General features: G+C 47.3%; 1 long non-coding RNA gene across 1 annotated transcript; it reads left to right on the top strand.

The window, feature by feature from the left end:
- The first annotated feature begins 86,064 nt into the window (after positions 1-86,064).
- Positions 86,065-214,123, top strand: LOC139259716 (uncharacterized). The gene is made up of 3 exons (XR_011592638.1): positions 86,065-86,353; positions 87,299-87,358; positions 214,002-214,123. It is a non-coding gene; the product is annotated as an uncharacterized lncRNA (long non-coding RNA).
- The last annotated feature ends 74,235 nt before the right edge of the window (positions 214,124-288,358 follow it).

Below are 288,358 nucleotides of genomic sequence, written 5' to 3'. Positions count from 1 at the left end.
TCATGCAGCACACCACTGTGAACTGAGCAATCTGCTCAGGATGGTATTGCAGCCTGCCTTCCAAATGGTCCAAGCATCAAAAGCGCTGCTTCAGCACTCCAATTATCTTTTCGATAATATTACGTGTGGCTATATGGCTCTTATTATATCGTTGCTCGGCTTCTGTCTGGGTTTCCGCAGCGGGATCAAGAGCCAGGTGATGAGGCTGTACCCTTTGTCCCCTAGCATCCAGCATTTACCTTGTAGCTCAGACTTCAACAGGTCAGACACCGTGCTCTCATGCAAGATGTGTGCATCATGGATGCTCCCTGGAAAGTAGGCATTCACTGCCATTATGCGCTGCGTATGTTGAGGAAGTGTAATCCTTTACGGTTTCAGTACACCTCCGCCTCTTGTAATGGTGCTCGCAGGGCAATATGGGTGCAGTCAACAGCACCCTGCACCTTGGGTAAGCCGGCAATGCATGCAAAATACAAAGCCCTCTCAGTCTGTGCCTCCCTGGTCATTGGGAAATTTATAAATTCCATCTGGCATGCATACAGTGCTTCGGTTACCTGTCGAAGGCAGTGATGAGTAGCGTGCTGAGAAATACAGCAAATGTCCCCAGCTGATGCCTGAAAAGAGCCGCATGCATAAAAGGAAAGTGCTGTAGTCACCTTCATCTCGACAGAGAGTGCAGTAATGTTGGTGGTACTCGACTGCAGGTCTGCTATAATGAATTGGCAAATCTCATTGATCACCTCTTTTTGGAAGCGCAGACTTCGAACACACTGTCGATCGGTCGGGTCCAAGTATGAGCACTTTGGGGGTAAGGCCTCCTCCTCCTCATCAGTCTGCGACCTCCATCATTACTGTTATGTCTTTAATACTCTTATGAATGACTCCACGAGGTCTAGTATTGTACTTGAACTGTTGTGACCTTAGTCCCATTTATTGTAACTCCAGAGTGAGACACAAGTATGGTGGGCAGCTTTTTATACTGGGGCCTGCACATCTATGCAGGTGACCCTCAGGTCTCTCACCGCAGTGCCCTCTGGTGGCTCACCTTATGTGACTATACAGTTAGTATACATAGTCTACATACATGACATCACTTCCCCCCCCAAGTCTTCAATGCAAATTGACTCATACATTGATGGTGACCTGGGCTTTGCTCTTCCTGGTTGACCATTGGAAGGTCGCTTCTAGCTTGGGTGGGTTGGTAGTGAAATTTGTTGCCAGTGGAGGTCCCAGTGGTTTTTGGTTGTGACTACTCCATTCTCCCCCCCACACAGAGATCAGGCTAATGGCCCGTTACATGCAAGTTGCATTCAAGTTCATCACATGGGTTTTACATTTACATCTTGGTACATTTGTTGGGTGGATTACAGTTGCGTTTATTTTTGTGTGTTACATTTACATAATCAGTACAGGTCTATCAGTAGAGGTACACAAGAACAGTCTAGTTCCAGCACGACCGGATGAGATCCGGATCGACTGGTGGAGGCGCGGCGCCCCATGCTAGTGGGTCTGTGGGTGAGGTGAGCTCATTTTGCTCGAGTTGCCGGAGGTCAGGGCTCTTGCTGTCACTCCTAGTGTCGGGCAGGCCCAAAGACAGCAAATGTGTCTGACCTCCCTGTCCTTTTCGTTTGCACAGTGTCGCTACTGCTCCCTGGGAAGTGGTCTGAGCGAGTGAGCGTTTCGTCTAAGCGACTGTGGGGCTGCCTCGTCTTATCTAGCAGTTCGCAGGGGACTGCTGACTCGCTTTCCTTGAGGGCACTGTTATGGGCACTCTCTAGTTTGGGATCCTGGATGGTCCAGGTCCCGTTCAGAGGAGCCGCTGCGGGTGACCCTTCGCTCTTGGGCATTGCCGTGGTGGCAACTGGGATTGTGGGCTGTGCCTTTTCCACCCGGATGCTGGGCAATGGTAGCCGACTGCGAGCATAGGCGCAGTTTACAGTTTCTGGCCAGTGGCGGTTCATGCCATCGGGTGCTTGCAATGTTAAACCGACCTGAGGCAGGATATCGCTACCGGTACCTCTGCTCTCTGGGGATCATTTACTCTGCGGCTTGTCTACTTCTGTCAGCTGTGGGGACACTTTATGATACATCGTTCTGGTCCCGGGGACACAGGCTACAGCATTGGGTAGGTCGCTGGACCTGTACACGACCGTTAGGTGTTCACCCGCTAAATTGGCTGATTGCAATTTGCACCCGACATCGCTCAACAACATTTTGCTTATTACAGCTGGACTTTTACATTGGTTACCAATTTCAAGCAGTTCATTCAGAAATGATGGGTTGCTGGCCTCTTTAAAATGGCCTTACTACTTTTACCCCAATCGTCTTCCTTGCGTGGAACAAGGTTTCGTTGCTCCATTAGCGCTGCACCTCGTGGTTTGGATGCCATCTTTTCCCTGTCCATGATGTCGACTGCTGCGATCTTCTTTCCCAGAGATTCTGCCACTGAAGCTGGGAAGGCGCCCTCAGATCCAATCTTCTTCCCCAGGAGTCCTGTCACTGAAATCGGGAAGATGCGTTCGGGTCGTCTCGGCCGGATCATCGCCACTGATTGCGATTTGCACCCGACATCGCTCAACAACATTTTTCTCATTACAGCTGGACTTTTACATTGGTTACCAATTTCAAGCAGTTCATTCAGAAATGACGGGTTGTTGGCCTCCTTTAAAATGACCTTATTACTTTTACCTCAATAGTCTTCCTTGCGTGTCTTGGGGGCTGTGCGGATCTGCTCTCCAGTGCCTGGTCCAACCGAAGGTGGGGGCTTGCTCTGCCTCTGAGCACGGGGGACATCGATCACTGGAGGGATGAAGTCTTCCCAGTTCCAATGAATCTTTCCCATCCATCTTCTTCCAAGTAACATAGAAATATAGAAAATAGGTGCAGGAGTAGGCCATTTGGCCTTTCGAGCCTGAACCACCATTCAATAAGATCATGGCTGATCTTTCACCTCAGTACCCCTTTCCTGCTGTCTCGCCATGCCCCTTGATCCCTTGAGCCATAAGGGCCATATCTAACTCTCTCTTGAATATATCTAACGAACAGGCCTCAACAACTTTCTGCGGTAGAAAATTCCACAGGTTTACAATTCTCTGAGTGAAGAAGTTTCTCCTCATCTTGGTCCTAATGGCTTACCCCTTATCCTTAGACTGTGACCCCTGGTTCTGGACGTCCTCAGTATCAGGAAGATTCTTCCTGCCTCTAACCTGTCCAATCCTGTCATAATTTTATATGTTTCTATGAGATCCCCTCTCATTCTTCTAAACTCCAGTGAATACAGGCCCAGTCGATCCAGTCTCTCCTCATATGGCAGTCCTGCCATCCTGGGATTCAGTCTGGTGAAACTTCGCTGCACTCCCTCAATAGCAAGCATGCTTCCTCAGATTAGGAGATCAAAACTGAACACAATATTCCAGGTGAGGTCTCACCAAGGCCCTGTACAACTGTAGTAAGACCTCCCTGCTCCTATACTCAAATCCCTTAGCTATGAAGGTCAACATGCCATTTGCCTGCTATACCTGCATGCCAACTTTCAATGACTGATGTACCATGACACCCAGGTCTCGTTGCACCTCCCCTTTTCCTAATCTGTCGCCATTCAGATAATATTCTGCCTTCCTGTGTTTGCCACCAAAGTGGATAACCTCACATTTATCCACATTATACTGCATCTGCCATGCACTTGCCCACTCACCTAACCTGACCAAGTCACCCTGCAGCCTCTTAACATCCTCCTCACAGCTCACACTGCCACCCAGTTTAGTATCATCTGCAAACATGGAGATATTACAATCAATTCCTTCATCTAAATCATTGATGTAGTAAATAGCTGGGGTCCCAGCACTGAACCTTGCGTCACCCCACTATTCACTGCCATTCTGAATAGGACCCATTTATCCCGACTCTCTGCTTCCTATCTTCCAACCAGTTTTTTATCCACATCAATACATTACCCCCAACACCATGTACTTTAATTTTGCACACTAATCTCTTGTGTGGGACCTTGTCAAAAGCCTTTTGAAAGTCCAAATATACCACATCCACTGATTCTCCCTTGTCCACTCTACTAGTTACATCCTCAAAAAATTCTAGAAGATTTGTCAAGCATGATTTCCCTTTCATAAATCCATGCTGACTTGGACCGATCCTGTCACTGCTTTCCAAATGCGCTGCTATTTCATCTGTAATAATTGATTTCAACATTTTCCCCACTACCGATGTCAGGCTAACCGGTCTATAATTACCCGTTTTCTCTCTCCCTCCTTTTTAAAAAAGTGGTGTTACATTAGCTACCCTCCAGTCCATAGGAACTGATCCAGAGTTGATAGACTGTTGGAAAATGATCACCAATGCATCCACTATTTCTAGGGCCACTTCCTTAAGTACTCTGGGATGCAGACTATCAGGCCCTGGGGATTTATCGGCCTTCAATTCCATCAATTTCCCCAACACAATTTCCTGACTAATAAGGATTTCCTTCAGTTTCTCCTTCTCGCTCGACCCTCAGTCCCTTAGTATTTCCAGAAGGTTATTAATGTCTACCTTCGTGAAGACAGAACCAAAGTATTTGTTCAATTGGTCTGCCATTTCTTTGTTCCCCATTATAAATTCACCTGATTCTAACTGCAGGGGCCTACGTTGTTTTCACTAATCTTTTTCTCTTCACATATCTATAGAAGCTTTTGCAGTCAGTTTTTATGTTCCCAGCAAGCTTCCTCTCATACTCTATTTTCCCCCTCCTAATTAAACCCTTTGTCATCCTGTGCTGAATTCTAAATTTCTCCCAGTCCTCAAATTTGCTGCTTTTTCTGGCCAATTTATATGCCTCTTCCTTGGATTTAACACTATCCCAAATCCCTAATTTCCCTTGTTAGCCATGGTTGAGCCATCTTCCCTGTTTTATTTTTACTCCAGACAGGGATATACGATTGTTGAAGTTCATCCATATGATCTTTAAATGTCTGCATTGCCTATCCACCGTCAACGATTTAAGTATCATTTGCCAGTCTATTCTAGCCAATTCACGTCTCATACCATCGAAGTTACCTTTCCTTAAGTTCAGGACCCTCGTCTCTTAATTAACTGTCTCACTCTCCATTTTAAAAAGAATGCTACCATATTATGGTCACTCTTCCCCAAGGAGCCTCTCACAACAAGATTGCTAATTAGTCCTTTCTCATTATACATCACCCAGTCTAGAATGGCCAGCTCCCTGGTTGGTTCCTCAACATATTGGTCTAGAAAACCATCCCTAATACACTCCAGGAAATCCTCCTCCACCGTATTGCTACCAGTTTGGTTAGCCCAATCCATATGTAGATTAAAGTCGCCCATGATAACTGCTGTACCTTTATTGCACGCATCCCTAATTTCTTGTTTGATGCTGTCCCCAACCTCACTACTACTGTTTGGTGGTCTGTACACAACTCCCACTAGCATTTTCTGCCCTTGATTTTCCGCAGCTCTACGCATACAGATTCCACATCATCCAAGCTAATGTCCTTCGTTACTATTGCGTTAATTTCCTCTTTAACCAGCAACGTTACCTCACCTCATTTTCCTTTCTGTCTATTGTTCCTGAATGTTGAATACCCCTGGATGTTGAGTTCCCAGCCTTGGTCACCCTGGAGCCATGACTCCGTAATGCCAATGATATCATATTCGTTAATAGCTGCCTTCGCAGTTAATTCGTCAACCTTATTACGAATACTCCTCACATTGAGGCACAGAGCCTTCAGCTTGTCTTTTTAACACACTTTGTCCCTTTAGAATTTTGCTGTAATGTGGCCCTTTTTGATTTTTGCCTTGGGTTTCTCTGATCTCCACTTTTACTTTTCTTCTTTCTATCTTTTGCTTCTGTCCCCATTTTACTTCCCTCTATCTCCCTGCATAGGTTCCCATCACCCTGCCACATTAGTTTAACCTCTCCCCAACAGCACTAGCAAATACTCCCCCAAGGACAATCCCCCCAAGTGCAGACCGTCCGGTTTGTAGTGGTCCCACTTCCCCCAGAACCGGTTCCTGTGTTCCAGGAATTTGAATCCCTCCCTCCTGCACCACTTCTCAAGCCACGTATTCATCTTAGCTATCCTGCTATTTCTACTCTGACTAGCACGTGACACTGGCAGCAATTCTGAGATTACTACCTTTGAGGTCCTACTTTTTAATTTAACTCCTAGCTCCCTAAATTCAGCTTGTAGGACCTCATCCCATTTTTTTACCTATATCATTGGTACCTATATGCAAGTAGCATTGGTCCATCACCTGAAACAATCCACAATGGTAAATTGTGCACCACGCCATCATGGGATCCACTTACATCTGCACTACCAACAACTGATATCAGTTCCTTGGTGTAGGTGCGCAGCTTTGTCTGAACCGGGACCAGCTTGGGTCATTCAGCTTGATCGTTCCATAGCCTGTCAAAGGCTTCCTGGCTCATTACTGACTGACTCGGCCCCGTGTTCACTTCCATGAAGACTGGAACGCCACTTATCTTGACTTATCACTGGACGCCAATCTGTGGTGCAGATATATACTCCATACACTTCGTCCTGGGACTGAGCTGCCTCTCTAGCCATCGCCTCGTAATCCGTGCTGGATTCACTGCCATCTGCTGACTCCTCTTCCATGTGGTGAACCACAGCTCTTTTGCACATTCGCTGGAGGTGGCCCTTTGTGTGCAGACTTTGCACACATCGTCTCTGAACCGACACTGATGAGCCCTGTGATTACCTCCGCAATGCCAGCATGGTGCTACTCAACTTACGTTTGCATCCCTCGGCTGACTCTGAGTTAAAGGACTTGGGAGCCTGTACGCTCTGCCCTAGGAAGATTCCAGGGCAGAGCGTTCTGCCTGTGAAAGGCACCATTCTATTTACAGTACTTGCCGGGTTTGAGTCCTGAGAATGACTCATCATCTGCTTGGAGCTGCAGTTTGAGGTCATGAACGTCTGGCTGATGCTGATGGCCTTCTGCAGAGTGACGGTAGCTTCGGCAGTCAGTAGTCTGTGAAGAAGGGCCTCATGACTGATGCCAATTATGAAGATGTCCTGTAACGCATCGGCAAGGGATGCGTCGAATTCACACAGTCCTGCCAGCCTCCTGAGGTCGGCAGCACACTTCGCGATTTCCTGGCACTCAGGGTGGCGGTGTGTATAAAATCGATGGCTGGCTGTGAGGATGTTCTCTTTCGGTTTGAGTTTGTCCTGAATTAACACTTTCAGCACCTCATATGACTTGGTCATTATTTTCTCTGGTGCAAGCAAGTTCCTGATGAGGCCGTAGACCGCGGGCCCACAACTGGTCAACAGGATAGCTCTGCGCTTATCTGCCAGCGTGGCTGGATCATCGCCTACCAGGTCGTTTGCTACAAAATATTGGTCGAGCCCCTCCGTAAAAGCTTCCCAATCTTCACCCTCTGAGAACTTTTCTAATGCACCAGTCATTTTTGCGTGAAAGTTTGTAACCTCGTCACCAGTTGTTATGTCTTTAATACTCTTATGAATAACTCCACGAGGTCTAGTATTGTACTTGAGCTGTTGTGACCTTAGTCCCATTTATTGTAGCTCCAGAGTGAGGCACAAGCACGATAGACAGCCTTTTATACTTGGCCCTGCACACCTATGCAGGTGACCCTCAGGTCTCCCACCGCAGTGCCCTCTGGTGGCACACCTTAAGTGACTATACAGTTAGTATACATGGTCTATATACATGACAATTACCCTGATAATTCTGCTCAATAAACCTTCTCCCATCTGGATCCTGCATTAGACAAGTAGTCAGCAACATAGGCTGAGATAGTACAGGTCCCATTCTTTTTAAATCTCCAGAATCTCCTCAAAGATCCTGAGATAAAGTCAAATGATTTTTCAATGAAAAAAATATTAACTCAAATGCCTTCTATCTTAATAATGTACTCAGTACCAATAAAAATATCTTTCCCACTGTAAATTGCACTGTAAAGTCACTGAGTACCTCTGAAATACTGAGGTGCTGCTTTTGCTGACTGTTCCCAATTTCACAGCCGCCCATTCCCGACCACTTAAGATGGTATGTCCGGTGGTATGTTGGCGGTATGTCATGAAACTTGCACTTTTTGGGCGGTATGCGGGCAGTTCTACATGGCGGACGGTGTGCATACCGCTTGGCGGTATGTCAATGATAAATCTTCTGCCGAGCGATACGTCGGCGGAATATTCCTGTTTTTTTGACGAAATTTGTATTTTTGGGCGGTAGGCGGACGGTTTGTCAATGAATTTCGTGCCCTATGTGTGTGCATGCACGTGAGAGAACGTGAGAAAAAGTTTGCCCATTTGTTACAACTTTTGTTTTATGTTCTATAAACTTCAGGTTAGAAACATCTTCACCACTTAATCTTAGCGCAATTTATAAATACAAATGTGTTTTGAAGCAAATAGAAAGCATCTAAGCATCTCCCATGTCATTGACACAAAATGTAAACATTTTAATCATAATGTGTGTGAGAGAGAAAGATAAACAAGCAGTGCTTGTCCTCATTCTAATTCAACTTTTTTATGCAAGAAAAGTTGGATTTGAAAGCAAAGTTAGCCTCTGAAGGAAAGGACTAAGCAGGGAGGGACCAAGCAAGGGATGGAAGAGGAAATAGGATAAGGGCGAGAGTGGTCTCTGTACTTTCATCACATGCCCTTCGTGGGGTGTGAGGGTGATTGAGTGGAGTGGTTGAAGGGTTAAGGGTGAGATAAGTGACAACAGATAATACAAGGATTGAGCGATTAGTTCATAGGGTTGGGGGTAATGTATTAGCATGGATAGAGGATTGGTTAACAGAGAGAAAACAGAGAGTAGGAGTAAACGAGTTATTTTCAGATTGGCAGGCTCTAACTAGTGGGGTGCTGCAAGGATCAGTGCTTGGGCCTCAGCCATTTACAATCTATATTCATGTCGTGGATGAAGGGAGTGAGTGCAACATTTGCTGATAATACAAAGCTAGGTGGGAAAGTAAGCTGTGAGGAGGATGCAAAGAGCCTGCAAAGATAGGTTAAGTGAGTGGGCAATAAATAACATGGCAGATGGCATATAATGTGGGGAAATGTGAGGTTATTCACTTTGGTAGGAAGAATAGAAAAACAGACTATCTTTTAAATGGTGAGAAATTATTAAATGTTGGTGATCAGAGAGATTTAGGTGTCCTCATACAGGAAACACAGAAAGTTAGCATGCAGGTACAGCAAAGCAAATGGCATGTTGGGCTTTATTTGCAAGGAGGTTGGAGTACAAGAGTAATGAAGTCTTACTACAATTGTACGGGGCTTTGCTGACATCACATCTGGAAGACTGTGCACAGTTTTGGTCTCCTTATCTGCAAAAGGACATATATGCCTTAGAGGCAATGCAACAAAGGTTCACTAGATTGATCCCCGCTTGTCCTATGAGGAGAGATTGAGTAGATTGGGACTATGCTGTCTGGAGTTTAGAAGTATGAAGGGTGATCTCATTGTAATATAAGATTGACACAGTAGATGCTGAGAGGTTGTTCCCCTGACTGCAGAGTTTAGAACTATGGGGCATAGTCTCAGGATACGGAGTCATAGGATTACATAGTATATACAACACAGAAACAGGCTATTCGGCACAACCAGTCCATGCCGCCGTTTATGTTCCATTCGAGCCTCCTGCACTCTTTCCTCATTTAAATCTATTAGCATCACCCTTTAATCCTTTCCTCCTCATATGCTTGTCTAGCCTCCCCTTAAATACATCTATACTATTCGTTTCAACCATTCCCAATAGTAGTGACTTCCACATTCTCACCGCTCTTTGGGTAAAGAAAATTCTCTGAATTCCCTATTGGATTTCTTGGTGACTATCTTATATTGATGGCCTCTAGTTATGCTCTTCCCCACGTGGAAACATTCTCTCTGTATCCACTCTATTAAAACCTTTCATAATTTTAAAGTCCTCTATTAGGTCGCCCCCTCAACCTTCTTGTTGCAAGAGAAAAGAGACCCAGCCTGTTCATCCTTTCTTCATATGTATACCCTCGCATTTCTGGTATCATCCTTGTAAATCTGGTCTGCGCCCTCTCCAGTGCCTCTATATCCTTTTTATAATATGGTGACCAAAACTGAACGCAGTACTCTAAGTTTGGTCCAACCAAGGTTCGATACAGGTTTAGCATAACTTCTCTTCTTTTCAATTCAGTACCTCTAGAAATAAACCCTAGTGCTTGGTTTGCTTTTTTTATGGTCTTGCTAATCTGTGTCGCAACTTTTAGTGATTTGTGTATTTGTACTCCGAGATCCCTTTGTTCCTCTGCCCCATCTAGACTTCCACCCTCCAAATAATAAGTGACCTCCTTATTCTTCCTACTAAAATGTAATACATCACATTTATCAGTGTTGAATTTCATTTGCCAATTATATGCCCATTCTGCATGTTTATTAATGTCCTCCTGTAATTTGTTAGTCGTCCTCAGTATTGACTATACTCCACCGCTCCCCCCCGCCCCCAATTTGGTGTCATCCTCAAATTTAGAAATTGTGTTTTTGATTCCAAAGTCTAAATCGCTAATATCGAATATAAATTGTGAACAACAGTGGTCCCACCACTGATCCTTGTGGAACAATACTATCCACCTGCTGCCACTGTGAACAGCTGCCTTTTACGACTACTCTCTGCTTTCTGTCTTCAAACCAGCTAGCTATCCATTCTGCTACTTGTCCCCTGACTCCGCATTCTCTTAACTTGTTCATCAGTCTATTATGGGGTATCTTATCAAAGGCCTTTTGAAAATCTAGATACATTACATTTACTGCATTACCATTGACAGAGGGAAGTAAAATGGGGTCAGAAGCAAAAGGTATAAAGGAGAAAAGTAAAAGTGGAGGACAGAAAAATCAAAGGCAAAAATCAAAAAGGGCCACATTACAACATAATTCTAAAAGGACAAAGAGTGTTAAAAAAAACAAGCCTGAAGGCTCTGTGTCTCAATGCGAGGAGCATTTGTAATAAGGTGGATGAATTAACTGCGCAGATAGCTGTAAACGGATATGATGTAATTGGGATTACAGAGACATGGCTCCAGGGTGACCAAGGCTGGGAACTCAACATCCAGGGGTATTCAATATTCAGGAAAGATAGATTGACAGGAAAAGGAGGTGGGGTAGCATTGCTGGTTAAAGAGGAGATTAACGCAATAGTATGGAAGGACAGTAGTGTGGATGAAGTGGAATCTGTATGGGTAGAGCTGCGGAACACCAAAGGGCAGAAAATGCTAGTGGGAATTGTGTACAGACCACCAGTCATAATGAGGTTGGGGTTGGCATCAAACAAGAAATTAGGGATGCATGCAATAAAGGTACAGCAGTTATCATGGGTGACTTTAATCTACATATAGATTGGGCTAACCAAACTGGTAGCAATACGGTGGGGGAGGATTTCCTGGAGTGTAAAAGGGATGGTCTTCTCGACCAATATGTTGAGGAACCAACTAGAGAGCTGGCCATCCAAGACTGGGTGGTGTGTAAAGAGAGAGAATTAGCAATATTGTTGAGCGAGGCCCCTTGGGGAAGAGTGACCATAATATGGTAGAATTCTTCATTAGGCTGGAGAGTGACACAGTTAATTCAGAGACTAGGGTCCTGAACTTAAAGAAAGGTAACTTCGATGGTATGAGACGTGAATGGGCAAGGATAGACTGGCGAATGATACTTAAAGGGTTTACGGTGGATAGACAATGGCAGACATTTAAAGATCACATGGATGAACTTCAACAATTCTACATCACTGTCTGGCGTAAAAATAAAACGGGGAAGGTGGCTCAACCGTGACTTACAAGGGAAATTAGGGATAGTGTTAAATCCAAGGAAGAAGCATATAAAGTGGCCAGAAAAAGCAGCAAACCTGAGGACTGGGAGAAACTTAGAATTCAGCAGAGGAGGACAAAGAGTTTAATTAGGAGGGGGAAATAAAATTTGAGTAAGCTTGCAGGGAACATAAAAAGTGACTGCAAAAGCTTCTACAGATACGTGAAGAGAAAAAGATTAGCGAAGACAAATGTGGGTCCCTTACAATCAGAATCAGGCGAATTTATAATACGGAACAAAGAAATGGCAGACCAATTGAACAAATACTTTGGTTCTGTCTTCACTAAGGAAGACACAAATAACCTTCCGGAAATACTAGGGTACTGAGGGTCCAGCGAGAAAGAGGAACTAAAGGAAATCCTTATTAGTCAGCAAATTGTGTTAGAAAAATTGATAGGAATTAAGACTGATAAATCACCAGGGCCTGATATTCTGCATCCCAAAGTACTTAAGGAAGTGGCCCTAGAAATAATGGATGCATTGGTGTTCATTTTCCAACACAAAGCAAGTTCGTCGAGAGGCGGCCGGGAGCAGCACGAGTTCGGCGAGAGGCGGGAGTTCCGGGGATTGGAGAGGCCTACAAAAGGCCAGTGAGACCAGGAGCAGCGCGAGTTCAGCGAGAGGCGGGAGTTCCGGGGATCGGAGAGGCCTACAAAAGGCCAGTGAGACCAGGAGCAGCGCGAGTTCTGCGAGAGGCGGCCGGGAGCAGCACGAGTTCGGTGAGAGGCTGGAGTTCCGGGGATCGGAGAGGCCGACAAAAGGCCAGTGAGACCAGGAGCAGCGCGAGTTCGGCGAGAGGCGGGAGTTCCGGGGATCGGTGAGGCCTACAAAAGGCCAGTGAGACTGGGAGCAGCGCGAGTTCGGCGAGAGGCGGCTGGGAGCAGCACGAGTTCGGCGAGAGGCAGGAGTTCCGGGGATCGGAGAGGCCTACAAAAGGCCAGTGAGACCAGGGGCAGCGCGAGTTCTGCGAGAGGCGGCCGGGAGCAGCACGAGTTCGGTGAGAGGCGGGAGTTCCGGGAATCGGAGAGGCCGACAAAAGGCCAGTGAGACCAGGAGCAGCGCGAGTTCGGCGAGAGGTGGGAGTTCCGAGGATCGGAGAGGCCTACAAAAGGCCAGTGAGACCAGGAGCAGCGCGAGTTCGGCGAGAGGCGGGAGTTCCGGGGATCGGAGAGGCCTACAAAAGGCCAGTGAGACTCGGAGCAGCGCGAGTTCGGCGAGAGGCGGGAGTTCCGGGGATCGGAGAGGCCTACAAAAGGCCAGTGAGATTCGGAGCAGCGCGAGTTCGGCGAGAGGCGGGAGTTCCGGGGATTGGAGAGGCCTATAAAAGGCCAGTGAGACCAGGAGCAGCGCGAGTTCGGCGAGAGGCGGGAGTTCCGAGGATCGGAGAGGCCTACAAAAGGCCAGCGAGACCGGGAGCAGCGCGAGTTCGGCGAGAGGCGGGAGTTCCGAGGATCGGAGAGGCCTACAAAAGGCCAGTGAGACCGGGAGCAGCGCGAGTTTGGCGAGAGGCGGGAGTTCCTGGGATTGGAGAGGCCTATAAAAGGCCAGTGAGACCAGGAGCAGCGCGAGTTCGGCGAGAGGCGGGAGTTCCGAGGATCGGAGAGGCCTACAAAAGGCCAGCGAGACCGGGAGCAGCGCGAGTTCGGCGAGAGGCGGGAGTTCCGGGGATCGGAGAGGCCTACAAAAGGCCAGCGAGACCGGGAGCAATGCGAGTTAGGCGAGAGTTCCGGGGATCGGAGAGGCCTACAAAAGGCCAGTGAGACCGGGAGCAGCGCGAGTTTGGCGAGAGGCGGGAGTTCCGGGGATCGGAGAGGCCTACAAAAGGCCAGTGAGACCAGGAGCAGCGCGAGTTCGGCGAGAGGTGGGAGTTCCGGGGATCGGAGAGGCCTACAAAAGGCCAGCGAGACCAGGAGCAGCGCGAGTTCGGCGAGAGGCGGGAGTTCCGGGGATCGGAGAGGCCTACAAAAGGCCAGTGAGACCAGGAGCAGCACGAGTTCGGCGAGAAGCGGGATTTCCGGAGATCGGAGAGGCCTACAAAAGGCCAGTGAGACCAGGAGCAGCGCGAGTTCGGCGAGAGTTCCGGGGATCGGAGAGGCCTACAAAAGGCCAGTGAGACCGGGAGCAGTGTGAGTTCAGCGAGGGCGTGGCTTGTGCAGCAACAGGGGGAAGGCAAAAAAGAAGTAGAAAGAAACAGAAAGGTGGCGTCACAGCCAAGGGGGTAAGTGATTGGCTGGTGATTGGTGAGTAGTTTTTATTTTTCTCTTCTATAACAGTGAGTAAACTTTAGCATTGTTGTTGCCAATTTAAGTGTATCTAAGGGTTAAGTCATGGCAGGAGAGCTCGGTCACGTGATATGCTCCTCCTGTACCATGTGGGAACTCAGGGACACTTCCAGACTACGTGTGCGGGAAGTGTATCCGCCTCCAGCTCCTGACGGTCCGCATTGTGGAATTGGAGCTGAGGGTGGATTCACTCTGGAGCATCCACGATGCTGAGAATGACGTGAGTAGCACTTGTAGCGAGTTGGTCTTACCGCAGGTGAAGGGTCCACAGGCAGCTAGGGAATGGAAGACCAGCAGGAAGAGCAGTGCAAGGAAGGTAGTGCAGGGGTCCCCTGCGGTCATCCCCCTGCAAAACAGATACACCATTTTAAGTACTGTTGAGGGGAATGACTCATCAGGGGAGGTCAGCAGCAGCCAAGTTCATGGCACCGTGGCTGGCTCTGCTGCACAGAAGGGCAGGAAAAAGAGTGGGAGAGCGATAGTGATAGGGGATTCGATTGTAAGGGGAATAGATAGGCGTTTCTGCGGCCGCAACCGAGACTCCAGGATGGTATGTTGCCTCCCTGGTGCAAGGGTCAAGGATGTCACGGAGCGGGTGCAGGACATTCTGAAAAGGGAGGGTGAACAGCCAGTTGTCGTGGTGCACATTGGTACTAACGATATAGGTAAAAAAAAGGGATGAGGTCCTACGAGACGAATTTAAGGAGCTAGGAGCTAAATTGAAATGTAGGACCTCAAAAGTAGTAATCTTGGGGTTGCTACCAGTGCCATGAGCTAGTCAGAGTAGGAATCGCAGGATAGCTCAGATGAATACCTGGCTTGAGCAGTGGTGCAGCAGGGAGGGATTCAAATTCCTGGGGCATTGGAATCGGTTCTGGGGGAGGTGGGACCAGTACAAACTGGACGGTCTGCACCTAGGCAGGACTGGAACCAATGTCCGAGGGGGAGTGTTTGCTAGTGCTGTTGGGGAGGAGTTAAATTAATATGGCAGGGGGATGGGAACCAATGCAGGGAGACAGAGGGAAACAAAAAGGAGACAAAAGCAAAAGACAGAAAGGAGATGAGTAAAAGTGGAGGGCAGAGAAACCCAAGGTATAAAACAAAAAGGGCCACTGAATATAAAGGGGCTGCAGGAGGGGTCAAAACTAAAAATCATGGTTTAAAAACGAGTATTAACACACTCTACCTAAACACACGCAGCATTCGAAATAAAGTAAATGAGTTGACGGCACAAATCATTACAAATGGGTATGATTTGGTGGCCATTACAGAAACGTGGTTGCAGGGTGGCCAAGACTGGGAATTAAACATACAAGGGTATCTGACAATTCGGAAAGATAGACAAGAAGGGAAAGGTAGCTCTGTTAATAAAGGAAGATATCAGGGCAGTTGTGAGAGACGATATTGGCTCTAATGAACAAAATGTTGAATCATTGTGGGTGGAGATTAGAGATGGTAAGGGGAAAAAGTCACTGGTGGGCGTAGTTTATAGGCCCCCAAATAATAACTTCACGGTGGGGCTGGCAATAATCAAGGGAATAATGGAGGCATGTGAAAAAGGAACGGCAGTAATCATGGGGGATTTTAACCTACATATTGATTGGTCAAATCAAATCGCACGGGGTAGCCTTGCGGAGAAATTCATAGAATGCAAACAGGATTGTTTCTGAGAACAGTATGTTACAGAACCTACAAGGGAGCAAGCGATCTTAGATCTGGTCCTGTGAAATGAGACAGGAAAAATAAACGATCTCCGAGTAAAAGATCCTCTCGGAATGAGTGATCACAGTATGGTTGAATTCGTAATACACATTGAGGGTGAGGAAGTAGTGTCTCAAACGATCGTACTATGCTTAAACAAAGGGAACTACAGTGGTATGAGGGCAGAGTTGGCTAAAGTAGACTGGAAACACAGACTAAACAGTGGCACAATTGAGGAACAGTGGAGAACTTTTAAGGAGCTCTTTCAGAGTGCTCAACAAAAATATATTCCAGTGAAAAAGAAGGGCGGTAAGAGAAGGGATAACCAGCCATGGATAACCAAGGAAATAAAGGAGAGTATCAAATTAAAAACCAATGCGTATAAGGTGGCCAAGGTTAGTGAGAAACTAGAAGATTGGGAAAATTTTAAACGACAGCAAAGAATGACGAAGAAAGCAATAAAGAAAGGAAAGATAGATTACGAAAGTAAACTTGCGCAAAACATAAAAACAGATAGTAAAAGCTTTTACAGATATATAAAACGGAAAAGAGTGACTAAAGTAAATGTTGGTCCCTTCGAAGATGAGAAGGGGAAATTAATAATGGGAAATGTGGAAAGGGCTGAGACCTTAAACAATTATTTTGCTTCGGTCTTCACAGTGGAAGACACAAAAACCATGCCAAAAATTGCTGGTCACAGGAATGTGGGAAGGGAAGACCTTGAGACAATCACTATCACTAAGGGGGGTACTGCTGGACAGGCTAATGGGACTCAAGGTAGACAAGTCCCCTGGTCCTGATGAATTGCATCCCAGGGTATTAAAAGAGATGGCGGAAGTTACAGCAGATGCATTCGTTATAATCTACCAAAATTCTCTGGACTCTGGGAAGGTACCAGCGGATTGAAAAGCAGCTAATGTAATGCCTCTGTTTAAAAAAGGGGTCAGACAAAAGGCAGGTAACTGTATGCCGGTTAGTTTAACATCTGTAGTGGGGAAAATGCTTGAAGCTTTCATTAAGGAAGAAATAGCGGGACATCTAGATTGGAATAGTGCAATCAAGCAGATGCAACATGGATTCATGAAGGGGAAATCATGTTTAACTAATTTACTGGAATAATTTGAGGATATAACGAGCATGGTGGATAGAGGTGTACCGATGGATGTGGTGTATTTAGATTTCCAAAAGGCATTCGATAAGGAGCCACACAAAAGGTTACTGCAGAAGATAAAGATACGCGGAGTCAGAGGAAATGTATTAGCATGGATCGAGAATTGGCTGGCTAACAGAAAGCTGAGAGTCGGGATAAATGGGTCCTTTTCGGGTTGGAAATCCGTTGTTAGTGGTGTGCCACAGGGATCGGTGCTGGGACCACAACTGTTTACAATATACATAGATGGTCTGGAAGAGGGAACAGAGCGTAGTGTAACAAAATTTGCAAATGACACAAAGATTAGTGGGAAAGCGGGTTGTGTAGAGGACACAGAGAGGCTGCAAAAAGATAGGTTAAGCCAATGGGCTAAGGTTTGGCAGATGGAATACAATGTCGGAAAGTGTGAGGTCATCCACCTTGGGGAAAAAAAACAGTAAAAGGGAATATTATTTGAATGGGGAGAAATTACAACATGCAGTGGTGCAGAGGGACCTGGGGGTCCTTGTGCATGAAACTCTTTTGAGTTTACCTGCAAAAACAAAAACATTGAAACCATGCCACCCGCCTGGGTGACACAGCAGACATTTACAAGGCCCTTTTTTTTTTTTTTTTTTTGGGCACTAAAATCAAATTTTCCTTTTTTCCAGTGCCCCCTATAAAAGGAGAGGGGGACACTAAAAGCACCGGCAATTAAAACAAAATAAACTTTAAAACGTAAAATCAAATTAAAATTTGGTTGCCGGGCGTGATGATGCACTCCAGTCCCTCCGGTGCCCACCTCTCGCGGAAGGCCGCGAGCGTACCGGTGGACACCGCGTGCTCCATCTCCAAGGACACCCTGGACCGGATGTAAGAGCGGAAGAGAGGCAGGCAGTCAGGTTGAACGACCCCCTCGACCGCCCGCTGCCTGGACCGGCTGATGGCACCCTTGGCCGTGCCCAGGAGCAGTCCTACGAGGAGGCCTTCGGACCTACCCGCTCCCCTCCACACAGGGTGCCCAAAGATCAGGAGAGTGGGACTGAAGTGCAGCCAGAATTTCAGGAGCAGCCCCTTCAAATAATAAAACAGGGGCTGCAACCTTGTGCATTCCATAAAAACATGGAACACGGACTCTTCCAGACCGCAGAAATTGCAGGCGGCCTGGGAGTCCGTGAACCGGCTTAAAAATTTGTTGCACGGCACTGCTCCATGCACCACCCTCCAGGCCAAGTCCCCGATGAATAGTGGGAGGACCCCTGCGTAGAGTGCCCTCCATCGGGGACCCACGCCTCCTCCGGACGGCAAGATGGTACGCCATGGCGTGTCCGGACGGCCGGCGATGATGGCAAAGTTGAGGGTGTGCAGGAGCAGCCCGTACAGGAAACCCCTCCGCGCGGAACTGAAAGGCACGGAGGGGATTTCCCCGAGGCGGCTCAAGTTGTGAGGCGCCGGCCCCCGAGGGAGGTTCCGGGGTTTGGCGCCGATGAGGAATTCCGTCCGGACGGGGGTCAGTTCGGACGGGATCTCCCCACATGCTTGAGCCTCCTCGATGCACCTAACGGAGTCAGGGCCCAGAGCTGTTTTCAGCGACTCGATGGCATCGGCCGCGTGGCGGACGTTGGCAGAGTTTAGGCGCCGCGCCAGTGTGTCTGGCGCCATCCAGCCCGCTCCTCCGCCATCGAGCAGGTCCCTGACCCTGGTCACCTCACCAGCCACAGCCCTCTCTTCCGACCGCCACATGAAACCTCGGCCGTGGAGGTACGGATTCCCGAGCAGCGGCTCCTGCAGGACGGCCGCCACTCCAGCCGGCGGAGAGCTGCGCTTGGTGGAGACTTTGTTCCAGACCCTGATGAGTTCCCTGTAAAAGACAGGCAGCTCCCGGAGGGCGGTCCTGGCACCCCCCAAGTTCACAAACAGGAGCTGCGTGTCATAATTGAGGTCGAGCTGCTGGCGGAAGAAATACCTCGCCAGAGCGCACCACCTAGGAGGGGGCTCGACGTAAAGGTATCTCTGCAGGGTCTGAAGACGGAAAGTCGCGAGCTGGGCGCTGACGCACACCAACGACTGACCGCCCTCCTCAAGCGGGAGACTCAGGACCGCGGCAGAGACCCAGTGCTTCCTGTTGTTCCAGAAGAAGTCCACCAGCTTCTTCTGTATCTTGGCGACAAACGCAGGGGGAGGGGTCAAAGTGACCAGCCGGTACCACAACATTGCGGCCACCAGCTGGTTTATGACTAGCGCTCGACCCCTGTAGGACAGCACTCGGAGCAGTCCTGTCCAGCGCCCTAGGCGAGCGGCGACCTTGGCCTCCAGCTCCTGCCAGTTCGCCGGCCAGGCTCCCTCGTCGGGGCTAAGGTAGACTCCCAGATAGAGGAGATGGGTCGTGCTCCAGGCAAAAGGCCTGAGCTCCTCCGGCAGGGAGTCCACCCGCCACTGACCCACCAGGAGTCCGGAACATTTCTCCCAGTTGATCCTGGCGGAGTAAATCTCCTGGCACTCACGCATCCTCCGCAGGTCAGCGGGATCCTCTACCGCGAGGAGCACGTCATCGGCGTAAGCCGAGAGGACGACCTCCACGCCCGGCCCTTGCAGAGCCAGTCCCGTCAACCTCGTCCGCAAGAGGCGCAGGAAAGGCTCCACGCAAACGGCGTATAACTGGCCGGACATGGGGCATCCCTGGCGCACCCCTCTCCTAAAGCGAAGGGGCGCCGTCAAGGACCCGTTAACCTTAATCAGACACTCCGCGGCGGCGTACAAAAGTCGGATCCGGGCGACGAAATGCGTCCCGAACCCGAAAGCGCGCAGAGTTCCGAGCAGATAGTCGTGATCCACCCTGTCGAACGCCTTCTCTTGGTCGAGGGATAGGAAGGCGACCGACAGACCAGCCTCCTGGGAAAAATGGATGAGGTCCCGGACCAGATGGATGTTATCGTGGATTGTCCGGCCCGGGACCGTGTAGGACTGGTCGGGGTGGATCATGTGGTCCAGCACGGCACCAAGGCGAGCAGACATCGCCCTGGCGAAGATTTTGTAGTCCGTGCTGAGGAGGGAGACCGGGCGCCAGTTCTTAAGGAGGCGGAGATCGCCCTTCTTAGGCAGCAGGACGATGACTGCCCTGCGCCAAGAGAGGGGCATCTCCCCGGTCGCCAGACTTTCCCCCAGGACCCGCGCGTAGTCGCCCCCCAGGACGTCCCAGAACGCCCTGTGGAACTCCACGGTCAGCCCGTCCAGCCCCGGGGATTTTCCCCTCGAGAGCCGGGCGAGGGCACCGGTCAGCTCCGCCAGGCTTAGCGGAGCTTCCAGATTTTCGGCGCCCTCCGGGCTGACCTTCGGCAGGTCCTCCCACAAAACTCTACGCGCTTCCTCGCTGGACGGATCCGGAGAGAACAGAGCCCCGTAATATTCACGGACCCTGTTGTTGACGCCCTCCGGATCCGAGACGAGAGAGCCGTCGTCGGCCAGCAGCGTCAAGAGCTGCTTACGGACACTCTGCCTTTTTTCCAGCGAGTAGAAGAAGGGTGAGCCGCGGTCCAGATCCCGCAGGAACCGGATCCGCGACCTCACGAACGCGCCTCGGGACCCGACGAGCTGCAGGTCCTTCAGCGCGGCCTTCTTCGCTTCGTACACCGTCCGCAGGGCCGGGTCCTGGACGACTTGACCGAGACGGGCTTCCAGGTCGAGCACCTCTTTTTCTAGGCGCCCGACTCTGGCCGCCCGCCTCTTGGTCGACCCCCTCGCGTACTCTTGACAGAAGACGCGGACGTGAGCCTTGCCCACGTCCCACCATAGCCTCAAGGAGGGGAAGCCCCCCTGCTTCCTTCTCCAGTCGGACCAGAATCGACGGAACGAGTCCTGGAACCGCACGTCCTCCAGCAGCCGGTTGTTAAAGTGCCAGTACGCGGACCCCGTCCTCGCGCGGAGCGAAGCGAGCTCCGCCCACACCAGGTGGTGGTCCGAACACGGCACCGGCCGCATGGAGGCCGCCGGGACGCAGGAAACGTACGCCCGAGACACGTAAAGGCGGTCGACTCTAGACCATCCAACTCCAGGCCTCACCCAAGTAAAGGCGCTGGAGTCGGGGTGGAGATTTCGCCAGACGTCCACCAAGTCGAAGGACCCGACCAGGTCCCTCAACTTCTCCATCGCCGTCATGCACTGCGGGGCACCGGAGCGGTCCCGCGCCTCGAGGGTGCAGTTAAAATCCCCCCCGAGGACAATGCAGTCGCCGACGTCGACGGAGCCAAGAAGAGCGGACACCTCTTCAAAGAAGCGCGTCTGCTGCGGGCCGGGCTGAGGGGCGTACACGCTCACGAGATGGAGCGGCACGTCCCCCAGGCGAACCGTTACGTGCAGCAAGCGGCCTGGCATGGGCTCCTCGACCCCCAAGATCTCCGGCTGAAAATGCGGGCCCAGCAAGATGGCTACCCCACTAGAAATGGCGGTGAGGTGGCTCATGCGGACCTCTCCTTGCCATTCCAGGAGCCACGTGGCTTCGTCTCCCGGAACGGTGTGGGTTTCTTGCAGGAATCACACCGCATATTTCCCCTCCCGCAGGAGCGAAAAATTGTCAAATCTACGGCGTGCCCCTCTGCCGCCGTTGATGTTGAGGCTGGCTATGGTTATCTTCATGGCAAAAGCATAGTGCAACCTCTACCTTAACCTATTGTGGGGGAGGGAGCGGAGTCTTTTGTTGAACTCCGCTCCCTCCGCAGCCCAGCGAGGAGTCCCTCGAGCTCGCGCAGCTCAAGGTGTTGCGCCTTTGTCAAGGGCCCGCCCGCGGCCAAGGTTTTGACGGCGGCGCGGACGGACCCCTTGATCAGCTCTGGCTCGGACCATTTTTCCAGGGCCAGTCGGGCTTGGTTGCAGCGACCCCGGCTCTGGGCCAAAAAGTCCCGGAGTTCCCTTGCAGGAATGAGGATGGTCTCGGCGGCGGCCGCGAGCAGATCCACCGCCTCGCTGGCGGTGGTCTCTAGGTCTTCACCCGCGTCCCCCACCGAGTCCCCGTCCTCCTCCGGGAGGTGGCCGCCAGCAGCCGGCCCATCGACCGCACAAGGTACGGCAAATGAACCGGCCGCTCCAACCGGCCCTGGCTCTGCCCCGATCCCACCCCCAGGATCGTCGGCAGAGGAGTCCCCACTGGCCTCTTTTAAAAATGGTGCTGGGTCGGGAAATGACAGCGGAAGGGGTTCCCCCTCCGCCCCAGGAACCGGGGAACAAGGAGAGACCCGGCCATAGGAAATCCCCAGGCTCCCCAAGTGCTCCAGCTCCAAAGTAAGAGGCGAGGGTGGGTGTTCCTCCCCCTCCCTGCTGCCAACCCCCGGCCCAGCATTTACAGTTTCATTAAAAACCTGAATTTCAGTTTCTGCCGGGTCGAGCGACTCCCGGGGGAAGTTGGGTATTGGCTGGGCGGGCTCAGGTTCGGCCTTTTCGGCCCCGCCCGCCTCAGTCCCCGGGACGCCCGGCCCGGCGGCAATGCATTCTTCCGCTGGCCCCACGCCCCCCACGACAGGCAGATCTTCCACTCCATCCCCAGGAGGCAGCGGCTGGGCAGCCTCGACTGCCTCACCCTCCCCGGAGACAGACTCTTCGCGCCTGCAGCGCAATTTGGGAGCGCTGGTGGGGGACGCGGGACACGCGGCGGGCACCGACTCCTCCGCGGAGGGATGTTGTTCCCCCTCCGCCTCATCGGAGCCGCGCCTCCTTTTGTTCCTGGGGGCGCGCGGAGGCAGGGAGACCCCCATGTCTGCCGAGGCCTCCCGCTCCGCCCCCCCCTTTTCCTTTCCTTTCCCGTGCCCGGGCCCCTCTGTGGTGTTATTCAAGGGCTCGGGCACGGGCTCGGGGCACCACGCGCTCGCCGGTGACTGGGTTGGGCTGAGCGCGGTGGTCAAACTTTCCGGCGCACTGAGGGGACCCGCCTCTAGATGTCTCGTTTTCTTCCGCGCCTTCCTTCCGTTCGGACGCTCTCCCTCCCCCCGCCGGAGGCCCTGAAAACAAAGGCCCCCGACGATGCCCGCGCACCCATGGCTCCCGGCACGCGGACGCAACTAGGGGGAGGGGTGGCGGCGGCGCCAGCCTTGGCCGCCTTCGGTGGTTTGGCGGCCTTGGAGGCGGGGCAGTTCTTGCGAACGTGCCCCACCTCCTTGCAGGCATGGCACCGCACGCCGTCCGACGTCCAGAAGACGCGGTAGGCAGTCCCCTCGTGCACCACATTAAAACTTCCCTCCGTCGTGTCCTCCCGCGCCAGCCGGACAAAGAGCTGGCGGCGGAAGGAGAACACGTTGCGCAGGCTGTTCTCCCTGAGGCCGAGCGGTATGGGGTTGATCCCTGACCTTACCTCCCCCAGTTGTTGTAGGTGAGGGAGGAGGAGCTCAGCGGAAACAAAGGGCGGGACATTTGACACGATGACCCTCTGCGCGGTGGCCTCGAGAGGGTCCACCGGCAGGAACGTCCCGCCCACCGTGAGCCCCTTTTCAAGGGCCAGGGACACCGCCCGCTCCGACCCCAGGAAGAACACGGCCTTCCCAGACATCTTGGAGGCTGCGACAATGGCCGAGGGGCCGACTACCCCAGCCATCGCCCGCACGCACTCCTCGATGCTCATTGTGGGGTGAGTGTAGCTCTTGACCCCGTGTTTCCTGGTTATAAGTGTAAAAGGTGGCAGGGCAGCGGGTGGCGCAGGAGGTGCCGTGGATGTGGACACCGCCTGCGCATACGTCCTTGCTGGCCCTGCCACCGGCGTGGATGGGGTCGCCATCACGGGGTCCCTTTAAGGGCTACACCCACCCCAAAGTCACAGGCCTTAATGGTCTTTAATGGCCTCGTATATTAACTGAGCAGAGGAGCCCTTAACGAGGCACCTCTCCCCTAGTTGGTAATTGGGGAGGGGCCTTGCTCCCTCTGCTCAGTTGTCTTAATTGGTTTTTTTTTAAATTAATTTGGAAGAAAGAGGCCTCAGAGAGAGAGGGGAGAAACAGAGTAACAGAGAAAGAGAGAGGGAGGTGGGAAGGGGGGGGGAACTGCGAGGGCAGGTCTCCCCTTGCAGCTGTGTGTGGGTGCACTCCCCAGATGGCAAAACACACTAGCACAGTCTTTGGGTTGGTCTTCAGGTGGGGGGAGAAGACGTCTTCACCTGGGGTAGCTAGAGCCACCAGGCACACACTCCTAACGATGTTAATTGGTGATTTAAACAATCTTCAGCCTGGTAGCTCCAGCTATCCCAGGCTAGGCAAATGTGGGGGGGTGGGGGGGGTTCCAATTTTGGGGGGGTGCCTAGTTGTAAGCACGGCCCCCACGCACACTACCACATACACACATACACCCCGCGATGTTCCGGCCCTCAGTGGTCTTCTTTCCTCCCCCCACCGATACAACAAAGTCTTTTTGGGAAATGCACCCACACCCACCTGTAGAAGATGTAGAGTCTCCCTCCTTCCACACTGGATGTTGTTGGTCTTTTCCCCCTCTCTCCAACTCCTTGCAGAATGGTAAAAAAGTTGAAATGTTTTCTGTTCTCCTCCTCTCCCTCTGGGTAAAGTTGGTGGTGAAGCCCCTTCCTTCCTTCTCTTCCTGGGCTGGTCTCAGGGCTCTCCAGGCAGGAGCAAAAGTTGGTGGCTGCTCTCCTCACTGCTCACAGCTCCAACTGAGCAGGACATGCCTCCACTGCTCCACGATTGGTCCCTTGTGCATGAAACTCTTTTGGAGTCTACCTGCAAAACATAAAACATGTATCCGTGCCACCCGACCTGGATGACACACACAAGACATTTACAAGGCCCTTTTTTGTTTTTTTTTTGTTTTTTTTGTGGGGTTTTTTTTGTGGTTTTTTTTTTTGTGCACTAAAATCAAATTTTATCTTTTTCCAGTGCCCCCTATAAAAGTAGAGGGGGACACTAAAAGCACCGGCAATTAAAACAAATTAAACTTTAAAACGTAAAATCAAATTAAAATTTGGTTGCCGGGCGTGATGATGCACTCCAGTCCCTCCGGTGCCCACCTCTCGCGGAAGGCCGCGAGCGTACCGGTGGACACCGCGTGCTCCATCTCCAAGGACACCCTGGACCGGATGTAAGAGCGGAAGAGAGGCAGGCAGTCAGGTTGAACGACCCCCTCGACCGCCCGCTGCCTGGACCGGCTGATGGCACCCTTGGCCGTGCCCAGGAGCAGTCCTACGAGGAGGCCTTCGGACCTACCCGCTCCCCTCCGCACAGGGTGCCCAAAGATCAGGAGAGTGGGACTGAAGTGCAGCCAGAATTTCAGGAGCAGCCCCTTCAAATAATAAAACAGGGGCTGCAACCTTGTGCATTCCATAAAAACATGGAACACGGACTCTTCCAGACCGCAGAAATTGCAGGCGGCCTGGGAGTCCGTGAACCGGCTTAAAAATTTGTTGCACGGCACTGCTCCGTGCACCACCCTCCAGGCCAAGTCCCCGATGAATAGTGGGAGGACCCCTGCGTAGAGGGCCCTCCATCGGGGACCCCCGCCTCCTCCGGACGGCAAGATGGTACGCCATGGCGTGTCCGGACGGCCGGCGAGGATGGCAAAGTTGAGGGTGTGCAGGAGCAGCCCGTACAGGAAACCCCTCCGCGCGGAACTGAAAGGCACGGAGGGGATTTCCCCGAGGCGGCTCAAGTTGTGAGGCGCCGGCCCCCGAGGGAGGTTCCGGGGTTTGGCGCCGATGAGGAATTCCGTCCGGACGGGGGTCAGTTCGGACGGGATCTCCCCACGTGCTTGAGCCTCCTCGATGCACCTAACGGAGTCAGGGCCCAGAGCTGTTTTTAGCGACTCGATGGCATCGGCCGCGTGGCGGACGTTGGCAGAATTTAGGCGCCGCGCCAGCGTGTCTGGCGCCATCCAGCCCGCTCCTCCGCCATCGAGCAGGTCCCTGACCCTGGTCACCTCACCAGCCACAGCCCTCTCTTCCGACCGCCACATGAAACCTCGGCCGTGGAGGTACGGATTCCCGAGCAGCGGTTCCTGCAGGACGGCCGCCACTCCAGCCGGCGGAGAGCTGCGCTTGGTGGAGACTTTGTTCCAGACCCTGATGAGTTCCCTGTAAAAGACAGGCAGCTCCCGGAGGGCGGTCCTGGCACCCCCCAAGTTCACAAACAGGAGCTGCGTGTCATAATTGAGGTCGAGCTGCTGGCGGAAGAAATACCTCGCCAGAGCGCACCACCTAGGAGGGGGCTCGACGTAAAGGTATCTCTGCAGGGTCTGAAGACGGAAAGTCGCGAGCTGGGCGCTGACGCACACCAACGACTGACCGCCCTCCTCAAGCGGGAGACTCAGGACCGCGGCAGAGACCCAGTGCTTCCTGTTGTTCCAGAAGAAGTCCACCAGCTTCTTCTGTATCTTGGCGACAAACGCAGGGGGAGGGGTCAAAGTGACCAGCCGGTACCACAACATTGCGGCCACCAGCTGGTTTATGACTAGCGCTCGACCCCTGTAGGACAGCACTCGGAGCAGTCCTGTCCAGCGCCCTAGGCGAGCGGCGACCTTGGCCTCCAGCTCCTGCCAGTTCGCCGGCCAGGCTCCCTCGTCGGGGCTAAGGTAGACTCCCAGATAGAGGAGATGGGTCGTGCTCCAGGCAAAAGGCCTGAGCTCCTCCGGCAGGGAGTCCACCCGCCACTGACCCACCAGGAGTCCGGAACATTTCTCCCAGTTGATCCTGGCGGAGGATGCGGCCGAGTAAATCTCCTGGCACTCACGCATCCTCCGCAGGTCAGCGGGATCCTCTACCGCGAGGAGCACGTCATCGGCGTAAGCCGAGAGGACGACCTCCACGCCCGGCCCTTGCAGAGCCAGTCCCGTCAACCTCGTCCGCAAGAGGCGCAGGAAAGGCTCCACGCAAACGGCATATAACTGGCCGGACATGGGGCATCCCTGGCGCACCCCTCTCCTAAAGCGAAGGGGCGCCGTCAAGGACCCGTTAACCTTAATCAGACACTCCGCGGCGGCGTACAAAAGTCGGATCCGGGCGACGAAATGCGTCCCGAACCCGAAAGCGCGCAGAGTTCCGAGCAGATAGTCGTGATCCACCCTGTCGAACGCCTTCTCTTGGTCGAGGGATAGGAAGGCGACCGACAGACCAGCCTCCTGGGAACAATGGATGAGGTCCCGGACCAGATGGACGTTATCGTGGATTGTCCGGCCCGGGACCGTGTAGGACTGGTCGGGGTGGATCATGTGGTCCAGCACGGCACCAAGGCGAGCAGACATCGCCCTGGCGAAGATTTTGTAGTCCGTGCTGAGGAGGGAGACCGGGCGCCAGTTCTTAAGGAGGCGGAGATCGCCCTTCTTAGGCAGCAGGACGATGACTGCCCTGCGCCAAGAGAGGGGCATCTCCCCGGTCGCCAGACTTTCCCCCAGGACCCGCGCGTAGTCGCTCCCCAGGACGTCCCAGAACGCCCTGTGGAACTCCACGGTCAGCCCGTCCAGCCCCGGGGATTTTCCCCTCGAGAGCCGGGCGAGGGCACCGGTCAGCTCCGCCAGGCTTAGCGGAGCTTCCAGATTTTCGGCGCCCTCCGGGCTGACCTTCGGCAGGTCCTCCCACAAAACTCTACGCGCTTCCTCGCTGGACGGATCCGGACAGAACAGAGCCCCGTAATATTCACGGACCCTGTTGTTGACGTCCTCCGGATCCGAGACGAGAGAGCCGTCGTCGGCCAGCAGCGTCAAGAGCTGCTTACGGACACTCTGCCTTTTTTCCAGCGAGTAGAAGAAGGGTGAGCCGCGGTCCAGATCCCGCAGGAACCGGATCCGCGACCTCACGAACGCGCCTCGGGACCCGACGAGCTGCAGGTCCTTCAGCGCGGCCTTCTTCGCTTCGTACACCGTCCGCAGGGCCGGGTCCTGGACGACTTGACCGAGACGGGCTTCCAGGTCGAGCACCTCTTTTTCTAGGCGCCCGACTCTGGCCGCCCGCCTCTTGGTCGACCCCCTCGCGTACTCTTGACAGAAGACGCGGACGTGAGCCTTGCCCACGTCCCACCATAGCCTCAAGGAGGGGAAGCCCCCCTGCTTCCTTCTCCAGTCGGACCAGAATCGACGGAACGAGTCCTGGAACCGCACGTCCTCCAGCAGCCGGTTGTTAAAGTGCCAGTACGCGGACCCCATCCTCGCGCGGAGCGAAGCGAGCTCCGCCCACACCAGATGGTGGTCCGAACACGGCACCGGCCGCATGGAGGCCGCCGGGACGCAGGAAACGTACGCCCGAGACACGTAAAGGCGGTCGACTCTAGACCATCCTACTCCAGGCCTCACCCAAGTAAAGGCGCTGGAGTCGGGGTGGAGATTTCGCCAGACGTCCACCAAGTCGAAGGACCCGACCAGGTCCCTCAACTTCTCCATCGCCGTCATGCACTGCGGGGCACCGGAGCGGTCCCTCGCCTCGAGGGTGCAGTTAAAATCCCCCCCGAGGACAATGCAGTCGCCGACGTCGACGGAGCCAAGAAGAGCGGACACCTCTTCAAAGAAGCGCGTTTGCTGCGGGCCGGGCTGAGGGGCGTACACGTTCACGAGATGGAGCGGCACGTCCCCCAGGCGAACCGTTACGTGCAGCAAGCGGCCTGGCACGGGCTCCTCGACCCCCAAGATCTCCGGCTGAAAATGCGGGCCCAGCAAGATGGCCACCCCACTAGAAATGGCGGTGAGGTGGCTCATGCGGACCTCTCCTTGCCATTCCAGGAGCCACGTGGCTTCGTCTCCCAGAACGGTGTGGGTTTCTTGCAGGAAGCACACCGCATATTTCCCCTCCCGCAGGAGCGAAAAATTGTCAAATCTACGGCGTGCCCCTCTGCCGCCGTTGATGTTGAGGCTGGCTATGGTTATCTTCATGGCAAAAGCATAGTGCAACCTCTACCTTAACCTATTGTGGGGGAGGGAGCGGAGTCTTTTGTTGAACTCCGCTCCCTCCGCAGCCCAGCGAGGAGTCCCTCGAGCTCGCGCAGCTCAAGGTGCTGCTCCTTTGTCAAGGGCCCGCCCGCGGCCAAGGTTTTAACGGCGGCGCGGACGGACCCCTTGATCAGCTCCGGCTCGGACCATTTTTCCAGGGCCAGTCGGGCTTGGTCGCGGCGACCCCGGCTCTGGGCCAAAAAGTCCCGGAGTTCCTTTGCAGGAATGAGGAGGGCCTCAGCGGCGGCCGCGAGCAGATCCACCGCCTCCCTGGCGGTGGTCTCTAGTTCTTCTCCCGCGTCCCCCACCGAGTCCCCGTCCTCCTCCGGGAGGTGGCCGCCAGCAGCCGGCCCATCGACCGCACAAGGTACGGCAAATGAACCGGCCGCTCCAACCGGCCCTGGCTCTGCCCCGATCCCACCCCCAGGATCATCGGCAGAGGAGTCCCCACTGGGCTCTTTTAAAAATGGTGCTGGGCCGGGAAATGACAGCGGAAGGGGTTCCCCCTCCGCCCCAGGAACCGGAGAACAAGGAGAGACCCGGCCATAGGAAATCCCCAGGCTCCCCAAGTGCTCCAGCTCCAAAGTAAGAGGCGAGGGTGGGTGTTCCTCCCCCTCCCCGCTGCCACCCCCCGGCCTAGCATTTACAGTTTCATTAAAAACCTGAATTTCAGTTTCTGCCGGGTCGAGCGACTCCCGGGGGAAGTTGGGTATTGGCTGGGCGGGCTCAGGTTCGGCCTTTTCGGCCCCGCCCGCCTCAGTCCCCGGGACGCCCGGCCCGGCGGCAATGCATTCTTCCGCTGGCCCCACGCCCCCCACGACAGGCAGATCTTCCACTCCATCCCCAGGAGGCAGCGGCTGGGCAGCCTCGACTGCCTCACCCTCCCCGAGGACAGACTCTTCGCGCCTGCAGCGCAATTTGGGAGCGCTGGTGGGGGACGCGGGACACGCGGCGGGCACCGACTCCTCCGCTGAGGGATGTTGTTCCCCCTCCGCCTCATCGGAGCCGCGCCTCCTTTTGTTCCTGGGGGCGCGCGGAGGCAGGGAGACCCCCATGTCTGCCGAGACCTCCCGCTCCGCCCCCCCCTTTTCCTTTCCTTTCCCGTGCCCGGGCCCCTCTGTGGTGTTATTCAAGGGCTCGGGCACGGGCTCGGGGCACCACGCGCTCGCCGGTGACTGGGTTGGGCTGAGCGCGGTGGTCAAACTTTCCGGCGCACTGAGGGGAGCCGCCTCTAGATGTCTCGTCTTCTTCCGCGCCTTCCTTCCGTTCGGACGCTCTCCCTCCCCCCCGCCGGAGGCCCTGAAAACAAAGGCCCCCGACGATGCCCGCGCACCCATTGCTCCCGGCACGCGGACGCAACTAGGGGGAGGGCTGGCGGCGGCGCCAGCCTTGGCCGCCTTCGGTGGTTTGGCGGCCTTGGAGGCGGGGCAGTTCTTGCGAACGTGCCCCACCTCCTTGCAGGCATGGCACCGCACGCCGTCCGACGTCCAGAAGACGCGGTAGGCAGTCCCCTCGTGCACCACATTAAAACTTCCCTCCGTCGTGTCCTCCCGCGCCAGCCGGACAAAGAGCTGGCGGCGGAAGGAGAACACGTGGCGCAGGCTGTTCTCCCTGAGGCCGAGCGGTATGGGGTTGATCCCTGACCTTACCTCCCCCAGTTGTTGTAGGTGAGGGAGGAGGAGCCCAGCGGAAACAAAGGGCGGGACGTTTGACACGATGACCCTCTGCGCGGTGGCCTCGAGAGGGTCCACCGGCAGGAACGTCCCGCCCACCGTGAGCCCCTTTTCAAGGGCCAGGGACACCGCCCGCTCCGACCCCAGGAAGAACACGGCCTTCCCAGACATCTTGGAGGCTGCGACAATGGCCGAGGGGCCGACTTCCCCAGCCATCGCCCGCACGCACTCCTCGATGCTCATTGTGGGGTGAGTGTAGCTCTTGACCCCGTGTTTCCTGGTTATAAGTGTAAAAGGTGGCAGGGCAGCGGGTGGCGCAGGAGGTGCCGTGGATGTGGACACCGCCTGCGCATACGTCCTTGCTGGCCCTGCCACCGGCGTGGATGGGGTCGCCATCACGGGGTCCCTTTAAGGGCTACACCCACCCCAAAGTCACAGGCCTTAATGGTCTTAATTAGGCCTCGTATATTAACTGAGCAGAGGAGCCCTTAACGAGGCACCTCTCCCCTAGTTGGTAATTGGGGAGGGGCCTTGCTCCCTCTGCTCAGTTGTCTTAATTGTTTTTTTTTAATTAATTTGGAAGAAAGAGGCCTCAGAGAGAGAGGGGAGAAACAGAGTAGCAGAGAAAGAGAGAGGGGGGTGGGAAGGGGGGGGGGAACTGCGAGGGCAGGTCTCCCCTCGCAGCTGTGGGTGAGTGCACTCCCCAGATGGCAAAACACACAAGCACAGTCTTTGGGTTGGTCTTCAGGTGGGGGGAGAAGATGTCTTCACCTGGGGTAGCTAGAGCCACCAGGCACACACTCCTAACGATGTTAATTGGTGATTTAAACAATCTTCAGCCTGGTAGCTCCAGCTATCCCAGGCTAGGCAAATGTGGGGGGGTGGGGGGGGTTCCAATTGTGGGGGGGGCCTAGTTGTAAGCACGGCCCCCACGCACACTACCACACACAAACACACACCCCGCGATGTTCCGGCCCTCAGTGGTCTTCTTTCCTCCCCCCACCGATACAACAAAGTCTTTTTGGGAAATGCACCCACACCCACCTGTAGAAGATGTAGAGTCTCTCTCCTTCCACACTGGATGTTGTTGGTCTTTTCCCCCTCTCTCCAACTCCTTGCAGAATGGTAAAAAAGTTGAAATGTTTTCTGTTCTCCTCCTCTCCCTCTGGGTAAAGTTGGTGGTGAAGCCCCTTCCTTCCTTCTCTTCCTGGGCTGGTCTCAGGGCTCTCCAGGCAGGAGCAAAAGTTGGTGGCTGCTCTCCTCACTGCTCACAGCTCCAACTGAGCAGGACACGCCTCCACTGCTCCACGATTGGTCCCTTGTGCATGAATGACAGAAGGATAGTTTGCAGGTGCAGCAGGTAATCAGGAAGGTGAATGGAATGTTGGCCTTCATTGCGAGAGGGATGGAGTACAAAAGCAGGGAGGTCCTTCTGCAACTGTAGAGGGTATTGGTGAGACCGCACCTGGAGTATTGCGTGCAGTTTTGGTCACCTTGCTTAAGGAAGGATATAGTAGCTTTCGAGGGGGTACAGAGACGATTCACTAGGCTGATTCCGGAGATGAGGGGGTTACCTTATGATGATAGATTGAGTAGGCTGGGTCTTTACTCATTGGAGTTCAGAAGGATGAGGGGTGATCTTATAGAAACATTTAAAATAATGAAAGGGATAGACAAGATAGAGGCAGAGAGGTTGTTTCCACTGGTCGGGGAGACTAGAACTAGGGGGCACAGCTTCAAAATACGGGGGAGCCAATTTAAAACCGAGTTGAGAAATACATTTTTCTCCCTGAGGGTTGTGAATCTGTGGAATTCTCTGCTCAAGGAAGCAGTTGAGGCTAGCTCATTGAATGTATTCAAATCTCAGATAGATAGATTTTTAACCAATAAGGGAATTAAGGGTTACGGGGAGCGGGCGGGTAAGTGGAGCTGAGTCCACGGCCAGATCAGCCATGATCTTGTTGAATGGCGGAGCAGGCTCGAGGGGCTAGATGGCCTAGTCCTGTTCATAATTCTTAAGTTCTTATGTTCTTATGACTCATCAGGGGAGGGCAGCAGCAGCCAGGTTCACGGCACCGTGGGTGGTTCTGCTGCACAGGAGGTCAGGAAAAAGTGTGGGAGAGCTATCGTAGTGGGGGATTCCATTGTAAGGGGAATAGATAGGCGTTTCTGCGGCCGCAATCGAGACTCCAGGATGGTACGTTGCCTCCCTGGTGCAAGGGTCAAGCATGTCATGGAGTGGCTGCAGGACATTTTGGAGGGGGAGGGTGAACAGCCAGTTGTCGTGGTGCATATAGGTACCAATGATATAGGTAAAAAACAGGATGAGGTCCTACAAACTGAATTTAGGGAGCTAGGAGTTAAATTTAAAAGTAGGACCTCAAAGGTAGTAATCTCAAGATTGCTACCAGTGCCACGTGCTAGTCAGAGTAGGATTGACAGGATAGCTCAGATGAATACATGGCTTGAGGAGTGGTGCAGAAGGGAGGAATTCAAATTCCTGGGACATTGGAACCGGTTCTGGGGGAGGTGGGACCATTACAAAATGAACAGTCTGCACCTGGGCAGGAGCGGAACCAATGTCCTAGGGAGAGTGTTTGCTAGTGCTGTTGGGGAGGGGTTAAACTAATATGGCAAGGGGATGGGAACCTATGCAGAGAGACAGAGGGAAGTAGAATGGGGGCAGAAGCAAAAGATAGAAAGAAGAAAAGTAAAAGTAGAGGGCAGAGAAACCCAAGAAAAAAAATCAAAAAGGGCCACATAACAGCAAAACTCTAAAGGGGCAAAGGATGTTAAAAAGACAAGCCTGAAGACTCTGTGCCTCAATGCGAGGAGTATTCGTAATAAGATGGACGAATTAACTGCGCAGGCAGCAATTAACGAATATGATATAATTGGCATCACAGAGACATGGCTCCAGGGTGACCAAGGCAGGGAGCTCAACATCCATGGGTATTAAACATTCAGGAAGGATAGACAGAAAGGAAAAGGAGATGGGGTAGCGTTGCTGGTTAAAGAGGAAATTAATGCAATAGTTACGAAGGACATTAGCTTGGATGATGTGGAATCTGTATGGGTGGAGCTGCGGAATACCAAAGGGCAGAAAAGGCTAGTGGGAGTTGTGTACAGACCACCAAACAGTAGTAGTGTGGTTGAGGACAGCATCAAACAAGAAATTAGGGATGCGTGCTATAAAGGTGTAGCAGTTATCATGGGTGACTTTAATCTATATAAAGATTGGGCTAACCAAACTGATAGCAATACGGTGGAGGGGGATCTCCTGGAGTATATTAGGGATGGTTTTCTCGACCAATATGTTGAGGAACCAACTAGCGGGCTGGCCATCCTAGACTGGGTGATGTGTAATGAGAAAGGACTAATTAATCTTGTTGTGCGAGGCCCCTTGGGGAAGAGCGACCATAATATGGTAGAATTCTTTATTAAGCTGGAGAGTGACACAGTTAATTCAGAGACTCGGGTCCTGAACTTAAGGAAACGTAACTTCGCTGGTATGAGACGTGAATTGGCTAGATTTAGACTGGCGAATTATACTTAAACGGTTGACGGTGGCTAGGCAATGGCAAACATTTAAAGATCACATGGATGAACTTCAACAATTGTACATCACTGTCTGGAGTAAAAATAAAACTGGGAAGGTGGCTAACAAGGGAAATTAAGGATAGTGTTAAATCCAAGGAAGAGGCATATAAATTGGCCAGAAAAAGCAGCAAACCTGAGGACGGGGAGAAATTTAGAATTCAGCAGAGGAGGACAAAGGGTTTAATTAGGAGGGGGAAAATAGAGTATAAGAGGAAGCTTGCTGGGAACATAAAAACTGACTGCAAAAGCTTCTATAGATATGTGAAGAGAAAAAGATTAGTGAAGACAAATGTAGGTCCCTTGCAGTCAGATTCAGGTGAATTTACATTGGGGAACAAAGAAATGGCAGTTAAACCAATACTTTGGTTCTGTCTTCACGAAGGAAGACAGAAATAACCTTCTGGAAATACTAGGGGACCGCTGGTCTCGAGAGAAGGAGGAACTGAAGGATATCCTTATTAGGCGGGAAATTTTGTTAAGGAAATTGATGGGATTGAAGGCCGATAAATCCCCGGGGCCTGATAGTTTGCATCCCAGAGTATTTAAGGAAGTGGCCCTAGAAATAGTGGATGCATTGGTGATCATTTTCCAATTGTCTATCGACTCTGGATCAGTTCCTATGGACTGGAGGATAGCTAATGTAACACCACTTTTAAAAAAAGGAGGGACGGAGAAAATGGGTAATTATAGACCAATTAGCGTGACATCAGTAGTGGGGAAAATGTTGGAATCAATTATTAAAGATGAAATAGCAGCGCATTTGGAAAGCAGTGATAGGATCGGTCCAAGTCAGCATGGATTTATGAAAGGGAAATCATGCTTGACAAATCTTCTAGAATTTTTTGAGGATGTAACGAGTAGAGTGGACAAGGGAGAATCAGTGGATGTGGTGTATTTGGACTTTCAAAAGGCTTTTGACAAGGTCCCACACCAAGAGATTGGTGTGCAAAATTAAAGCACAGGGTATTGGGGGTAATGTACTGACGTGGATAGAGTACTGGTTGGCAGACAGAAAGCAGAGAGTCGGGATAAACGGGTCCTTTTCAGAATGGCAGGCAGTGACTAATAGGGTGCCGCAGGGCTCAATGCTGGGACCCCAGCAATTTACAATATACATCAATGATTTAGATGAAGGAATTGAGTGTAATATCTCCAAGTTTGCAGATGACACTAAGCTGGGTGGCAGTGTGAGCCGTGAGGAGGACGCTAAGAGGCTGCAGGGTGACTTGGACAGGTTAGTGGGCAAATGCATGGCAGATGCAGTATAATGTAGATAAATGTGAGGTTATCCAGTTTGGTGGCAAAAAGATGAAGGCGGAATATTATCTGTGTTACAAATGGAGAAAGAGTCAGACTGAACACTGTGAGCTCAAAGTAAAGTGTGACATTAGTCTTTTATTGCAGGTTTCCAGAGTGCCTCTCCAACCTGTGAGGCCTCCCTAAATACATGTGCTTGGACTTCAGGGGATGAACCCTATGGTAGCTGTACAGTGTAAATACAAGTTTACATATATAACAACACTCCCTCCCCCACAAAGATCAATAGTGTAACTATTTACAATGTGAGTCAATCTGGGGCCCTTCTCGCCCTGGTTGATCATCTCGGTGTGAAAGCTGGTATTGTTGAATCATTTGTTGTGCCTTCACTGGGCTGCTGTGCAGCTGGCCTTGCTGGGCTACCAGGTGTGTTTGGCCCTGCTAGGCTGCTGTGGATGATGGGTTCTGCTTCGTGGTCAACTGTGGTGCCGGTTGCCACTGGAGTGCATGTTGGGGGATCAAAAAAGGTAGGGTCCAAGGTGGGTTGCTCAGGGTAGTCCGTGAATCTGAGTTTGATTTGGTCCAAGTGTTTCCGGTGAATGAGTCCATTTGAAAGTTTGACCCGAAACACCCTGCTCCCCTCTTTGGCCACGACGTTGTCAGGAAGCAACTTGGGACCTTGTCCATAATTCAGTACAAATACAGGATCATTGATTTCAATCTCGCGTGACACATTTGTGCTATCATGGTATGCACTTTGTTGAAGCCGCTTGCTCTCTACCTGTTCATGTAGATCAGGGTGAACTAACGAGAGCCTTGTCTTAAGTGCTCTTTTCATGAGCAGTTCAGCAGATGGGATCCCAGTGAGTGAGTGTGGTCTCGTGCGGTAGCTAAGCAGGACTCGGGATAGGCGAGTCTGCAGTGAGCCTTTAGTTACCCTCTTCAAGCCTTGCTTGATGGTTTGGACTGCTCTCTCTGCCTGACCATTGGATGCTGGTTTAAATGGGGCAGATGTGACATGTTTGATCCCTTTACAGGTCATGAATTCTTTGAACTCAGCACCGGTAAAACATGGCCCATTGTTGCTCACCAGGACATCGAGTAAGCCGTGAGTGGCAAACATGGCCCGCAGGCTTTCAGTAGTGGCAGCGGACGTGCTAGCCGACATTATCTCACATTCAATCCACTTGGAGTACGTGTCTACAACCACAAGGAACATTTTACCCAAGAATGGGCCTTAATAGTCGACGTATACCCTCGACCACGGTTTGGAGGACCAAGACCATAAACTTTGCGGCGCCTCCCTGGGTACATTGCTTAACTGCGAGCATGTGTTACATCTGTGAATGCAGGATTCTAAGTCCGCATTGATACCGGGCCACCACACATGGGATCTGGCTATCGCTTTCATCATTACGATGCCTGGGTGGGTACTGTGGAGGTCATTGATGAAGGTGTCTCTGCCCTTCTTGGGGACCACTACTCGATTGCCCCACAGAAGGCAGTCTGCTTGTATAGACATTTCATCCTTGCACCGCTGGAATGGCTTTATCTCTTCCTACATTTCCACTGGGACACTGGACCAGCTCCCGTGAAGCACACAGGATAATAAGGTGTCCTGGCTTGTCCAGGTTTTGATCTGCCAGGCAGTGGCGGGTAATTGCTCACTCTCAAATGCATCTATAACCATGGCTAGATCTGCGGGCTGTGCCATTTCCACCCCCGTGGTGGGCAATGGCAGCCTACTGAGAGCATCGGCGTAGTTTTCTGTGGTGGATAGCATAGTTGTATGTGGACAATGTGAGCGCCCATCTCTGGATGCGGGCCGATCATTGATATTTATCCGTTACTCTCGGGGAATAGGGATATAAGTGGCTTATGGTCAGTTTCCAATTGGAATTTTAGCCCAAACAGGTATAGATACATTTTCTTTACCCCATAAATACACGCTAACGCTTCTTTCTCAATCATGCTGTAGGCTCGCTCAGCCTTAGACAGACTCCTGGATGCATAAGCAACCGGTTGCAGTTTCCCGAAATCATTAGCTTGTTGCAATACACACCCAACGCCATATGACGACGCATCACATGCTAGTACCAAACGCTTACATGGATCATACAACACAAGCAAGTTGTTCGAGCATAACAATTTTCTTGCTTTTACAGAGGCATTTTCTTGGCTTTTTCCCCAAGCCTATTCATCCCCTTTTCGTAGTAAAATATGCAGTGGTTCTAACAGTGTGCTGAGACCTGGTAAGAAGTTACCAAAGTAGTTCAGGAGTTCCAGAAACGACCGCAGCTCCGTCACGTTCTGTGGCCTTGGTGCGTTTTCGATTGCCTCCGTCTTCTAGTTGGTGGGCCTGATGCCGTCCGCCACAATCCTCCTTCCCAAGAACTCCACTTCAGGTGCCAGGAAAACGCACTTTGAGCATTTTAAACTGAGCCCCAAGCGGTTGAGTCGACTAAGAACCTTCTCCAGATTCTACAGATGCTCGACTGTGTTCCGTCCTGTGACCAAGATGTCGTCCTGGAAGACCACGGTGTGGGGGACCAACTTCAGTAAGCTTTCCATGTTTCTTTGGAATATCGCTGCCACTGATCGGATTCCAAACGGGCATCTGTTATAAACAAAAAGACCTTTGTGCGTGTTGATGCAGGTGAGGGCCTTTGATGATTTCTCCAGTTCCTGCGTCATGTAGGCTGAAGTCAGATCCAGCTTCGTGAATGTCTTTCCTCCCGCCAGCGTTGCAAAGAGGTCATCAGCCTTTGGTAGTGGATATTGATCCTGCAGGGAGAAACGATTGATAGTTACTTTGTAATCGCCACAGATTCTGACAGTGCCTTCTCCCTTGAGGACTGTAATGATCAGACTGGTCCACTCGATGAACTCGATCGATGAAATGATGCCCTCTCTTTGCAGCCGGTCTAGCTCGATCTCTACCCTTTCTCTCATCATGTACAGTACTGCTCTCGCCTTGTGATGGATGGGTCGCGCCCCTGGAATTAGGTGGATCTGCACTTTTGCTCCTTGGGATTTCCCGGTGCCTGGTTCGAACAGCGACGGAAATTTGTTTAAAACCTGGGCACACGAAGTGTCGTCAGTGGGCGATAGTGCTCGGACGTCATCCCAGTTCCAGCTTATCTTTCCCAGCCAGCTCCTGCCGAACAGCGTGGGACCATCACCCGGTACCCCCCCGAGTGGTAGCTTGTGCACCGCTCCATCATAGGAGACCTTTATGGTAGCACTGACGATTACGGGAATCAGTTCTTTCATGTAAGTTCTTAGTTTCATGCGAACTGGAGTTAAGACTGTCCTTGAAGCCTTGTTGCACCACAATCTTTCTAAAGTCTTTTTGCCCATGATGGACTGGCTCGCACCCGTGTCCAGCTCCATTGACACCGGGAGTCCATTTAGTTCAACCTTCAGCATTATCGGGGGACAATTCGTGGTGAATGTGTGCACCCCATGTACCTCTGCCTCCTCGGTTTGAGGCTCTGGTTCGTCGTGATCCTCCGTGGATCTGTACTTCTCTGCAACATGGTGGATTGCAGGTTTAACAGGATTAGCAGCTCACTTGCACACTCGTTGGGAGGTGTCCCATTGTTCCACACACAGCCCTTGCAAACGTACCCCTTTATTCGGCATGAATGGAAATGATGATCACCCCCGCAGCGCCAACAAGGTGTTAATGGCCTTGCATTCATCATCCTTGATGGTGAACTCTGAGACATCTGCGGACATTCAGCTGCAGGTATGTGTGACATGCCCTGTTCGTTACGATTCGAAAACATCACAGTATTTGTAGCAGCACTTGTGTGCTGAGAGATTTGCTTCATATTGTCACTGGTGGCAATGAAGACCTGGGCTATCGCTATGGCCTTACTCAAGATTGGGGTCTCTACAGTCAAAAGTTTGTGAAGTATGGTTTCATGGCCAATGCCAAGTACGAAAAAGTCTCTGAGCATGTGCTCCAAATGTCCTTCAAAGGCGTCTTAGCTCGGCGACATAACTCGCCACTTCCTGGCCTTCAGACCTTTTGTCGGTGTTGAACCAGTACCTCACCATCAGAACGCTTTCCTTCGGGTTCAAATGCTCTCAGACCAGTTTGCACAAATCGTCGTATGATTTCTCTGTGGGTTTCACTGGAGTGAGCAGATTCTTCATGAGGCTATACATTGGTGCCCCACAGACGGTGAGGAGGATCACCCTTCGTTTGGCAGCGTTCTCTTTCCCATCTAATTCGTTGGCTACGAAGTATTGGTTGAGTTGCTCCACAAAAGTTTCCCAATCATCTCCCTCCGATAATTTCTCCAGGATGCCCACTGTTCTCTGCATCTTTGGGATCGCTATCTGTATCTCGTCGCCAGTTGTTATGTATGGAGAAAGAGTCAGACTGAACAATGTGAGCTCAAGGTAAAGTGTGACCATTGTCTTTTATTGCAGGTCTCCAGAATGCCTCTCCAACCTGTGAGGCCTCCTTAAATACCTGTGCTCCCAAGGGATTATGGGATCCCTTGGGACTCCAGGGAATGAGCCCTCTGGTGGCTGTACAGAGTAAATACAAGTTTGCATATATAATAATCTGATTGGCGGCAGATTAGGAAAAGGGGAGGTGCAACAAGACCTGGGTGTCATGGTAAATCAGTCATTGAAAGTTGGCATGCAGGTACAGCAGGCGGTGAAGAAGGCAAATGGTATATTGGCCTTCATAGCTAAGGGATTTGAGTATAGGAGCAAGGACGTCTTACTGTAGTTGTGTAGGGCCTTGGTGAGGCCTCACCTGGAATATTGTGCTCAGTTTTGGTCTCCTAATCTGAGGAAGGATGTTCTTGCTATTGAGGGAGTGCAGCGAAGGTTCACCAGACTGATTCCCGGGATGGCAGGATTGACATATGAGACTGGATTGACTGGGCCTGTATTCACTGGAGTTTAGAAGGATGAGAGGGGATCTCATAGAAACATAAAATTCTGATGGGACTGGACAGGTTAGATGCAGGAAGAATGTTCCCGATGTTGGGGAAGTCCAGAACCAGGGGACACAGTCTAAAGATAAGGGGGTAAGCCATTTAAGACTGAGATGAGGAGAAACTTCTTCACTCATAGAGTTGTTAACCTGTGGAATTCTCTACCGCAGAGAGTTGTTGAGGCCAGTTCATTGGATATATTCAAAAGCGAGTTAGATATGGTCCTTACTGCTAAAGGGATCAAGGGGTATGGACAGAAAGCAGGAAAGGGGTACTGAGGTGAATGATCAGCCATGATCTTATTGAATGGTGGTGCAAGCTCGAAGGGCTGAATGGCCTACTCCTGCACCTATTTTCTATGTTTCTATGTGTATTCCCTTGCCTTGTCAGCCCTCCCCCAATCCATTACCTCACACTTCTCAGCTCTCAGCATGGAAACAAAGGTCACCATAGCACTGAACTTCTACGCAACAAGCTGTTTCTAGTCTGCAACTGCAGACATTTCGAATATTTCAGTTTTCTGCCCATCGTTCCATCCGGCAAATGACTGATGCTCTCTTTGAGAGAAGAGTCCAATACATATCAGTTCCGATGACCAGGGAGAAACAGGTGGAGCGGCAGGCCAGATTTTTCTACATTGCAGGGTTCCTCAGGGTGCAGGGGCCATCGGACTAAGGGCGCCACAAACTCATCCAGAGATTTTCATGAACAGAAAGGGATTCCACTCCCTGAAGGTGCAGCTGTTGTGCGACCACCAGCGCAGGATCATGGCAGTTGATGCCAGCCATTCAGGCAGCAGCCATGATTCCTTCGTCCTGCGCCAGTGCGCCCATCATCTTCTTGGGCCCAAACCAGGATTGTGGATGGCTGCTTGGGGACAAGAGATATCCCCTGTCCACTTGGTTGCTGACTCCACTTCAGAACCCCAGGTCTGCTGGAGAACCCTTCAGCGTCACTTTTCCATGGCCAGCCCAATGAAGCCCTTGATACATCATTGCCCACCTTCAAATGATACACCTGCTCAGATATAGGAATACAAAATAAAGATTTATTACATCATAAAAAAACGGTGCAGAAAAATAACATCATTTCTCACCCTTGTGCATTTCGTATTAACCCCCATACCTATCCTAATACTTCCCGGGATGGCAGCACTGACATATGAGGAGAGACTGGATCGACTGGGCCTGTATTCACTGGAATTTAGAAGAATGAGAGGGGATCTCATAGAAACATATAAAATTCTGACAGGACTGGACAGGTTAGATGCAGGAAGAATGTTCCCGATGTTGGGGAAGTCCAGAACCAGGGGTCACAGTCTAAGGATAAGGGATAAGCCATTTAGGACCGAGATGAGGAGAAACTTCTTCACTCAGAGGGCTCAAGTTTTGACCTGAGTTGCTTGTATTTTTTTGGAGCAACTAGTTTAGAATGGAGCATCTTAGAAATTGCAATTTTCAGCATTTAGTTTGCTCCAGTTCTAGTGAGTTCGAATAGTTTCATTGAAGAACAGATTTTTTTTTTCAAAAGGGGGCGTGTCCAGTCATTTATTCCTGTTTTGCAAGTTTAGGCAGTGAAAACTTACTCCAAACTAACTTAGAATGGAGTAAGTGTAGATTTTTGTACGCTCAGAAAAATCTTGCCTAAACTTATAAATCAGGCAAGAGAACGAAACATAGGGGGGGTGGGGAGGGGGGGGTTTACGAGCATTAAACACCTCATTTTTACAAATAAACAGCCATCATCAATAATAAATGAAAAATAAATCAATAAATCAACCAATAAATCAATCAAAATAAATAAATAAATAAATCAATAATTAAAAAATTAACTTTCCACTCACCTACTGCAGCCCCTGGAGCCCTCCAACAGCATGCTGGAATGGGGCCGCCCTCAGTGTCTCTCTCTGTGTCTCTGTCAGTGTGTCTCTCTCTCTCTGTTTCTGTCAGTGTCTCTCTCTCTGTTTCTGTCAGTGTCTCTGTGTGTTTCTGACAGCGAGGGGTAGGGGCTTAGGGGGTGAAAGGGAGGGAGGGAGGAGGGAGGAGGGGAGATGGGAGGGAGAGGAGAGAGGGAGAGGGGGGAGTGAGGGGAGGGGAGGAGGAAAGGGGAGGTGGGGAGAGGGGAAGGGGGGGAGAGGAGGGAGGGATGCCGGGGGAGAGGAGGGAGGGGGGAGAGGAGTGGGGGAGAGGGTGAGAGAAGGGGGGAGAGGATGGCTGAACAGGCCCCGCCGCCGCCGCCGCAGACTCCGACACCGGCTCCCACGAAGGAATTCGGGCGGGGCCCGCCCCCATCGAGAGGCTAGGTGGGCTGGCACCACCGCCGTCGACGACGCTGACGCCGGCTCCCACGAAAGACTTCGGACGAGGCCTGCCCCAGCGAGAGGCCGGGCGGGCGGGCTCCGCCGATGACGAGGTAAGATGTGTCAGGCCACTTCAGCCAGAGATAGGGTCGTCACCCAGAGACAGGACGTACTAGGAGGACCAGGAACTACTGCGCATGCGTGCAGCCTCCACTACGCACGCGCGCAGCTGCCGGCACTGTTTTTGGCGCAGAGCTGCAGCTCCGCCCCCAGCAGCTCCTGCTGCGCTGTGCCGAGCTGGAAAGGGGCCGACAGCTTCCGGAGAATCGCGAGGTAAGTATTCGGCGCAATTTTTGTTTTACAAATTAGGCGGGCCTCTCCAATGTGTGCCATTCTAGCGGGAGTCCGAAACTTGAGCCCAGAGAGTTAACCTGTGGAATTCTCTACCGCAGAGAGTTGGTGATGCCAGTTCGTTAGATATATTCAAGAGAGAGTTAGATATGGCCCTTATGGCTGAAGGGATCAAGGGGTATGGAGAGAAAGCAGGAAAGGGGTATTAAGGTGAATGATCAGCCATGATCTTATTGAATGGTGGTGCAGGCTCGAAGGGCTGAATAGCCTAGTCCTGCACCTATTTTCTATGTTTCTATGCCGCAGTGTCTCCCTTGTGGCTGCCTCCTTGGTCTGGGAATGCTGCTGCAGTTCCTGTGTGGAAGCTACAGAACACCCTCGACCGGCTCTGGCCCTGGAAGGGCCGGTTGAAGACTGGTCAGCACCCTCCTGGGAGGGTTCAGTCGGCCTTGGCCCGGGCGGCTCCATGCTTAGAGGCAATGGCGGAGTGACAGGTCTGGGGTCAGGAATGTTGTGATCCTGAGAGAGCAGATCATCAGGGTCCTGGTCCAAGGAGCCTGCGTCACTCCACGATACGACCACCACCAATCTGAGGGAGGTCAGGTCGATGCTGTGGCGCCACACCAGAAGGTCTCCTGTGGCCCGTGGTGGACCCAGCCATGAAGGCAATACTGAGATGTCAGGTGGCATTCAGCTGAGACTGCATGAAAGCAGCCACAATCTCACAGCAACCAGAGATAACAGCAGTAAGACGCTCCGTGGCCTGTTGCCCAGAGTGCATAAAAGCATTCTGAGCTTCCAGGGCCGTAGCCATCCCATTCAAAGCAGCCCCGATACGCTCGTTCTCTTGCACCTCTGCTGCAATGGCAGCTGCCACAACACCTATGAGTTCCGGCATCACAGCTGGATCCGCACAGTCTCTCTGGGAGAACATAAGAATTTGGAACAGGAGCAGGCCATCTAGCCCCTCGAGTCTGCTCCGCCATTCAACAAGATCATGGCTGATCTGGCCGTGGACTCAGCTCCACTTACCCGCCCGCTCCCTGTAACCCTTAATTCCCTTATTGGTTAAAAATCTATCTATCTGTGACTTGAATACATTCAATGAGCTAGCCTCAACTGCTTCCTTGGGCAGAGAATTCCACAGATTCACAACCCTCTGGGAGAAGAAATTCCTTCTCAACTCGGTTTTAAATTGGCTCCCCCGTATTTTGAGGCAGTGCCCCCTAGTTCTAGTCTCCCTGATCAGTGGAAACAACCTCTCCGCCTCTATTTTGTCTATCACTTTCATGATTTTAAATGTTTCTATAAGATCACCCCTCATCCTTCTGAACTCCAACGAGTAAAGACCCAGTCTACTCAATCTATCATCGTAAGGCAACCCCCTCATCTACGGAATCAGCCTAGTGAATCGTCTCTGTAGCCACTCCAAAGCCAGTATATCCTTCCTTAAGTAAGGTGACCAAAACTGCATGCAGTACTCCAGGTGCAGCCTTACCAATACCCTATACAGTTGCAGCAGGACCTCCCTGCTTTTGTACTCCATCCCTCTCGCAATGAAGGCCAACAATTCATTCGCCTTCCTGATTACCTGCTGCACCTGCAAACTAACTTTTTGGGATATCCAAAAAGAGTTTCATGCACAAGGACCCCTAGGTCCCTCTGCACCGCAGCATGTTGTAATTTCTCCCCATTCAAATAATATTCCCTTTTACTGTTTTTTTTCCCCCAAGGTGGATGACCTCACACTTTCTGACATTGTATTCCATCTGCCAAACCTTAGCCCATTCGCTTAACCTATCTAAATCTCTTTGCAGCCTCTCTGTGTCCTCTACATAACCCGCTTTCCCACTAATCTTTGTGTCATCTGCAAATTTTGTTACACTACACTCTGTCCCCTCTTCCAGGTCATCTATGTATATTGTAAACATACATAGGTCCCAGCACCGATCCCTGTGGCACACCACTAACCACCGATTTCCAACCCGAAAAGGCCCCATTTATCCAGACTCTCAGCTTTCTGTTCGCCAGCCAATTCTCTATCCATGCTAATACATTTCCTCTGACTCCGCGTACCTTTATCTTCTGCAGTAACCTTTTGTGTGGCACCTTATCAAATGCTTTTTGGAAATCTAAATACACCACATCCATCGGTACACCTCTATCCACCATGCTCGTTATATCCTCAAAGAATTCCAGTAAATTAGTTAAACATGATTTCCCCTTCATGAATCCATGCTGCGTCTGCTTGATTGCACTATTCCTATCTAGATGTCCCGCTATTTCTTCCTTAATGATAGTTTCAAGCATTTTCCCCACTACAGATGTTAAACTAACTGGCCTATAGTTGTCTGCCTTTTGTCTGCCCCTCTTTTTAAACTGAGGCGTTACATTAGCTGCTTTCCAATCCGCTGGTACCTCCCCAGAGTCCAGAGAATTTTGGTAGATTATAACGAATGCATCTGCTATAACTTCCGCCATCTCTTTTAATACCCTGGGATGCATTTCATCAGGACCAGGGGACTTGTCTACCTTGAGTCCCATTAGCCTGTCCAGCACTACCCCCCTAGTGATAGTGATTGTCTCAAGGTCCTCCCTTCCCACATTCCTATGACCAGCAATTTTTGGCATGGTTTTTGTGTCTTCCACTGTGAAGACCGAAGCAAAATAATTGTTTAAGGTCTCAGCCATTTCCACATTTCCCATTATTAAATCCCCCTTCTCATCTTCGAAGGGACCAACATTTACTTTAGTCACTCTTTTCCATTTTATATATCTGTAAAAGCTTTTACTATCTGTTTTTATGTTTTGCGCAAGTTTATCTTCGTAATCTATCTTTCCTTTCTTTATTGCTTTCTTAGTCATTCTTTGCTGTTGTTTAAAATTTTCCCAATCTTCTAGTTTCCCACTAACCTTGGTCACCTTATACACATTGGTTTTTAATTTGATACTCTCCTTTATTTCCTTGGTTATCCACGGCTGGTTATCCCTTCTCTTACCGCTCTTCTTTTTCACTGGAATATATTTTTATTGAGCACTATGAAAGAGCTCCTTAAAAGTCCTCCACTGTTCCTCAATTGTGCCACCGTTTAGTCTGTGTTTCCAGTCTACTTTAGCCAACTCTGCCCTCATCCCACTGTAGTCCCATTTGTTTAAGCATAGTACGCTCGTTTGAGACACTACTTCCTCACCCTCAATCTGTATTACAAATTCAACCATACTGTGATCACTCATTCTGAGAGGATCTTTTACTAGGAGATCGTTTATTATTTCTGTCTCATTACACAGGACCAGATCTAAGATAACTTGCTCCCTTGTAGGTTCTGTAACATACTGTTCTAAGAAACAATCCCGTATGCATTCTATGAATTCCTCCTCCAGGCTACCCCGTGCGATTTGATTTGATCAATCGATATGTAGGTAAAAATCCCCCATGACTACTGCCGTTCCTTTTTCACATGCCTCCATTATTCCCTTAATTATTGCCCGTCCCACCATGAAGTTATTATTTGGGGGCCTATAAACTACGCCCACCAGTGACTTTTTCCCCTTACTATCTCTAATCTCCACCCACAATGATTCAACATTTTGTTCATTGGAGCCAATATCATCTCTCACAACTGCCCTGATATCATCCTTTATTAACAGAGCTACCCCACCTCCTTTCCCTTCTTGTCTATCTTTCTGAATCGTCAGATACCCCTGTATGTTTAATTCCCAGTCTTGGCCACCCTGCAACCACGTTTCTGTAATGGCCACCAAATCATACCCATTTGTAATGATTTGTGCCGTCAATTCATTTACTTTATTTCGAATGCTGCGTGCGTTTAGGTAGAGTGTTTTAATACTAGTTTTTAAACCATGATTTTCTCTGACCATCGTCCTCCACGTGGTGTGTTGCAGCACGCTTGCTCATCTGCGGACACTTGCGCTGGAGATGCCCCACTCTCAGACAGCCTTTGCAGCTATATTGCTTAAATCGGCACTGTTGGTGCTGGCGATTTCCCCCACAATGGTAACAGAGAAATTGGATGCATTCCCACTGGCGGACTTTGGGCAGCCACAGGTTTCGCGTACGCTGTTGGGTAGGCCCTGCCATGTGCCGCTGTGCTGAACGCCGAATCAATCATATTTACAGTACTCGCCGCATTCAATTTTTCACTGATACCTGCTTTAGACTTCTATCCGCCGTCATGCATGACTGAACGATTGTGATGGCCCTGTTCAAGTCCAACGTCTCCACTGCCAGTAGTTTACGCAGGATCACCTCGTGGTTGATGCCGATTACAAAGAAGTCCCACAGCATGTCTGCCAACACAGCCCTGAATTTACATGGTCCCGCTAAACGTCTCAGGTCGGCAATGAATTCCGCCGCATTCTGGCTCTTTGAGCGAACGTGCGTGTAAAATCTGTATCTCGAGATGATGATGCCTTCGTCTGGCTTAAGGTGGTCCTGTACCAGTGTACACAATTCTTCATTCATCTTCTCTGTTGGACTCACAGGCAGGAGTAGATTCTTTATCAGACCATACATTTTTGGACCACAAACCGTGAACACCGATCTGCGTCGCCAACCTCCATATTTTGTTGGCCACAAAGAACTGGCTCAAAATGGCTCACAAAGTGTGCCCAATCTTCTCCTTCCACGAATCGCTCCAACAATCCAATTGTGCTCAATTTTGCATGAAAAGGTTCTTGTTGCCTCTTCGCCTAATGTTGTGTATACAATCAACTGTTAGACTGAGTACTGTTTAACGCCAAGAGGTGTGACCTTGGTTCTGCTTTATTAAGTCCCAAAGTGACTAATATACAAAATGGCTGGCCTTTTATACTTGGGTTGCACACATGTGCATGCAGCCCAATGGCCTCCAACAGTGACACCATCTAGTGGCTAATGATCCCAAAAGTACATACATGACACCGACAATCTCAGGAGAGTATTGCAAGTAGCCTTCCGAAGGGTCCAGGCATCGGAAATGCTGTTTCAAGATGCCAGTCGTCCTCTCTATTATGCTGTGCATTGCAATGTGCGACATGTTGTATTCCTGGTCAGCTTCTGTCCAGTTTATGCGTAGGGGCATCATGAGCCACGTGGCGAGGCTGTACCCTTTATGTCTCTCAGTAGCCAGCTGTGCCCTTCTGGCTGCTGCTGAAATATAGCAGATATAACGCTCTCGCGTAGGATCAACGCATCATAGTTGCTCCCAGGGTATCTTGCATCAACTGACATGATGCGTTGCATGTCGTCACACACGAGCTGCACATTAATGGAGTGGAAGTGTTTTCTGTTCCTGTACATCTCGGAATCCTACAATGATGCTCACGATGTGGGTACAATCGATGCAGCCCTGCAGCTTTGGAAAGCCAGCAATCCTGGAGAAGCTGCATCATCATCATCTCGCAAGGCGATGTGGGTACAATCAATGCAGCCCTGTACCTTGGAAAAGCCAGCCATCCTGGAGAAGCCACAGTCCTTTCACGTATTGCCTGGGCGGTCATGGGGAACTTTAGTCATTCCCCCAGGCATATAGTGTAGCAGTCACCTGCCGAATGTAGATATGTGTTGCATGTTGAGGATCAATTTTCTCCTCCGCAGCACCATCATGCAGAAGGCTTGCACAAGGTATGGCATTGTCAGTATTGCCCCCATGATTAAATTGTGCCTTTGCAAGAAGCTGAAAATGGCAGAACAAGTCTCCCCAAGGTCGACGCCCTAGTATGTACCGCATAATGAGCAGGTGCAATGACCGGGAACCCCCACCCGGCTTCTTTTGATGTGTACTGTATGCTTCTCATGCCTTTCGTTCGCCTTCCACAGTCCCCCACCGGGCTTCTTTCTTAGCCAAGCCCCGAGCCCACGTCCAGGGAAGGGAACGATTCTGCCGGCCGACGCTCCAATCCTCGAGCCCGCTTTGGAGACGTTCGGTGGTGGCGTGTCAGTTTAAAAAAAATGAAAACTTAAAGAATTCCAATAAACTTCCATTTCCTGTGTTTTAAGTTTTAAAAATTTAAGCTTGATTATGGATATTGATGTGTTCTTAATTCCCTCCAAAACTTTGCATAAAAACAATGGCGTCTTTCTGCACCGATTTTTTAATGTGCGCTGGTTTTCCTTAAGTGCCCAGAAGGTTTTTCAGGAGTGGTCAAATATGGCGTCCTAGGAGAAATTTAAATTGGCGAAACGTGCATAATTGTGAAAAACTGGCGCAGACATCAGGTTACACCCCTTTGATGCAAAAAAAAAACCTAACAAAATCTTAATTGAGTTACACTGGTGCACAAAGATTGGGGAAACTTGGATTTTTTAATTTCGGTCAAAAAAAGTGCCGCATGCCAAAAAAATGGTGCAAATCACCGGGGAAAATTGAGCTCAAAGTTTCTGGCACTGAAAATTAATTTTTACATGAGGAGTCTCATTTCTTCAGCTTTTAACTATTGCTGGAAATTTTAATAAAATTTTATTCATTTTCTTACTTTTTCTTTCGGTCTCTTTTATCTCTCTGTCTCAATCCCCTCTTTCTTTCCCTCTTTTAATTTTGCTTTCTTTACATGATTTGACATTGAATTAAGTATTCCAACTGACACTTCCTGACTCTGCACTGCTTATTAATGATTCTTCAATCTAATTGGGTAAGGAGATACACAGTTGCTTGACCTGGTCACACAGGTCCCAGATGAACTTTAGAGGGCGGTGTGCTTGGATGATTGCCTGACAGGAACTTGCCATGCAAAAGTCAACTGGTAAGTGCACTGTTCGTTCGTCGCTCAGAGCAAAATCTAGTCCAATATCCACTCCCTCCAACACCAGCGTACCATGGATGCAACACGATGCAATTCATCCTGTACATCTGTACATCAATAGGATGTACTGCAGCAACTCACCAAACTTGCTTCAACAGCACCTCCAGCCCTGTGGCCTCTATAAGAGCAGCAAAATCATGGGACCACCATCACCCCCAAGTTTCCTTCCAAGTCATACACCATTCTGACTTGGGTCAAAATCCTCAAATCCCTGAATGAACAAAATTGTGGGAACACATGCAACAGAAGGACTGCAGTGATTCAAGGTAAGTTCCACAAGGGGCATGCAATAAAATGGGCTTTGTAGCGTCATCCACATCCTGAGAACAGATATATTTAAAAGATAATTGAAGAGAAGGATCATTTCAATGCATTTTTAATCTTTAACTTCTCAGAATGAACCCTGTACATTGAACAATGTTGCCTAAAATATGTTGCTATACACATGGTGCTCCAGCTTCCTCCAAAATAAAGCAGCACTACACATCCATGTCATGTGTCAAGTTCATACTACAGCATATGTCACATATGTGCTGTTCCATACTTATGCAGGTAATGATGCATCAAGTTTCAGAGGACCCACAGTTTAATCAGATTCTGTGTAACCAGTTTAGCCAATCAAGAATCAGATTAAGCCTAATGGTTATGGTACCGAACGAGCAACCCAGAGGGCAGGAGCTCATAATCCCATGAATTCAACACATCTGCTAATTTGTGGGCTAGCACCAGAAAAATGACCATGGATTGCTGTAAAAACACAACGGGTTCACTAATTTCCTTCAGCCTGCCATCCTTACCTATGTGTCAGTTCTACCTACAACCCTCGACTAAATATTAAAATAAATAAACATCTACCTCCTGCCACACCCACTGACCTGGAGGAGTATTATTACGTAGATGTAATTAGGGCTCCTACACAATGATGTGCATCAATTTATAGGTTATGTATTAGCTCCAGATATATTTTCCCAATGCCAGACCATCATCTGGGCTGGGATCTGGTGGAGGTACTGGATGGAGCAGCTGCATTCTGCACATATCGATGCCATACATGGCCACAAGATGCTAATAGAACAATAGCATAAGAGTGAAAACTTAAACTGAATCCGTTGTATCTATTTCAACATAAAGAATTTCAACATAAACCGAAAGAAATATTCAATTACTAAAATAATCGTTTGGTGCAAGAATTTAAATCAGATTGAGAAGAGCATATAAAACGGGTCTTTAAAATGCTGAGAAGCAGTGGATAATATTGATGTAAGGAGGACATTCAGCACAGGCTGCAGGACACAAGTGGATTCATATTCCAATTATATGCTCCCCCATGGAGTCTCACCCAAAATGTGCCGCACACCTGCGATTTGCCAATATGGACTCTCTGCAGGTAAGGTTCTGCACCAGGAACGCACAATCAGAAAAAATTACTCCAATTACAAAATTAACAAGCTTTAAGGAGGAAAGTAATTAGAAGAATCTGTTTTTCCCTTTGAAAAGTTACTATTCAATCTGCTTCTACCACTTTTTCAAGCAGTACATTCCAGAATCTAATAACTCACTGCATAAAAAGAATCTCCTCATTTCCCCCCTGAATTTTTTTGCCAGTTATCTTAAATATGTGTTCTTTGGTTATTGTCATTTATCTTACATTATTATCTATAACTGTATCCTAACATGCTATACATGACTGTAATAAGATATGACCTGTAACCACCAGCATACCTTACCATCAGGGGTGCACTTGCAAGAGACAGGTATATAAGGACAGGTCTCAGGCAAGTGCAGCATTCCAGAGCTGTGAAATAAAGATGCAGGTCCAGAGTGACCTTGACTTCACTACATGCTTCGTGTGAATCTGTACTGAGGGGACAGGACTTTACAGTGGCGACGAGTTACGGGATTACAGAATCTACAGAATGGCGAACAACGGATCAGATGAAAAGCACAATGCAAGAGACAATTGGGAGGACTTTATAGAAAGGCTCCAGCAAAGCTTTGTAACCAAAGACTGGTTAGGCGATGATAAGGCAGACAAGAGAAGAGCCCATCTCTTGACCAGCTGTGGCTCGAAAACATACGCTTTAATGAAGGATCTGTTGGCACCCGAGAAACCAGCAAGCAAGTCGTTTGAAGAATTGAGCACACTGGTAAGAGACCACCTGAAGCCAGCGAGCAGCCTACACATGGCCAGACACAGGTTCTACAACTACAGACGCTATGTGGGCCAGAGCATACCCGACTTCGTGGCGGAACTTCGGAGGTTGGCTAGTTTATGTGAGTTCTCCGATGAACTGAGGAGAGAAATGCTGAGAGACTTTTTCATTGAAGGAATAGGCCACGCAGGCCTATTCCGAAAGCTCATAGAGACCAAGAACCTGACCTTAGAGGCAGCAGCACTGGTTGCACAGACATTCTTGGAAGAAGAAACGAGGTTGATTTACAAAGCAGGTACGACAACTAACGAAATATCGGAACAGAAGTTCACAGCAATAAACAAGCTGCTATCCCCACACACAGACAAAACCGGGAGAACAAGCTCTCAACAGCAGGCAGAAGCCATCAAGGGCCACAGGAACGGCCGTTCACACCTCATCAACCCACAATGCGAGCAATCAACCACAAACTGAGAGAAGCTCAAGAGAGATCAGCCAGACGCAGCTCATTCTTTGGGAACACTTTGAACAATGGAACAGGTCTGTGCTGGAGGTGTGGGGGTGGGCACTCGTCAAGGGGATGTCGATTTCAGCAGGCTGTTTGCAGACATTGTGAAAATACAGGGCATTTGGCCCGCATGTGAAAAAAAATGGCAGCTCGGCTGGTATACGAATCGGATGGGTCAGAAAGCGGACCAGAAGATGGTGGGGACAGTACCCGGGACACCAATATACAGCGTGTCAACAGGATCAATAGCCGCTGCTCCTACAACAGGACGCCTTCTATAATGATGAGGGTCCTACTCAATGGGATATCTGTCAACATGGAGCTGGATACGGAAGCGAGTCAATCTCTCATGGGCGCTCAACAATTTGAACAACTGTGGCCGCATAAAAGAGACAGACCAAAACTCACAAGGGTCGACACCAAACTAAGGACCTATACCAAAGAAATCATACCAGTCCTCGGCAGCGCCATGCTCTCCATCACACACAAAGGGACAGTGAACCGACTTCCCTGTGAATTGTCCCCGGAGACCCCCCAGCACTGCTGGGGAGAAGCTGGCTGGCAAAACTAAACTGGAAATGGGATGATGTCCATGCCATGTCATTAGAGGAATGGACCTCCTGCTCAACAGTTATAAAGCGATTTGAACATCTCTTTCAGCCAGGTGTGGGCACTTTCAAAGGGGCCAAAGTCAAAATCTACATCACAAGGCCAGAGCTGTACACTATGTGATGAGGGAAAAGATTGAACACGAACTAGACAGACTTCTGCGGGAGGGCATTATATCATCTGTGGAATTTAGCGACTGGGCAAGTCCCATCGTCCCAGTCATGAAGCCTGATGGATCCGTACGAATCTGTGGGGACTACAAATCTACCATAAACAGAGTCTCCCTACAGGACCAGTACCCGCTGCTCAGAGCGGAGGACTTATTTGCCACATTGGCTGGAGGTAAACTTTTCTCAAAATTAGACCTCACATCTGCGTATATGACGCAAGAATTGACCGAGGAATCCAAGCTACTCACCACCATCAACACACATCGAGGTCTTTTCATGTACAATCGATGCCCATTCGGCATCAGGCCAGCAGCTGCTATATTCCAGCGCAACATGGAGAGTCTGCTCAAGTCCATCCCGGGGATGGTTGTATTTCAAGACGACATACTTATCATGGGCAGGGACATTTTTGGGCAGAAGGATTGCCGCTGATGGAATCCGCCCAACAGAGTCCAAAGCAGAAGCAATTCGCCTGGCACCCAGGGCCCGGAAAGTCTCAGAACTGTGCGCCTTTCTCGGGCTACTCAATTACTTTGGGAATTTTATGCAGAACTTAAGCACGCTGCTGGAGCCTCTCCATGTGCTACTCAGGAAGGGGTGCGATTGGTTTTGGGGAGACGCCCAGGAACGCGCCTTCAATAAGGCACGCAACCTTCTGTGTTCCAACAGTGTTTGACTTTCTTTGATCCAGGTAAAAAGCTAGTTCTCACATGCGATGTGTCACCGTATGGGGTCGGGTACGTTTTGCATCATGTTAATAGTGCGGGCAAATTACAACCCATAGCTTATGCCTCCAGGTCACTTTTGCGGGCGGAGCGCAGGTACGGAATGGTAGAGAAGGAGGTGCTCACATGCGTGTATGGTGTCAAAAAGATGCACCAATACCTTTTTGGGGCCAAGTTCGCATTAGAAACTGACCACAGGCCCCTCACGTCCCTCCTATCCGAGAGCAATGCAATAAACGCCAACGCCTCGGCGCGAATTCAACGGTGGGCACTCATGTTGGCGTCCTACGACTATACCATAAGGCACAGACTAGGCACAGACAACTGTGCCGACGCGCTCAGCAGGCTACCCCTGTCGACCACGGAAGGGTCTGACGAACAGAACTGTGAGATAGTCATGGCAATCAATGCCTTTGAGTCCACAGGTTCGCCCATGACGGCTCGCCAAATCAGAGCCTGGACGGCCAGCGACCCCATGTTATCCTTAGTAAAAAGATGTGTCCTAACCGGTGACTGGGCAGAGGCTCGCGATGCCTGCCGTGAGGAATTAAAACCCTTTCACAGGTGCATGCATGAGCTATCACTACAAGCAGACTGCCTGATGTGGGGCAGCCGAGTAGTCATGCCTCTGCGAGGCAGAGAGGCATTTGTCCGGGAGATGCACCGCGGGCACCCGGGGATCGTTCTCATGAAGGCCATAGCCAGATCCCACGTCTGGTGGCCTGGTATTGACGCGGACTTGGAGCTCTGCGTCCGAAGGTGCACTATTTGTGCCCAACTCAGCAATGCCCCCAGGGAGGCTCCACTGAGCCCCTGGCCCACCAAACCGTGGTCCCGGGTGCACCTAGACTATGCGGGCCCATTCATGGGCAAAATGTACCTCGTAGTTGTAGATGCATTTTCAAAGTGGATTGAATGCACCATTTTAAACTCGAACACCACCTCCACCACTGTGGAGAGCCTCGCAACCATGTTTGCAACGCACGGAATCCCTGACATATTGGTCAGTGACAATGGTCCGTGCTTCACCAGCGCAGAATTCCAAGACTTTATAATTGACCACGGCATAAATCACGTCAAGACGGCACCATTCAAGCCGGCCTCCAATGGTCAGGTGGAGCGAGCAGTGCAAATCATTAAACAAGGCATGCTTAAAATCCAAGGTCCCACGCTGCAATTCGCCTGTCGCGACTGCTGCTGGCATACAGATCTCGTCCGCACTCACTGACTGGGATCCCCCCCACGCAACTGTTGATGAAAAGGACTTTAAAAATAAGGCTCTCATTAATCCTCCCAGACATGCACGAAATCGTTGAGGCAAAGTGCCGTAAGCTGACTGAGTACCATGACAGAAATTCGAAGGGGAGATGGAATGAGATAGGGGACAAAGTGTTTGTACGAAACTATGGCAGGGGTCCCAAATGGCTTGCAGGGACAGTAACGGGCAAGGAAGGAAACAGGCTACTGGTAGTACAAATGGACAATGGCAAAACCTGCAGGAGGCATGTAGACCAAATCAAAAGCAGATTTACCAACAACACTGCAGAACCAGAGGCAGACCACAATGTGGAACTCGCAGCACACCTGGTGGACAGACAGAGGGAACAACCTGAGGAAAGGGCAATCCCAATAGACAGCCCAGGCGAGTCAACAACAATCACACCAACTCGAAACAGACAGCCCAGGCGAGATACCAACAACCACACCCAAAGAAAAACAGACACCAAGGCAAACAACTGAACCACAACTCAGACGCTCCACGTGAGAGTGTAGACCACCTGAGAGACTGAACCTATAAAGACAATAAGACCTTGGGGGAGGATGATGTCATGTATCTTACATTATTATATATAATTGTATCCTAACATGCTATACATGACTGTAATAAGATATGACCTGTAACCACCAGCATACCTTACCACCAGGGGTGCACTTGCAAGAGACAGGTATATAAGGACAGGTCTCAGGCAAGTGCAGCATTCCAGAGCTGTGAAATAAAGGTGCAGGTCCAGAGTGACCTTGACTTCACTACATGCCTCGTGTGAATCTGTACTGAGGGGACAGGACTTTATAGTTATCGACCCACGCGCCAGTAGAAACAGTTTCTATCAAAACTGTAATGGATTGTGGAACAGATTATCAACAATAACTTGCATCTCTATTTACGATTGCATCATTTAAAAAGAGCTGGATAACCATCTGGTCATGAATGGGATTGTAAAATATAAATAGAGATGATCAATACCTTTGGAACACAACTTAAACTGGGTATTTACTGGGGGAATTTTGCAAAATTGCAAACACTTCCCTCCCTGGTTCTAACCATGTAAAAATAAGTTTGAATACATCAGTGGCATTGTAAATTTTCAGCTAGGGTCTGCTCCTGAAACAGCCAGATGCACTTTGCTCTTAATGCAGCACTATAGCATTGTCATACTGCTCACTGTTTTACAGCATATGTTCAGAAGTCAATGATGATTACCAAATTCAACTCTGTGCACGTCTTTGGATGTAATTATAATGGCCCTGAAATTCCGGCTTCCCCGGGTCCGTACAGAGTATGTACAGACCCGGGAAGGCATCGGAAAAGTCGTTTTTTGGCGCGCAATGCTCATCCGCTGAAAACTGGCTTTTCCGATCTGTCAAGTTTCTGGCTTGACAGATGGCAGCATCTCGGGAGCGAGGACATTCCCATGGCAGAGATTGGGCTATTTGCCCCTCTCTTGCCCTGCAAATGTCCTCAAAACTCTTGCGCTCGGTAAAAGCAGGCGCATAGCCTATTTTTACCAGCGTAAGCATTTAAAAACATAAAAACATATTAAAATAAAATTTAAAAATATATATTTATGTTAAAAACCCTGCCCACTCAGGTAATTTTATTTTAAACCATAATTAAAACTTTTTTCAAAAATCGGCAAATTTTTTTTTCCAAAAACATTTCTAGCAACTTTAATTTCTATAATGTATTTATGTGAGGTGTTTTTTAAATGTTTTATGTAGTGTTTGGGTGTGTTTCTCATTCATAGTAATAGGAGTTTCGGACTTACTAAACACCTATTACTATGAATGAGAAACTACTTTACCATGATTCGGTGTCCAGGCCCACGTGACTCCTACAGACGTCCCAACGTGAACGCGCTCCGTTACGCAAGAAGAGGAGGCCTCGAGTCTGGGATCTCTGGCAAGCGTTCGACAAAAAGGTAAATGCACATCTCTTTTCTCCTATTTTTTAGTCGAACGCCCGTGGGAAGAAGAAATCGGGATTTTAGGGCCAATGGTGCAGAAATTGCAGTTGGAGGCTAACCACAGCCGGAAGCCTCCGACCTGAAATAAATCGAACTTACCTGGTGGCCCGGGAGGTTCGACGACTTGGGTCCTGGGCCTCTATGCAAAGGCCTGCGTAGATGCCCACATATCCCAGGGGCACACGTGGTTCGCTAGCGCCCCTGGGATCACATGAACCAGCCGAACCAATGAGAGGGGTATTCCCATTCATACTTGTGGTGAGTTTCTCACCACAAGTATGAATGGGAATACTCCCCAAAACATACGTACACTTAAAATAATTTTTTTTAAAACATCACATATTTATAATGGAACAAAATGAATTAAATATTTAAGACAAAATTTTAATTTTTTGAAAAATAAATGTACATATTTTAAAGGCTCTAAAAATAAACTTTCCTTATTTCACAGGTTTTTAAATGTATAAATTATTGAAAACAAAATATTTTTCTGTCCTTTGAAAGTCTTACGCTGATAAAAGCAGGCCTTACCAGGCGTAAGAATTTCATGGGCATTTGCTGGGCAAATGGCCCAACTCTCTGACAGTGAATGCCCAATTCCTTCATATTCATACGTTCTGGATTTCGACGCATGCGCAGTAGTACATGTCTGAACCCGGAACTTGCGGGGCACCTCGTACGCGCCGGTAGGGACCGCAAATTCAGCCCCAATAAAGTGTCTTGCAGTAAATGACTTGAATGTTGAAACCAAGGGGTAGATTTTAAGTTTCACCACCGATACACCCCACCCAAATTGAATTCAATGGAAAGGAAATTTAGGCACGGTGTATTATGGGCGGCCAGTCCGCTACCGTCTGTTTTCCACCCAGCATTGAAAATGAAAATCTACCACAAAATGTCAGTTTTGCTGACAAACCTAAATTAGAGAATGCTGTAGGGAAGTATTGAAACATCTGCAAAATGATTGAGGTCAATTGCACAACTGGGCAGAAAAAATACAAATAACATTAATGCTGTGAAATGCAAAGTAGTGCGTACTGGACAGAAAGGGGCCAATATTGCCTTCCGCCCAAAACGGGTCGCACCTATCACTTTTCAAGTGTTCTGTTCGCCGCACAATCTGGAGAAATTCAGCTCTTTGGCTTTTGTTTCCAGTCGGAGCAGTGTTGGTGTGGGGAGAGGGGCGGAAGTGCGGTCGGGTCGGAGTAGCCGACGCTCCAAGTCATCAGTGCCGCGCTGATGACGTCATCACGCTGGTGTGTCACAATGTCCCTCCCCTTCAGTTAAAGGAGAGGGCCGCTGCGAACTCTGCAGCCATTTTAGTGGCAAACACTGGGCCACCAGGAAGGGTTTCGGCCGGGCCAGTGGCCTGGCACCCAAGAGGGGATGCCGAGCTGCCGATTGGTAGCCGGCCGAACTCGCGGGCATAATTGTTGGCGTGACCTGGCAGTTGGCTGATAATAAAAAATAAAATGGAGTTGCCAGCAGTGCCGACAGAAAAAGCAATTTCGGAAAGGAGTCGCCGCGGGTCGGTAAGGGTTCGGTGTGTGCACGGCGTGGAGGGAAACCGGGCGGGGCAGTTCCCTACACTGCTTCAAAACTTAAGGAGAGCAATATCCAAAATGGCGGCCCCTCCACAGCAACCAGTCCGCACCGACTCGTGGCCACCGCTTTTAGGCGGCCACGGGCCTTAAAGTGTGATGTATGTAGCACACAAATTACTGACTCCACACGGTCTGGTGTTGATCTAACTGCTGTGACCGTAGTCTTTTATTGAACAGCTCCAGAGTGCCCCACAGGTGTGGTGGGCAGCCTTTTATACTGCCTCATGCAGGTACTTTCAGGTCTCCCACCACAGCGCCCTCTGTGGTGCACCATTGTACTTATCATACATTTAATGTACCAGAGCAATACACAACATCACTGCCCACCCCAGTTCAAAAAGCCATTGCTAGAATCCCCTAAATCGAGAAATGCATTAAGCCCATTGTAATGTTGGTCACGGATCCACGTCCCTGAATTTAAACACAGTGACCATTTAGCACTGAAATATTAACTCTTGTCGTAATTCGCAATTCATGTCCATTATTTTAAAAAGTGACCACCCAGCATTAAAATACTATTTCTTATCATAAATCCATCATCCTACATTCACATGGCACACTTAGGCTCGCTCTAGCCTTGCTAAAGTCCAAAAGTCTTTATGTGGGGTGTGAGGCCCTTTTAAGATACTCGGGAGCACTTCCCTTTTAAGACGCCATCTTGTGGCTCCCACGAGGCTTCCGTTGGGCGCCGCCATCTTAGGTGTCCAGCTGGCCTAGAAAGAAGAAGAAACACGGAAGGAGGGAAAGGGAAAGACAGAAGGTGGGGAGAGGGAATTTTGGGGAAAGTTTCAGGTATTTGTCCACGATCCTCTTCCTCTGGCGCTGGTGCTGGACTTAATCGATGCTGGCGCTCTCAAACTCGGCTGCCGCCGCCCGCTTGTTCCACTACGTGGGTCCCCCGGCCACCGATGGACCGCAGCGCCCCGCCGGCCCACACCCCAGCAATGGGTCCGAACCTGTAGCCTTGTGTGGCGGCTGAGGCTGCAGGATTGCTTGGGGCCAGGAGTTCTGGGCTGCTGCTGCAGCTCCAGCTCGGTTGCCGCTGCCCTTTGGAAACCCGGGGAGCAGCAGTCTGTGGGGGAGTGAAGAAGTCTTCCCAGCTCCCACGGATCTTTCCCATCCATCTTCTGCCAAGGAGCGTTGGCCCATCGCCTGCAATGACCCATAAAGGTAAACCGTGCGTCTCGCCCCCCTGGGATACCTGTACATCCGTCCTGCCGAGAACAGGTATCAGTTCCCTGGTGTAAGTACGCAGCTTTGCCGTGACCGGGACCAGCTTGGATCGTGCAGCCGGGTTACCCAACAGTTTATCAAAAGTTCTCTGACTCATCAACAATGGACCCGATCCCGTATCCACTGCCATACTCACTAGGACTCCGTCAATTTTTACTTCCATTATCACTGGGGGCGAATCGTCGGTGCACGTATACAGTCCCAACACCTCATCTTCTTCTGCCTGCTCCTCACTGAACAATGGATCATCCCCCATCTCCTCAGCCACATGGTGAGTCCGATTTCTTTTGCACATGCGCTGAAGGTGGCCTTTAATGTGGCAGGTATTGCACGTATACGCCGCAAACCTGCACCGGTGAGCCCCATGGCTCCCTCCGCAGCGCCAGCATGGTGCTGCTTGATTGGCCCCCCCCTCAGCGGACGCTGAGTTCCAGGACCCCGAGGCCCGTGCTCTCTGCCCCGGGCAGAGCCCGTTCTGCAGTTTTGTCCGTGGTGGGCGCTATCCTGTGGACAGTGCCTGCCGGGTTCGAGACTGTGTGGATCATTTGCTTGGTGCTGCACGTCGAGGTCATATATGCCCGGCTGATGGCGATGGCCTTTGTCAAGGTGACTGTGGGTTCCATGGCTAGCAGCTTGTGAAGGAGGCCCTCGTGGCCGATCCCAATGACGAAAACGTCCCGCAGCGCCTTGTCAAGGTGTGCCCCAAAATCACACGCCGCCGCGAGTCTCCTGAGATCCGCAGCATATTTGGTGACATCCTGGCCCTCGGGTCTGCAGTGATGGTAAAATTTGTATCTGGCCGTGAGGATGCTCTCCTTCGGTTTCAACTGGTCACGAATGAGTTCAATCAGCTCCTCATATGACTTGTCCCTGGCACTCCCGGGTGCCAGCAAATCCCTGACGAGACAGTAAACATCATCGCCACAACTGGAAAGCAATATCGCCTTACGCTTCTCTCTCAGTGCGTTCGTGTCCTCCATCAGATCGTTTGCTGCGAAGTAGCACCTGCGAACACAAAGTTCCAGATCTGCGTCTATCCCTGGCCACCAAATGTGTGACCTGGCAATTGCCTTCATCGTGACAATGCCCGGGTGCCCATTGTGGAGTTCTCTGATGAACACCTCTCTGCCCATCTGGGGCATGACTACGCGGTTTCCCCACAGTAGGCAATCGGCCTGAATCGAGAGTTCATCCTTGCGCCTGTGAAATGGTTTAAATTTCTCAGGGCATGCCCTGTACGTGGCTGCCCAGTCCCCATTCAGGACACATTTCTTGACTAGAGACAATAGCGGGTCTCTATTTGTCCAGACTTTAATCTGACGGGCTGTCACGGGTGAGCCTTCGCTTCCGAAAGCTTCAACAGCCATGACCATCTCAGCACCATGCTCGGTAGCCCCCTCAGTGGTGGCTACTGGGAGCCTGCTGAGTGCATCGGCGCAGTTTTCGGTGCCCGGTCTGTGCCGAATTGTGTAGTCATAGGCAGCTAATGTGAGTGCCCACCTCTGCATGCGGGCCGATGCGTTTGCATTTATGGCCTTGTTGTCGGCCAAAAGGGACGTTAGGGGTTTGTGATCTGTCTCCAGCTCAAATTTCCTGCCAAACAGCTACTGGTGCATTTTCTTTACCGCAAATACACATGCGAGCGCCTCCTTTTCTACCATCCCGTAGCCCCTTTCTGCCTGGGACAGACTCCTGGAGGCATAAGCTACCGGCTGTAACTGACCCTTGGCATTGACATGCTGCAACACACACCCGACACCATAGGACGACGCATCGCACATTAATACAAGTTTCTTACATGGGTCATATAGCGTTAACAGATTGTTGGAACATAACAAATTGCGTGCTCTATTAAAAGCCCTTTCCTGGCTGTCCCCCCAGACCCATTCGCGACCTTTGCGTAGGAGCACGTGTAGCGGCTCTAGCAGCGTGCTCAATTTGGGAAGGAAGTTACCAAAATAGTTCAGGAGCCCCAGGAACGAACGCAGCTCCATCGTGTTACGGGGTCTGGGTGCTCTCTGGATCCTTCCGTCTTGGATGCAGTAGGACTGATCCTGTCTGCTGCTACCCTCATCCCCAGGAATTCTACCTCTGGAGCTAGGAAGACGCACTTCGCCTTTTTCAGTCGCAGACCTACCCGGTCCAGTCTGCGTAGCACCTCCTCCAGGTTGTGGAGGTGTTCTTCAGTATCGTAACCCGTAATGAGGATGTAGTCCTGAAAAACCACCGTCCCTGGAATCGACTTGAGGAGGCTTTCCATATTTCGTTGGAAGATCGCGGCGGCCGAGCGAATCCCGAACGGACATCTGTTGTACTCAAAACAACCCCTTGTGTGTCGTGATGGTGGTCAACTTCTTCGACTCACTCGCCAGCTCCTGGGTCATGTAAGCTGAGGTCAGGTCCAATTTTGAAAAAAATTTGCCATCGGATAGCGTCGCAAAGAGGTCCTCCGCTCTCGGTAGCGGGTACTGGTCTTGGAGTGACACCCGATTGATGGTGGCCTTGTAATCGCCACATATCCTGACCGACCCATCTGCCTTGAGCAACGGCACAATCGGGCTCACCCAGTCACTGAATTCGACTGGCGAGATGATGCCTTCCCTCAACAGGCGGTCCAATTCGCCTTCTATCTTTTCCCGCATCACCTACAGCACCGCTCTGGCCTTGTGGTGTACTGGTCTGGCGTCCGGGTTTATGTGAATCACTACCTTGGACCCCATGAAAGTGCCAATGCCGGGTTGAAATAATGAGTCAAATTTGTCCAGGACCTGTGAGCATGATACTCGCTCCACAGAGGAAATTGCATTGACATCGCCCCATTTCCAGTTCATGACAGCAAGCCAACTCTTCCCCAGTAGTGCGGGACCGTCCCCTGGGACAATCCAGAGTGGCAACCTGTTCTCCGAATCTTTGTGGGTCACGACTACCGTGGCGCTGCCTAGCACCGGAATGATCTGCTTTGTGTAAGTCCGTAGCTGTACATCAATCGGCGATAATTTTGGCCTCCTGGCCTTGGATGCCCACAACTTTTCGAACTGTTTGATACCCATCAGGGACTGGCTGGCACCCGTGTCTAACTCCATTGATACTGGGATGCCATTGAGGAGCACTTTCATCATTATCAGTGGCGTCCTGATGTATAAACTGTATACGTGCTCCACATGAACTCGCTGAACTTTAGCTTCCAGCGATTTCCCCCAGTGTCCATTTCTGCAATTTCTGCAGATATTTTGCTCATCTCTGCAAACTCCAGCTGAATGTATGCCTCCACGCCTCCAGCATGAGTTGCGGTTTGAAACAAAAGGTCCCTTGCCAGTCGATCGTCCCTGACTGCCCCTGTTATTGTACTTGAGTGCACCATTAACAGGTGTTGATGGCCCCATTACTGGCCGCATTGTCCCTTGCAATGGCGTGAATCGCTGTTCAGCTTGCCATTGTCTCTGTCGAACTCCCCCTCTGGGTTCGACTACATGTTGGGGCATGCCTGACTGCCCTTGTCTGTCTGGAGAACTGTGTGCTGCTTTAACAATGTTGAATCTATGTCCCAACCATTCCTTAACACAGTACCTCTCGTCTGTTCTGCTAGTGGCCATGCTCGCGTGGTTTAAATCCCAGTTTCTTGTCGCCATTGATACGTTCTTACTACACAGTATAAATGCACAAGAGGCCCATGCTTGAGAGAAGGTCAGTCTGTGACCTGTCCTTTATTCCTTAGCACTCAAGTGATGAAGGTGGGTGGAGCTTCCCCTTTTATACCTGAAGGTCCAGGTTAGGAGTGTCTCCCACCTAGTGGTCAGTGTTCTCACGGTGTACAACTTAGGTCAGTTTATACATGGGTTACAATGCTGGTTGAATACATGACAATTACCATTACCAAATCCCTCACCATCAGCATCCTGGGTGTCACCATTGACCAGAAAGTTAACTGGACAAGCCACATAAATACTTTGGCTACAAGAGCTGGTGAGAGGCTGGGTATTCTGTGACAAATGTCTCACTTGCTGACTCCTCAAGGCCTTTCCATCATTAACAAGGCACAAATCAGAGTGCAGCGGAATGCTCTCCACTTGCCCCTCCAGCCTGTTCAATTTGATCATGGCTGTGTAGGGGAGGACGAAAACCCCCTCATTTTACCCAGAAGGAAAGGGGCTGTGGGATCAGTCTGTGCTGTGAATTGAAACCGATGGAAGGAAAACTTTGGGACACAAATGGAGACCCCCCCCGTGTTTGGACTCATAGGAAAGGGAATTTAATTTGGAACTATCTACCAGAAAGTTTGAAATCCTAAAGTGCACATGGAAGAAACTATGAACTTTAATCGAATTTGGGATTTTTTTAAAGGTCTGCAAGAAAAGGGGTGGAGTCAATATCAAAAGGGCCAGTTTGGACATTGGAACTAATCAAATTGTCTGGGAACTGTATACCCTCGAAACTTGCCCCTTGAAAACATTAGCATTTAAACAATGCCACATACATATTCCAACACCTTTTTCATCAGGCATAGAAATATCTGGCTCAGGCCAGACTAGCACAATGGCTACAGGAGGCCAATGCAATCAACACCTACTCAAACCTTGAGTAGGTTAAGATCAGTGGGGAAAAAAACCTAAAAACCTCAAACTGTTGCATTTTTCAAAATCAAAAGTCCACCAATGAGAAGAATCGACTTCAGCAGGAGAGGCGGACTGGATAATCTGGCTATAAAAAAAGGGGTTTCTGACGTAGTGAGAGAGAGGAGTGATGATTTTCCCTGCCCTGGTGATTCAACAACCACAACCACAGGCCTCTCGACACGGAAGGAAAACCAGCGTCCGAAGACACCAAAGATAGAAGAAACAAACCACCAGACTGCGGAAGGCACAGTAGTGAGTATAACCTCTGGTCCCCAGAACTCCCAACTCAGTTAGGCCAGGAAAGGTGGGAGGTTGGGCATTGTACTGCTAAACTGGTGTAAAGATTTTCGTTGTGTCCGTTTAGTGGGATTTAGGGGGATTGTTTTGTTGGTGTATTGCTGTTTGTTGAGTTACACCTTGCCAAATAAATTGGAAGCCTAAAGTTCCTCTTGGAATCACCTTGTCTCAGTTCTATTGTATTACATCTCCTGATCGTGAGTCTTATGTCAGAACCGTGTAAGGGAAGCTAGGAGCGCCTCGAAAACGCTCAACTGTGTGTCACAGGCTAGGGAAGAAGGGGTTAGGAGTGTTTGACACTCACAGGTGCCTCACAGGCTAGGCATAAGCTGTGGGGACGCACGAGTCTCAAAACCCCCTTCATAAGCTGTGGACACAGTCTCTCCAGGAGTGCTCTTGCAGCACTCAGGGTACCTCACAGGCCAGGCATAAGCTGTGAGGGCAGAAGCCCAGAGAGAGACACCCAAGGCACAACAACAACCCTGTGAAAACCCCTTACAGAACATGGCGACCCAGATGGGACATAAGCAAACAGGAGATGTTAATATAACAGATGAGGTGGTAAGAGAGGAAACTAAAATGGAGGAGAGAATTTCCTCATACATTTTTGGCAAGGTGAACCTCACCAAACCTTGGGTGCAAGCCCTCACTCGGACAGAGCGCCCAGTGGATGCTGCTGCTCAGTGGACAGCAGGGAAGGACCACAACCACAGGGTGGAAAAGGCCATCTGGCTTACCTGCCTCACCCGCCAAGTCCGAAAGCTCGACCAGCAGGTGAAGGACTTGGAACAGAGTCTTCAGAAATCAGAGGAGCTCTCTGCTATCCGGGCTGCGGTTGGGGACAACCTGCTGGCCAAATTAGCTGAGGAGCAGCAAAGGAACCGGCAGTTGGAGGAGACCTTCCGAAATAGCCGGGACTATCTTCAGTGTCAGGTCACTGAGGCCAAGGGTAGTGAGGGGTCCCTCCGGGAACAGAATTCTCGGCACACCCAGAAAATTTGGGAACTGGAGAATAAATTAAAAGACTTACAGGCAGCCTATAAAGTGGCCAGTAGCAGTGAGTTTGCAGATCACGGTCCCTGCCAGGAGAGGATTAAAACTCTCACCCACGCTCTATCCCAGGCAAAGGGGATGGTCGCCCTGATAGGACCTGGATGGTCCACAGGGGACAAAGGAGAGTATTGGGGGGTAGAGGAGAATCCAAAGGCAAGAGACGCCCGACCACCTCCTGAGGCACCGGTGGTTTGTCCGGTGGGGTACCAGGAGGGGCGGGGCACGCAGGTAGTAGCATTCCCAGGGCTGGGGACAGGACCAATGTGTCCCGCTCGGCAGCAGGGATGTGAGGCTCCAGCCGAGGGTCAGTTAAAGGCTGGATCAGGCGACCAGGCACTGTCTGCTGTACCGGGTATGGTGGGACAGCCGGAGGTAGAGGGACCAGCGCAGAAAGATCCTGAACCAGGGCGGATGTGCCCGGTCAGGCAGCGCAAGTACGGTCCTCCACAGGGAGGTGGCCAAGGTCGGGGAGCGCTGGAGAGCGACTTTATTATTCCCCATGGAGTTCAATCACTCAGGGCCATGGTGGCCCATTTGGCCAAACTCACTCGCAGCGGGGACCCGTCTATCCACTTCATGGAGGTGATGCAGGCAGGGGAAATTAATGGGTGCGACGAGGAAGAGACAGCCAAGCTGCTGCTCTTCTCTCTGGACAGCAAATTGTACCAGGCCCTACCGGCAGAATGCCGGAGGGGACAGCGTACATTTACTGAGGTCCAGAGGGCCGTCCTTGAGGCTATGGGCTTCGATGACGGCAGTCCTTTCGAACGGGTCGAAAGGACAAGGCAGCTCGTAGGGGAAACCCCGCAGGCGTTTGCGGACAGGCTGTGGGTGGTATACCATGCAGCCTGTGGGGAGCTCCTCGACCGGGCGAATCTTTCCGCGGTACAGACTGGCCGCTGGCTGAGGATGCTGGTGGCAAACTGCTTGCCCCGGCTCAAGGCCAGGGCAGAACTGTGGTTCGATTCCCGGGACCCCAACCTCACCGAGGAAGCAGTGGTCAGGCAACTGGCACTGGTCCAACGGAATGGAGGAGGGGAGGAGGAGAAAACCTCCAAAGGTCGGGTGAATGAAGTAAAGCCCAACTCGATTCCCAAAAGGGAATAGCACCAGGAGGGTGGCCGCTCGATTGATAAGGAGGGTGTGTGCTACGGGTGCGGGAAAGCTGGGCATTTTAAAAGGGATTGCAGGAGCCCAGTAAAGAGATATGGGGGGAGAAGTCCTTCAGGAGCCGCCCAGAGTGGGGGAAGTGGAGTGAGCTCCTCACTATCCCTTGACCAGATAGTAGCTGCAGTGAGGACAGCGCTGGAGGGGACTGGGAAGGTAGCCACGGCAACAGGCAGGGAAGCACCAGCAACCCTGCCAGTACAGAGGCCGTGACTAGCCCAGACCCAGCCTGCATACCTGTGCCCACTAGAATATGACCCCTGGGGACGACCCTGGGTCAAGATGGAGGTTGAGGGTGTATTGGGTACCTACCTTTTGGACACTGGTGCTTCCAGCACGATAGTCCATTCGGAGGACCCCGCAACCTCACCTCTATCAAACGGGGTGCCGTATCAACTAGTTGGGTTCACAGGTAATGAGAAGGCTGGGTTTTTCTCAGTCCCGCTCGCGGTTCGTTTAGGAGCACTCCAAACACAATGGAAGTGCGTCCTGATGAACTGGGAGCAGGTGGGAAAAGGGATTTTGGGGGCTGATTTTATCATCGCTCGCCAGATCCTAGTAGACTTGAGGAATCACTGTCTATGGGGCACAGTGGGCATGGGAGCAGAGGGAGAAGTCATGGTTATTGATAAGAAACAGGGAAAAGGGACTCTGTGTACAATGAAGCCAAAAGGGGGTTACGACCTGAAGGTTCTGGTCGGTAACACCCCGGCCGAGTACCGGGCCTATGTGCAAGCAAATCTTGCAGCATTTGCCACCCATAAACACGACTGTGGGAGAGTCACAGGAGTGGAGGTTAGAATAGATGGGGATCCCATGCCGCGCCCGCAAAAGCAATATGGCTTTCCCCGAGAGGCAGAAGCAGACTTGGAGACAGCTTTAAGCTCGCTTGTCGAGCAGGGTGTTTTGAGACCCATAGCCACCCATGTCAACTCCCCGCTTTGGCCGGTTAGGAAACCGGACAATTCTTGGAGGGCTACGGTGGATTATAGGGTGCTCAATAAAAACATCCCAGCTTGTGCCCCCACAGTAGCGGCGGTTGCGGATCTGATCGGGGAAATCCCTGCATCCGCAACCACGTTCACAGTGTTGGACATATCCAACGGGTTCTGGTCTATCCCTGTACGGAGGGAAGACCAGTACAAGTTTGCCTTCTCCTTCCGGGAACAGCAGTATACATGGAGCTGCCTCCCACAGGGCTTTCATAATAGTCCCAGCATCTTTCACCAATGCATGGCGAACTGTTTAACAGGCTTCAGCCAGCCACACCAGCTGGTCCAGTATGTGGATGACCTGTTGTTGTTCACAGACAGCAGTGAGGAACACGGTCCACTGTTGGCCGAACTACTGGTCTTACTGAAGGAAGGGGGTTTTAAAGTTAACCCCAAGAAAGCCCAGATAGGTCTAGGGGAGGTAAAATTCCTGGGCCTGACGATAAGGGCAGGAGAAAGGGCCATTGATGAGGCTAGAAGAAAGGCAGTGCAGGAACTCCCTGTCCCTAGGGATGTGTCGGGGGTAAGGTCTTTCCTGGGAATCACCGGCTACTGTAGGGACTTCATCGAGGACTATGCAGCCACTGCCGCCCCTCTGCTCAGACTCCTACATAAGGGGGTCGAGTGGGAATGGGACGAGGGCTGTGAGGCAGCATTTGTCCGTCTTAAGAAAGACCTGCAGGTAGCACCAGCCCTAGGGGCAATTGATCGGGGGGAGGAATTCTTCCTGGAGGTGGCAGCCAGTGGCGACAGCTTAAGTGCAGTGTTGCTCCAGGGGCGAAACGGTCAGCTGAGACCAGTGGTGTACTCCTCCAGGGTCCTCACGGAGGTAGAAAAGGGATACTCCAATTGTGAGAGGCACTTGCTTGCCACCCACTGGGCAGTAAAGAGAGCTCAGATCTTTACCGGAATATCGGCCATTACACTCCTCACCCATCATACCCCGACGCAGATGCTGTTGGACGGGAGGATTAAGGACGGGACAGTGAGCAGTGCTAGAATCACTCGCTGGACCCTCCTCCTCTCCCAAATGACTTTAAAGGTCAAGGGCCTCTGCGAGCCCAGGCTCGCAGCAAATTTAACCTATCCAGGGCAGCCGCATCGATGCTCTGTGGAGGGAGTATGGGACATTAACTTTGGATTTCGGGCAGGGATACACCCCACAGGCCGCGAGATCTATGTTGATGGCTCCAGTTCAGTGTCCGTGGGTACAAGACTCACGGGCTGCGGAGTTTGGGATCCCAAGGCAGGAATTGCCTTGGCTCTTAAACTCCCATGCACCCTGAGCGCCCAGCAGGCGGAACTCTCGGCGGTGATGTATGTGGTCACACACCCCGAGGAATTCCCTACCCCATACACGATTTGCTCGGACAGCATGTTCACTTGCAATTCATGTACAGAGTATCTGGCGATTTGGTCACGCCGGGGGTACACCTCTGCGGATGGGAAGCCCCTTGTGACCAAACTCCTGCTAGAAAAGATCGTGGCTGCAGTGGGAGAAACCGGGGATGTATATATCCATAAGGTAAAGGCCCACTCCAAAACTGAGCCACGGGGGGAAGGTAACCAGCAGGCAGACCTGCTGGCAAGGGAAGGTGCTCGTACAGGTCGCCCATGGGACTCATATGAGGCAGGCAGGATAGCAGCAGCAAGAAGCAAGCCAGGGACACAAGGGAGCGTAGGGGCGGCTGCGGCCCCGGACCTTAAAGTAGTCCAGATGCAGGATCCGATCCTGAAGGCTGCCTTGGCTGCTATCAAAAGGGGGGAAAAGGCAGAGGGCCCATACAGTGCTGTAGATATTGCTGTGCGGGAAGGCATGTTGCTTAAAGGGGACAAATGGGTAGTGCCGCCACACCACCGGAGGGAATTCCTTCAGCTGGCCCATGAGGGTCCAGGTGCGGGACACCCTGGGCCAGAATCTACCTGGCAACGGGTAGAAAAGGCAGGGTGGTGGCCAGACCTCCGGGAAGACGTCCGCAACTTCTGTGCGGGCTGTCTGGTTTGCGCTGCAAACAATCCAGACCCTCAGAAAAGGAAGGCGTCTATGGGACACATCAGGCGGGTAGAGGGACCATGGCAGTCGATCCAGATCGACTACATCGGACCCCTACCGGCCGCCCAGGGAGGTTATAAATACTGCCTTGTCCTGGTGGATGTGTTTTCCAAGTGGGTGGAAGCCTTCCCTTGCCGAACAGCTACCGCGGTGGGGACTGCAAAAATCCTGGTGAGGGAGGTGTTCTCTCGGTGGGGTCTACCTCAAATCGTGGAGTCCGACCGAGGAAGCCAGTTCACCGGCCAGGTGATGCAGGCCACCCTAAAGGTGCTGGGGATAAGAGCCAAATGGCATGTCGCCTACAACCCTCAGTCCTCAGGCCCCGTAGAACGCCTGAACCGGACCCTAAAGGAAAGGCTGCGCAAGGAGACGGGAGACTCACCGAACAAGTGGGTGGAGGTCTTACCGTTGGTCCTCATGGGAATCCGGGCCAGTCAGTCAAAGAGCACAGGGTACTCACCCCATGAGCTGATGACGGGCCGGATCATGAGAACCCCAGTGCATGTGTTGGCGCCGGTTCTCACCGAAGGGCAGCTCCGAGAGGTGAACCGGGACCGGTTTGTCAGGAACCTGTTTGAACACCTGAAACAGATTCACTGGCAGGCTGCTAGTAACATGGGCAGACAACATCAGAGTAACCGATTGCTGCTAGAACCCAGCAAACACCACGAATGGGAGATAGGGGACCAGGTGATGGTGAGGAACTATGCTCGGGTCGGGGTATTTGAACCACTGTATATGGGACCATACAGCATAGTCGACAAGGCTAGCCCTATGGTCTATGCGGTTCGACTGCCTCGCCGGGTGAAGTGGTATCACATTAATCAATGTAAGCTGTTTGACCCCAAAAGAGGTAAAAAACAGAGGGGACGAGCAAGGGAAGGGAATCAGGCACTGGGGGAAGAACAGGCCCCGTTGGATTTGGAGGCTCCGAAGGAGGCAGCGGGCCCCGAAGCTCTACAGCCGGGGCTGGTTCATTGCTCCTGTAAGGCTATCCCACCACTGGGTAGAGGTTCCCAGCCCACTAACAGAAGTAGGGAGAAAGGCTCTACCATTAGCAAGGTTCAAGGGGAAGCTGAACCTCCCATGGTGGATCAGCTGGGGCTAGCCCAAGAGGTGGAGGAGATGGCACTGCAGCCCATAACGTGGGACTCTGCACCGACAGTAAGGAGGAGTAACAGAGTGCCACAGCCCAGGGTGCCGTAGTCCCCTGTTTACTTAGCCTCCCGCCCCAGACTGATACGGCGAAAGACAACAGGGAGGGTGCTCTGTTGCGCTAGCAAGGGTCTCCCACCGATTATCCGGGGCTCGGGACAGCCTTGGAGGGCAGCACAAGACTCATTAAGGGGGACCATACGAGCCCCTCAGCGGAGGACATCCTGGTCCCCAGGGTACGGTCAGCCAAGTGGTCGACGACACCTGTACAGTGACAGGATATAGCCTGGCCACCCAGGGACGGGTGGTGGTGTGTATATTTTCACTTCCTGTTTTGTTACTTTGTGTTGTGAGTATATGTGTTTAGGTAAGGCAGTGACGGTTGGGTACAGCATTTTTGTGTTTGGAACATGTTAAGTGGGCCGAGCCTGGAGAGGTCTCTCAAGGCAAGGCCATGTTCTTCTTGCCTTTCAGATGTCAACACCTCCCGACTGGACATTAGTGATGCTGGTATCGCTAAGGATCTGCACCGGGCACCGAGGGGACACCGAGGACTCCCTGGTTTTCGGATGCTCCGGGGGCAGAGCGCCGACAGTGACCACAGGAGAAGGGACTCCGGTGTCGGATGGCCGGGTCACCTACTCCCACGAGGGGAGATGGCCTGGGTGGTTGGGATCGAACTCCACCAAGTACTCCAACCATAAGAACTTTACCTACAGAGAGGCCTCCATCCCCTGCCCGGAGATCACTGTGGCCACTTCCAGAGTGAAAGTGACAGAAGGCAGGAAGGTATGCCTAACTTGCCAAGGGGACATACCTCTGGGACGGTGGTGGTGGCTCAGAAAGCTCAAGAGGGACATGGGAGACCGACACTCGGACTGGGAACGTCTGGATAATGATACCTACCGAACCATCATGGGGTCATCCGGCGGGGTAACGGTGTGCTGGGAGAAATGGTGGGCGTACGACCAAGGAATTTATTTGTGTATGTGGGGATCCACTCGCGTGTGTTCAGAGGGGGTCTCCATTGCTTTTTATAGGTGGTGGCAGGATGTCGGGGATGGGGTGGTATGGGATCGCAGCGGGGAGGCGTATGTGATCCCTAATCCCCGGGTACCAGTAAATGCCACTGAACTTGTAGTTCGGGAAAGAAAACCCCCACCCACGGCCAAGCCCACCGTCCCACACTGGTGCCCGACAACAATCAGGGGGCCGGGGAATGGTTTAGTGTTGGTCCCTACCGAGAAACTATTTTATCAGGGGGTACACTACGCAGTGGCATCAGTGGTGCTAAATCTGACAGAAGTCCGCCTACCTACGTGGTGTCCCCGGGAAACCGAGCTGTTATACCAGGCTCTGCTGCGGGAGATGTTCCGGAAGTTCTATGAACTGGACTTCGGGGATGTCAAAGTGACAGACTTGTATAAACAGTGGGATAGGGCCGAACCGGGCAGGCAGAAGCGTGGCACTTTAAATGACATTCTTACGGGGTTTAACACCGGGGCGTCCGCCATAAACAGTTTGGATAACATGCAGCTGGCCCTCCAGATAAATGGGTTAAAGAATCAGCTGCGCAAAGTCCTGGGGGACGAGAATACCGTAGTGGGATCCGCGCTCCACGAAGAGGTGGCAATGACAGTTCACTTAAAGGAGATTATCTCTCAATTGGAGGCACAGGCCAGGGCTGTAAACGCCTTGATTCGGGAGGGTAGAAACGCCTCCGATCAAGCCGCCCAAAATGAGGTGTGCGTGCTCTATGGGGCCTGGTTGCTGGGAGAGGGACGGAGTAACCTCGAGGATCTGAGACAGGGACAGGTCCCCTCCTGGATCAGCAACCAGCACTTAGCAGCACTGCACCCTTACGATAATGTTTTGAGTCCTTGCCAACTTCGTGTAGCATCGGAAGCCTACCCGGTACCGGTGGACTGTGGAAAGTCAAATCATACCATCATGGGTGTGGTAGTCAGGATGCCCGTGATGGGGGCGTCCCCACGACCAGCACCCCTGTACCGAGTGGAGAATGTGGGAGTCATTCGTGGAGGGATGCATGTTCGATTCCAAGAGGTCCCACCTTATGTCACAATGTGGGAGCACACTGTGACAGGTACAGACCTCTCGTGTTGTCGGAGCAGGGGAGCACAGGTAATCCTGTGCCCCCAGCACTTGAAAGCTTTTGCAAGGCCACAATGCGGGTTCAGCACTGCTGGGGCAGAGCCTATCAATTGCACAATGGAGGTAATGGCCCCTAACCACATGCCTCCACAGGTAGCGTATGTAGGCGGTGGGACATATTGTGTCACCACAAGTGCCCAACGGTATGAACACGGACCGGGAAGGTGGTGTCCAATTCCGTACAGCAGCTTTTGCTTTAAACCCAGGGCAGAGGTTCAAGTGGCACACACCAGAATCACACCCAATTCCTGAACCTTCCACGATTCACCTCACGGTACAAAACAACCTCAGCCATCTACAACAATATGTCGCCCAGTTTGGCTATCCCATTGCCCCACTACCTGAGAAACTTACAGCCCTCCTCCAGGCAGTGGATTTGTCTCAAAAACATTTTTACACCATGGAGCAGAAAACTGAAATTCTAGCAGGGGAGATTGCCCAGATTAAACCCCCAGCATGGTGGGATTTGGGAATACGGGCAGACATACCTGCATGGATCCGGGTGGGATCGCATGCCTTAGTAATCGGCCAACTCCTGATTGTAGCTTATCTGCTAGTTACAAGCTGTAAGCTCAGGAGAAAAAGAAAAAGAACGCAGTTCCTCAGGCTACTACACAGCCAGGAGAGCCGTTGCTAAACACTCAAGGTGTGTAAACAAAGTGACCGCGACACTTAGGCGGTTTTGTTATTTCCAGGGATGACTGCGTTTTCATACATGGCTCCTGGGGAGTTTGCAGGGCAGGTTTCTTTGTTTTACGTTTGAGACCGAAATGAGACTCAATGTACAATTACTGCTGTAACCTTAAGTACATATATGTATGTTGCTGTTGTGTATTGTAACCTGTTGGATTTCTGTGTTTAGTACCGCGTTAAAAGGAATTACGATATATATTGACGGGATCAGTTTAGAGTTAAACTGGGGAAAGTTGGGCAATTTGGGAGACCTAGGGTTTTCTCACCACCCTGAACTTTGACACACTCGAGTGGTGTCTGACTGTGTCAGATGGGGGATTATGTAGGGGAGGACGAAAACCCCCTCATTTTACCCAGAAGGAAAGGGGCTGTGGGATCAGTCTGTGCTGTGAATTGAAACCGATGGAAGGAAAACTTTGGGACACAAATGGAGACCCCCCCCCCGTGTTTGGACTCATAGGAAAGGGAATTTAATTTGGAACTATCTACCAGAAAGTTTGAAATCCTAAAGTGCACATGGAAGAAACTATGAACTTTAATCGAATTTGGGATTTTTTTAAAGGTCTGCAAGAAAAGGGGTGGAGTCAATATCAAAAGGGCCAGTTTGGACATTGGAACTAATCAAATTGTCTGGGAACTGTATACCCTCGAAACTTGCCCCTTGAAAACATTAGCATTTAAACAATGCCACATACATATTCCAACACCTTTTTCATCAGGCATAGAAATATCTGGCTCAGGCCAGACTAGCACAATGGCTACAGGAGGCCAATGCAATCAACACCTACTCAAACCTTGAGTAGGTTAAGATCAGTGGGGAAAAAAACCTAAAAACCTCAAACTGTTGCATTTTTCAAAATCAAAAGTCCACCAATGAGAAGAATCGACTTCAGCAGGAGAGGCGGACTGGATAATCTGGCTATAAAAAAAGGGGTTTCTGACGTAGTGAGAGAGAGGAGTGATGATTTTCCCTGCCCTGGTGATTCAACAACCACAACCACAGGCCTCTCGACACGGAAGGAAAACCAGCGTCCGAAGACACCAAAGATAGAAGAAACAAACCACCAGACTGCGGAAGGCACAGTAGTGAGTATAACCTCTGGTCCCCAGAACTCCCAACTCAGTTAGGCCAGGAAAGGTGGGAGGTTGGGCATTGTACTGCTAAACTGGTGTAAAGATTTTCGTTGTGTCCGTTTAGTGGGATTTAGGGGGATTGTTTTGTTGGTGTATTGCTGTTTGTTGAGTTACACCTTGCCAAATAAATTGGAAGCCTAAAGTTCCTCTTGGAATCACCTTGTCTCAGTTCTATTGTATTACATCTCCTGATCGTGAGTCTTATGTCAGAACCGTGTAAGGGAAGCTAGGAGCGCCTCGAAAACGCTCAACTGTGTGTCACAGGCTAGGGAAGAAGGGGTTAGGAGTGTTTGACACTCACAGGTGCCTCACAGGCTAGGCATAAGCTGTGGGGACGCACGAGTCTCAAAACCCCCTTCATAAGCTGTGGACACAGTCTCTCCAGGAGTGCTCTTGCAGCACTCAGGGTACCTCACAGGCCAGGCATAAGCTGTGAGGGCAGAAGCCCAGAGAGAGACACCCAAGGCACAACAACAACCCTGTGAAAACCCCTTACAGCTGCTCTGTATTTCAGCCCTCTTTATCCACCTTTGCTCCTTATTTCTTGATACATTTTCCTAACAAAAATCCAGCAATCTCGGTCTTAAAATCTTCAATTGACCTAGCATCCACAGGCTTTTGGGAGAGAGAGTTACAGATTTCTACTATCCTTTGTGTGAGGGAGTGCTGCCTGGTTTCACTCCTGGATGGATTGGTTGTCATTTTAAGATCATGCCCTCTTGTTCTGGATTCCCCTACCAGAGGAAATAGTCACTTAATCTTCGTCCATTTGTAACCGCCTGCTTTCATTCCTCTACTACATTAATAGGACAGTCAAACAGAGAAAATCATAAAAGATACAAAAAGAGCCAAAACATTGGATGGACACAAACATCCTGAAGGATTACTCACACAGTGAGCAGACTTGCACTGCTTTCAAGTGTAAATTCCCACTGGGAGCCTGGGATCAATGCAATTATTCCTCGATGTACGTGGATGGTTGAAATTAAATATTCCAGCAGCGGTGGTGATGATGATTGGTTTCAGTGGATGCATGAGAACATTTACACTGAATATAACATTAAAGGATAAATTCCCATATCATGCGCTCCCAGCGGAGAGTTGGGCTCGAAGCGAGCTATTGAACTGCAGCGCCAATTCATTCAGTGTTGGATCGGGGCCATTTGACCTCAAAATCAAGGCAGTGATGTTCTAATGGTGTCTAATTGAATTGCTGAAAGGAACGGTTAATAATGATACTCTCCAGATATCAAAAGTTGCCTTAACGTGTGCTCTCAGACCAGTAGCGCAACATTAAATTGCACTCAAAAGATTTCAATCTAATCACAAGTTTATCGAGTGACCAAGAGTTTATTGCTGGAAAAGAGTGTGTCTATATTTTATACACCAGTACAAACCCGATACGAGTCCAAATGTCTTCATCACGATCAATTCTTACGTTGTTCATTTTTAAAATACACCAGGAATTTCCTCTGATCCTGGTGTGTTTTAATCTCACACTCTCCTCCGCCAGATTTCCTTTTGCTTTGAAAGTAAATAGCTAGTTTACTTTTGACAGAGTCCAGGTCGACCAGCGGCCCTTCGACTAACACGGGAAATCCAGCCAGCCCTTGGCTTTCCTCATCGGAGAAACAAGTTTCAGCCTTGATTCCTGTCGCTCCTCGGAATGAAGTCAGGTTTCTGGGTGTTTCCACTTGTGCTTTCAAGAGTGTGACGTTGATCTTTAAAAAAAAATCAGATTCAGAAGCCGCCCTCTCTTTAAGGGAGCTCGAAAATAAACTTCCTTATGCACTGAAATAAAAAGTGAAAGATTAGAATCAGAGGGCTGCATTTTCTGTTCTAGTCATTTCGGGGCGGTAATGCCGGTGGAGCAGTAAAGTTCGCGCCGGGAAATGGTTTGCAGCTGAAGCCACAACATTTGCCATCTGGGCCCTGAGTGTGAGCGGAGCACTAAGGGAGGCACAAGGCCAGCTGAGCAACTGAAAATCTGGTGCTAAAGAGCCGGCCTCGGAGTGCTCTAAGAGAGGTTTCCGTGGGAACCATCTCCCCCCCACCATCCCACAAAACACTTGTTCACTTTCCCAATACCTTGCCCACCCCACATTAGGATAAATTGCAAAGATAAAAATAAACAAAACAATCAAACTTACCTCATTCATTACTTACTTCACTCACTACGCCAGGAGAGCTCTGACCGCCTGGTTTTCCAGGCAGTCCCACCACACACCACAGGTGTGTGGGGCGTTAGAGGGTCGGCGTCAATCAAAAATCGATGCGCTGTCGAAAACGGTGGTGCTCTACACCGCTCGCGCTCCCAGGCGGTGCTGCTCAGTGCCCCCGCAAAACCAGAAACGAATTTCCCGGCGGGGTGTTGGGAGCTGGCCGCCCGCCCGCCCAGAAACCATCCTCGCCGCCATTACCGCCCCTCTGGGGTGCAAACAGAGGTGGCAACGTAGGGAAAATCCAGCCCATCATCTACCTTTGGAAACTTCCTGTCAGAGTTATTGATCTATTGCAAAATAATCTATGATTTCCATCCTGGGCAGTTCAACATGGAGGATTACTGATTCATCAGCTGAAGGTGGTCATCAGCAGGAGGTTTTCTTGCTTATGCTTGATCTGAAGCCATGAGATATAGGGTCGAAATCAATTTTGAGTACGCCAAGGGCTACTCCCTCCTGACTGTATACCACTGTGCTGCCACCTCTGGTGGGTGTGTCCTCCAAAATTCTAGGTCTCCTCTATCAGCACATGTGCGATAAAGCAGAACTCCCACATGCTCAACTCCAAGCTGGAGAACCCATCCCAAATCCCAAGAATGCCATCATTTGCATGGCTGGCACGTGCACATCACGCCTATAATAGCACATCACCGGTGCCCGCACTGAACCGACAACTGAAATGTCGAAGCAGTACCGTGCCAGTCCGACAGCAGAGAGGAGCCCTGGGGAGGTCCAAAAGAAACTCCTAGGGCTAGAAATTAATTTGCTTGGTGCCACCCTTAAGCGCTTACCGCCCGAGCGAAGTTCCTCCCGTGAACTTCAGCGGAGGTTTAGCGGTGGCACTAACAGTTAGCGCTGCGCACTCTAGTGCCACCTACTTGGTGATGTAAAGAGTAGCGCCGCGGTCGCGAACTTGACTACTTTTGCCTGCCATAGCGCCTGGCGCTATTTCCGACAGAGAAAACAGGCGTCACGGAGAAGCTACCGGAGCGATAAGTCCTATGGGGAGCAGGTGGGCAGTTAAAATGATTTTTTCCCCCCATTAATGCATCTCTCCTTGAAGCTGGATACTGTTGTTTAGCTGCCTTGGCTTTTCTTTAACTTTTCGGGTGGTCCAGCAGACCTCCCCTTTAGGTGCTATGAAGCTGGTTTCCTAGTGTTGTGTATGCATACCTGTTTACTGTGTGATATCTGTAACACTGTTATGCAACACTGAATGTACCTTTACACTGTACACACCTTGCCTGTACACCAGAGGGTTCTACTGCTGGAGACCCAAGGGTTACCTGCACACTGCAGGTAACCCAGTATAAAAAGGAACACACAGCTTGTTGTTGGCACTCAGGAGCTGAAAATAAAGGACGACAGGTCTGCACAGTTTAAGTATCATACCCTGCCTCGTGGAGTCATTACTAAAGGTGCCTACATACACTACAACTGGCAACGGAAATACGAGGTCATGAACTACACGCTCAACATGTCTAACCTCAGCAACTTTCAGCAATTTACAGAGGGGGAAGATTGGGAGGCTTTCGTGGAAAGATTGGAACACTTCTTTATAGCCAACGACCTGGACGGGGACATCCCGGCTACACTACCGAACAAACGCAAGACCATCCTGCTTAGCAGTTGTGGGCCCACCATCTACGGTCTCGTCAGGGACTTACTAGCCCCGGAGAAGACAACCACCAAGAGCTATGAGCAACTTGTAACAATCATATAGGAACAACTAAAACCAAAAGAAAGGATCCTCACAGCCAGGCACCGGTTCTACACTTACCGGTGACCTGAGGGCCAAGAAATTGCCAAGTATGCTGCACATTTAAGAAGACTAGCTGCACCGTGTGATTTTGGAGACCACCTTAATGAAGCACTAAGGGACATATTTGTCATTGGAATCGGCCACGAAGGCCTCCGACACAAATTGCTCTCAGCTGACATCATGGTCACCTGCAGAAAGCAATTCAAGTGAGCCAGGCCTACATGGTTTCGGCCAGCGACTCCAGGCGAATACTGACCCAGGACTCTAAACCAGCGAGCGCAGTGCATCGCATGGACACTTCTAAAGGCAGAAATGCTGCCCCGAGTCCCGCAACCCTGAGTCCGCCACATGGGACAAACTGGATGGCCCCGTGCTGGCGCTGTGGAGGAAACCACAGGGCCCACCAGTGCCGCTACAAAGACTATACATGCAAAGACTGCAAAGAGAAAGGGCACCTTCAGAAAATGTGCAGAAAAGGCTGTACTCACCATGTCCCTGATTAGTTGGCTGATCACCGGGGCTCCGACACAGATGAAGCTGAAGCTGCTCAAACCCTGGAAGAAGAGTATGGAATCTTTACCCGCTCCACCGAAAGTTCTCCGTGGATGATGGAAGTGGACATCGACGGGGTCCCAGTTTCCATGGAGATCGACACAGGGGCAAGCCAGTCTGTGATGAGCCAAATGACCTTTAGAAAATTTTTTATGAATCCTGCCACTCGACCAAAACTGTCTCCCTGTCGAGGCAAAGCTGCTCACCTATACCAAAGGTAAAATCCAAATCATTGGCAGTGTCGACGTCCAGGTTTCCCAGGGCGGTGTGTTGAACAAACTCCCCTGTGGATTGTAGCCGGTGACGGTCCCACGCTGCTGGGCAGGAATTGGATGAACCGGGTCCACATCAGGCGAAGTGGCACTGTGGAAATCCACCACAGCCCTCCTGCAGGAAATGACTGTAGCACCAGCAGCACAAGGAGAAACACTTAATCAAAATGGCCACCGCCATGCCACCGGTGAGCATGGAGGAGCATCACATGACACCGAGCGGCCAATTGGACTTGAAAGCTCCCTTAAAGGAGACAGATAACCAAAAAAAAAAATAAAGGGAGGGTTTCAAATAATTGAGTACATGGACTTTAAAGCTAAAGATGCAATTAAAGGGTGCAAGTATGAAAATGTATGCAATGTAACAATGAATTGTGATGCTGGTTGAACTAATAGAATCATAGAAACATAGAAAATAGGTGCAGGAGTAGGCCATTCGGCCCTTCGAGCCTGCACCGCCATTCAACAAGATCATGGCTGATCACCCACCCCAGCAGCCACCCCCCCCCGCCATACCCTCTCCACACCCCCCGACCCCCCCCAGCCACAAGGACCACATCCAACTCCCTCCCGAACACATCCATTGAACCGGCATCAACAACTCTCCGCGGCAGGGAAACCCACAGGCCAACAACTCCCCAAGTGAAGAAGTCTCTCCCGATCCCAGCCCCAAACAGCCCACCCCCCATGCCAAGACCGTGCCCGCCCCCCGCCTCCGGACCCACCCAACACCGGGAACACTCCCCCCACACCCAAGCCGCACCTTCCCATCAGAATCCTTCCCAAATGCCGAACACCCCCGGATGTCGAGCGTCCAGCCCCGGAGCCATGCCCGTGTGACGCCAACCACACCACATCCACCAACCGCCATCTGCGCAGTCAACCCGTCCACCCCACTCCAAACACTCCCCGCACCGAGGCACAGAGCCCCCAGGCCCGCCCCTCCAACACACTTCGCCACCCCCCCCCCCCCAGTAATGTGGCCCTCCCGTCCCTCGCCCTGGGTTTCTCCACCTCCCACCTCCACCACTCTCCCCTTCATCCCCCGCCCCCATCTCCCCTCTGCCTCCCCGCAAGGCTCCCATCTTGGGGGCGGTAACCTTCTGGGGCCGGGAATTTTAGCCCCCAGCGTGGAAATCCTGCTCCCGCCGCAGAATTGGCCTTACCACCCCTCAATTGAAGCGGAGCGCAATTTCCCACTCCACTTCCTTTGATATGACTAATTATATGAATGCAGGTGTCAGTAAGATTAAGAACAAGTTTATTATGCTTAACAGTAATGATAGAGGTTGTGAAATGCCTAATGTAACCATGTCTGTTGAAACCAGGACACCCAAAAGTGATGCAAATGCTAGAATGTATAATGCAGGCTCGACTATGTGTGATCAGAGCCAAGGTGTCATGTATAGCGGTAGGACACCGCCATAGGACATTGGGTCCTACAGGGACCATGCTGATGCCAATGGAGTACCCCTGTGGGAGACCATGTAGCCTGGATCTTTGGAACGAATGTGATGCCCCTTGCAGGACACACACAGGCAGTGGGAGCAGACCCACCACAGCGACAGTGGTCAATGGGCAGCCCAGCCACCACCAATGGCAACCTGCACCAGACCAGCCCTACAACCCCTGGCCACCAGGGCCAACACCAAGAGCATGAGGCCAATACCCTCCAGCTTCCCTGGGATGACCTGACCCTCATCCCAATTGGTGGACAAGGAGCTCACCCAGTTTTGTGGCCCTGCCCACCATCCCACAACAGTGGATAAGGAGCCCACCCAGTCTTGGGGCCCTGCCCACAACTACCCACTTCAGTGTATACACACCACCCATTGCTGTAGTGGCTACCCCCCCTGCCCACTGAGGGATCCCACAACAGTAACACCCATATGGTCTGCGTGTGAGGGAGGGGAAACGTATGAGGTCAGCCTCAAGCACAGGGGTCACACCTGGCAACCACACAACCCTCACCACAACCTCCCATAGCCCACCACCCTGGGGCATGACAACAAAGATATGAAAAATGCTTAGGGGCGGGGGGGGGGGGGATGTGTTGTTGTGTATGCATGCCCGTTTACTGTGTGATGTCTGTAACACTGTTATGCAACACTGAATGTACCTTTACACTGTACACACCTTGCCTGTACACCAGAGGGTGTTGCTGCTGGAGACCTAAGGGTTACCTGCACCCAGTATAAAAAGGAACACACAGCTTGTTGTCGGCATGCAGGAGCTGCAAATAAAGGACTCCAGCTCTGCAGAGTTTAAATATCATACCATGTCTCGTCTCGTGGAGTCATTACTAAAGGTGCCTAACATACACTACACCTAGCACCAACTTCAGCAGCGCTCCCGCGATAGCACCCCAGGAATCAGGGTTAGCACCCTAAGGGGGGGTGTGGAACGCTTCCCTTAACGCTCCACTCCCCTCTTGGGGTGCTAGAAGTGAATAACCCAGTTGGAGGCGGTAAACTTTGCCCGGCGCCAAAGTTGAGTCACTGCCTCAAATCGGGCTATACTGAATTTGTAGCCCCTATTCTTCACCTCTTCTGCTCCCAATGGATCTATCGGACCTCATGGGGAAGGAAATTGATCCTCCTGGATCGATTACCTTTGCCTAGTAAAGGATTGGAGACTTTTTACGGGTCTCAGCAGGACTTGCGTCAGCTCTCACCTAATGTGGAATTTTCTGAAACTCCCTCGACACGCCTGCTTGAATTGGGGGGAGGGGGGGTCAGACAGAGATCTGTTCACACCCACCCTGAAATTTAAAGGGCCAGTGTAAACTCGCTCCTTCCATCCCATGTGGAAATAGGGCTTTTTGCCCTCTCTGACCTGAAAAATTTTGCGTTCTGTTTCTCTCGGCTGCTTTGAAATGTTGCTTTCATCAGTTTTTCTGTGGTAGCTCAACAAACCATCACAAGTTGTTGTATGCAGTCTTGAACTGCAGAAATTTAGAATGTATCTTTATAGAATAGTGCAGCAAAGAAGGAGGCCATTCAACCCATCGAGTCCACTTCAACTGTTCAAAGAGTAATCCAGTTAGTCCCACTCCCCTGCTCCTTCCCCATAATCCCTGCAACTTTTTTCTCCCTCAAGTATTTATCCAATTCCCTTTTTAAGGATACTATTGAATCAGTATCCAGTGGTTCAGTGGGTAGCACACTCACCTCTGAGTCTAGAAGGTTGTGGGTTCATGTTCCACTCTAGGGAATGCATAAATCTATGCTGACATTCCTGGGGAGTGCTTAACTGTCGGAGGCTGTTTTTCAGATTAGACGTTAAACCGAGGCTCCGTCTGCGCTCTTAGGTGGGTATAAAAGATCCCATGGCACTATTTCGAAGAAGAGCAGGGGAATTATCTCCGGTATGCTGGCCAATATATATCCCTCAATCAACATAACAAAAACAGACTGTTGCTTGTGGGTGCTAATTGGCTATAGCATTTCCTACATTACAACAGTGACTACACTCCAAAAAAGTACTTAATTGGCTGTAAAGCGCTTTGAGACGTCCGGTGATCGTGAAAGGCACTATATAAATGCAAGTCTTTCTTTCCACCACCCTATCAGGCAGCCCTAACTGCATTGTTTAAAAAATGCACTGATGCTAAAATCTATCTGAAATATTAACATTTTTCCTATAAGTTGGAGAAAGGGGAGAAAAAAAGTGGGGAGAAAGGGGTGAATATTATCCAGTGTATATAATATTCAACAATTTATGGCAAATATTCCATTTGTATCTTGTGTGTGGGATCCTCTAAACTCATCTTGGTGCTGCATAAAAATTAATACATCAAAAGATATAAAATGTATTTTGTGATGGCACAATAATGGTATTTCTGCCCATACCGCAAAAACCTTGTGGAGTTAAACTTTAGATATTGCTGTGAGTCATTTTTTAAAAAGCGGTACCCATGTGTCGGGTGGGGGAGGGGGATGGGGGAGTGATTTTCCAGCATATGCTGCTGAAGAGACTTGGTGAAGAGAGGATTGAAAAATCATGGGTGCGCTGCCCATAAGTTCCCAAACCGCACTGTCGAGGGGTAAGGTTCCCCATCACCAGGGCTTCCTCAGAAAATTGCTGCTCAAGTTAATTTATGTTTGGTAGATCATGAGGTAAAAATAAGTCTTGGCTTCGGACTTCATGTCAACAAATTGGTTGAGCTACCGGCAGCTGTCTTGCCTCCACAGGCTGTTTGTCCATCTCTGCCCACAGATAATGCCTGGGGCAGGGGGCAGCGGATGTGGAGAGGGGGGGAATTCGCGGCTGGCAGTGGATGTCAGGAGTGCTATAGAACTGGCGAAGCACTCCTGTTCCTCCTGGTTCCACAGGAATTAAAAAAATACCTCCTTGATACCAGCCTTTGCTAGGCCACATCCACGTCTGGGAAATTTGAGTGGAGTAAGCCCGACGCTTTCTCCACTCAGAACAGCCCAGTTTCTCTGATGGGCCTAAAGCCTCTTTGGAGTGGATGCCTGCAAAAAAATCCAAACCAATTTTGGGTTGGATGCATTTCAGGTGTTCCTGGAATGGTAGGGTGCACGACATTGGTCCCTGAAGATATGATCCATGGCGCCCGTATTATGCCTGTAAAACCAATACAACAAAGTCCAATTTCTACCCATATATCTCTCTCAAGTTGTGGATGTAAATATTACTGTTTTTTAATACATATAGCAAAAATTATTTGAGCTTAGAAATGCTGGTGAAACTAATTTTTTTTAAACCATTTAGGATTTTCACTTTTGAAGCTAGTCTTTGTTGTATACAGATTAAGGCAGTTACCTGAGAAGAATATTAGGTTTACCAAGTCTGAAGGAAGACTATACTATCCTTCCTAAAGTTTCACTGCTCCTTCAGAATGGACAGACTTTAATCATTTTTGAAGAAGAATAACAAAGTAATACAGCTTTTGCTTTAGATAAAAACAGGAAATTTTGGAATTCAGCAATTGAAGCGTCACTATTTCAGGCAAAATGGCAACCATGTTGAATTTGTTCCCAGTAGTTACGTCAAGATCCTGCCTGCTCGATGCCCTTCAGCGCTGCCCTCGTCAGAATATGTTGGATAAGAGAGAAGGCACTTTATTTTCATGGGGCTGGCAGGAGCCAATGCTACATCTTGGACACCCGCTGTTCCACACAGGCAAAAACCTCCACCACCTCTTGTCATCTCCCCCTCTCAAGGGGGGTCACATTTATGCCTTTTAGGATGCTGGTACATCTCATATTACTGGGCGTTCTGGTCTCCACACTTCGAGATCGATGAAGCGGGAAGTCCTGCTGCATGTCGGTCATGAATATTGGGTATTTCCACACACCAGGCCAGGAATTTCCAATTTTTAATTGTAACGGTATGTAAATCGCAGGCTGCAGATGTGGAATTTCCTGGCCTTTGCTTCCAGCGATTGACAGAGTGCTAAAAGGAAAAATGTCAGCCTGTGGTTCGTGGTTCCGCGTTCCGCCTTCCGCCTTCCGCCTCCCTCTCTGCTCAGTCCTGACCTCCTGACTGCTGCTTGAAGCTGTTCGGCTGACACCTTCTCATTTAACTCCGTATTTATGTATTTTTTTCTTGACGTCACTAATAAGTTTCTGGAAATATCCAAACATCAGGTAAACCTGGATCCTGGGAAAGCAGACGTGAATGTTCAACCTGTCAGACGGGATACAGCGAGACAGTTTGAGGAAGGAGGTAGGTGAAATATATCCCCTTTCTCTGTTGCTGGCAGTTAAACACACTAAAGGGAGGGACCGCAGGAGTTTAACATAAGTCAAGCCGGTCTCAGACATGCGCAGCTTGGGCTGCCGAGCTGCCGCTCGGGGTGTGGCGGGTCTCAGTGCGCATGACCGTCACTGCCAGCCCGAAGCCAAGCCAAGCCAAGCGCGAGGGCGGCAGTTTGAGCCTCGCGTGCGCACAGCGGCAGAGCAGTTTGAACTGAGTTTGGGCGGTTTGGGACCGAGGGTGAGCGCGGCGGGCACGTGTCCGGCCGTTGAGCAGGTCAAAAAGTAAAGAAGAAATTTCTGAAGGAACGCAACCCACAAAGAGAATCAAAACTAAAAATATAAAGGAAAGTGATACAGAAGAAGCCAACAAGAGTGATGGGTAAAACTGCAACAACTGGTGGACAAAGTGGAGACAGCCTTCCCAACTCACTTTTGAATGAAGGTGATGTAGGAATAATTGAAACATTGTATGTGCCATGCTTGCCTTTGACGATTTAAGTTTGGACCCAATGTAAACTTTCGAGCCTTTGACACGGTTGACCACTCAATCCTCCTCCAACGTCTCTCCACTATCATCCAGCTGAGTGTGACTACACTCCCTGGTTCCGTTCTTAACTATCTAATCGTAGCCAGAAAATTTCCTGCAATAGCTTCTCTTCCCACTCCCACATCGGTACCTCTGGTGTCACCCAAGAATCTATCCTTGGCCCACTCCTATTTTTCATTGATATGCTGCCCCTTGGCGATATTGTCCGAAAACACTTGAGTCAGTTTCCACATGTAAGCTGACGACACCCTCTCCACCACGTCTCTCGACCCTTTCAGGATCTCTAACTTGTCTGACTGATTGTCTGACATCCAGTACTGGATGAGCAGAAATTTTCTCCAAATATTGGGGAGAACAAAGCCATTCTTTGGTCTCTGCCACAAATTGTATTCCCTGATTCCATCCCTCTCCCTAGCATTTAACTGAGGCTAAACCAGACTGTTCACAGCCTAGGTGTCATATTTGACCCTGAAATGAGCTGTGGATGTAAATATTACTGTCTTTTAATATATACCAAAAATTATTTGAGCTTAGAAGTGCTGGTGAAACTAATTTTTTTAAATCAGTTATGATTTTCACTTTTCAAGCTAGACTTTGTTGTGTACAGATTAAGGCAGTTACGTGAGAAGAATATTAGGTTTACCAAGTCTGAAGGAAGGCTATACCATCCTTCCTAAAGTTTCACTGCTCCTTCAGAATGGACAGACTTTAATCATTTTTGAAGAATAACAAAGTAATACAGCTTTTGCTTTAGCTAAAAACAGGACATTTTGGAATTCAGCAATTGAAGTGTCACTATTTCAGGCAAAATGGCAACCATGTTGAATTTGTTCCCAGCAGTTACGTCAAGATCCTGCCTGCTCGATGCCCTTCAGCGCTGACCTCATCAGATTATGTTAGGTAAGAGAGAAGGCTCTTTATTTTCATGGGACTGGCAGGGGCCAATGCAACTACATCTTGGACACCCGCTGTTGCACACAGGCAGAAACCTCCACCACCTCTTGTCATCTCCCCCTCCCAAGGGGGTCACATTTATGCCTTTTAAGATGCTGGTACGTCTCATGTTACTGAGTGTTCTGGCCTCCACACTTCGAAACCGATGCAGTGGGAAGTCCTGGAGCATGTTGGTCACGAATATTGGGTATTTCCACACACCAGGCCAGGAATTTCCAATTTTTAATTGTAACGGTATGTAAATTGTAGGCTGCAGATGTGGAATTTCATGGTCTCTAAATTGCCTGACTGATTGTCCAACATCCAGTACTGGATGAGCAGAAATTTTCTCCAATTAAATATTGGGAAGACCAAATCCATTGACTTTTGTCCCTGCCACAAATTGTGTTCCCTGACTCCATCCCTCTCCCTAGCATCTAACTGAGGCTAAACCAGACTGTTCACAATGTAGGCGTCATTTTTGACCCTAAAAGATGCTTCCGGCCACATGCCTGCGACATAACTAAAACCGTCAATTTCCATCTCTAACATTGCCCGCCCCTGCTTCAGCTCTTCTGCTGCAGAAACCCTCATCCATGACTTTGTTACTCTAGACTTGACTACTCCAACACACTCCTGGCTGGCCTCCCACATTCTATACTACATAAACTTGAGGTTATCCAAAACTTGGCAGCCCGTGTCCTAACTCGCATTAAGTCATGATCACCCATCACCCTGTACTCGCTGACCTACGTTGGCTCCTGGTTTAAGCAACACCACGATTTCAAAATTCTCATCTGTGTTTACAAATCCCTCCATGGCCTCGCCCCTCCCGATCTCAAATCTCTTTCAGCTTCACAACCCCACGAGATGTCTGTGCTCCTCAAATTCTGCCCTGTTGAGCATCCCTGATTATAACTGCTCCACCATCGGTGGCCGTGCCTTCAGCTGCTTGGGCCCTAAGCACTGGAACTCCCTCTCTAAACGTCTCCACCTCTCTAGCTCTCTTTCCTCCTTTAAGATGCTTCTTAAAACCTACCTCTTTATCCAAGCTTTTGGTCATCTGTCGTAATTTCTTCCTTTGTGGCTCGGTGTCAAATTTATCTGGCTAACTGCTGTGAAGTGCCTTGGGACGTTTTACTATGTTAAAGGCCCTATATAAATAAAAGTTGTTGTTGGAAACAATGGAAGCGGAAAGAGTGCTGTACTGACGGCCCTCATTGTAGGGCTTGATGGGAAAGCTACTGCCACCAATAGAGGCTACTTTATAAAAGGATTTGTAAAAAATGGTCAAAATTCTGCAGATATTTCAATAACCTTGAGAAACTGAGGACCTGATGCTTTTAAACCTGCTAAATATGGGAAGGCTGTCACCGTGAAACATCACATTTCTGGGGATGGAATAAAACAGAACAGATTGAAAAGTCAATCGGGGCATCTGGTTTCCACAAAGAAAGAGGAACTCAATACAATATTGGACCAATTCAATATTCAGTCAGTACACATCATCTCCAGCCCTTTGGGGAAGCTATGGTGTACAAAATATAAAACTGAATGTGCAAGTTTGTATACTTGTTTCTGGCCTCAAACTCAGCACGGGTGTAATGGTGGCCATGGAAATCACCGCTCCCTCTCCCGGTCCCCGGGATTATTTTCACCGTTTCCTCCCACGCCGGTTGTAAAATATCGCCAATTCTCACAGCCCCTGATGCTGTTTTTTTTACCGGCTTGCTCGCCGCCTGATGCCATCGGATTAAGACACTGAGCCGAATCACTGAGTTGGAGAGGCCAGCAACAAGGTCAGGACCCAGGGAAGGTACGGCACGGACCAGCAACGAGGTCGGGACCCAGGGAAGGTACGGCACGGACCAGCAACGAGGTTAGGACCCAGATAAGGTACAGCATGGGCCAACAGCGAGGTCGGGAGGCCGAGGCCAACAGTGAGGTTGGGACCCAGGGAAGGTACAGCATGGTCAAGCAGGGAGGTCGGGACACGAGACCAGAATACGCGTGGTCATTAGTAAAGAACAAACAACCAAAGCGTGAGTTGCTGGAGAGAGAACGGAAAAAGCGCAACAGAGCCTGCACATGGAGAGCAGCATGCTGGAGTCGTGGGGCCCGGGGTACAATGTCAGTATTTTATAGACAAATTCGCAAGCTGCTCCAAGAATAATGCACTCACCTACGCTATGATCCCTGAAAACCAGGAAGAGAGGACCTGAGTGAGGGGTGGAGGGAGGCAGTCAGTAGGATTTTGTGTGTGTGGGTGTGCTTGGCCCATGCAACAGAGCTTGGTCTCCAATTGTTTTGGATCCCCTTGTCATTGGACAAAGACCTTGCTCTGTCAAGTTCGTGTGGTATGCAACGGCCACTCCATATTAAAAGAATTCACACACAAGGCATCTTCCAACCCTTAAAATGAAGTTCGGTACCTGGAACATCAGGACCCTCATGGACAACCCCAACAGCGACAGATCGGAACGTCATACTGTTATCATTGCCCAGGAACTCGGACACTTCGACATCGACATCGCTGCCCTAAACGAGACACGGTGGGCAGGAGGTCAGCTCAAGGAACAAGGTAATGGATATACCTCCTGGAAAGCAAACCAGAAGAAGAACAGCATCTCCATGGGGTTGGCTTCAAATGAGCTAGTTTGGCATCTTAGAAATTCCCCTTACGGGATAAACGAATGCCTCATGATCCTTCGGCTGACTCTAACCCAGAACCAATATGCTACAGTCATCAGTGCGTACACAACCCTGATAGCTACGGATGAGGCCAAAGAGGAATTCTACTCCAGCCTTGAATAATCCCTGTCCCCAGTCTCAACGAACGACAAACTGATTCTTCTCTGCGACTTTGTTGCCAGAGTTGGAAAGAACTCGGACCTCTGGAGAGGTGTGACTGGCAGGGAAGGGGTAGGAAAAAACAACATCAATGGTATCCTCCTCCTAATGGAATGCTTAGAACATGGTCTTGTTGTTATGTATGCATGCTTGTATTGTTATATGATGTCTGTAACACTGAATGTACCTTTACAGTGTACACACCTTACCTGTACACCAGAGGGTGCTGCTGCTGGAGACCTAAGGGTTACCTGCACACTGCAGGTAACCCAGTATAAAAGGGAGCTCACCTCTAGGTATACTCACTTGAGGAGCTGCAAATAAAGGACTACAGTCTACACAGTTTAAGTATCATATCCTTGCCTGGTGGAGTCATTAACAAGTGCCTACATACATAATAACTGCCAACGAGGTCACGAACTACACGCACAGCATGTCGAATCTCAGCAACTTTCAACAATTCACCGATAGGGAAGATTGGGACGCTTTTGTAGAAAGATTGGAATATTTCTTCATAGCCAACAACCTGGATGGGGACACACCGACTGGCTACACTACCGAACAAGCGCTGGGCCATCTTGCTTAGCAGTTGTGGGCCCACCATCCACTGTCTCATCAGGAACTTACTAGCCCCGGAGAAGACAACATCCAAGAGCTATGAGGAACTTGTAACACAGGAGCAAATAAAACCAAAAGAAAGCATCCTCACAGCCAGGCACCGGTTCTGCACTTACCGGCGACCCGAAGGCCAAGAAATTGCTAAGTATGCTGCACATTAAAGAAGATTGGCTGGAACGTGTGATTTTGGCGACCACCTTAATGAAGCACTAAGGGACATATTTGTCATAGGAATCGGCCACGAGGGCCTCCTCCACAAATTGCTCTCTGCGGACATCACAGTCCCCCTGCAGAAAGCAATTAAAGTGAGCCAGGCCGACATGATTCTAAAAGGACAAAGGGTGTTAAAAGAACAAGCCTGAAGGCTTTGTGTCTTAATGCAAGGAGTATCCGCAATAAAGTGGATGAATTAACTGTGCAAATAGATGTTAACAAATATGATGTGATTGGGATTACGGAGACGTGGCTCCAGGATGATCAGGGCTGGGAACTCAACATCCAGGGGTATTCAACATTCAGGAAAGATAGAATAAAAGGAAAAGGAGGTGGGGTAGCATTGCTGGTTAAGGAGCAAATTAAGGCAATAGTTCGGAAGGACATTAGCTTGGATGATGTGGAATCTATATGGGTAGAGCTGCAGAATACCAAAGGACAAAAAACGTTAGTGGGAGTTGTGTACAGACCTCCAAACAGTAGTAGTGATGTTGGGGAGGGCATCAAACATGAAATTAGGGGTGCGTGCAATAAAGGTGCAGCAGTTATAATGGGTGACTTTAATATGCACATAGATTGGGTTAACCAAACTGGAAGCAATACGGTAGAGGAGGATTTCCTGGAGTGCATAAGGGATGGTTTTTTAGACCAATATGTCGAGGAACCAACTAGGGGGAAGGCCATCTTAGACTGGGTGTTGTGTAATGAGAGAGGATTAATTAGCAATCTCGTTGTGCGAGGCCCCTTGGGGAAGAGTGACCATAATATGGTGGAATTCTGCATTAGGATGGAGAATGAAACAGTTAATTCAGAGACCATGGTCCAGAACTTAAAGAAGGGTAACTTTGAAGGTATGAGGCGTGAATTGGCTAGGATAGATTGGCGAATGATACTGAAGGGGTTGACTGTGGATGGGCAATGGCAGACATTTAGAGACCGCATGGATGAACTACAACAATTGTACATTCCTGTCTGTCGTAAAAATAAAAAAGGGAAGGTGGCTCAACCGTGGCTATCAAGGGAAATCAGGGATAGCATTAAAGCCAAGGAAGTGGCATACAAATTGGCCAGAAATAGCAGAGAACCCGGGGACTGGGAGAAATTTAGAACTCAGCAGAGGAGGACAAAGGGTTTGATTAGGGCAGGGAAAATGGAGTACGAGAAGAAGCTTGCAGGGAACATTAAGACGGATTGCAAAAGTTTCTATAGATATGTAAAGAGAAAAAGGTTAGTAAAGACAAACGTAGGTCCCCTGCAGTCAGAAGCAGGGGAAGTCATAACGGGGAACAAAGAAATGGCGGACCAATTGAACAAGTACTTTGGTTCGGTATTCACTGAGGAGGACACAAACAACCTTCCGGATATAAAAGGGGTCGGAGGGTCTAGTAAGGAGGAGGAACTGAGGGAAATCCTTATTAGTCGGGAAATTGTGTTGGGGAAATTGATGGGATTGAAGGCCGATAAATCCCCAGGGCCTGATGGACTGCATCCCAGAGTACTTAAGGAGGTGGCCTTGGAAATAGTGGATGCATTGACAGTCATTTTCCAACATTCCATTGACTCTGGATCAGTTCCTATGGAGTGGAGGGTAGCCAATGTAACCCCACTTTTTAAAAAAGGAGGGAGAGAGAAAACAGGGAATTACAGACCGGTCAGCCTGACATCGGTAGTGGATAAAATGATGGAATCAATTATTAAAGATGTCATCGCAGTGCATTTGGAAAGAGGTAATATGATAGGTCCAAGTCAGCATGGATTTGTGAAAGGGAAATCATGCTTGACAAATCTTCTGGAATTTTTTGAGGATGTTTCCAGTAGAGTGGACAAGGGAGAACCAGTCGATGTGGTATATTTGGACTTTCAGAAGGCTTTCGACAAGGTCCCACACAAGAGATTAATGTGCAAAGTTAAAGCACATGGGATTGGGGGTAGTGTGCTGACATGGATTGAGAACTGGTTGTCAGACAGGAAGCAAAGAGTAGGAGTAAATGGGGACTTTTCAGAATGGCAGGCAGTGACTAGTGGGGTACCGCAAGGTTCTGTGCTGGGGCCCCAGCTGTTTACACTGTACATTAATGATTTAGACGAGGGGATTAAATGTAGTATCTCCAAATTTGCGGATGACACTAAGTTGGGTGGCAGTGTGAGCTGCAAGGAGGATTCTATGAGGCTGCAGAGCGACTTGGATAGGTTAGGCGAGTGGGCAAATGCATGGCAGATGAAGTATAATGTGGATAAATGTGAGGTTATCCACTTTGGTGGTAAAAACAGAGAGACAGACTATTATCTGAATGGTGACAGATTAGGAAAAGGAGAGGTGCAACGAGACCTGGGTGTCATGGTACATCAGTCATTGAAGGTTGGCATGCAGGTACAGCAGGCGGTTAAGAAAGCAAATGGCATGTTGGCCTGCATAGCGAGGGGATTTGAGTACAAGGGCAGGGAGGTGTTGCTACAATTGTACAGGGCCTTGGTGAGGCCACACCTGGAGTATTGTGTACAGTTTTGGTCTCCTAACCTGAGGAAGGACATTCTTGCTATTGAGGGAGTGCAGCGAAGGTTCACCAGACTGATTCCCGGGATGGCGGGACTGACCTATCAAGAAAGACTGGATCAACTGGGCTTGTATTCACTGGAGTTCAGAAGAATGAGAGGGGACCTCATAGAAACGTTTAAAATTCTGACGGGGTTAGACAGGTTAGATGCAGGAAGAATGTTCCCAATGTTGGGGAAGTCCAGAACCAGGGGACACAGTCTAAGGATAAGGGGGAAGCCATTTAGGACTGAGATGAGGAGGAATTTCTTCACCCAGAGAGTGGTGAACCTGTGGAATTCTCTACCACAGAAAGTTGTTGAGGCCAATTCACTAAATATATTCAAAAAGGAGTTAGATGACGTCCTTACTACTAGGGGAATCAAGGGGTATGGTGAGAAAGCAGGAATGGGGTACTGAAGTTGCATGTTCAGCCATGAACTCATTGAATGGCGGTGCAGGCTAGAAGGGCCGAATGGCCTACTCCTGAACCTATTTTCTATGTTTCTATGTCTATGTTTCTATGATTTCGGTCGGCGACTCCAGGCAAATACTGACACAGGACTCCAAACCGACAAACGCAGTGCACCGAATGGCTACTTCTAAAGGCAGAAATGCTGCCCCGAGTCCCGCAACCCTGAGTCCGCCACATGGGGCAAACCTGCTGGCCCCGTGCTGACGCTGTGGAGGAAACCACCAGTGCTGCTACAAAGACTATACATGCAAAGGCTGCAAAGAGAAAGGGCACCTTCAGAGAATGTGCAGAAAAGGCTTTACTCACTGCGTCACTGAAGAGTTGGCTGATCACCGGGGCTCCGACACAAATGAAGATGAAGCTGCTCAACCTCTGGAAGAAGAGTATGGAATTTATACCGGCTCCACCGAAAGATCTCCGTGGAAGATGGAAGTAGACATCGACGGAATTCCAGTTTCAATGGAGATCGACACGGGGCAAGCCAGTCTTTGATGTGCCAAACGACCTTTGAAAAAATATGGATAAATCCCGCCAATCGACCAAAACTGTCTCCTGTCCAAGCGAAGCTGCTCACCTATACCGAAGGTAAAATCCCAGTCGTTGGCAGCATGGATGTCCAAGTCTCCCAGGGCAGCGTGATGAAAAAACTCTTCCTGTGGATCGTTGCCGGTGATGGTCCCACGGTGCTGGGAACAAATTGGATGAAACCGGGCCAAGTCGGTCGAAGTGGCAATGGCCTCCGGGCTCCAGCAATCGACATCCCACACAGGCCCGAACACGGATCCATCGCTGCATCTAGAGATCCCACCGTCCAGCTCGACTGCGCGGCGACGACTTCACAACACCTTGGCGAGATATCCAGGACCGAAAGTCCAAATTTCACCTTTTGGGCCTGGGCAGGACTCCAAGAGACGAATATCGTCGAGAAAAGTGGATTCCCGACGTCCATGGCAGAACCTGAGGAAGAAAAGATCACCACAGCCTATCTGAAGGAGAGCCAGAAGATGGCGGCTGCACCATGAGGAGGAGAACCTACAATCAAAATGGCTGCGACCAGACCACGAGCGGCAGCATTGGAGGAGTGACACGAGGCACTGAGCGGCGAATCGTCTTGGAAGGCTCTCTTAAAGGAGACCGGTAACCAAAAAAATTTAAAGGGACAGTTTCAACTGAAAGATGACAAGGAGTTTAACGCTAAAAATGCAGATAACGGGTGCAGGTATGATAATGTATCGAGGAATTGTGGTGCCGGAGTAACTGACGTGAAAAATGAAAGGAATGCTTGTGTAAGTAAGGTTAAGAACAAGCTTCTAATGTCTGATGATTATGATTGAAAGTTCAAAATGACTAATGTAACCATGTATGGTGAGACCATGATACAAAAAAGTGATGCAAATGCTGTAATAGAAACATAGAAAATAGGTGCAGGAGTAGGCCATTCCGCCCTTCGAGCCTGCACCACCATTCAATAAGGTCATGGCTGATCATTCACCTCAGTACCCCTTTCCTGCTTTCTCTCCATACCCTTTGATCCCTTTAGTCATAAGGGCCTTATCTAACTACCTCTTGAATATATCCAATGAACTAGCATCAACAACTCTCTGCGGTAGGGAATTCCACAGGTTAACAAGTCTGAGTGAAGAAGTTTCTCCTCATCTCAGTCCTAAATGGCTTTCCCCTTATCCTTAGACTATGTCCCCTGGTTCTGGACTTCCCCAACATCAGGAACATTCTTCCAGCATCTAACTTGTCCAGTCCCATCAGAATTTTATATGTTTCGATGAGATTCCCCTCTCATCCTTCTAAACTCCAATGAATACAGGCCCAGTCGATCCAGTCTCTCCTCATATGTCAGTCCTGCCATCCCGGGAATCAGTCTGGTGAACCTTCGCTGCACTCCCTCAATAGCAAGTTTTGGTCTCCTCAGATTAGGAGACCAAAACTGAACACAATATTCCAGGTGAGGCCCCACCAAGGCCCTGTGCAATTAAAGTAAGACCTCCCTGCTCCTATACTCGAATCCCCTAGCTATGAAGGCCAACATGCCATTTGACTTCTTCACCACCTGTTGTACCTGCATGCCAACTTTCAATGACTGATGTACCATGACATCCAGGTCTCGTTGCACCTCCCCTTTTCTTAATCTGCCGCCATTCAGATAATATTCTGCCTTCGTGTTTTTGCCACCAAAGTGGATAACCTCACACTTATCCACACTATACTGCATCTGCCATACGTTTGCCCACTCACCTAACTTGTCCAAGTCCCCCTGCAGCCTTTTAGAGTCCTCCTCACAGCTCACACCGCCACCCAGCTTAGTGTCATCTGCAAACTTGGAGATATTACACTCAATTCCCTCATCCAAATCATTAATGTATATTGTAAATAGCTGGGGTCCCAGCACTGAGCCCTGCGGCACCCCACTAGCCACTACCTGCCATTCTGAAAAATACCCGTTTATCTGTGCTTCCTGTCTGCCAACCAGTTCGCGATCCACGTCAGTACATTATCCCCAATACCATGTGCTTTAATTTTGCACACCAATCTCTTGTGTGGGACCTTGTCAAAAGCCTTTTGAAAGTCCAAATACACCACATCAACTGGTTCTCCCTTGTTCACTCTACCAGTTACATCCTCAAAAAATTCCAGAAGATCTGTCAAGCAGGATTTCCCTTTCATAAATCCATGCTGACTTGGACCGATCCCATCACTGCTTTCCAAATGTGCTGCTATTTCATCTTTAATAATTGATTCCAACATTTTCCCCACTATGATGTCAGGCTAACCGGTCTATAATTACCCGTTTTCTCTCTCCCTCCTTTCTTAAAAAGAGTTACATTGGCTACCCTACAGTCCATAGGAACCGATACAGAGTCGATAGACTGTTGGAAAATGATCACCAATGCATCCACTATTTCTAGGGCTACTTCCTTAAGTACTCTGTGATGCAAACTATCAGGCCCCGGGGATTTGTCGGCCTTCAATACCGTCAATTTCCCTAACACAATTTCCCGCCCAATAAGGATTTCCTTCAATTCCTCCTTCTCACTAGACTCTCGGTCCCCTAGTATTTCCGGAAGGTTATTTGTGTCTTCCTTGGTGAAGACAGAACCAAAGTATTTGTTTAACTGGTATGCCATTTCTTTGTTCCCCATTATAAATTCACCTGAATCTGACTGCAAGGGACCAACGTTTGTTTTCACTAATCTTTTTCTCTTTACATATCTATAGAAGCTTTTACAGTCAGTTTTTATGTTCCCAGCAAGTTTCCTCTCATATTCTATTTTCCCCCTCCTAATTAAACCCTTTGTCCTACTCTGCTGTATTATAAAATTCTCCCAGTCCTCAGGTTTGCTGCTTTTTTTGGCCAATTTATATGCCTCTTCCTTGGATTTAACATTATCCTTAATTTCCCTTGTTAGGCATGGTTGAGCCACCTTCCCTGTTTTATTTTTACTCAAGACAGGGATGTACAATTGTTGAAGTTCATCCATGTGATCTTTAAATGTTTTCCATTGCCTATCCACCGTCAACCTTTAAGTATAATTTGCCAGTCCATTCTAGCCAATTCACGTCTCATACCATCGAAGTTACCTTTCCTTAAGTTCAGGACCCTCGTCTCTGAATTAACTGTGTCACTCTCCATCTTAATAAAGAATTCTACCATATTATGGTCACTCTTCCCCAAGCGGCCTCGCACAACAAGATTGCTAATTAGTCCTTTCTCATTACACATCACCCAGTCTAGGATGGCCAGCCCTCTAGTTGGTTCCTCGACAAATCGGTCGAGAAAACCATCCCGAATACACTCCAGGAAATCCTCCTCCAATGCATTGCTACCAGTTTGGTTTGCCCAATCAATATGTAGATGAAAGTCGCCCATGATAACTGCTGTACCTTTATTGCACGCATCCCTAATTTCTTGTTTGCTGTGGTCCCCAACTTCACTGCTACTGTTTGGTGGTCTGTACACAACTCCCACTAGCGTTTTCTGCCCTTTGGTATTCCGTAGCTTCACCCATACCGATTCCACATCATCCAAGCTAATGTCCTTCCTTACTGTTGCGTTAATTTGCTCTTTAACCAGCATCACCACCCCACCTCCTTTTCCTTTCTGTCTATCCTTCCTAAATGTTGAATACCCCTGGATGTTGAGTTCCCAGCCTTGGTCACCCTGGAGCCATGTCTCCGTGATGCCAATTACATCATATCCGTTAACTGCTATCTGCGCAGTTAATTTGTCCACCTTATTATGAATACTTCTCGCATTGAGGCACAGAGCCTGCAGGCTTGTCTTTTTAACACTTTGCCCCTTTAGAATTTGGCTGTAATGTGGCCCTTTTTGCTTTTTGCCTTGGGTTTCTCTGCCCTCCACTTTTACTTTTCTTCTTTCTATCTTTTGCTTCTGCCCCCATTCTACTTCCCTCTGTCTCCCTGCATAGATTCCCATCCCCTACCATATTAGTTTAACCCCTCCCCAACAGCACTAGCAAACACTCCCCCTAGGACATTGGTTCCGGTCCTGCCCAGGTGCAGACCGTGCAGTTTGTACTGGTCCAACCTCTCCCAGAACCAGTTCCAATGTCCCAGGAATTTGAATCCCTCCCTTGTGCACCACTCCTCAAGCCACGTATTCATCTGAGCTATCCTGCGATTCCTACTCTGACTAGCACGTGGCACTGGTAGCAATCCTGAGATTACTACTTTTGAGGTCCTACTTTTTAATTTAACTCTTAGTTCCCTAAATTCGTTTTGTAGGACCTCATCCATTTTTTTACCTATATTGTTGGTACCTATATGTACCACGACAACTGGCTGTTCACCCTTCCCCTTCAAAATGCCCTGTACCCGCTCCGAGACATCTTTGACCCTTGCACCAGGGAGGCAACGTACCATCCGGAGTCTCGGTTGCTGCTGTAGAAACGTCTATCTATTCTCCTTACAATAGAATCCCCTACCACTACAGCTCTCCCACTCTTTTTCCTGCCCTGCTGTGCAGCAGAGCCACCCAAGAACTTGGCTGCTGCTGCTCTCCCCTGATGAGTCATCACCCTCAACAGTACCCAAAGCGGTGTATCTGCTTTGCAGGGGGTTAATCGCAGGGGACCCCTCCACTATCTTCCTTCCACTGATATTCCTGTTGGTCACCCACCCCCTATCTGTCTCTGTACCCTTCACCTGCCGTGTGGCCAACTCAATAAACATGCTAACAATATAAAGGTAGTAAATAATGTAGACTCGACTATGTATGATCAGAGCCAATGTGTCATAGAAACATAGAAAATAGGTGCAGGAGTAGGCCATTTGGCACTTCGAGCCTGCACCGCCATTCAATGAGTTTATGGCTGAACATGCAACATCAGTACCCCATTCCTGCTTTCTCGCCATACCCCTTGATCCCCCTAGTAGTAAGGACTACATCTAACTCCTTTTTGAATTTATTTAGTGAATTGGCCTCAACAACTTTCTGTGGTAGAGAATTACACAGGTTCACCACTCTCTGGGTGAAGAAGTTTCTCCTCATCTCGGTCCTAAATGGCTTACCCCTTATCCTTACCTGCATCTAACCTGTCTAAACCCATCAGAATTTTAAACGTTTCTATGAGATCCCCTCTCATTCTTCTGAACTCCAGTGAATACAAGCCCAATTGATCCAGTCTTTCTTGATATGCAGTCCTGCCATCCCGGGAATCAGTCTGGTGAACCTTCGCTGCACTCCCTCAATAGCAAGAATGTTAGGAGACCAAAACTGTACACAATACTCCAGGTGTGGCCTCACCAAGGCCCTGTACAACTATAGTAACACCTCCCTGTCCCTGAACTCAAATCCCCTCGCGATGAAGGCCAACATGCCATTTGCTTTCTTAACCGCCTGCTGTACCTGCATGCCAACCTTCAATGACTGATGTACCATGATACCCAGGTCTCGTTGCACCCCCCCTTTTCCTAATCTGTCACCATTCAGATAATAGTCTGTCTCTTTGCTTTTACCACCAAAGTGGATAACCTCACATTTATCCACATTATACTTCATCTGCCATGCATTTGCCCACTCACCTAACCTATCCAAGTCACTCTGCAGCCTCATAGCATCCTCCTCGCAGCTCACACTGCCACCCAACTTAGTGTCACCCGCAAATTTGGAGATACTACATTTAATCCCCTCGTCTAAATCATTAATGTACAATGTAAACAGCTGGGGCCCCAGCACAGAACCTTGTGGTACCCCACTAGTCACTGCCTGCCATTCTGAAAAGTACCCATTTACTCCTACTCTTTGCTTCCTGTCTGCCAACCAGTTCTCAATCCACGTCAGCACACTACCTCCAATCCCATGTGCTTTAACTTTGCACATTAATCTCTTGTGTGGGACCTTGTCGAAAGCCTTCTGAAAGTCCAAATACACCACATCAACTGGTTCTCCCTTGTCCATTCTACTGGAAACATCCTCAAAAAATTCCAGAAGATTTGTCATGCATGATTTCCCTTTCACAAATCCATGCTGACTTGGACCTATCATGTCACCTGTTTCCAAATGCGCTGCTATGACATCCTTAATAATTGATTCCATCATTTTACCCACTACCGATGTGTACTTGTAGGACTCTGTTAAAGGACACTGGGTTCTACAGGGACAATGTAAGAGCTAGAGGAATCCCCCCGTGGGAGACCTCCTGGTCCAGCGGGCTACCAGACCATGTCGCCTAGACCTTTGGAACTACAGTCTACACAGTTTAAGTACCATACCCGTGCATCGTGGAGTCATTAACAAGGTGCCTACAAACATAATACTTGTCATAACCAACACCTTGTTTCGTCAGAAAGACAAGTGCAAGGCCTCATGGCAACACCTTCGTTCCAGGCACTGGCATCTGCTAGACCACGTCATCTTCCAAGTAAGGGACCACAAGGGACAGGAGCTGACGACTGCTGGATTGACCACCGCCTAATTCGCTCTGTTATCTCATCAACGTAACCTCAAAACGGCATCAGCAACAGAAGTGCTGCCACAGAAAAATCAACGTTGCAGCACTCAAAGACCCTGCAACAAATGCCCTATCCAGCCACTGCCTCACAGCTAACCTGACGACTTCCAATGAACCAGAGCTGCAGAGTGTCCATTGTGCCTGATCTGCCCTCCAGTCCACCCCCTGTGAAGAGACTCTTGGTTACTCTACGAGAAAACATCAAGACTGGTTCAGTGAGAACGACCAGGAGATCCAGGAGCTAATAAACTGCAAATGCAAGGCATTTTTGAATTGGAGGTAACACCACAATTCTAGTGAAAGAAAACAGACTTACAGACAACTGAAGGCCGAGGTCCAGCAAAAACCTCGTTACCTAAAGAACAGATGGTGGGTGGAAAAAGTGCTGGAGAGCCAGCAACTAGCCGACAATCACATCGTGCATGGTTCTTTTTAGCTCAGTCAAGAACACCTACTGCCCAAACACTCAAGGCTCTATTCCACCGAGAGCTAAGAATGGAGAGGTGCTCATTAACATCCGAGAGGTAGTCAGAGCCCGCTGGAAGGAACACTTCGAAGATCTTAACCAAGACTCTGTCTTTGATGTGAGGGTCCTTGACTCCATCCCACAATATGCTACCCGTCACCACCTCGGCACAATCCCAGCCTGACATGAGGTTGAAAAGGTCACCTAACAACTGAAAAACAACAAGGCCTCGGAAGCAGATGGATTCCCCGCCAAAGTACTAAAGCATGGCGGAGAAGTACACTTGGTGCGAATCCATGACCTCATCTCTCATCTGGAAGGAGGAGAGCATGCCAGGGGATTTCAGAGATGCTGTAATCGTAATCATCTTCAAGAAAGGTGACCAGTCCTATTGCGGTAATTACAGAGGAGTTTCCCTACTGTCTGCCGCATGGAAAATCATCAAGAATCCTCCTCAACCATCTCCTCCCAGTGGCTGAAGAGTTCCTCCCAAAGTCTCAATACGGATTCTGCCCACTAAGGGGCACAACGGACATGATCTTCACCGCGTGGCAAATCCAAGAAAAGTGTAGGGAGCAGCATCAACCTCGGTACATGGCTTTCTTAGCTCACAAAGACCTTCAACTCTGTCAACCATGAGGGATTATGGAATGTCCTCCTCAAATTTGGCTGTCCTCAAAAATTTGTCAGCATCCTCCGCCTGCTTCACAATGACATGCAAGCAGTGATTCTTACCAACGGATCAACCACAGACCCAAAAAGGGAAAACTGGGATCAAGCAAGGCTGTGTCAAGCAAGCAGGGTAGTTAAGGGGGAACCAGTGGGTGTGGTGTATTTGGATTTCCAGAAGGAATTCGATAAGATGCCACATAAAAGATTAATGCACAAGGTAAGATCTCACTGGGTTCACTAGAAGAATGAGAGGTGATCATATTGAAATGTGTAAGATTCTGAGGGGGCTTGACAGGGTAGATGCAGAGAAGATGTTTCACCTCGTGAGGGAATCTAGAATTGGGGGCATAGTTTCAGAATAAGGGGTCACCCATTTAAAACTGAGTTGTGGATGAATTTCTTCTCTGAGGGTCGTGAATTGTGGAATTTTCTCCCCCGTTGGGTCATTGAATATATTTAAGGCGGAGATAGACAGATTTTTGGACGATAAGGGAGTGAAGGGTTATGGGGAGCGGGCAGGGAAGTGGAGTTGAGGCCAAGATCAGATCAGCCACGATCTTATTGAATGGCGGAGCAGGCTGAAGGGGCCAAATGGCCTACTCCTCCTATTTATGTTCTTATGGTCGCTAACTTTAACACTTTTTTGGCCTGTGCAGACACGATGAGCTGAAATGGCCTCCTTCCATACATTTCTATGATTCTATGATTTACGGGGAACGGTAGCATAATGGTTCTGTTACTGGACTAGTCATTCAGAGGCCTGGACTGATGATCTGGGGACATGAGTTCAAATTCCATCCATAATGCGACTCCAGGCTATAGTAATGTGGTTGACTCATAAATGCCCTCTGAAATGCCACTTATCATTGAATCATAGAAATTTACAGCACGGAAGTAGGCCATCTCGGCCAAGTATGTCTAGTTTCCTAATCCTAAATTATCTTCCAAGAGGTTAATTGTTAAATTGACAGCAAAAAGTTGTTCCCAAAAAAACCCATGGCTGTAAACTGAGCCCTGATTTTAACTCAGGATGGGAATCGGATGTGCTGAGGGCCTAAGCAGGTGGCGATTGGCCTGTCCCTCTGAAACATGAGGCCCAGGTGTTTCCCACCCAAAGCCAGTAGGAATAACATCACCACCACAGCAACAGAATCAATCAGAAAAAGAAAATTCAGCCAAAGGCATCATAAAAAAACAACAGAAATGCCATGGTAAGGAGTTAATCCAGCTGTACTCAGGAAAACTACTGACAGCAGACCTCAATATAATGTTGTCCAGCCCACATTGTAGATAGTGCCCTATGTAAATGAAGGTATGTTTTTATTAACTGACAGGAGCAAGGCTACTTGGTCTGCTCCAATAAAGTGTCTTCAATAATCCCTTAGTTTATTCACCTACCTGGTATACAAGTTTGAATTAATGTCTGGTTCCCACACAAGCTAACTTTATGGTCTGTTTTTGGAAATAAATGTTGAGTAAATGAGACCCAGTTCCAATGAAAAATTTTGCCAATACAAAAACCATAAATCATGCACAATAATAAACTGCTTGAAAACATAATCACTGCAGACTTGGTTTGAGATAGTTCATCCAGTACTGGATGAGCAGTTTCCCTCAACTGAATATTGGGAAGACCGAAGCCATTGTTTTCGGTCCCCGCTACAAACTCTGTTTTCTAGCCACCAAATCCATTCCTCTTCCTGGCAATTGTCTGAGGCTGAACCAGACCCTTCCCAACTTTGGTGTTATATTTGACTCCGAGATGAGCTTCTGACCACATATTTGCGCCATCACTAATTTCCAGCTTTGTAACATCGCCTGACTCTGCCGCTGCTTCGGCTCATCTGCTGCTGAAACCCTCATCCATGCCTTTGTTACCTTTAGACTTGACTATTCCAATGCACTCCTGGATGGCCTCCCACGTTCTACCCTCCGTAAACTTGAGATCCTTCAAAACTCTGCTGCCCGTGTCCTAACTCGCACCAAGTCCTGTTTACACTGGCTGACCTGCATTGGCTTCGGGTTAATTCTCATCCTTGTTTTCAAATCCCTCGATGGGCTCGCCAGGGATAGGTGCGGGGACCGGGAGGGAGGAGGCCATTTGGCCAGGGATACGTGCTGGGACCGGCACCGGGAGGCCCTTTGGCCTGGGATAGGAGCGGGCACCAGCATGTGGTGGGGTGGGAGGACTTTAATAATTTAATGGAGGTAAGTTGCTGCAATGTTTAATGTGCTTGTGCTTGATAAGTTGCTGTAATGTGCTTGTGCTTGATTGCTGTAAGTGTCACTTTCCAGCCTCAGCCCCCATGGCAAACCGATCTTTTTGGCGCAGATCAAGGCTCCACCCCCAAAACTAAACGACAGGCTAGGCGGCGCCAAAATGAAGAAATCAAACGGGGGAAGATTTTTTTTTGGCATACTTGGACCCCCAAATAATGGGTATAACTCTTCAAGTACGCCAAAAAACAGCTTTGGGGAAAATTGAGCTCTATATCTGTAATCTCCTATAGCCCTACATTATATCTGGGCTCTTATAATTCTGGCCTATGGAGCATCCCTGATTTTAATCGCTCTACCATTGGAGGTCATGCCTTCATCTGCCAATGCCCTCAGTTCTGGAATTCTCTTCCTTACCCGCTCTGCCTTTTTTCCTCTTTTAAGATGCAATTAAAACCTATTGCTCATCTGCCCAAGATCTCCTGATATGGCTCAGTGTCAAATTTTGTTTCTAACGTTCCTGTGAAGTGTCTTGGGATGTTTTACTATATTAAAGATGCTATGCAAGTTCAAGTTGTTGTTATGAAATATGTGGATATGTAATATTTATAAACACGGCTGAATTAAAATAAATATGATTTAGTAAGCCTCTGCCATGGACAGCTGCAGCTGATTATAACACTTAATGCTGTTTAGTGTTTTTCATTCATTCTGATAATGCACTATCATATTGATGAAATATTTAAACCTGTATAGCACAGTGAATGCAAACTTTGTGATATAGTGAGTGCAAATGCATTAACGACCAATAACATAAAGTGCACTTCTTAACATACTCCAGAAAAGTGTCCTTAGCTGCCCAAATCAAAATGAGAACTTGCCATGAGCATGGAGGACAATATCATTGATTACACTTGAGCCATCATTGCCTGCTGAACCGCAAGTTTTAAACATAGTAACAAGTACACTAATATGCTCACTGATATTCTCACTACACACGATTCAATGCGACTTTCTAAAGGATTTGTTTCCAACTATTTTCTTGAAATCTGGATTGTGCCTAGCTGTGGATGAACGTAGGAGCTCTGAAATGTGAACATCAATCAGAACTGATCAATATTATGATTTCATGTACTGAAAAAAACAACTTTGTATACATAGTGGAACCAAACATAAAGAAAAACAAGACTTGCATTCACATAGTGCATTTCACGACCTCACGATGTCCCAAAGCACGTTTCCAACCAATGAAGTAATAAGAACACAAGAACAAAAGAATTAGGAGCAGGCTATATGGCCCCTCGCGCCTGCTCCGCCATTCAATGGGATCATGACTGAATTTCTACATTAACTTGACCTTCCTGCACTGTCCCCATATCCCTTAGTGCCAAAAAACCTATTGATCCCAATCTTGAATACACTCATCGACTGAGCATCCACAGCCCTCCAGGGTAGAGAATTCCAAAGATTTACTACCCTCTGAATGAAGAAATTTCACCTCATCTAAGTCCTAAATGGCCGACCCCTTATCCTAACACGATGCCCCTAGTTCTAGACTCTCCACCCAGGGGAAACAGCATCCCACCATTTATCCTGTCAAACCCTCTAAGACTTTTTTACTTCATCTCTCCTCATGGTACAGGTGCATGCCTAAAATCCGGAACGCTCGGGACTGATGCCGTTCCGGATTCCGGGCTTTTCCGAATTTTCGATTTGTTTTCTGACGTTACGACTCCGGAAACAACCGAGCCCAGGTTCGGGTATTTCCGGATTTCGGAACGTCAGATGGTGGGCGGGGGGGGGGGATTCCCACCGAAGAGCTGTTCGGGCTGTCTGGCCCCGCCGAGGAGGATGTCGTCGGGCGGGCGGGCCCCGCCAAGAATGTGGGGTGGCTGGCCCCACCAAGGATGTAATTGGGCGGGCAGGTCCCGCCAAGGAGGTTGTCGAGCCGGACCCGCCGAGAATGTTGTCTGGCAAGGCCCCACCAAGGAGGTTGCCAGCGGGCCCTGCCGAAGTTGTTGTCGGGCGTCGGGGGGCTCCCGCCGAGGAGGTCGCGGGGCGGCCCCAAGGTAAGGACAGCGGCGACAAAACGAGGGGCGGGGGGGCGCGGCGAGGCCCGAAGTCGGGCTGCAGTGAGGCTCCGAGGTCGGCAGGGTCATCGGGTCCAGATTCTGGAACAATTACCGGATTCCGGACGACCCTGCCACCAATCGATACGGATTCCAGAATTCCGGATTCTCAAAGCTGCACCTGTACGATGCTCTCATCCCAGGAATCAATCTAGTGAACCTTCGGTGCACCACCTCTAAGGCAAGTATATCCTTCCTTTGGTAAGACCAAAACTGTGCACAGTACTCCAAGTATGATCTTGCTTTATATAATTGCAGCAAGACTTCCTTACTCTTGTACTCCACTTCCCTTGCAATAAAGGCTTGCAAAACATTTGTCTTCCTAATTGCTTGCCGTACCTTCATGTTAACTTTCTGTGATTTGTGTACAAGGACCCTCAAATCCCTCTGAATACCAACATTTACTAGTCTCTCACCTTTTAATAATATTCTGCTTTTCAATTCTTCTTACCAAAGTGGATAATTTCACTCTGCCCCACATTGTACTCCATCTGCCACCTTCTTGCCCAATCACATAACTGGTCTATATCCGTTTGAAGCCTCTTTATGTCCTCCTCACAGTTTACTTTCCCCTAGCTAATGTAGGAAACACGGTAACCAATTTGCACACAGCAAGGTCCCTCAATCAGCAATGTGAAAATGGCCAGACGATCTGTTTTTGTAATGATGGTTGAGGGATAAACATTAGCCAGAATGCCAGGGAGAACTCCCCAGCTCTTCTTTGAATACTGTCATGGGATTGTTTTCAAATACCTGAGGGATGACAGGACTTCGGTTTAATTTCTCATCGAAAAGGTGGATCAGACAATGAGTTTTAGCTACTTCTCACATGGAATAGCCCTCAAGAATTCAAGCACTTTCTCTTTTAGAATTGGCTTCAGTCTTCTCCTCCGTTATCCAGCACGCTGCGACTGCCCTTACATGCTGTCACTCCTGCATATTCAGTCATAGCCAGAGAATCTCTTGCAATGCCTTCCTTTCTCACCCCAGAAGTCCCCGAAGGATCTATCCTTGAACAACTTCATTCCCTGCCACCGATCTCATGACCTTCACTGCAGCAAAACACAAAGGCTGAAAATAGAAGGAGCTGAGAAAAAGATCAAAAGCCAGTTGAGTGAAACATAGAAAATAGGTGCAGGAGTAGGCCATTCAGCCCTTCAGGACTGCACCACCATTCAATATGATCATGGCTGATCATGCAACTTCAGTACCCGACTCCTGCCTTCTCTCCATACCCGCTGATCCCTTTAGCCGTAAGGGCCACATCTAACTTCCTTTTGAATATCTCCAACAAACTGGAATCAACAATTTTCTGAGGTAGAGAATTCCATAGGTTCACAATTCTCTGGGTGAAAAAGTTTCTCCTCATCTCAGTCGTATACGGCAGGGGAATGGGAACCTATGCAGGGAGACAGAGGGAAATAGGATGGGGGCAGAACAGAAGCAAAAGATAGAAAGAAGAAAAGTAAAAGTGGAGGTAAAAAGCAAAAAGGGCCACATTACAGCAAAATTCTAAAGGAGCAAAGTGTGTTAGAAAGACAAGCCTGAAGGCTCTGTGCCTCAATGCGAGGAGTATTCGGAATAAGGTGGATGAATTAACTGCGCAGGTAGCAGTTAACGGGTATGATGTAATCGGCATCACAGAAACATGGCTCCAAGGTGCCCAAGGCTGGGAACTCAACATCCAGGGGTATTCAACATTTAGGAAGGATAGACAGAAAGGAAAAGGAGGTGGGGTGGCATTGCTGGTTAAAGAGGAAATTAATGCAATAGTAAGAAAGGACATTAGCTTGGATGATGTGGAATCGGTATGGGTGGAGCTGCGGAATACCAAGGGGCAGAAAATGCTCGTGGTAGTTGTGTACAGACCACCAAACAGTAGTGGTAAGGTTGGGGACAGCATCAAACAAGAAATAAGGGATGCATGCAATAAAGGTACAGCAGTTATCATGGGTGACTTTAATCTACATATTGATTGGGCTAACCAAACTGGTAGCAATGTGGTGGAGGAGGATTTCCTGGAGTGTATTAGGGATGGTTTTCTAGACCTATGTCGAGGAACCAACCAGGGAGCTAACTATCCTAGACTGGGTGATGTGTAATGAGAAAGGACTAATTAGCAAGTTTGTTGTACGAGACCCTTTGGGGAAGAGTGACCATAACATGGGAGAATTCTTTATTAGGATGGAGAGTGACACAGTTAATTCAGAAACTAGGGTCCTGAACGTAAGGAAAGGTAACTTCGATGGTTTGAGGCGTGAATTGGCTAGAATGGACTGGCAAATGATACTTAAAGGGTTGACGGTGGATAGGCAATGGCAAACATTTAAAGATCACATGGATGAACTTTAGCAATTGTACATCCCTGTCTGGAGTAAAAATAAAACGGGGAAGGTGGCTCAACCGTGGCTAACAAGGGAAATTAAGGATTGTGTTAAATCCAAGGAAGAGGCATATAAATTGGCCAGAAAAAGCAGCAAACCTGAGGACTGGAAGAAATTTAGAATTCAGCAGAGGAGGACAAAGGGTTTAATTAAGAGGGGGAAAATAGAGTACGAGAAGAAGCTTGCCAGGAACATAAAAACTGACTGCAAAAGCTTCTATAGATATTTGAAGAGAAAAAGATCAGTGAAGACAAATGTAGGTCTCTTACAGTCAGATTCAGGTGAATTTATAATGGGGAACAAAGAAATGGCAGACCAATTGAACAAATACTTTGGTTCTATCTTCACGAAGGAAGACACAAATAACCTTCCGAAAGTACTAGGGTACCGAGGGTTGAGTGAGAAGGAGGAACTGAAGGATATCCTTATTAGGCGGGAAATTGTGTTAGGGAAATTGATGGGATTGAAGGCCGATAAATCCCCGGGGCCTGATAGTCTACATCCCAGAGTACTTAAGGAAGTGGCACTAGAAATAGTGGATGCACTGGTGATCATTTTCCAACAGTCTATCGACTCAGGATCAGTTCCTATAGACTGGAGGGTAGCTAATGTAACACCACTTTTTAGAAAGGGAGGGCGAGAGAAAGCAGGTAATTATAGACCGGTTAGCCTGACATCAGTGGTGGGGAAATGTTGGAATCAATTATTAAGGGTGAAATAGTAGCGCATTTCGAAAGCAATGACAGGATCGGTCCAAGTCAGCATGGATTTATGAAGGGGAAATCATGCTTGACAAATCTTCTAGAATTTTTTGAGGATGTAACTAGTAGAGTGGACAAGGGAGAGCCAGTGGATGTGGTGTATTTGGACTTGCAAAAGCCTTTTGACAAGGTCCCACACACGAGATTGGTGTGCAAAATCAAAGCACATGGGATTGGGGGTAATATACTGATGTGGATAGAGAACTGGTTGGCAGACAGGAAGCAGAGAGTCGAGATAAACGGGTCCTTTTCAGAATGGCAGGCAGTGACTAGTGGAGTGCGGCAGGGCTCAGTGCTGGGACAGCTCTTTGCAATATACATCAATGATTTGGATGAAGGAATTGAGTGTAATATCTCCAAGTATGCAGATGACACTAAGCTGGGTGGCGGTGTGAGCTGTGAGGGGGACGCTAAGAGGCTGCAGGGTGACTTAGACAGGTTGGGTGAGTGGGCAAATACATGGCAGATGCAGTATAACGTGGATAAATGTGAGTTTATCCACTTTGGGGGCAAAAACGCAAAGACAGAATATTATCTGAACTTTGGCAGATTAGGAAAAGGGGAGGTGCAACGAGATGTTCGTGTCATAGTTAGCAGTCATTGAAAGTTGGCATACAGGTGCAGCAGGCGTTAAAGAAGGCAAATGGTTTGTTGGCCTTCATAGCTAGGGGATTTGAGTATAGGAGCAGGGAGGTCTTACTGCAGATGTACAGGGCCTTGGTGAGGCCTCACCTGGAATATTGTGTTCAGTTTTGGTCTCCTAATCTGAGGAAGGACATTCTTGCTATTCAGGGAGTGCAGCGAAGGTTCACCAGACTGATTCCCGGGACGGCCGTACTGACATATGAGGAGAGACTGGATCAACTGGGCCTTTATACATTGGTGTTTAGAAGGCTGATGGGGATCTCATAGAAATATACAAGATTCTGACGGGACGGGACAGGTTAGATGAGGGTAGATTGTTCCCGATGTTGGGGAAGTCCATAATCTTCGCTGCACTCCCTCAATAGCAAGAATGTCCTTCCTCAGATTACGAGACCAAAATTGAACACAATATTCCAGGTGAGGCCTCACCAAGGCCCTGTACATCTGCAGTAAGACCTCCCTGCTCCTCTACTCAAATCCCCTAGCTATGAAGGCCAACACACCATTTGCCTTCTTTAACGCCTGCTAGTCTTAGGATATGGGGTAGGCAATTTAGTACTGAGATGAGGAGAAACTTCTTCACTCAGAGAGTTGTTAACCTGTTGAATTCCCTGCCGCAGAGAGTTGTTGATGCCAGTTCATTGGATATATTCAGGAGGGAGTTAGATATGGCCCTTACGGCTAAAGGGATCAAGGGGTATGGAGAGAAAGCAGGAAAGAGGTACTGAGGGAATGATCAGCCATGATCTTGTTGAATGGTGGTGCAGGCTCGAAGGGCCGAATGGCCTATTCCTGCACCTATTTTCTATGTTTCTATGTATATGGCTTACCCCTTATCCTTAGACTGTGACCCCTGGTTTTGGACTTCCCCAACATTGGGAACATTCTTCCTGCATCTAACCTGTCCAATCCCGCCAGAATTTTATATGCTTCTAAGAGATCCCTTCTCATTCTTCTCAATTCCAGTGAATATAAGCCTGGTTGATCCAGTCTTTCTTCATGTCAGTCCTCCCATCCCAGGAATCAGTCTGGTAAACCTTCGTTGCACTCCCTCAATAGCAAGAATGTCCTTCCTCAGATTAGGAGACCAAAACTGCACACAGTACTCAAGGTGTGGTCTCACCAAGGCCCTATACAACTGCAACAAGACCTCCCTGCTCCTATACTCAAATCGTCTTGCTATGAAGGCCAACATGCCATTTGCTTTCTTAACTGCCTGCAGTATCTGCATGCCTACTTTCAATGACTGATGTACCATGACACCCAGGTCTCATTGCATCTCCCCTTTTACTAATCTGTCATCATTCAGATAATAACCTGCCTTCCTGTTTTTGCCACCAAAGTGGATAACCTCACACTTATCCACATTATACTGCATCTGCCATATATTTGCCCATTCACCTAACCTGTCCAAGTCACCCTGCAGCCTCTTAGCATCCTCCTCACAGCTCACACTGCCACCCAGCTTAGTGTCATCTGCAAACTTGGAGATATTACACTCAATTCCTTCATCCAAATCATTAATGTATATTGTAAATAGCTGGGGGCCCAGCACTGAACCTTGCGGTACCCCACTAGTTACTGCCTGCCATTCTGTAAAGGACCGGTTTATTCCTACTCTTTGCTTCCTGTCTGCCAACCAGTTCTCTATCCACGTCAATACATTACCCCCAATCCCATGTGCTTTAATTTTGCACACTAATCTCTTGTGTGGGACCTTGTCAAAAGCCTTTTGCAAGTCCAAATACACCACATCTACTGGTTCTCCCTTGTCCACCCTACTAGTTCCATCCTCAAAAAATTCTCGGAAGATTTGTCAAGCATGATTTCCCTTTCATAAATCCATGCTGACTTGGACTGATCCTGTCACTGCTTTCCAAATGCACTGCTATTACATCTTTAATAATTGATTCTAGCATTTTCCCCACTACCAATGTCAGACTAACTGGTCTATAATTGCCTGTTTTCTCTCTACCTCCTTTTTTAAAAAGTGGGGTTACATTAGCAACCATTCAATCCATAGGAACTGATCCAGAGTCCATGGAATGTTGGAAAATGATCACCAATGCATCCACTATTTCTAGGGCCACTTCCTTAAGTACTCTGGGATGCAGACTATCAGGCCCTGGGGATTTATCGGCCTTCAGTCCCATCAATTTCCCTAACACCATTTCCAGACTAATAAGGATATCCTCAGTTCCCCCTTCTCGCTAGACCCTCGGTGTTATGTCTGGGAAAGAGTCGGACTTAACACTATGAGCTCAAAGTAAAGTGTGACCTTAGTCTTTTCTTGCAGGTCTCCAGAGTGCCTCTCCAAACTGTGAGGCCTCCTTGAATACTTGTGCTCCCTAGGGATTATGGGATCCCTTGGGACTCCAGGGGATGAGCCCTCTGGTTGCTGTACAGAATATATACAAGTTTACATATATAACAATACTCCCTGCACCCCCTCACCCCCCAAAGTCAATAGTGTAACTATTTGCAATGTGAGTCGATCTGGAGCCCTTCTTGCCCTGGTTGATCATCTCGGTGTGAAAGCTGGTGTAGGTGAGTCAATTGTTGGTCCCTCGCTGCACTGTTGTGCAGCTGACCTTGCTGGGCTACCTGGTGTGGTGGGTCCTGCTGGGCTGCTGTGGATGATGGGTTCTGCTTCGTGGTCAACTATGGTGCCAGTTGCCACTGGTGTGTATGTTGGGGAGTCAAAGAAGGTAGGATCCAAAGTGGGTTGCTCAGGATCGCCTGTGAATCTGAGTTTGATTTGGTCCAAGTGCTTCCGGTGAATGAGTCCATTTGAAAGTTTGACCCGAAACACCCTGCTCCCCTCTTTGGCCACGTCAGTGCCAGGAAGCCACTTGGGACCTTGCCCATAATTCAATACAAATACAGGATCATTGATTTCAATCTCACATGATACATTCGCGCTATCATGGTATGTTCTTTGTTGAAGCCTCCTGCTTTCTACCTGTTCATGTAGATCAGGGTGAACTAACGAGAGCTCTGTCTTAAGTGCTCTTTTCATGAGCAGTTCAGCAGGTGGGATTCCCGTGAGCGAATGGGGTCTCGTGCGGTAGCTAAGCAGGACTTGGGATAGGCGAGTCTGCAGTGAGCCTCTTCAAGCCCTGCTTGATGGTTTGCACTGTCTCTCTGCCTGACCATTGGACGCTGGTTTAAACGAGCAGATGTGACATGTTAGATCCCATTGTGGGATCCATTTGAACTCGGCACAGATAAAACATTGTCACTCACCGGGACCTCGGGTAGGTTGTGTGTGGCAAACATGGCCCGCAGGCTTTCAATAGTGGCAGCGGACGTGCTAACCGACATTATATCACATTCAGTCCGTTTGAAACGCATCTGCAACCACAAGAAACATTTTTCCCAACAACGGGCCTGCATAGTCAACATGTAACCACGGTTTTGAGGGCCAAGACCATAAACTTAGCGGCGCCTCCCTGGGTGCATTGCTTAACTGCGAGCATGTATTACATCTGTGCACGCAGGACTCTAAGTCCGCATCGATAACGGGCCACCACACACGAGATGTGGCTATCGCTTTCATCATTATGATGCCTGGGTGGGTACTGTGGAGATCACTGCTGAAGGTATTTCTGCCCTTCTTGGGAACCACTACACGATTTCCCCACAGAAGGCAATCTGCCTGTATAGACATTTCATCTTTGCGCCGCTGGAACGGCTTTATCTCTTGCTGCATTTCCACTGGGTCACTGGACCAGCTCCCGTAAAGCACACAGTTTTTGACAAGGGATAATAAGGGGTCCTGGCTCATCCAGGTTTTGATCTGCCGGGCAATGACGGGTGATTGCTCACTCAAATGCTTCCATAGCCATGGCTAAATCTACGGGCTGTGCCATTTCTACCCCCGTGGTGGGAAATGGCAGCCTACTGAGAGCTTCGGTGCAGTTTTCTGTGCCTGGCCTGTGGCGGATGGCATAGTTGTATGCGGACAACGTGAGCGCCCATCTCTGGATGCGGGCCGATGCATTAGTATTTATCCCCTTACTTTCGGAAAACAGGGATATAAATGGCTTATGGTCAGTTTCCAAATCGAATTTTAGCCCAAACAGATATTGATGCATTTTCTTTATCCCATAGACACACACTAACGCTTCTTTTTCAATCATGCTGTAGGCCCTCTCAGCCTTGGACAGACTCCTGGATGCATAAGCAACCGGTTGCAATTTCCCAAAATCATTAGCTTGTTGCAATACACACCCGACGCCATATGACGATGCATCACATTGTAGTACCAAACGCATACATGAATCATACAACACAAGCAATTTGTTTGAGCATAACAATTTTCTCGCTTTTACAAAGGCATTTTCTTGGCTTTTGCCCCATAGCCATTCGTCCCCTTTATGCAATAAGACATGCAGTGGTTCTAACAGTGTGCTGACACCCGGTAAGAAGTTACCAAAGTAGTTCAGGAGTCTTAGAAACGACTGCAGCTCTGTCACATTCTGTGGCCTCGGTGTGTTCTCGATTGCCTCCATCTTCGAATTGGTGGGCCTGATGCCGTCCACCGCGATCCTCCTTCCCAAGAACTCCACTTCAGGCACCAGGAAAATACAGTTCAAGCATTTTAACCTGAGCTCCATGCGTTTGAGTCGACTAAGGACCTCCTCCAGGTTCTGCAGATGCTCGACTTTGTCCCGACCTGTGACCAAGATGTCGTCCTGGAAGACCACGGTGCGCGGGACTGACCTTAGTAAGCTTTCCATGTTTCTCTGGAATATCGCCGCCGCTGATCGAATTCCAAACGGGCACCTGTTATAAATGAAAAGACCTTTGTGCGTGTTGATGCAGGTGAGGCTTTTCGATGATTCCTCCACTTCCTGCATCATGTATGCTGAAGTCAAATCCAGCTTCGCGAACGGCCTTCCTCCCGCCAGCGTTTCAAAGAGGTTGTCGGCTTTTGGTAGTGGGTATTGGTCCTGCAGGGAGAAACGATTGATAGTTACTTTCTAATCGCCACAGATTCTGACGGTGCCGTCTCCCTTGAGGACAGGAACGATCAAGCTCGCCCACTCGTTGAACCCGATCGGTGAAATGATGCCCTTTCTTTGCAGCTGGTCTAGCTCGATCTCTACCCTTTCTCTCATCATGTACGGTACTGCTCTCGCCTTGTGATGGATGGGTCGCGCCCCCGGAATTAGATGGATCTGCACTTTTGCCCCTTGGAATTTACCGATGCCTGGTTCGAACAGTAAAGGGAGCTTGTTTAAGACCTGGGCACATGACGTGTCATCAGCGGGCGATAGCATTCGGACGTCGTCCCATTTCCAGCGTATCTTTCAGCCAGCTCCTGCCGAGCAGCGTGGGACCATCGCCCGGTACCACCCAGAGTGGTAGCTTGTGCACTGCTCCATCGTAGGAGACCTTTACAGTAGCACTGCCGATTACGGGAATCAGTTCCTTTGTATAGGTTCTTAGTTTCGTGTGAATGGGAGTTAAGACTGGCCTTGAGGCCTTGCTGCACCACAATTTCTCGAAAGTCTTTTTGCCCATGATGGACTGGCTCGTGCCCGTGTCCAGCTCCATTGACACGGGGAGTCCATTTAGTTCAACATTCAGCATTATCGGGGGACAATTTCTGGTGAATGTGTGCACCCCATGTACCTCTGCCTCCTCGGTCTGAGGCTCTGGTTCGTCGTGATCCTCCCTGGATCTGTCCTGCACTGCAACATGGTGGTTTGACAGTTTAGCAGGATTTGAAGCTCGCCTGCACATACATTGGAGGTGTCCATTGTTCCACAGCCTTTGCAAATGTACCCTTTGAAGTGGCATGAATGGAAACGATGATCAACCTCGCAGCACCAACAAGGTGTTAATGGTCTTGCATTCATAACCCTTGATGGTGGACTCTGTGACATCTGCAGACGTGCAGCTGCAGCCATGTGTGACCTGCCCTGTACGTTGCGATTTGAAAACAACATCACTTTGTTCATAGTCATCATAGGCAATCCCTCCGACTTGCTTCCACTCTTAGCATGAGTTCTTAGGTGGCTGTACAGTCCAATACGAGAACCACAGTCTCTGTTAAAGGTGGGACAGATAGCCATTGAGGGAAAGGGTGGGCAGGGAGCCTGGTTTGCCGCACGCTGCTTCCGCTGCCTGCGCTTGATTTCTGCATGCTCTCGGCGACGATACTTGAGGAGCTCAGCGCCTTCCTGGATGCACTTCCTCCACTTAGGGCGGTCTGTGGCCAGGGACTCCCAGGTGTCAGTGGGGATGTCGCACTTTATCAGGGAGACTTTGAGGGTACTGGTAGCAGCACTTGCATGCTGAGAGATTTGCTTAGTATTGTCACTGGTGGCCATGAATGCCTGGGCTATCGCTATGGCTTTACTCAGGATTAGGGTCTCTACAGTCAAAAGTTTGCGAAGTATGGTTTCGTGGCCAATGCCAAGTACGAAAAAGTCTCTGAGCATGTGCTCCAAATGTCTTTCAAATTCGCATTGTCCTGCAAGGCGTCTTAGCTCGGCGACATAACTCGCCACTTCCTGGCCTTCAGACCTCTTGTAGGTGTAGAACCGGTACCTCGCCATCAGAACGTTTTCCTTCTGGTTCAAATGCTCCCGGACCAGTGTACACAAATCATCGTACGATTTCTCCATGGGTTTCACTGGAGTAAGCAGATTTTTCATGAGGCCATACGTTGGATACCCCACAGACAGTGAGGAGGATCGCCCTTTGTTTGGCAGCATTCTCTTCTCCATCCAGCTCGTTGGCTACGAAGTATTGGTCGAGTCTCTCCACAAAGGTTTCCCAATCATCTCCCTCCGAGAATTTCTCCAGGATGCCCACTGTTCTCTGCATCTTTGGGTTCGTTATCTGTATCTCGTCGTCAATTGTTATGTGTGGAGAACGAGTCAGACTGAACACTGTGAGCTCAAAGTAAAGTGACCGTAGTCTTTTCTTGCAGGTCCAGAGTGCCTCTTCAACCTGTGAGGCCTCCTTAAATACCTGTGCTCCCAAGGGATTATGGGATTCCTTGTGACTCCAGGGGATGAGCCCTCTGGAGTATATGCAAGTTTACATATATAACACTCGGTCCCCTTGTATTTTCGGGAGGTTATTTGTGTCTTCCTTAGTGAAGACAGAACCAAAGTATTTGTCCAATAGGTCTGCCCTTTCCTTGTTCCCCATTATGAATTGATCTGATTCTGACTGCAAGGGACCTACATTAGTCTTCACTAATGTTTTTCTCTTCACATATCTATAGAAGCTTTTGCGGTCAGTTTTTATTTTCCCTGCAAGCATACTCTCATTCTCTATTTTCCCCCTCCTAATTGAACCCTTAGTCCTTCTCTGCTGAATTCTAAATTTCTCCCAGTCCTCAGGTTTGCTGCTTTTTCTGGCCAATTTATATGCCTCTTTCTTGGATTTAACACTATCCCTAATTTCCCTTGTTCGCCGCGGTTGAGCCACTTTCCCCGTTTTATTTTTACGCCAGACAGGGATGTACAATTGTTGTGATCTTTAAATGTCTACCATTGCCTATCCACCGTCAACTCTTTAAGTATCATTTGCCAGTCTATCCTAGCCAATTCACATCTCATACCATTGAAGTTACCTTTCTTTAAGTTCAGGACCCTAGTCTCTGATTAACTGTGTCACTCTCCATCTTAATGAAGAATTCTACAATATTATGGTCACTCTTCCCCAAGGGGCCTCGCACGACAAGATTGCTAATTAATCCTCTCTCATTACACAAGACCCATTCTAGGATGGCCTGCTCTCTAGTTGGTTCCTCGACATACTGGTCTAGAAAACCATCCCTTATACACTTCAGGAAATCCTCCTCCACAGTATTGCTACCAGTTGGGTTAGCCCCATCTATATGTTGTTTAAACTCGCCCATGATAACTGCTGTACCTTTATTGCACGCATCCCTAATTTCCTGTTTGATGCCATCCCCAACTTCACTACTACTGTTTAGTGGTCTGTACACAACTCCCACTAGCGTTTTCTGCCCTTTGGTGTTTCGCAGCTCTACCCAAATAGATTCCACATCATCCAAGCTAATGTCCTTCCTTACTATTGCGTTAATCTCTTTAACCAGTAACGCTACCCCACCTCTTTTTCCTTTCTGTCTATCCTTCCTGAAATGAATTGGGTGACAGCGAGCTTCCTCTCTGAAACCAAGTCCAGGGATCATTTACACAAGCTATAAAATGGGAATCAGAGTCCCTCAGTACGGGGAATTTAATGGTGGCGAAACCACCTCTAATGAAGGCAAAAGACAGGAAATGGATGAAGATATCATGGTGAGTTCAGATGTCAATTGGTGAGATGTTATTGTCAGAAGCAGTTTGCAGGCAGGTCTGTGATTGGCTGTAACCAATGCAGCATCACTATTCACCGGTACTTGTGCCAAAATGTATTGTCCCTGATGTCTTTTTCTGCAAATAATGTAGAGATGTAAGAGAAAGAAGGAACTTGGGCTCAGGCCAGAAAGAAGGTTGCTTGGATTAGCAATTCATGAGAATGTTTTGTTACTCGTCTGCGTGAGGTTTAAAAAAAAAAGCATGAAATGAAAATGGATGTATCTAGTGACAGTGGCTTTATTAAAAGAACACTACCCTAATCCTAACCACTAACCCTAAACCTTGACCCTAATCACAGATAATAAATTGTGTCTTGTCGATAGCACGATGCACGGCCGTAATGTGGTATCAACAGTCATTGCAATGTCACTGATGATGCATTTTGGCCGCATTCGCAATAGTCACTCCAACTGGGGAAAAAGGGTGGGATTATCCAAAGAAACCATTTTAAAAAAGCCAGAAGGGAGGTACTTTATTTGAATAGTAAAAGTCAAGGTGTAAAATCCACAGATTGCCATGAGAAGTGTATGTGGTTTTGCCCTTGGTGGTTTTGAATCATCCCCCCTTACAACAGTATTAGACACCGGAATTATCGTAGTGAACAGAAATACAGTTATAGCCAGATCTTTCGGTCTCAATCATCACAATGCTTTTATTCAAGTTAAAGCACACACCTGCACCCAATAAAACACACCCTGCTGGTGTAAAACAAACAAACACAGTACAGCACACAACCCTGGCCCGTCTGAATAGGCCCCTAAGGCGAAGAACTCACGACTAAAACACCTCTGCTTGGTTCGATAGGGCACCACCAAATCTGTCCAACAGAATGTGCGTACGCCTATGATCCATGCAGAAAACCTCCCTACTAAACCCCTAAGGCTTGGTTGGGACACGAGGTACCCCTTCACACTATGCAGTGGTCTTAAAGATGTGTGGGCTGGGATAAATGCTCACCAATTATCCCTCTGGCTTACTCGCTGCTTCTCCCGATGAGCGTATCTTCTGGTTCTGTACCAATCTGTGGTTTTCAAGTCCAGTCTCAAGGTCAGTTTCCCAGACGAAGTAGCAAGGCTCTCTTTGCTTGTAGATGGTGGTTTCTTTTCTCCGTCCCAGACGGAGTGCTCGGTCTTTGAGTACGTTGAATGAAGCAAGCAAGCGTAGAACAGGAGAGAGAGCGAGCGAGCGAGATGGCAGCCAAAACTGCCTCTCTTATACCTGCAAAAATGCTTCTTCTCGCACCAAAAATTAGTCCTTTGCCTGAGGCAGTACAACTAAAAAGCAAATTGTTACTGGGCTCTTCTGGGGATAAGGCTCCAATAAATCTGGGTGGCCGAAAAGCTTCCTTCGTGTCTTGAGCACCGACCGATCTTCTTGATCTCTCACTGATGGGTTCCCATTACATGAAAAAGGGCCCCCTATCAACCAGCTTCCTGCGATGCTTTCCTGCATTCAGCCATCGGCCCATTCCTGCCCACCTGATGTGTATTCCTGTGGAACATGTTTGAACCTGTCCCAAGTCATGCTGTTCTGCTCTTCTGCAGTAACAGAAAATTAAAAGCATTGTCCAAAACTTAAAGTCCAAAAATTTATGCTTTTGCTGTTGATGTTTTCGCCGAATCCTTAAAGAAAGAAGCAAATCTCTTTTCCCATCTTGCAGTTATCCTCCCCACTGTGGAGAACCCAGAGATAATGCGGCAGCTGAGTGTATTGTGCTTATGGTTTATAGTTAATAAGACTGGTGCATTCCTGACCAGAATGGAAGTGGCTCAGTCTCGGTCCCTTTCTGATCTTGTGCCCTGTCTGTTCTCATTCTTCTCATGTTCAACACGTTTTCCAGGGTGATGTAGTAGAAATGTTCAAAATGAAGAAAGATGGGATGGGTAGATAGAAGTAGGCTGTAGCCAGTGGTTGAGCGGTCAAAATGAGGAGCCAGAGATACAGGATTAAATGTTATCATAGGCAGTCCCTCGGAATCGAAGAAGACTTGTTTCCACTCTTAACATGAGTTCTTAGATGGCTGTACAGTCCAATATGAGAAACACAGTCTCTGTCACGGGTGGGACAGATAGTCGTTTAGGGAAAGGGTGGGTGGGACTGTTTGCCACACGCTCTTTCTGCTGCCTGCGCTTGATTTCTGCATGCTCTTGACGACGGGACTCAAAGTGCTCAGCGCCCTCCCGGATGCACTTCCTCCACTTAGGGCAGTCTTTGGCCAGGAACTCCCAGGTTTCAGTGAGGATGCTGCACTTTATCAGGAAGGCTTTAAGGGTGTCATTGTAACATTTTCGCTGCCCATCTTTGGCTCGTTTGCCGTGAAGGAGTTCCAAGTAGAACGCTGGCTTTGGGAGTTTCATGTCTGGCATGCAAAATATGTGGCCTGTCCAGCGGAGCTGGTCAGTGCTTCGATGCTGGGGATGTTGGTCTGGACAAGACGCTAATGTTGGTGCGTCTGTCCTCCCAGGGGATTTGTAGGATCTTGCGGGGACATCGCAGGTGGTATTTCTCCAGCGACTTGAGGTGTCTACTGTACATGGTAAATGTTTCTGAGCCATACAGGACGGTGGGTATTACTACAGCCCTATAGACCATGAGCTTGGTGGCAGTTTTGAGGCCCTGATCTTGAAACACTCTTTTCCTCAGGCGACCGAAGGCTGCACTGGCGCACTGGAGGCGGTGTTGGATGTCGTCGACAATGCCTGCTCTTGTTGATAGGAGCTCCTGAGATAAGGGAAGTGGTCTGGCATCCCCAGGGCCTGATAGTCTGCATCCCAGTGTACTTAAGAAAGTGGCCCTAGAAAGAGTGGATGCATTGGTGGTCATTTTCCAACATTCTATAGACTCTGGTTCAGTTCCTATGGATTGGAGGGAGCTAATGTAACGCTACTTTTTAAAAAAGGAGGGAGAGAGAAAACGGAATTATAGACCGGTAGTGGGGAAATGTTGGAATCAATTATTAAAGATGTAATAGCAGTGCATTTGGAAAGCAGTGACAGGATCGGTCCAAGTCAGCATGGATTTTTGAAAGGGAAATCATGCTTGACAAATCTTCTAGAATTTTTTGAGGATGTATCAAGTAGGGTGGACAAGGGAGAACCAGTGGATGTGGTATATTTGGACTTTCAAAAGGCTTTTGACAGGGTCCCACACAAGAGATTAGTGTGCAAAATTAAAACACATGGTATTGGGGGTAATGTATTAACGTGGATAGAGAACTGGTTGGCAGACAGGAAGCAAAGAGTAGGAATAAACGGGTCCTTTTCGGAATGGCAGGCAGTGACTAGTGGGGTACCGCAAGGTTCAGTGCTGGGACCCCAGCTATTTACAATATACATTAATGATTTAGATGAAGGAATTGAATGTAATATCTCCAAGTTTGCAGATGACACTAACCTGGGTGGCAGTGTGAGCTGTGAGGAGGATGCTAAGAGGCTGTCGAGTGACTTGGATAGGTTAGGTGAGTGGGAAATGCATGGCAGATGCCGTATAATGTAGATAAATGTGAGGTTATCCATTTTGGTGGCAAAAACCGGAAGGCAGAATATTATCTGAATAGTGACAGATTAGGCAAAGGGGAGGTGCAACGAGACCTGGGTGTCCTGGTGCATCAGTCATTGAAAGTTGACATGCAGGTACAGCAAGCGGTGAAGAAGGCAAATGGCATGTTGGCCTTCATAGCGAGAGGATTTGAGTATAGGAGCAGGGAGGTCTTACTGCAGTTGTACAGGACCTTAGTGAGGCCACACCTTGAATATTGTGTACAGTTTTGGTCTCTTAATCTGAGGAAGGACATTTTTGCTATTGAGGGAGTGCAACGAAGGTTCACCAGACTGATTCCCGGAATGGCAGGACTGACATATGAAGAAGGACTGGATTGACTAGGCTTATATTCATTGGTGTTTAGATGAATGAGAGGGGATCTCATAGGAACATATAAAATTCTGACGGGATTGGACAGGTTAGATGCAGGAAGAATGTCCCCGATGTTGGGGAAGTCCAGAAGTAAGCCATTTAGGACCGAGATGAGGAGAAACTTCTTTTACTCAGAGAATTGTGAACCTGTGAAATTCTCGACCACAAAAAGTAGTTGAGACCAGTTTGTTAGATATATTCAAAAGGGAGTTGGATGTGGCCCTTATGGCTAAAGGGATCAAGGGATATGGAGAGAAAGCAGGAAATGGGTACTAAAGTTGCAAAAAATGATTAGTCACGATCATATCGAATGGTGGTGCAGGCGCGAAGGGCTGAATGGCCTACTCCTGCACCTATTGTCCATGTTTCTATATCCACATTGTCCAGGGTTGCGCCGCGGACCTTGATGGCTGGGGGGCAGTGCTGTGCGGCGAGGACAGGCCGGTGGAGGACCTTTGTCTTTCTGATGTTTAGCGTAAGACCCATGCTTTCATATGCCTCAGTAAATATGTCGACTATGTCCTGGAGTTCAGCCTCTGTATGTGCGCAGGCGCAGGCGTCTTCCGCGTACTGTAGCTCGACAACAGAGGTTGGGGTGGTCTTGGATCTGGCCTGGAGACGGCGAAGGTTGAACAGGTTCCCACTGGTTCTGTAGTTTAGTTCCACTTCAGCGGGGGGCTTGTCAACTGTGAGGAGGAGAATGGCAGTTTGGAAGATTGAGAAGAGGGTTGGGGCAATGACGCAGCCGTGCTTGATCCTGGTCCGGACATGGATTGGGTCTGTGATGGATCCGTTAGTAAGGATCACACCCTGCATTTCGTCGTGGAGCAGGCGGAGGATGGTGACGATCTTTTGGGGGCATCCGGAACGAAGGAGAACGCTCCATAGAGCCTCGCATTTGACAGTGTCAAAGGCCTTTGTAAGGTCGAAGAAGGCCATGTATCAGGGCTGGCACTGTTCCCTACATTTTTCCTGCTGCGAAAATCATGTTTGTTGCGCACCATACTCTGGGAGGAGCTGTTCGGCCACAGGAAGAAGATGGTTGAGGAGGACACAAGCGACGACTTTCCCAGTGGCTGATAGCAGGGAGATTCCTCTGTAGTTGCCGCAGTCGGACTTGTCCCCTTTTTTAAAGATGGTCACGATCACTACGCCTCTGAGATCTCCCGGCATGCTCTCCTTCCTAGAAATAGTGGATGCATTGATGATCATTTTCTCTGGATCAGTTCCTATGGACTGGAGGGTAGCTAATGTAACACCACTTTTTAAGAAAGGAGGGAGAGAGAAAACGGGGAATTATAGACCGGTTAGCCTGACATCAGTGGTAGTGAAAATGTTGGAATCAATTATTAAAGCTGAAATAGCAGCGCATTTGGAAAGCAGTGACAGGATCGGTCCAAGTCAGCATAGATTTATGAAAGGGAAATCATGCTTGACAAATCTCCAAGAATTTTTTGAGGATGGACAAGGAAGAACCAGTGGATGTGGTGTATTTGGACTTTCAAAAGGCTTTTGACAAGGTCCCACACAAGAGATTGGTGTGCAAAATTAAAGCACATGGTATTGGAGGTAATGTATTGATGTGGATAGAGAACTGGTTGGCGTACAGGAAGCAGAGAGTCGAGATAAACAGGTCCTTTTCAGAATGGCAGGCAGTGACTATTGGGGTGCCGCAGGGCTCAGTGCTGGGACCCCAGCTATTTACAATATACATCAATGATTTAGATGAAGTAATTGAGTTTAATATCTCCAATTTTGCAGATGACACTAAGCTGGGTGGCAGTATGAGCTGTGAGGAGGATGCTGAGAGACTGCAGAGTGACTTGGACAGGTTAGTTGAGTGGGCAAATGCATGGCAGATGCAGTATAATGTGGATAAATGTGAGGTTATCCACTTTGGTGGCACAAACATGAAGGCAGAATATTTTCTGAATGGCGGCAGATTAGGAAAAGGGGAGGTGCAACGAGTCCTGGGTGTCATGGTACATCAGTCATTGAAAGTTGGCATGCAGGTACAGCAGGCGGTGAAGAAGGCAAATGGCATGTTGGCCTTCGTAGCTAAGGGATTTGAGTATAGGAGCAGGGAGGTCTTACTGCAGTTGTACAGAGCCTTGGTGAGGTCTCACCTGGAATATTGTGTTCAGTTTTGGTCTCCTAATCTGAGCAAGGACGTTCTTGCTATTGAGGGAGTGCACCGAAGGTTCAGCAGACTGATTCCTGGGATGGCAGGACTGACATATGAGGAGAGATGGATCGACTGGGCCTATATTCACTGAAGTTTAGGAGAATGAGAGGAGATCTCATAGAAACATATAAAATACTGACAGGACGGGACAGGTTAGATGCAGGAGGAATGTTCCCGATGTTGGGAAAGTCCAGAACCAGTGGACACGGTCTAAGGATAAGGGGTAAGCCATTTAGAAGATGAGAAGAAGCTTCTTCATTTAGAGAGTTTTTAACCTGTGGAATTGATGCCAATTCATTGGATATATTCAAGAGGGAGTTAGATATGGCCCTTACGGCTAAAAGGATCAAAGGGGTATGGAGATAAAGCAGGAAAGGGGTACTGAGGTAATGATCAGTCGTGATCTTATTGAATGGTGGTGTAGGCTTGAAGGGCCGAACGGCTTACTCCTGCACCTATTTTTTTTGTTTCTATGTTTCCTCTCTCCAGATGTATTCGCGGCAACAGTGCCTCTCCGCCATACTTCAGTGCCTCAGCAGGGATTTCATCCGTTCCCGTAGCCTTGTTTTTTAGCTGTCTTATGGCTTTTTCTACCTCGTGCTGTGTTGGGGTCTTACTGAGGTGGTTGCGGGTAGCATACTGCGGGATGGAGTCGAGAACACTCGATTCAAAGGCAGAGTCTCGACTGAGGAGATTTTTGAAGTGTTCCTTCCAGCGGGCCCTGACTGCCTCGATGTCCTTGATGAATGTTTCCCCGTTCTTGGCCAGCAGTGGGTTGGGGCCTTGGGTGTTTGGACTGTAGGTAGCCTTGACTGCAATGAAGAATCCTCGCACATCATGGCTGTCTGCCAGCTGCTGTATCTCCTGTGCTTTCTCCATCCACCATCTGTTCTTCAGATCCCGGGTTTTTTGTTGGACCTCAGCCTTGAGCCATCTGTAATGCTGCTTTGCTGCTCCCGAGTTGAGTTGTTGTTTAAGGCTCAGAAATGTCCTGCGCTTGCGATCTATTAGCTCTTGGATCCCCTGATCATTCGCACAAACCAGTCCTGATGTTTCCTGGTTGAGTGACCGAGCGTCTCTTTGCCGGCACTGGTTATGGAGGCCTGGAGGGCAGACCAAGCGCTGTGGGCATTCTGCGTCTCGGGGTCATCAATGCACGCCAGGTTAGCTGTGAGGCGCTGACTGTTTAGTATATAATGACTCAAAAGACTTGTTACTGTAAACTCACTCAGGTGTAAACCTGGTCCACTTTATTCGCGCCCAAAGTGACTACAAGACATGGTACCAGCACTTATATACCAAGGCCCGCATATGCACGCGTACAGCACGATGACCTCCGACAGTGGCGCCCCCTGGAGTCGAGTGACCCCAAGCATCACTACGTGACAACATCCCCCTTCAAGATCTTAATATCAGTCTCTTTACAAATTAACACAGTCTGGGGCTTTCCGCTCACGAGTTGATCGCCTCAGTTCAACTCCAGTTCTGGGCGAGTGTTCTGAGTCAGTTATGACTGGAGGCTGAGTAGCCGATTTGATGGGAGTGATAATGACCATGTCAGAGACTGAAAGTCCAGGTTCGGTAATTACAGCAAAGCCCTCTGACGATTGGTTGGTTGGTCACTGACGGCATCTTCCTCAAGCGGACCCAGTTCATCTGTGTGCCGCAGTTTCACTTGATCAACGTGTTTCCTGCATTCTTGAGCACGACAATAAACAATTTGTTGCCCTCCTTGGCTGTGACAGTACCGGCGATCCATTTTGGACCTTGACCATAGTTCAATACATAAATCGGATCATTGACCGAAATATCACAAGACACAGCAGCAAGATCAAGATACATTGCTGACTTTGACGTCTGTTTTCAACACAATCATTCAAATCGGGATAAACAAGAGAGAGCTTGGTCTTGAGACTTCTCTTCATCAGTAGTTCAGCAGGGGAGACCCCGGTAAGCATGTGAGATCTTGTCCTGCAACTAAGCAATATGCGTGACAAACGAGTCTGCAGTGAACCCTGAGTTACACGTTTCATGTTCTGCTTGATCATTTGAACAGCACGCTCTGCTTGACCATCAGAAGCAGGTGTGAATGGGGCTGACCTCACCATTGAGTTTCATGAACTCTTGAAACTCCAGACTTGTGAAGCAAGATCCGTTGTCGCTCACAACAATGTCTGGCAAACCATGAGTAGCAAACATGACACAAGGGCGCTCAGTGGTAGCTGTGGATGTACTGAATGACATAATAATACACTTCATCCACTTTGAATATGCATCCACCACAACAAAAAATATCTTTCCCAGGAAAGGGCCCGCAAAATTGATGTGTATCTTCGACCATGGTTTAGCTGGCCATGATCAAAGACTCAGCGGAGATTCCGCTGATACTTTACTTAGCTGCATGCAAGTATTGCACTGATGCACACCTGATTCCAGATCAGAGTCAATTCCAAACATGAGTCCTGGCAATGGCTTTCATCATGACAATGCCAGGATGCGTGCTATGTAGTTCACATACAAATTTTTCTCTGCCTTTCTTGGGCATGACAACACGATTGCCCCACAGTAGACAATGTGACTGAATGGACAGTTCATCTTTGCGACAGTTGTAAGATTTGGTCTCATCACACATTTCCATAGGTATTGCAGACTGGTCCAGATTTTAACTTGTTGAGCAGTGACAGGGGTATCTTCACTCTCAAAAGCCTCCATTACGAACAGTAGATCTGCAGGTTGAGGCGTCGCCATATCTGGTGTGGGCAAAGGCAGACGACTCAGTGCATCGGCACAATTCTCAATGCCTGGTCTGTGACGAATAACATAATCATAGGCAGACAGCGTCAACATCCACCTCTGAATGCGGGACGATGCATTGATATTAATACCTTTGTTTTCCGAAAGCATTGAAATAAGTGGCTTGTGATCCGTTTCAAGTTCAAAGCGAAGACCAAACAGGTACTGATGCATTTTTTTTTACCCCATACACACAGGCCAAAGCTTCTTTTTCTACCATGCTGTAAGCTCTTTCTGCTTTTAACAAACTTCTCGAAGCATACGCAACAGGTTGTAGTTTACCCGACTCATTTGCTTGTTGGAGTACACAGCCAACCCCATATGATAAAGCATCACAGGCCAATACAAGACGCTCACATGGATCATAGTGAACCAGCAGCTTGTTTGAACAGAGCGGATTTTTAGCTTTCTTAGAAGATCTATCTTGAGATACATCCCAGATCCAATTGTCGCCTTTTCTGAGCAGCATGTGCAGTCGCTCTCGTAAAGTGTTTAATCCGGGTAAAAAATGACCGAAGTAGTTGAGTAGCCCAAAGAATGAATGCAGCTCCATCACATTCTGAGGCCTGGATGCATTTTTGATGGCCTTGGTTTTCGAATCCGTAGGCCTGATACCATCAGCAGCAATCTTCCTCCCTAGGAATTCAACTTCAGGTGCCATGAAGACACAATTTGAATGTTTCAGCCTGAGTCCCATTTTGTCCAGTTGATGTAGAACTTCCTCAAGGTTGTTCAGATGTTCAGCAGTGTCGCGACCTGTGACCAGAATGTCATCTTGAAACACGACAGTTCTAGGAACGGACTTTAGTAGACTTTCCATATTCCTCTGAAATATGGCTGCAGCCAAACGAATTCCAAAAGGACACCAGTTGTAGACAGACAGTCCTTTATGGGTGTTGATGCAGGTAAGTTTCTTCGAAGTGTCGACAAGCTCCTGTGTCATATAGGCCGACATCAGATTCAGTTTAGTGAACGACTTTCCACCAGCTAGCATGGCGAACAGGGCATCAGCTCTCAGTAATGGATACTGATCCTGTTTCGAAAATCGGTTAATCGTAACCTTATAGTCTCCACAAATCCTGACAGTGCCATCACTCTTCAACACAGGAACAATAGGACTGACCCATTTGTTAAACTTGACCGGTGATATGATCCCTTCACGTTGGAGTCTGTCAAGCTCAATTTTAACCTTCTCCCCTATCATATAGGGAACAGACCGAGCTTTATGATAGATAGGCCTTGCATCAGAATCCAGATGAATCTGCACCTTGGCTCCCCTAAAATTTCCAATGCCCGGTTCAAACAAAGAAGGAAACTTCTTCAACACTTGAGCACACGAAATGTCATTCCAATTCCACTTGATTTTCTCGAGCCAATTCCTGCCGAACAGCGTTGGACCATTACTTGGGACGATCCATAATAGAAGATCGTGAACCGCACCACCGTATCATCATCATTATAGGCAGTCCCTTGGAATCGAGGAAGACTTGCTTCTACTCTTAGCATGAGTTCTGAGGTGGCTGTACAGTCCAATATGAAAACCACAGTCTCTGTCACAGGTGGGACAGACAGGGTTGAAGGGAAGGGGAGGAGGGGAGCCTGGTTTGCTGCACGCTCCTTCCGCTGCTTGTGCTTGATTTCTGTAAGCTCTCGGCAACGATACTCGAGGAGCTCAGCGCTCTCTCGGATGCACTTCCTCCACTTAGGGCGGTCTTTGGCCAGGGACTCCCAGGTGTCAGTGGGGATGTCGCACTTTATCAGGAAGGCTTTGAGGGTGTCCTTGTAACGTTTCCTCTGCCCACCTTTGGCTCGTTTCCCATGGATGAGTTCCGAGTAGAGCGCTTGCTTTGGGCGTCTCGTGTCTGGCATGCAAACTATGTGGCCTGCCTAGCGGAGCTGATAAAGTGTGGTCAGTACTTCAATGCTGGGGATGTTGGCCTGGACGAGGACGCTAATGTTGGTGCGTCTGTCCTCCCAGGAGATTTGTAGGATCTTGCGGAGACATCGTTGGTGGTATTTCTCCAGCAACTTGAGGTGTCTCCTGTACATGGTCCATGTCTCTGAGCCATACAGGAGGGCGGGTATTACTACGGCCCTGTAGACCATGAGCTTGGTGACAGTTTTGAGAGCCTGGTCTTCAAACACTCTTTTCCTCAGGCGGACGAAGGCTGCACTGGCGCACTGGAGGGGGTGTTGGATCTCGTCGTCAATGCCTGGTCTTGTTGATAGGAGGCTCCCGAGATAAGGGAAGTGGTCCACGTTGTCCAGGGCCATGCCATGGATCTTGATGTCTGGGAGGCAGTGCAGTGCGACGAGGACAGGCTGGTGCAGGACCTTTGTCTTACTGATGTTTAGTGTAAGGCCCATGCTTTCATACACCTCGGTAAATAAGTTGACTATGTCCTGGAGTTCAGCCTCTGTGTGTGCACAGACGCAGGTGTTGTCCGCTTACTGTAGCTCGTCGACAGAGGTTGGAATGGTCTTGCACCTGGCCTGGACACAGTGAAGGTTAAACAGCTTCCCACTGGTCCACTCCAGCGGGGAGCTTGTCAACTGTGAGGTGGAGCATGGCAGCGAGGAAGTTTGAGAAGAGGGTTGGAGCGATGACGCAATCCTGCTTGACCCCATCCGGATTGGGTCTGTGATGGATCCGTTGGTAAGGATCACGGCCTGCATGTCATCGTGGAGCAGGCAGAGGATGGTGACGTACTTTTGGGGGCATCCGAAATGGAGGCTCCATAGACTCCCGTGGTTGACAGTGTCAGAGGCTTTTGTAAGGTCAAAGAAGGCCATGTATAATGGCAGGCGCTGTTACCTGCATTTGTCCTGCAGCTGTCGCGCTGCAAAAATCATGTCCGTTGTGCTCTGGAAGGGACGGAATCCGCTCTGCGACTCCGGGAGTAGCTCCTCGGCCACGGGGAGAAGACGGTTGAGGACGACTCTAGCGACCACTTTCCCAGTGGCTGATAACAGGGAGATTACTCTGTAGTTGCCAGACTTGTCCCCTTTTTTAAAGATGGTCACGATCACTGCATCTCTGAGATCTCCTGTCACGATCTCCTCCTCCAGATGAGAGAGATGAGGTCATGTATTCGCGCCTACAGTGCCGCTCTGCTATACTTCAGTGCCTCAGCAGGGATTCCATCCGCTCCTGCAGCTTTGTTTTTTTTAGCTGTCTTATGGCTTTTTCTACCTCATGCAGTGTTGGGATCTCACTGAGGTGGTGGCGAGTAGCATGCTGCGGAATGTAGTCGAGAACACTCGAGTCAAAGGCAGAGTCTCGATTGAGGAGATCTTCGAAGTGCTCCTTCCAGCGGGCCTTGACTGCCTCGGTGTCCTTGATGAGTGTTTCCCGTTCTTGGCCAGCAGCGGGGTGGGGCCTTGGGTGTTTGGACCGTAGGTGGCCTTGACTGCGATGAAGAAGCCTCGCACATCATTGCATGACACCTTGACGACTGCATTGCTGATCAGCGATATGAGTTCCTTAGTGTAAGTATGCAACTTGGCATTGACTGGACTCAGCTTAGGCTTCACCGTCTCAGTGTCCCACAGCTTGTCGAATGTCCTTTGGTTCATTATCAACTGATTCGCACCTGTGTCCAGCTCCATCGATACTGGCACGCCATTCAGTTTCACATTAACCATTATCGGCTGGCTCTTTACCAAGAATGAATACAGACCATACACTTCCTCCTCAGGTTGTGCATCCAGGCCAGCACTAGACTGGTCATCATCACCAATGTGATGAGCGGCAGCACGCTTGCTCAGTTGTGGGCACATTCTCTGAAGATGCCCCACTTTGGAACAGCCATTACAGATGTACTGCCTAAATCGACACTGATGAGGCTGATGATTGCCCCCACAACGCCAACAGGGTGAAATAGGATTCGTACCAGTTGGCAGACTTTGAGCAAGGTTTCACGTAAGCAGTCGAGTAGGCCCTGTCATAAGCAGGTCTGTCAGACGACGACACAATCTTGTTTACAGTACTTGCTGTGGAGTTCCGACTTTTCAATGATATCTGCCTCAAATTATTATCAGTCATGAATGCCTGGGCAGTCGTGATCGCATTGCTCAAATCCAGTGTCTCTGCAGCCAATAACTTCCGGAGAATCACATCATGGTTGATGCCTATCACGAAGAAATCACAGCATGTCTTCCAACATGGTCCTGAACTTACACGGCTCAGCAAGACATCGCAGGTCGGCAACGAATCCCCTCACATCCTGGCCCTCAGCATGAACATGTGTGTAGAAGCGATAGCATGATATGATGATCCCTTTGTTTGGCTTGAGATGGTCACGTACCAAAGCACACAAATCCTTGTATTCTTTGTCCGTTGCATGTGCTGGCGAGAGCAGATTCTTCATGAGGCCATATATTCTTGAACCACAAACAGTGAGGAAAACCGCCCAGCGCCTAACTGCGTCATCGTCTCCCGCCATGTTGTTGGCCATAAAATACTGATCCAGGCGGATGTTAAAATCCGCCCAATCCTCGCCATCCACGAATCTCTCCAGAATTCCAATAATGTCCATTGTGCATGCGAAGGTTCTTAAGTTACCTCGTCGCCAAATGTTATGTATATAATGACTCAAAAGACTTGTTACTGTAAACTCACTCAGTGGGAGGCATTTAAGGAGGAGATCCGGAAGGCTCAGGCCAAACATGTGCCCTTAAAGAAAAAGGCTGGGAAAAATAATTCTAGAACCCCTTGGATGTCTAGGGACTTACGGGGAGGATTAAGAAAAAAAGGGACGCTTATGTCATATATCAACGGCTAAATACTATAGAATCTTTAGAGAAATATAGAAAGTTAAGAGTCAAAATTAAAAAGGGTATTAGGAATGCTAAGAGAGAGCATGAGAAATTCTTGGCCAGTTAAATTAAGGAAAACCCTAAGATGTTCTTCAAATATATTAAGAGTAAGAGGGTAACTAAAGAAAAGGTACGGCCTATTAGAGACCACGAGAGTAATCTTTGTGTGGAGGCAGAAGATGTTGAGTGGGTTCTTAATGAATACTTTGCATCTGTTTTCACAAAGGAAAGGGGCAATGTAGATACTGCTATCGAGGAAGAGTGTGATATTCTGGATGAAATAAATATAGTGAGAGAGGAAGTATTAAGGGGTTTAGCAGCTTTGAAAGTAGATAAATCCCCAGGCCTGGATGAAATGTATCCCAGGCTGTTGAGCGAAGTAAAAGAGGAAATAGCAGAGGCCTTGACCATCATTTTCCAGTCCTCTTTGGATCTGGGCATGGTGCCGGAGGATTGGAGGACTGCTAATGTAGTACCCTTGTTTAAGAAGGGAGAAAGGAATCGGCCGAGTAATTACAGGCCTGTCAGCCTAACCTCAATTGTGGGAAAATTATTGGAAAAATTCCTGAAAGACAGGATAAATCTGCATTTGGAAAGGCAAGGATTAATTAGGGATAGTCAGCATGGATTTGTTAAGGGAAGATCGTGTCTGACTAACCTGATTGAATTTTTTGAGGAGCTAACCAAGAGGGTCGATGAGGGTAGTGCATACAATGTAGTATATATGGACTTTAGCAAAGCTTTTGATAAGGTCCCACATAGTAGACTGGTCATGAAGGTTAAAGCCCATGGGATCCAGGGCAAAGTAGCAAGTTGGATCCAAACTTGGCTTGGAGTTAGGAAGCAAAGGGTAATGATTGATGGATGTTTTTGTGACTGGAAGGATGTTTCCAGTGCAGTGCTCAGTACTGGGACCCTTGCTTTCTGTGGTATATATCAATGAGTTAAATTTGAATATAAAGAGTATGATTAAGAAGTTTGCAGACGACACTAAAATTGATTGTGCAGTTAATAATGAAGAGGAAAGTCATGGGCTGCAGGAAGATATCAATCTACTGGTCAGGTGGGCAGAGCAGTGGCAAATGGAATTTAATTAAGAGAAGTGTGAGGTGATGCTAATTGGGAGGGCTAATAAGGAAAGGGTATACACATTAAGCTGTAGGCCACTTAATAATGTAGATGAACAAAGGGACCTTGGAGTGCTTGTGCACAGATCCTTGAAAGTAGCAGGCCAGGTGGATAAGGTGGTTAAGAAGGCATTCGGAATAGAAACATAGAAAATAGGTGCAGGAGTAGGCCATTCGGCCCTTCAAACCTGCACCTCCATTCAATGAGTTCATGGCTGAACAAGAATGCTTGCCTTTATTGGCCGAGGCATAGAATATAAAAGCAGGGAGGTTATGCTTAAATAGTATAATACTTTGGTTAGGCCGCAACTGGAGTATTGCGTGCAGTTCTGGTCGCAGTATTATAGGAAGGACGTGATTGCACTAGAGAGGGTGTAGAGGAGATTTACAAGGATGCTGCCTGGAATGGAGAATCTTAGTTATGAGAACAGATTGGATATAGTGGATAGTAAGGGTCTATTTCCATTGCTGGAAGGTCTATTACTAGTGGGCATAGTTTTAAGACGGTTGAAGGAAGGTTTAGAGGGGATTTGAGGGGGGGGGGCTTCTTTACGCAGAGGGTTGTGGGGATCTGGAACTCGCTGCCTGGAAGAGTGGTGGATGCAGAAACCCTCACCACTTTTAAGAGATGGTTGGATGAGCACTTAAAGTGCAGCAGCCTGCAAGGTTACGGAACTAGAGCTGATAATTGGAATTAGACTGGATGACCTTTTGTTGGAAGGAGCAATATAATGGTAAGTACTGCAGGGAGTAGAATACGGCCAGGGTGATCTCCTGGACTAGTTTCGATCGTCAGGATGGGTCGGAGAGGAATTTTCCCAGATTTTTTCTCCCTAAATTGGCCTGGGTTTTAATCTGGTTTTTGCCTCTCCCAGGAGATTACATGGCTCTGGTTGGGGTGGAGTGTAGAATGTTTTAGTATAAGGGGTGTCGCAGTTGTGATGAGTTGGATTGGTTGGGCTGGGTGCTCTTTGCCTTTCCGTCATTGTTCATAGGTTTATATGTAACCTTTAGGGCTGCTGACCAAGGGCCGTGTGGCTCTTTGTCGGCCGGTGCAGGCACGATGGGCCGGAATGGCCTCCTTCTGTGCTATAAATTTCTATGTTTCAATGTTTCTGTGTAAACCTGGTCCACTTTATTCGCGCTCAAAGTGACTACAAGACATGGTCCCAACACTTATATACCAGGGCCCGCGCACATGCGCGTACAGCCTGATGACCTCTGACAGTGGCGCCCCCTGGTGTCTAGTGACCGCAAGCATCAGTACATGACACTGTCTGTATAAGGCTCTCTTAGCTGGGTCCTAAAGTGCACCGGCATTGACTTTTTTGCGGCACTGCTTCTGCTGCCCCCTCCGCTTTGGGGCTATGTTGATGTCAATGATGGATTGGTGGTCCGTCCAGCAGTCATCAGTTCCTGTCATGGTGCGTGTGATGCACACATCCTTGCGATCCCTGACTTGGAAGAGATTTAGAACAGAGGGCAGGACAGTGTTGTGAGCTGTGGAATAAGTGCTATGTGGTCCTGACGTCATTATCCAAGGCAGGTCTCAGCCTAGTCATCTGCAAGTGTTGATGTAATGATTTAAGCTAAGAGGTGGCAGGTATCGAGGTGCAGCAGTCACAGTAAATCAAATCTATATGTATGTACCAACATAGTTTATCTTCATCTATTTCTATTTTTATTTTAATAACTTTTGTTAATGTGGATGATGCCAAGTACGAGGATATTGAATAAGGCCCACCATAGAAAATGAGATGCTCCTGTTCCAGCATTAATTTGGCCAAGTAGCAACTCTCTTGTCTCTGAATCAGAAGGACATGGGTTCATTTCCTAATCTAGCCAGATACTTCAGTGCAGTACAGCATTTTCAAAGGTGCTGTCTTTCAGTTCAGATGTTAAACTGAAGTCCTGTCTCGCTGTTTAGGTGGATGTAAAAATCCTTTAGCACTATTCAAAAAAGCAGGGGATTTATCCCGGCTAACATTTATCCCTCAATCAACACCTCCAAAAACAGATTAGTTAGTCATTTATCTCATTGCAGGCTGTGGGATCTTGCTATGTGTACATTGACTTCAGTTTGTTCGTACTAAACAATTGTGATTAGACTTCAAAAGCATTTAATTGGATGTGAAGCATTTTGGGATAAATGGAGGATGTGAAAAGTGCTACATAAATGCATCTTCTTTCTTAACAGGCCGATAGGACTAAAGCTCTAAAGTATCTGTCAAAGGCCAATATCTCTGATAATTCAGCACTCCCTCAGTACAGTGCTGGAATGTCATATTATAAACTCAATTATATTATAGACTCAATTCCTATGTGATGCTTGATTCTGTACTATTATGACTGAGAGGCAAAAGGTACTAATTGAGGCAAACTGACCCACTAAATTACTAATGTAGACCAACGATAATTAGAATTATGCAAGAAAGCCTGTGGAACAGTATTTTGCAAATATACTCTTGGAAGTGATCACTTTAATAATTGCCCCCAAAAATCACTTTATGTAAGATTAACTGAATACTCAAAACAGTGGCAAATATACTCTCAAGTATAATGTGTATGTTTCTTATAATTCTCTGTTTGTTAATGTGTTGATGTGAAACAGGACACTATATGGTAGAAGACTGTGCTTGGATCTGTGTTGTATTGGTGACATACCTTTCAACGAAGCAACAAAATATCTGTCCTGAACATAGTGTTGCTAACTCTGGTTTGACAATTCCTGCAGCTTTGATCATGCAGCATTCGATCAGGTGACAGTGGTCATATGATGCTTAATCACATGACATTTGACCACGTGACATTTTCCCACAGTTTATAAATGTTATTGCCTTTATCACAGTTGAGTGCCTCATTATCACCAAGCCCCGAATAAAATATTTAGGGGGTGAAATTCGGTGGGTTAGCGCCACCCGTTAGTGCCCCAGAGGGGTGCTAACGGAGCACTAAGCATCTTGCGTGCGAGTGCTGCGCTGTTGGCGCCTGCTGTGAACTTCGTGATGTTTTTGCGGCGGTGCTGACAGTTTGTGCACCACTCGCTGGCACCGTCCACTTGGTGACATCACCAAGTGTGCAACGCCCCCATATCGTCGTGTTCACAAGCTTCACTCTTTCGCCTGCCATAGTGCCTGGCACTGAGACCGGCAGGGGAAACCAGTCGGTAAATCGATGATCCCGGGCCGGTATTGTCCGGAGTGCAAGGTAATGAAATTGAATTCTTTAAACTTCTAGTTCTTTGTGGCAGCAGTGGGAAAGTATGGGTGTAGGTCATTGAAATTTTCCACAAGATTTCTTTTTCCTACTTCATTGATTTTTTTTTTCCTCCTTCAAATTGAGTAGGCCTCCTGCACTATCGCTCCATTAGTACCCGAAGAGGAGTGTGGAATATCGTACTTTGAGGCAGTAGACATCGCCTGGTGCTAAAGTTAGCGACCAAGTGGTGTCACCACCTCAATGCCGGAATTTTAGCTCCTTAAATCTTTGTGAGCGAGATGAATAAATATTTGTAAATCAAAGGTTCGCAAAGAAATTAAAATATTTAAGGATAAGGAATCTATAATAATAATACTCAGTTTTTGAACTGGGGCGGGACTGGGAACACGTGGTCCGGACTGAATGACAGTTGCACCGACCGATGGGCGATCAGGACCCGCCCAGCCTCACAACCAATTATGGCGGGAAGCAAAAGTGCGAATTTTAAAAGTTTGATTGATGCTGGATCTGCTCCAGTGAGGAGGCGGCAGTGGATGCGGCAGGGCCGATGGGCATGGGCACTGGGAGCAGAGCCTCCTCAGGCGTTGCTGTGGAGCTGAGAGGAAGGAGCAGCGGGGGCGGGGGGGAGGGGTGAGGAAGGGCAAGAGTGAGAGAGGGATGGAGAGTGAGGCAGAGAGGGAAAGGGACGGAGGGGTGTGAGAGAGGGGGGAGGAAGGGGCGGGGAGAGAGAGAAGGAGGGATGGAGGGGGAGGGAGGGAGGGACAGAGTGGGTGGGAGGGAGAGACGGAGTGGGTGGAAAGGTGAATGTGAAAGGGAGGGAGCAGGTGGGTGGGAGAAAGGGAGGGAGGACATCAACATTGATTCTATAGACGAAGAAGATGATAAGTCTAAACAAGTGTTGCATTAAAGATACCAATATGACCGCAAATGTTTTGCGGTTCTCTGCTAATGTTTAAGTAAAAATTACTTCTCTGTTGTTTCCACAGTTTTGACTTCAGTGAAAAGCATTGAGTAAATACAACTGATACGACAAAAACATCATCGATATAAGTAACTTCTAATTAAAGTTTTCCTGCAATTTTATGACTTTTTAGCAATACACAGCAAGTTATAAATAATAAATAAAACCAAATCCGAACCTAATTCAATTCACTGACTCCCACACCCCACCATGGAAACTCAGTTTGTGTTTCTCTCTCTCCCCCAGTTTGTGTATCTCTCGTTCTCCCCCAGTTTGTGTTTCACTCTCTCTCTCCCCCAGTTTGTGTTTCTCTCTCTCACTCCCCCAGTTTGTGTTTCCCTCTCTCTCTCCCCCAGTTTGTGATTCTCTCTATCTCTCCCCCAGTATGTGTTTCACTCTCTCTCTCCCCCAGTTTGTGTTTCCCTCTCTCTCTCTCTCCCCTAGTTTGTGTTTTCCTCTCTCTCTCTCCCCCAGTTTGTGTTTCCCTCTCACTCCCCAGTTTGTGTTTCCCTCTCTCTCTCTCCCCCAGTTTGTGTTTCTCTCTCACTCCCCAGTTTGTGTTTCCCTCTCTCTCCCCCAGTTTGTGTTTCCCTCTCTCTCCCCCAGTTTGTGTTTCTCTCTCTCTCTCCACCAGTTTGTGTTTCTCTCTCTCTCTCCCCCAGTTTGTGTTTCTCTCTCTCTCCCCCAGTTTGTGATTCTCTCTCTCTCTCCCCCAGCTTTTGTTTTTCTCTCTCCCCGCACCCCCATCCCCGATTGTGTTTGTGATTCTCTCTTTCCCCAGTTTGCGTTGCTCTCTCTCTCTCTCTCTCCCCAAGGACCCACGGAGTTGCCAGGCGATTTTCGTTGGCCCCGATGCCGCCATCCTCACACCCGGCAATGAAGCAGTGTATTGCAAATAATGGGGAGACCAGCAGAGCTCAGACAACAACCAAGGTACTGCGCAACACCAAACAGAGACCATGGCTGCGATTTCCCTTACCTCGGCAGGTCTGTGGCGGGCGAAGTCAGTGGCGGGTCCCCACCTCGCTGTTGGCTCCAGCCTGCTGTCAAAAATGATTTTACAATGATTGGGCTTGTTAAACCCGCCTAGCACGTTTCCTGGTCAATTGAAGGAAGCGGGTCTGATGACATCATTCGATGACCCATCATCAGCCAGTTTCCTTAAAGGGACCATGCACAAATTTATTTTGACATTTGTGCTATTGGTGTTCTGCAGTATTGAGGTGCTGCAAACACTGACAGAGGTTCACGGCGGCACCCAGGCCCTCCCATGACTTCCTCCATCTGCTTATTGAGGGAGTCACAGCACACAGGGACATTCTCTTTCCTTCCCATGGGCGGAAGAAACCTCCTCAGGAAACCAACGTAGTCTGGTTTCACATTGCACAGGAGGGCACAAGTAGGGATGTCGCCAGGAGGACCATGTTACTGCAAAGCCACACTCAACCTCATCCTGCTGTGACTTTCCTGCACATCCTTAATCACACCAACTTACCTTGCACCTCCACCCATACCTCTCTATCTACATTATCACTTCCCCATCTCACTAGCCACCCCGCATACTCAACCTCATACTGTAAATGTGGATTCTTTTCTCTCAATCTGGTTCAGTAAAATTACTGAGTCGAATACCTCTTGTGCTTTGAACAAAGCAGTCTTTATTTTACCGGCCGGAAAGACGTATCAGACAGGGGATATACATTCTCGATCGAGCGTACACACTCCCTACGGATAAGTGAAGTTACATCGTAAAGCGACAACAGTTATACATTCTCGGCAAAAGATAACAAGATAGGGCTAGAGTGACATCCTAGTTCAACCTATCTCTTTTGGTCCCTCTTTCCCTTTGTCCACTCATAAGCCGACCTAAGTATGGTCTGATTTTAAACAAAGACCTTCTGTTAATGTTTCAGGTTAATAACATGATTTAATAAGACCTTGAGGTTTTTCTGCAAGCTGTGGGTTTTGTTTCAATATGTGTTAGTGTTGTAACATTTCGCAGTCTCGAGTCTGAGATGTCATGGCTATTCCTCCATGAATTCTTTGTTAGCTTATACTGTCCCTATACAGTTCCCACGTTCTCAACTTCAATGTCTCTATACATTTTAAACATTCACATTCCCCCCTTTTATCATTCCATGATAACACTTAGGATCATTCTAGGAGTGAAATGTATAGGGAATGTGAACACACCTAATATCCAGAAAAGTTCCCATTTTGCGCATAAACATAAGACATGTAGCTCTCGTCTCTGTCTCCCCTCCCATGCGCCGAAACTGTCATATATCAACACTATTATACAGACTGTGGCATACAGACAGCTTCATCTTATGGCTCAGGATTCAGATAAATAGTCCAATTATTTTGCTGATTAAAAGAGTTCAGTTTTCCCATCTCTCTTCTCAGGTCACCGTCGGTGTAGCTGGCTGTCTATCACTACGGGTAAAAGTTCAAACTGGTCCACGTTCCAATTAGGATGCCAACGGCCTTGTTCAGCTATGGAGAAGAGGAAGTCTGGAACAGAAACAGGAGTTAGAATAACCAGTAAAATAGGTTCGTTAGAGGGTGGTGAGCTTGCAGTGGTGCAGGTGAACCCAGGCACTTTTCCCCTCAACCTTGGCTGCAGTGGGGGTAGTGAGTAACACCTGAAAAGGCCCCTCCCATTGTGGCTCTAATCCCTTCCGAATCCATACTTCCCTGGTGCCACGAGGGACAATTCGGGTAAAACTGGGAGGTCGAGGTGAGCATCTTGAACCTAGTTGTGAACTAGTCGCAGAGCCTGAGTCAGAGAAAGAACATAGGTGGTCATCAGTCGAGCTGAGATCTCATATCTAGGAACAACTTCCCTCATTAACACCTTAACAACAGTTTGAGCCTTATTGTCCAGGTTAGGGTAGGCTTCAATCCATCTGCTAAACACATCTACTATTACTAACACATATTTGTAACTCTGAACTTTTTGCAACTCAATGTAGTCCAACTGAAATGTCTCAAAGGGACCTTTGGGTAGGGGCGTTTTACCCCAATCACAGGGGACTCCCTTCCCTGGATTATGTTGCTGGCCAACCAGGCAACGACTACTGATGTTCTGGGTGAGCGCCTGGAGTCTAGGGTGCCACCAAGTAGCCAAAAGTGTGTCACTCGTGGTCCTTGCTCCACATTGAGTAGCAAAATGCATACATTCAATAACCCATAGAGCCAACTTGTCAGACATGCAAGTCTGTTCCACGGGAGTGGTCCAGAGTTTAGAAACATTGTCATAAGTACATGCATAATATTTCCACAACAGTTTATCTTTTTCAGGAGCGTCCTCCTGTGCTTTTATAACATCTTGGATGGTTGGCATTGGTTTTTCCGAGGCTAACTTATCCTTTGCAGGATTTTTAGTCTGACTCATAATTTTGGGCACTACCATCTGTTGGTCACGAGAGGCCTGTTTGGCGTCTTGGTCAGCACAACGATTCCCTATATCAACCAGAGAATTTCCGGTGATGTGGGCGGTACATTTAACAACGGCAATGCATTTGGGGAACATGAGGGCTTGCAACAAATCAGATACTAGCTGTTTATGAGATATCTCATTCCCCTGTGAGGTTAAGAATCCCCTATTTTTCCATAATTGTCCGAAATCATGGACCACCCCAAAGGCATACCTAGAGTCGGTATAGATATTGACTTTGAGATCTTTGGCCAAGATACAGGCTCGGGTGAGGGCGAATAGTTCAGCTTGTTGAGCAGAATAGGCGGTTTCAAAAGCGGCAGATTCCAAGACCTGATTCTCCTGGTTTACTATGGCGTATCCTGAGATTCGTGTATCTTCTGGATTAATAGAAGTACTTCCGTCAACATACATAAACAATCATGACTGGGTTCTTCCTCATCTTGGGGTGGCTCAGTAAGAATACAGTCTGGATCTTCCATTGGTACATCAACTAAATCTTCCCTGACTGATGTGGCCTCTTAAATTAAAGATAAGCAATCATGACTGGGTTCTTCCTCATCTTGGGGTGGCTCAGTAAGAAAACAGGCCGGATTGCAGTACAGTGCCGAAAGGTCAGTTTAGGATTGCCTGTGATTTCAGTGGGTTCTGTCGGATAGAGGGCGAGTCCACATTGCCCTGCACTGGGATCTCAATCGGATCAATGGGAGTATAACCCATTTGGGAGGGGTCCTCTGCCTTACACACATGAGGATCCACATAGTCAGGTATGTCCGAGCCAGTATGATGCTGTAGAGTCGTTAAGACCTTCTCGAGGTCCCCATGAAATTGGACTGTTCGGCCATGTTTTACGATTTGCACATCCCGGCTGGTAGGGTCAGCCTCATCTATGGCCTTGCGTACCATAACTCCCAAATCTTTAGCATGGTGAGGGGCTAATACTTCACGAGCAATATGCGGTGCCATTGTTAGGGGCTGTTGCCACAGATTCTTATCCACTTCCACAAAATCTGCCTCTTTCCAGTCCAGTCACTCTAGCCCTTAATAGAATTCCCTTCACTTCCCCTTCGTGATCCTGATAAAAGTTCTGCAGGTCCTGATTCTTTCCACTGAGATCGTATGCTAGGGTTACGTGATAGGGTGCCTGCGGCAGGTCCAGAGACCACCACTGAGGGGTTCTAGTGGTATAATACTGCCGCTTAAGGGTTCCCTGTTTTACAATAATCCCATCATCTCCACACTCCAAATGCAACTGGAATTTGCAGAGGAGGTCTCTAGCCATCAAGTTACAGTCCAGATTGGTTGTGATCTATGTCTTTCACAACTTGGACTGGTAGAGTGACTAGAAGATTTACGGGACTGTCTGTGAGTGAGATATAGTTCTGCCCTTTCGAGTGTGAGATCTGGTCCTTTCGGCTATATTGCTTGTGAAGTGGGGATCCGAATCGCTATCAGAGGATGAGGAGTCAGTTTGGGTTTGTTGCTTTGGTGGTATGGGGTTATTTTTAACTCCTCTTGCCAGAGTGTAAGGTGGAGGATGTTGGGAAGAGGACTGGAGCAAGGGGCCAGGGGGTGCGGGAGGTGCCGTTGGGCGCTGAGTCAGTGTCCACTCATCAATTTCACCATCAGCCTCGGTTAACACAAAGCCAGCCATTTTACTACATAGTCGGTCAATACCTTTCTCAGAGGTCCCAGAGGATCTCTTAGTAAGTTTCTCGTGCGCGCATTCTTTTTTTTAAGACGTCTACAGTTTTAACATGTGTTCCCTCTGTCAATGAAAGTCCTAATTTAATAGCATTTGTTTGCCAACTTGACAGCAGTGATTCATCTTTTAATTTTTTTTGGACAATCCCTGTGCTTTTTTTTTTACTACCTCTACGCTTCTAGTGCCACCTAGAGGCCATTGATCATCTCCCAATAATTTGTTCAGGGCTCCTGATAATTTTCTAAAGTCTTCAGCTCTCTCAGGGAATTCTTCACATAACTTTTCTAACGGACTACCCGCATCCGTTGTTTTATCCAATTGATTACCCATTATCGTGTCGTTACGCGTTCACGTAGTCGTGCGATTTAAACAAACTTAAAACGAACAGACTTTACTTAAAAACAGACTTTACTGAAAAACAGACTTTCTAATCTAACACACAGCCGCGTCGCCCCGCGGCTTGCGTCTCCACGCGATTCCACCGAAACACGCTTGACAAACTCAACACACAGCCGCGTCGCCCCGCGGCTCGCGTCTCCACACGATTCCATCGAAACACGCTTGACAAACTCAACACACAGCCGTGTCGCCCCGCGGCTCGCTTCTCCACGCGATTCCACCAAAACACGCTTGACAAACTCAACACACAGCCGCGTCTCCCCGCGGCTCGCGTCTCCACGCGATTCCACCAAAACACGCTTGACAAACTCAACACACAGCCGCGTCTCCACGCGATTCCATCGAAACACGCTTGACAAACTCAACACACAGCCGCGGCTCACGTCTCCACGCGATTCCATCGAAACATGCTTGACAAACTCAACACAAAACGACTTACAGAAATCAGCACAGACTTTTGAGGTTCGCGTTGCTGCGCGTTCGCGTCGGCCCACGTTTACTCGCTCGCGCCGCCGCACGTCTCGCGTCACCACGCGTTCCACGCTGCTGCGCGTCTGCGTCAGCCCTCCTTCACTCGGCCGCATGCTCGCGCCGCTGCGCGTCTCGCGTCGTTGCGCGTCAGCGCCGCTGCGCGTTCGCGTCGGCCCTCCTCCTCTCGGCCGCACGCTTGCGCCGCTGTGCGTCTCGCGTCGTTTAAGCGTCAGCGCCGCTGCGCGTTCGTGTCGGCCCTACCTTCCGAGTTGCTGCGGGATTTAAATTCATTCATGGCCTAGACGGGCCAAGTGATATACAAGGTCGACGTCGTACCTGAATTGAACACCTATCCTCTATTTAATTCTCCATAAGCCTTATTTTATTCCCTGTGAGCCTAATTTTCTAAATTTGATTTCTTATGAGCCTTATTTAATTTCTTTTAGTCTCCAAATTTCCCTATCCTTTCGCGTCACTGCGCAGTTTAAATTCAATCAGTCAATGAAAGCCCTAATTTAATGGAGTTTTTCTGCCAACTGGACAGGAGTGATTTATTATTTTTTTTACTGCAGTGGAATTTTTCTCATAATTTAAAATCTCAGAACATTTTTTTTTTAGCACCTATTTAGCACGTTACTTTTTTTTGTCTTTTCCATAACTAGAGAGAAGTCTGGCACGTAGGCTGTGGACTGCTTTTCGTTATCTCAATTCTTCCAGCCTCAAGGTCGTGTTATTTAATATATATTTTTTTGAATCCTTTTGAATCCATCTCAGTTGTTTTGCTGTGCCTTCTCTGAATGTTTTCTTTCAACAAGTTTTTCTTTTTTTTTAACCACCGGGACCATGTAATTTTTTCTTTTTTTTTTCAACAAACCTATCCTTTGTGCATTTCCTGGCTCCGTAACTTATCATCCGAATATACGTAACTTCCCACATACAGGACAACACTACGAAGGGTTAAAACAAACTTTCATTCTCTTTGAGATAAAACAAACCACAACTCCCCGGCTTTTTTTTACAGTAAAAATCACAGAAGCATTTCTCATTTAAACAGACATTCACAAGAGTCTCTTTTCTTTCCTATTAATTTCTGGATCCATAATTGATCATCTATCCCTATCTAGCTCTAATTATAACCTATCTTTCCAAGTCGCCGCTTGGTTTGCGTCATCGCGCAATTTCCCTATCTTTTTCAGGAGTCTCCTATGGAGGCGTGGGTTCGAATCCCACTTCTGACACCAAATGTAAATGTGGATTCTTTTCTCTCAATCTGGTTCAGTAAAATTACTGGGTCGAATACCTCTTGTGCTTTGAACAAAGCAGTCTTTATTTTACCGGCCGGAAAGACGTATCAGACAGGGGGATATACATTCTCGATCGAGCGTACACACTCCCTACGGATAAGTGAAGTTACATCGTAAAGCGACAACAGTTATACATTCTCGGCAAAAGATAACAAGATAGGGCTAGAGTGACATCCTAGTTCAACCTATCTCTTTTGGTCCCTCTTTCCCTTTGTCCACTCATAAGCCGACCTAAGTATGGTCTGATTTTAAACAAAGACCTTCTGTTAATGTTTCAGGTTAATAACATGATTTAATAAGATCTTAAAGTTTTTCTGCAAGCTGTGGGTTTTGTTTCAATATTTGTTAGTGTTGTAACATTTCGCAGTCTCGAGTCCGAGATGTCATGGCTATTCCTCCATGAATTCTTTGTTAGCTTATACTGTCCCTATACAATTCCCACGTTCTCAACTTCAATGTCTCTATACATTTTAAACATTCACATTACCAACTAACAACACACAAGCGTAGGTGTCATGTATTCAACCAGCATTGTAACCCATGTATAATCTGACCTAAGTTGTACACTGTGAGAACAATGACCACTAGGTGGTTAACTTGTGGGAGATACTCCTAACCTGGACCTTCAGGTATAAAAGGGGAAGCTCCACCCACTTTCATCACTTGAGTGCTAAGGAATAAAGGACAGGTCACAGACTGACCTTCTCTCAAGCATGGGCCTCATGTGCATTTATACTGTATAGTAAGGACGTATCAGTAGGCACTTATGCAATGTTCCTGTAAGGTGTCTGTTAATGTGGTGTCAAACATTGAAAACTTTTTTTTCCACACTTTGCCTTCATGGACATATTTGTGTGCAACTTTGGAAGTGGCTTAGTAAGTTGCAGTGAATAGTGAGACACAGTGGTGATGAGGGTGAAAGCAATTGCTTGGACATTGTAGGGATACTTTATGTTGTTGGTGTGGGGTGGTGCCAACCTGGTGCATCATGTGGCAGCCAGGGTGTATCGTATCAAGTGAAGTAAATCTGACCATGGTGAGGCCATCCTTGGCAGCAAAATGGTCGGGTGCTGCTTCCCTATGTCCTGTGAAGCATCAATTGATTGCGGAGAAGGTTGGTGTTGTTGGTGCTGCTGGTGTGCCTGGTGATGCTGGTGTTGGGGTTCATCATGGTCATATTCTGAGGGCCAAGGTGATAGTGTAAATGGTTCCCGTCCTTATGGAGTCCTGTTGGAGTTGAGATGACAGAAGCAATCTATCAAATGTGAGAGAGGTTGCTGCAATGGCCTGGCTGGAGAGTTTGCTACAAAGACTTGCAGCCTGCATAATGCACAATCTCTCTTCCAAGGGGAGAAACCAAAGACTTTCTGGATTTGGAAATTGTAAATTGTGAGGTTCATACAAGTTTTAACGCTGTCACCAGTCATCTGCTTCATTGGCCACTCAACCTCCGCCTCAGATGAACAGGTGGAGTCCAGGAGCAGCGTGAAATTCGTGGGCGGCCTAGTAAAGTTAAAATGTGAGTAAAATATCACTGTTCGGGGCTTCTGAACAAGCCAGTAATTGGCTTAATTGCCTCCCCCGTCGCTGCGTGTCGGGTCTGTTCAGCGCTGCCAGACCCGCCCCGCCCGTTGATTCCCAAAAAACTCTCTCTTCCCCCGCTCCACCTCCCCCTCCCCCCTCCCATTTCTTCAGATTGGCCAGCAGCAGCATTCGGGAGACCAATCCAGGAGACTCTCACCCAAGGGACAGGAACCCTACCAGAACGCCATGAAATAGTACTGAGATTTATTACTAGACCTTAGTAGATGGTATTCTGCAAGGTAAGTCAGAGTCTCTTTCCTACTTGTCTCTGTTGTCCTCATTTTGCGTTTTGTCTCCCTGCTCTTTTCTACTTCTCTCTCTCATTCCCCCAATTCTATTCAAGTCTAGGCCTCCAGGTAAAATCTGCCACGCAACATTAAAAGACACAAAAGATAATTCACACAATACATTTATTACATGTTATTGCAAAATAAGTTTTTATACCTTGTTTTTGTGTTTAAATCCTTATGTTGGATATTAAAAATTTCAGTGGTGAAGAAAAATATAGCAACGAGAATTTATTAGAAAGCACTTTGAGTGATTTGTGGAGAAAAGATACAAGAGTGCCACTTAGTGGCCCAGAGCCTGAAATTACATAGTGACGTAGATAAATCGAATGGGAAATGTGGAGCTCGGAACTTGCAATGACAGACGTCACAAAAGTGTGAACAAAAATGTGACAACAGGAAATAAGTTTTGTAAAGAGGAAATGTGTGCAGATGTCAGATATTTACGAAGACCTGGTGCGAGCTAGTATATGGGCAGCAGAGATTTGGATGAGCTCAAGTTTATGGAGGATGGGAGGCTGGTCCGGAAAGCATTGGAATACTCGAGTCTCGAGGTAAGCAAAGCATGGGTGAGGCTTTTAGCAACAGATGGACTGATACAGTGTTGGAGACGGGCAATGGTATGGAGGTGGAATAGGCGGTCTTTGTGATGGAGAAGATATGGGGTTGGAAGCTAAGATCAGGGTCCAATTCAATTGGATGGGAAGAGATGCCACTGCAGGAGATTCTCTGGCTGTGACTGGATAGGTAAGTGTGGCAGCAGGTGGGGCAGTATAATGAAGGATAAGATTGAAGCCAATTCTAAAAGAGAAAATACTTGAATTTTCGAGGACTATGCTATGTGCAAAGTATCCAAGAATCAAAATTGCTGCTCTTTGGCTGGTGCATTTATCAGGTGGGCACAAAGGATCCCATGTCAGTGTTCAAAAGAAGAGCAGGGGAGTTATCCCGGTATCCTGGATAACAAAGGCGTGGGTGAGGTTTTCAGCAGCAGATGAGCTGAGGCAGGAGCGGAGTTGAGCAATGTTATGGAAGTGGAAATAGTCTAAGTGATGGTGCAGATATGTGTTCGGAAGCTCATTTCAGTGTCAAATATGTCACCAAGGTTATGAACAGCATCAAACTCAGACAGTTGCCATGAAGAGAGATGGAGTCAGTGGCTCGGGAACAGAGTTTATGGCGGGTACTAAAGACAATGGCTTCAGTCTTCCCAATATTTAGTAGAGGAAATTTCTGTTTATCCACTACTGGATGTTGGACAATTTGGAGTTGGAGGCCTCGAGAGAGAGAGAGAGGTGGCGAGGTAGAGCTGGGTGTCGTCAGTATATGTGTGGAAATTTACACAGTGTTTTTGGATGATTTCACTGAGGAGCAGTATGTAGATGAGAAATCAGAGGGGGACAAGGATAGATCCTTGGGGGACACCCCACATAAAGGTGTGGGAACAGGAAGAGAAAGCCTGTGATTCTCTGGCTATGATTAGATATATAAGAGTGGAACCAGGCGAGTGCAGTCCCACCCAGCTGGACCACCAACTGGGCAAGTTGCTTCTGACTTACGCTGTTTTAAAGGTGATTAAGTATTCTGTATATACCCCATCATCGCAAAAAATAACAAAAATAGTAGGATGAGATAAGTTGTTCACTGCACAGTCGCAAAGGTCTGCTAAATCTGTCTGTGGATTTACTGCTGTTGGTTCCAGCATATTTTGTGTTCCCAAGCATTTCTTCCCAGTAATCACTTGTGCCTAATAGATGTATTTGCATCCATCAGAGTCAGGGTTGGAGTATTTTGTGTCACATGAATATGAGGCATTCAAGGCAAAGTATGTTCCTTTTCCGTAGGCAATGGCTAAGAAGAATGAAAAGTAGATTATTAGATAATAGTTGAAGTCTTTGCTCAAATTAATAATCTGCTGCAATGCGCCACTACTAAAAACACGTGAAAACTCACAGGGACTATGAGAAATAGGAAACCCCAACTTCCAAAGTATCCAATTTAAGCTATTTTTATGCTGGTCCTGTTTTAGTTTGGATTCCAGGACATCAACACCCATGAGCCAGCTCCCAGTGTTATTGAGACTCCCTTATCCCCTCAGCAGCTCTAGTACCCAGGTTTTCAGGAATATGCGAGTCTGCCCTGGGATAATGAAACTGGATTTAGCAGTGTGAGCAAGGTGGAGGCAGGGGGGAGGATGGATGTTAATCGCTCTGAATCTGAATTAAAATGGGGTCAGCATTAAAGAGGCTGAAGTCACAAAGGGAAAGCACATAATTAATACAATGTAGTCACAGAATTGTTAACATATAAATAAACAGTGACTACTGCCAACACATTCGGCACATAAATGTTCACTTTCATAACTTTCACAAAGCCAATAGAAAAAACAATTCAAATTTTAATTTTAATTTCTTTTCGGCTCAGTTCAGCAGTGCATAAATGTTAACGTTCTCTCGCGGCTCAGTTTAGCAGCAGCAATCTCTTTGCCTCACCCCCCTCCCTATTGTTGGTAATATTTAACATTAAACCATCATCAGCCATGTCTATTGTTACTGAAATTTCAAACTCAGTGGATGCTGACTGTTGACAAACTCCAGGAGTTTTCACTTCTCAAGCACATCAGCTACACGTGAGGAACCCGGAGCCAAGCCAGACCCGACCATCAAATCACCATATCAGCGACCGGAAACGCGTTAGAAATTACTGGAAACCGCGAGTATCTTTACTTCTCATAATTACTAAGGTGAGTTATTTGACGAACAAACCTTATTAATATACTTGAGTGAATGCTGCCAACGAAGTCAGGTGAGAACAACCAAGAAACCATTGGAACTGCGCATGCGCAGCTATTTTATTTTGTTGCCATCGGTCGCATCACTAAATAAATAATTCATTTGGATATGAAGTACAATTTCCCAGTCTGTTAACTGTTAAACTAAAAAGACAGTGTTTCACCAGTCCTCCATCACTTTATACCATACATGACGATACAACAGCTCTGAATTTCCAGCTCTGAAACATCACCCGACTTTCGCCCTGCCTCAGCTCATCTGCTGCTGAAACCCTCATCCATGCCTTTGTTACCTCTCGACTTGACGATTCCAAAGCACTCCTGGCGATCTCCCACGTTCTACCCTCCGCAAATTGGAGGTCATCTAAAACTCAACCACCTGTGTCCTAACTCGCACCAATTCCCATTCACCCATCACACCTGTGCTCGCTGACCTACATTGGCTCCTGGTTAAGCAACGCATCGATTTTAAAATTCTCATCCTTGGTTTCAAATCTCTCCATGGTCTAGCCTCTCCTTATCTGTGTAATCTCCTCCAGCCCCACAACCCTCTGAGATATCGGCGCTCCTCTAATTCTGCTCTCTTGAGCATCCCTGATTATAATCGCTCTGTCATTGGCGGCTGTGCCTTCTGTTGCCTTGGTCCTAAGCTCTGGAATTCCCTCCCTAAACCTCTCCGCCTCTCTACCTCTCTCTCCTTTAAGATGCTCATTTGACCAAGCATTTGGGAGAAAGGGATAGACTGAGTAATTACAGGCCAGTCAGCCTAACCTCGTTGGTAGGAAAATTATTGGAAAAAATTCTGAAAGACCGGATAAATCTTCATTTAGAAAGACACGGATTAATCAAGGACAGTCAGCACGGATTTGTTAAGGGAAGGTCATGTTTGACTAATTTGATTGAATTTTTTGAGGAGGTAACAATGAAGGTCGATGAGGGCAGTGCATTTGATGTAGTGTATATGGATTTCAGCAAGGCTTTTGATAAGGTCCCACATGGCAGACTGATCACGAAAATAAAAGCCTATGGGGTCCAGAGCAAAGTGGCAAGTTGGATCCAAAATTGGCTCAAATGCAGGAAGCAGAGGGTAATGGTTGATGGGTGTTTTTGTGACTAGAAGGCTGTTTCCAGTGGAGTTCCGCAGGGCTCAGTACTAGGTCCCTTGCTTTTTGTGGTATACATCAATGATTATGGGCTAGAACCTCCACTTTTTTTGCTTGCTTAATGCTCATTTTACCGCTGAAATGACGTATAACGCCCATATATTGTCCGTTTTGGCACAAAGTGGAAACTGACGGGCATTTTTTGGAAACTTATTGTCGAACGTTACTTTCCCCATGTAATTAACAACGGAAAAAAAAATTACCACCCGCCCACTTTTTTTGGGCGGAATCAGCAGGATGGGCGAATTCAACGCCCATAATATTGCCCAGCGTTACTTTCTGCACGGAATTAATGCCAAGATTCAACATTAGCGCCCGGCGACTGTTTTTTGTCGTAAAGAGCATATTTACCCAAACTAGCAGCCATGGAGATCGCCCATCGTCAATTTCACCACCTCGCACACATTTCGCCCACAATATCGCTCGCTCAAAAAACCACCCACAAAAGATGGAACTAACCGGGACGAATCACAGCGTTATGGTCGCTATGTTGTAGATCACATGTCGCGTCCTTTAAAAGGCTGCTGTGCTTCAACCTCGGCGGAGTTCGGATGTACTCTGCAGATCATTGGAGTTGATGTGAACACCTCTAAAAACATCTTGATCACACTGTGATTGATTGGAATTGAAGAGGTGTGTTCGTCGGGACATTCCTTGTTTGTGTGCAATCGATGGAAAACAGAGAACTACTGCAATGGGGCCTGTCCTTTCTCACCCTGTCTTGGTGACCAAATATATGCAGCAGACTCAACATCGCCGAACGAACGCTGCACTGCATTATGTGCCCAATGAACGAAGTGACAGACAGATGAGGAGGACTAGACGTTACACCCACTGCAAGTACAAGGAGAAGCATTCTTACTTCGACTTGCCCGACACCACCTGCCTTCGGAGACTGCGCTTCCACAAAGAGGTGATCACTGAGGTATGCCAGCTGATAAGGGCAGATCTGTAGCCTGTCAGCACCATCAGAACTGTACTGTCTGTTGAGGTCAAAGTCATTGCGGCACTGTCGTTCTATGCCTCGGGTTCTTTTCTGCTTGGACGGAGATGGGAGAGGACGGTCCCAAGGTGGGAGCATGCTCCGAGCCATAAGCATGATGTTGCTGCTGGCTTTCATATGTGGTTGGCAATTGGGGTGCGTCACCTTAGGGTGCAGTGCGGTGCTCCGGGACCACTGTGAGCCCTCTGCCACCAGTGTTCCTGGCTACCAGCTCCAGGGCCTCCTCCATCCCTTCCATTTTATGTTATTTGTTGGACAAAAACTCGGTGTGCACTATGTTCTTGGTGCTTAGTGGGCTTTTTGCTGCTGGTGAATCTCCATCGTTCTACAACAGCCAAACAATTACACACCACAGCCACACACGCTTTCAGTCCCTCTGAGCTCCCTCTCTCTCTGTCTCCTCTTCTGAGAATGTCAGAGTGACCCTTGACCTCCAGAATCGCGGGAATCGAGCATTGCCATGCCGTTGCTAAGGACGGCCACACTTTACGGCAGAAGGTCAGAAAAATGTAATGCTACCGCCCATTTGATATCGCTTGCGGTAACGTCCCTTTTCAAAAATATAAACTAGGTGTTTTGAGAATGGGCGAGAAGCCAGTGATCTGAAAACCCTTTTTTAATGCCCACGCCGGAAATACTGCCCATTTTTGGGCGCTAAGCTCAAAAATGGAGGATCTAGCCCCAAGACTTGAATGTAGGAGCTATGATTAAGAAGTTAGCAGATGATGCTAGATTGTGGTTGATAATGAAGAAGAATGCTGTAGACTGCAAGAAGACATCAATGAACTGGTCAGGTGGGCAGAACAGTGGCAAATGGAATTCAATACGGAGAAGTGTGAGGTAATGCAATTGGGGAGGTCTAAAAAAGAAAAGGGAACACACATTAAATGGTAAGACACTGAGAAGTGTAGAGGAGCAAAGGGATCTTGGAGTGCATGTCCACAGATCCCTGAAGGTAGCAGGTCAGGTAGATAAGGTGGTTAAGAAGGCATACGGAATGCTTGCCTTTTGTTAGCCGAGGCATAGAATACAAGAGCGGGGGGGGGTTATGCTGTCAATGCATTCCAGAGGCTCACTACTCCCTGGGAAAAGAGAAACTGCCTGACATCTAGCCTATTCCTACTCTTGCATAATTTAAATGCACATTCTCTGCTTATCAGGAATGGGGTACTAAAGTTGCATCATCAACCATGATCATATTGAATGGTGGTGCAGGCTCGAAGGGCCGAATGGCCGACTCCTGCACCTATTTTCTATGGGCCCAAGTTTCCACAAGAAAAAAACGGGCGCCTCTCCGAGCTGGGCGCCCGTTTTTCGCGCCTAAAATGGCGCCTAAAAAAATCCTCGGTATTCTCCACCTACTTACAGGTCCTCTGGCCCTCAGCGCAGCCAGCACGAGCTGTGGGGGGGGCGGAGCCAGGTCCCTGCGCCGAAAACAGTGCCGGGACCTCTGCACATGCGCGCTACAGTCGGCACGCAAGTGCAGTAGCTCCAGGCGCCGAACTGTGTGGGAGGGGTCCGAAGCACGCAGCCCCTAGCCCTGGCTGAATGGCCTCACTGGGGCTGCGTGAATAAGGCTCCTCCCACAGCCAGCTCCTGCTCCCCGCCCCCGACAAGACCTGACACCCGCCCCCCCCTCCCTCCCCCTCTCTCTCTCTCCCTCCCCCTCCCTCTCTCTCCCTCCCTCCCCCTCTCTCTCTCTCCCTCCCTCCCCCTCTCTCTCTCTCCCTCCCTCCCCTTCTCTCTCTCCCTCCCTCCCTCTCTCTCTCTCTCTCCCCCTCCCTCCCGCTCAGCGACACGAACGGCTTTCTCCCCCCCCCCCTCCCCTCCCGCTCAGCGGCACGAATGGCTGCAGAATTCTCCCTGGCTGAAGCACTTTCACACAGGTAGGAAGATGGTTTATTTAATCTTTTCTTGACTTATAAATGTTTATTCAGGTTGGATTTATTTGTATAATATTTGTAGAAGTATAAATAAGGATTTATTGTAGAATTTCATGAGTTCCCTTCCCCCCTCCTCCCCCCCACCTCGTTCTGGACGCCTAATTTGTAACCTGCGCCTGATTTTTTAATGTGTAGAACTGGTTTTTTCAATTCTACAAAAATCTTCACTGGCTCCATTCTACTTTAGTTTGGAGTACATTTTCACTGTGGAAACTTTCAAATCAGGCGTCAGTGGCCGGACACGCCCCCTTTTGAAGAAAAAATTCTGTTCTAAAGTAGAACTGTTCTACCTGACTAGAACTGCAGAAAAAAAATGTGGAGAATTGCGATTTCTAAAATAGTCCGTTCTCCACCAGTTGCTCCTACAAATCAGGCGCGAATCATGTGGAAACTTGGGCCCTCAGTTTCTATGTTTCTATTACCAATCTGTCAAACTCAAATAATCTATCACTAGGCACACAATCCAGCCCTTGCATTATTTTATATACCTCTATCAGGTCACCTCCAAGTCTATGCTGCTCTAAAGTAAGTAGACTCAGCTCTTTAAGGCTATCTGAGTAACTAAGGTTCATTAGTGTCAGCTCAGTGGGTAGCACACTCGCCAGTGAGTCAGAAGATTGTGGGTTCAAATTCCACTCCAGTGCAGTGCTGAGGGAGTGCTGCATTGTCAGAGTTGCCGTCTTGCCAATAAGATGTTAAACCAAGGCCCCGTCTGCCCTCCCAGGTGGATGTGAACGATCCCAGAGCAGGGGAGTTATCTCTAGTGTCCTGGCCAATATTTATCCCTCAATCAATACAACAAAAAACAGATTATCTGGTCATTATTACATTGCTTTTTGTGGGAGCTTGCTTGAGCACAAATTGGCTGCCGCAATTCCCACATTACAAAAGTGACTATACCCCAAATGTACTTCATTGGCTGTAAAGTGCTTTGAGACATCCAGTGGTCATGAAAGGTGCTGTATAAATCCAAGTCTTTTTTTCATTAAGTCAGGAATCATTGTCATAGCTCTCCTCAGAATGCTGTCCTTTGACTTGTACTGAATAGTTTTATTAATACAATCCTGTTTGCTTTGACTTGCTGCATAGGAAGAGGCCACTCAGCCAATCATAACTGTGCCAACTCTTTGCAAGAGCAATCCAGAACTAATCCCACTGCCCTCCTCTTTCCCTACCTTTTTCAGCTTCAAATGTTTATCTACTCTACCATTTAAAGATTCCTGAACTTCTCCATGGCAAAGGATTCCATGTTCTAACAACTCTGCATAAAAAAATGTCTTCTAGTCTGTCTCCGCACTATCTTGGTGACGATGTTAAATTGGTGTCCCTTGTAGCGTATGTAGGCACCTTTAGTAATGATTCCATGAGGCAGGGTATGAATCTTAAACTGTGTAGACCTGTAGTCCTTTATTTGCAGCTCCTGAGTGACGACAACAAGCTGTGAGATCCTTTTTATACTGGGCGACCCGCAGTGTGCAGGCAACCCTTGGGTCTCCAGCAGCAGCACCCTCTGGTGTACAGATAAGGTGTGTGCAATATAAGGGTACATTCAGTGTTGCGTAACAGTGTCTCAGATACCACATACTAAACAGGCATGCATACACAACAACACTCCACCCTGAGCATTTTTCATATCCTTATTGTCATGACCAGGGGAGGTGATCAGTGGTGGGCAATGGGAGGTTGTGGTGAGGGTTGTGTGGTTGCCAGGTGTGACCTCTGTGCATGAGGCTGGCCTCGTACGCTTCCCCTCTCTCACACACAAACCAAGTGGGTGTCACTGTTGTGGGATCCCTCGGGGGGTAGCCATGGCAGCAGTGGGTGGTGTGTATACACTGTGATGTGGATAGTTGTGGGGTGGTGGGCAGGGCCACACTCTGGGTGGGCTCCTTGTCCACCAATTGGGATGAGGATCAGGTCATCCCAGGGTTTGCCAGGGAAGCTGGAGGGTATTGGCCTCATGTTCCTGGTGTTGGCCCTGGTGGCCAGGGGTTGTAGGGCTGGTCTGGTGCAGGTTGCCATTGGTGGTGGCTGGGCTGCCCATTGACCACTGTCCCTGTAGTGGATCTGCCCCCACTGGCTGTGTGTGTTTCCTGCAAGGGGCATCACATTCGTTCCAAAGGTCCAGGCTACATGGTCAGGTAGCCTACTGGACCTGGGGGTCTCCCACCGGGGGATTTCATGGCATCAGCATGGTCCCTGTAGGACCCAATGTCTGTTGGCAGTGTCCTACCGGTATACATGACACTTTGGTGCTGTGGAGTCGTCGCCGGGCCGCATGGTCCCTGTAGGACCCAATGTCCTTTGGCAGTGTCCTACCGGTATACAAGACACCTTGGCTCTGATCACACATAGTCAAGCCTGCATTATACATTATAGCATTTGCATCGCTTTTGGGTGTCCTGGTTTCAACAGACATGGTTACATTAGGCATTTCACATTCTCTATCATTATTGTTAAGCATAATAAACTTGTTCTTAACCTTACTGACACCTGCATTCATCTCATTAGTCACATTAGTTAAACCAGCATCATAATTCATTGTTACATTGCATATATTTTCATACTTGCACCCTTTAATCGCATCTTTAGCTTTAAAGTCCGTGTACTCAAATAGTTGAAACTTCCCCTTTATTTTTCTTTGGTTACCGGTCTCCTTTAACACGTGCCGCTCGGTGTCACGTGTTGCTCCTCCATGCTCACTTTTGGTATGGCCGCGGCCATTTTGATTACAAGTTTTCTCTGTGCTGCGGCAGCCATTTTCTGGTCTTGCTGCAGGTAGGCTGTGGTGCTCTTTTCTTCCACAGGTTCGATCCTGGACGTCGGGAATCCATTTCTTTCGATGCCATTCACCTTTTGGAGTGCTGCCTCGCCCCGGAAAGTGGAGTTTGGATCCTCAATCGCGGAGATTTTGCCAGGGTGCTATGGGCAGTCGAGCTGGACAGTGGAACCTCCGGATGCAGCGATGGATCCATGTTTGAGGTCGATTGCCGGAGCTCGGAGGCCTGGGAGTAGCTTCGCTTGAACAGGCTGCCGTTGTGGTCGATTGGCGGGATTCATCCAAAGTTCGTCAAAGGTCACTTGGCTCATCACAGACTGGCTTGCCCCTGTGTCGATCTCCATAGAAACTGGGACCCCGTCGATGTCTACTTCCATCGTCCACGGAGAACTTTCGGTGGAGCAGGTATGAGCTCCATACTCTTCTTCCAGAGGTTGAGCAACTTCACCTTCATCTGTGTCGGAGCCTCGGTGATCAGCCAACTCATCAGAGACGCGGTGAGTAAAGCTTTTTCTGCACATCCTTTGAAGGTGCCTTTTCTCATTGCATGCATAGTCTTTGTAGCGGCACTGGTGGGCCCTGTGGTTTCCTCCACAACGGCAGCACGGGGCTAGCCGGTTTGCGCCATGTGGCGGACTCAGGGTTGCGGGACTCGGGGCAGCGTTTTTGCCCTTAGAAGTATCAATGTGGTTCACTGCTCTCGCGGTTTAGAGTCCCTGAGTGCTTCATTTACGTGGTCGCCAAAGTCGCACGGTGCAGCCAGTCGCCTTAAGTGTTCCAATCTTTCTACAAAAGTGTCCCAATCTTCCCCATCGGTAAATTGCTGAAAGATGCTGAGATTCGACATGCTGAGCGTGTGGTTCGTGACCTCGTATCCCATCCTCGTCACCAGTTGTAGCGTATGTAGGCACCTTTAGTAATGACTCCACGAGGCAGGGTATGATACTTAAACTGTGTAGACCTGTAGTCCTTTATTAGCAATTCCTGAGTGACGACAACAAGCTGTGAGATCCTTTTTATACTGGGCTACCCGCAGTGTGCAGGCAAACCTTAGGTCTCCAGCAGCAGCACCCTCTGGTGTACAGATAAGGTGTGTCCAGTGTAAGGGTACATTCAGTGTTGCGTAACAATGTCTCAGGCATCACACAGTAAACAGGCATGCATACACAACACCCCTCATTATAGACTCCCCAACCCGAGGAAATAACCTTTCCCTATTCAGTGTATCAAAACCCTTCATAATTTAAAATTTTTTCACTAAATCTCCTCCTAGTTTCCTCTTCTGGTATAAACGGTCCCAGTATCTCGTCTATCCTCATACATTCATTTGCACATCCCCGTTGCTATCTGCTGAACCTATGCTGTACATTCTCTATGGCCTTATTGCCCTGTCTTTCAGATAGGGCATTAAATCAAGGTCTTGCCTGCCTGGTCTGGTGGTCTAGGTGGGTGTAAACGATCTCATGGCACTATTTGAAGAAGCACAGTGCGATCACCTGGTATCCTGGTCAACATGCCTCCCTAAATCAACACCAATAAAAACAGTTTAACTAGTCATTCATTTAATTTTTAGTTTGTGAGACCTTGTTGTGAACAACTTGGTTGCCATTTTGTCGAGGGGACAACAGTGATTGCACTTCAAGTGTAGTAATTGATTGTAAAGCAAGTGTAATAATTGACTGGGTGTCTAGAGAGAATGATAAAGCAATATATATATGCAAGTCTTTCTTTTAACAGTTGCAACTTAAAATCTTACGTAGAACCATAGAGATTTACAGCACAGGAAGCCATTCAGCCCATCATGTCTGTGGTAACTCTCTGCTAGAGCAATCCAAAACGAGTTCCAGTGCCCCACTCTTTCCTCATAGCTCTGTACCTTCCTCTGCTTCAAAGAGTTAGCCAATTTTACCATAAAAGATGCAACGGGCTTATGGAAATAGTTCCAGTATCTCAAGTCTCCCCTGATATTTACAGTTTCCAATCCCTGGAATCATCGTTTTGAAGCTAGGCTCTGGGATATCTCCAATGCAGATCCAGTGATCTCCTGGACTAGTTTCGATCTGCTGGATTGGAGAGGAATTTTCCCAAATTTTTTATCTGGTTTTTGCCTCTCCCAGGAGCTCACATGGCTCTGGTTGGGGTGGAGTGTAGAATGTTTCAGTGTAAGATGTGTCGCAGTTGTGTGGGGTGGACTGGTTGGGCTGGGTGCTCTTTTAACTTTCTGCCATTGTTCATTGTTCATATGTTTATATGTTAACCTTCAGGACTGCTGACCGAGAGCCATACGGCTCTTTGTCGGCCAGTGTGGACACGTTGGGCCAAAATGGCCTCCTTCTGCGCTGTAAATTTCTATGTTTCTATATGTGCCTGTACATCATATTCGTGGGCCATATGGCATTAGCCACTCAAGGCTAACCATGGGTAGTTGTTGATGCTATTTTAGCCATTCCATTGGCATCAGAATTTGTCATCTTAAGAATTTGTAACAACAACTCAGAGCAGGCAGCTACTAAGTTCCTTTATCTGAAAATGTGCCCCTCAAACACTGTTCACTATGTCAGACTATTTTCTGCCTGAATCTTCCAGCAGTATTTTGATCCTTCTAGTCTCGTATTTTCTTAGGTTCTTACCATTTCTCCCACAAAAACTTCTGTTGAAGACAGTTTTGTTCACTTTTTGGGAAATTGCCTTTGTAGTCCCATGATAAAGGATCTGCTCAATATTTAGCCCAGGATTCTTTCTTTGTACTGTTTCTTTTCCGACGGAATAACTTTGCCAAAGCTTACGATTCTGGATCCTTTTGATGCAGATGAGACATTTATACGTTAGTTTGTGAAGTAGAAATTTATATTATTTATATTAAAAGTTACAATTAACATTTTTCAGTTATTTTAGTAATATACATTACTGAATCTCACTGGACATTAAAAAAAACAATTTTGGGCCTGAAATTCTGAATAGAGTTGAATCGATTGATTAGAATGGGGTCGGACAATGGGGTAGAACCGAATTTCATTGGGATTCAATCCCCTTACTTTCCAGTGAAGCAACTTTCCAGTAGAGGGGAAGAGGTGTTCTTGGGTTTGGGCAAAATGTTTGATGAAATGCCATGGGAAACCATACATGAGAAAGGGAAGTATCTGCACTGGTGCAACTTTTTTAGGTTGTCGTTGTAGCTATCGGCAATACCAGCCCATTTTACATGTTTTAGTGGCCCAACACCACCTGAAAGTAGTGGTAAAAAGAAGGAAAATCTAGCCAAAGGATTTGAAGAAGATACTAGTCGATCGTGCTGGACACTGGACATGCACAGTCAAGACATAGAAACATAGAAAATAGGTGCAGGAGTAGACCATTCGGCCCTTCGAGCCTGTACCACCATTCAATAAGATCATGGCTGATCATTCACCTCAGTACCACTTTCCTGCTTTCTTTCCATACTTCTTGATCCCTTTAGCCATAAGGGCCATATCTAACTCCCTCTTGAATATATCTAATGAACTGGTATCAACAACTCTCTGCGGTAGGTAATTCCACAGGTTAACACCTCTCTGAGTGAAGAAGTTTCTCCTCATCTCAGTCCTAAATGGCTTATCCCTTATCCTCAGACTATGTCCCCTGGTTCTGGACTTCTCCAACATCGGGAACATTCTTCCTCCATCTAACCTGTCCAGTCCCATCAGAATTTTATATGTTTCTATGAGATCCCCTCTCATCCTTCTAAACTCCAGTGAATACAGGCCCAGTCGATCCAGCCTCCCCTCCTATGTCAGTCCTGCCATCCTGGGAATCAGTCTGGTGAACCTTCGTGCACTCCCTCAATAGCAAGAATGTCCATCCTCAGATTAGGAGACCAAAACTGAACACAATATTCCAGGTGAGGCCTCACTAAGGCCCTGTACAACTGCAGTAAGACCTCCCTGCTCCTATATTCAAATCCCCTAGCTATGAAGGCCAACATACCATTTGCCTTCTTCACCACCTGCTGTACCTGCATGCCAACTTTCAATGACTGATGTACCATGACACCCAGATCTCGTTGCGCCTCCCCTTTTCCTAATCTGCCACCATTCAGATAATATTCTGCCTTCATGTTTTTACCACCAAAGTGGATAACCTCACATTTATCCACATTATAATGCATCTGCCACTTGTTTGCCCACTCATCTAACCTGTCCAAGTCACCCTGCAGCCTTTTAGCGTACTCCTCACAGCTCACCCAGCTTAATGTCATCTGCAAACTTGGAGATATTACACTCAATTCCCTAATCCAAATCATTAATGTATATTGTAAATAGCTGGGGTCCCAGCACTGAGCCCTGCGGCACCCCACTAATCATTGCCTGCCATTCTGAAAAGACCCGTTTATCCCGACACTCTGCTTCCTGTCTGCCAACCAGTTCTCTATCAGTCCGTTACCCCCAATACCATGTGCTTTAATTTTGCATACCAATCTCTTGTATGGGACCTTGTCAAAAGCCTTTTGAAAGTCCAAATACACCACATCCACTGGTTCTCCCTTGTTCACTCCACCAGTTACATCCTCAAAAAATTCTAGAAAATTTGTCAAGCAGGATTTCCCTTTCATAAATCCATGCTGACTTGGACCGATCCCGTCACTTCCAAATGTGCTGCTATTTCATCTTTAATAATTGATTCCAAAATTTTCCCCACTACTGATGTCAGGTTAAGTTGTCTATAATTACCCGCCTTCTCTCTCCCTCCCTTCTTAGAAAGTGGTGTTACATTAGCTAACCTCCAGTCCACAGGAACTGATCCAGCGTCAATTGACTGTTGAAAAATGATCACCAATGCATCTACTATTTCTCGGGCTACTTTCTTAAGTACTCTGGGATGCAAACTATCAGGCCCCGGCGATTTATCGGCCTTCAATCCCATCAATTTCCCCAACACAATTTCCCGCTTAATAAGGATTTCCTTCAGTTCCTCCTTCTCACTAGACCCTCGTACCCTGAGTATTTCCGGAAGGTTATTTGTGTCTTCCTTCGTGAAGACAGAATCAAAGTATTTGTTTAACTGGTCCGCCATTTCTTTGTTCCGCATTATAAATTCACCTGAATTTGACTGCAAGGGACCTACGTTTGTCTTCACTAATCTTTTTCTCTTCACATATCGATAGAAGTTTTTGCAGGCAGTTTTTATGTTCCCAGCAAGCTTCCTCTCATACTCTATTTTCCCCCTCCTAATTAAACACTTAGTCCTCCTCTGCTGTATTATAAAATTCTCCCAGTCCTCAGGTTTGCTGCTTTTTCTGGCCAATTTATATGCCTCTTCAGATGAAGATAAACCCCGTCTTCTATTCTCCACTGCTAACCATCTTTTTAAACCCCTCTCCCCAGTCTCCACCCACACCTCTGATAATAATTGAGGAGCTCATGGACTTCTTTGTCTGTAAGATTGAGACCATCCATTCAGCTGCCTCTGCATCTTCCCTTCCTTCCTCTAGCCCACTGGACCATACTTCCTCGAAAGAAGCCCCCTGCCCTAGCCCTGACCTCACATCTTTCTCCAGTTTCTCTCCAATCTCCCCTCATGACATTTCCGAGCACATATTGTCAATGAGACCCACTTCTTGCTCCCTTGAACCTATTCCCATCAAACTGCTGACCACCCAACTTCCTTTTCTGGCTCCCATGTTAGCGGACATTGTTAACGGTTCGCTCTCTTCAGGTACTGTCCCCCTCTCCCTCAAATCTGCCATCAACACCCCTCTCCTCAAAAAAACAAGCTTCGATCCCTCCTCCCTTGCAAACTACCGCCCCATCTCTAACCTCCTGTTTCTCTCCAAAGTCATTGAACGTGTTGTCGTCTTCCAAATCCGTGCCCATCTTTCCCGCAATTCCATGTTTGAATCCGTCCAATCTTGTTTCTGCTCCTGCCATAATACCACAACAGCTCTCATCATAGTCACAAATGACATCCTTTGTGACTGTGACAAAGGCAAACTATCCCCCCTCGTCCTTCTTGACTTCTCTTCAGCCTTTGACACGGTTGACCACTCTATTCTTCTCCAACGCCTCTGCACTGTTGTCCAACGGGTGGGACTGCACTTGCCTGGCTGGTTCCATTCTTATCTATTTAATCGTAGCCAGAGAATCACCTGCAACGGCTTCTCTTCCAACCCCGCATCGTTACCTCTGGTGTCCCCCTAGGATCTATCCTTGGCCCCCTCTTATTTCTCATATACATGTTGCCCCTTGGCGACATCATCCGGAAACACAGCATCAGTTTCCACATATAAGCTGATGACACCCAACTCTACCTCACTACCACTTCTCTTGATTCCTCCATAGTCTCTAAATTGTCAGACTGCTTGTCCGACATCCAGTTCTGAATGAGCAGAAATTTTCTCCAATTGAACATTGGTAAGACCAAAGCCATTGTTTTCAGTCCACGCCATAAACGCCGTTCCTTAGATACTGACTCCATCCCTCTCCCCAACTCCTGTCTGAGGCTGAACCAGACTGTTCGCAACCTTGGTGTCATATTTGACCCCAAAATGAGCTTTCAACCACATATCTGCAGCATAACTAAGACCTTTTATTTCCATCTCCATAACATCACCCGTCTTCACCCTTGTTACCTCTAGACTTGACTATTCCAACGCATTCCAGGCTGGCCCTCCCACATTCAACCCGAAGTAAAATAGAGGTGATCTGAAACCTGGTTGCTCGTGTCTTAACTCGCACCAAGTCCCATTTACCAGTCACCCCTCGGCTTGCTAACCTATGTTAGCTTCCGGTTAAGCAATGCCTTGATTTCAAAATTCTCACCCTTATTTTCAAATCCATCCATGGCCTCGCCCCTCCCTATCTCTGTAGTCTCCTCCAGCCCCACATGCCTTCTTTTGCTTCGGTCCCAAGCTTTGGAACTCACTGCCTAAACCACTCTCCGCTTCTCTACCTCTCTCTCTTCCTTCAAGACGCTCCTTAAAACATATGTCATTCATCCTGCGCTAATTTCTACTTATGCTGCTCTGTATCAAAATGTTATTGCACATTACTCATGTGAAGCATCTTGGGTTGTTTCACTACATTAAAGCCGCTATGTAAATACAAGTTGGTAGTGTTGTTGTTGAAGCATGGATGGAGGGCAGGGGATAACTGGACCAGAGCATGAGGATGTAACTCAGTCTCTATTTTAAAGTCAAACATTCTGGCTGGAATTTTGCCTCCCTCGGCTGATCCGGTGCGGGTGGTCGGCGTAGCGGATGTAACTAGTAGAGTGTAAAAGGGAGAACCAGTGGAGGTGGTGTATTTGGACTTTCAAAAGGCTTTTGACAAAGTCCCACACAAGAGATTAGTGTGCAAAATTAAAGCACATGTCATTGGGGGTAATGTATTGACGTGGATAGAGAACTGAGTGGCAGACAGGAAGCAAAGAGTAGGAATAAATGGTCCTTTTCAGAATGGCATGCACTGATTAGTGGGGTACCGCAAGGTTCTGTGCTGGGACCCCAGCTATTTACAATATACATTAATGATTTGAACGAAGGAATTGAATGTAATATCTCCAAGTTAGCAGATGACACTAAGCTGGGTGAAAGTGTGAGCTGTGAGGAGGATGCTAAGAGGCTGCAGGGTGACTTGGACAGGTTAGGTGAGTAGGCAAATGCATGGCAGATGCATTATAATGTAGATAAATGTGAGGTTATCCACTTTGGTGGCAAAAACAGGAAGGCAGAACATTATCTGAATGGTGACAGATTAGGAAAAGGGGAGGTGCAATGAGACCTGGGTGTCATGGTACATCAGTCATTGAAAGTTGGCATGCAGGTACATAGAAACATAGAAAATAGGTGCAGGAGTAGGCCATTCGGTCCTTCGAGCCTGCACCGCCATTCAATGAGTTCATGGCTGAACATGCAACTTCAGTATCCCATTCCTGCTTTCTCGCCATACCCCTTGATCCCCCTAGTAGTAAGGACTACATCTAACTCCTTTTTGAATATATTTAGTGAATTGGCCTCAACAACTTTCTGTGGCAGAGAATTCCGCAGGTTCACCACTCTCTGGGCCCAAGTTTCGGGCCACGCCTAGAACGGCACAGCCCCGGCCTGGACGCCCGTTTTTCGCGCCACAAAGTGCGCCTAAAAAAAAACGTACCTATTCTCCGGCTCCCTGCAGATCCTCGGGAGCTGGGCACGGCGCAGCACGAGCTGTGGGGGGGCGGACTAGGTACCTGCGCTGAAAACAGTGTCGGGACCGACCTCTGCACATGTGCGCTACAGTGGACACGCATGTGCAGTAGCTCCAGGCGCCCAAAACTGTGTGGGAGGGGCCCGAAGCACGCAGCCCCTAGCCCTGACCGAATGGCCTCACTGGGGCTGTGTGCATAAGGCTGCCTCCCACGCCCAGCTCCTGCTTCCTCCCTACCGGACCCGACCCCCCCCCTGGACCAGACCCGACCTCCCCCACCCCCCTGACCCGACTTCCCCCCGACCCGACCTCCCGACCTGACCCGCGCTCCGCCCACCAGACCGGACCCGAACCCGACTCGCCCCACGCTACCCGACCTCCGCTCTCCCCGGCCCCCGCTTCCTCCCCCCGACCCGACCTCCGCTCTCCCCCCCCGACCCGACCTCCGCTCCCCCCACCCCCCTGAACTCCTTCCCACCACCCCCCCGACCCGACCTCCGCTCTCCCCCCCGACTCGACCTCCGCTCTCCCCCCACCGAACTCCGCTCACCCCCCCGACCTCCGCTCCCCCCCGCCCCCCGAACCGACCTCCGCTCCCCCCCCACCTCCGCGACCCCCCCCCACCTCCGCGACCCCGGCCTCTGCGACCCCCGACCTCCGCGACCCCCCCCCCCGACCCGCGCTCCCGACCCTCCTCCGGACCCGGGACCCGATGCCACCTACCTGTAAATCCGGTGCTGGGGACGGGCCCAGCCCGAAGTCTTGGGCCCGGCCCATTCAGCCTCCTTCTCCCTTCTCTCCCTCCCTCCCACCCCTCTCCTTCTCATCCCTCCCTCCCCTCTCCTCCCTCCCTCTCCTCTCCTTCTCCTCCCTCCCTCCCCTCTCCTCCTTGCCCCTCTTCTTCTCCTCCCCCCCTCCCCTCTCTCACCCCCCCTCCATCCCCCTCCTATCCTTCCCCCTCCTCTCCTCTACCCCCCTCCACCCCCTCTTCCCCTCCACCCCCTCCTCTCCTTCCCTCCACTCCACCCCCTCCTCTCCTCCCCCTGCTCCACCCCCTCCTCTCCTCCCCCCCCTTCCACCCCCTCCTCTCCTCCCCCCCATCTCTCCTCCCCCCCTCCATCTCCCCCTCCTCCTCCCCCTCCCCTCGCTGTCAGAAACACAGACACTGACAGACAGAGAGTGAGAGACACACATAGACAGAGAGTGAGAGACACACACAGACAGACAGAGAGATAGAGACACTGACAGAGACATACTTGGGGGGGGGGGCGTCCCAGCATGCTGTTGGAGGACTCCCGGTGCTGCAGTCGGTAAGTAGAAAATGTTTTATTTATTGATTTTTTAATTTTTTATTAATTTTTTTTGATTGATTTATTGGTTGATTTATTGATATATTTATCATTTATTATTGATGATGGCTCTTTATTTGTAAAACTGAAGTGTTTAATATTTGTAAACTTCCCTTTAAACGCCGCCCCCCCATTCCTTACGCCTGATTTTCTAAGTGTAGACAAGGTTTTTCTGAGCGTACAAAAATCTACACTTACTCCAATTTAAATTAGTTTGGAGTATGTTTTCACTGCCTAAACTTTCAAAAGGGGTGTAAGTGGCCGGACACGCCCCCTTTTGAAAATAAAATCTGTTCCTAACCGAAACTGTTCGAACTGACTAGAACTGAGCAAACTAAATGCCGAGAATTGCAATTTCGAAGATAGTCCATTCTTAAACAATGAGAATCTGTATCACTGTAGCTACCAACTTTATATGTATTATCTGTACTAATTTCAAATGTATTAATTCTTTCTAAAATGGCCGCTCATGGTTATTGCTGACTATTCAGATTTCACTATAGGTGAAAATAATGAGTGACTGTTTTTGTAAAACAACCTTGAGGAACCGTCTGATCATGGGAATGTAGCAACAGATGTAGGAGCTAAACTGTGGGAATACCCAGAGAAGCAGAACTGTGTCTTCCTTGCCTGCAAAACAAAGATAAGCTGGAGATGACTTAATCTTCTCTCATGATTAGGGGCATTGCTTAATTAACTGTGTAAATGACTAATTTAGCTTGTATCTATGCCACGGTAGCTGATGTGATAGGACAATGAAAAGGGGTTGTACCATTCACGAACTGTATAAATGTATTGATTTTGTAATGATTTTTGCTTGCTCTGATGGATTCGACAGATTCATTAAGTCGGTGCCCCTTTATCAGAGCAAGACCCTTCATCGATGAAGCCTGAATAAAGTTAGTCTGAACTAAACTTTAAAGTGTTCGAATCAGTGTATTCGCTGAAACAGATTGAGGGAAAAGAATCCGTATCAACAATTGGTGTCAGAAGTGGGATCTCAACGGACGACTGCCGAAAGCTTGCGAATTAAGAGCCGAACTAGCCTTGGACGAGACGGGAGGAAAATGGCCACTGGAGTGAGTATTTATTAAATACCACTTCGGATTCCTCCAGTCCAAAAGTCTGAGGAAAGTTTGGCCACTCGCTGGTTCTCAGGTAGTGTCTGAACGAGATCCAGGTCAATCTGTCGAATACCTTTTAAACTTAGAAAATAAGTGTCCAAGTCAGGTACGACGTCGACCTTGTATATCCCTTGGCCCGTCTAGGCGCTGATTGGACTTACAGACTAACTGGGATACGATTACCGCGGGGCGACACGAGGGGGATTGTGTAAATTTGACTTGTATTTATGCCAGGTACGGTGTCGACCTTATATATCACTTGGCCCGCCTTAGCTCTGGATAAGATAAACTACCTTTACCGCGGGGCGACGCGAGAGGGATTGTGTAAAGTTAACTTGTACTTATGCCGGGTACTGTGTCGACCTTGTATATCACTTGGCTCGCCTTGGCTCGGGATAAGATAAACTACCTTTTTACCGCGGGGCGACGCGAGGAATTGTGTCAAACTAAATCGCGGGGCGACGCGAGGAATTGTGTAAAACTAAATCGCGGGGCGACGCGAGGAATTGTGTAAAACTAAATCACGGGCGACGTGAGGAATTGTGTAAGGATAAAAGGAATTGTGTAAGGATAAAATATTTCTTTACCGCGGGGCGACGTGGGAATGGGCAATCATGGATCCAAAAATAGAGCCGGCCAAAGAAAAAAATTAATTAATAAGCTTTGTTGAATGAAGAGAGACTTTTGTGAATGTCTGTCATTGAGTGAGAGTTCTTGTGTGATTTTTTGACTGCGGAATGAATTTTTATCTTTTCATGTTTTTTAAAAGCCTGTTTGGAAAAGTGGTGCAGCTGTCTATTAATTTAGGCTCCTCCCACTTCTCCAAACAGAGTGAAAGTTTTTTTCAACCCTTTGTAGTGTTGTCCTGTATGTGGGAAGTTTTAAGACATTTTAAGTTCGGAACGCAGGTGTGGATATACTCGGATGATAAGTTACGGAGCTAGGAATGCACAAATGATAGGTTTGTTGAGTAAAAGATAAAAAATACATGGTCCCGGTGGTTGAAAAAAAAAAGAATTTATTTGACATGCTCACTTACTTGTCGAAAGAAAACATGCAATGATTGATTGCATTGGGTTGAAAGACATAAATTTAGTCTAGGAATGAGATAAAGAATGCCTTTTTAAAAAAAAAAGCTTCTAGCTCAAAAAAAAAGTTTTAAATAAAGATTGAAATTACAAAATTTGAATTGGGATTTTGAGATATTAAGAGAAGGCACAACAAATTACTGATGTGGATTCATACAAAAATAAATTATGATATTAAATCTGATCTCTTAAAGAAAATAGGAGATATAAAACTAAAAGGTTTGGAAACAATCTAGAAATACCTTCAGGGATCAGGCCAAACTCCCGGGTGAGTGGCGAGCTATCTGCGAAGGTGTAAAAGAGACTTTTGAAAAATGTTAAAAACAGCAAGCTTTAGCAGTTTAGAAGAGACATTTTAATGACTTTGAAACTGGAGCATTTTGAGATAATGAAAAGCAGCCCTCAAAGCCTACGTTGCGATGGAAAAAGACATACTAGTTGATATCGGCTTTGAAAAAGATATTGGTTTAATTGGAAAAAAAAAAAGAATTTGAAGTAGTAAAAGACACTCTCCATTGATAATGATTTTAAATTACGAGAAAGCTTCACTGCAGTTTGAAAGATTTCCAAAATGGACGTTGTTTATCAAGAAAAGTCCCGAACAGTCTAAACAAGCAGGAGGGTTTTGAAAATAACGAAGAAAAAAGATCTAAGCTATGCGAACTCAGCACAGAAAAAAAATCTGGGAATTAGAGAATCTTACTGAATTTTTAAATTCTTATAGAAAATGGAACTGGCACGGATGTTTAGATTTTGTGCTGAGAGAGAAAAAAACCCCACAAGATTTGCCTAGTGAACGGGACCGTAAAATAAAACGAAATGTTAGAATGTACACAGCGTGTGTGAAAATTGGATTTCAGTAAACAAAATAGCTATTAAAAATGTGTGGTCTTGTTTTAAATCAATCAAAAAAAAATCTTTGGCAATTAGAAGAAAACATTGGAGTTTACTCTAAAATGCCGTCTTTCCTGATGAGCAGACTTTTATTATGACGGCTTTACTAATGATTTCTGCTGTTTTAACCGATTCCTAATTTCTAATCAAGTTTTGAAGGCACAAAGACTTTAAAAAAAAAATTTCGGATGATGACGCGAAGTCACGTAATGACATCAGCTCTTCTTACAAACCTGTAAAGGAGTTAACCCTTTCCATTGACAGCTGTTTTATACTGGACATTATTAATTTGGATTTCTTAATAGAATAAAAAAGACTCACCTGATAGATAGAGGAAATAGTGGGATAGTCAGAATAAAAATAAAACAGAACTAGCCTATGTAATAATACTCGCCTGATACAAATAAAAGAAAGATATTCAAACAAAACAAATTCAAAAGTTAAAAGCTAAGATAAATAAGCTGGAAGAGATTTTTTTTTTAAATGGGACCAGACGGATAGTGCAGTGCGCAGCCATAGCACCATCACCTATGGCAATAGAGCCAATGTACCCCACGGTGGGTAAGTGTAGTCTATAAACCCAACCTAACTTTACCTCCGATTTCACAGAGTGACCACAACATGCATGGATAAAAGATGAGTAGACCAGAACCTAACACCTGGTGACGACCAGGCTATCTGTTTAAAATTTGCAGATAAAACACTCACTGAGATGGGACCGCAGCGGCTACTTCGACTCTGGAGACTCAGGATACTGGGAACCTTAAGGCCCACTCAAGCACTGGATACTACAGATGGACTACGAGAGATAGCACATGCAGGAAAGACACAACTACATGAACTAGCTTTGTTTAATTTGACTGCCGAAATATGCATCCCAGCAGCCAAGGACTGGAGCAAGGACAGAACTTATTTTAACGCATGGCTATGTATAGTGTATTAAATAAGGTTGTAATGCAGCAGGCTGCCGATGCCATGGGCGGCAGTAGATTCCGAGGACAGGAGCAAGTTCATAGGACCAAAAGGGGAAGGGCACAGAAATCCAACTGGATGGAATTTCAGTTCTAGAAGCTCATGCCTGGGCGGACGAAGCTGCAAAACAAGCAGCCAAATCCACCTGCAAGAACAGAAGGGTGGGAAGAGAACGGAGCAAAGGGGGGGGCTAGTAATAAAAGAATCTAAAGAAAGGATATAATTTGGGGTGCGTCAGCGACTACTTATCCTAAACCTAATGGATATCATTTTTCCTAGCTTCTGTGGGAATGAAACTATAAGTCTATACCAGAACCTGGCACAATGGATCCTCGAAGACCCGGAACCCACTACCCTGAGATTTAATGTCAGAAATGGAACAGGGCAAGGTCGAACAAAAAGGGGAATACTGGAAACACTAGGCACGGGTTATGTGGCAGGGGTTACGACGATGAATTCCATAGGTCTGTATGCAATATACGACCGGGTTAACCACTTAATGGCGTAGTCTTGAGGGGTTTACTGGGGAGGGACTTGGATAAACAAGCCCTACAAGCGCGGTTGGGAGATGGCGTGGAAGGGGAACTGTTACAGGTGGCCCATACATTATAGAAGCATGCCAAGACAATAAATTTGATCCAGGCAATGGGGAACGATATAAGTAAACGATTACAGGCTGAGATAGTTTGCTCTGGGTATAGGGCCTGGATATTAAGTGAGGTACAACATAATTTGGAGCAACTCCAGAATGGAGACATACCAGATTGGATTCCGAACAGCATACTTAACAATTGGACTCGAGATAAAAAAATTAATAACACATGCGAGGTACGAAGGAATAGTCATGCATGGGTGCCAGAATTCAGATGTATTACTGGGTGGGTGAATATGATCGGATTTATGTTATCCATACCACAGTATGATGTAACAAAGGGAGACCCCTTATATCAGATCGATAATAGTGGTGAAGTGAGAAACCAAACTCGGTTACGTTACCATCAGCCTGCCAGACGGGTGGTTAAAATTAACAATAGTACCAAAGGCATTGACATAACTGATTGCTATAAAAATAATCAAGTGATTTTATGTCGAGGTACGCCACGAATGACGAATGATGATTGCAGATTCCACCAAACAAACGGATGCATGCTGAGTATCACTCCTCTCGAACACGATCTTGAGACCATCGCTACCCCGTAAGGGAACGGAGAGTGATGCGTGAGCACGGGGGCAGCCAACTTAACCATTAAGACCAGGGAGGAGTGACCCCCTGTGTCCTCATCACTCCTAACTTCTGCTTCAGACCCAAGGGAGAAATAGACATAGAGGGATATCATATACATCCCGAGACAACGGAAATCATCGGCAGAACAATCACGGATACCCTCCGAGAGGGGTACGAAGAGGCAGTATGGGAACCGCAAGGCAAACAGATACCGGAATTAAATGAGAAACAATTACGTCTGGTGCAAGGAATCCAGAATCAAAGACGACAGTATGTCCGACTGATGGAAGAAATAGACAACTTACAGAGAGACACTAACGCAATGCTGGCTAATCAGCCCTGGTACTCAAAGCTGTGAGACATTGGACTTAATATTCAAATTCACCCATGGATAAGAATAATATCACATGTACTTATAGTAATACAGGGTCTGGTTCTGATGGTCATGATGGGATTAACATGTGCACGAATTAAACAGGCCAAACGATAAGTCAGGGCACGCACTATGATTAAGGCCATAAGGGATGAAAATTTAAGCAGTCCTACAGGAAGGACTTACCTTATATAGCTCTGTGGGAAGGTTTCAGGAGGTACGAGGCTTGGGAGATGAATGTTGATTTCTGGATTCTTTTACCTCAATCTGGTTCAGCAAAATTACTGAAACGAATACCGTTTGTGCTTTAAACAAAGCAAGCTTTTATTTAAAAAGCAAATCCCGATCGGGGACCTTATCAGACAGAAGGAATGCAACTCTGATAGAACGCACCCACTTCCTACGGACAAAGTGATGTTACATTGTAAAGGGTCGACAGTTATACATTTTCGGCAAAAGATAACAAGATAGGGCTAGAGGGACATCCTAGTCCAGCTTATCCCTTTTGATCCCTCTTTCCCTTTGTCCACTCATAAGCCGACCTAAGTATGGTCTGATTTTAAACAAAGACCTTCTGTTACTGTTTCAGGTTAATAACATGATTTAATAAGACCTTAAGGTTTTTCTGCAAGCTGTGGGTTTTGTTTCAATATGTGTTAGTGTTGTAACATTTCGCAGTCTCGAGTCTGAGATGTCATGGCTATTCCTCCATGAATTCTTTGTTAGCTTATAATGTCCCTATACAATTCCCACGTTCTCAACTTCAATGTCTCTATACATTTATAAACATTCACATTCCCCCCTTTTATCATTCCATGATAACCCTGGTGACTATTCCAGGAGTATCGCATTCAGCCATTCGCACTCTCTTTCCTGATCCATATTGTTGTTATTGTCGAGTAGTTCTTTACTTCATTGGATCATAACTCGGGAGCCCTTGACCACAAGAGGGTTTGCTAACCTTGCCATCATTACTTTACAACAAAGGTTAAGGCAACCAACAATTAGATAGGATCTCCAAGATCCATCTGATAGCCAATCAAACCAGCTAGATCCTTCTGCTGGTGTGGATAACTTCTTCACCTCCCTTCTTATGTGATCAGCGAGATTGGTTATGTTTTCTGAACTATCAGGAATGTAAGTGCAACATTCAGACCCTATCAGGGCACACGTTCCCCCTTTCTGAGCTAACAGGTAATCGAGGGCCATTCGGTTTTGTAATGCTACGGTCCTTATTGCTACCATTTCAGCTGTGATGCCCTCCAGAGCTTCAGCAGTATTGTATTGGCCCCCCTCCTCTCATGATAAATTGGCTCTGAATCCATCTGACAGTCTCAGTTAGGGTTAGTGGAACGGGGCGCAAAGGAATTCCCCCTTTGGAATGTATAGGGAATGTATAGGGAATGTGAACACACCCAACATCTAGAAAAGTTCCCATTTTGCGCATAAACATAAGACATGTACAAAAAGGTGTTTACATGGAGCTCTCTTCTCTGTCTCCCCTCCCATGCGCCGAAACTGTCATATATCAACACTATTATACGGACTGTGGCATACAGACACAGTTTCATCTTATGGCACAGGATTCAGATAAATAGTCCAATTATTTTGCTGAGTTCAGTTTTCCCGTCTCTCTTCTGAGGTCACCGTCGGTGTAGCTGGCTGTCTATCACTACGGGTAAAAGTTCAAACTGGTCCACGTTCCAATTAGGATGCCAACGGCCTTGTTCAGCTATGGAGAAGAGGAAGTCTGGAACAGAAACAGGAGTTAGAATAACCAGTAAAATAGGTTCGTTAGAGGGTGGTGAGCTTGCAGTGGTGCAGGTGAACCCAGACACTTTTCCCCTCAACCTTGGCTGCAGTGGGGGTAGTGAGTAACACCTGAAAAGGCCCCTCCCATTGTGGCTCTAATCCCTTCCGAATCCATACTTCCCTGGTGCCACGAGGGACAATTCGGGTAAAACTGGGAGGTCGAGGTGAGCATCTTGAACGTGGTGTGAGCTAGTCGCAGAGCCTGAGTCAGAGAAAGAACATAGGTGGTCATCAGTCGAGCTGAGATACCATTAATAGGAACAATTTCCCTCATTAACACCTTAACAACAGTTTGAGCCTTATTGTCCAGGGTAGGGTAGGCTTCAATCCATCTGCTAAACACATCTACTATTACTAACACATATTTGTAACACTGAACTTTTTGCAACTCAATGTAGTCTAACTGAAATGTCTCAAAGGGACCTTTGGGTAGGGGCGTTTTACCCCAATCACAGGGGACTCCCTTCCCTGGATTATGTTGCTGGCAAACCAGGCAATGACTACTGAAGTTCTGGGCGAGCGCCTGGAGTCTAGGGTGCCACCAAGTAACCAAAAGTGTATCACTCGTGGTCCTTGCTCCACAATGAATAGCAAAATGCATACATTCAATAACCCATAGAGCCAACTCGTCAGACATGCAAGTCTGTTCCGCGGGAGTGGTCCAGAGTTTAGAAACATTGTCATAAGTACAAGCATAATATTTCCACAACAGTTTATCTTTTTCAGGGGCGTCCTCCTGTGCTTTTATAACATCTTGGATGGTTGGCATTGGTTTTTCCGAGGCTAACTTATCCTTTGCAGGATTTTTTAGTCTGACTCATCATTTTGGGCACTACCATCTGTTGGTCACGAGAGGCCTGTTTAGCCTCTTTGTCAGCACAGTGGTTCCCTATATCAACCAGGGATTTTCCGGTGGTGTGGGCGGTACATTTAACAACGGTAATGTGCTTGGGGAGCATGAGGGCTTGCAACAAATCAGATACTAGTTGCTTATGGGATATCTCATTCCCCTGTGAGGTTAGGAATCCCCTATTTTTCCATAATTGTCCGAAACCATGGGCCACCCCAAAGGCATACCTAGAGTCGGTATAGATATTGACTTTGAGATCTTTGGCCAAGATACAGGCTCGGGTGAGGGCGAATGGTTCAGCTTGTTGGGCAGAATAGGCAGTTTCAAAAGCGGCAGATTCCAAGACCTGATTCTCCTGGTTTACTATGGCGTATCCTGAGATTCGTGTACCTTCTGGATTAATTCCGTCAACATACATAATACAGTCTGGATCTTCAATTGGTACATCAACTAAATCCTCCCTGACTGAGTTAGCTTCTTGAATTAAAGATAAACAGTCATGACTCGGTTCTTCCTCATCTTGGGGCGGCTCAGTAAGAAAACAGGCCGGATTAATGGCAGTACAGTGCTGAAAGGTCAGCCTTGGATTATTTAGTAGGTAGATCTCATATCTACTTTGCCTGGCCATGGTAAGGTGTTGAGTCTGCAGTTGGCTCAGGAGGGCAGCTACGGAGTTAAGACAACGGTAGCACAGTCTTTCAGGATTGTACAGTACAGTTGAAAGGGCTGGTCATAGAGGGGCCGGCCCAAAGCCGGAGCTTGCAGCAGGGCTGGCCTTAATTCCTTAAAGGCTTGGATGTCTGCGGTTTCTATTTCAAAGCTGCCTTACTTATTTGTATACGGGGTGAGGTGCTTAGTCATCAGGGCAACATTAGGGATCCAGGATCTGCAGTAATTGATCATTCCCAACCACTGTCGCATTTGTTTAGCCGTGCTAGGGACTGGAAACTGGCAAATCGGTTCGTCATCCGGGGAGGTTCTCTGTACAATCAAGCTACGTAGTCAATACGAATAATCGGGGGACGGTTGGCCAAAGGGGTTGTTCTGGGAGAAGTTAGTGTAAGATCCCCGTCCTCTCCCCCCTTGCCCCCCTCCTCTTCCTCCTCTTCCTTTTTCGTGCTGACGGGAGGGAAAATTTCTATTCCAATGTCCTTCTTGCCCATAAATAAAGCATCCATCTCGTCTTTCCCAGCCCCGACCTCTTGCCATACCAGGTTGGGGACAGTAGGGCGGTCCGTAATTAGCAGGGCCCGGGCCATTTGGGTGTTTGATATAACCGTATCCCTGTTTATCCACCCAACCCTGCACGCAATACTGCGGTTCCATCTGGTATCCCCTTGGGTCGGGTTTTGGTCCTTCCACCCGAGGCGGCTCTTCCTTTCTAGTCACGTATTCAGTCTTGACCCGGGTTGGGGGCGCACCTCCCCCCTCTCCTTTCTTTTCCTGCCAATAATATTTAACCGCCCTTTCCATCTGGGCTTTACTGTTATCTGCCCAATTATTTGTCCGGATAGCGTGAGCAACCGAATAGGGCAGGCACTGAAGTAGGATAGTGCAGAATTGAGGAGAATCCTCTCCTGCCCTGAAGGCATTATCTCCTGATTGACTTCCGTATATTTCAATAAATCTTTCCATGAATTCATCGGCAGTTTCTTCTCGTTTGGGTTTAGTTTCTTATACTGCGGCCATACTGATGGGCTTCTGAAGGCTCGTGGTGAGAGCATTAAAGATAGCGTTTAGGCGATCCTGGACATCGTTAGGGTGAGCAACCACCAATGCATCATGAGTAGCACGTCCTAGGTGAGTTAGAAATCGGGCATGCTCAGTTGGGCTCAGGGCTTGCTTTACCAGGGCCCACAGGTCCCTTGATTCTGCATTATATCCATGCATGTCGAGGTCACTCCGTGAAATCGGAGGTCAGGGTTAAGTTGGGTTTGTGGATCCCTTTCAGCTTATTTATCTTAGCCTTTTAACTCTTCAATTTGTTTTGTTTGAGTATCTTTCTTTATTGTATCAGGCAAGTATTATTACATAAGCTAGTTCTGTTTTTATTTTTATTTTGACTATCGCACCATTCCTCTGTTAGGTGAGTCTTTTTTCTATTAAGAAATCCAAATTGATAATGTTCAGTATGAAACGGCTGTCAATGGAAAGGGTTAACTCCTTTACAGGTTTGTAAGAAGACCTGATGTCATTACGTGACTTCACGTAACCATCTGAAAAAAAAAAAATCTTTTCATCAGGAAAGGCAGTATTTTTTAACTTCTTATTCAAGTACTTGCCAAAGATATTTTTTTAATTGATTTAAAACGAGACCACACATTTGTTTACTGAAATTCAATTTCGTCATCAGCCTCGGTCAATGCAAAGCCAACCATTTTAACTAGTAGTCTATCGATACCTTTCTCAGAGGTCCCAATGGAACTCTTAGTACATTTCTCGTGCGCGCAATCTTTCTTTAAGACGTCTACGGTTTTTAATATGTCCTCCTTCTGTCAATGAAAGCCCTAATTTAATGGAGTTTTTCTGCCAACTCGACAGGAGTGATGCATTTTTTTAGACTGCAGTGGAATTTAAAATCTCAGAACACATTTTTTTTTCAGCACCTATTTAGTACGTTACGTCTTTTTTTTCGTCTTTTCCATAACTGGAGGGAAGTCTGGCACGTAGGCTGTGGACCGCTTTTCGTTATCTCAATTGTTCCAGCCTCAAGGTCGTGTTATTTAATATAATATTTTTTTTGAATCCTTTTGAATCCATCTCAGTTGTTTTGCTGTGCCTTCTCTGAATGTTTTCTTTCGACAAGTAAGTGAGCATGTCAAATCCTTTTTTAACCACCGGGACCATGTATTTTTTTCTTTTTTTTTACTCAACAAACCTATCCTTTGTGCATTTCCTGGCTCCGTAACTTATAATCCGAATATACGTAATTCAATAAGGTTCACACTCTTAAACTTCCCACATACAGGACAACACTACGAAGGGTTAAAAAAAACTTTCATTCTGTTTGAAAAAGTGGGTGGAGCTAAAACAAACCACAACTCCCTGGCTTTTTTTTTACACAGTAAAAATCACACAAGCATTTCTCATTTAAAACAAACGTTCACAAGAGTCTCTTTTCTTTCCTATTAATTTTTGGATCCATGATTGATCATCTATCCCTATCTAGCTCTAACTATCCCTACTTTTCGTGTCGCCGCACGGATCTACTTGGGCCTCGAACCCACACAGACACTGGGCCTCGAACCCAGGCAGGCTCTGGGCCTCGAACCCAGGCAGACTTACCTATTCTAACCTATCTTTCCAAGTCGCCGCTTGGTTTGCGTCACCGCGCAAGACTTACCTATTCTAACCTATCTTTCCAAGTCGCCGCTTGGTTTGCGTCACCGCGCAATTTCCCTATCTCTATCCCTATTCTAAGTTTGAAAGGTATTCACCAGATTGTCCTGGATCTCGTTCAGACACTACCTGAGAACCAGCGAGTGGCTAAACTTTCCTCAGACTTTTGAAATCGGGGGAAACTGGAGCAGTATTGAAATCATACTCCAGTAGCCACTTTCCCCTCGTCTCGTCCAAGGCTAGTCTGGCTCTTAATTCGCAAGTTTTCGGCAGTCGTCCATTGAGATCCCACTTCTGACACCAAATGTTGATTTCTGGATTCTTTTCCTTCAATCTGGTTCAGCAAAATTACTGAAACGAATACCGTTTGTGCTTTAAACAAAGCAAGCTTTTATTTAAAAAGCAAATCCCGATCGGGGACCTTATCAGACAGAAGGAATGCAATTCTGATAGAACGCACCCACTTCCTACGGACAAAGTGATGTTACATTGTAAAGGGACGACAGTTATACATTTTCGGCAAAAGATAACAAGATAGGGCGAGAGGGACATCCTAGTCCAGCCTATCCCTTTTGATCCCTCTTTCCCTTTGTCCACTCATAAGCCGACCTAAGTATGGTCTGATTTTAAACAAAGACCTTCTGTTAATGTTTCAGGTTAATAACATGATTTAATAAGACCTTGAGGTTTTTCTGCAAGCTGTGGGTTTTGTTTCAATATGTGTTAGTGTTGTAACATTTCGCAGTCTCGAGTCTGAGATGTCATGGCTATTCCTCCATGAATTCTTTGTTAGCTTATACTGTCCCTATACAATTCCCACATTCTCAACTTCAATGTCTCTATACATTTTTAAACATTCACATGACCACCAAGGTGAACGAACCTATCTGGAACTTGCCTACAGAGAGATAGTTATTGGGAAATATGGCCAGCTTGGCGTATGGCCAAGGGCCAAAAGGGGGGAATTGTAAGAGAAATTTGGCATTAGAGATACCAGCGGGACAAGGGTTAAAGTGCTGGTTCCTGCACTGGCCCATATGGAGGTAAAAGGCCTCTCTTCGGCCTTGTACCAAGGCTCCAGAAGTTATCAATTCAATAATCCGACAAGATACGATGTGAGAACCTAAACAGACGTTGATAAGACCTTGCGAAGAGGCTCGAGGCGGACTAACAGAGAACAAGGAGGATCAGGAAAGAGAGTACGAACGGCTGAATGCAATGCTCCTGGAATAGTCACCAGAGTTATCATGAAATGATAAAAGGGGGGAATGAGAATCTGTATCACTGTAACCACCAACTTTATATGTATTATCCGTACTAATTTCAAATGTATTAACTCTTTCTAAAATGGCCGCTCATGGTTATTGCTGACTATTCAGATTTCACTATAGGTGAGAACAATGAGTGACTGTTTTTCTAAAACAACCTTGAGGAACCGTCTGATCATGGGAATGCAGCAACAGATGTAGGAGCTAAACTGTGGGAATACCCAGAGAAGCAGAACTGTGTCTTCCTTGCCTGCAAAACAAAGATAAGCTGGAGATGACTTAATCTTCTCTCATTATTAGGGGCATTGCTTAATTAACTGTGTAAATGACTAATTTAGCTTGTATCTATGCCACGGTAGCTGATGTGATAGGACAATGAAAAGGGGTTGTACCATTCACGAACTGTATAAATGTATTGATTTTGTAATAAATTTTTGCTTGCTCGAATGGATTCGACAGACTCATTAAGTCGGTGCCCCTTTATCAGAGCAAGACCCTTCATCGATGAAGCCTGAATAAAGTTAGTCTGAACTAAACTTTAAAGTGTTCGAATCAGTGTATTCGCTGAAACAGATTGAGGGAAAAGAATCCGTATCAACACCAGTTGCTCCAAAAAAACAGGAGCAACTCAGGCCGAAACTTGGCCCCTCTGGGTGAAGAAGTTTCTCCTCATCTCGGTCCTAAATGGCTTACCCCTTATCCTTAGACTGTGACCCCTGGTTCTGGGCTTCCCCAACATTGGGAATATTCTTCCTGCATCAAACCTGTCGAAACCCGTCAGAATTTTAAACGTTTCTATGAGATCCCCTCTCATTCTTCTGAACTCCAGTGAATACAAGCCCAGTTGATCCAGTCTTTCTTGATATGTCAGTCCCGCCATCCCGGGAATCAGTCTGGTGAACCTTCGCTGCACTTCCTCAATAGCAAGAATGTCCTTCCTCAAGTTAGGAGACCAAAACTGGACACAATACTCCAGATGTGGCCTCACCAAGGCCCTGTACAACTGTAGTAACACCTCCCTGCCCCTGTACTCAAATCCCGTCGCTATGAAGGCCAACATGCCATTTGCTTTCTTAACCTGCTGTATCTGCATTCAATGACTGATGTACCATGACACCCAGGTCTCGTTGCACCTCCCCTTTTCCTAATCTGTCACCATTCAGATAATAGTCTGTCTCTCTTTTTACCACCAAAGTGCATAACCTAACATTTATCCACATTATACTTCATCTGCCATGCATTTTCCCACTCACCTAACCTATCCAAGTCACTCTGCAGCCTCATAGCATCCTCCTCGCAGCTCACACTGCTACCCAACTTAATGTCATCCGCAAATTTGGAGATACTACATTTAATCCCTTCGTCTAAATCATTAATGTACAATGTAAAGGCTGGGGCCCCAGCACAGAACCTTGCGGTAGCCCACTAGTCACGACCTGCCATTCTGAAAAGTACCCATTTACTCCTACTCTTTGCTTCCTGTCTGCCAACCAGTTCTCAATCCACGTCAGCACACTACCCCCAACCCCATGTGCTTTAACTTTGCACATTAATCTCTTGTGTGGGACCTTATCGAAAGCCTTCTGAAAGTCCAAATACACCACATCGACTGGTGCGCGCTTGCTCGAGGAACATCCTCAAAAAATTCCAGAAGATTTGTCGAGCATGATTTCTCTTTCACAAATCCATTCTGACTTGGACCTATCATGTCACCTCTTTCCAAATGCGCTGCTATGACATCCTTAATAATTGATTCCATCATTTTACCCACTACCGATATCAGGCTGACCGGTCTATAATTCCGTTTTCTCTCCCTCCTTTTTTAAAAAGTGGGGTTACATTGGCTACCCTCCACTCCATAGGAACTGATCCAGAGTATATGGAATGTTGGAAAATGACTCAATGCATCCGCTATTTCCAAGGCCACCTCCTTAAGTACTCTGGGATGCAGTCCATCAGGCCCTGGGGATTTATCGGCCTTCAATCCCATTAATTTCCCCAACACAATTTCCCGACTAATAATGATTTCCCTCAGTTCCTCCTTACTGGACCCTTTGACCCCTTTTATATCCGGAAGGTTGTTTGTATCCACCTTAGTGAATACTGAACTAAAGTACTTGTTCAATTGGTCTGCCATTTCTTTGTTCCCTGTTATGACTTCCCCTGATTCTGACTGCAGGGGACCTACGTTTGACTTTACTAACGTTTTTCTCTTTACATATCTATAGAAGGTTTTGCAGTCCGTTTCAATGTTCCCTGCAAGCTTCCTCTCGTACTCTATTTTCCCTGCCCTAATCAAACCCTTTGTCCTCCTCTGCTGAGTTCTAAATTTCTCCCAGTTCCCGGGTTCGTTGCTATTTCTGGCCAATTTGTATGCCACTTCCTTGGCTTTAATACTATCCCTGATTTCCCTTGATAGCCACGGTTGAGCCACCTTCCCTTTTTTATTTTTACGCCAGACAGGGATGTACAATTGTTGGTAGTTCATCCATGCGGTCTCTAAATGTCTGCCACTGCCCATCCACTGTCAACCCCTTAAGTATCATTCGCCAATCTATCCTAGCCAATTCACGCCTCAGACCTTCAAAGTTACCCTTCTTTAAGTTCTGGACCATGGTCTCTGAATTAACTGTTTCATTCTCCATCCTAATGTAGAATTCCACCATATTATGGTCACTCTTCCCCAAGGGGCCTCGCACAATGAGATTGCTAATTAATCCTCTCTTATTACACAACACCCAGTGTAAGATGTCCTCCCCCTAGTTGGTTCCTTGACATATTGGTCTAGAAAACCATCCCTTATGCACTCCAGGAAATTCTCCTCCACCGTAGTGCTTCCAGTTTGGTTAGCCCAATCTATATGCATATTAAAGTCACCCATGATAACTGCTGCACCTTTATTGCATGCACCCCTAATTTCCTGTTTGATGCCCTCCCCAACATCACTACTACTATTTGGAGGTCTGTACACAACTCCCACTAACGTTTTTTGCCCTTTGGTGTTCTGCAGCTCTACCCATATAGATTCCTCATCATCCAAGCTAATGTCCTTCCTAACTATTGCATTAATCTTCTCTTTAACCAGCAATGCTACCCCATCTCCTTTTCCTTTTATTCTATCCTTCCTGAATGTTGCGTACCCTTGGATGTTGAGTTCCCAGCCCTGATCATCCTGGAGCCACGTCTCTGTAATCCCAATCACATCATATCTGTTAACATTTATTTGCACAGTTAATTCATCCACCTTATTACGGATACTCCTTGCATTAAGACACAAAGCCTTCAGGCTTGTTTTTTTTTAACACCCTTTGTCCTTTTAGAATTATGATGTCGTGTGGCCCTTTTTGTTTCTTGCCTTTGTTTACTCGGCCTTCCATTATTGCTTTTTACCTTTCTACCATCTGTTTCTGACTCTATATTACTTCGCCCTGTCTCGCTGCATAGGTTCCCATCCCCCTGCCATATTAGTTTAAACACTCCCGAACTGCATTAGCAAATGTTACCCCCAGGACATCAGTTCCAGTTCTGCCCAAGTGCAGACCGTCCCTTTTGTACAGGTCCCACTTCCCCCAGAACTGGTTCCAATGTCCCAGGAATTTGAATCCCTCCCTCTTGCTCAAACCACGTATTTATTCTAACTATCCTGCTCCCTCTACTCTGATTAGCACGTGGCACTGGTCGCAATCCAGAGATTACTACCTTTGAGGTCCTACTTTTTAATTTAACTCCTAGCTCCCTAAATTCAGCTTGTAGGACCTCTTCCCGCTTCTTACATATATCATTGGTACCTACATGTATCACGACAACTGGCTGTTCACCCTCCCACTCCAGAATGCTCTGCAGCCGCTCTGAGACATCCTTGACCTTTGCCCCAGGGAGGCAACATACCATCCTGGAGTCTCGGTTGCAGTCGCAGAAACTCATATCTATTCCCCTTACAATCGAGTCCCCTATCACTATAACTCTCCCATTCTTTTTCCCGCCCTTCTATGCAGCAGAACCAACCATGGTGCCATGAACCTGGCTGCTGGTGCCTTCCCCTGGTAAGTCATCTCCCCCAACAGTATCCAAAACGGTATATCTCTTTTGGAGGGAGATGACCGCAGAGGACTCCTGCACTACCTTCCTGCTCTTGCCTTGTCTCTTGGTCACTCATTCACTATCTGTCCTAACCCTTACCTGCGGTGTGACCAACTCACTAAATGTGCTATCCACAACATTCTCAGCATCGCGCATGCTCCAGAGTGAGTCCATCCACAGCTCTAGTGCCATCATGTGGTCTGTCAGGAGCTGCAGCTGGACACACTTCCCGCACACATAGTAGTCAGGGACTTCCCACATAGCACAGGAGGAGCATGACGGGTCCGAGCTCTCCTGCCATGACTTAACCCTTAAATTAATTTACTTACTAAAATTTACTAACACCAAACAGCTACTTAGTAGTTTGCTGCCAATTAAAACAATCTAAAAGTCAGTCTAAAAGAGAGTTGTACTTACCAGTCGAACAGCAAACCACTTACCAGCTTGGCTGTGAAGTCACCTCTCGATTTCGCACCCTTCTATCTTTGTCTGCAGCTGGTTGGGCTGGTCTCTGGGCCTCCATCTCCTGCTCTCGCACTCCTTATCAGCTGCTCTAGTGTCAGCACTGGTAGGAAAAACAAGACAAAACAGTACCTGCCACCCCCACTTGCCCTTAAAACTCACCCCCTTACCAAACTCACGAATGCCACTCTTTGCTGCTGCACTCCGTGCTCTGCACGAGCTGCCTCTTTTTAAAGTGTATCTAGGTCAGATGACTCACTACTGGTCAGTTGTTTACAGAACTGGTTTTAACTAGCTGCTAATTGCCTCCTACTGGAGAGTTACCTTGTTTTTCTCTGCCTAAACCTGAAAGATTCCCAACTATATAATCTTTCCCCTTTAAATTAAACTGCTACTTACTTAGAAGCTACTGGCAATTGCCACTTACAATTTACTCCAGCCTCCAAATGGTTTAAAGAGAATAACCCTTAAAACTCACCCACTTACCAAACTCACGAATGCCACTCTTTGCTGCTGCACTCCGTTCTCTGCACGAGCTGCCTCTTTGTAAACTGTAGGCGGTGAAGAAGGCAAATGGCATGTTGGCCTTCATAGTGAGAGGATTTGAGTATAGGAGCAGGGAGGTCTTATTGCAGTTGTACAGTGGTTTGGTGAGGCCACACCTTGAATATTGTGTATAGTATTGGTCTCCTAATCTGAGGAAGGACATTCTTGCTATTGAGGGAGTGCAGCGAAGGTTCACCAGACTGATTCTCAGGATGGCAGGACTGACATATGAAGAAAGACTGGATCGACTGGGCTTATATTCACTGGAATTTATAAGAATGAGAGAGGTTCTCATAGAAACATATAAAATTCTGACGGGATTGGACAGGTTAGCTGCAGGAAGAATGTTCCCGATGTTGGGGAAGTCCAGAACCAGGGATCACAGTCTAAGGATAAGGGGTAAGCCATTTAGGACCGAGATGAGGAGAAACTTCTTTACTCAGAGAATTGTGAACCTGTGGAATTCTGTACCACAGAAAGTTGTTGAGGCCAGTTGGTTAGATACATTCAAAAGCGAGTTCGATGTGGCCCTTTGGGCTAAAGGGATCAAGGGGTATGGAGAGAAAGCAGGAATGGGGTACTAATGTTACAAAAATGATTAGCCATGATCATATTGAATGGTGGTGCAGGCGCGAAGGGCCGAATGGCCTACTCCTGCACCTATATTCTATGTTTCTATTTATCCATACCCCTGCTGAAAATGACTTTCCCTTAATAAGGCCTATTGAGCCCACTCAGCATGTCATTCACGATGCATTTTCAGCCAGAATCTTTAAACGGGCCATGGCCACATTAGATTTGATGTTTAATGTTTAGACTTTCTATGGGATTTTGCACTGGAAATTACTGTAAGTTAGATAGCCAAAAAGTGCAGTGCCCTCTGCAGTGCATCTGGTAGCTATGTGAATAGGGAAATTAACTGTGTACCACCTTAACCAATAACATTTATATAGCTAGACGTTTCAAAGTGCTTTACAGCCAATTAAGTACTTTTGAATTGTAGTCACTGTTGTAATGTGGGAACCGTTGGGAGTGCTACAGCATTATAGTGCTGCAAACACTGGAAACTACTGCACAGAGGCAGAGGGCTGCACCAAGGCTCTCCCATGTCCCCCTCCATATGCTTTTGGAAGGAATTAGAGCATGCTGGGAGGTCCTCTTCCCTTCCCATGAGCAGAAGAGACTTCCCAGGAGACCAAGACAGCCTGGTTAGAGATTGCAGAGGAGGTCACAAGTGTTCAGGAGGATCTGGCTGCAGTGGCGCAAACCTTTCAATGATCTCAGTACATTACGAAACATTACGGTTCATTCTCGGGTTGGCAATCAGTAACTAGCGGTGCGCCGCAGGGATCACTGCTGGGACCCCAACTATTTACAATCTCTATTAACGACTTGGAAGAAAGGACCGAGTGTATCGTAGCCACATTTGCTGACGATACAAAGATGGAAGGAAAAGCAATGTGTGAGGAAGACACAAAAAATCTGCAAAAGGACATAGACAGACTAAGTGAATGGGCAAAAATTTGGAAGATGGAGTATAATGTTGGAAACGATAAGGGGTTATGGGGAGCGAGCAGGGTGGTGGACCTGAGTCCATGATTGGATCAGCCATGATCGTATTGAATGGCGGAGCAGGCTCGAGAGGCCATATGGCCTACTCCTGCTCCTATTTCTTATATTCTTATGTTCTATGAAATGTTATTGCAAAGCCACATTCAACCTCATCCAACTGTGCCACTCATCACATACCCATCACTGCCTTCCCTACCCTACTCCTGATCATCCTTACTCACGCCAACTTACCTTACACCTCCACCCATCCCTCTTTCTCTATCTATATTATCACTTCCCCATCTCACTAGTCATCCCTCACACTCACCCTCATTCTAATCCAATCATACCAACTAACAACAAAACACTTGGGTGTTTTACCCAACTTTTATGTAAAGTTTCTGCTAATGTGGTTTCAAACATAAAAATCTTTATTTTCAACATTTTTTATTCTTGGACAGATCTGTGTGCATCTTTGGAAGTGGCTTACATAAGAAATAGGAGCAGGAGTAGGCCATTTGGCTCAGTGCGTTGCAGTGAATGGTAAGACAAAACGGTACCCGCTGCAATGGTGATGAGTGTAAAAGAAATGGCTTGGTCATTGTAGGGGTGGTGCCAACCTGGTGCATCATATGGCAGCCATATGGGTGTACAGCATAAAGTTAACTAAATCTGGGCAGCAATGTGCGCGGGTGCTAATGCTCTCTGCCCTGTGCAATATCAGGTAATTGCTGTTGGTGCTACTGGTGTGCCTGGTACTGCTGATGTACTTAGTCCTGCCAGTGTTGGGGCTGACCATGGTCTGATTCTGAGGACCAAGGTGAGACAGTATAAACGACACCCATGTTGATGGAATAGATGGCAGGTGAAGTACAGATGACAGAAGCATTCTTCGACAGACACGACCTTCCTTTAACAAATCCGTGCTGACTGTCACTAATTAATCCGCGTCTTTCTAAATGTAGATTTATCCTGTCCTTCAGGCTTTTTTCCAATAATTTTCCCATCACTGAGGTTAGGCTGACTGACTTGTAATTACTTGGTCTATCCCTTTCTCTCTTAAACAAAGGTACCACATTAGCAGTCCTCCAGACCTCTGGCACCCCACCTGAAGCCAGAGAGGATTGGAAAATGATGGTCAAAGCCTCTGCTATTTCCTCCTTTGCTTCGCTTAACAGCCTGGGATATATTTCATCCAGGCCTGGGGACTTATCCCCTTTCAAAACTGCTAAAGCCTTTAATGCCTCCTCTCTCAGTATGTTTATTTCATCTAATATTTCACACTCCTCCTCCTCAATAGCAGTGTCTGCATCACCTCTCTTGTGAAAACTCTCAGCAAAGATATATTTCAGTGAGAAAGAAAGACTCTCAGAGAAAGACTCTCAGAGAAGAATTATGAGAAGGGCGCAAAGAATCTACAGAGATATAGATAGGCCAAGTGAGTGGGCAAAAATTTTGCAGATGGAATATAATGTAAGAAAATGTGAGGTTATCCACTTTGACAGAAAAAAAAGCAAATTATAATTTAAATGGGGAAAGATTACAAAATGCTGCAGTACAGAGGGATCTGGGGATCCTTGTACATGAAACACAAAAAGTTAGCATGCAGGTACAGCAAGTAATTAGGAAGGCAAATGGAATGGTGGCCTTTATTGCAAGGGGGATGGAGTATAAAAGTAGGGAAGTCTTGCTGCAACTGTACAGGGCATTGGTGAGACCACACCTGGAGTATTGCATGCCCTGAAAAAGTGCAACATCCCCACTGACACCTGGGAGTTTCTGACCAAAGACCGCCCTAAGTGGAGGAAGTACATCCGAGAGGTCGCTGAGTACCTCGCGTCTCATCGCCTAGAGCATGCAGAAATCGAGCGTAGGCAGCAGAAAGAGCATGCGGCAAACCTGTCCCACCCACCCTTTCCCTCTTCGACTATCTGTCCCACCTGTGATAGGGACTGTGGTTCTCGTATTGGACTGTTCAGCCATCGAAGGACTCATTTTAGGAGTGGAAGCAAGTCTTCCTCGATTCCGAGGGACTGCCTATGATGATGATGGTCTCCTTATTTAAGGCAGTTGAAAGAAGGTTCATGAGGTTGATTCCTGAGATGAAAGGATTGTCTTATGAAGAAAGATTGAGCAGGTTGGGCCTGTACTCATTGGAGTTTAGAAGAATGAGAGGTGATCTTATTGAAACGTAGAAGACTCTGAGGGGGCTTGACCGGGTAGATGCAGAGCGGATGTTTCCTCTCGTGGAGGAATCTAGAACTCGGGGGCATAATTTCAGAATAAGGGGTCGCCCATCAAAACGGAGATTAAGGGGGATTTCTTCTCTGAGGGTCGTGAATCTCTGGAATTCTCTACCCAGTGAGCCGTGGAGGCTGGGCCATTGAATATAGTTAACGTGGAGGTAGACAGATTTTTAAACGATAAGGTAGTCAAGGGTCATGGTGAGCGGGCAGGGAAGTGGAGTTGAGGCCAAGATCAGATCAGCCATGATCTTATTGAATGGCAGAACAGGCTCCAGGGGCTGTATGGCCTTCTCCTGCTCCTATTTCTGATGTTATGTTCTTTTGTGCTAAATATGACTCCAGCCAGTGGAGAGTTTTCCACCTAATTCCCATTGACTTCAGTTTACTAGGGCTCCTTCATGCCACACTCGGTCAAATGTTGCCTTGATGTCAAGGACAGTCACTCTCACCTCGTTTCTGGAAGTAAGCTCTTTTGGCCATGTTTGGACCAAGGCTGTAAGGTCTGGAACCGAGTGGTTCTGGCGGAACCCGAACTGCGCATCAATGAGCAAGTTATTGGTGAGTAAGTGCTGCTTGATAGCATTATTGATGACATCTTCTATCATGATTGTTGATGATTGAGAGTAGACTGATGGAGCAGTAATTAGCCGGATTGCATTTGTCCTGCTTTTTGTGGACAGTACATACCTGGGCAGTTTTCCACCTTGTCGGGTAGATGCCAGTGTTGTAGCTGTACTGAACAGCTTGGCTAGAGGCACAGCTAGTTCTGGAGCACAAGTCTTCAGCATGACAGCTGGGATGTTGTCGGGGCCCAAAGATTTTGCTGTATCTAGTGCACTCAGCTGCTTCTTGATATCACGTGGATTGAATCGAATTGGCTTTAATCTGATTTCTGTGGTGGTGGGGACCTCAGGAAGAGACTGACATGGATCATCCACTCGGCACTTTTGGATGAAGATGGTTGCAAACACTTCAGCCTTGTCTTTTGCACTTACGTGCTGGATGGGAATGGGGATATTCATAAAGCCTTCTCCTCCCAGTAGTGGTTTAATTGTCCCCCACCATTCACAATTTGATGTGGCAGGACTGCAGAGCTTTCATCTGATCTTTTGATTGTGGGATCACTTAGCTCTGTTTATAGCATGCTGCTTAGCGTGCATGTAGTGCTGTGTTGCACTTCCTCAGATTGGTACCTTATTTTTAGGTACGCCTGGTGTTGCTACTGGCATGCTCTTTTACATACCTCATTGAACCAGTGTTGGTCCCCTGGCTTGATGGTAATGATAGAGTGCGGGATATGCCGGGCCATGAGGTTACAGATTGTGGTGGAATACAATTCTGCTGATGGTCCTCAGTGCCTCATAGATGCCCGGTTTTGAGCTGCTAGATCTGTTCTTTATCCCATTTAGCATGGTGTTAGTGCCACACAATACAATGGAGGGTGACTTTAGTGTGAAGACGGGACTCCGTCTCCACAATGACTGCAGTGATCGCTGCTACCAATGCTGTCATGGACAGATGCATCTGCGCCAGGTAGATTGGTGAGGATGAGGTCAAGTAGATTTTTCACTCGTGTTGGTTCTCTCATCACCTGCTTGAGGCCTAGTCTGGCTAATATATCCTTCAGGACACAGCCAGTTTGGTCAGTAGTGGTACTACCAAGCTCCTCTTAGTGATGGACATTGAAGTCCCCCACCCAGAGTACATTCTGTGCCCTTGCTACCCTCAGTGTTTCTTCCATGTGGTGTTCCACATGGAGGGGTACTGATTCATCAGCTGAAGGAGGGCGGTAGGTGATAATCAGCAGGAGGTTTCCTTGCCCATACTTGACCTGCAGCCATGAGACTTCATGAGGTCTGGAGTCAATATTGAGGACTCCCAGGGCCTCTCCCTCCCGACTGTATACCACTGTGCCGCCATCTCGGGTGGGTCCGTCCTGCCGGTGGGACAGGACATGGTGATGGAGATTTCTGGGATATTGGCTGAAAGGTATAATTCTGTGAGTATGACTATGTCAAGCTGTTTCTTGATTAGTCTGTGGGACAGCTCTTCCAATTTTGTCCCCAGATGTTGTTGAGGAGAACTTTGCAGGGTTGACTGGAATGGGTGTGCCGTTGTCGTATCTGAAGTCGATGCCGGGTGATCCATGCGGTTTTATTCTTATTATTGTTTTCTGTAGCGGCTTGTTATAACTGAGTGGCTTGTTAGGCCATTTCAGAGGCCAGTTCAGAGTCAATCACATTGCTGTGGATCTGTAGTCACTTATAGACCAGACCAGGTAAGGGCAGCAGATTTCCTTTCCTAAGGACATTAGTGAGCCAGATGCTGTCAAGTAATCAGCTGGAGCAACGGCAACGGAACTTCCACCTCAGGTTAACAGACGTGTTTCCTGAGCAGCGTGGTTGCCGTTATATTTAAAAAGTAAGTGAATAAAGCCTGTTTAGGGTCTGACCACTAGCTGTTAATTGTCTTAATTGGGTCGCCTGCCACTGCTGGTGGGGAGGGGGGAAAGTGGGGCCGGCTCCGTGATGAGAAACACGCTTGTGGGAAAGGTGCACAGGGGCGGGAAGACAGAGGGTTCATGTCCCGCTGTCAAAAATAACAACTTTCCCACCCGACCCGCCAGTGATTACACCCACTACCACCCCAGAAAATTCAGGCCTCTGTCCTTACTTTGTGTACTTTGATTTTACATGATAATTTATAGTTAATTAGTGAATCTTACAGTAATTTGGGAAGCAAACATGTAGAGTTGGTCGGAGCACAGGAGTTGGGAATGTAAAACTTGAGATGCTATATTGCACAACTGGTGGGAGGGTTAAATACAGGAAGTCCATACAGAGGTAAGATTTTAATATATGGCAGATGGAATATAATATTGGAAAGTGAGAGGTTATGCACTTTGGCAGGAAAAAATTGAAGAGCAAGTTATTTAAATGGAGAAAAATTGCAAAGTGCTGTAGTACAGCAGGACCTGGTGCATGAAACATAAAAGGTTAGTGTATGCAGGTACAGCAAGTGATCAGGAAGGCCAATGGAATCTTGGTTTTTATTGCAAAGGGGATGGAGTATAAAAACAGGGAAATCTTGCGACAGTTATACAGGGTATTGGTGAGACCACACCTAGAATACGGCATGCAGTTTTTGTAGTGTCCCTGCACCTTACTATCACACGAGGCATGTACTGCAGACACAGTCACTACGTGACCTTAACCTTTATTCCCAGGACCAAGGAGTGCTGACCCTGGGTGGGACCTCCCCTTTTATACCTGGAAACCCAGGTGAGGACTGTCTCCCACAAGTTCACCCCCTGTGGTCAGGGTGTGCATCTCTAGGGTATGAGTACAGTGTACAGGAGTTGCATGAAGGTTACAGTTACATGAAGGTTACCGTTGCATGATGGTTACATACATGACAGTTTTGGTTTCCATATTTAAGAAAGGATATACTTGCTTTGGAGGCAGTTCAGAGAAGGTTCACAAGGCTGATTCTGGAGATGAGGGGGTTGACTTATGAGGAAAGGTTGAGTAGGTTGGGCCTCTACTCATTGGAATTCAGAAGAATAAGAGGTGATCTTATAGGGGAGACTAGAACTAGGGGGCATAATCTTAGAATAAGAGACCGCCCATTTAAAACTGAGATGAGGAGGAATTTCTTCTCTCAGAGGGTTGTAAATCTGTGGAATTCGCTGCCTCAGAGAGCAGTGGAAGCTGGGTCATTGAATAAATTTAAGACAGAGATAGACAGTTTCTTAACCGAAAAGGAGAATAAGGGGTTTTGGGAGTGGGCAGGGAAGTGGACTTGAGTCCATAATTGGATCAGCCATGATCGTATTAAATGGCGGAGCAGGCTCGAGGGGCCGTATGGCCTACTCCTGCTCCAATTTCTTATGAGAAATAAATGGATGGATGTCACACCAGAATTCAATACAAATTACAACTATTCCATAAATTTTAACACTCAATTTTTCTATCAATATCTACCTAATCTTTAATAGGGGTTTTAAATAGTTTGCTTAACAGGATAAAGTTGAGTAAAAAGCAATAACATTTAAAATCACATTTTATTGAACATTCGTATTTTGATTATGTCAGCAATTGTATTCTGACAAGATATCCTGAACGTCTTCTCTCAGTATTCGGTTGTGCCTCTCTGACGAGGAACCATCACAACTTCCTGATCTTTCATGTTAGTCCAAGTTGCTGGGAGTTCAACCGTAGCTGGAACATAAAATAGATGAAAATGTAGTAAACAAACACATTCTGACAAAAGCTAACTTGAAAGCTTCGCTTTTCATTTGTAAACGACAGCAAAGTTTGTTCCTCCATTGCCCTACGCAGTTAGTGTTAATCACACTGCACCAGAAAGCCATAGATGCAAAATCAATTGAGGTGTTTAAATAGGAGACAGAAACTTACTTGGAAGTAAGGGCTTTAAGGAATATGGAACAAGAAATAGAGTTGCAACTTTAAAAAGATAGAGCGGCCATTTACAGCAACAAAATGCTGGAGCAGGCTTGATGGGCTGAATGACTACTATTACTATTTTTGCAAAGCCAAGCTTCCTGATATTGGTTCCATGTTTGCCTTTCACCATTTGTTATTCACCATTTGGAGCCTGTACCCGTTTTTCCTACTTTCACAGCATAGCTTGGATTTCTGTTTTTTCTAAGATTTAGGGGTCAAAATTGCCCCATTTTATAAAACCCTTAGCACTTGTGAGGGGGGGAGCAAATGGGGCGCAAGGCAGTTTTCACCCGGGAAAGCGGGGGTGTTACCGCCTCTCGGAAAATTGCCCTGGAAGTTTGGGAGGCACTGTCCTGGCAGCCGCTCACCCCGTGGTTAGCAATCCAGGGCACTGCGCAAATGGCGATGACGTCATCGCCCTGTGCAGCAACTCCACACCGTCCTACGCCGACTCCTTAATGCCCCACAGGGGAATTTGCCCCGCAAGGCATGAAACTGGCAGACATCTACTCTCGGGGCGCTGTTTAAAGGGGAGGCCTGTAGCGCCTCAGGTTGCCATCATTTTTTGTTGGCCGACTCTCTGGTCAGCTCGGCGATAGTGCCCTAGCGTGGTCCAGGCACCATCGTGCAGCCAGACACTCTGTCATAGGTGCCGGGCTGCTGGCCCAGTCTCACGCTGCACTTGTAGTCCATTGGCGGCAATCAAAGAGCCATGCAGAGTATGCAGCGGCCCTCCCCTTTTCTAGAAGGGGAGGGATGTTGAAGTACATTAGCATTACACGGAGCATCTGCATAGCGCTGGATTCAATGCCATTCTACCGCTCCTGCACCGTCCCTCAAAGGAAATGGAGTCCAGAGACAGCATTCTGCTTCCTTTGAGGGGCGGTATGCCTGGTTCAACAGTAGGGGCTGGGCTTCTGGGCTTGGCGATAAAAGTCCCAGCCCCGGAAGGTTACTGTTATGTCTTGAATAAAGCAATGTGCCTGAGTACTGTAGACGTGAGTAAGTGTGAGCTTAGTCTCTTTATTCTAAATCCAGAGTGCTGGTACAGCATGGGAGGCCTGCTTATATACAATGCTCCCAAGGGATGCTGGGATCCCTTGGGACTCCAATAGATATGCCCTCTGGTGGCAGTAGGATGCTGGTTGCATAGGGTTGCATACATAACATCACTCCCTCCCAAAGTCAACAGTACTCTTATTTATAGGGTGAGACAATCTGGGGCTTTCCGCTCCCTAGCCGATCGTCTCGGTACAAATGCAGGTGCAGGTGAGTTGGTTGGTTCTTCGCTGGGCTGCTGCGCAGCTGGCCTTGCTGGGCTGCTGGGGATGATGAGTTCAGCTTCATGGTCAACCATGATGTCGGTTGCCACTTGTGTGTGTGTCGGAGGGTCGAAGTTGGCAGTGTCCTCTTCAGGTTGCTCATGGCTGTCTGTGAATTGCAGTTTGGTTTGGTCCAAATGTTTTCTGCAAGTTAGTCCATTTGTGAGTTTGACCTGAAACACCCTACTCCCTTCTTTGGCTACGACATAGAAACATAGAAAATAAGTGCAGGAGTAGGCCATTCGGCCCTTCGAGCCTGCACCACCATTCAATGAGTTCATGGCTGAACATGCAACTTCAGTACCCCATTCCTGCTTTCTCGCCATACCCCTTGATTCCCCTAGTAGTAAGGACTACATCTAACTCCTTTTTGAATATATTTAGTGAATTGGCCTCAACAACTTTCTGTGGTAGAGAATTCCACAGGTTCACCACTCTCAGTGCCAGCAAGCCATTTGGGACCATGTCCATAGTTGAGTACAAATACAGGGTCATTGACTTCAATATCGCGTGACAAATTTGCACTTTCATGGTACATGCTTTGTTGATGTCACCTGCCCTCTACGTGATCATGGAGATCAGGGTGGACTAGAGAGAGCCTTATTTTGAGCATCCTTTTCATGAGCGTCCTTTTCATGAGGCGGGGGGAACCCCGGTGAGCGAGTGGGGTCTAGTGCGGTAGCTGAGCAGGACTCGGGATAGGCGGGCCTGCAGGACATCTTCCGACATGCGTTTCAAGCTTTGCTTGATGGTTTGGACTGCCTGATCTGCCTGGCCATTGGATGCGGGCTTGAACGGGGCAGATGTGATGCGCTTGATCCCATTGCAGGCGATGAATTCCTTGAATTCAGCGCTGGTGAAGTACGGCCCATTGTCGCTGACAAGAACATCAGGCACGCCGTGCGTGGCAAACATGGCTCGTAAGTTTTTGATGGTGGGAGTGGCCGTGCTTACAGACATTTATTACTCACTCACTTCACTTTGAATAAGCATCCCCAACAACTAAGAACATTTTGCCTAGAAACGGGCCAGTGAAGACAATGTAGATCCTAGACCATGGTTTGGAGAGCCATGACCACAAACTTAGCGGTGCCTCTCTGGGTGCCTTGCACAGTTGAAAGCAAGTGTTGCATTGGCGCACGCAAGACTCCAAATCTGAGTCGATGCCGGGCCACCACACATGGGATCTGGCTATAGCTTTCATCATTACTATGCCTGGGTAGGTATTGTGTAGGTTGCATATGAACATTTCCCTGTCTTTCTTGAGCAAAACCACACGATTACCCCACAAAAGACAGTCCATCTGTATGGACATTTCGTCTTTACGCAGCTGGAACGGCTTGATCTCTTCATGCATTTCCGCTGGGACGCTGGACCAGCTCCCATAGAGGACACAGTTTTTTACAAGGGACAGTAAAGGATCCTGGCTGGTCCAGGTCCTGATCTGGCGAGCCGTAACGGGTCACTTGTTTTCAAATGCATCCATCACCAAGAGCAAGTCTGCAGGCTGTGCCATTTCCACCCCGGTGGTGGGCAATGGTAGCCGACTGAGGGCGTCAGCGCAATTCTCTGTGCCAGGTCTGTGGCGAATTACATAGTTATATGCAGACAGCATGAACGCCCATCTTTGGATGCAAGCAGAGGCATTGGTATTGATACCTTTGCTCTCTGAGAATAGCGATATGAGCGACTTATGGTCAGTTTCTAACTTGAACTTAAACCCAAACAGATACTGATGAACTTTTTTTATCTCATAAACGCATGCCAGAGCTTCTTTTTCAATCATGCTGTAGGCCCTTTTGGCCTTGGACAAGCTCCTGGATGCATAAGTGACCGGTTGCAATGTTCCCGATTTGTTTGCTTGTTGTAACACACACCCGACCCGTACGAAGACGCATCGCAAGCTAGCACTAAACATTTACAAGGATCATACAGGACAAGCAGTTTGTTGGAACATAACAGATTTCTGGCTTTCTCAAAAGCTGTTTCTTGTGATTTCCCCATGCCCAGTCATCTCCCTTGCGTGCTTAACCCGGGTAGGAAATTACCATAATAATTGAGGTGTCCCAAGAACGACCGCAGCTCCGTCACATTCTGTGGTCTCGGCGCATTCTTGATGGCCTCCGTCTTGGCGTCGGTAGGTCTGATGCCATCTGCCGCGATTCTTCTCCCTAAGAACTCGACCTCTGGCATCAAGAAAACACACTTCGAGCGTTTCAACCTGAGTCCCACACGATCTAGCCGACTTAGAACCTCTTCCAGGTTCTGCAAGTGTTCTATGATGTCCTGACCTTTGATCAATATGTCGTCCTGGAAAACCACGGTGCATGGAACTGACTTTAGCAGACTCTCCATGTTCCTTTGAAACATAGCTGCGGCCGATCGAATCCTAACCGGGTATCTATTGTAGATAAACAGACCTTTGTGCGTGTTGATGCAGGTGAGGTCTTTCGAAGATTCCGCCAGCTCCTGCGTCATGTAGGCCGAGGTCAGGTCCAACTTGGTGAATGTCTTTCCTCCTGCCAGCGTCGCAAATGGGTCGTCTGCCTTGGGTAGCGGGTACTGGTCCTGCAGCGAAAAATGGTCAATCGTTACTTTATAGTCCCCACAAATTCTGACCGTGCCATCGTCCTTGAGAACTGGAACAATCAGACGGCCCACTTGTTGAACTCCACCGGCGATATGATGCCCTCTTGTTGCAGCCTGTCTAGCTCGATCTCCACTTTCTCTTGCATCATATATGGCACCGCCTGGGCCTCATGGTGGATGGGTCATGTACCAGGAATCAGTTGAATCTGCACCTGTGTCCCCGAGAAACTTCTGATGCCTGGCTCAAAAAATGACAGAAACTTGCTCAGAACCTGAGCACATGAGGCATCGTCAACGGACGAAAGCACTCGGATGTCGTCCCAGTTCCAGCGGATTTTTCCCAACCAGCTTCTGCCGAACAGTGTGGGGCCATCTCCTGGTACAATCCGTAGTGGTAGTTTGTGTACTGCTCCATCATAGGAGACTTTTACTGCTGTGCTGCCAATTACAGATGCTGAGGATGTCGTGAATAGCACATTTAGTGAGTTGGTCACACCGCAGGTAAAAGTTACTCAGGCAGCTAGAGAATGGGTGAATCAGGCAGAGCAATGGAAGGAAGGTAGTGCAGGGGTCCCCTGCGGTCATCCCCCTCCAAAACAGATACACCGTTTTGGATACTGTTGGGGGAGATGACTCATCAGGAGAAGGCAGCAGCAGCCAATTTCATGGCACCATCGGTGGCTCTGCTGCACAGGAGAGCAGGAAAAAGAGTGAGAGCTATAATGGTGGGTGATTCTATTGTAAGGGGAATAGATAGACGTTTGTGCGGCCGCAATCAAGACTCCAGGATGGCATGTTGCCTCCCAGGTGCAAGGGTCAAGGATGTCTCTGAGCGACTGCAGGGCATTTTGGAGGGGGAGAGTGAACAACCAGTTGTCGAGGTGCATATAGGTAAAAAACAGGATGAGGTCCTACAAGCTGAATTTAGGGAGCTAGGAATTAAATTAAAAAGTAGGACCTCAAAGGTAGTAATCTCAGGATTGCTACCAGTGCCACATGCTTAGTCACAGTAGAAATAGCATGATAGCTAAGATGAATACGTGGCTTAAGGTATGGTGCAAGAGGGAGAGATTCACATTCCTGCAACATTGGAACTGGTTCTGGGGGAGGTGGGACCAGTACAAACCTGACGGTCTGCACCTGGGCAGGACCAGAACCAATGTCCTGGGGGGAGTGTTTGGTAGTACTGTTGGGGAGGGTTTAAACTAATACGGCAGGGGGATGAGAATCTATGCAGGGAGACAGATGGAAGTAAAATGGGGGAAGAAGCAAAAGGTAGAAAGGAAATAAGGAAAGTTGGAGAGCAGAGAAATCAAAGGCAAAAATCAAAAAGGGCCACAATACATCATAATTCTAAAACAATTTATTCGAGGAAATAAAAACCAAATGGAAGATGTTAAAAAAACAAGCATGAAGGCTCTGTGTCTCAATGCGAGGAGCATTCGTAATAAGGTGGATGAATTAACTGCGCAGATAGCTGTTAACGGAGATGATGTAATTGGAATTACGGAGACATGGCTCCATGGTGACCAAGGCTGGGAACTCAACATCCAGGGGTATTCAATATTCAGGAAGGATATACAGAAAGGAAAAGGAGGTGGGGTAGCGTTGCTGGTTAAAGAGGAGATTAACGCATTAGTAAGGAAGGACATTAGCTTGGATGATGTGAAATCTGTATGGGTAGAGCTGTGGAATACCAAAGGGCAGAAAACACTAGTGGGAGTTGTGTACAGGCCACCAAATAGTGGTAGTGAGGTTGGGAATGGCATCAAACAGGAAATTAGGGATACATGCGATAAAGGTACAGCAGTTATCATGGGTGATGTTAATCTACATATTGATTGTACTAACCAAACTGGTAGCAATTCGGTGGAGGAGGATTTCCTGGAGTGTATAAGGGATGGCTTTCTAGACCAATGTCGAGGAACCAACTGGAGAGCAGGCCATCCTAGACTGAGTCTTGTATAATGAGAGAGGATTAATTGGCAATCTTGTTGTGCGAGGCCCCTTGGGGAAGAGTGACCATAATATGTTAGAATTCTTCATTAAGATGGAGAGTGACACAGTTAATTCAGAGACTAGGGTCCTGAACTTAAAGAAAGGTAACTTCGATGGTATGAGACGTGAATTGGCTAGGATAGATTGGAAAATGATACTAAAAGGGTTGATGTTGCATAGGCAATGGCAGACATTTAAAGATTACATGGATGAACTTCAACAATTGTACATCCCTGTCTGGCGTAAAAATAAAATGGGGAAGGTGGCTCAACCATGGCTAACAAGGGAAATTAGTAATAGTGTATATCCAAGGAAGAGGCATATAAATTGGCCAGAAAAACCTGAGATCTGGGAGAAATTTAGAATTCAGCAGAGGAGGACAAAGGGTTTAATTAGGAGAGGGAAAATAGAGTATGAGAGTAAGCTTGCAGGGAACATAAAAACTGACTGCAAAAGCTTCTAAAGTATGTGAAGAGAAAAACGATTAGTGAAGACAAATGTAGGTCCCTTGCAGTCAGAATCAGATGAATTTATAATGGGGAACAAAAAAATGGCAGACCAATTGAACAATTCTCTGATTAAGACACAAATAACCTTCCGGAAATACTACGGGACCGAGAGTCTAGCGAGAAGGAGGAACTGAAAGAAATCCTTATTAGTCAGGAAATTGTGTTAGGGAACTTGATGGGATTGAAGGCCGATAAATCCCCAGGGCCTGGTAGTATGCATCCCAAAGTACTTAAGGAAGTGGCCCTAGAAATAGTGGATGCATTCGTGGTCATTTTCTAACATTCTATAGACTCTGGATCAGTTCATATGGATTGGAGGGTAGCTAATGTAACCCCACTTTTTCAAAAAGGAGAGAGAGAGAAAACAGGGAATTATAGACTGGTTAGCCTGGCATTGGTAGTGGGGAAACTGTTGGAATCAATTATTAAAGACTTAATAGCAGCGCATTTGGAAACCAGTGACAGGATTGGTCCAAGTCAGCATGGATTTATGAAAGGGAAATCATGCTTGACAAATCTTGTAGAATTTTTTGAGGATGTAACTAGTAGACTGGACAAGGGAGAACCAGTGGATGTGGTGTATTTGGACTTTCAAAAGGCTTTTGACAAGGTCCCACACAAGAGATTAGTGTGCAAAATTAAAGCACATGGTTTTGGGAGTAATGTATTGACATGGATAGAGAACTGGTTAGCAGACAGAAAGCAAAGAGTAGGAATAAATGGGTCCTTTTCAGAATGGCAGGTAGTGACTAGTGGGGTACCGCAAGGTTCAGTGCTGGGCCCCCAGCTAGTTACAATATACATTAATGATTTGGATGAAGGAATTGAATGTAATATCTCCAAGTTTGCAGATGACACAAAGCTGGGTGGCAGTGTGAGCTGTGAGGTGGATGCTAAGAGGCTACAAGGTGACTTGGACAGGTTAGGTGAGTGGGCAAATGCATGGCCGATGCAGTATAATGTAGATGAATGTGAGGTTATCCACTTTGGTGGCAAAAACAGGGAGGCAGAATATTATCTGAATGGTGACAGGTTAGGAAAAGGGGAGGTGCAATGAGACCTGGGTGTCATGGTACATCAGTCATTGAAAGTTGGCATGCAGGTACAGCAGGCAGTGAATAAGGCAAACGGCATGTTGGCCTTCATAGTGAGAGGATTTGAGTATAGGAACAGGGAGGTCTTACTGCAGTTGTACAGGGTCTTGGTGAGGCCACACTTTGAATATTGTGTACAGTTTTGGTCTCCTATCTGAGGAAGGACATTCTTGCTATTTATTGTGGGAATGCAGCGAAGGTTCACCAGACTGATTCCCATGATGGCAGGACTGACATGTGAAGAAAAACTGGATTGACCAGGCTTATATTCACTGGAATTTAGAAGAATGAGAAGGGATCCCATAGAAACATATAAAATTCTGACAGGATTGGACAGGTTAGATGCAGGAAGAATGTTCCCGTTGTTGGGGAAGTCCAGAACTAGGGGTCATAGTCTAAGGGTAAGGGGTAAGCCATTTAGGAGTGAGATGAGGAGAAACTTCTTTACTCAGAATTGTGAACCTGTGGAATTCTTTACCACAGAAAATTATTGAGGCGAGTTTATTAGATAGATTCAAAAAGGAGTTAGATGTGGCCCTTACGGCTAAAAGGATCAAAGGGTATGGAGAGAAAGCAGGAGTGGGGTACTGAAGTTGCATGATCAGCCATGATCATATTGAATGGTGGTGCAGGCTCGAAAGGCTGAATGGCCTACTCCTGCATCTATTTTCTATGTTTACAGGGATCAGCTCTTTAGTGTCAGTTCTCAGCTTGGTAGCATAGGGCTCAGCTTGGGCCTGTGTGCCTTGTTGCTTCACAGCTTGTCGAAGGCCGTTTTGCTCATGATGGACTGCCTTGCACCCGTGTCCAGTTCCATGGATACGGGAATACCGTTCAATTCAACTTCTAACATGATCGGTGGACATTTCATGGTGAAGGTGTGTACCACGTACACTTCTGCCTCCTCGGTTTGAGTCTCTAGTTCAGTTTGATCCGCCGTGGATCAGTCTTCCTCTGCAACATGGTGGTTTGCAGAGTTTGCAGCTCGCCTGCACATTCGCTGGATGTATCCCATTGTTCCACATCCTTTGCACGCATAGTGTTTGAAGCGGCATTGATGGATTCGATGATCACCTCCGCAGTGCCAACAAGGTGTCAATTGCTTCGCATTAACTCTTGATGGTGGACTCTGAGTCATCTGAGGTCGTGCAGCTGCAGGCGTGTATGTTCTGCCATATGCATTCCTGCCTGAAAACGACGTAACTTTGTGTACAGTACTTGCCGAAACATCTTTATGCTGTGAAATTTGTTTGCTGTTATCGCTGGTGGACATAAATGCCTGGGCTATCGTTATGGCTTTTCTCAGGTTCGGTCTTTCAACAGTCAATAGTTTGCAAAGGATAACCTCATGGCCAATGCCAAGCACAAAAAAGTCTCTTAGCATTTGCTCCAGGAATCTATCGAATTCGCAATGTCCTGCAAGGTGCCTTAGTTCGGCCTTCAGACCGTTGAGATGTGTAAAATCGATACCTTGTCATCAGAACGCTCTCCTTCGGATTTAGGTGCTCCCGGACCAGTGTACACAGTTCTTCATACGATTTGGTTGTTGGTTTCACCGGAGCAAGAAGATTCTTCATGAGGCCATAGGTTATTGCCCCGTAGACAGTGAGGAGGATCGCCCTTCGTTTGGCAGCGTTCGCACTCCCTTCCAGCTCGTTGGCCACAAAGTATTGGTCAAGTCGTTCCACGAAGACCTCCCAATCGACCCGTTCTGAGAATTTCTCCAGGATACCAACACTTCTCTGCATTCTCTGCATGGTTCGTTATCTCGTCGGCAGTTGTTATGTCTTGAATAAAGCATTGTGACTGAGTACTGTAGACATGAGTAAGTGTGATCTTAGTCTCTTTATTCTAACTCCAGAGTGCTGGTACAGCATGGGAGGCCTGATTATATGCAGTGCTCCTAAAGGATGCTGGGATCTCTTGGGACTCCAACAGATACGCCCTCTGGTGGCAATAGGATGCTGGTTACATAGGGTTGCATACATAACAGTTACCACCCCCAATCTGGGCAGGGTACAAATTTGCCCCCTTTGTATCTCATAAATCTCTACAGGAACCTCTCTTGGTTGCCTCCTTTCAAGACCTGAAAAGATTTCCCATTAATTCAAAAATTAAGCTTTTCCCTTGTGTTTCAAAACTGGACCAAGTATTCAAGATGTTGCCTGCCTAGAGCTCTGCACAGTGTAACCATGAAATGTTTCAACTTGCATTCCACTGATTCTGCATTAATGCAGCATTATAGTTCTCTTGTTCTCAGTGACTGGACATGGCATTCTTTCAACATCACCATTCACAGCCTACTCCTTGTAATGGTATATATGGAGTTAAAATCCAGGTTCACTCATAGAGAATGCTCCAGCTTGCGTTGATATGCAAAGCCCAAGTTATGTCAGCTCAGGTATCCAAACAATAAACCACTGGGGCCGAAATTCATGGTCCAAATAAGACCTGTTACCGCCAGAAAGTGGCTGCCAGACGGCGCAGTCGAGCGGCCGCCGACTTCCGGTCCAGTGGCCGCTACAACCCAAATTCAGCTCGGGGATTTTTCTGGCGGTCCTCACTTTCCGCCCTGCTGCTGCCGACTGCATAATCAAAGCACGCACTGCTGATCTTCCACACCTTCATTACACTCTGCGCAAAGTTTATGTCCAAAAATCCTAAATCAGCTTTCTCTGCCGGTGCACCTTGTTTTGTGTGTGTGAGCCACGGCAGTGCAGCGGCCTTTCAAGGGGAGGGCACACTGCCGCGGCCAGCATGTTTTTTTTGAATGCGCTTATTTTTATGGTGAAAATGGCCGTCCTGGTCTGTCCTTTGTCTGTGATTGGTCTCCTTGGAGGATAAGCTGCACCCTGAAGTTTTGACAGAATGTGTAACTGGAACCGCCCATCTCCAGGTCTCACTGACTCTGCAAATTGTAACTCGATCCACTTTGACTTCCAGAAGCAACAGAGAATAGATCTTCCCAGAAGGCACCAAGGGCCAGCCAAAGTGCCTTACCCCAGTGCAATTGCATCCCTTCCCCAGCCAAAGTACCTTACCCCAGCGCAAGGGCATCCCTCCCCCAGCCAAAGTCCCTCCTTGCACCAGCGCAAGTGCATAACGTATTCCCCCCACCCCACCATAGATGGGGCATTGTGTACGGATTGTTAACAGGTATGAAGTGAATAGTGACAATGTCATGACTTCTGGATTTCATCCACTTCAATGATATCCCGTGTAGGGGGTTGTAAGAACATGATCCGTCTACCCTGAGTTCCCTGTCTCCACCCACTTTCCCCCCTCCCCCCCAGTCTCTCTCTCCCTCTCTTCCAACCCCTCTCAACTTTCTGCCCGCTGGCCCTCTCAGCCCAACAGTACTTCTCTGCCCACCGCCAGCCGCTCCCTTTCGGCCCCCTGCCTGCCACTTCTCTGCCCGCCGGCCCCCTTGGCCCCCACTGCCCGCCGGTCCTGTAGGCACCCTGGTGGCCCTCTCGGCCAAATGCCGCTTCTCTGCCCGCTGCCTTCCACGCTCTGTTGGCCCCGCCGCCGGCCGCTCCCTCTGGGCCCCCAGCCGCTTCTCTGCCTGCCGGCCCTCTCGGTTCAATGCTGCTTCTCGGCCCCCCGTCGGCCACGCACTCTTGGCCCCGCACCGGCCGCTTGCTCTCGACCCCCCACCGGCCAATCTCTCTCGGCTCCCCGCCAGCCGCTCCCTCTCAGGGCCCCCCCGCCACTTCTCTGCCCGCCGGCCCTCTCGGCCCACACCGCTTCTCTGCCCGACGCCGACCATGCTCTCTTGGCCCCCCCCGCCAGTCGCTCCCTCTCGGCCCCCTCCCCCGTCCCCGCCGGCCGCTCCCTCTCGGCACATGGAATTATTCAGCTTTGGGACACACTTCTGGTTTGGCACTTCCGGTTCCGGCGGGAGACATCAGGGGCCGGAGTGTGACAGACGCATGCCCAGAAAAAACACAGTACAAATAGTTACTCCCATTTTTTTTTTTGCCGACCTACTTCCCGATTGGCCGGCCAAATATGCCCCCCCGATTTCAGCTGGGCCGCCATAAGCCACCTGGTACCCCCTCATGGGTGCTAGGCCGCTGGTCCGGCCGAAACCCTCCCTGGTGGCCCAGTGGCCGATCCTAATTGTTCACTGCTTCCCCCCTTCAAAGCAGGGGAGAGACATGGTGTTGCAGACACACAATGATGTCACCACCGCTCTGCTGCTGAGTGACAGTGGCGGAGACTCCATCCCGCCCCCACTTCCGCCCCTCACAAGCACTTACTGCCGCACTTCCAACCCCATTATAACTGGCTTCAGGTCCGATCCAAAAAAAATGGCAAAGAGAAGAAAATCGATCGAGAACCCGCCTCATCGGACCCGCGGTTAAAAACTTTCAAAAACGGTATTTGCACCAGCTTTCTGGCGGGCTTGAATTTCGGCCCCATTAAATTTAAATACACGCATTTTGTGGATTTTATTTGTATATATATTTGATTGGCAGTTATTTTTTGACATTACAAGAAACATGTTTTAACTTTATTTTTTGGTGGCCATTTTTGAAGGTACTTCCCAATCTATCTTGTTAAAATTGATCGTCGCCAATTTTTTTTCTAATGTACAGAATTCTTCCATGGATTTCATCTGTCACTATTAACGCCCATTTCCAGATTTTATGAACCTCTTGTAGATTTTTGAGAACCTTATCAGACTCGACCTCTTCGACATTCTCCCTTCTTCCTACATTAGTGTCATCCAGCAACTTAGAAACATAGAAAATAGGTGCAGGAGTAGGCCATTCGGCCCTTCAAGCCTGCACCACCATTCACTAAGGTCATGGCTGATCATTCACTTCAGTACCGCTCTCCTACTTTCTCTCCATACCCCTTGATCCCTTTAGCCGTAAGGGCCATATCTTGAATACATCCAATGAACTGGCATCAACAACTCTCTGCGGAAGGGAATTCCACAGGTTAACAACTCTCTGAGTGAAGAAGTTTCTTCTCATCTCAGTCCTAAATGGCTTACCCCTTATCCTTAGACTATGTCCCCTGGTTCTGGACTTCCCCAACATCGGGAACATTCTTCCTGCATCTAACCTGTCCAGTCCCGTCAGAATTTTATATGTTTCTATGAGATCCCCTCTTATCCTTCTAAACTCCATTGAATAAAGGCCCAGTCGATCCAGTCTCTCCTCATATGTCAGTCCAGCCATCCCGGGAAACAGTCTGGTGAACCTTCGCAGCACTCCCTCAATAGCAAGAATGTCCTCAGATTAAGAGACCAAAACTGAACACAATATTCCAGGTGAGGCCTCACCAAGGCCCTGTACAACTGCAGTAAGACCTCCCTGCTCCTATACTCAAATCCCCTAGCTATGAAGGCCAACATACCATTTGCCGCCTTCACCGCCTGTTGTACCTGCATGCCAACTTTCAATGACTGATGTACCATGACACCCAGGTCTCGTTGCACCTCCCTTTTTCCAAGTCTTCCGTCATTCAGATAATATTCTGCCTTTGTGTTTTTGCCCCCAAAGTGGATAACCTCACATTTATCCACATTATACTGCATCTGCCATGCAATTGCCCACTCACCTAACATGTCCAAGTCACCCTGCAGTCTCTTAGCGTCCTCCTCACAGCTCACACCGCCACCCAGTTTACAAACTTGGAGATATTACACTTAATTCCGTCATCCAAATCATTAATGTATATTGTAAATAGCTGGGTCCCAGCACTGAGCCCTGCGGCACCCCACTAGTCACTGCCTGTCATTCTGAAAAGGATCCGTTTATCCCGACTCTCTGCTTCCTGTCTGCCAACCTGTTCTTTATCCACGTCAGTACATTACCCCCAATACCATGTGCTTTAATTTTGCACACCAATCTCTTGTGTGGGACCTTTTGAAAGTCCAAATACACCACATCCACCGGTTCTCCCTTGTCCACTCGACTTGTTACATCCTCAAAAAATTATCGAAGATTTGTTAAGCATGATTTCCTTTTCATAAATCCGATCCTGTCACTGCTTTCCAAATGCACTGTTATTTCATTTTTAATAATTGATTCCAACATTTTCCCCACTACTGATGTCAGCTTAACCGGTCTATAATTACCCGTTTTCTCTCTCCCTCCTTTTTTAAAAAGTGGTGTTACATTAGCTACCCTCCAGTCCATAGGAACTGATCCAGAGTTGATAGACTGTTGGAAAATGATCACCAATGCATTAACTATTTCTGGGGCCACTTCCTTAAGTACTCTGGGATGCAGACTATTAGGCCCCGGGGATTTATCGGCCTTCAATCCCATCAATTTCCCTAACCCAATTTCCCGCCTAATAAGGATATCCTTCAGTTCCTCCTTCTCACTAGACCTTCGGTCCCCTAGTAATTCCAGAAAGTTGTTTGTGTCTTCCTTCGTGAAGACAGAATCAAAGTATTTGTTCAATTGGTCTGCCATTTCTTTGTTCCCCGTTATAAATTCACCTGAATCTGACTGCAAGGAACCTATGTTTGTCTTCACTAATCTTTTTCTCTTCACATATCTATAGAACCTTTTGCAGTCAATTTTTATGTTCTCAGCAAGCTTCCTCTCATACTCTATTTTCCTCCTCCTAATTAAACCCGTTTGTCCTCCTCTGCCTAATTCTAAATTTCTCTCAGTCCTCAGATTTGCTGCTTTTTCTGGCCAATTTATATGCCTCTTCCTTGGATTTAACACTATCCTTGACCAATTTCCATTGAGTACCTGAGTTCAGGACCGTGAATAATTCAGAAGCAGCATTGATCCGGGGATTCTTCCTCCCCATCATCCACCTGGCAACACTCCTCTAACAAGTACCCCCAATTCTCTTCCTTCAGCTAATTTATTACCCATAACCAGGTTTTGTCGTTCCTCAGATTTTTGGAGCCATTTGAATTTTAACGGCTTGAGGCCCAATTCTCCAGGGCTCGGGAAACCCGGTTGCTAAAGGGAGTCGGGAGCTGCCAGAAACAACAGTGAAGTAAAAAAAAAAGATTTACAATAATACTTCCAGGGATGAGGGATTTCAGTTATGTGGATAGACTGGAGTAGCTGAAGTTGTCCTCCTTAGAGCAGAGAAGGTTGAGAGGAGATTTAATAGAGATGTTCAAAATCATGAGTGTTTTAGATAAAGTAGATAGAGAGAAACTGTTCCCATTGGCAGAAGGGTCGAGAACCAGAGGACACAGATTTAAGGTGATTGGCAGAAGAACCAAAGGCGACGTGAGGAAAAACTTTTTTACGCAGCGAGTGGTTGAGATCTGGAATTCACTGCCTGAAAAGGGTGGTGGATACAGATTCAATCATGTGAAGCAGGGCTGCGTCATTACCCCAACCCTCATCTCAATCTTCCTCGCTGCCATGCTCCACCTCACAGTCGACAAGCTCGCCGCTGGAGTGGAGCTAAACTACAGAACCAGTGGGAACCTGTTCAACCTAGGCCGTCTCCAGGCCAGGTCCAAGACAACCCCAGCCTCTGTCGTCGAGCTACAGTACGCGGACGACGCTTGCGTCTGCGCACATACAGAGGCTGAACTCCAGGACATAGGCGATGTATTTACTGAGGTGTACGAAAGCATGGGACTTATGCTAAACATCAATAAGACAAAGGTCCTCCACCAGCCTGTCCTCGCCACACAGCACTGCCCCCCAGTCATCAAGATCCACAGCACGGCCCTGGACAACGTGGACCACTTTCCCTATCTCGGGAGCCTCCTATCAACAAGAGCAGGCATTGACGACGAGATCCAACACCACCTCCAGTGCACTAGTGCAGCCTTCAACCGCCTGAGGAAAAGAGTGTTTGAAGACCAGGCCCTCAAAACTGTCACCAAGCTCATGGTCTACAGGGCTGTAGTAACCTGCCCTCCTGTATGGCTCAGAAACATGGATCATGTACAGTAGACACCTCAAGTCGCTGGAGAAATACCACCAACGATGTATCCACAAGATCCTACAAATCCCGAGAGGACAGACACACCAACGTTAGCGTTCTCGACCAGGACAACATCCCCAGCATTGAAGCACTGACCACACTTGATCAGCTCCGCTGGGCAGGCCACATAGTTCGCATGCCAAACACGAGACTCCCAAAGCAAGTGCTCGACTCGGAACTCCTTCATGGCAAATGAGCCAAAGGTGGGCAGTGGAAACATTACAAGGACACCCTCAAAGCCTCCCTGATGAAGTGCAACATCCCCACTGACATCTGGGAGTCCCTGGCCAAAGACCACCCTAAGTGGAGGAAGTGCATCCGGGAGGGCGCTGAGCACCTCGAGTCTCGTCACCAAGAGCATGCACAAATCAAGCGTAGGCAGCGGAAAGAGCGTGCGGCAAACCAATCTCACCCACCCCTTCCCTCAACGACTATCTGTACCACCTGTGACAGAGACTATGGTTCTCGTATTGGACTGTACAGCCATCAAAGAATTCATGTTAAGTGGAAGCAAGTCTTCCTCGATTCCGAGGGACTGCCTATGATGATGATCAAAAGTGAAGTGGATAAATACCGTAAAAAAAAATTGCAGGGAAATGGGGAAAGGGCGGGGGCTTTCCTCATTTCCCAACGGCACAGGCTCGATGGGCCAAATGGCCTCCTTCTGTGCTGTAACTATTCTATGATTCTAAGTGCTTTTTAGAGCACCTCTTGTGGGCCAGGAGATACAGGAGTGCTTCCACCGGCCCCTCAAGCAAATCTGCCACGATCTTCCGAGCCTCTGTCCCCTCCTCCGTGATCAGCCTCCCTTCCCATGATCTTCATACTCCTGGCGATCTCTCTTCTTGCTGCGGTGCTCTGAATCCTCCACCATTGTTCTTTTATTTTGTTCCTTCTGTCCCTAAGCATTGACTCATATCAGAGTACAGTTCCACAGGATCAGGCAGCTCTCCAACACCTCCTCCTAGTAATTATTCTTTATGTGTAAGCTAACTTACAGGGAGTGTCAATAGTTTATTCAACCATGAACAGCATTATAGCAATACTTTATCAAATCCTCACCCAAAGTTAACATGCCATTACTTTCCATCTAGGATCTCTTGATAGCGATCAGGGTGGACACACAGGGCTTGCCCCCTGCTCTTTTAACAAACTGACCGTGAACCCAAAATTTGGCTGGGTCTTTGCTGGGGCAGACTGGCGTTCCCACCACGCTTCCAGCAGTGTAGCAGAACCAGGGTTTCCATGTTCTATATTCACACATGCTCAAAAAGGGGAACATGCGGTTATTCAAAATACAGTCTGTGAAAATTAACAAAGAATCTAAAAGTAATTTAAGAACCTTCAGCATGATGTGTAAATCAGGTTCCCTGTGTAATTGATGAAGATAACCTTTTATTTTGACAGACCTCCTTCAAGAAGCCTTCTCTTGATCTCCACCACATTTCCTTTTGAATCTTTTTCTTGCATTTCGTCAAAGTTAATAGTGTGCGTTTTCCCATTTTTCGTGACAACTAAGGTTTTCTCTTTATCTTGGTAAGCTTTCTGAAGGTCATGGTTTGAAGACTGATCATAAGGCTGAAATGTTTCTTTATTCACAAACTCCCACTGGACAAGTGTCTTCACCCGAGCCTCTTCCTGCTTTCTATCCTCTCTCTTTGGCAGACTGAAGCATAAAAGTCAATTCTAAAATGGGTTCCAGAACATCGTCACTGTTTCCATTTATTATTATTTTCTTTTGATGCACTTCAATGTTCAATTGCTGTTTTTCACAGAGATCTGTGATTTGTTGCCTTTGGTCGTTTGACAAACAGACTGCATATTCATTGTCGATTATTTTGTTTGTACAGTTTTCTTTAATTAGATCTTCAAGATCCTTCTGAGCCTTAGCAATAGTACCCTTTGTCATGCCATATACCTCAACTATGCCAATCAAACACTTTGCTGGCCTCAGGTTTCATTGGGAGAGTTTGTGCTGAAAAAAATATATATTTATATCACATATATAATATATATAAAATCTTATGTATGTACACACTTACTGTCAACTTTTTCCATTGTGGAGAATGGAATTTATAATGACAATATAACAATAAGGACAGAATATATGACTTTAAAATGAGGACGCCCCGGTCCAATTATCCCCTGCCCTCTACCACCGCTTCTCCTGAACATTACACTTGATCTCACCTCCTCGGCAGGTTCTCCATAATCTTGACAGGAGAGCTGCAGAAACCCAGGGAACATGGCACACATGCTGTTTACACCATCTTTCTCGTATTTCTGCAGCTCTTCTGCCTAAGTTATGAGCAGGAGAACCGCCGAGGAAATTCATCCCTGCGTGTAACACACAGGAGATCGACGAGTATTTATTAAATAGACTTTTTTGTGTCTTGATACCTCAACTACCTAAATGTCAGGAGTCACTTTATTATTTTAACAACATTAAATCATAAAAATAAACATGTAACCTAATTTTGGTTGAAAATAAGGAATTTAAAGCATATTAATTCTGCTCATTCTGTCTCTCCATTATCTCTCCTGGTTTATTTTGCTTTAAAGTTAACTACTTTTTTTCTTTCTAATCCACCTTTTTTGACCCTTTTCAAACATTAGTATTTGTCTGTGGTCTTTGGAGTCTGAGAGTGCCGAAATAAATAAGCTGAACTGCAATTCTATAAAGGTTAATCAAGTATACCCCCAAACAGTCATCCCAACTTCCCTCCAATTACAGATATGATAGGGTCTGCAATACAGCAAATGCACAAATGTTAAAATGCCTGCAGACGGATTCACTGCTGACAATAATAAACCTTAAACAGTGCCCCTTTAGAATATAATCAGACCTCAATTTAACTGACTCCATAGATGGAAGATTAAAGCATCCCCATCATGCGACTGTGGAACTCTTAGGCACATCATTGCGCACTGCCCTCAGGAAATTCACAGGCAACCTAAAAGATATCCACGCTGTTGCACTGGAAGCTTTGGCCTGCTTATCTGACTTAGATATTGACATCTGATTTGCTTTGCTACTACCATACGAAAGAAGACTGAAAGTATCAAAATATTAGTAGATTTTTCACAATGTGTGTCAGAATAACTACAAATATGTAACATCATGGTATATATTTCAAAACGGGGAAGTACATTAAAAGTAAGCTGGAGCACTGTTCTTTGGCTTCGACATGTGTTAGAACCCAGTCCAGAATGATGAGGTAACATTCTTTTCTCTCTGGTGCCTGTTAAGAGTCTTGCATTGAATGCGTTTGGGCAGTCTCAACCCAACTCTTAGTGGATGCAACCCACAGCACAAAACTGACCAAAATCCAGCACTAAATTGACTGTCATATAAGAACATAAGAATTAGGAACAGGAGTAGGCCATCTAGCCCCTCGAGCCTGCTCCGCCATTCAATAAGATCATGGCTGATCTGGCCGTGGACTCAGCTCCACTTGCCCGCCCACTCCCCGTAACCCTTAATTCCCTTATTGGTTAAAAATCTATCTATCTGTGACTTGAATACATTCAATGAGCTAGCCTCAACTGCTTCCTTGGGCAGAGAATTCCACAGATTCACAACCCTCTGGGAGAAGAAATTCCTTCTCAATTCAGTTTTAAATTGGCTCCCCCATATTTTGAGGCTGTGCCCCCTACTTCTAATCTCCCCGACCAGTGTAAACAACCTCTCCGCCTCTATCTTGTCTATCCCTTTCATTATTTTAAATGTTTCTATAAGATCACCCCTCATCCTTCTGAACTCCAACGAGTAAAGTCCCAGTCTACTCAATCTATCATCATAAGATAACCCCCTCATCTCCGGAATCAGCCGAGTGAATCGTCTCCCTACCCCTTCCAAAGCCAGTATATCCTTCCTTAAGTAAGGTGACCAAAACTGCACGCAGTACTCCAGGTGTGGCCTTACCAATACCCTATACAGTTGCAGCAGGACCTCCCTGCTTTTGTACTCCATCCCTCTCGCAATGAAGGCCAACAATTCATTCGCCTTCCTGATTACCTGCTGCACCTACAAACTAACTTTTTGGGATTCATGCACAAGGACCCCCAGGTCCCTCTGCACCTCAGCATGTTGTAATTTTTCCCCATTCAAATATTCCCTTTTACTGTTTTTTCTTCCAGGTGGATGACCTCACACTTTCCGACATTGTATTCCATCTGCCAAACCTTAGCCCATTCATTTAACCTATCTAAATCTCTTTGCAGCCTCTCTGTGTCCTCTACACAACCCGCTTTCCCACTAATCTTTGTGTCATCTGCAAACTTTGTTACACTACACTCTGTCCCCTCTTCCAGGTCATCTATGTATATTGTAAACATACATCGGTCCCAGCACCGATCCCTGTGGCACACCACTAGCCACCGATTTCCAACCCGAAAATGACCCGACTCTCTGCTTTCAGTTCGCCAGCCAATTCTCTATCCATGCTAATACATTTCCTCTGACTCCGCGTACCTCTATCTTCTGCAGTAACCTTTTGTGTGGCACCTTATCGAATGCCTTTTGGAAATCTAAATACACCACATCCATCGGTACACTTCTATCCATCATGCTCGTTATATTCCAGTAAATTAGTTTAACATGATTTCCCCTTCATGAATCCATGCTGCGTCTGCTTGATTGTACTATTCCTATCTAGATGTCCCGCTATTTCTTCCTTAATGATAGTTTCAAGCATTTTCCCCACTACAGATGTTAAACTAACCGGCCTATAGTTACCTGCCTTTTGTCTGCCTCCTTTTTTAAACAGAGGCGTTATATTAGCTGCTTTCCAATCCGCTGGTACCTCCCCAGAGTCCAGAGAATTTTGGTAGATTATAACGAATGTATCTGCTATAACTTCCGCCATCTCTTTTAATACCCTGGGATGCATTTCATCAGGACCAGGGGACTTGTCTACCTTGAGTCCCATTAGCCTGTCCAGCACTACCCCCTTAGTGATAGTGATTGTCTCAAGGTCCTCCCTTCCCACATTCCTATGACCAGCAATTTTTGGCATGGTTTTTGTATCTTCCACTGTGAAGACCGAAGCAAAATAATTGTTAAAAGTCTCAGCCATTTCCCATTATTAAATCCCCCTTCTCATCTTCTAAGGGACCAACATTTACTTTAGTCACTCTTTTCCGTTTTATATATTTGTAAAAGCTTTAACTATCTTTTTATGTTTTGCGCAAGTTTACCTTTGTAATCTATCTTTCCTTTCTCTATTGCTTTTTTAGTCATTCTTTACTGTTGTTTAGAATTTTCCCAATCTTCGGGTTTCCCACTAACCTTGGCCACCTTATACGCATTGGTCTTTGATTTGATACTCTCCTTTATTTCCTTGGTTATCCACGGCTGGTTATCCCTTCTCTTACCACCCTTCTTTTTCACTGGAATATAATTTTGTTGAGCACTATGAAAGAGCTCTTTAAAAGTCCTCCACTGTTCCTCAATTGTGCCACTGTTTAGTCTATGTTTCCAGTCTACTTTAGCCAACTCTGCCCTCATCCCACTGTAGTCCCCTTTGTTTAAGCATAGTACGCTCGTTTCTGACACAACTTCCTCACCCTCAATCTGTATTACAAATTCCCATTCCGTGAGGTAATAAAACTGGTTAATACAGCAAATGAGAATGCTATAATGGCCCCATGAGGTTGTTCCCTCTGAGATTGTGGCACATTGTGGGGCAATGCTGGATGAAGCTGACTTGCGACAGCTAAATGCAAAATTGGGGTAATTTACTGAAATGGTTTTCAACATTATGGAAAACACCTTCAGGATTATCGAGCTGACTTCAACTAAAATGTTCCTCACCACCAGACTGCAAAATGTTGAAACGCTGCTCCATCACTGGCAAAACAGATCCATCATCAGTGATTGGAACAAAATAGTCCTTATCACAGGCAGTGAAAGTTGAATAAAGTCTCGCACATAACCGCATATTGCATCCAGCAATGCATTTACAATATCACGGAGATTCCTTGCTCCATCCCCTAAAAGAGACAGTGGAATTGTGTGGTTGAGTTCAGTGCAATGAGAAAGTTTAACAAAAGCAACGGCTGTAAGGTAATCAAACTATTAAAATCCTCGACTACATTGCTTTGCTATCATTTATTTCTGTTGTGTTTTTATTTTCAATTTTTACTGTAATTTTCTCCCCTCCCATCATCTTAAGGTATTGCCTCTTTGATGGGATTCAGTTCTACAGGCAGCGGATAACCTGTGTCGAAATCTCGACCTCCGAAAAGAATGACTCCGACACTTACAGCTCCGATGGAAGTTTCCCTTTTAATTTACTTGCTCGCAAGGGGTAAGTTTCACTCAGTCAAGGGCTAAAATGAAACCTCCGCAATGGTACAGCTTCACAAGATATTTATACAGTAAAACCCAAGTTCTGGCCTCTCCCTGTGTATTGCTCTGTCTCACAGTCAGTGAATACAGATAAAGAGTTAATTACTATATCCTGGACTGAAATGGTGTCAACATATTTCCTTTTGTCAGGGTTATCAGAAAGCCAAACGGCCATTACTCCATGAGTCATAGGTAATGGGCTATCACCTGTCTTGTATTGTATCAGGATTATCCCATTTCCTGGTCAGTTTACCTGTTTGCTTCAAATGGATGAGGTAAAGGAAAGAGATAATGGCTAGAAGATAAGGGTGGGGTGACATGGAACTCCTGTAGTGTAGACAATAGGAGAGCACCATGGGGGGGTTACTTGTCTCAGCATGACTTGTCTCCTAGCTGTCTGATAACCATCAGCCATCTAACAGCAGGTTTAGCTGTTCATAATAAGCTGGCTATCAAAAATGCAGAAAGTTCTGGAAGGGCCAGGACTCCATTTTAATCAAAAGGCACACAAATACCGTATGGTATCAGCTTAGATAAAAATACATTTCCACATTCCCCCATTTTGTCCTTCACAAGGACAACTCAATCCATTCTGATCTTGTACAGTCTCTCCATTTCCATTTCTTTTAGTTTCATTACTCACTAGGCATATTATACCCTCAGGATTTCCTATTCTGGGAGTAATGCTTAGGAAGGGAGGCTGATGGTTATTATCATAATTGGGCTGGTACCATCCCTGGAAGGCTGTAAGATTATACCCTGCCGACCTCCATTCTGTTTGCTCCTTTGTTTCTGGCCCCTTAGTTAGTTTTGTCCTGTTTTGCACTGTCAACCATTCTATCATTTCTGATTCGTTAAAGGGGACAGATCTCAGGGGAATACCCCCCTGGAGTGGACAGGTACATGGGAACATATCCAACAACTCGACAAGTTTCTTTCTTGAGCATACCTATAACTCAGTGCCATAAATACGTTTACGTGCAATTCCCTTCGCTGGTGGGTCTGTACCCATGGTGTAATCAATAATGTGAAGTAAAACCCTGTCAATCCCAGCACCATCAGTCCCCATAGTCCATACAGTTCTTTATTCAGTCTTCCTTTTTCTGTTCCTCTGATTCCTTCGTCCCTTCCTCCTGGTCGGGTGCCCGTTTGCAATGGGATGCGTGGATCCATGTTGGTCTTTCCTTTACCTTGATTGCAGTATTGGTCGCCAGCAGGACCTGGTATGGTCCTTCGAATCTTGGCTGTAGACTGCTTTTCCTTTTAAAAATCTTGATGTAAACGAATTCCCCTGGCTCCAGGTTATGACACTTCCCTTCCGCTGGCTTGACTTGGGCTTCCTTTACCTGTGAATGAAAGCTGGAAATACATTTGGTTAGTGCAGTACAATAATTCAACATATTTTCCTCCATTTTGTGGATGTCCATCTGTTTTGCAGTAAATGGTGCTGTAAAAGGTAGTCGTTGGGGACGTCCCATAACTATCTCATGTGGTGACAAGCCTGTTGTTCTGTTGGTTGCAGATCGCATTACCATCAAAGCTAAGGGCAGCAGTTCTGTCCATTTCAGTCCAGTGTCATTGCATAGTTTTGCCAGCTTATTTTTAAGCATTCCATTATATCTTTCAACAAGTCCAGCTGATTGTGGATGATAACTGCAATGAAAACGTTGATTAATCTGTAAAGCTTTACACATTTCTCTTATGACAGTTCCCGTGAAATGTGACCCGTTATCACTGGAAAGCTTAGCAGGGATTCCGAAGCGCGGTATAATTTCTTTTAACAAACATTTAGCAACAGTAGTGGCATCGGCCTTTTTACATGGAAAGGCTTCAATCCATCTAGAGAACACATCTACAATAACTAATACATACTTGAATCCCATACACATAGGTAATTCAATAAAATCCATTTGTAAATGTACAAAAGGCCCGATTGGATTTGGGTGGGAGGCAGATTCTACTTTTTCCGTCTTACCCGGATTCATTGTCTGACAGGTAACACAATTTTCACAGATTTGTTTTGCAATTGCCGAAATACCTGGTGCATACCAAGTTGCCAAAATATAATCTGCCAATCCCCCTTTGCCTGCATGTGTGAATGTATGAACACATCGGGCAATCCATGGAAGTAAGGATCTAGGGGCCACCACGCGGCCGTCATGGTGAACCCATATTCCTTCTGGATTTTTATAACATTGATCCTTCGTCCAGGTCACCACCTCCTCCGTACTGGCCTGTGTCTGAAAGGCCAGCACGTCATTAATAGTGGGTGGCGGGTCTGAGCAATTATTTTTCCTTAGTGGGAACAATGACACCTGCACCCCCCCTTTCGACAGAGCTGCTGACTTAGCTGCATTATCAGCTCTGGCATTCCCGAGTGCCACCTCATTCGACTGGCCTGTATGTGCTTGGCATTTGATAATGGCAAGTTTTAAGGGGCATTGAATGGCTCGCAGGAGATTTTCCACTTGTTCTGCATTTTTGATAGGGGTTCCTGAAGAAGTCAGGTACCCGCGAATCTTCCAAATTTGTCCATAGTCATGTGATACCCCAAAAGCATACCTGGAGTCAGTGTAGATATTAACTGTGTGTCCTTCAGCCAGAATACAGGCTCGAGTTAACGCAAACAATTCGGCTTGTTGGGCTGAAAAGGAGTCTGGAAGAGAGGCTGTTTCGACAACATTAAACTGAGTTACAATTGCATAAGCCGCTCTAGGTTGGCCCCTATCATTTCGTAAGGCTGATCCGTCAACATAGTACACTAGCTCAGGGTTACACATTGGTACATCTGTTAGATTGATACGTGGTTTAGTCACTAATTCGGTTACCATTTCACATGAATGGGGTTCGCCGTCGTCTTCCGTGGGGAGTAGAGTGGCTGGATTTAAGGTAGTACATCTTTTGATGACAAGGTTCGGATTTGATAACAGTTCGACCTCGTATTTAGTGGTTCTTGCGGAGGTTAGGTGTTGGGTGGCACATTTAGTAAGTAAAATCTCGACAGAGTGTGGGATATATAAAATGGTCTGATGATTTAGAGTTATTGTCTGAGCCTGTTGCATAGCATAATAAGCTGCTGCCAACGAAGGAAGACATCCTGGTAGTCCGCGTGCCACTGGGTCTAGTTGGGTACTGAAATATGCTACCGGTCGCTGCCTGTCCCCATGTAACTGAGTCAAAACAGATTGTGCAAAACCCGACTTGTGATGCACAAATAAGTTGAATAGCTTAGTGTAATCTGGTAATCCCAAGGCGGGTGCTGAAGTGAGGGACTGTTTAAGGTTCTGAAAAGCATTCCGGGATACCTCATTCCAAATCAACTTCTCTGGTAGTGCGGGCATGGACATGTCTAACAGTGGTCTAACGATCTCGGAATAACTCATAATCCATTGCCGGCAGTATCCTGTCATGCCGAGGAGGTGTTTCATTTCTCTCTTGGTTACTGGTAGTGGGGCAGAGCAGATTGCTTTTACTCGGTCTTGTGTCAATTGTCTCGTATCCCTGACCAATTCGTGCCCTAGATACCGAACCTTTTCTGAGACAAATTGTAACTTTGCCTTTGACACCTTGTGTCCTTTCGAGGCCAGAGCTTTTAATAACACAAGGGAGTCCGTTTCGCAGGCCAATTTGGAGGGTGAGGCGAGCAATAAGTCGTCAACATACTGCACAAGTGTAGAACCTGCTGGTAAAATTACATCTTCCAGATCCCTCTTTAGGCACTGTGAGAATATGGTAGGGCTCTCGGTAAATCCCTGCGGGAGTCTTGTCCACGTATATTGGCGTCCTTTATACGTGAAGGCAAACAGGAATTGAGACTCTGGGTGAATAGGTATTGAGAAAAATGCTGAACACAGATCAACTACTGTGTAATACGTTGATGATGCCGGAATACTGGCAAGTATAATTGCCGGGTTGGGTACCACTGGATAAGTTGGGAATACCGAATGATTCACGGCTCGTAGGTCTTGGACAAATCTCCATTTGTCACTATTGGGCTTCTGCACCGGAAAGATCGGTGTGTTACATGGACTTCTAGTTGGAACGATTACTCCCTGGGCCAGCAGGGACTTAATGACTGGCTCAATACCTTGTTCTGCGGCTGGGGACAAGGGGTATTGGGGCTTCTTGGGGAGCGGGGCGGTTGAATTGATTGCTACCTTATAGGGTTGTGCAGTAAGCATCCTCCCTACTTCATTAGCGTGTGTAGACCATAGTTGTTCTGGAACTTTAGCAAGAAGCTCTGCTGTGCTTTGTCGTACTGGGAAGCTAGTGGCTGAGAGCATCCTTTCTTCTAAGACAGCATCGAAGTATACTTTCCCATTCAACTTGACAGAATAGCCTCCCCCCTTTTCATGTTGCCCCAAAGTTCCATTACGTGTGTGCCATTCCTCTTGTACTGGGGATCCTTGCATTCTTTTAACCATCTGTCCTAAATCCTGGGGTTTATGTGTGCCTGCAACCGCAAGGGTGCAGTGTGGAACGCTCCCTTTAACCCTAAACAAGCTCTGACTGTGGGAGGATAATTCAACCCCTGCCGCTATCCCTTCGGGTCCGATAAAGATTTTTTCGATCATCAATTGATGTTTCTGGTGCAGGAATGGTTGATAAAAGATTTGTGCTGCAGCGTCTGATCCCGTGTTGTCACAATATGCTGTGCAGTGTAAGGTTTCGTACCACTTGCCCAAGGTTTGAGATTTGAGGTAGTCTGTGATTAACCTTGTTACACACCAATATGAACCAACCAAATAGGATAGGGTTTTGCTTAGTGTGGGGTCCAAATTTTCCCAGGCATACAATATGGGAGTTGTGGGTTGAAGTAGTGGATATGCGCCACATTTATCTATGGGGACTCGAACCTCCAGACCAGCTGGGGAACAGAGGATCGTGGCATTCATTTTACATAACAGGTCACGTCCACACAGATTCACTGGAACCTCTTTAGACAGTAGGAATGAATGACTATCTTCGTAATCCTCTATTTGTACATTGATAGGGTTGGAGAAAAACATTTGCTGTGCGTGTCCAGATAGTCCAATCACTGAGGTTTGATTAGTGGAAGTGGGAATTCCCCTCGTATCCTCCCTTGAAAGGACCGAATAGGTGGCACCAGTATCCACTAGGAATGGGACATCCTTTCCTTGTATTCGTATTTTTACTTCAGGTTCTCCTATGGCATTTAACGAAACGACAGGAAGCTGTTTGTTCGCAGCACTCGGGTCTGGGATTGGGCGTCATTGATCATTATACGGGCAATTTGGTGGTTGGCCGAATTGCTTTTGATTCTGTGATCCAAATGGATCTTGCACAGAGAAATTAGTCTGAGGTCTAGCATGTACCTGGACTTGGGTCGCATACTGGTTGGGTTCTGAAGGGGGAGGGTGTGCTCTATTACCTGCCTGTTGAGTCCAATCATAATTTGGTTGTTGCTGTTTTGCCCGGCAAGTTCTAGCCCAGTGTCCAATCTGACCACAATTGTGACAGGTATAATATTGTTCCTGCCCTGCACCTCCTCTCCCTCTTCCCCTGTAATATCCTCCTCTGGCTCGCCCTCTTCCTCTACCCTGGGGTGGGGCGTAGGACGGTGTCACCGGGGTGGGTGTCATTGGAGCTGCTTGTCCTACAAACATGGTGACCTTGCTTTTAGATTCTCTATTTCGCTCTTGTATGTCCTTTAACATAGATACAACCTTGGATAGCGATTCCTGTCGCCATCCGAGACAAACTAGTTTAAAGGGATCTCTGAGTTCGGGCCGTAGCCCGTTTACCACGGCGCTGATCATAGGAGCCTCTACCTCCTCCATTTTCATGCCTGAACATTGGTTCATGATCTCTCGCACTCTTTCTACATAATCCTCAACATCCTCCTCCTTTCTTTGTGTAGTTTCCATAATTTTGGACCAATTCGTTTTCCTCGGGAACACCGAATGTAAGGCTTCCCAACATCTTCCCCAGAACCCCTCTCCTGGCTTCGTGCTGGGATCTGCATCCGGAGCCTCTCGATGGGTTTTAAAATCTTTGAATTTTATCTCAAGTTCGGCAAATTTTGTGTCCTTTAACCATGCTTTCAGTAAGATTTGACCATCTAATATACTGGGTTCGTGGCACAAGATGATTACTTTTAACTGGTCTATGGCCTTTTCAATATTGGTTTTGGGGTCTGCCAATCCTTCCACAATTATTCTTAATTCACTTGGTGACCATGGTCGATAAATAGGGACCGGAGCCCCCCCCGAGAGTGGACTGGGAAAAAGTCTTACTGGGTATACTGATGATGATGGCTCCAGGGCACTGGGCTCTGGTCCACGGGTATGACTTCGTGTGCCCCCTGCAGGGCCGTCACGGTATTGATTCCCTTGTGACTGACTTATATTTCCTGCAGCCTCACCTGTATTGTTGGGAGCGGGTGTTACCCCGTTTCCCTGTACTCCGGCCCGAGGATCATCTCCTCCTTGGCCTGGAGCACCCCCCGGGGATGGAACATACGGCGGTGGTCGATGGCTGTAGGGAGTCCAATCCTCATCCCAGTCCTCATCCTCATCCTTATCCTTATCCTTATCCCAACCCTCCGGAGCCCTAGGTGAGTGTGCCTTTGTCTCTTTAGCAACCATAACGGATGGGTGTTTGTTATGTCGAGGGCGATTCACCTGCTCTACCCGTTCATCCCCCTGCTTTCTCCCTCTAGTACACTGCTTGCTAACTCTTAGGCTCTTCTCGTGTCGTTCCTCAGCTTCCCTTTTCCAATCTCCAAACGCTGACCAATTCACTTTTTTTTTTCCTCTTCTACCTGGGTCTCTGTCTATAAGGCATTCTTCTAGACAGGTTATTCTCTCTAAATTGAATGAACCATCGGGTGGAAATGGCCTGTTTTCACCCTTAGTCCATTTTACCCATTCTCTTAGGTGGTCAATTGAAGACTGACCACAATTCTGGAGCATAAAATGGGCTGGGGTCCCTTTTGGTGGTGGTTTACTTGCTCCAGCCCCCATTCTGGATGATTTAAGATTTTACCACAGTTTCTGATCTCACAATCCTTTCGGCCAACCGAGTTCTCTACGCCCACTTCTCCTGGCCGTTACGTGGCCTGAAAAGGCTCTTAATTCGGGCTCAGTCTGGGTGTGTGAGATATGTTGGCACGAACCAATCGTAGTTGATCAATCAGTTACTGTTTCTTTTCTTAATCAATCCTTGTGTTTTTTTTTTCCCCGAATCACAATTTTCCCTAGTGACTCTTCCCGTTTCTCTAATGGCAATGACTCACAAAGGTATTGCACACAACAGTAATACAAGGACAACAAACAATATTCCCGTGAGTACACAAATCATAACCTCTAAACAAATTCTCAGTCTGCGTTGTACGCCACTACAGACCGAGTCCTTAACTTATCCTAATAACAGCTGATAAAACTTAAGGTTCCGTACCCAAACTCTTTGATCGATTGCGCTCCTTTTTTTTTAATAGTCTTATCACAAAAGAACCCCTTCCGAATTAAAAACAATAAAAATCTTATCACATAAGAACCTTCGATCGATTATTAGCGCTTTCTTTTTACTTTTCTTTTAATAGTCTTATCACATAAGAACCCCTTCCGAATTAAAAACAATAAAAATCTTATCATATAAGAACCTGGAACCCTTTTCGATCGACTAGCGCTTTCTTTTACCTACTGAAACCTTCCCCGGGCTGTCTCGAGATTTTTTCCAGAACCTGTTCTCTTCTGCTGGCGAGCTGAGAAAGAAATGGTTATAAAAAAAATACCTTTAACTTTTAAATGCCGAGTCTTGTAGATGCAGTACCTCAGCTGTGGACAACAGATTACATCTGCGATTCAACAGTGAAGAAACCTCTTGTGAGCAAAGGCTCACCTTGTTTGGCCACCGAAGCCTTTCACTGGAGAGGCACTATGCCTGTATCCGTTTTACTCACAGAACAGAGAGTATGCATCTCGGTGGAACCTCCAATAAACTGTCGAAATCTCGACCTCCGAAAAGAATGACTCCGACACTTACAGCTCCGATGGAAGTTTCCCTTTTAATTTACTTGCTCGCAAGGGGTAAGTTTCACTCAGTCAAGGGCTAAAATGAAACCTCCGCAATGGTACAGCTTCACAAGATATTTATACAGTAAAACCCAAGTTCTGGCCTCTCCCTGTGTATTGCTCTGTCTCACAGTCAGTGAATACAGATAAAGAGTTAATTACTATATCCTGGACTGAAATGGTGTCAACATATTTCCTTTTGTCAGGGTTATCAGAAAGCCAAACGGCCATTACTCCATGAGTCATAGGTAATGGGCTATCACCTGTCTTGTATTGTATCAGGATTATCCCATTTCCTGGTCAGTTTACCTGTTTGCTTCAAATGGATGAGGTAAAGGAAAGAGATAATGGCTAGAAGATAAGGGTGGGGTGACATGGAACTCCTGTAGTGTAGACAATAGGAGAGCACCATGGGGGGGTTACTTGTCTCAGCATGACTTGTCTCCTAGCTGTCTGATAACCATCAGCCATCTAACAGCAGGTTTAGCTGTTCATAATAAGCTGGCTATCAAAAATGCAGAAAGTTCTGGAAGGGCCAGGACTCCATTTTAATCAAAAGGCACACAAATACCGTATGGTATCAGCTTAGATAAAAATACATTTCCACACCTGCAGGACTTCGCTCAAGTGACCATTCTTCATGTCCAAGCTGAACCAGAGGGTGACCACCATTTGATCACGGTGGAGTGGCACCACAATAGAACCTTACCCTATAACAATTCAGACATCACACTTCGTTACAGGTGCAAATTTTAAAATGCTGAGTGCTTCTGAGCTGCAGCCTGAACTGATAAACAAATTCTAATCTGTAAATTATTATTTCAGTCCCAGAACATCACTGCAGGAGTTCTTCAGGACAGCGTCCTAGGCCTAACCATGATAGGATCAGAAGTGGGCATGTTCACTGATGAAAGCAGTGTTCAGTTCCATTTGCAATTCCTCAGATAATGAAGCAGTCCATGCCCACATGCAGCAAGGACCTGGATGACATTCAGGCTTGGGCAGATAAGACGCAAGTAACATTCGCGCCACAAAAGTGCCAGACAATGACTACCTCCAACAAGAGAATCTAACCACTGCCCCTTGACATTCAACGACATTACCATCGCTGAATCCCCCACCATCCACATCCTGAGGGTCACTATTGAGCAGAAACTTAACTGCACCAGCCACATAAATAATGTGGCCACTAGAGCAGGTCAGAGGCTAGATATTCTGTGATGAGTGTCTCACCTCCTGACTCCCCAAAGCGTTTCCACCATTTACAAGGCTCAATAACCCCAGAGTCATTGCTGGATAATCAATAACCCCAGACTAATTGCTGGACAATCAATAACCCAGAATCATTGCTGGATAATCAATAACCCCAGAGTCATTGTTGGATAATCAATAACCCAGAATCATCGCTGGATAATCAATAACCCAGAATCATTGCTGGATAATCAATAACCCCAGAGTCATTGCTGGATAATCAATAACCCAGAATCATCGCTGGATAATCAATAACCCAGAATCATTGCTGGATAATCAATAACCCCAGAGTCATTGCTGGATAATCAATAACCCAGAATCATTGTTGGTTAATCAATAACCCACAGTCATTGCTGGATAATCAATAACCCCAGAAGATGGACCGGCTCATCACTGTGTTGGAGTGCACAACCGAGACCGTTGAGGCGATGAGGCAAGAGGTGGCTTCTGGACACACAGTTCAAGCCTCTGACCCCACATCCTCAAGGCAGACAGGTCCGGAGGAGCAGGAGATCCCAGCACCTTCGGCCATGCCCGTTGCCTTCTCACCAAGACACACGCGTCTGCAGACATCCCGCTGCCCTCCTGCACAAACTCGTCAACCAGAGGTAGAGAGGGGCAGGGGAGCGGGATGCCGTGGTGTAGGCAGGGCGAGGAAGAAGAGCTTGAGCATGGTTTCAAGCGGGGGGGGGGGGGGGGGGGTGGGGAAGAGAGGTGGTGATGCCAGGTAGAGGTGGGTGTTGGTGGTGTAAATGTTTGTAAATGTAATAATGTTATGTAACCTTTGTTATTGTGCACTTGTAAATACTCACATTGTTGACCCTCTCTTGGTGAATGTCTGATTCATGTGTGGTGCCTTATGAGAAACACACATTTGTCCCTCAGGTCACCTGCTTTATTAGGAATATCTTCCCATCCACATATGACTGCACTGTATAATGGGTGCAGTCATCAGGCCATCGCAACATGCTGTATGTGCTGTGAGGGGTATTTGATGTGTCAGATTAATTACATTTCTTCGAATAGACTTATGTCCATCCCCACAAGGCACGCTGGATACAGGTCTTTTGTGATGAATCAAAACAGATTTTCTGAAGTAGTTTCTTTGCAGTACAAAGAAAGACACTTGTATTCACCGGAGTTCAGAAGAATGAGAGGAGACCTCATAGAAATGTTTAAAATTCTGACGGGGTTAGACAGGTTAGATGCAGGAAGAATGTTCCCAATGTTGGGGAAGTCCAGAACCAGGGGACACAGTCTAAGGATAAGGGGGAAGCCATTTAGGACCGAGATGAGGAGGAATTTCTTCACCCAGAGAGTGGTGAACCTGTGGAATTCTCTACCACAGAAAGTTGTTGAGGCCAATTCACTAAATATATTCAAAAAGGAGTTAGATGAAGTCCTTACTACTAGGGGAATCAAGAGGTATGGTGAGAAAGCAGGAATGGGGTACTGAAGTTGCATGTTCAGCCATGAACTCATTGAATGGCGGTGCAGGCTAGAAGGGCCGAATGGCCTACTCCTGCACCTATTTTCTATGTTTCTATGTTTCTATTAACAAGGTGATAGTGACAATCTAGTCATTGAAAACTCAACGGTCGGCCACTGAGTCACCACGGCGCTTGTCTCTTGCTGTGTTCTATTGACCGTAGTCCTTCCTCAGTTTGGTCTGTAATCGCGCTGCCCTACAGTCGAATAGCTGTAACTTTATATCCTTTTCCTCCCATACAAATGCTTGCAGAATTTGCAGCGGTCTCATGCTTACAATAGATCATTCTAACCCTAACCCTTTCACCCTCTATGTGATATGTAGTGCTTTCCTGAAAACTTCTTGAAGGACTGTGTCACAGAATTAATTAATCAGCTTGGATGGACAAAATGTGACTTTTCACTTATTCATAATTATTTTGCCTTTGCCATTGGGCTTCTCAATGAAGGTCTTTCAGCAAGGTCAAAGAAAAAAGTTTCCATCAGCCTAAACACATTTCAGTCGCTTTTATCACATCCAAATTAAACATGACCATCAGCAATAAAGTAGAGCAACATCCACCTAACCTTTTTCCATCAGTCCCACTTATGATGGTCCAGCATCTGCACCATAGCCACGATGTGCAGCGCTGCAGCACTTGGAGCCTTTTCCCTGCCGCCCGACTCACGGCCAGGTCAGACCTACTTTTAGCGGGCGGTCCTTCTGACAGCCGGCAGGTCGATCTAACGCCAGCATCCCTCACCAAAATGACCGATTTGCAGCATCCAGCATGGGCGGGTGGCATGACGTCACGCCGGTAGATCTCTCCACGACAGGTCTCGCACCGGTCGGAACCTGGACGGCAGATGGGCAGTTCCGGAGGAATTGTCCAGAAAATATACATTTCCAGTGGCTCCTCGGCGGCTGCGGGTGCAACCTGCACCAAATTCGGCCTGCATAGAGAGGGTGCAGAAAAGATTTACGAGAGTGTTTCCAGGGATGAGGGACATCAGTTACGTGGATAGAGGTAGAGAAGCTGGGGTTGTTTTCCTTAGAGCAGAGAAGGTTGAGAGAATATTTGCTAGAGGTGTTCAAAATCATCTTGGGTCTAGACAGATTAGATAGAGAGAAACTGTTCCCATTGGTGGAAGGGTCGAGAACCAGAGGACACAGATTTAAGGTGATTGGCAGAACCAAAGGCGACATGAAGAAAAGCTTTTTTATACAGCGAGTGGTTAGGATCTGGAATGCACAGCCTGAAAGGGTGGTGGAGACAGACTCAATCATAGCTTTCAAAAAGGAATTGTATAAGTACCTGAAGGAAAAGAATTGCAGAGCTACGGGGAAAAGGCAGGGGGAGATGGACTAGCTGGAGTGCACTTGCAGAGAACCAGCATTTGCTTGACGGGCCTAATGCCCTCCTGTGTTGTAACCCTTCTATGATTCACACAACGGGTAGTGGAAATCTGACCTCATTCCACCAAAGAGCTGTTGAAGCTGGGTGTCAATTGAAAATTTTAAAACTGAGATTCATAGGTTATTGTTAGGTAGGGTTATTAAAGGTTAGGCAATGAATGCGGGTAGATGGAGTTAAGATACACATTAGACTTTATCTAATTGTATGCCGGAGAAAGCTCAAGGGGCTCAATGGCCTACTCTGTTCCTAGGTTCCTATGTTCCTCTGCATCTTCCAGCCATGATCCATCTTTCATTTGCAGGTCAGGGACTATGCAGGCCATCGTTGACCTAGAGTTAAAGCCATGTGCACGTGACATCATCAGACCATGACTTTGCCTCTGTAATTAGTCTGCCGCTTGTCTTGGCAGGCAACTGTGTCAAAGCCAGAAAAATCGGCAATTAAAATGGTTTGTGTGGTGAACTGTTGAGGAACGATGCGTAAAGATCTAAATTCTCTCTGGCTACAGGTGTGGTCGGAGGACTGCTAATGTTATGCCTTTGTTTAAAAAGGGAGAAAGGGATAGACTGAGTAATTACAGGCTAGTCAGCCTTACCTCGGTGTGGGAAAATTATTGGAAAAAATTCTGAGGGAAGGGATAAATCTTCATTTAGAAAGACACGGATTAATCAAGGACAGTCAGCATGGATTTGTTAAGAGAAGGTCGTGTCTGACGAACCTAATTGAATTTTTTGAGGAGGTAACAAAGTGTGTCGATGAGGGCAGTATATTTGATATAGTGTGAATGGATTTTAGCAAGGCTTTTGATAAGGTCCCACATGGCAGACCGGATCCAGGGCAAAGTGGCAAGTTGGATCCAAAATTGGCTCAGAGGCAGGAAGCAAATAGTAATGGTTGATGGATGTTTTTGTGACTGGAAGGCTATTTCCAGTGGGGGTTCCGCAGGGCTCAGTACCAGGTCCCTTACTTTTTGTGGTATACATCAATGATTTGGACTTGACTGTAGGGAGTATGATTAAGAAGTTTGCACATGATACTAAAATCAGCTGTGTGGTTGATAATGAAGAAGAAAGCTGTAGACGGCAAGAGAATATCAATGAACTGGTAAGGTGGGCAGAACAGTGGCAAATGAAATTCAATTTGGAGAAATGTGAGGTAATGCATTTGGGGAGAGCTAACAAGGCAAGGGAATACACATTAAATGGTCGGACACTGAGAACTGAAGAGGAACAAAGGGACCTTAGAATGCAGATCCATAGACCCTTGAAGGTAGCAGGCCAGGCCGATAAGGTGGTTAAGAAGGCATACAATACTTGCCGTTATTAGCTGAGATTATAGATTATAAGAGCAGGGAGATTATGCTTGAACTCTATAAAACAATAGTTAGGCCACAGCTAGAGTACTGCGAGGAGTTCTGGTCACCACATTACAGGAAAGATGTGATTGGACTAGATAGGGTACAGGGGAGATTTACGAGGAAGTTGCTAGGACTGGAGAATTTTAGCTATGAGGAAAAATTGGACAGGCTGGAACAGAGGAGGCTGAGTCGAGACCTTATTGAGGTGATAAAATTATGAGGAGCCTAGAGGATAGGAAGGAACTATTTTGCTTAGCAGAGGGATCAACAACCAGGAGACATAGATTTAAAGTAGTTGGTAGGAGATTTAGAGGAGATATGAGAGGAAATTGCTTCACCCAGAGGGTGCTGGGGGTCTTGAACTCACTGCCGGAACTGGTAGTAGTGGCAGAAACCCTCACCACAGTTAAAAAGTAGTTGGATGTGCACTTTGAAGTGCCGTAACCTACAAGGCTAGAGCTGGAAAGTGGAATTAGGCTGGATAGCTCTTTCTCGGCCGGTGCGGACACGATGGGCCAAAATGGCCTCCTTCCGTGCTGTAAATGTCTTTGATTCTATTAAACCCAATTTTAATGCCCCTGCCCACCCTGATCCCGCTGGGTAAAAGTCGGGGCTGCACTGTCGAGATTCAAGTGGATAATGGTCACGTGAAGTTATCTTGTGCCTATTGAACGGTGCGCTCCCTAGCTACATGTGGTATCAGGAGGCGGTGGCAGGTTGTAATGCGAGGAGAAGGAGCAAGTGACCAGGCGATTTTACCGGCTCCATACAGAGTGTCAGACCCGGGAGCATAAGGGGGCAGGGGTGAAAGAATCTGTCTGTGGACAACGCGGTGAGCCAGAACCTACTGCCTGGGCATCGCGCTATCATGGCTCTGCCCGTCTTTTCCTGAGCAACGTGCGTGTGCAAGGTTGTCCTAGTAACGGGAGCTAACAGGCAACTCCCCTCACAGCTTAGTTTCTGCATTTCACACATGGATTAGAGGAAGCCTTCTGTTGCACATATTGTAGTTTTGAAACATATAGAACTGTTCTGATACCATTCTTATATGCTACACACTTAACACAGATTGAAAATCTGCTATCTTATAAGAAAGGTCAAAACTCCTCAACCAGCAGACAAGCAGTTAGCACCCCCCCCCCCCCACCGACACCAGCTGATCCCCCCCCCCCCCCGCCGCCCAGGATCATCCTGCAGGGTCAATCAGTGTCTTACTGGCACGGTTATGCCTCCTTTATGGTTTACGAAGGTTCTCTCAAAACGTACCTGCCAATCAATCAATGTCCAGGTAACGGGAGCCTGTACCCTTCTGGAATTGGAACATTATACATAGAGGCGCTCGGGGCATGCAGGCAGAGTTAATTTTTTCTTCTGTACAGAAGTTCTGGTTTGGAATCAATAAACAGTTCAACTCCAGCATTTTCTGAGTTAAATCGCGAGATCACGAGTTCAGGGAAATTTGGAGGTGTTCCTTGACATGGCCTGGGAATTTGAAAGTGCCACTGGTTCTTCAGTGACGAAATAAGCCAAATTCAGTTTTTGATGACATGGAATTTAGTTACTAGAACTTTGGGGAACTTATTACAGAATTCTGCTGTAATTTTCAGAAGGGAATTGCTGGGAGGGAACGAGATGATGGGAGCCATTTGCAGAGCTTTAGGGAGGGAGGAGGGGAATGGGACTGAATGTGTGGCTCTTGCAAAGATCCAACACAGGTACAATGGACTGAATAGCCTCCTTCTGTGCTGTATGATTCCATGACATGCCACAGACTCATCACCCTCTGGAATAAACATGTGCAATATATGATGAGTAAAATTTGGTGAGTGTGGCGTCACTACAGTGATTGTGATATTAGCAAGACAATGGGCCCAAGTTTCCACATGATTTGCGCCTGATTTTTAGGAGCAACTGGTGGAGAACGGACTATCTTAGAAATCGCAATTCTCCACATTTTTTTTTCTGCAGTTCTAGTCAGGTAGAACAGTTCTACTTTAGAACAGAATTTTTTCTTCAAAAGGGGGCGTGTCAGGCCGCTGACGCCTGATTTCAAAGTTTCCACAGTGAAAACATACTCCAAACTAAAGTAGAATGGAGCAAGTGAAGATTTTTGTAGAACTGAAAAAACCTGTTCTACACATTAAAAAATCAGGCGCAGGTTACAAATTAGGCGTCCAGAACGAGGTGGGGGGGGGAGGGGGGGGAAGGGAACTCATTAAATTCTACAATCAATCCTTATTTATACTTCTACAAATATTATACAAATAAATCCAACCTGAATAAACATTTATAAGCAAAGAAAAGGTTAAATAAACCATCTTCCTACCTGTGTGAAAGTGCTTCAGCCATCGTTCGAAGGAAACCGCCGTTTGTTGCCGCGCAGGGGAGGGAGGGGAAGGAGACAGCGGCTTGTTGCCGTGGAGAGAGGGGAGGGAGGGGAAGGAGACAGCGGCTTGTTGCCGTGGAGAGAGGGGAGGGAGGGGAAGGAGACAGCGGCTTGTTGCTGCGCAGGGGAGGGAGGGGAAGGAGACAGCGGCTTGTTGGCGCAGGGGAGGGAGGGGAAGGAGACAGCGGCTTGTTGCCGTGGAGGGAGAAGAAGGAGACAGCGGCTTGTTGCCGTGGAGGGAGGGGAGGGAGGGGAAGGAGACAGCGGCTTGTTGCCGTGGAGGGAGGGGAAGGAGACAGCGGCTTGTTGCCGCGCAGGGGAGGGAGGGGAAGGAGACAGCGGTTTGTTGCCGCGGAGGGGAGGGAAAGGAGACAGTGAGAAGGGAAGCCTCAGTGCTGATGTGCTGATGGCAATGTGGTTTTATTAAAAAATGTTCAAAAATTAAACAGCTACAAAGAACTACAAAAACGGCCGAGTGCCAATGTTTTTTTCACACTGAGCATGCGCGAATGCTCCAACGCGCACGCGCAGCGTTGCCGGCAGGAAAAAAACTAATTTAAATAGTACCCGCCCCCTCCCACTTACAAAATCGGCGCGAGTGTAGGCTCCGCCCCCCTTGGCGCCGCGCCAGGCAGACAAAGAGCTGCAAAGCGCTCGAGAATAGCGCGTTTTTTTTCTGGCGCCGTTTTAGGCGCGAAAAACGGGCGCCCAGCTCGGAGGGGCGCCCGTTTTTTATCCTGTGGAAACTTGGGCCCAATAGATTGAGAACTAATGTGTTCTGGTTTTAGATGGTGGTTACCTCTATCTTTTAGATTTCAGTAAATAGTAACGCTAAATAAAGCTATTGCATGTGGAGTGAAATAATTAATTGGCCTTGGTTATGAAAATATTTTTCTCCCAAGACCAGTTGTGTGTTTCACATATAATCACAGCACACTGAGCAGACACGCCAGGAACGGTGATCACCCAGTTATTGATCTGCAGGCACTGGAACAATGGTTTTCCAGCACAAGTGGAGAGAGACTGCAGTGACTTGCAGTTATGTAGTGCCTTTTAATACAGGGTGCTTCAGAGGTGAAAACCGTTGGTGTAGGAGTTAGAGGGGAGCCAGAGAAGCTACAATAAAGGGAAATAATCCATCTGGCTGCCTTGTTTGGGCACAAGCCTCGATGATTACCGTGAGTAAGACCGGTCACATTAGAACTGGAGTCTGGGATAGATAGGTGTGTTCGAGTAGGAAAGTTAAGACCAAGATGAGGGAGGAGGCAGCTGGACAGATCAGGAACATCCTGTGGAGTTGGGAAGTATGAGATGCCAGAAGAATATTTCTGTAAAAAGCTAGAAGAATGTGTTTTAAAACTTGATGTGTACAGAGGAGTGCTATGGTTGAGTCACAGCAGCAATGCAAAGATGCGAGTCTTATCAACATTTAAAAACTGTGAGTAATGGCAACAAGGTTATGTTAAAGCACATCAAGGAACATTCAGTTCTTGGCAGTCTTGATTATAATATTGTTTCTTTTGTCGCCTATTGGCTGTCTCTCCAGTAGAGAGCGTGTCTTCAGAAGCTTCAGGCAAAAGAGTATTATCCAGTGTTTGTTCCCTTGTAAATACCACTGCAAAATTCAGATGTCAGTTTGGCTCAGTTGATGGTAGTCTCAGAAGGTTGAGAGTTTGAACCCCACAGCAGGGCTTGAGTGCATAATCTAGGTGGATAATTACTGACAGAGTGCTGTATTGTCAGAGGTGCAATATTTGGGTGAAACGTTAAGACTGGGCTTCTATTTGCTCATTTGCTAATTGAAGTGAATATTCAAGATCAACATGATCCTGGCCAACATTTCTTCCTCAACTAATATCACCTAAAAACAGATTAACTAGCGATTTGTCCCATGGCTCAGATTGGCTGCTGTTTGCTTGCATAATAGCTACTGCACTTTAAAAGTCATTTATCATGAAAGCTGCTCTATAAATAGAATTCTTTTGTTATCTGAAATCTGTAATATTTCATTTTTAACTCCATGGTTGATATTTTACAAAGTGTTGCCTATGGGCCTATGATAGATAACCTTGGCACATGCATCAGTTGGTCCAAGTAATCGTTCCCCTGTTCTTTTCCTGAAGCGGAAGTTGCCTTTTTCTCAAGCCTCATTCTTTACCTTACAGGCAGCAGTAATATTGGAATAATCAGCCACAGGCTTCCATATTTTATCAAAAGGATTGTGTCTGCCCTTCCTCTGTTAAATGACACGGCAAACCTGTTGTAATAAATATTTGAAGTGGTCAGATTTTGGCTTTATCTAGTCAGTGTGAATATGAAGTCTGGGGTTAAACAACCTCACAGCCCACTGGGAGGAATGTTTGAAAACAATTTCTGGGTTTCCTTCCTGCCCATGTGGAATGGAATCGGTTCTTCTTCACTTATCAGAACACTATTGGAGATCATATTGACTACGCAGTGAAGTCCCAGGAGGATGTTTATCTTCATTGCATTAAGTTCTACTTTAGAAGAATATGAATATTGATCTTGACTTGAGATCTCAACCACCACTGCTTTTTGGAGAATCAAGGTTAGCTTGAGATCATCAAATTAGGACAGTTCTCCCCAGTCTTCGAACCTCTTCATTGAACATTTCAATAGGAAGCAATAGTAATCATTAATGGGAACCATTGCTCCAGTTATGCTTGTCTTTGCTTTTGGATTAAGTTTTCCCTTTGGTGACAAAGATCCATGGACATGACGAAGCGAGGGGTCGTGATGTTTATCGATGCCCGGTCTCATATTGGGGTTGGCTTCCACTGATACTGAGTAGTCAGTTAATATTTGTGTAAACAAAATTAGATGGCTTACTCTGCTAAATTCCATTTCAGAGGCTCGCATTGCCCAAGAATGCTTATCAGGATTATCAGCAAATTCTGATTTTGATTCAAAAGGCATCAGCTATTTTATATGGAATATTGAATGTCAGCCAGCTTTCAATAATCGGAGCCTGGGATCATGGTTGAGCAATATAAAGCCATTTTCTTTCACTTTCTCTTCTTAGTCTTTGAATCTCTTCATTGAACATTTCAGTAAGAAGCAATCTTTTCTTCAAGTTAAAGCTGTTTTGATTGTGGCTCTCATTTGTGTATCAAATATTTTGTGCAATGCCTCCAAAGAAATCCCTGACTAGGTATCTGTAAGAGGTGAAGCCTCTCATTAATGATTTTCATTCATCAATGAATTGCTTGATGTCAGACGGAACTGGAAAGTGGGCATCCAGTGGAAAGTAGGGATAAACTAGCACATAAAATTCATGAGGGATTATTCCTCCTCCAACTCTGTAAGGCAGTCTGCTCCTTACTGCCAAAAAAAGGTATCTATGTATCTTTGAGAACTCTGCTCTTAGTTCAAATCAAGCAACTTCAAATGATCATTTCTGGAACTGAGTGAGGATAAATCCCTATCAGCTCGTTTGATTTTTTTTTGGAGCAAGAGGGACATCAAATTAACAGGAATAGTCTTTCAAAAGGATATTACACAGCCCCATATGCCTGCCTTGTTGATCAGATGCTCAAACATTTGAAATTCTATCTTCCAATACAAGGAAAATAACCTGGTCATTGCATCTCATCTTTGACCGTTCGGTCTCGGTGAGGTGAGCTTCCTGCTGAACGTCACTACGTCGGCCTTCCTGGTAACAGCAATTCAAAATATTTCAGTCTCATTACATTATTGGCACTCTGTACCAAAAAAAAACCAATAACTACTATTGTGCTATTATTCATTGTTATACACATAATTCAGGATCCAGAACTGAACCCTGTCATCATCATCATAGGCAGTCCCTCGGAATCAAGGAAGACTTGCTTCCACTCTTAAAATGAGTCCTTAGGTGGCTGAACAGTCCAATACGAGAGCCACAGTCCCTGTCACAGGTGGGACAGATAGTCGTTGAAGGAAAGGGTGAGTGGGACAGATTTACCGCACACTCTTTCCGCTGCCTGCGCTTGATTTCTGCATGCTCTCGGCGATGAGATTCGAGGTGCTCAGCGCCCTCCCGGATGCACTTCCTCCACTTAGGGCGATCTTTGGCCAGGGACTCCCAGGTGTCGGTAGGGATGTTGCACTTTATCAGAGAGACTTTGAGGGTGTCCTTGTAACGTTTTCTCTGCCCATCTTTGGCTCGTTTTCCGTGAAGGAGTTCCAAGTAGAGCACTTGCTTTGGGAGTCTCGTGTCTGGCATGCGGACAATGTGGCCTGCCCAGCGGAGCTGATCAAGTGTGGTCAGTGCTTCAATGTTGGGGATGTTGGCCTGGTCGAGTACGCTAATGTTGGTGCGTCTGTCCTCCCAGGGGATTTGTAGGATCTTGCAGAGACATCGTTGGTAGTATTTCTCCAGCGACTTGAGTTGTCTACTGTACATGGTCCATGTCTCTGAGCCATACAGGAGGCCTTGTAGACCATGAGCTTGGTGGCAGATTTGAGGGTCTGGTCTTCGAACATTCTTTTCCTCAGGCGGCTGAAGTCTGCACTGGCGCACTGGAGGCGGTGTTGAATCTTGTCATCAATGTCTGTTCTTATTGATAAGAGGCTCCCGAGGTATGGGAAATGGTCCACGTTTCCCAGGGCCGCGCCGTGAATCTTGATGACTGGGGGGCAGTGCTGTGCAGCGAGGTCAGGCTGGTGGAGAACCTTTGTCTTACGGATGATTAGCATAAGAACCATGCTTTCGTATGCCTCAGTAAATACGTCGACTTTGTCCTGGGGTTCAGCCTCTGTATGTGCACAGACGCAGGTGTCGATCGTGTACTGTAGCTCGATGACGGAGTTTGGGGTGGTCTTGGACCTTGCCTGGAGACGGCGAAGGTTGAACAGGTTCCCTTTGGTTCTGTAGTTTTAGTTCCACTCCAGCAGGGAGCTTGTTGACTGTGAGGTGGAGCATGGCAGCGAGGAAGATTGAGAAGAGGGTTGGGGTGAGGGTAGGTAAAGGAGGACTGCTCATGGCTCCCCAACAATAAAAATGATGATTACAGCATCTGAAAATTTAACCATCTTAAAACAATACACACTTCGGACCAACATTGTTACCTGCTTCATCTCTACTAATGGGCTTTGACACTCCTGCCATGGGAGTTGGTTTCTGTCAGGAATGAAATTTGCAGTGAAACCCATGTTGATTTCCTATCTTACCACCACCGCCCCCCCCAATCAGCAGCTTTAATACGCAATAGTTGTGTTCCAAACTGATCAGTGCCTCATTTATCTCTTCTGACTCCCATTTCGCCTACTCCAAAACATACTTCAATCTACCCCACTCCAGAGACTTGAGCGCACAATCTATGCTGACACTCCAATACTGAGGGAGTGCTGCTCTGTGAGGTGATGTCTTTCAGATGAGATGTTAAGCTGGGGCTGAATCTTCCCCCTCAGGTGGATGTAAAATTCCCAGATATTATTTAAACAAGAGCAGGCCTGGTATCCTGGCCATCATTTATCCTTCAGCCATCAACATTGAAAACCAATTATCTAGTTGTTCATCTCATTGCAGTTTGTGGGATTTTGCAAGTTGGCTATTATCTATGCCTACATTATAACAGAAACTTTTAATTGGCTGAAAAGCACTTTGTTACATTCTGAGATTGTGAAAGGTGCTATCGAAATGCAAGTCTGTCCTGTCTGTCTTACCCTCCCTTCGTCCCTATCCTCCCTCTCCCCAACCTCCCTCTCCCCACCTCCCACTCCCCCCACCTCCCTTTCCTCCTCCACCTCCCTTTCCTCCCCACCTCCCTTTCCCCCCCACCTCCCTTTCCCCCCATCTCCCTTCCCCCATATCTTCCTTTTCCCCCCACTCTCTCTTTCCCCTCTCTTCCCCCCCATCTCTCTCTACCCCCTTCCTCTCCCCTCCCCCACTTTCCTCTTTCCTCTTCTCTTTACTCTCTTTCCCCTCCCCATCTCTCCCCTCCCCTTCTCCCCTCCCCTCCCCCTCTCTCCCCTCCCCTCTCCCCTCTCCCCTCTCCTCCACCACAGTTCCACTAATATCAGATAGTTATAATGTTACAGAGGACCTGAAGAATTTTGAGGTGGTTAGAATCTCTTGCCTACATTAAAACATAACTTACAAACATAGTACATTTGTACAACAGCTGCCTCCTTTACCTGTCCTCTAAATTCCTGCAGATTATTTTTGAATATGTAATTTATCTCCAAGAATGAACTCCCCCAAGGCACCGGGAAAACTGGCAGGGAGTAATCTTTTTAGTTGAGGATCGTAAGTGAAAAGCCAAACATATGATGCAGGACACTGCCAATATTGAAAGCGAAGCCAAAATAAACCAAGTAGAAATTAGTAGTGTTGAGCCTAAAGCTTAAAAGCTTGTAGATCGTAGGAGGCATGGGAAGACTGAGAGAGGTAAGGAACCCAGTAGGGCTATGCCAGAAACTCCGCTCCAGTTCATGTGTATGGTTGGTTACACCTGATCAAATCCTTTCAGACGAGGAATTGAGTTGAGGATGGTTTTTCTTTTTGCTGATTTCCATCTAAATGCAATTACCAGCGACAATATGGCAACAACACATTCTAGGTCTGAACAGCAGCTGAGACATACAATTTTCCAATGAGGATTGCTTGCTTTGTTGGAAGATAGCCATTTCCCTTAATCCTAGCTGGGCCTAGAAGTACCAAGGGCCAGGGGCACCACAGGCCAGCCCACACTGCATATGTGTGCACACTAGGTCCGTGGAGCAGAGCAGGTCTCCAGTTGTCCTAGTGAACTCTTGGATAAAGGCCTAGTTCTGTCAAGCACATGTGGTGTCTGATGTGCAACGGTCACCACACGTTTAAAAAATCTACGAACAGGCATCTTCTACCCCTTCAATTGGAGTTCAGGACTGGAACATCGGGTCCTTCATTGAAACAGCTGCGAACTCGTGGAAGCAAGTCATCCTCATTCGAGGGACTGCCTATGAGCATTCAAAAGGGGATCTTGAAATGTTTATGAGAGGAAATTGCCAGTTAGAGGGAGCGGTTTGTCAGTTTAGATTGTGATGTTACTGGAGCAGCAGTGATCTCCCTGGAGCCTCAAGGATTTGGAGAGCAATTGCCCAGAGGTTTTTCCTGAAATGGCCACATTTCTTTGTATGTTCCAAGAAATATCATTACTGGGAGGTGGGACAGGAGCATGCGAGGTTATTCTGTCTGAGAGTCTTTATCTACTGATAGTCTTTTTGTATGTTTGTATGTACAGACTGGGGATTGTCTCTTTGTCTTGCCTGGAGTATTGCTCAGAGAGTTCACCCAGTCAGTAGCTAAGCACAAGGACAATCCACAGTCTGCAACCTCCCATAGGAGAACTCATCTCTCCCCCTTTGTTCCTTGCTATGATCTGTGGACAAATCAGGAAACACACAGTAAGTTCATTAATTTTCATTGCACCTTTATTCCCAGAGGTTAAACTTCTCACATTTAAGTCATTGAAATAACGTGACTTGAAACATAAATGACGGACAGGAAAAGACCCGCTGCTCCATCCAGCTTGTCCTACACAACTGCGATGCTCTGTACCAGCAGCCATTCAACCATGATTTGAAACCAGTGCCGTGTTGTCCTGAGTTCTCACTTTTGTGTCGTTCAGGCTTGCACAAAAACTGTCCCCAATCTTTTTTTGAAAGTTCTAACTGTGACTCCCTTTCATTTGCCATTTCTTTATCCCCTGTGGATTGGAATTGAGTTATAGAGCCAGCAATGATTGGATGAAACAACAGTAATGGGCTGAATGGGGGGTTGGAGTGGGGGAGGCGGGGGGGGGGGGGGCAGTCGGGGATGTGGACCTAATTATCGGGATGCATTGACACTTTTTGCCTGGGAAAATATTTTTCCCCTTCCCATCTCCCGTGCTGTGTTAACTTTTAGCGCACTCCACAACTCAGTTTGTTGACACCCAAAGACAACCCAGAACGAGGCGAATCCATTCATTCCCCTCCCCACAAGACACAAGAGACAACCAGGTGGCTTGAAAATGCTGTCACTTAAAGAATGAAGAGGAGCTTACAAGGGAACAGCTTACAAGGGAGCTGATTTTCCTTCGGACATTCTACATACACTGCTGGCAGCTAACCAAGTAGACAATGAGGATGGGAAAGGTGGCTTAAGTGACCAGGACAGACATGATAAAGTGATCATTACCCATGAATGCCACACTGCTGGTATACCCTAACCTGATGGGCATTCCATCTCAACAGCCAGGCCACAAATCAGAAGCTGGCAAGATCCAAATCCAGATCCTGATGATTCAGTTTACTGTTTGGATCTGGCGCTGGCGCCCGTGAATACACTCACTTTGATCAATTTGTCCTGGGAACTGGAGGATCTTCCCTTGCAGGGTCTGCCGTTCTCACCCTAAATACCAGTTGAACAGTGTTCAACAGTGTGTGGAGTGTTGTGTATGCATGCCTGTTTACTGTGTGATGTCTGTAACACTGTATGCAACATTGAATGTACCCTTGTACTGTACACACATTACCGGTACACTAGAGGGCGCTGTTGCTGGAGACCCAAGGGTTGCCTGCACACGGCAGTAAACCCAGTATAAAAGGGAACTCACAGCTTGTTGTTCACACTCCGGAGCTGGAATAAAAGACAGCTGGTCTGCAGAGTTTAAGCACCATACCCTGCCTCGTGGAGTCATTACTAAAGGTGCCTACATACACCACACAGAGGATGTTGGAATGAAAAATAAAGATTCCCTAAAAAAAAGTAGGCTTATCTTTAATCTTTAAATGACTCCAGTGAGCTTCTGAAGTTAGACCTGCAATATTCAACACCAGGATGTTTGAGAAGTGTGGTTTATGAGGCAAGTAATGATTTAACCAGAACCACCATCTGCTTCAATTTTCTGTAGCATTCTGGAGAGCAGGCAACCCTGAGCAACAGAGTCTAGAAACTAAAGAACGAAAGACTGTCCAGCCTCTGCCCTGACTGTCTAAATTCCTCGAGCAGATTGGTGATTGTCCGGTGATACGAGCTAGTCCTAAAGTCCTGAAGATATTCTGGACTACCTCAGTGTGGTTCATCCACTCGTCAGGGTGAACCACAGAGCAGCTGAGTGTGTCGATACACACTCTAACACTTAATGATGTAGGCGACCCCGGCCAAATGTTGCAGCAAGAGTTTCACCCTGTCGTTCAAGCACCAATGGAAGCAATACGTCAACTTGACAGAGGGGGACCCAAGCGGGAGTCTGACACTGTAGAAATACTGTCATACTGTCTGTCTATAGACATGCTGACTTACCCTACTCCAAGTCTGAAAGTGTACAATGTCCTATTATACCATTCACACCCAAGCCTACTGAAATGCCACTAGGTTTGAAGCCCATTCATCATGAATGTGGCCCCCCACCGTTATGTCAAAGCATTGCCTGTAGAGCCTGATGGCTGTAGCACAAATGCCTGGAGGACAGTGTGTCCCAAGACCACCATCTCTCGTTCAGATGCTGGTCTCAGTGGTGGAAGGGAATGCTAGATATGTGGCAAACCCTGCAGAAAGGTCCACCAGACCCCAAATATGGGTGGACCAGGATAAATTTCATTAGGCAGTAATCTTCCTTCTGATGCCATCACAACTGAAGTTTACCAGATGCCAGTAAACTGCAAGGTGTGAAAGCAGGGTGACGGAGGTACAATGGATGCTATCTACCTTGGCCTTAACTGAAGGTTACATATTAAGTCCACCCAAACTGTCCTGGAAATTGGTAGGATGAATACAGCAACAGCCTGCGGCCTTTGCACACCCCAAGTAAAGACTCAACCCCCCAAGTGAAGGGAATCCGGAACCCACAGTTTCAGACTCATCACCCTTGTGTAAAATACATGAAAAAGCCTAAACAACTGGAGGTCGTGGTCCGACTCTGGCTCCCAGCTTGGCTTCCGAAGGCAGGGTGTCTCTGGGAAGCTTCCTTGGCCTGAACTGACAGGGAAAGTTGATAGTGAGGCCCTGGGAACAGAGATGAGGGCCTCACTATCCACCTTCACTGTCGGTTCAGCCTGAGGAAGTTTCCCGGAGGCATCCTGCCTTCGGAAGCAATTAGCTAAGAGCTCATGAATACAAAGGCCGATTGAGTTCGACCCTCCAGACGTGAGCCCCAGCCTCTTGGGGGAGCTGCCCCTGAGGCACACATATCCCCTCGCTGGGACTGAGAGCCCTTGGAACCTAGATGTCCCATAGGAATTGGTAGTGATCCTGTCACCAGTAGGCATGGACTCCTCTGAGCCAGCTGGTGCCAGGGGAGGACTCTCTCTCTTAATTCTGGGAAGTCTTGGTACATATTTGTTCCAGGGTTTCACCTGATGGTGTGGAATGGGATGTCAGAGACTGGCTGGCTAGTGGCCTTAACCAATCTCTTCCACTCGACACCATCGGGGCAACAACCAGAGCATCCCTTCTTGAGTCGTAAGGTGGACTGCTGGCCGGAATTGGTTGCAGATGACTGCACAGACTGGGGTTTACTCAGTGCCAGTGCAGTTAAACCCAAGCAGTGCCGAACTGAGCCTAGAGTTGGAGCAGGATTGGTGCTTGATGCTGATGCAGGGAAATAAAGGCGAGATGGGTCTGTGGGGGGTGTTGGTTATTGGCCGTCAAATTAAAAACAAATTAAAAGACGTATCGCCGGCCCAACTTTCGGCACACAAGAATTTCACATAGCCGTGGTGATCGCCCACCGCAACTTTCAGCACATCGCCCACACATCGCCAGGCTGATCGCTCGCCAAGGAGATCGTTGGAGAAAAGATGCTCCCAATTGACACTGTTCACAGGACTCGGCACTACGGACGCCATTTTGAATGTCGTAGGAAGTGAGAGGCTGCTTGAAGAAGGGGCTTATCAGGATAATTAATTTGTGAGTTATTTTTAGGGCTTTACTGATTCATCTGCTCAGATTTCTATTTATGGAGGACAAAGGGCATTTATAGCAATAGTGATGGGGTCTCTAACTTCTCTACCATTATTGGTGAATACTCTCATGCTGGAGACTGAAGTTGGGTTAATTGAAGAGCCCAATCAAAGAAATGGCAGACTGATGCGGAGGAAGAGACCTTACACCCGATGACCTTACAGGGAAAAGCAATCATATCTGAACTTGTCCGATAACACATGCCTTAGGAGGCTGCGCTTCCAAAAGGAGGTCATCGCTGAGATAGAAACATAGAAAATAGATGCAGGAGTAGACCATTTGGCCCTTCGAGCCTGCACCACCATTCAATATGATCATGGTTGATCATGCAACTTCAGTACCCCATTCCTGCCTTCTCTCCACACCCTCTGATCCCTTTAGCCACAAAAGCCACATCTAACTCCCTTTTGAATATATCCAACAAACTGAACTCAACAACTTTCTGTGGTAGAGAATTCCATCGGTTTACAATTCTCTAGGTGAAAAAGTTTCTCCTCATCTATATGGCTTACCCCTTATCTTTCGACTGTGACCCCTGGTTCTGGACTTCCCCAACATCCGGAACATTCTTCCTGCTTCTAACCTGTCCAATCCCGTCAGAATGTTATATGCTTCTATGAGATCCCCTCTCATTCTTCTAAATTCCATTGAATATAAGCCTAGTCGATCCAGTCTTTCTTCATATGTCAGTCCTGCCATCCCGGGAATCAGTTGGTGAACCTTCGCTGCACTCACTCAATAGCAAGAATGTCCTTCCTGAGATTAGGAGTCCAAAACTGCACACAATACTCAAGGTGTGGTCTCACCAAGGCCCTGTACAACTGCAGCAAGACCTCCCTGCTCCTATACTCAAATCCTCTCGCTATGAAGGCCAACATGCTATTTGCTTTCTTAACTGCCTGTTGTACCTGCATGCCTACTTTCAATGACTGATGTACCATGACACCCAAGTCGCGTTGCACCTTCTCTTTTCCTAATCTGCCACCATTCAGATAATAATCTGCCTTTCCTATTTTTGCCACCAAAGTGGATAACCTCACACTTATCCACATTGGATATGCCAGCTAATTATGGGTGATCTGCAACCTACCAGCACCATCAGGACCACACTGCCTGTTGAGGTAAAGATTACTGCGGCACTTTCCTTCTACACGTCAGGCTCCTTTCAGGCTTCAGCTGGTATTTGTGGTATTTCTCAGCACGCCGCACATTGCTCCATTCGACAGATGACTAAAGCCCTTTGTGCACGCAGGATGGACTTTATAAACTTCCCTATGACCAGGGAGGCACAGACCGGGAGGGCTTTGTGTTTCTCGAGAATAGCAAACTTCCCCAATGTGCAGGGAGTAATAGCCTGTACGCACATCGCCTTGAGAGTACCTTTACAGGATGCGGAGGTGTTTCGTAACCGAAAGGGATTCCACTCCCTGAATGTGCAGCTCATTGTCAACCACAACCAAATAATCATGGCAGTAAATGCTAATGTTCCAGGTAGCATCCATGATGCGCACATCTTGCATGAGAGCACTGTCTCTGACCTGTTTAAAAGTCAGCCACAAGATCACGGTTGGTTGCTGGGTGATAAACGATATGGCCTTGCCAGCTGGCTCATGAATGCCCTGCGTAATCCCCAGATGGAAGCCGAGAAGCACTACAACAAAAGCCATATAGCTACATGCAATATCGGCGAAAGACAATTGGAGTGCTGAAGCAGCGCTTCAGATCCTGGACCACTGGTGGCAGCATGCAATACCACCCTGACCAAGTCGCTGAGTTTATTGTGGTGTGCTGCATATTGCATAACCTAGCTATAAGGAGAGGACAACAATTGCCAGATGTGGCTGCCAGTCCACCTCAGGAGAGAGTGGAGGCGGAAGAGGCAGACGGAGGAGGAGGATGATCAGGACCTCGGGGAGGACAATCAGCCTGGTGATGAACACATGTCCCCACGCTCCCCACAAAACTGGAAAAGCCCCGTGGAAGTTACGCAACTGCAAATCTCTTACGTCAGCAGCTCATAAATGAATGCTTTGCATGAACTTACATTGGTTACAGTTACAGAAAGACAACAGTTGCAGTTGCGTTACGTTTCATCCTTGCCTGGCCTGGCCATTGTTTTCCAACAATTGTATTCATGTTTTACCTCACCTTACATTATTATAAGATAAGACACTGCACAACAATTGTAAAATGCAATAAAAAATCTTAATAATTGAACAATTTAGCTTTTTATTTTTAAAATATAACCCCCCCACCGCCCGCAAACGGTCATCCAACAATAAATTTAACAACAAAAACAATAAGAACAATAATATAACAATAATAAGAATAACAACATCCCCCCTCCCTACCTGCAGCCACACTTCCCTCCAGATCCTCGAACCCCTGTGTCTTACCACCCCGTTTGAATCCCCGGGTACTGGGATGAGAACGACTTGCAGTGGGCGAGATCAAAGCTTCCTGCTGTGGTGGAGGGGGTAGTTGATGGTGGCAGGATCCTCTCAGGGGGTGGTGAAGAAGAAGACGTTCCTGAGAAAATGATTTCCGAGCCAGAAGGAAGCTCTTTCTCCTGACTCGCATCTGTGCTGGCGGTTGGTGGGACGGCACCTTGGGGTGCAGTGCCATCTCAAAGAAACATCAAAAATAGGTGCAGGAGTCGGCCTTTCGGCCCTTCAAGCCTGCACCACCATTCAATAAGATCATGATCTCCCACCAGTCTTGCATGCCGCAAGGCATGGATGGAGGTGGTCTGCTCACGCATCTCCCTGATCATCTGCTGCATATCCTCTGATATGCGAGCGGACATTCGGGCAATGTTCCCCGTGAATGCACCAAGCGCCTGGAGGAGCTCACGACTTATCACGACGCTCTCCATGCATTGTCTGTACATGCCCTTGATGCAATCTGCCAGTCGCGGCGTGTGCCGACCTCATTGACTCAACCTCCGTGGGGTCGACGTGGGCACTGTATGCTTTGGAGTCGCCGGCTGCAAGCCGCTTGATCCCACTACTTTTTCTATCGAAGACGATGATGACAAAGTGGCCGCAGGTATGACATCCAGAGGGATGCAAGGGGCATCCTCCTCCGTTTCCATAACTTCCTCTTCTGGTTCGGTGGTGTCCTCCTCCTTCTCAGCACCCGTGGTGATGACCACCTGCAAGTTGGCAGTTGCAGGTGTGGCCTCACTCTGTGCCTCTGGTGGTAGGTGGCCTGCAAAACACAATTGAGCTTATTAGAACATAAGGGTACACATGATTCTTGCCCTGCGCTGGCATACGTAGGAGGAACAGCACTACTACAATAAATGTAACCGAGGATTAGTCGGAGATAGACAGAATGATAAGGGAGTGAAGATTTAGGGGGAGCGGACAGGGATGTGGAGCTGAGCCCGACATCAGATCAGCAATGATCTTATCAAATGGCAGAGCAGGCTCGAGGGGTCAGATGGCCTACTCCTGCTCATATTTATTTCTGTTCTTATGCTGTTAACCTGAGAGTAGCACAGAAGCAGCATGCATAACATGACATCATTCGTATATTATAATGAAATGCCGTTATATTACTTTGAATTAACACTGCTTTACACATTACTCACGTGACACAAGGGAAGGTTCTGCATCACCACGGGTAGTGGCCGAGCGACTGTGGCTGCCGACCAGTGCTACAGCGCGTTCCTCCAAGTCGGTGAGCGTACATGACTGTGCGGGCCCTCCTCCGGTGCGCCTACGCTCTGCACGATTCTTAGATATCTTCCTCTGGAAACGTGACAAGAGCATGGCATAAGCTAATTGACTAGGTACTATCATGGAAAGACAACAGTTTCCAACATTATATGCTAATGGGGTTTGTATCCACAATTAATGCATGGTTATAACAAAGATCATGTTTAGGATCTAATGCTTGACACAAACATCTTGACTACAATCTTTATTGAATGGCCCCCGGGGGTGGTGGGAATCAGGACAGCTGGTGAGCTCGGCAATGACAGGAGCTAATGTCCCAAAGTGTCCCAGGGCAGACACTGAGCCAGGGCAGCTCTCCCCCAGTCCAGGCTGAGTCACTGTGTAAGTGACAGTAGTCGGAGAGACTGACACAGTGTGGGTAAAGGTGACCGGACACCTCAGTGCTCAGTGGTGCCCCATCCACCAACGTAACCCAAAAGGAGACGGTGCCAAAATTAGACTTAAAGGATGCAGGTTCAGAACCCTGTCCAGATTTTAGCAGGAAATCTATGCAAGAATAACCAGATTAATTTCAATCTGCCAGATTTACATATGCTGTGGATCATTACAATTTAAAATCTATTTAATAGAAAAAATAGATGCAGTAGTAGGCCATTCGGCCCTTCGAGCATTCAATAAGATCATGGCTGATCATTCCCTCAGTACCCCTTTCCTGCTTTCTCTCCATACCCCTTGATCCCCTTAGCCGTAAGGGCCATATCTAACTCCCTCTTGAATATATCCAATGAACTGGCATCAACAACTCTCTGCGGCAGGGAATTCCATAGGTTAACAACTCTCTGAGTGAAGAAGTTTCTCCTCATCTCACTCCTAACTGGCCTACCCCTTATCCTAAGACTATGTCCCCTGGTTCTGGACTTCTCCAACATTGGGAACATTCTTCCCGCATCTAATCTGTCCAGTCCCGTCAGAATCTTATATGTTTCTATGAGACCCACTCTCATTCTTCTAAACTCCAGTGAATAAAGGCCCAGTTGATCCAGTCTCTCCACATATGACAGCCCAGCCATCCCTGGAATCAGTCTGGTGAACCTTCGCTGCACTCCCTCAATAGCAAGAATGTCCTTCCTCAGATTAGGAGACTAAAACTGAACACAATATTCCAGGTGAGGCCTCACTAAGGCCCTGTACAACTGCAGTAAGACCTCCCTGCTCCTATACTCAGATCCCCTAGCTATGAAGGCCAACATACCATTTGCCTTCTTCACCGCCTGCTGTACCTGCATGCCCACTTTCAGTGACTGATGAACTATGACACCCAGGTCTCGTTGCATCTCCCCTTTTCCGAATCTGCCGACATTCAGATAATATTCTGCCTTCTTGTTTTTGCCCCCAAAGTGGATAACCTCACATTTATCCACATTATACTGCATCTGCCATGTATTTGCCCACTCGCATAACCTGTCCAAGTCACACTGCAGCCTCTTAGCGTCCTCCTCACAGCTCACACCGCCACCCAGTTTAGTGTCGTCAGCAAACTTGGAGATATTATACTCAATTCCATTATCTAAATCATTAATATATATTGTAAAGAGCTGAGGTCCCAGCACTGAGCCCTGCGGCACTCCACTAGTCACTGCCTACCATTCTGAAAAGGACCCGTTTATCCCGACTCTCTGCTTCCTATCTGCCAACCAGTTCTCTATCCACGTCAATACATTACCCCCAATACCATGTGCTTTGATTTTGCACACCAATCTCTTGTGTGGGACCTTGTCAAAAGCCTTTTGAAAGTTCAAATACACCACATCCGCTGGTTCTCCCGTGTCCACTCTACTCTTACATCCTCAAAAAATTTCAGAAGATTTGTCAAGCATGATTTCCCTTACTCTTGCCGAAGCAACCAGGTTGTTCCACCTCTTCGTACACTGGTCGGATCTCCTCGCCTCGTGGGACAACGAGGACACCACATTGGCGATCAGAGACCATATTTTTCTGTATGCCCGGGGTGGAAGTTTCCCACGCCCATCCCGGGTAATTGACCCCACCTCGAATGCACCTCCTGGACGTTGGCCTCATTTGCTTCGTCCAAAAAGGGCTTTGCCCTCCTCCCCCCCCCCCCTCCACATCGTGTCCACTCTCTGGCGATTCAATGTCAGACATTTTCTGCTTTATATATATTTCTCTCTCTTTCTCTCTATATATTTCTCTCTTTGACTTTATTTCTCTCTCCTCTCTGTCTCCCCTCTCCTCTCTCTCTCTCTTTTTCTCTCTCTCTCCCTCCCCTTACCTTCTGTGAATGCCTGGATGACCCCTGACCTCCCGAATCTCAGGAAACCTTTGCCAAAAAAAACGCATGCGCAGAAAGGCCATTACTAGGGACACCTTGCCTTCCACATCGCTGGGCTAGCGCCGAGAAAAAGAAGCCGAAAGTTGCAATCCGAAAAATGGGTGATCTTCCAGCAATCCTGAGAGCTAAGGCTGGAACATCGCCCATTTTTTGGGCCCTAGTGATCGAGTGGAAAGTCAAGCCCGTAGAATTGGCACTGAGAAATGGATTGGACACAGAGGGATTGCATGAGGACAATTTTAATTGCGCTGCTCCCCTCCTTTAGTGGTATCGCTACTGGCATTGATTTAATTTCTGTCTGTGCTCTCTGTTGTGTGTCTGATCCACTTGTCTTTGTGGTTTTGTTCCTCACAACTTTCATCTGTAGGTAGTTTGATACAATTTCCTCTCTCTAAGACCCTTGGGCCTTATTTTGCAATGATTGGATGTGCTAGAATGCGATAATACGTTTCCATAGGGTTATGAACTAGACAATTGGGTGTGTGGGCGATGGGCAAAGATGACATTGTTTGCCTTCTCCTCTTAGTAGGACCCAGTTGCATTTACATAGAAAATAGTAGCAGTAGTAGGCCATTCGGTCCTTCAAGTCTACACCGCCAATCAATATGATCATGGCTGATCCTCTATCTGAATACCGAGGCCCCAAGTTTCGTCCCGTGGCGAAAACGGCGCACCTCCGAGCTGGGCGCCTGTTTTTCGCACCGAAAACTGCGCTTAAAAAGAAGTCCGATATTCTCGAGCTCCTTGGAGCTCGATGTCTGTTTGGCGCGGCGCGCTCTTCGCAGCAGGGGGCGGAGCCTAACACTCGCGCCGATTTTCTAAGTAGCAGGGGGCGGGTACAATTTAAATTAGCCTTCGTGGTGCCGGCAACCCTGCGCGTGCGCGTTCGAGCGTGCGCGCATGCGCAGTCTCACACAAACATTGGCACTCGGCCATTTTTAAAAGGACTGCAGAAAAAGTGAAGATTTGTTTCTTGGACCCCTGCAAAGGCTTGTAATTTAATTTTTTTATATATTTCTGTGTGTGAGGGAGTGCTTTTAGCAGCACTGCTAAATAAATCACCTGAAATCAGTGAGTTCAGCTTTTCACTGCTAAACTTGCAGAACCGGTGCTGCATTGGTGCATGCAAATTAAGGACTGTGTGTTTAGAGAAATAAGAGTGCCAATTCAACTTTGCAATGGATCAACGTCCACCAAGAACAAAGAATTTCTTGCATGAGGAAGTGGAGATATTAGTCAACGTAATTGAGCAGAGATGGCAGGAGCTAGATACCAGCAACAGAGGTCGCATAAAAGTGCCACCAAAAGAAATGAAGCAACGCTGGAACCAAGTTGCAGAAGATTACTGCGCAGTGGTGCATACCAGGAGATCTGGAAGTCAGTGTAAAAAGAAATGGCACGACCTTGGTCAAGTAGTTAGTGTAAGTAATATTTCCCATTTTTAATTTAATCGTAATTGTAACCTGGCTATCTGTATGTCCCATCTTGCAGACTGACACACTCTGTAAAAAGTTATATTTTACTCTTTGCAGAAGAAATTGGTCCACAACAAAAGGGAGGCAACTCGTACAGGAGGAGGCGTGCCCAATCTGCATCCACTGACACCCTTGGAACAAAGGGTAGCTGCTATGATGAGTCGTACATGGAGAAAAGCAATCAGTACAGCACAAGCTGGGCCCGCACGCGAGAAAGAGGGTAAGTCCTGAAAATGCATCATGGCCCTTTAAATCAACCTGCTGCCTAACCTGCTATGTGTGAGAGTACTCATGTCACCCATCCGGCCCCCTCCCTTGCTATTAAGCATTTGACTGTTCTGATGTATTTTGCAGAACATGGTGATGATGATGATGACGATGATGACGATGCTGCTGCTGCCAACCCTGAGGATCCTGAGGGTACAGAACAAGAACCAGTACAACCAGCTGCGGACAATCCAGACTGGATGATGGCAGTGATGAGTGAAACGTCTGCAGGGGAGAGCTTCCAATTTAATGTTTATGAGCCCCCATCAAGGGGCATCAGAGTTTCAACCCCTAGCATAGGTCTTGGTTCCATCTTCCATGGTTTCGCTTCTGATGTTGCGGGTCCCAGTGGTGCTGCTGGTATAATGCAGCATTCTACAGTCAGTGCTCTACCGTCCCAGCCTGCGCCTCCCTCTCGCATAGGTTCTGCTTCCACCTACTATGGTTTTGATTCCGACGGTTCAGGTCCCAGTGTTGCTGCTGATATCATGGAGCAGTTTACACCCATTCACCCAACATCCCAGCCTACGGCTCGCATTTGAGTGCTGTCATCTGGAACACCGAGCGTCCTACCGTTCCAGCCCGAACATCTCCCTCCAGTTCAGCCGTCTGCAACACATAGCATCCCACCATTCCAGCCCGAGCCTCTCCCTCCAGTTCAGCTGTCTGGAACACCGAGCGTCCTACCGTCCGTACCCGCGCCTCCCAGTGTAGCGGTGCCACAAGGCAGACCCAGGCAGAGGAGAAGGAGATTGGAGACACGCTCTCCTGAGATGCAGCGTGCAACAGATGCGACTCAGGTTGTGGCATTGGGTATGGAGACCAATGAGCTTACCCGATCACTCATCGGTGGCGTCAGTGCAGTAGGTGAAGAGTTGACGGTCCTGACGGGAGAAATAGCAGTAATGACACGGGAACTTAGGGAGGGAATGTCCGAGGGAGTGCAATCGATGGCACAGACCGTCAGGGAGGGCATGGTTGAGGTAGCTGCTGCAATAAGGGCACATAGCCCAGCCAATCAAATGATGCCCCCATGAGGAAGTGAACATTCACTGAGATATGGATGAGACATGGTTGCAGCCTTTCTTTGCTGCTTTTGTTCTGAATTGTTTTGTAAGTTTTGTAACTTTACAACTTATAAGGGATCTTATGGTTTTTAAGTGATCTTATAGTGTAAATGCTCTCACATTTTTTTGTATCTTATTTAATTTTGCACCTAAAAAGTGATCCTGAAGTTTAAGTTTTCTTCAGAGTGTAAGATTTTTCACAATGAAACTGTTTTGTAAGTTTTGTAACTTTACAACATATAAGTGATCTTATGGTTTTTAAGTGATCTTATAGTGTAAATGCTCTCACATTCTGTAAATTATTTAATTTTGCATCTAAAAAGTGATCTTGAAGTGTAAGTGACCTTAGAGTGTAAAATTTTTCACATAGAAAGTGTTTTGTAACTTTACAAGTTTAGAAGTGATCTTAAAGTTTTGAAGTGATCTTCAAGAGTCATATTAAAAAGTATAGTTTATTAGAATGACGTTAACTTTTCAATAAAATATTTTTTCATTAAAACTGTTTCATGTTCCATTAACACAACACAACGTAGGAACAACTGCAAAGAATAAACATGTCCATATGCAAAAGTGGTCGCAGAGCCCTCAGGCATCAGTAGTTGAAGCGTTCACGGATGAGCTGCTGGCGCAAGTCTCGAGCAATCGTTAAAGGGGCATGATGGACGGCCCTCCTCCGACCTCGTGCTTCGGCATCAGGCACTTGCATGCTTTCCTGATTGTCGTTATCATCCACATCCTGGTCTTCCGTAATACTATCATCATGCACTGGACCCTCACGTCGGTCTTCGGGTTCCACTACCAGCTCCTGCTGCCTCATGATGGCTAAGTTATGAAGCATGCAGCACACAACAGTGAAGTGACCGACAATCTGAGGAGAGTATAGCAACTGTCCTTCGGAATGGTCCAGGCATCGGAATCGCTGTTTCAATATGCCAATGGTCCTCTCAATGATGCTGCGCGTCGCAATGTGCGCCATGTTGTATTGACGGTCAGCTTCTGTCCGTGTCACGCGTATGGGCGTCATGAGCCAGGTGGTCAGGCCGTACCCTTTGTCTCCCAGTAGCCAGCTTTGCCCTTCTGGCTGCTGCTCAAACATGTTAGATATAACGCTGTCGCGCAGGATGAACGCATCGTGGGTGCTGCCAGGGTATCTCGCATCGACTGACATGATGCGTTGCTTGTCGTCACACACGAGCTGCACATTGAGAGAGTGGACACCTTTCCTATTTCGGTACTGCTCAGATTCCTCCACAGGTGCTCGCAAGGCTATGTGGGTACAATCAATGCAGCCCTGTACCTTTGGGAAGCCGGCAATCCTGAAGAAGCCCACAGCCCTCTCATGGATCGCTTGTGCGGTCATTGGGAAATTGATTAAGTCATTCCTTCACGCATAAAGTGCAGCCGTGACCTGGTAAACGCAGGCATGTATTGCACGTTGAGTGATGGCACACACATCTCCAGTTGTAGCCTGAAACGATCCTGAGGCATAGAAACAAAATGCAGCTGTTACCTTCACTTCAACAGACAAGGCAGTTGTCCTTCTGCATCTGGGCTGCAAATCTGCTCTCACCATATCACAGATCTCAGTGACAACTTCTCTGCGAAAACGCAGCCTTTTCACACAATCAGCCTCGCTCATGTCCAAGTACGAGCGCCTGGTTCGATATTGTTGACACGGGTAAGATCTCCTGCACATCAACCTACGGGCTACGACGTTCCTGGAGCGGTGAGCTCTAATCAATTCTCTCCTATGCAGTGAATTGATGGCGAACCATTGCATGATACGTGGTGTTGACAATACAGCACCCATTCTGCAAATTTAAATATAAAACTGTCGATGTGGCTGCCTCTCCCTGTCCAAATGGCCTCAGTCCCCCTCACAGCTCGAAGGCTGCTGCTGTATCTTCGGCTGCCGTCGAGCCACTGACGCCGCCCCTAAAGCGTGGCCGAATGGCCTCAAGCACCATAAAGAGCTGCGTGTGTCAGGTGTTGATTCTTCAGCTGCCGGCCAGCCACTGACGCCACGCCGCTGATATCCTATGGCCGAATGGCCTCACGTCGGTCCGCTGCTGATTTTTCGGCTGCCGGCCAGCCACTGACGCCGCTGATATCTCATGGCCGAATGGCCTTGGGTCCGTCCGGTGCTGCTTCTTCACGACCAGCCACGAAGAGAATGAAGGCCTGCCTCAAGCACAGCAGCTCAGCTTGAAGCTTGCTGCCGTTGCCGTCGAGACACTGACGCCACACCCGTGCCTGTCTCCAACATGAAAGGCCTGCCTGAAGCACAGCAGCTCGAAGGCTGATTCTATTTCGCACAGGTAGGAACATGGTTTATTTCATCTTTTCTTTGCTTATAAATTTTTATTCAGGTTGGATTTATTTGTATAATATTTGTATAAGTATAACTAAGGATTGATTGTAGAATTTAATGACTTCCCTTCCTCCCCTCCCCCCCCCCCACCTCGTTCCCTACGCCTAATTTGTAACCTACGCCTGATTTTCTAAAGTGTAGACACGGTTTTTTTGAGCGTACAAAAATCTTCACTTACTCCATTCTAAGTTAGTTTGGAGTAAGTTTTCACTGACGAAACTTTGAAAACAGGCGTAAGTGGCCGGACACGCCCCCTTTTGAAAAAAAAATTCTGTTCCAAAGTGAAACTGTACTAACTGACTAGAACTGGAGCAAACTAAATGTCGAGAATTCCGATTTCTAAGATACTCCGTTCTACACCAGTTGCTCCTAAAAATCAGGAGCAAATCATGTCGAAACTTGGGGCCCATATTCCCACTTTTTCCACATACCACTTGATGTCTTTTTTGTCTAGAAATCTATCTATCTCCCTCTTAAATAGATTCAGTGACTTGGCCTCCAACGCCTTCTGTGGTAGAGAATTCCACAGGTTCACCACTCTCTGAGTGAAAAAATTTCTCCTCATCTCGGTCCTAAATTTCCTACCCCGTATCCTGAAACTGTGACCCCTTGTTCAAGACTTCCTAGCCAGGGGAAACATCCTCCCCGCATCCAGTCTATCCAGCCCAGTCAGAATTTTATACATTTCAATGAGATCCCCTAAGCACAAGTGAATACAGGCCTAGTCAACCCAATCTCTCCTCATACGACAGTCCTGCCATCCCAGGAATCAGTCTGGAGAACCTTCGCTGCACTCCCTCAATGGCAAGTATATCCTTTCTTAGGTAAGGAGATCAAAACTGCACACAATACTCCAAGTGCGGTCTCACCAAGGCCCTGTATAACTGTAGTAAGACATCCTTGCTCCTGTACTCAAATCCTCTTGCATTGAAGGCCAACATACCATTTGCCCTCCTAACTGCATGCGGCACCGGCATGTTTGCTTTCAATGACTGGTGTACAAGGACACCGGTTATGACCATTGTTCACCCTGCAGACTATCCTGAGCAATGCCACGGGAAATCTACCAATGAAACGTAGTTGTCGACATTTACAGAACAAGGAATGAGGACCAAACTGAAGGGCTGGGAGGAGCTGGTCAGTGAGGGACCTGCGAGTGGGGCTCAGTAACTATCTGTAAGCAGACTGCAGGCCCCAGACTACTGATTAACACTGTCAAGGAAGATCTACCAACAACACAATTAACTGTTCCAACCTACAGTGCATCCATATTACTGTATCTGTCAAACTGTTCATATTGTTCATTATGACTTTCACAAATGTTGATACAGGATCAATAGGTTATTACCAACCTTTCAAAGCCAACAATCTTCTCTCTAATCTGCTGGTTGATGATGTTTTCATTGTTTGTGTTCTCTACATAAAGCAAAGATATTGAGATACTGTAGCCACCTACATTCACTCTGGATAGATCAACCAGTTAGGCATAAGGACATAAGAACATAAAAAATAGGAGCAGGAGTAGGCCATACGGCCCCTCGAGCCTGTTCTGCCATTTTATACAATCTTGGCTGATCCGATCATGGACTCAGGTCCACGTCCCTGCCCGCTCCCCATAACCCCTTATTCCCTTATCGGTTAAGAAACTGTCCAGCTCTGTCTTAAATTTATTCAATGTCCCAGCTTCCACAGCTCTTTGAGGCAGCGAATTCCACAGATCCACAACCCTCTGAGAAAATAAATTTCTCCTCATCTCAGTTTTAAATGTGCGGCCCCTTATTCTAAGATTATGCCCCCTAGTTCTAGTCTCCCCTATCAGAGGAAACATTTTCTCTACATCTACCGTGTCAAGCCCCCTCATAATCTTAGATGTTTCGATAAGATCACCTCTCAATCTTCTGAATTCTAATAAGTAGAGACCCAACCTACTGAACCTTTCCTGATAGGTCAACCAACTCATCTCTGGAATCAACCTAGTGAACCTTCTCTGAACTGCCTCCAAAGCAAGTATATCCTTTTGTAAATATAAAAACCAAAACTGCACGCAGTATTCCAGGTATGGCCTCACCAATACCCTGTATAACTGTAGCAAGACTGCCCTGCTTTTATACTCCATCCTCTTTGCAATAAAGGCCAAGATTCCATTTACCTTCCTGATCACTTGCTGTACCTGGATACTAACATTTTGTGTTTCATACACAAGTACACCCAGGTCCCGCTGTACTGCAGCACTTTGCAATCTTTTTCCATTGAAATAATAGCATGCTGTTTGATTTTTTTTCTGCCAAAGTGTATGACCTCACACTTTCCAACATTATATTCCATCTGCCAAATTTTTGCCCACTCACTGAGCCTGTCTGTGTCCTTTTGCAGATTTTCTGTGACCTCCTCACATATTGCTTTCCCTCCCATCTTTGTATCATCAGCAAACTTGGCTACGTTACACTCAGTCCCTTCTTCCAAGTCGTTAATATAGATTGTAAATAGTTGGGGTCCCAACAATGATCCCTGCGGCACCCTACTATTGCCAACCCGAGAATGAACCATTTATCCTGACTCTCTTTTCTGTTCATTAGCCAATCCTCTAGCCATGCTAATATATTACCCCCAACCCCGTGAATTTTTGTCTTGTGCAGTAACCTTTTATGTGGCACCTTGTCAAATGCCTTCTGGCTCCCTTTCCTTCACTTAACCTGGTTGTGCCTCAAGTTACCCCTGTTTACAAACCTACTGTGATGTCTGATCTCACTGTGATGCAGTGTAGGGTCAGGCTTGCCTTTTGATGTCACGGTTGACCCATTCAGTTAAGGTGGTCTCACCTTGATGTAACTGTGTTTGGCCAAAATCCTTTGGACATTTAGGTTACAATCATTGGATGCACAAGAATGCAATAATAGGTTCCACGTGGTTATGAACCAGAGAATTGGGTGTATGGCGATGGGCAGAGATGGCATTGTTTGCCTTTTCCGTACCCTTTCCCCTTAGAGGGCCCAATTACATTCGTGACAATTGCTCACCCTGCAGACTATCCCACGCAATGCCACGGGACATGTACCAATGATAATTAGTATTGTCTACATTTACAAAACAGGGAGTGAGCATCAAACTCGAGGGCTGGGAGGAGCTTGTCAGTGAGGCTCAGTAATCTTCTGTAAGCAGGCTCCAGGCCCAAGACTACCTATTAACAATGCCAAGAAAAATCTACCAACAACAAAATGAACTGTTCTAAACTGCTGGGCATCAATCAGCATTACTGTATGTGTTTAACTGTTCATATTGCTCATTATGACGTTCACAAATGATGATACAAGATCAATAACTTATTACAAATCTTTCATAGCTCACAAACTTCTCTCTAATCTGCTGATTGCTGATGTTTTCGTTGTTGGTGTTCTCTTCATAAAGCAAAGATGTTCAGATATTGTAGCCGGCCACTTTCACTCCTAGATAGATCAGCCGGTTAGTCGCCATCATTACTGCTCCTTTTCCTTCATTTGTACTGGTTGTGCAGCCTCGTCTGCCTTAAGTTTCTCCCGTTCACGAACCTATTGTGATGTCTAATCTCACTGTGATGCACAGTACAGGATCGGGCTTGCCATGTGATGTCACGGTTTTACCCGACCATTTACAGGGGCCTCACCTTGATAGAACTGTGTTTGACAAAAATCATTGAGCCTTAGTTTGCAGTTATTGGATGTGCTCAACTGCAATAACTGGTTTGTACCTGGTTATGAACCAGAGAATTGGGTGAGTGGGTGTTGGGCACAGATGGCATTGTGTGCCTTCTCTGTGCTCCCTTCACTTAGTGAGTCCCAGTTGCATTTGTGACTATTACTCACACCCTGCAGATTATCCTGAGCAATGCCATGGGAAATCTTCCAATGATAAGTAGTTGTCTACAATTACAGACAGGGAGTGTGCACCAAACTGAAGGGCTGGGAGGAGCTGGTCCGTGAGGGACCTGCAAGTTGGGCTCGGTAACCATCTGTAAGCAGGTTGCAGGCCACAGACTACCTATTGACAACGCCAAGGAAGATCTCCCAACAACAAAATGAACTGTTCCAACCTACAGTGCATCCATAATACTGTAACTGTTAAACTGTTCATATTGCTCATTATGACTTTTCACAAATGATGATACAAGTGCAATAGGTTATTAGCAATCTTTCAAAGCCAACAATCTGCTCACAAATCTGCTGGTTGATAATGTTTTCATTGTTTGTGTTCTTTACACAAAGAAAAGATGTTTAGATATTGTAGCCGGCCACATTCACTGCTTGATAGATCAACCAGTTAGTCACTGTCTGTGAAGCTCCCTTTCCTTCACTTAAACTGGCTGTGCCTCATGTTGCCCCTGTTTACAAACCTATTGTGATGTCTGATCTCACTGTAATGCAGTATAGGGTCGGTCTTGCCTTGTTATGTCATGGTTTGACCCGTCCAGTTAAAGAGGCCTCACCTTGATGTAACTGTGTTTGGCCAAAATCCCTTGGGCATTTAGTTTACAATGATTGGACGCATTCTAGTGCATAACGTGGTTATGAACCAGAGGATTAGGGTGTGGCGATGGGCAGAGATGGCATTGTTTGCCTTCTCCTTGCCCCCTTTTAAAGGGGCCCAGTTACATTCGTGACAATTGCTCACCCTGAAGACGATGCCACAGATGTACCAATGATAATTAGTTGTCTACATTTACAGAACAAGAAGTGAGCACCAAACTGAAGGGCTGGAAGCAGCTGGTCAGTGAGGGACCAGCGAGTCGGGCTCAGTAACCATCTGTAAGCATGGTGTAGGCCCCAGACTATCTTTTAACCACGCCAAGGAAGATCTACCAACAACAAAATGAACTGTTCCAACCTACAGTGCATCCATATTACTATATCTGTTAAACTGTTCATAATACTCATTATGACGTTTCACAAATGATGATACAAGAGCAATAGGTTATTACCAACCTTTCAAAGCACACAATCTTCTCTCTAATCTGCTGGTTGCTGATGTTTTCATTGTTTGTGTTCTCTACATAAAGCAAAGATGTTGAGATATTGTAGCTGGCCACATTCACTCCTAGATCAACCAGTTAGACACAGTCAGTCAAGCTCCCTTTCCTTCACTTAAACTGGTTGTGCCTCAAGTTGCCCCTGTTTACAAACCTATTGTGATGTCTGATCTCACTGTGATACACAGTGTAGGGTCAGACTTGCTTTTTGATGTCACAGTTTGGCCCGTCCAGTTAAAGTGGTCTCACCTTGATGTAACTGTGTTTGGCCAAAATCCCTTGGGCATTTAGGTTACAATGATTGGATGCACTAGAATGCAATAATAGATTACATGTAGTTATGAACCAGAGAATTGGGTGTGTGGCAATGGGCAAAGATGGCATTGTTTGCCTTCTCCGTGCCCCCTTCTCTTAGAGGGGCCCAATTACATTCGTGACAATTGCTCAACCTGCAGACTATCCCGAGCAATGCCACAGGAGATGTGCCAATGATAATTAGTTGTTTACATTTACAGAACAGGGAGTGAGCACCAAACTCAAGGGCTGGGAGGAGCTGGTCAGTGAGTGGCCTGAGAGTGAGGCTCAGTAACCATCTGTAAGCAGGCTGCAGCCGGCAGACTACCTATGGACAACGCCAGTGAAGATCTCCCAACAACAAAATGAACTGTTCTAAACTGCTGTGCATCAATCAGCATTACTGTAAATGTTTAACTGTTCGTATTGCTCATTATGACGTTCACAAATGATTTTACAAGATCAATAAGTTGTTACCAATCTTTCATAGCTCTCAAACTTCTCTCTAATCTGCTGGTTGCTGATGTTTTCATTGTTGTTCTCTTCATAAAGCAAAGATGTTGAGATATTGTAGCCGGCCACATTCACTCCTCGATAGATCAGCCGGTAAGTCACTATCAGTGCTGCTCGTTTTCCTTCATTTGCACTGGTTGTGCAGCCTCGTCTGCCTTAAGTTTCCCCCGTTTACTAACATTGCGATGTCTAATCTCACTGTGATGCACAGTATCGGGTCAAATTGAACTGTTCCAACCCACAGTGCATCCATACTACTGTAACTGTTAAATTGTTCATATTGTTCATTATGACGTTTCACAAATGATTATACAAGAGCAATAGGTTATTACCAACCTTTCAAAGCTCATAATCTTCTCGTTAATCTGCTGGTTGATAATGTTTTCATTGTTTGTGGTGTCTGCATAAAGGAAAGATGTTGAGATATTGTAGCCGGCCACATTCACTCCGAGATAGATCAACCAGTTAGACACAGTCTGTGAAGCTCCCTTTCCTTCACTTAAACTGGTTGTGCCTCAAGTTGCCCCTGTTTACAAACCTATTGTGATGTCTGATTTCACTGTAATGCAGTGTAGGATCAGTCTTGCCTTGTTATGTCACGGTTTGACCCGTCGAGTTAAAGAGACCTCACCTTGATGTAACTGTGTTTGGCCAAAATCTCTTGGGCATTTCGATTACAATGATTGGATGCACTAGAATGCAATAATAGATTACACGTGGTTATGAACCAGAAAATTGGGGTGTGGCGATGGGCAGAGATGGCATTGTTTGCCTTCTCCTTGCCCCCTTCTCTTAGAGGGGCCCAGTTACATTCGTGACAATTGCTCACCCTGCAGACTATCCCGAGCAATGCCACAGAAGATGTACCAATGATAATTAGTTGTCTACATTTACAGAACAGGGAGTGAGCACCAAACGTAAGGGCTGGAAGCAGCTGGTCAGTGAGGGACCTGCGAGTAGGGCTCAGTAACCATCTGTAAGCAGGGTGTAGGCGTCAGACTACCTATTAACAATGCCAAGGAAGATCTAACAACAACAAAATGAACTGTTCTAAACAGCTGTGCATCAATCAGCATTACTGTATATTTTAAACTGTTCATATTGCTCATTATGACTTTCACAAATGATGATGCAAGATCAATAGGTTATTACCATCCTTTCATAGCTCACAAATGTCTCCCTATTGTGCTGGTTGCGGATGTTTTCATTGTTGGTGTTCTCTTCATAAAGCAAAGATATTGCGATATTGTAGTCGGCCACAGTCACTCCGAGATAGATCAGCCTGTTAGTCAGTATTGCTCCTTTTCCTTCATTTGTACTGGTTGTGCAGCCTTGTCTGCCTTATGTTTCTCCCGTTCACGAACCTATTGTGATGTCTAATCTCACTGTGATGCACATCGGGCTTGCCATGTGATGTCACGGTTTTACCCGACCATTTACAGGGGCCTCACCTTGATAGGACTGTGTTTGACAAAAATCATTGAGCCTTAGTTTGCAATTATTGGATGTGCTCGACTGCAATAACTGGTTTGTACCTGGTTATGAACCAGAGAATTGGGTGAGTGGGTGTTGGGCACAGATGGCATTGTGTGTCTTCTCTGTGCTCCCTTCACTTAGTGAGTCCCAGTTGCATTTGTGACTATTACTCACACCCTGCAGATTATCCTGAGCAATGCCATGGGAAATCTACCAATGATAGAAACATAGAAAATAGGTGCAGGAGTAGGCCATTCGGTCCTTCTAGCCTGCACCACCATTCAATGAGTTCATGGCTGAACATGCAACTTCAGTACCCCATTCCTGCTTTCTCGCCATACCCCTTGATCCCCCTCGTAGTAAGGACGACATCTAACTCCTTTTTGAATATATTTAGTGAATTGGCCTCAACAACTTTCTGTGGTAGAGAATTCCACAGCTTCACCACTCTCTGGGTAAAGAAGTTTCTCCTCATCTCGGTCCTAAATGGCTTACCCCTTATCCTTAGACTGTGACCCCTGGTTCTGGACTTCCCCAACATTGGGAACATTCTTCCTGCATCTAACCTGTCTAAACCCATCAGAATTTTAAATGTTTCTATGAGGTCCCCTCGCATTCTTCTGAACCCCAGTGAATACATGCCCAGTTGATCCAGTCTTTCTTGATAGGTCAGTCCCGCCATCCCGGGAATCAGTCTGGTGAACCTTCGCTGCACTCCCTCAATAGCAAGAATGTCCTTCCTCAGGTTAGGAGACCAAAACTGTACACAATACTCCGGGTGTGGCCTCACCAAGGCCCTGTACAACTGTAGCAACACCTCCCTGCCCCTGTACTCAAATCCCCTCGCTATGAAGGCCAACATGCCATTTGCTTTCTTTACCGCCTGCTGTACCTGCATGCCAACCTTCAACGACTGATGTACCATGACACCCAGGTCTCGTTCACCTCCCCTTTTCCTAATCTGTCACCATTCAGATAATAGTCTGTCTCTCTGTTTTTACCACCAAAGTGGATAACCTCACATTTATCCGCATTATACTTCATCTGCCATGCATTTGCCCACTCACCTAACCTATCCAAGTCGCTCTGCAGCCTCATAGCATCCTCCTCGCAGCTCACACTGCCACTTAACTTAGTGTCATCCGCAAATTTGGAGATACTACATTTAATCCCCTCGTCTAAATCATTAATGTACAGTGTAAACAGCTGGGGCCCCAGCACAGAACCTTGCGGTATCCGACTAGTCACTGCCTGCCATTCTGAAAAGTACCCATTTACTCCTACTCTTTGCTTCCTGTCTGACAACCAGTTCTCAATCCATGTCAACACACTACCCCCAATCCCATGTGCTTTAACTTTGCACATTAATCTCTTGTGTGGGACCTTGTCGAAAGCATTCTGAAAGTCCAAATATACCACATCAACTGGTTCTCCCTTGTCCACTCTACTGGAAACATCCTCAAACAATTCTAGAAGATTTGTCAAGCATGATTTCCCTTTCACAAATCCATGCTGACTTGGACCTATCATGTCACCTCTTTCCAAATGCGCTGCTATGACATCCTTAATAATTGATGCCATCATCTTACCCACTACCGATGTCAGGCTGACCGGTCTATAATTCCCTGTTTTATCTCTCCCTCCTTTTTTAAAAAGTGAGCTTACATTGGCTACCCTCCACTCGATAGGAACTGATCCAGAGTCAATGGAATGTTGGAAAATGAGAGTCAATGCATCCGCTATTTCCAAGGCCACCTCCTTAAGTTCTCTGGGATGCAGTCCATCAGGCCCTGGAGATTTATCGGCCTTCAATCCCATCAATTTCCCCAACACAATTTCCCGACTAATAAGGATTTCCCTCAGTTCCTCCTCCTTACTCGACCCTCTGACCCCTCTTATGTCCGGAAGGTTGTTAGTGTCCTCCTTAGTGAATACTGAACCAAAGTACTTGTTCAATTGGTCCGCCATTTCTTTGTTCCCCGTTATGACTTCCCCTGATTCTGACTGCAGGGGACCTACGTTTGTATTTACTAACCTTTTTCTCTTTACATATCTATAGAAACTTTTGCAATCCGTCTTAATGTTCCCTGCAAGCTTCTTCTCGTCCTCCATTTTCCCTGCCCTAATCAAACCCTTTGTCCTCCTCTGCTGAGTTCTAAATTTCTCCCAGTCTCCGGGTTCGCTGCTATTTCTGGCCAATTTGTAGGCCACTTCCTTGGCTTTAATACTATCCCTGATTTCCCTTGATAGCCACGGTTGAGCCACCTTCGCTTTTTTATTTTTACGCCAGACAGGAATGTACAATTGTTGTAGTTCATCCATGCGGTCTCTAAATGTCTGCCATTGCCCATCCACAGTCAACCCCTTAAGTATCATTCACCAATCAATCCTAGCCAATTCACGCCTCATACCTTCAAAGTTACCGTTCTTTAAGTTCTGGACCATGGTCTCTGAATTAACTGTTTCATTCTCCATCCGAATGCAGAATTCAACCATATTATGGTCACTCTTCCCCAAGGGGCCTCGCACAACGAGATTGCTAATTAATCCTCTCTCATTACACAACGCCCAGTCTAAGATGGCCTCCCCCGCTAGTTGGTTCCTCGACATATTGGTCTGGAAAACCATCCCTTATGCACTCCAGGAAATCCTCCTCCACCGTATTGCTTCCAGTTTGGTTAGCCCAATCTATGTGCATATTAAAGTCACCCATTATAACTGCTGCACCCTTATTGCATGCACCCCTAATTTCCTGTTTGATGCCCTCCCCAACATCACTACTACTGTTTGGAGGTCTCTACACAACTCCCACTAACGTTTTTTGCCCTTTGGTGTTCTGCAGCTCTACCCATATAGATTCCACATCATCCAAGCTAATGTCCTTCCTAACTATTGCATTAATCTACTCTTCAACCAGCAGTACTACCCCACCGCCTTTTCCTTTTATTCTATCCTTCCTGAATGTTGAATACCCCTGGATGTTGAGTTCCCAGCCCTGATCATCCTGGAGCCACGTCTCCGTAATCCCAATCACATCATATTTGTTAACATCTATTTGCACAGTTAATTCATCCGCCTTATTACGGATACTCCTTGCATTAAGACACAAAGCCTTCAGGCATGTTTTTTTAACACCCTTTGTCGTTTTAGAATTTTGCTGTACAGTGGCCCTTTTTGTTCTTTGTCTTGGGTTTTTCTGCCCTCCACTTTTCCTCATCTCCTTTCTGTCTTTTGCTTTTGTCTCCTTTTTGTTTCCCTCTGTCTCCCTGCATTGGTTCCCATCCCCCTGCCATATTAGTTTAACTCCTCCCCAACAGCACTAGCAAACACTCCCCCGAGGACATTGGTTCCGGTCCTGCCCAGGTGCAGACCGTCCTGGTTGTACTGGTCCCACCTCCCCCAGAACCGGTTCCAATGCCCCAGGAATTTGAATCCCTCCCTGCTGCACCACTGCTGAAGCCACGTATTCATCTGCACTATCCTGCGATTCCTACTCTGACTAGCACGTGGCACTGGTAGCAATCCCGAGATTACTACTTTTGAGGTCCTTTTTAATTTAGCTCCTAGCTCCTTAAATTCGTTTCGTAGGACCTCATCCCTTTTTTCACCCATGTCGTTGGTACCAATGTGCACCACGACAACTGGCTGTTCTCCCTCCCTTTTCAGAATGTCCTGCACCCGCTCCGAGACATCCTTGACCTTTGCACCAGGGAGGCAACATACCATCCTGGAGTCTCGGTTGCGGCCGCAGAAACGCCTATCTATTCCCCTTACAATTGAATCCCCTATCACTATCGCTCTCCCACTCTTTTTCCTGTCCTCCTGTGCAACAGAGCCAGCCACGGTGCCATGAACTTGGCTGCTGCTGCTCTCCCCTGATGAGTCATCCCCCTCAACAGTACTCAAAGCAGTGTATCTGTTTTGCAGGGGGATGACCACAGGGGATCCCTGCACTACCTTCCTTGCACTGCTCTTCCTGCTGGTCTTCCATTCCCTATCTGGCTGTGGATCCTTCTCCTGCGGTATGACCAACTCGCCACACGTGCAACTCACGTCATTCTCAGCATCGTGGATGCTCCAGAGTGAATCCACCCTCAGCTCCAACTCCGCAACGCGGTCAGTCAGGAGCTGGAGGCGATACACTTCCCGCACACGTAGTTGTCAGGGACACTGAAGTCGTCCCTGAGTTCCCACATGGTACAGGAGGAGCATAACACGTGACCGAGCTGTCCTGCCATGACTTAACCCTTAGATAGGCAACAACAATTCTAAAGTTTACTCACTGTTATCGTTGAAAAAAAAGAAAAACTACTCACCAATCACCAGCCAATCACTTACCCCCTTGGCTGTGACGTCACCTTTCTGTTTCTTTCGACTTCTTTTTTGCCTTCTCCCTGTAGCTGCACAAGTCACGCCTCTCGGACTTCCGCCGCCTCTCGCTGCCGCTGGGCCTTTATATGCCGCTCCGACACCACGCACTCCCGCCTCTCGGACTGCCCTTGCTAAGTAATTGTCTACATTTACAGACAGGGAGTGAGCACCAAACTGAAGGGCTGGGAGGAGCTGGTCCGTGAGGGACCTGCAAGTAGGGCTCGGTAACCATCTGTAAGCAGGTTGCAGGCCACAGACTACGTATTGACAACGCCAAGGAAGATCTCCCAACAACAAAATGAACTGTTCCAACCTACAGTGCATCCATAATACTGTAACTGTTAAACTGTTCATATTGCTCATTATGACTTTTCACAAATGATGATACAAGTGCAATAGGATATTAGCAACCTTTCAAAGCCAACAATCTGCTCGCAAATCTGCTGGTTGATAATGTTTTCATTGTTTGTGTTCTCTACATAAAGAAAAGATGTTTAGATATTGTAGCCGGCCACATTCACTGCTAGATAGATCAACCAGTTAGTCACTGTCTGTGAAGCTCCCTTTCCTTCACTTAAACTGGTTGTGCCTCATGTTGCCCCTGTTTACAAACCTATTGTGATGTCTGATCTCACTGTAATGCAGTGTAGGGTCGGTCTTGCCTCATTATGTCATGGTTTGACCCGTCCAGTTAAAGAGGCCTCACCTTGGTGTAACTGTGTTTGGCCAAAATCCCTTGGGCATTTAGTTTACAATGATTGGACGCATTCTAGTGCAAACGTGGTTATGAACCAGAGGATTAGGGTGTGGCGATGGGCAGAGATGGCATTGTTTGCCTTCTCCTTGCCCCCTTTTAAAGGGGCCCAGTTACATTCGTGACTATTGCTCACCCTGCAGACTATGCCACAGATGTACCAATGATAATTAGTTGTCTACATTTACAGAACAAGAAGTGAGCACCAAACTGAAGGGCTGGAAGCAGCTGGTCAGTGAGGGACCTGCGAGTCTGGCTCAGTAACCATCTGTAATCATGGTGTAGGCCCCAGACTATCTTTTAACCATGCCAAGGAAGATCTACCAACAACAAAATGAACTGTTCTACCAACAACAAAATGAACTGTTCCAACCTATAGTGCATCGATATTACTGTATCTGTTAAACTGTTCATAATACTCATTATGACGTTTCACAAATGATGATACAAGAGCAATAGGTTATTACCAACCTTTCAAAGCTCACAATCTTCTCTCTAATCTGCTGGTTGCTGATGTTTTCATTGTTGTTCGCTTCATAAAGCAAAGATGTTGAGATATTGTAGCCGGCCACATTCACTCCTAGATAGATCAGCCGGTCAGTCAAAATCAGTGCTGCTCGTTTTCTTTCATTTGCACTGGTTGTGCAGCCTCGTGTGCTTTAAGTTTCCCCCGTTTACTAACATATTGTGATGTCTAATCTCACTGTGATGCACAGTGTAGGGTCAAAATTTACTGTTCCAACGCACAGTGCATCCATATTACTGTAACTGTTAAACTGTTCATATTGCTCATTATGACTTTCACAAATGATGGTACAAGTGCAATATGTTATGCCAAACTTTCAAAGCCAACAATCTGCTCTCTAATCTGCTGGTTGATAATGTTTTCATTGTTTGTGTTCTCTACATGAAGGAAAGATGTTGAGATATTGTCGCTGGCCACATTCACTCCTAGATAGATCAACCAGTTAGACACAGTCTGTGAAGCTCCCTTTCCTTCACTTAAACTGGTTGTGCCTCAAGTTGCCCCTGTTTACAAACCTATTGTGATGTCTGATTTCACTGTAATGCAGTGTAGGATCAGTCTTGTCTTGTTATGTCACGGTTTGACCCGTCGAGTTAAAGAGACCTCACCTTGATGTAACTGTGTTTGGCCAAAATCTCTTGGGCATTTAGATTGCAATGATTGGATGCACTAGAATGCAATAATAGATTACACGTGGTTATGAACCAGAAAATTGGGGTGTGGCGATGGGCAGAGATGGCATTGTTTGCCTTCTCCTTGCCCCCTTATCTGAGAAGGGCCCAGTTACATTCGTGACAATTGCTCACCCTGCAGACTATCCCGAGCAATGCCACAGAAGATCTACCAATGATAATTAGTTGTCTACATTTACAGAACAGGGAGTGAGCACCAAACGTAAGGGCTGGAAGCAGCTGTTCAGTGAGGGACCTGCGAGTCGGGCTCAGTAACCATCTGTAAGCAGGGTGTAGGCCCCAGACTACGTTTTAACCACGCCAAGGAAGATGTACCAACAACAAAATGAACTGTTCCAACCTACAGTGCATCCATATTACTATATCTGTTAAACTGTTCATAATACTCATTATGACGTTTCACAAATGATGATGCAAGAGCAATATGTTATTACCAACCTTTCAAAGCTCACAATCTTCTCTCTAATCTGCTGGTTGATAATGTTTTCATTGTTTGTGTTCTCCACATAAAGCAAAGATGTTGAGATATTGTAGCCTGCCACATTCACTTCTGGATAGATCAACCAGTTAGACACAGTCAGTCAAGCTCCCTTTCCTTCACTTAAACTGGTTATGCCTCAAGTTGCGCCTGTTTACAAACCTATCGTGATGTCTAATCTCACTGTGATGCACATCGGGCTTGCCATGTGATGTCACGGTTTTACCCGACCATTTACAGGGGCCTCACCTTGATAGAACTGTGTTTGACAAAAATTATTGAGCCTTAGTTTGCAATTATTGGATGTGCTCGACTGCAATAACTGGTTTGTACCTGGTTATGAACCAGAGAATTGGGTGAGTGGGTGTTGGGCACAGATGGCATTGTGTGTCTTCTCTGTGCTCCCTTCACTTAGTGAGTCCCAGTTGCATTTGTGACTATTACTCACACCCTGCAGATTATCCTGAGCAATGCCATGGGAAATCTACCAATGATAGAAACATAGAAAATAGGTGCAGGAGTAGGCCATTCGGCCCTTCTAGCCTGCACCGCCATTCAATGAGTTCATGGCTGAACATGCAACTTCAGTACCCCATTCCTGCTTTCTCGCCATACCCCTTGATCCCCCGAGTAGTAAGGACTACATCTAACTCCTTTTTGAATATATTTAGTGAATTGGCCTCAACAACTTTCTGTGGTAGAGAATTCCACAGCTTCACCACTCTCTGGGTAAAGAGGTTTCTCCTCATCTCGGTCCTAAATGGCTTACCCCTTATCCTTAGACTGTGACCCCTGGTTCTGGACTTCCCCAACATTGGGAACATTCTTCCTGCATCTAACCTGTCTAAACCCATCAGAATTTTAAACGTTTCTATGAGGTCCCCTCTCATTCTTCTGATCCCCAGTGAATACAAGCCCAGTTGATCCAGTCTTTCTTGATAGGTCAGTCCCGCCATCCCGGGAATCAGTCTGGTGAACCTTCGCTGCACTCCCTCAATAGCAAGAATGTCCTTCCTCAGGTTAGGAGACCAAAACTGTACACAATACTCCGGGTGTGGCCTCACCAAGGCCCTGTACAACTGTAGCAACACCTCCCTGCCCCTGTACTCAAATCCCCTCGCTATGAAGGCCAACATGCCATTTGCTTTCTTTACCGCCTGCTGTACCTGCATGCCAACCTTCAATGACTGATGTACCATGACACCCAGGTCTCGTTGCACCTCCCCATTTCCTAATCTGTCACCATTCAGATAATAGTCTGTCTCTCTGTTTTTACCACCAAAGTGGATAACCTCACATTTATCCGCATTATACTTCATCTGCCATGCATTTTCCCACTCACCTAACCTATCCAAGTCGCTCTGCAGCCTCATAGCATCCTCCTCACAGCTCACACTGCCACCTAACTTAGTGTCATCCGCAAATTTGGAGATACTACATTTAATCCCCTCGTCTAAATCATTAATGTACAGTGTAAACAGCTGGGGCCCCAGCACAGAACCTTGTGGTACCCCACTAGTCACCGCCTGCCATTCTGAAAAGTACCCATTTACTCCTACTCTTTGCTTCCTGTCTGACAACCAGTTCTCAATCCATGTCAGCACACTACCCCCAATTCCATGTGCTTTAACTTTGCACATTAATCTCTTGTGTGGGACCTTGTCGAAAGCCTTCTGAAAGTCCAAAAATACCACATCAACTGGTTCTCCCTTGTCCACTCTACTGGAAACATCCTCAAACAATTCCAGAAGATTTGTCAAGCATGATTTCCCTTTCACAAATCCATGCTGACTTGGACCTATCATGTCACCTCTTTCCAAATGCGCTGCTATGACATCCTTAATAATTGATGCCATCATCTTACCCACTACCGATGTCAGGCTGACCGGTCTATAATTCCCTGTTTTATCTCTCCCTCCTTTTTTAAAAAGTGAGCTTACATTGGCTACCCTCCACTCGAGAGGAACTGATCCAGAGTCAATGGAATGTTGGAAAATGAGAGTCAATGCATCCGCTATTTCCAAGGCCACCTCCTTAAGTTCTCTGGGATGCAGTCCATCAGGCCCTGGAGATTTATCGGCCTTCAATCCCATCAATTTCCCCAACACAATTTCCCGACTAATAAGGATTTCCCTCAGTTCCTCCTCCTTACTCGACCCTCTGACCCCTCTTATGTCCGGAAGGTTGTTAGTGTCCTCCTTAGTGAATACTGAACCAAAGTACTTGTTCAATTGGTCCGCCATTTCTTTGTTCCCCGTTATGACTTCCCCTGATTCTGACTGCAGGGGACCTACGTTTGTATTTACTAACCTTTTTCTCTTTACATATCTATAGAAACTTTTGCAATCCGTCTTAATGTTCCCTGCAAGCTTCTTCTCGTCCTCCATTTTCCCTGCCCTAATCAAACCCTTTGTCCTCCTCTGCTGAGTTCTAAATTTCTCCCAGTCTCCGGGTTTGCTGCTATTTCTGGCCAATTTGTAGGCCACTTCCTTGGCTTTAATACTATCCCTGATTTCCCTTGATAGCCACGGTTGAGCCACCTTCGCTTTTTTATTTTTACGCCAGACAGGAATGTACAATTGTTGTAGTTCATCCATGCGGTCTCTAAATGTCTGCCATTGCCCATCCACAGTCAACCCCTTAAGTATCATTCACCAATCAATCCTAGCCAATTCACGCCTCATACCTTCAAAGTTACCGTTCTTTAAGTTCTGGACCATGGTCTCTGAATTAACTGTTTCATTCTCCATCCGAATGCAGAATTCAACCATATTATGGTCACTCTTCCCCAAGGGGCCTCGCACAACGAGATTGCTAATTAATCCTCTCTCATTACACAACGCCCAGTCTAAGATGGCCTCCCCCGCTAGTTGGTTCCTCGACATATTGGTCTGGAAAACCATCCCTTATGCACTCCAGGAAATCCTCCTCCACCGTATTGCTTCCAGTTTGGTTAGCCCAATCTATGTGCATATTAAAGTCACCCATTATAACTGCTGCACCCTTATTGCATGCACCCCTAATTTCCTGTTTGATGCCCTCCCCAACATCACTACTACTGTTTGGAGGTCTCTACACAACTCCCACTAACGTTTTTTGCCCTTTGGTGTTCTGCAGCTCTACCCATATAGATTCCACATCATCCAAGCTAATGTCCTTCCTAACTATTGCATTAATCTACTCTTCAACCAGCAGTACTACCCCACCGCCTTTTCCTTTTATTCTATCCTTCCTGAATGTTGAATACCCCTGGATGTTGAGTTCCCAGCCCTGATCATCCTGGAGCCACGTCTCCGTAATCCCAATCACATCATATTTGTTAACATCTATTTGCACAGTTAATTCATCCGCCTTATTACGGATACTCCTTGCATTAAGACACAAAGCCTTCAGGCATGTTTTTTTAACACCCTTTGTCGTTTTAGAATTTTGCTGTACAGTGGCCCTTTTTGTTCTTTGTCTTGGGTTTTTCTGCCCTCCACTTTTCCTCATCTCCTTTCTGTCTTTTGCTTTTGTCTCCTTTTTGTTTCCCTCTGTCTCCCTGCATTGGTTCCCATCCCCCTGCCATATTAGTTTAACTCCTCCCCAACAGCACTAGCAAACACTCCCCCGAGGACATTGGTTCCGGTCCTGCCCAGGTGCAGACCGTCCTGGTTGTACTGGTCCCACCTCCCCCAGAACCGGTTCCAATGCCCCAGGAATTTGAATCCCTCCCTGCTGCACCACTGCTGAAGCCACGTATTCATCTGCACTATCCTGCGATTCCTACTCTGACTAGCACGTGGCACTGGTAGCAATCCCGAGATTACTACTTTTGAGGTCCTTTTTAATTTAGCTCCTAGCTCCTTAAATTCGTTTCGTAGGACCTCATCCCTTTTTTCACCCATGTCGTTGGTACCAATGTGCACCACGACAACTGGCTGTTCTCCCTCCCTTTTCAGAATGTCCTGCACCCGCTCCGAGACATCCTTGACCTTTGCACCAGGGAGGCAACATACCATCCTGGAGTCTCGGTTGCGGCCGCAGAAACGCCTATCTATTCCCCTTACAATTGAATCCCCTATCACTATCGCTCTCCCACTCTTTTTCCTGTCCTCCTGTGCAACAGAGCCAGCCACGGTGCCATGAACTTGGCTGCTGCTGCTCTCCCCTGATGAGTCATCCCCCTCAACAGTACTCAAAGCAGTGTATCTGTTTTGCAGGGGGATGACCACAGGGGATCCCTGCACTACCTTCCTTGCACTGCTCTTCCTGCTGGTCTTCCATTCCCTATCTGGCTGTGGATCCTTCTCCTGCGGTATGACCAACTCGCCACACGTGCAACTCACGTCATTCTCAGCATCGTGGATGCTCCAGAGTGAATCCACCCTCAGCTCCAACTCCGCAACGCGGTCAGTCAGGAGCTGGAGGCGATACACTTCCCGCACACGTAGTTGTCAGGGACACTGAAGTCGTCCCTGAGTTCCCACATGGTACAGGAGGAGCATAACACGTGACCGAGCTGTCCTGCCATGACTTAACCCTTAGATAGGCAACAACAATTCTAAAGTTTACTCACTGTTATCGTTGAAAAAAAAGAAAAACTACTCACCAATCACCAGCCAATCACTTACCCCCTTGGCTGTGACGTCACCTTTCTGTTTCTTTCGACTTCTTTTTTGCCTTCTCCCTGTAGCTGCACAAGTCACGCCTCTCGGACTTCCGCCGCCTCTCGCTGCCGCTGGGCCTTTATATGCCGCTCCGACACCACGCACTCCCGCCTCTCGGACTGCCCTTGCTAAGTAATTGTCTACATTTACAGACAGGGAGTGAGCACCAAACTGAAGGGCTGGGAGGAGCTGGTCCGTGAGGGACCTGCAAGTAGGGCTCGGTAACCATCTGTAAGCAGGTTGCAGGCCACAGACTACGTATTGACAACGCCAAGGAAGATCTCCCAACAACAAAATGAACTGTTCCAACCTACAGTGCATCCATAATACTGTAACTGTTAAACTGTTCATATTGCTCATTATGACTTTTCACAAATGATGATACAAGTGCAATAGGATATTAGCAACCTTTCAAAGCCAACAATCTGCTCGCAAATCTGCTGGTTGATAATGTTTTCATTGTTTGTGTTCTCTACATAAAGAAAAGATGTTTAGATATTGTAGCCGGCCACATTCACTGCTAGATAGATCAACCAGTTAGTCACTGTCTGTGAAGCTCCCTTTCCTTCACTTAAACTGGTTGTGCCTCATGTTGCCCCTGTTTACAAACCTATTGTGATGTCTGATCTCACTGTAATGCAGTGTAGGGTCGGTCTTGCCTCATTATGTCATGGTTTGACCCGTCCAGTTAAAGAGGCCTCACCTTGGTGTAACTGTGTTTGGCCAAAATCCCTTGGGCATTTAGTTTACAATGATTGGACGCATTCTAGTGCAAACGTGGTTATGAACCAGAGGATTAGGGTGTGGCGATGGGCAGAGATGGCATTGTTTGCCTTCTCCTTGCCCCCTTTTAAAGGGGCCCAGTTACATTCGTGACTATTGCTCACCCTGCAGACTATGCCACAGATGTACCAATGATAATTAGTTGTCTACATTTACAGAACAAGAAGTGAGCACCAAACTGAAGGGCTGGAAGCAGCTGGTCAGTGAGGGACCTGCGAGTCTGGCTCAGTAACCATCTGTAATCATGGTGTAGGCCCCAGACTATCTTTTAACCATGCCAAGGAAGATCTACCAACAACAAAATGAACTGTTCTACCAACAACAAAATGAACTGTTCCAACCTATAGTGCATCGATATTACTGTATCTGTTAAACTGTTCATAATACTCATTATGACGTTTCACAAATGATGATACAAGAGCAATAGGTTATTACCAACCTTTCAAAGCTCACAATCTTCTCTCTAATCTGCTGGTTGCTGATGTTTTCATTGTTGTTCGCTTCATAAAGCAAAGATGTTGAGATATTGTAGCCGGCCACATTCACTCCTAGATAGATCAGCCGGTCAGTCAAAATCAGTGCTGCTCGTTTTCTTTCATTTGCACTGGTTGTGCAGCCTCGTGTGCTTTAAGTTTCCCCCGTTTACTAACATATTGTGATGTCTAATCTCACTGTGATGCACAGTGTAGGGTCAAAATTTACTGTTCCAACGCACAGTGCATCCATATTACTGTAACTGTTAAACTGTTCATATTGCTCATTATGACTTTCACAAATGATGGTACAAGTGCAATATGTTATGCCAAACTTTCAAAGCCAACAATCTGCTCTCTAATCTGCTGGTTGATAATGTTTTCATTGTTTGTGTTCTCTACATGAAGGAAAGATGTTGAGATATTGTCGCTGGCCACATTCACTCCTAGATAGATCAACCAGTTAGACACAGTCTGTGAAGCTCCCTTTCCTTCACTTAAACTGGTTGTGCCTCAAGTTGCCCCTGTTTACAAACCTATTGTGATGTCTGATTTCACTGTAATGCAGTGTAGGATCAGTCTTGTCTTGTTATGTCACGGTTTGACCCGTCGAGTTAAAGAGACCTCACCTTGATGTAACTGTGTTTGGCCAAAATCTCTTGGGCATTTAGATTGCAATGATTGGATGCACTAGAATGCAATAATAGATTACACGTGGTTATGAACCAGAAAATTGGGGTGTGGCGATGGGCAGAGATGGCATTGTTTGCCTTCTCCTTGCCCCCTTATCTGAGAAGGGCCCAGTTACATTCGTGACAATTGCTCACCCTGCAGACTATCCCGAGCAATGCCACAGAAGATCTACCAATGATAATTAGTTGTCTACATTTACAGAACAGGGAGTGAGCACCAAACGTAAGGGCTGGAAGCAGCTGTTCAGTGAGGGACCTGCGAGTCGGGCTCAGTAACCATCTGTAAGCAGGGTGTAGGCCCCAGACTACGTTTTAACCACGCCAAGGAAGATGTACCAACAACAAAATGAACTGTTCCAACCTACAGTGCATCCATATTACTATATCTGTTAAACTGTTCATAATACTCATTATGACGTTTCACAAATGATGATGCAAGAGCAATATGTTATTACCAACCTTTCAAAGCTCACAATCTTCTCTCTAATCTGCTGGTTGATAATGTTTTCATTGTTTGTGTTCTCCACATAAAGCAAAGATGTTGAGATATTGTAGCCTGCCACATTCACTTCTGGATAGATCAACCAGTTAGACACAGTCAGTCAAGCTCCCTTTCCTTCACTTAAACTGGTTATGCCTCAAGTTGCGCCTGTTTACAAACCTATCGTGATGTCTAATCTCACTGTGATGCACATCGGGCTTGCCATGTGATGTCACGGTTTTACCCGACCATTTACAGGGGCCTCACCTTGATAGAACTGTGTTTGACAAAAATTATTGAGCCTTAGTTTGCAATTATTGGATGTGCTCGACTGCAATAACTGGTTTGTACCTGGTTATGAACCAGAGAATTGGGTGAGTGGGTGTTGGGCACAGATGGCATTGTGTGTCTTCTCTGTGCTCCCTTCACTTAGTGAGTCCCAGTTGCATTTGTGACTATTACTCACACCCTGCAGATTATCCTGAGCAATGCCATGGGAAATCTACCAATGATAGAAACATAGAAAATAGGTGCAGGAGTAGGCCATTCGGCCCTTCTAGCCTACACCGCCATTCAATGAGTTCATGGCTGAACATGCAACTTCAGTACCCCATTCCTGCTTTCTCGCCATACCCCTTGATCCCCCGAGTAGTAAGGACTACATCTAACTCCTTTTTGAATATATTTAGTGAATTGGCCTCAACAACTTTCTGTGGTAGAGAATTCCACAGCTTCACCACTCTCTGGGTAAAGAGGTTTCTCCTCATCTCGGTCCTAAATGGCTTACCCCTTATCCTTAGACTGTGACCCCTGGTTCTGGACTTCCCCAACATTGGGAACATTCTTCCTGCATCTAACCTGTCTAAACCCATCAGAATTTTAAACGTTTCTATGAGGTCCCCTCTCATTCTTCTGATCCCCAGTGAATACAAGCCCAGTTGATCCAGTCTTTCTTGATAGGTCAGTCCCGCCATCCCGGGAATCAGTCTGGTGAACCTTCGCTGCACTCCCTCAATAGCAAGAATGTCCTTCCTCAGGTTAGGAGACCAAAACTGTACACAATACTCCGGGTGTGGCCTCACCAAGGCCCTGTACAACTGTAGCAACACCTCCCTGCCCCTGTACTCAAATCCCCTCGCTATGAAGGCCAACATGCCATTTGCTTTCTTTACCGCCTGCTGTACCTGCATGCCAACCTTCAATGACTGATGTACCATGACACCCAGGTCTCGTTGCACCTCCCCATTTCCTAATCTGTCACCATTCAGATAATAGTCTGTCTCTCTGTTTTTACCACCAAAGTGGATAACCTCACATTTATCCGCATTATACTTCATCTGCCATGCATTTTCCCACTCACCTAACCTATCCAAGTCGCTCTGCAGCCTCATAGCATCCTCCTCACAGCTCACACTGCCACCTAACTTAGTGTCATCCGCAAATTTGGAGATACTACATTTAATCCCCTCGTCTAAATCATTAATGTACAGTGTAAACAGCTGGGGCCCCAGCACAGAACCTTGTGGTACCCCACTAGTCACCGCCTGCCATTCTGAAAAGTACCCATTTACTCCTACTCTTTGCTTCCTGTCTGACAACCAGTTCTCAATCCATGTCAGCACACTACCCCCAATTCCATGTGCTTTAACTTTGCACATTAATCTCTTGTGTGGGACCTTGTCGAAAGCCTTCTGAAAGTCCAAAAATACCACATCAACTGGTTCTCCCTTGTCCACTCTACTGGAAACATCCTCAAACAATTCCAGAAGATTTGTCAAGCATGATTTCCCTTTCACAAATCCATGCTGACTTGGACCTATCATGTCACCTCTTTCCAAATGCGCTGCTATGACATCCTTAATAATTGATGCCATCATCTTACCCACTACCGATGTCAGGCTGACCGGTCTATAATTCCCTGTTTTATCTCTCCCTCCTTTTTTAAAAAGTGAGCTTACATTGGCTACCCTCCACTCGAGAGGAACTGATCCAGAGTCAATGGAATGTTGGAAAATGAGAGTCAATGCATCCGCTATTTCCAAGGCCACCTCCTTAAGTTCTCTGGGATGCAGTCCATCAGGCCCTGGAGATTTATCGGCCTTCAATCCCATCAATTTCCCCAACACAATTTCCCGACTAATAAGGATTTCCCTCAGTTCCTCCTCCTTACTCGACCCTCTGACCCCTCTTATGTCCGGAAGGTTGTTAGTGTCCTCCTTAGTGAATACTGAACCAAAGTACTTGTTCAATTGGTCCGCCATTTCTTTGTTCCCCGTTATGACTTCCCCTGATTCTGACTGCAGGGGACCTACGTTTGTATTTACTAACCTTTTTCTCTTTACATATCTATAGAAACTTTTGCAATCCGTCTTAATGTTCCCTGCAAGCTTCTTCTCGTCCTCCATTTTCCCTGCCCTAATCAAACCCTTTGTCCTCCTCTGCTGAGTTCTAAATTTCTCCCAGTCTCCGGGTTCGCTGCTATTTCTGGCCAATTTGTAGGCCACTTCCTTGGCTTTAATACTATCCCTGATTTCCCTTGATAGCCACGGTTGAGCCACCTTCGCTTTTTTATTTTTACGCCAGACAGGAATGTACAATTGTTGTAATTCATCCATGCGGTCTCTAAATGTCTGCCATTGCCCATCCACAGTCAACCCCTTAAGTATCATTCACCAATCAATCCTAGCCAATTCACGCCTCATACCTTCAAAGTTACCGTTCTTTAAGTTCTGGACCATGGTCTCTGAATTAACTGTTTCATTCTCCATCCGAATGCAGAATTCAACCATATTATGGTCACTCTTCCCCAAGGGGCCTCGCACAACGAGATTGCTAATTAATCCTCTCTCATTACACAACGCCCAGTCTAAGATGGCCTCCCCCGCTAGTTGGTTCCTCGACATATTGGTCTGGAAAACCATCCCTTATGCACTCCAGGAAATCCTCCTCCACCGTATTGCTTCCAGTTTGGTTAGCCCAATCTATGTGCATATTAAAGTCACCCATTATAACTGCTGCACCCTTATTGCATGCACCCCTAATTTCCTGTTTGATGCCCTCCCCAACATCACTACTACTGTTTGGAGGTCTCTACACAACTCCCACTAACGTTTTTTGCCCTTTGGTGTTCTGCAGCTCTACCCATATAGATTCCACATCATCCAAGCTAATGTCCTTCCTAACTATTGCATTAATCTACTCTTCAACCAGCAGTACTACCCCACCGCCTTTTCCTTTTATTCTATCCTTCCTGAATGTTGAATACCCCTGGATGTTGAGTTCCCAGCCCTGATCATCCTGGAGCCACGTCTCCGTAATCCCAATCACATCATATTTGTTAACATCTATTTGCACAGTTAATTCATCCGCCTTATTACGGATACTCCTTGCATTAAGACACAAAGCCTTCAGGCATGTTTTTTTAACACCCTTTGTCGTTTTAGAATTTTGCTGTACAGTGGCCCTTTTTGTTCTTTGTCTTGGGTTTTTCTGCCCTCCACTTTTCCTCATCTCCTTTCTGTCTTTTGCTTTTGTCTCCTTTTTGTTTCCCTCTGTCTCCCTGCATTGGTTCCCATCCCCCTGCCATATTAGTTTAACTCCTCCCCAACAGCACTAGCAAACACTCCCCCGAGGACATTGGTTCCGGTCCTGCCCAGGTGCAGACCGTCCTGGTTGTACTGGTCCCACCTCCCCCAGAACCGGTTCCAATGCCCCAGGAATTTGAATCCCTCCCTGCTGCACCACTGCTGAAGCCACGTATTCATCTGCACTATCCTGCGATTCCTACTCTGACTAGCACGTGGCACTGGTAGCAATCCCGAGATTACTACTTTTGAGGTCCTTTTTAATTTAGCTCCTAGCTCCTTAAATTCGTTTCGTAGGACCTCATCCCTTTTTTCACCCATGTCGTTGGTACCAATGTGCACCACGACAACTGGCTGTTCTCCCTCCCTTTTCAGAATGTCCTGCACCCGCTCCGAGACATCCTTGACCTTTGCACCAGGGAGGCAACATACCATCCTGGAGTCTCGGTTGCGGCCGCAGAAACGCCTATCTATTCCCCTTACAATTGAATCCCCTATCACTATCGCTCTCCCACTCTTTTTCCTGTCCTCCTGTGCAACAGAGCCAGCCACGGTGCCATGAACTTGGCTGCTGCTGCTCTCCCCTGATGAGTCATCCCCCTCAACAGTACTCAAAGCAGTGTATCTGTTTTGCAGGGGGATGACCACAGGGGATCCCTGCACTACCTTCCTTGCACTGCTCTTCCTGCTGGTCTTCCATTCCCTATCTGGCTGTGGATCCTTCTCCTGCGGTATGACCAACTCGCCACACGTGCAACTCACGTCATTCTCAGCATCGTGGATGCTCCAGAGTGAATCCACCCTCAGCTCCAACTCCGCAACGCGGTCAGTCAGGAGCTGGAGGCGATACACTTCCCGCACACGTAGTTGTCAGGGACACTGAAGTCGTCCCTGAGTTCCCACATGGTACAGGAGGAGCATAACACGTGACCGAGCTGTCCTGCCATGACTTAACCCTTAGATAGGCAACAACAATTCTAAAGTTTACTCACTGTTATCGTTGAAAAAAAAGAAAAACTACTCACCAATCACCAGCCAATCACTTACCCCCTTGGCTGTGACGTCACCTTTCTGTTTCTTTCGACTTCTTTTTTGCCTTCTCCCTGTAGCTGCACAAGTCACGCCTCTCGGACTTCCGCCGCCTCTCGCTGCCGCTGGGCCTTTATATGCCGCTCCGACACCACGCACTCCCGCCTCTCGGACTGCCCTTGCTAAGTAATTGTCTACATTTACAGACAGGGAGTGAGCACCAAACTGAAGGGCTGGGAGGAGCTGGTCCGTGAGGGACCTGCAAGTAGGGCTCGGTAACCATCTGTAAGCAGGTTGCAGGCCACAGACTACGTATTGACAACGCCAAGGAAGATCTCCCAACAACAAAATGAACTGTTCCAACCTACAGTGCATCCATAATACTGTAACTGTTAAACTGTTCATATTGCTCATTATGACTTTTCACAAATGATAATACAAGTGCAATAGGTTATTAGCAACCTTTCAAAGCCAACAATCTGCTCGCAAATCTGCTGGTTGATAATGTTTTCATTGTTTGTGTTCTCTACATAAAGAAAAGATGTTTAGATATTGTAGCCGGCCACATTCACTGCTAGATAGATCAACCAGTTAGTCACTGTCTGTGAAGCTCCCTTTCCTTCACTTAAACTGGTTGTGCCTCATGTTGCCCCTGTTTACAAACCTATTGTGATGTCTGATCTCACTGTAATGCAGTGTAGGGTCGGTCTTGCCTCATTATGTCATGGTTTGACCCGTCCAGTTAAAGAGGCCTCACCTTGGTGTAACTGTGTTTGGCCAAAATCCCTTGGGCATTTAGTTTACAATGATTGGACGCATTCTAGTGCAAACGTGGTTATGAACCAGAGGATTAGGGTGTGGCGATGGGCAGAGATGGCATTGTTTGCCTTCTCCTTGCCCCCTTTTAAAGGGGCCCAGTTACATTCGTGACTATTGCTCACCCTGCAGACTATGCCACAGATGTACCAATGATAATTAGTTGTCTACATTTACAGAACAAGAAGTGAGCACCAAACTGAAGGGCTGGAAGCAGCTGGTCAGTGAGGGACCTGCGAGTCTGGCTCAGTAACCATCTGTAATCATGGTGTAGGCCCCAGACTATCTTTTAACCATGCCAAGGAAGATCTACCAACAACAAAATGAACTGTTCTACCAACAACAAAATGAACTGTTCCAACCTATAGTGCATCGATATTACTGTATCTGTTAAACTGTTCATAATACTCATTATGACGTTTCACAAATGATGATACAAGAGCAATAGGTTATTACCAACCTTTCAAAGCTCACAATCTTCTCTCTAATCTGCTGGTTGCTGATGTTTTCATTGTTGTTCGCTTCATAAAGCAAAGATGTTGAGATATTGTAGCCGGCCACATTCACTCCTAGATAGATCAGCCGGTCAGTCAAAATCAGTGCTGCTCGTTTTCTTTCATTTGCACTGGTTGTGCAGCCTCGTGTGCCTTAAGTTTCCCCCGTTTACTAACATATTGTGATGTCTAATCTCACTGTGATGCACAGTGTAGGGTCAAAATTTACTGTTCCAACGCACAGTGCATCCATATTACTGTAACTGTTAAACTGTTCATATTGCTCATTATGACTTTCACAAATGATGGTACAAGTGCAATATGTTATGCCAAACTTTCAAAGCCAACAATCTGCTCTCTAATCTGCTGGTTGATAATGTTTTCATTGTTTGTGTTCTCTACATGAAGGAAAGATGTTGAGATATTGTCGCTGGCCACATTCACTCCTAGATAGATCAACCAGTTAGACACAGTCTGTGAAGCTCCCTTTCCTTCACTTAAACTGGTTGTGCCTCAAGTTGCCCCTGTTTACAAACCTATTGTGATGTCTGATTTCACTGTAATGCAGTGTAGGATCAGTCTTGTCTTGTTATGTCACGGTTTGACCCGTCGAGTTAAAGAGACCTCACCTTGATGTAACTGTGTTTGTCCAAAATCTCTTGGGCATTTAGATTGCAATGATTGGATGCACTAGAATGCAATAATAGATTACACGTGGTTATGAACCAGAAAATTGGGGTGTGGCGATGGGCAGAGATGGCATTGTTTGCCTTCTCCTTGCCCCCTTATCTGAGAAGGGCCCAGTTACATTCGTGACAATTGCTCACCCTGCAGACTATCCCGAGCAATGCCACAGAAGATCTACCAATGATAATTAGTTGTCTACATTTACAGAACAGGGAGTGAGCACCAAACGTAAGGGCTGGAAGCAGCTGTTCAGTGAGGGACCTGCGAGTCGGGCTCAGTAACCATCTGTAAGCAGGGTGTAGGCCCCAGACTACGTTTTAACCACGCCAAGGAAGATGTACCAACAACAAAATGAACTGTTCCAACCTACAGTGCATCCATATTACTATATCTGTTAAACTGTTCATAATACTCATTATGACGTTTCACAAATGATGATGCAAGAGCAATATGTTATTACCAACCTTTCAAAGCTCACAATCTTCTCTCTAATCTGCTGGTTGATAATGTTTTCATTGTTTGTGTTCTCCACATAAAGCAAAGATGTTGAGATATTGTAGCCTGCCACATTCACTTCTGGATAGATCAACCAGTTAGACACAGTCAGTCAAGCTCCCTTTCCTTCACTTTAACTGGTTATGCCTCAAGTTGCGCCTGTTTACAAACCTATCGTGATGTCTAATCTCACTGTGATGCACATCGGGCTTGCCATGTGATGTCACGGTTTTACCCGACCATTTACAGGGGCCTCACCTTGATAGAACTGTGTTTGACAAAAATTATTGAGCCTTAGTTTGCAATTATTGGATGTGCTCGACTGCAATAACTGGTTTGTACCTGGTTATGAACCAGAGAATTGGGTGAGTGGGTGTTGGGCACAGATGGCATTGTGTGTCTTCTCTGTGCTCCCTTCACTTAGTGAGTCCCAGTTGCATTTGTGACTATTACTCACACCCTGCAGATTATCCTGAGCAATGCCATGGGAAATCTACCAATGATAGAAACATAGAAAATAGGTGCAGGAGTAGGCCATTCGGCCCTTCTAGCCTGCACCGCCATTCAATGAGTTCATGGCTGAACATGCAACTTCAGTACCCCATTCCTGCTTTCTCGCCATACCCCTTGATCCCCCGAGTAGTAAGGACTACATCTAACTCCTTTTTGAATATATTTAGTGAATTGGCCTCAACAACTTTCTGTGGTAGAGAATTCCACAGCTTCACCACTCTCTGGGTAAAGAGGTTTCTCCTCATCTCGGTCCTAAATGGCTTACCCCTTATCCTTAGACTGTGACCCCTGGTTCTGGACTTCCCCAACATTGGGAACATTCTTCCTGCATCTAACCTGTCTAAACCCATCAGAATTTTAAACGTTTCTATGAGGTCCCCTCTCATTCTTCTGATCCCCAGTGAATACAAGCCCAGTTGATCCAGTCTTTCTTGATAGGTCAGTCCCGCCATCCCGGGAATCAGTCTGGTGAACCTTCGCTGCACTCCCTCAATAGCAAGAATGTCCTTCCTCAGGTTAGGAGACCAAAACTGTACACAATACTCCGGGTGTGGCCTCACCAAGGCCCTGTACAACTGTAGCAACACCTCCCTGCCCCTGTACTCAAATCCCCTCGCTATGAAGGCCAACATGCCATTTGCTTTCTTTACCGCCTGCTGTACCTGCATGCCAACCTTCAATGACTGATGTACCATGACACCCAGGTCTCGTTGCACCTCCCCATTTCCTAATCTGTCACCATTCAGATAATAGTCTGTCTCTCTGTTTTTACCACCAAAGTGGATAACCTCACATTTATCCGCATTATACTTCATCTGCCATGCATTTTCCCACTCACCTAACCTATCCAAGTCGCTCTGCAGCCTCATAGCATCCTCCTCACAGCTCACACTGCCACCTAACTTAGTGTCATCCGCAAATTTGGAGATACTACATTTAATCCCCTCGTCTAAATCATTAATGTACAGTGTAAACAGCTGGGGCCCCAGCACAGAACCTTGTGGTACCCCACTAGTCACCGCCTGCCATTCTGAAAAGTACCCATTTACTCCTACTCTTTGCTTCCTGTCTGACAACCAGTTCTCAATCCATGTCAGCACACTACCCCCAATTCCATGTGCTTTAACTTTGCACATTAATCTCTTGTGTGGGACCTTGTCGAAAGCCTTCTGAAAGTCCAAAAATACCACATCAACTGGTTCTCCCTTGTCCACTCTACTGGAAACATCCTCAAACAATTCCAGAAGATTTGTCAAGCATGATTTCCCTTTCACAAATCCATGCTGACTTGGACCTATCATGTCACCTCTTTCCAAATGCGCTGCTATGACATCCTTAATAATTGATGCCATCATCTTACCCACTACCGATGTCAGGCTGACCGGTCTATAATTCCCTGTTTTCTCTCTCCCTCCTTTTTTAAAAAGTGGGCTTACATTGGCTACCCTCCACTCGATAGGAACTGATCCAGAGTCAATGGAATGTTGGAAAATGAGAGTCAATGCATCCGCTATTTCCAAGGCCACCTCCTTAAGTTCTCTGGGATGCAGTCCATCAGGCCCTGGAGATTTATCGGCCTTCAATCCCATCAATTTCCCCAACACAATTTCCCGACTAATAAGGATTTCCCTCAGTTCCTCCTCCTTACTCGACCCTCTGACCCCTCTTATGTCAGGAAGGTTGTTAGTGTCCTCCTTAGTGAATACCGAACCAAAGTACTTGTTCAATTGGTCCGCCATTTCTTTGTTCCCCGTTATGACGTCCCCTGATTCTGACTGCAGAGGACCTACGTTTGTCTTTACTAACCTTTTTCTCTTTACATATCGATAGAAACTTTTGCAATCCGTCTTAATGTTCCCTGCAAGCTTCTTCTCGTCCTCCATTTTCCCTGCCCTAATCAAACCCTTTGTCCTCCTCTGCTGAGTTCTAAATTTCTCCCAGTCTCCGGGTTCGCTGCTATTTCTGGCCAATTTGTAGGCCACTTCCTTGGCTTTAATACTCTCCCTGATTTCCCTTGATAGCCACGGTTGAGCCACCTTCGCTTTTTTATTTTTACGCCAGACAGGAATGTACAATTGTTGTAGTTCATCCATGCGGTCTCTAAATGTCTGCCATTGCCCATCCACAGTCAACCCCTTAAGTATCATTCGCCAATCAATCCTAGCCAATTCACGCCTCATACCTTCAAAGTTACCCTTCTTTAAGTTCTGGACCATGGTCTCTGAATTAACTGTTTCATTCTCCATCCGAATGCAGAATTCAACCATATTATGGTCACTCTTCCCAAGGGGCCTCGAACAACGAGATTGCTAATTAATCCTCTCTCATTACACAACGCCCAGTCTAAGATGGCCTCCCCCGCTAGTTGGTTCCTCGACATATTGGTCTGGAAAACCATCCCTTATGCACTCCAGGAAATCCTCCTCCACCGTATTGCTTCCAGTTTGGTTAGCCCAATCTATGTGCATATTAAAGTCATCCATTATAACTGCTGCACCCTATTGCATGCACCCCTAATTTCCTGTTTGATGCCCTCCCCAACATCACTACTACTGTTTGGAGGTCTGTACACAACTCCCACTAACGTTTTTTGCCCTTTGGTGTTCTGCAGCTCTACCCATATAGATTCCACATCATCCAAGCTAATGTCCTTCCTAACTATTGCATTAATCTACTCTTTCACCAGCAATGCTACCCCACCGCCTTTTCCTTTTATTCTATCCTTCCTGAATGTTGAATACCCCTGGATGTTGAGTTCCCCGCCCTGATCATCCTGGAGCCACGTCTCCGTAATCCCAATCACATCATATTTGTTAACATCTATTTGCACAGTTAATTCATCCGCCTTATTACGGATACTCCTTGCATTAAGACACAAAGCATTCAGGCTTGTTTTTTTAACACCCTTTGTCGTTTTAGAATTTTGCTGTACAGTGGCCCTTTTTGTTCTTTGTCTTGGGTTTTTCTGCCCTCCACTTTTCCTCATCTTTCTGTCTTTTGCTTTTGTCTCCTTTTTGTTTCCCTCTGTCTCCCTGCATTGGTTCCCATCCCCCTGCCATATTAGTTTAACTCCTCCCCAACAGCACTAGCAAACACTCCCCCGAGGACATTGGTTCCGGTCCTGCCCAGGTGCAGACCGTCCGGGTTGTACTGGTCCCACCTCTCCCAGAACCGGTTCCAATGCCCCAGGAATTTGAATCCCTCCCTGCTGCACCATTGCTGAAGTCACGTATTCATCTGCACTATCCTGCGATTCCTACTCTGACTAGCACGTGGCACTGGTAGCAATCCCGAGATTACTACTTTTGAGGTCCTTCTTTTTAATTTAGCTCCTAGCTCCTTAAATTCGTTTCGTAGGACCTCATCCCTTTTTTTACCCATGTCGTTGGTACCAATGTGCACCACGACAACTGGCTGTTCTCCCTCCCTTTTTAGAATGTCCTGCACCCACTCCGAGACATCCTTGACCTTTGCACCAGGGAGGCAACATACCATCCTGGAGTCTCGGTTGTGGCCGCAGAAACGCCTATCTATTCCCCTTACAATTGAATCCCCTATCACTATCGCTCTCCCACTCTTTTTCCTGTCCTCCTGTGCAACAGAGCCAGCCACGGTGCCATGAACTTGGCTGCTGCTGCTCTCCCCTGATGAGTCATCCCCCTCAAAAGTACTCAAAGCAGTGTATCTGTTTTGCAGGGGGAATGACCACAGGGGACCCCTGCACTACCTTCCTTGCACTGCTCTTCCTGCTGGTCTTCCATTCCCTATCTGGCTGTGGAACCTTCTCCTGCGGTACAACGAACTCGCTACACGTGCTACTCACGTCATTCTCAGCATCGTGGATGCTCCAGAGTGAATCCACCCTCAGCTCCAACTCCGCAACGCGGTCCGTCAGGAGCTGGAGGCGGATATACTTCCCGCACACGTAGTCGCCAGGGACACTGGAGTAGTCCCTGAGTTCCCACATTGTACAGGAGGAGCATAACACGTGACCGAGCTCTCCTGCCATGACTTAACCCTTAGATAGGCAACAACAATGCTTAAGTTTACTCACTGTTATCGTTGAGAAAAAAGAAAAACTACTCACCAATCACCAGCCAATCACTTACCCCCTTGGCTGTGACGTCACCTTTCTGTTTCTTTCTACTTCTTTTTTGCCTTCTCCCTGTAGCTGCACAAGTCACGCCTCTCGGACTGCCGCCGCATCTCGCTGCCGCTGGGCCTTTATAGGCCGCTCCGACACCACGCACTCCCGCCTCTCGGACTGCCCTTGCTAAGTAGTTGTCTACATTTACAGACAGGGAGTGAGCACCAAACTGAAGGGCTGGGAGGAGCTGGTCAGTGAGGGACCTGCAAGTTAGGCTCGGTAACCATCTGTAAGCAGGTTGCAGGCCACAGACTACCTATTGACAACGCCAAGGAAGATCTCCCAACAACAAAATGAACTGTTCCAACCTACAGTGCATCCATAATACTGTAACTGTTAAACTGTTCATATTGCTCATTATGACTTTTCACAAATGATGATACAAGTGCAATAAGTTATTAACAACATTTCAAAGCCAACAATCTGCTTACAAATCGGCTGGTTGATAATGTTTTCATTGTTTGTGTTCTCTACATAAAGAAAAGATGTTTAGATATTGTAGCCGGCCATATTCACTGCTAGATAGATCAACCAGTTAGTCACTGTCTGTGAAGCTCCCTTTCCTTCACTTAAACTGGTTGTGCCTCATGTTGCCCCTGTTTACAAACGTATTGTGATGTCTGATCTCACTGTAATGCAGTGTAGGGTCGGTCTTGCCTCGTTATGTCATGGTTTGACCCGTCCAGTTAAAGAGGCCTCACCTTGGTGTAACTGTGTTTGGCCAAAATCCCTTGGGCATTTAGTTTACAATGATTGGACGCATTCTAGTGCAAACGTGGTTATGAACCAGAGGATTAGGGTGTGGCGATGGGCAGAGATGGCATTGTTTGCCTTCTCCTTGCCCCCTTTTAAAGGGGCCCAGTTACATTCGTGACAATTGCTCACCCTGCAGACTATGCCACAGATGTGCCAATGATAATTAGTTGTCTACATTTACAGAACAAGAAGTGAGCACCAAACTGAAGGGCTGGAAGCAGCTGGTCAGTGAGGGACCTGCGAGTCTGGCTCAGTAACCATCTGTAATCATGGTGTAGGCCCCAGATTATCTTTTAACCATGCCAAGGAAGATCTACCAACAACAAAATGAACTGTTCTACCAACAACAAAATGAACTGTTCCAACCTATAGTGCATCGATATTACTGTATCTGTTAAACTGTTCATAATACTCATTATGACGTTTCACAAATGATGATACAAGAGCAATAGGTTATTACCAACCATTCAAAGCTCACAATCTTCTCTCTAATCTGCTGGTTGCTGATGTTTTCATTGTTGTTCGCTTCATAAAGCAAAGATGTTGAGATATTGTAGCCGGCCACATTCACTCCTAGATAGATCAGCCGGTCAGTCAAAATCAGTGCTGCTCGTTTTCTTTCATTTGCACTGGTTGTGCAGCCTCGTGTGCCTTAAGTTTCCCCCGTTTACTAACATATTGTGATGTCTAATCTCACTGTGATGCACAGTGTAGGGTCAAAATTTACTGTTCCAACCCACAGTGCATCCATATTACTGTAACTGTTAAACTGTTCATATTGCTCATTATGACTTTCACAAATGATGGTACAAGTGCAATATGTTATGCCAAACTTTCAAAGCCAACAATCTGCTCTCTAATCTGCTGGTTGATAATGTTTTCATTGTTTGTGTTCTCTACATGAAGGAAAGATGTTGAGATATTGTCGCTGGCCACATTCACTCCTAGATAGATCAACCAGTTAGACACAGTCTGTGAAGCTCCCTTTCCTTCACTTAAACTGGTTGTGCCTCAAGTTGCCCCTGTTTACAAACCTATTGTGATGTCTGATTTCACTGTAATGCAGTGTAGGATCAGTCTTGTCTTGTTATGTCACGGTTTGACCCGTCGAGTTAAAGAGACCTCACCTTGATGTAACTGTGTTTGGCCAAAATCTCTTGGGCATTTAGATTGCAATGATTGGATGCACTAGAATGCAATAATAGATTACACGTGGTTATGAACCAGAAAATTGGGGTGTGGCGATGGGCAGAGATGGCATTGTTTGCCTTCTCCTTGCCCCCTTATCTGAGAAGGGCCCAGTTACATTCGTGACAATTGCTCACCCTGCAGACTATCCCGAGCAATGCCACAGAAGATCTACCAATGATAATTAGTTGTCTACATTTACAGAACAGGGAGTGAGCACCAAACGTAAGGGCTGGAAGCAGCTGTTCAGTGAGGGACCTGCGAGTCGGGCTCAGTAACCATCTGTAAGCAGGGTGTAGGCCCCAGACTACGTTTTAACCACGCCAAGGAAGATGTACCAACAACAAAATGAACTGTTCCAACCTACAGTGCATCCATATTACTATATCTGTTAAACTGTTCATAATACTCATTATGACGTTTCACAAATGATGATGCAAGAGCAATAGGTTATTACCAACCTTTCAAAGCTCACAATCTTCTCTCTAATCTGCTGGTTGATAATGTTTTCATTGTTTGTGTTCTCTACATAAAGCAAAGATGTTGAGATATTGTAGCCGGCCACATTCACTTCTGGATAGATCAACCAGTTAGACACAGTCAGTCAAGCTCCCTTTCCTTCACTTAAACTGGTTATGCCTCAAGTTGCCCCTGTTTACAAACCTATCGTGATGTCTGATCTCACTGTGATGCACAGTGTAGGGTCAGGCTTGCCTTTTGATGTCACGGTTTAGCCCGTCCAGTTAAAGTGGACTCACCTTGATGTAACTGTGTTTGGCCAAAATCCCTTGGACATTTAGGTTACAATGATTGGATGCACTAGAATGCAATAATAGGTTACACGTGGTTATGAACCAGAGAATTGGGTGTGTGGCAATGGGCAGAGATGGCATTGTTTGCCTTCTCCATGCCCCCTTCTCTTAGAAGGGCCCAATTACATTCGTGACAATTGCTCAACCTGCAGACTATCCCGAGCAATGCCACGGAAATGTACCAATGATAATTAGTTGTTGACATTTACAGAACAGGGAGTGAGCACCAAACTCAAGGGCTGGGAGGAGCTGGTCAGTGAGTGGCCTGAGAGTGAGGCTCAGTAACCATCTGTAAGCAGGCTGCAGGCATCAGACTACCTATTAACAATGCCAAGGAAGATCTAACAACAACAAAATGAACTGTCCTAAACTGCTGTGCATCAATCAGCATTACTGTATGTTTTAAACTGTTCATGTTGCT

The sequence above is a fragment of the Pristiophorus japonicus genome, chromosome 3, assembly GCF_044704955.1.
Source record: "Pristiophorus japonicus isolate sPriJap1 chromosome 3, sPriJap1.hap1, whole genome shotgun sequence".
Classification (NCBI taxonomy): domain Eukaryota; kingdom Metazoa; phylum Chordata; class Chondrichthyes; family Pristiophoridae; genus Pristiophorus; species Pristiophorus japonicus.
This window is presented reverse-complemented; position numbering and strand designations above follow the sequence as displayed.